Genomic DNA, 288,358 nt, shown 5'->3' with positions numbered 1-288,358 from the left:
AAACAAAGCCCTCGCAGATGACATAAAAGGAAAAAAAGCTAAGTACAAACAATGGAAAGAAGGACTCATAACCAAAGCGGAATATCAGCAAACAGCCAGTTCCTGCAAACAAAAAATAAAAACAGCAAAGGCACAATATGAACAACACCTTGCAGCGGAAGTCAAAGACAACAAAAAAAGATTCTTCCAACACATCAACAATAAGAAGAAAATCAAAGAAACAATCATCGCACTAAAAAACGAAGAGGGTAGAGAAATCACAGACAGCAATGACCAAGCACAGCTACTCAACACCTACTTTGCATCAGTCTTCACACAAAAGGGAACCTCCCTCCAACCAATCTGCAATTTAACTGCAACAAACTGCCCCAGAACCGAACTCAACATAGACAAAAGCACAGTGAGGGACTACCTGAGGGAACTCAACGAATACAAATCACCAGGGCCAGACGGACTTCACCCCAAAGTCCTAAAAGAATTGGCAGACACCATAGCGGAACCACTCCTCCTCATCTACCAAATATCCTGGATCACTGGAGACCTACCGGAAGACTGGAAGCGAGCTGACGTAGTCCCCATCCACAAAAAAGGCAAAAAGACCGACCCAGGTAACTACAGACCAATCAGTCTGACCTCTATACCTGGAAAAATACTGGAGAAAATAATCAAAAAACAACTTACCCACTTCCTAGAAACAAACAAGATCATATCCAATAGCCAGCACGGATTCATCAGAAACAAATCATACCAAACCAATCTCATATCATTTTTCAACACCATAACCAAGTCAGTTGACCAACGCAACTCAGTGGACCTCACATACTTGGACTTCAGTAAGGCTTTCGATAAAGTCGACCACAATCCCCTAATCAACAAACTAGAAAAAAATGGAGTAGATTACTACACATGTAGATGGATAAACAGTTGGCTGACCAACCGCACCCAACGAGTTGTCCTCAACGGCACCAATCCACATGGAAAAAAGTAGACAGTGGAGTACCACAGGGCTCTGTCCTGGGTCCTGTACTCTTTAACATCTTCATCAACGACCTGGACGAGGGAATAAAAGGGGAACTAATAAAATTTGCAGATGACACCAAGCTGGCGGGGATAGCCAACACCCTTGAGGACAGGCTCAGAGTACAAGAAGACCTAGACAGACTATCACAGTGGGCCCATACCAACAAAATGAGGTTCAACACCGACAAATGCAGAGTCCTCCACCTAGGCAAAAAGAACCCTAGACATACATACAGCCTGGGAGATACCCCACTCAGCAGTAGTGACTGCGAAAGAGATCTTGGAGTCTTGGTGGACAATCAACTAAACATGAGTCAGCAATGTGCAGCAGCAGCCAAAAAAGCCAACTCAATCCTAAGCTGCATCAACAGAGGAATACGCTCCAAGACCAGGGAAGTACTAATACCACTCTACTACGCCCTGATCAGACCCCACCTGGAGTACTGCATCCAATTTTGGTCACCTCACTACAAAAAAGACATCGAAACTCTGGAGAAGGTGCAAAAAAGAGCAACCAAAATGATTAGAGGACTCGAAACCAAGACTTACGAAGAGAGATTGAGAGAACTGGGCATGGATAGCCTAGAAAAAAGAAGGTCCCGAGGGGACATGATAGCAGTTTACAGATACTTGAGGGGTTGCCACGGTGAGGAGGGGGTCTCTTTATTCCCCAGGGCACCAGAGGGCCGGACGAGGAACAATGGTTGGAAGCTGACCAAGGAGAGATTCAACCTGGAAATAAGGAAGAACTTCCTGACGGTCAGAGCGATCAACCAATGGAACTGCCTGCCAGGGGAGGTGGTGAACTCCCCAACTCTGGACACCTTCAAGAGGAGATTGGACTTCCATTTGGCTGGGGTGCTGTAGGGTTTCCTGCTCAGGCAGGGGGTTGGACTCGATGACCTAACAGTCCCTTTCAACTCTATTAATAAACAATAAACAGACCAGCATATTTAAAAGGCATCAGGTTGGAGTAGGGTGGGGTGTTGATCAATTGTTTGTGGCCTGGGAAAATAGAATGAAGACTGGATGGAAAACTGTTCCACGGATGATTCAAATGTAACCGTCCTTCCTCTCTTTCCTTCAGAACAAGAAGAACAGAAGAAGGAGCAAAATAGCACATTCCTCCTCCACCAAAACCCCTCTCCCTTCTAGTTCTGATTAGGTTACATCAGGGGTGAGTTTAAGAGGAACTCCAAATCGGTGTGTTGTGTGCACATTTTGATGTTTTGCTTTGATGGATGCACAGAATATGCACCAAAGGCAAATTCCTTGGGTGTCCAATCACACTTGGCCAATAAAGAATTCTATTCTAAACGTTTGCAAGAAAACCACCCAGCTCAGAGAACACTAAGGACCCTACAGTCCTCCTCCTTCTCCTCCTCTTCATCCCCCACCCACACCTGCACTCTGCCTTGGGCGCTAGCTCTCCTTCCATGGTTTGGTCCCCAAAACTTTGCATTCCTAATGCTATTTTTGAAGCTCAAACATTTATTCCCCTTTGCAGTGATTGAGTAAACATTCACCATCCGTCAAGCCTTTGAAACAGCATGGCTGAGTTTACCTTTGTTTTGCTTTGTTTTAATGGATTTATTCATGAGGAGTTTTTGTGTTCTCAACTCAAGCCCAAAGCCCTGGAGCTCGCTGCTAAAGGGAATTCAGATCAGGCAGAGAATCCTCTAGCTTCTGCCAGCAGAGAGGGAAGGGGGAGACAGGGGGAGATGGCAGTCCTGGCCCCCTGGGGGAAGGTTTCAGGATGGGAAACGGTGCCATGGATGAGCCTGTCCTGTGGATGCCCAGAATTGTCATGTGTCGCCACCAGTTTAACAGCGGTGTTCAAAATGCGTATAACACGGCAGGGGAAGGAAGTGGTTCCATCCAGCTTGGGCAATTCCAAGAAGGATAGCTATTATGTCGGGCCAAAGCCATCATGTGGAGTTAGAGACTTTGGCCTGCCACAGTGGAATAGTATTAGGGTAGAGGTCTTCAAACTTGGCAACTTGAAGACTTGTGGACTTCAACTCCCAGAATTCTCCAGCCAGCATAGCTGGCTGGAGAATTCTGGGAGTTGAAGTCCACAAGTCTTCAAGTTGCCAAGTTTGGGGACCCCTGTATTAGGGGAACTGGGAGGGGTAGTTACTTGAGAGGGAAAGTTACTAGCCACAACAAATTCCTTTCTTGGAGTCCAAGGTCATCTTTTGTTCTGCACCTGCTGAAGAAAAGAGGAGGTCAGTGAAATCCCTGCACTTGGAGTGGTCCTCGTGATGAACTTTTGGATAAGGACCTTCCTCATCCAGATGGCCACAGTTTTACATTTTCCTGTGATCTTTGCAAAAGCTTTCCATGCAGAACTGCAGAAAAAAACAATGGCTGCCAACCTGCCTTCCATTGAGGACCTGTAGACTGCACGAGTCAAAAAGAGGGCGGTGAAAATATTGACTGACCCCTCGCATCCTGGACACAAACTGTTTCAACTCCTACCCTCAAAACGTCACTACAGAGCACTGCACACCGACAACTAGACACAAGAACAGTTTTTCCCGAATGCCCTCACTCTGCTAAACAAATAATTCCCTCAACACTGTCAGGCTCTTTACTAAATCTACCATTCCTATCATCCTTTTCCTCCCACTTAGGACAGTATGACTTGTTGTTTGTATCCTAAGATTTTTATTGATATTGATCGTTTCTTCATTGCTTATTTGATCCCTATGACAATCATTAAGTGTTGTGTCTCATTATTCTTGACAAATGTATCTTTTTCCTTTATGTACGCTGAGAGCATCTGCACCAAAGACAAATTCCTTGTGTGTCCAATCACACTTGGCCAATAAAAATCTATTCTGTATGTATTTGGGAGAGAAAGCGACAGTGGTGTCCATTCTCTCCCTCCTCCTCCTCCTTTCTGCCAGGTATCCCTTTATTTTGCAAATGTTATATCAGCTCCTGTTTTTTGTTGGTTCAACTGAAGCTAACAGAAAGTGAAGCTGCCTGGGAAACCCAGTAAACTGCAGAGTGGTTTTGTTTTCTTTAGCAGATGGGTGTTCATTGTCATTCTGAGAAGATCACCTTATAGAAAAGGACGGGTCTATAGACATCAGGTCTATAAATCAAAGGGTGGGAGGAATGAATAGAAAAAGGCACATAGCCTGACTCCCCCCACCTTTTCTGTGTGTGCTATACATAGGGGTCCTAAATTGTTATTTATTTGTTATATATACACCTTGCTTTTGGATCATTCGCCCCTCAAAGAGGCGTAAAAACCATTTGAATTATTATTTTTCCTTCTTATGACACACCCCCAATAGGGAGTTTATTCCTGTGCTTTTTCTCTTGCAAAAATTATCATATTCTCCTGCGAAATTCAGCGAGATTTCCTCTGCCTGCCGTCCCCCATAAGCAGACACAGAATGATTGCCCCCAGAGAAGGGTTTTTCTAACCAAGGTGCTGCGTTCTTCTCTTAATGGTACTTTTGCTATTTAGCATCACGGGCCACCTATTGATTTCCCCGTCGCATCAAGAGCAATAGCATTTAGACTTATATACTGCTTCACAGGGCTTTCCAGCCCTCTCTAAGCAGTTTATAGAGTAAGCATACTGCCCCCCAACAATCTGGGTCCTCATTTGACCCACCTTGGAAGGATGGAAGGCTGAGTCAACCTTGACCCTGGTGAGATTCAATTGGCCAAACTGCTGGCAGCCAGTGATCAGCAGAAGTAGCTGGCAGTATTGCACTCTAACCACTGCACCACCAGGCTCCTCTGCCAGAAAAGAACCCCCCCCCCCTTCATCCTTTGGGAGGGTGTTTTCTGGCAGAGGAACCTCCGCTGCTCTTGGTGGCTTGGGTAGAAATTTGCTCTGGGAGAGTTTGGTCCCCAATGTATATTGCAGCTGCAAAAAGGGCAAAGACACACTTCAATGCGCCAGGAGAGAGAGAGAGAGAGATTAATGCTGAAATGGGCAGCCTCGGCATGGCTTTATGCAAATCCATCTCCTGTGTGCCCACCCTTCAAATGCTGCGCATACGTTTCTCAGTGTTAAATCTCCAAGGGGATTTTATGGAACTAAAAGAGGTGCCGGTGCATTGAAAACAACACAAAGGCAAGAAGAATCTGACTATTATAAAATTTGGTATAAGTTCTATGAATGGCTGGATAAAAGAATGCTATTGTAAATATTGCAACGTACTGTATATCAGATGGTACAAAACTATGTGAACTTTTGTAAATAGTAATAATTGATAGTCTATACTTTTTTTTTCTTTTCATTACTTCTTTTTTTTAACCTTTTCTTAATATGATCTACAAGACTCTTATTTAAATTTCTTAGACTTCTGAAAAGGAGGGAGCAGCTTGGGCTCCTTTTTTGTTGTGTGTTTTTGTATGTGTCTTTGTCTTGTCTTGGAATTAAAAATCAATTAAAAAAACCTTTAAAAAAGAAAACAATGCAATGGGAAAATAAAGCAGGAAAGATTGAGTATGACTAAGTGTGCACACCTACTTGGTTACACACACACACAGAGAGAGAGAGAGTGTGTGTGTGTGTGTGAGAGAGAGAGAGTGTGTGTGTGTGTGTGAGAGAGAGAGAGTGTGTGTGTGTGTGTGTGTGTGTGAGAGAGAGAGAGAGAGAGAGAGAGAGAGAGAGAGAGAGAGAGAGAAAGAGAGATGGCCTGAGTCAGGCAGTGTCCTTCTTTCCCTAACATACAAAGGTCTACCTGGTAGACTTGTCCTGCAGGTCATCTAGTCCAACCCCCTGCTGGTGCAGGAGACCCTACATCACACTAGTCCAATAGCAGTCCAGTCTTTTCTTGAAGGTCACTCATGTTGGAGCGTTCACCACCTCTGCGAGCAAGCCATTCCACTGGTTGATGGCTCTCACCATCCGAAAGGTCCTCCTTATTTCCAGGTTGAATCTCTCCTTGGACAGCTTCCATCCATTGCTCCTTGTCTGGCTCTCTGGTGCTTTGGAAAACAACGTGTTCCCCTCCTCCCTGTGGCAGTGTCTCAAGTATTTGAAGGCTGCTATCATGTTCCTCCTGGATCTCATCTTTGCTAGACTACCCATGCCCGATTCTTGCAATCTTTCCTCATATGTTTTAGTTTCTAGTCCCTTTATCATTCTGGTTGCTCTCTTCTGCACTTTTTCTAGAGTATCAATGTCTCTTTTGTAGTGTGGTGACCAAAACTGAATGCAGTACTCTAGGTGTGGTCTAACTAGGGCATTATAGAGTGGTATTGGCACCTCCCTTGTCTTGGAGTGTATTCCTCTGTTTATGCAGCTCAAGATTGTGCTGGCTTTTTAAGCCGCCGCTGCACATTGTTTGCTCATATTGAGCTTGATGTCCACTAAGACTCCAAGATCTCTCTCACATTCACTGCTGTTGAGAGTGTTTTCGCCCAGTTTGTATGTGTGTTTTGGGTTTTTCTTACCTAGGTGTAGGATCCTACTTTTCTCTGCATTGAACTTCATTTTGTTTGTTTGGGCCCATTGCACTAGTCTGTCCAGATCCCTCTGTATCATGAGCCTATCCTCTGGGGCAGGGGTAGGCAAAGTTGGCTCTTCTATGAGATGTGGACTTCAATTCCCAGAATTCCTAAGCTAGCATGATAGGCTCAAGAATTCTGGGAGTTGAAGTCCCCAAGACATAGAAGAGCCAATTTTACCCACCCCCACTATGGGGTGTTGGCCACTCCTGCCAGCTTGGTGTCGTCTGCAAATTTCCCTTCTACTCCCTCATCTAAGTCATTAATGAATATGTTGAAAAGTACTGGACCTAGGATTGATCCCAGAGTTTATTTATTAATTGGATTTGTATACCGCCCCTCTCCGAGTTCCTCAGCCAGCCATGAATGATAGAGTTGGAAGAGGCCAGAAGGGTCATCTAAGGCAGGGGCCTCCAGCCTTAGCAACTTTAAGACTTGTGGACTTCAACTCCCAGAATTCCATACAGGTGCAACTGGTGCAATTCTGGTAAAAAATTACCAGTTTTTTGCTTCGGCACATGCACAGAAGCAAAACCCCCGGCAATTTTTGCCCAAATCTCGCTGCCACATGGATGTCAGCATGAGATTTCAGCTGCTGCACATGCGCAGCAGCCAAATCTTGCTGTGGCAACTAGAGCGGCAGGGGCCAGCAAGCAACAGGGGCCCACTCGAGCTCCAGCTGGGTGGCATGCTCTCTGCTCTCCCACGCCGCAGGCATCTCTTGGTGCACATGGGAGAGCACAGAGCTCGGGGCCACCATGCCTGTGCCCCGCACCATGGCCCGTCGACCAGGTGATTGTTTATTTTTATTTTATTTTATTGATTGATTGATTGATTTTGTCCAATACACAATGAGGGTTTTAGTGGGTATACACATAGTAAAATACAAATCTAACATTAAAATTTAAGCTAAATTAAAATACATGTATAAAAAACACATTAACTACACAGTCATACACACTCAGTCCAGCTGATCAATATAGAGGTCAGAGAAAAAAGGGGGGGAGGTTAATCCCCCCATGCCTGGCAGCAGAGATGGGGCTTTAGCATTTTGCAGAAGGCGAGGAGGATAGGGGCAGGTCAAATCTCCGCCACAGAGAAGAACAATTAAACAGGGGAGCTGCTGGCCTCCAGATAAGGGCTCTCCATCGCTCAAGGATTTTAAGGACGGGGTTGGATTAGAAGACCTCCAAGGTCCCTTCAAGCTCATTCATTCTCTTAAAGCCCATTGAAGAGGTGGATGGAGTACAGTCAAAAACATCACAGCACAAAGTTTGCGGTTCACACCTTTGTTACAATAGCCCATGCTCTGATTTCTCCCCAGCCTTGCCAGGCTTGGACTCACTACCCTTGGCAAAAGGATTTGGGAGCCAAAAATGCAGGAAGGATATTTTTTTTGATTGATTGATTGATTGATTGATTGATTTTGTCCATTTCACAATGAGGATTTTAGTGGGTATACACATAGTAAAATACACAATGAAAGTTATAGTGGATATAATAGTACAATATATCAATGAAAGAATAGAAGAGAATATATAGGAATAGAAGAAAGGTATAGGAGATATAGGAGAGCAATAGGACAGGGGAGGGAAGGCACTCTAGTGCATTTATGCATGCTCCTTACTGACCTCTTAGGAATCTGGAGAGGTCAACCATGGATAATCTAAGGGTAAAGTTTTGGGGGTTTGGGAATGACACTACGGAGTCCGGTAATGAGTTCCATGCTTCGACAACTCGGTTACTGAAGTCATATTTTCTTCAGTCAAGTTTGGAGCGGTTAATATTAAGTTTAAATCTGTTGCGTGCTCTTGTGTTGTTGTGGTTGAAGCTAAAGTAGTCTTTGACAGGCAGGGCATTGCAGCATATGATCTTGTGGGCAATACATAGATCGTGTTGAGGCATTGTAGTTCTAAGGTTTCAAGATACAGGATTGTAAGTCTTGATTCGTAGGGTATTCTGTTTGGAGTGGAGGAGCGAAGGACTCTTCTGGTGAAGTATCTTTGGACATTTTCAAGGGTGTTAATATCTGAGATGCGATATAGGTTCCAAACAAATGAGCTGTATTCAAGGATGGATCTGGCGAAAGTTTTGTAAGCTCTGGTAAGTAGTGAGAGATTGCCAGAGCAGAAGCTATGTAGGATTAGGTTTACAACTCTTGAAGCCTTATTGTCCTGCCTTGGCTTTGGCACTTAAATCTTTTGTTATTAGTATACCGAGGTCTTTAACCAAGTGGAGGTTATCTGTGATAATTTGATTATTCAGTTTGTATTTGGAGTTCAGATTCTTTTTCCCAATGTGTAGGACAAAGCTACACATTGAGAAAAAGTATAATCTGTTCTGGATGGCTTGTCCATCTTCCAAATGAGGTCGAGTTTGATGTCCTATGCGAAGAGTCATAAAACAAAATGTTACTTGGCTCCAGTTTAGAAGTAGCATTGTCCTGGAGCTATGGCACTTAAATTCAAGCCATATGAGGAAACGTGTGGCTCTTAAAGCCCTAAAGCAGGACAATAATTGGAGTGAGAATTCATGATAAAAGAAAATTGGGGAAAGGATACAAGTAAGAGAAAGCATATTTAGAGTGTGTTGTTCAGGGAAAACTTTTTTTAAAATTTATTTTCATATTTTAGCAATTTATTTCAGTATTTTGTACAGCTTGAAATTGGTTATAAGAATTCTATATACATAGGTTGATTAATAATTCCTTGAGACAAATGGGAACAATTTGCAAAAGGATTATAAAACATGTATTAGGAAGATGGAAAGACATTCCGTATAAACAGGGAAGAAGTTTCTTCTAAGAATCTGCAAAACTCAAAGATTTGGAATAGAAAGTTCCAGAGAACTTTAACACCTCCAAAAGGATACAATCTGGAGGAGAATAGATCATTATGGCATTCAAATATTACCAAATTTGTGAATTTTGCACATCCCTTAAACCTTTTAAAGGATAGATTTTTCTTTGTATAAAAGAACAGAGAAAAATCTCTCCAAGATTGTAGAGACAATTAACTTAATAAAAGTTTTACTGTTATATGCTTATCCTATACCAGTGATTTTATTTATTTATTTATTATTTATTATTTGTTTGTCTGCTTGTTTGTTTGGATTTGTATGCCGCCCCTCTCCGAGGACTCAGGGCAGCTCACAGCACATACAAAAAACAATATTAGATCAGTCCAATTTAAAAAATTAAAAAACAATCCTTAAATTCTAATTTTAAAAAACTTCCATTAAGCATTCATTCAACAATCATACTAAAAACATTCGTTGGTCAGGGGGAAGATCTAGTAATTCCCAGGCCTGGTGGCAAAGATGAATTTTTAAACTCTTTCGGAAGGCAAGGAGGGTGGGGGCAATGCGAATCTCTGGAGGGAGCTGATTCCAGAGGGCCAGGGTCCACACAGAGAAGGCTCTTCCCCTAAGAAGACCAACTCTGTGGGACCTCATCAGTCACTGGGATTCGTGTGGCAGAAGGCGGTCTCGGAGATAATGTGGTCCTATGCCATGTAGGGCTTTATAGGTCATAACCAACACTTTGAATTGTGTCCAGAAACAGATTGGCAGCCAATGCAGTCCGCGGAGTGATGACGAGATATGGGCATGACTTGGAATGCCCAAAACCACTTGCACGGATGCATTTTGGATGATCTGAAGTTTCTGAATACTCTTCAAAGGCAGCCCCATGTAGAGAGCATTGCAGTAGTCGAACCTTAAGGTGATGAGTGCATGAGTGACCATGAGCAAAGACTCCCTGTCCAAATAGGGCCACAACTGGTGCACCAGACAAGGTAATGGATGGACAGATGGAATTGTCCTTGGGAGGCAGTACCCACAGCCACTCCGTCTTGTCTGGGTTGAGTGTGATCCTGTTGGCACCCATCCAGGCCCTGACAACCTCCAGACACCGGCACATCACTTCCACTGCTTTGCCGAGTGGACACGGGGTGGAGATGTACAGCTGAATATCCTCAGCGTACTGATAGTAACTCACCCCATGTCCTTGGATGATCTCACCCAACGGTTTCATGTAGATATTAAACAGCAGGTGGGAGAGGACCAACCCCTGCGGAACCCCACATGGTAGGAACCTAGGAGTTGACCTCTGACCCCCTGCTAACACTGATTGAGACCGAACAGAGAGGTAGGAGGAGAACCACCATAACATGGTGCCTCCCATTCCCAACCCCTCCAGTCGGCGCAGAAGGATACCATGATAGATGGTATTGAAAGCTGCTGAGAGGTCAAGGTGCACCAGGATAGAGAATAAATCCCTGTCCCAGGCCCGCCAGAGATAATCCCTCAGCATGACCAAAGCAGTTTCTGTACTGTAGCCGGGCCTGAATCCTGACTACTGAGGACCTAGATCATCAGCTTCTTCCAAGGACTGCTGGAGTTGGAGCGACACCACCTTCTCAAAACCTTCTCCATAAAGGGGAGGTTGGAGACAGGACAATAGTTATTAAATATGGCCGGGTCCAGGGAAGGCTTCTTGAGGAGGGAAAGGACCCTTTCCTCAGAGGAGCATTGACAATCTCCTGGACCCAGCTCCATGTCACCTCCCTGCTGGCCGAAACCAGGAGGGACACAGGTCCAACAAACAGGTGGCAGAACTCACAGCTCCAAAGGCCTTGTCCATTTCATCAGGTGTCATCAGGTCAAACTTGCTTCAAACAGGTGAACTAAGACAAGCCCCTGTCACCTCGACTGACTCATTGCTACGCTAATCAGAGTCCAGATCAGTCCGGATCTGGTACCAATGATCTCTGAAGCCATCCCTTACTACAATTTGTATTTGTATCTTCCCCTAGGCCCCGCCAAACAACATTATCTAGTTGACGGGACTCGCAGAAGGCCGACTTTGTTAAGTCTGTATATAACCAATGTAAAACTCTGTAAAAGAAAAGACCTTGTAAATACTGTTAAACTATGAATAAACCTTGGCCGCGTCTGATTGGCTAAGACGCACGGCCGTTTCTTTTAGGCGCGAGCCTTAAACGTATAAAAAGGGCTGTTCTGACACTGACAGCTCAGATGCGTTCCTTGCTGAAGTCACTTTCGAGAGAGCTGAATAAACGGAACCATCTTGTACTCCTGTCTGAGTCTCATTCATTTCACTGGCGACGAGAGAACGAAGAATCCACGAGTCAAGCATGAATCACCTCCAGATCGGCCGGGCTCCCGACTACTTCGACCCCGAGAAGTCGTCTTGGGACGCCTACATGGCGAAATTTGAAATCTTCCTAGAAGCGGCAGGAATGGGAGAAGCTGAAGACGACAGGAAGCGGGCGATCTTCTTGAACTATTGCGGGACTGAGATTTTTGACCTCGTCCAAACGCTTACCGACCCGCTTCCAGCTAAATCCGTTCCGTGGGACGACCTCCAAGCAAGACTGGCAAACCACTTCAAACCAACGAAGCCTGCCGTAGTCTACAGACATCAATTTTCCAGGATGACCCAGCGTGAGTCTGAGACAATCAATCAATTCGCCACGAGACTTCGCACGGTGCTGTCAAAGTGCAAATTTGACAGCCCAGAAGCTCGCCTCACAGACGCTCTGATCTTTGGGATGAAGAATGCGACCGTCCGCAACAAAATCCTAACAGAGGACGACCCAACGCTTCAGTCAGTCATCAAGCTGGCTCAAACAGCCGAAGTAGCTGACGCGGCCGCCAAAGAACTCAAGGAACACGAAAAGAAAGACACCGTCTCCAAAATCTCTGTTGCTGTTTCCCGCGCCGAAACCACAGATGACCTCAGCCCAGCTGCCACGGACGACGACACCTGTCTCCTGCTGCCTTCCGAGCAAGCCAGACAACCCAGATACCAACGTCCCTCCAACCCATGCCCCGGTTGCCGAGGAAATCACCCACGACAGCGCTGCCCCTTCAGGGACGCCATTTGCCGCCGCTGCAATCGACGCGGGCACATCGCCGAGGCTTGCAGAGCGCCCCTTCCAGAGGAGTCCTTCTCTACACCCCGCCAACAACGTTTCCACAACCAGGCACAACAACCGCGAGACAACAAATTTTCCAGAGGCTTCAATCGCAGAAACGACTCTACCGCTAACCGTGACTACGCACGAGGTAAAGCACAAACTTACGTAAATTGCGCAACTGCTAAAGGAGGGAACAAGATTATCATCTCACTACTTTTAAATAACAAACCTTGTAACCTAGAATTAGATACAGGCTCTAAGCATTCTATTATGCCTTGGGACAAATTCAAAATGTATATGCCAAATTTTCTTAAAACTGATTTTGTTAACTCAACTTTAATAATAAGGGATTTTCAAGGTAATGTCATACCTGTTTTGGGGAAAGTAGATGTGCCTGTGAAATTTAAAAATTGTGAATATTCTCTTCCTTTGATTGTGGTTGAGGGAGCCAAACACTCCCTCCTGGGGTTAACATGGATGTCTCCTTTGGGAATTGAAATACTGGGTCTTTGTCATGTAAATGCTGAACCTGATATTCCTAACTTTATCCAAGAATTTCCTGAGGTTTTCAGCCCTACTTTGGGCACCTATAATGGGGCCCCTATCTCCTTCTCTCTAGATCCCAAGGTACCCCCAGTCAGACTTAAGCCTCGCAGGGTACCCCTACCACTATTGCCTAAACTAGACATCCAATTGGACAAATTGATTGCCCAGGGCATCTTAGTCCCTGTAGAACAAGCGCCATGGGAAACCCCCATTGTCACCCCAGTTAAACCTGATGGCTCCTTAAGGGTCTGTGCAGACTACAAAGCCACTATCAATAAGGCCCTTCAACACCATCCATACCCGATCCCTGTGGTCCAACAATTGCTTCATTCTTTGGGGGAAGGGAGAGTATTTTCGAAAATCGACCTGGCACAGGCATACCAACAGCTTCCGGTCGATGAGGCCACATCCCTGGCCCAGACCATAGTGACCCATAGGGGTGCTTTTAGGTGCACCCGCCTGCAATTCGGGGTCAGTACCGCCCCAGGCATTTTCCAAAGTTTCATGGAACGATTATTGGCAGGCATAAAAGGAACCTCCCCATATTTTGACGATATATTTATATCAGGAAAAAACCAAGCAGAATTAAACATGCGCATCAGAGAAGTATTGGCTAGACTGCAAGCTAAGGGGTTAAAAGTAAAACCAGACAAGTGTGTGTGGGGAGCAAGTAGCATAGAATTTCTGGGCTATAGAATAGACAGTGAGGGAATACACCCCACAGCAGACAAACTAGAGGCCATAACCAAAGCACCCGAGCCAAATAATAAGACAGAACTCCAAGCATTTCTGGGCCTCCTTAATTTTTATTCTGTCTTCCTTAAACAGAAGGCAACGGCAGCAGAACCACTACACCGACTGCTGCAGAAGGGAGTTCCCTGGACCTGGGGCACAATGGAGCGCGAAGCTTTTCATAAAATAAAACAGTTATTGACCTCTAAAAGCGTAGTGGTTCAATATAGCTCAACTTTGCCAATAAGGCTCACGTGCGATGCTTCGGCGTATGGGGTTGGCGGGGTATTAGCTCACGTAATGCCAAACAATACAGAGGCCCCCATCGCCTTCTTTTCTAAAACATTGTCCATGGCAGAGAGAAACTACAGCCAATTAGACAAAGAGGCATTGGCCCTAGTCTCTAGCGTTAAGAAATTCCATTATTACCTCTGTGGGAGGAGTTTTGAACTAATAACAGATCACAAACCCCTGCTTGGTCTTCTAGCTGCCAATAAACCAACTCCTCCCTTCATGTCCCCTAGATTAATAAGATGGGCCCTTTTCCTGTCAGGATACCAATACCATCTAACACATAAGGGGGGAAAATCAATAAATCATGCTGACGGGTTAAGTAGATGCCCCATGCCCGAGTTAGTCTCAGATCCAACTCCCACAGAGGATGTCTTACTAATTGACCTTGAGGAAAACTGCCTGACCACTGCCAAAGAGGTGGCTGAGCACACTAAGAAGGATTTACTATTGTTAAAATTAATCAATTGTATTCAAAAAGGATGGTTGGGAGACTCTGAGGAAACTGGGCTGTCTGAATTTAAATCTAAAAGGTTGGAATTATCCTACTTGAAGGGATGCGTGTTATGGGGTGACAGGGTGGTCATTCCCAATACCTTAAAACAGAAGGTACTAAGTATGTTGCATACAGGCCACCCAGGCATTGTCAGAATGAAAGGGTTGGCCAGGGGCTATTTGTGGTGGCCAGGTTTAGATAGAGACATTGAGCAATGGGTAGCAAACTTTGACCCTTGCCAGGAGTCACGGCCCAATCCCCCGAAAACAACACCTCTGGAATGGGAAAGACCCACTGGGCCATGGTCCCGCATTCATATTGACTTCGCAGGGCCTATTGGAACCCAAAACTTTTTAATTGTGGTAGACGCGTTCTCCAGATGGGTGGAAATCATTGCTATGCAAAACATTACTACTTGTGCCACCATTAAAGCATTATACCATTTGTTTGCCACACATGGGTGCCCAGACATCCTAGTTTCAGATAACGGGCCACAATTAACTGCCAGACAATTTGAGTGCTTTTTAAGCAACTTAGGGGTCAGACACGCACTCACATCCCCTTACTCGCCATGGGTTAATGGCCTTGCAGAACGTTATGTACGTGTGGCCAAAGAAGCCTTGCGCAGGGCAGGCCCAGGGGAAATACAACACAAATTAGATCAATTTTTATTAATGCAGCATATCACCCCAAATTCCATCACAAACAAAAGCCCAGCAGAAATTTTAATGGGTCGAAAAATAAGGTCCCCCCTGGACAGGTTGCACCCTCGTTATTGTACTCAAAATGAAACATGTACAGCACCTGAAAGAAATATGTACCTAGGGCAACTTGTTTTTGCTAGAAATTTTGACGGGGGGTTGAGTTGGCTGAAAGGAAAAATAATGCAACAAACAGCCCCAAAATCTTATGTGGTACAATTGGAAGATGGCCGCACATGGAGGCGGCACATCGATCATTTAAGGGGGCGCATAACACCAAATGAAGAGCCGGCCGCTAACGGAAATTCTTCCCCCCAAGCAGACATTAATTCGCAACTCGAACTTTTGGAATTACAAAAGGACTTACCACGGCCTGATGCTTCCTCCAGCGACGCCGAGCCTTCCTCCTCTTCTGGGCACGGTGCGCCATCAGCATACTTGTCTCCGCAGGCCGGAGCCCCAACTTGGGCCCAGCCGCGGACAGGAGGCAACGACGAGCCAACCTCCACCATAGACATACCAGCCGGTAATGATCTGCGCAGGTCTGAGCGCACGTCACGCCGGCCCAATCGATTGGAGGACTACGTCACTTGGCTCACTGATTGACAGTTTGGCTGAACTAATGAGGGAGGGGTGTTAAGTCTGTATATAACCAATGTAAAACTCTGTAAAAGAAAAGACCTTGTAAATACTGTTAAACTATGAATAAACCTTGGCCGCGTCTGATTGGCTAAGACGCACGGCCGTTTCTTTTAGGCGCGAGCCTTAAACGTATAAAAAGGGCTGTTCTGACACTGACAGCTCAGATGCGTTCCTTGCTGAAGTCACTTTCGAGAGAGCTGAATAAACGGAACCATCTTGTACTCCTGTCTGAGTCTCATTCATTTCAGACTTTGTGGGACCTGACTGGTCACTGGGATTCATAGGTAAACAAGCTGGGCCTGAATTCTAAGGAATTCAAAATTGCCTAAAATTAGAACTCTTAATCATGAAAATGGAAGTTCTGATCATTATTTTACAAATGTATTTTTTTTAAAAATCATATTAGTGGTCTTCAGGACTTAAAATTATGAAATTTGTGGTCCATGGGATTTAAAATTGTTTGAATTTGAACTATTTGAATTTGGTGGTCCCTGAGGTCCAAAAGGTTGTGGACCTCTGTCCTAAGAGGTCTTTTTTTAAAAAAAAAAAAATTCTCCTGTTCAATTGTGACCAGATTTTGGACACGTTCATGTAGTTTTCTTGGCAAGGTATTTTTTTTTTTACAGGTGGTTTGCTGTAGGCTAAGTGGTCTACCTTTTTCTTGAACATATCCAGCAAAAAGAAAGGTCACATTCTCTAAGGGTCATTCCATCAAACTGGTTTTAAAAATATTTTTTTTCTAACATCCTGTCGCAGCCTTCCTGTGACTTAAATCCATCACTTCAGCTGAAAATGAGGGTGGACAGATTTTCTCCTTTCTGATGTCCGCTCAGCTGCTTCAAAGACTTCTATCACATTTCCCTCAGTTTTTCTTTCCCGGAGCTTCCTCCTTCAATCCCTCTTCATGAGAGTTAATCTCATTCTCACTGCATTTCTTTTAAATTTGCTCCAATTTGCATGAAATTTTCTTGCCCATGACTTGAGTCAATACTTGAGGAGGGGGTCTAGATAATGCAGAGCCAAGGTATTTTCTGGATTGGTTTGGGGACGCTATGTCAAAGTGATATTTGGCCAAGAGCAACCAATCTGAGATCCTGTCAGATCTGCCATCTTCAGTTTTGTGCTTTGCTGGCATCCTGCTATAATTTGTTGGGGGGAGAGAGGGAGGCAGACAATTGGCTTGCACCTCTATAATAAGGAAAGATGATTTTTAAAAAGTTTCTTCCAACCCATCTTCTGCCTCATGCATCCTAGTGGCCAGTTAGGTCGCACAGAGTTGGCCTTCCCCAGGTCCCGTCGGCCAAACAATGTAATCCGGCAGGGCCTAGGGGAAGAGCCTTTTCTGTGGCGGCCCCAACCCTCTGGAATGAAATCCCTAGGGAGTACTGCCCCCTCCCTCCTGGTCTTTCATAAAGCTTTGAAGAGCCACCTCTGCCAGCGGACATGGGGACCATGTTGAGATTGTCCCCGACCAAAGTGAATGATTGAATTGGATGAATGGATGGATGGATGGATAAATATATAAATTGATTGACTGATTGATTGATTGACTGACTGACTGATTGATTTGTTTGTTTGTTTTGTATGCTGCCCCTCTCCGTAGACTCAGGGTGGCTAACAACAATAATGAAACAACATATAACAAATCTAATATTTAAAATAATTAAAAGACATACACACAAACATACCATGCATAAATTGTATAGGCCTAGGGGGAAGGGAATATCTCAATTCCTCCATGCCTGACGACAGAGGTGGGTTTTAAGAAGCTTACGAAGGGCGAGGAGGGTGGAGGCAATTCTGATTTCTGGGGGGAGTTGGTTCCAGAGGGTTGGGGCCACCACAGAGAAGGCTCTTCCCCTGGGTTCTGCAACCTGACAAGACCGACACAGACTTAAGATGATAATCAAAACTGCAGAAAAAACAATTGCTGCCAACCTGCCTTCCATTGAGGACTTGTATATTGCACCAGTCAAAAAGAGAGCTGTGAAAATATTTACAGACCCCCTCGCATCATGGACATAAATTGTTTGAACTCCTACCCTCAAAATGTCACTACAGAGCACTGCACACCAAGACAATAGACACAAACAAGAAAAGTTTTTCCCCGAACGGCATCACTCTGCTAAACAAATAATTCCCACAACACTATCAAACTACTGTATTTCCTAAGTCTGCAGTACTATTAATCTTCTCATCGTTCCCATCACCCATGTCCTCCCACAAATGACTGTATGGCTGTAACTTTGTGGCTTGTATCCTTACAATTTATATGAACTGGTATCTAATATGATTAAATTGCTTATATGTAGCCAGATTATCATTAAGTGTTGTACCTTATGATTCTTGACAAATTTATCTCTTTTTTAAAATGTACACTGAGAGCATCTGCACCGGGACAAATTCCTTGCGTGTCCAATCACACTTGGCTAATAAAATTCTATTCTTCTTTTCTTCTTCTTCTATTCCAGTCATCAAAGCTGTAGAGCCTGGGAAAGGATCGCGAACTCACCAAATGGTACCAAACAATTGAGCAGTTCCCAAAATATCTATGCAGTACGCCATTAGATGAAGACACACCAGCCAAAGGGAGAGAGCTGGGGAGAAGGGAAAATTTTGTGTGCATGGGAATTTTAGTTTTAGCCTTGCTTTTGCCGCAACCAGTAATCCATAGAAAAAGAACCTATCATTCAATCAAATGGAGTCGAGGGTCTTTCTTTCCTAGGGACCCATTTGGGGGAAGGCCTGATAGGGCCTTTGACTGCAAATGTTATGATGCTGCTGTTTTCATTTCTATCCTCTTCCTTCCATGTAGAACCTCAGGTCTTTTGGTAGGTACTGCCAGTCAACCCTTCATCCCTAATCTTTTAATTAGCTTTATGTCATAGCAAACTGGTAAAATCACTGTCCAGTAGAAGCAAATATATGTACTGAACTCCTATATTGTTTGATATCAGAGGACATATTTCAAATACTCAGGCAGAAGGAAAATCCTGGACCTCATTATTTCTATGTGTGCACTTTGAGGCCTCAATATACGAAGCAAATCTCTGCCAGTTTTCAGATAAATGGATTTTCACTGGGTTTCCTAAAGCCTCGCACACACAAAAAGCCCCAGATGTGCCAATACCTAGAAACAAGTAAAGTAATAACTAGCAGCCAGCACAGATTTGTTAAAAACAGATCTTGCCAAACCAATCTCATTTCATTCCTCAACTCTGTGACTAAATTAGTAGACCAGCGAAATACTGTGGACATAATATACTCAGACTTCAGCAAGGGATTCGACAAAATAGACCAGAACTTACTTCTTTTTAAGCTAGAAAAAAGTGGGATAGACACAGGGGTTGGCTCCAGCCGGAACGCCTGGAATGGTCGTTCAGCTGGGAAAAGTGGAATGCATAGACCTGTTCCGGTTCCAGCAGCTCATGCACGCGCATACACGAGTAGCCACAGTGATTCCGGTAAAAAATTACTGGCTTTTTTGCTTCTGTGCATGTGCAGAAGCAAAGAAGCCAGCAATTTTTGCTGCTGGAAAGATGCCCATGCGCCGTTCCGGCTGCTACCCATCTCCAGTCTCACCATGCCTGCGGCGCCTCCGCAGGCAAGGTAAGGACCGGGCGGGCTGCTTGCAGTGCGGCACGGTGGACAGGAGTGGGTGGTGGAGGGGAGCCAATGCCACGAGAGGTACAGGGGTGGGAAGGGCAAAAGGCGGCAGGGAGCAGCCATGATAGGCGCACAGATGGGGGAGCGAACAGTGGCGTGCGGGGTGAATGGCACTGGCAAGTGGCCACTTACCCTTTTTTAAGGCTATTTCCGGGGTGGGGGTTCACTTCTGGGCATGCGCAGAAGCGAAAAAAAAACAGAAATCTCATCCTTGGGCGAGATTAGGCTTCTGCGCATGTGTAGATGCTGAATCCCACGCGGGGGTGCACACACGCAGAGTGCAGATGGACGCAGTCGCAGGGGTGGGGGCATGCGCTCCCAGCCCATTCCGGTAGGGCTGAGAATGGTAGCCCGCCCCTGAATAGACATCTTAAAAAGTGGGATAGATAGCTTCACCACCAGATGGATTTGGAACTGGTTGAAAACTGTACTCGCGAAGGACCAGGGAGACGTGATAGCAGTATTCCAATATTTGAAGGGCTGTCCCAGACAGGAGGGGGGAGTCAAGCTATTTCCCAAAGCACCTGCAGGCCAGGTGCTTTTATGTTGTGGTCTAAGATAGAAGTCTGGCCCTTGGGTACCTTGGAAAATAGCCTGACCCCTTCCTCTCTGTGGCAGCCCCCCAAATATTGGAAGGCTCCTACCCTGTCTCCCCTGGTCCTTCTTTTCCCTAAACTAGCCATGACTAGTTCCTGCAACCGTTCATTGTACATTTTAGCCTCCAGTCCCCTCGTCATCCTGTTTAGCAATAGCACTTAGACTTATATACCGCTTCACAGTGCTTTAAGCAGTTTACAAAGAGTAAGGACATTGTTCCCAACAATTTGTCAGGACAACCTGACAAGATGGAGTGGCTGTGGGTTCTGCCTCCCAAGGACAACGCCATCTGTCCGTCCATTATCCTGGGGGGGGGATCACTGACCCCCTCGGAGAGTGTCTGCAACTTGGGTGTCCTCCTCGATCCACAGCTAACATTAGAGCACCATCTTTCAGCTGTGGCGAGGAGGGCGTTTGCCCAGGTCTGCCTGGTCTCCCTATTTGGACAGGGAGTCTCTGCTCACAGTCGCTCATGCCCTCATCACCTCTCGGTTCAACTACTGCAATGCTCTCTACATGGGGCTACTTTGAAGAGTGTTCAGAAACTCCAGATCGTGCAAAATGTGGCTGCAAGAGCTATCGTCGGGCTTCCTAGATTCGCCCACATCTCATCAACACTCAGTGGCCTGCACTGGCTGTCAATCAGTTTCCAGTCACAATTCAAAGTGTTGGTAATGACTTATAATGCCCTACATGGCATCGGGCTAGAATATCTTTGGGACCGTCTTCTGCCGCATGAATCCCAGCGGCCAATAAGATCCCACAGAGTTGGCCTTTTCTGGGTCCTGTCGACTAAACAATGTCGTCTGGCGGGCTCCAGGGGAAGAGCCTTCTCTGTGGCGGCCCCGACCCTCTGGAATCAACTTCCCCCAGAGATCAGAACCATCCCCACCCTCCTTGCCTTTTGTAAGTTACTCAAAACCCACTTTTGTTGCCAGGCATGGGGTAACTGAGCTACCTCTAGGCTATTATAGTTTTGTGTATGGTATGACTGAGCTGTATGGTTTTAATGTTATGGGTTTTAGATGTTGTTTTAATGTATTGGATTTGTTATATTGTGAGCTGCCCTGAGTCCTCGGAGAGGGGCGGCATACAAATCTAATAAATAATAACAATAACAATATCAACAACAACAACAACAACAACAACAACAAAACAACAACAACAACAACAACAACAATAATAATAATAATGATCATCAACATCATCATCATCATCATCTGGGTCCTCATTTTACCGACCTTGGAAGGATGGAAGGCTGAGTCAACCTTGAGGCTGGTGAGATTTGATCTGTCAAACTGCTAGCAGTCTGTGATCAGCAGAAGTAGCCTGCAATACTGCACTCTAACCACTGCGCCACCGTTTGTGATTCTCTGCACTCTTTCTAGAGTTTGTTTCTTTTTTTAATCTTCAACCGATCCTTTTCCATTGTGGTCTAAGATACAAGATCCATATGTTCGCTCTCCTGCCTTCTGACAAACAAAGATGTCAGCAAGGAAGGGCAAGTTTGTTGGGCCTGTAAACTTTTGGCAAGGTAGAATTCCTCCAGATGGTGGTATAATTGGCACATCTGATTATCCCTGTCTTTCTATATGAAAGGTTGGTCATTTGATGCAGGGAGATCTCATTTATCTCTTCTGCCTCTCCAGGTGGTCTAGAATGAACTCCCGTGAGAATGTCACTTGGGTTGCTCCCTCGTTTTGCTCTTCCCTGATTGGTCCCAAGAGGGAGGTCTGTGCAGACATATAATTTCTTTATTTCCCACGCGATCCCTTTCCCTTTCTGTTCAGCGTTAAATACATTGTATAATGTTGGAGTGAGGGGGGATTTCTTTTTCTTTTTCCTTTCCCTTTCGCTGTAAATAATGATGAATGTGGGATTTATAGAATATTAGATATTGAGGATATATTTGGGGGGGGGGGTTGTCTCTTTTTCTTTTTAAAATTTAGTACTACAGTGGTACCTCTACCTAAGAACACCTCTACTTACGAACTTTTCTAGATAATAACCGGGTGTTCAAGATTTTTTTTGCCTCTTCTCAAGACCCATTTTCTACTTGCAAACCCGAGCCTCCGAAACTGTAACCGGAAAAGTTGGGGAGAAACCTCCATGGGGCCTCTCTAGGAATCTCCTGGGAGGAGAAAGGGCCGGAAAAAGCAGAGAGAAGCCTCTGTGGGGCTTCTTTAGGAATCTCCTGGGAGGAAACAGGGCCGGAAAAGGCAGGGAGAAGCCTCTGTGAGGCCTTTCTAGGAATCTCCTGGGAGGAAACAGGGCTGGAAAAAGTGGGGAGGAAACAGGGCCTTCACCCTCCCTGTGGTTTCCCCAATCACACACACTATTTGCTTTTATATTGATTCCTATGGGAAAAATTGCTTCTTCTTACAAACATTTCTACTTAAGAACCTGGTCATGGAATGAATTAAGTTCATAAGTAGAGGTACCACTGTACTTATAATGTTGGAGAGATGGAATTATGGTAGGGGAGGGGGAGGTTGTGAACCTCCCAACTCTGGACACTTTCAAGAAGAGTTTGGTCTGTCATCTGGCTGGGGTGCTGTAGGATTTTCTGCTTAGGCAGGGGGTTGGACTTGATGACCTGCAGGGTCCCTTTCAACTCAAACAAACAAACAAACAAACAAACAAACAAGTAAATAAATAAATATAGAAATAATAATGATAACAATAAAAAAACTAGATGAATACAAAAGTAAACTAAAATATCTAGAAATAGAAACCCAAAAAGACCTCCAAAATGAAAAAATAAGAGAAGAGATAGATATAATAAAACATAACATTAACCTAATAATACAAGACGAAATTGTTACAAAATTAAGGAAGACTAACCAATACCAATTCGAAAACGCGAATAAAATAGGCAGATGGCTTGCTTACAAATTTAAAAACAGGAAAAAGAGCGATACATACAAGTCTTAGAGGATAAAAACGGAGAAATACAACATATACAGTGTTCCCTCGATTTTCGCGGGTTCGAACTTCGCGAATAGCCTATACCACGGTTTTTCAAGAAATATTAATTAAAAAAATACTTCGCGGGTTTTTCCCTATAACACGGTTTTTCCCACCCGATGACATCATATGTCATCGCCAAACTAATAATTTTTGCAAATAAAAAAAATATTGTTAATAAATAATTATGTTTATAAATATCAGGATCACTAAGTGCCTTATTCAATGGTGAGTACCAGTAATAATGGTGAGTAAATGGTTGTTAAGGGAATGGGTATTTCAGACTATTCCAATAAAATTGAACTAATTTTTTTTACTAAAATAAACACAACTACAGTGATCCCCCGGTTATTGCGTCCCCGACCATTGCGAATGGGCTACATCGCGATTTTTCAACCCGGAAGTAAAAACACCATCTGCGCATGTGCGCCCTTTTTTCCTATGGCCACACATGCGTAGATGGTGTTCCCCGCCGGGCAGATCAGCTGCTGGGCGGCTTCCCTGGGTCTTTCCCCTCTTGCTGGCGGGAGGGCGAGAAGCCCCCCCCAGCACCCGCTCGCCCTCCGTTCGCCCGCCCTTCGCCCGGCCACCCGCCATTTGCTCGCTGCTCGCCCGGCCACCCGGGTTCGTTTGGCTTCGGGACTCAGTTGGGAAGCGGCACGGGTGTTTTAAAAGGTCTCCACCGGCATGGGGGGGCTTCTTAGCACCCCCCCAAACCCGGGTTGGGGGTTCGGGGGGGTAGGAAGCCCCCCATGCCGGCGGAGACCTTTTAAAACACCCGTGCCGCTTCCCAGCTGAGTCCTCAAGCCAAGCGCAGAAGTTAGCCTTGAATCCCTTTGAATCCCGCTGCTTCTGCTGGATACGGGCGATGGGGGGGCGAGCTGCCACAGCCCCTGGCTTCCGCGCCGCTCGTCCCACCCACCGCCCGTATCCAGCAGAAGCTGCTGGATTCAAAGTGCTGGGGGGCTGTCGGGACAAGCCGCGCACAAAGGCCGAGGCGAGGCTGAGCAGGAGGAGAAGCCAACCAGCGAGGCGGTGGGCTGGGAGCCGCAGGTGAAAGGAGCTCGGGCATCGGAGCGCGGCGCCAGGCATTGTTCTCCGGACCCCGCCCGCAGCCTGGAGAGGGAAAGGGCCGCCGCGGGGCTGAGCGGGCGGGGTCCGGAGAACAATGTCCGAGCTCCTTTCGCCTGCGGCTCCCAGCCCACCGCCTGTCTCCTGCTGCCCGGTTTAGCCAGGACACGAGCGGCGAAATGACTTGGAGGAATGTGAAGCTGAAACCGGCCGGGACACCCCCCCACCCCCCACATTCTTCCAAGTCATTTCGCCTGCTGCCCGGTTTAGCCAGGACACGAGCGGCGAAATGACTTGGAGGAATGTGAAGCTGAAACCGGCCGGGACACCCCCCACCCCCCACATTCCTCCAAGTCATTTCGCCTGCTGCCCGGTTTAGCCAGGACACGAGCGGCGAAATGACTTGGAGGAATGTGAAGCCGGTTTCAGCTTCACATTCCTCCAAGTCATTTCGCCGCTCGTGTCCTGGCTAAACCGGGCAGCAGGAGACAGGCGGTGGGCTGGGAGCCGCAGGCGAAAGGAGCTCGGACATTGTTCTCCGGACCCCGCCCGCTCAGCCCCGCGGCGGCCCTTTCCCTCTCCAGGCTGCGGGCGGGGTCCGGAGAACAATGCCTGGCGCCGCGCTCCGATGCCCGAGCTCCTTTCACCTGCGGCTCCCAGCCCACCGCCTCGCTGGGACTCAGCTCGAAAGCGGCGACAGCCAGCGCGGAGAAGCCGTTCGCCGGCGCTGGCTGTCGGCGCTTTTGAGCTGAGTCCCGGAGCGAATTCGCTCCGGGACTCAGCTCGAAAGCGGCGACAGCCAGCGCGGAGAAGCCGTTCGCCGGCGCTGGCTGTCGGCGCTTTGGGGCTGAGTCCCGGAGCGAATTCGCTCCGGGACTCAGCTCGAAAGCGGCGACAGCCAGCGCGGAGAAGCCGTTCGCCGGCGCTGGCTGTCGGCGCTTTGGGGCTGAGTCCCGGAGCGAATTCGCTCCGGGACTCAGCTCGAAAGCGCCGACAGCCAGCGCGGCGCGGCTGTTTTAAAATGTCGCCGCCGGCATGGGGGGCTTGCCAGCACCCCCCGGACCCCCAACCCGGGTTTGGGGGGCTGCTAGGAAGCCCCCCATGCCGGCGGCGACATTTTAAAACAGCCCCGCCGCCCCCAATCTTCGGCTCCTCGCTAGCGCTGTGGGAGTAAAAACACCATCTGCACATGCGCAGATGGTGTTTTTACTTCCGCAGCGCTACTTCCAAAAACCCGCTCGTTGCGGGGGGTCCTGGAACGGAACCCTCGCAACGAGCGGGGGATCACTGTATTTCTAAATTTATCTGAGAGGGAAAAAAACCAAGGGTAAGATTTAAATTCCTACAAGACAAAGTAACACAAGGTGGATTCGGCTTACCAAATTTTCAAACCTATTACCAATCAGCGGTCCTCCTATGGGTAAAAGAGTGGATAACCCTCCAAAACCAGAGACTATTGGCATTAGAAGGGCACAATATTCTACAGGGATGGCACAGTTTTTTATGGAATGAAAAAGAGAAGATTTCAGTATATTTTAAAAACCACATGATTAGAGACTCCCTAATAAACACATGGTTAAAAATAAAAAAAGAGCACTACTCCAAAATCCCAAGGTGGTATTCCAGCCTTGAAGCCCTTAGACATCCTAATTTATTTCAAACACAAAAATTGCTGAGTTACAATCAAATACTGGATGAGAAGGGAATTATAAAAACCAGGCAACAATTACAAAACCAAAACATCAAAACTGTATAGTCTGGAGGACAGAAGGAAAAGGGGGGACATGATCGAAACATTTAAATATATTAAAGGGTTAAACAAGGTCCAGGAGGGAAGTGTTTTTAAAAGGAAAGTGAACACAAGAACAAGGGGACACAATCTGAAGTTAGTTGGGGGAAAGATCAAAAGCAACATGAGAAAATATTATTTTACTGAAAGAGTAGTAGATCCTTGGAACAAACTTCCAGCAGACGTTGTAGATAAATCCACAGTAACTGAATTTAAACATGCCTGGGATAAACATATATCCATCCTAAGATAAAATACAGAAAATAGTATAAGGGCAGACTAGATGGACCAGGAGGTCTTTTTCTGCCGTCAGACTTCTATGTTTCTATGTTTCTATGTCTTATTACCAAATTTTGACAAAATGGAACAAGGATAAAAACAAAGAAGGAATTCAAGAAAAAGATAGTTTAATTGATAAAATACTATTAGGACATGAAAAAATTTTTATAACTAAAATGTACAACTATATCATGGGGTACAATATGGAAACTGAAATAGTAAAAGAAAATATGATAAGCTGGGCTAAAAACATAGGTTACAATATTTATATAGATCAGTGGGAACAAATGTGGAAAAATTTGAAACTAACCAAATCAGTACCGTACAAAGAAAATTTACAAAAAATGTTCAATAGGTGGCATCTAGCTCCAACTAGGTTGGCCAAGATCTATCCCAATCTGAAACCAAATTATTGGAGATGTAACAACAAAATCGGACCCTTTTACCACTTATGGTGGACATGTCCACACATTAAAAAGTTGTGGAAAAAAACTCAAATATGGATTCAACAGATTACGGCAATCACATTAAAATTTAGGCCAGAAATTTTTCTTTTGGGCATAATAGATTTGAAAGGTAAAAAAGAGGACCTCTATTTAATACAACACATAATCACAGCTACGAGAATCACAGTTGCGCAGAATTGGAAAAAAGAGAACACACCAAGCGAAAGAGAGATTATTAAGAAAGTATACAATTGTGCAGAAATGGACAGGCTCACCCAAAAACTTAAAAATAAAGAGGATTCAAGATATTATGAGACTTGGCAAAAATTTTATGATTGGGTAAAAAATAAAAAAATAAAGGAAAATGAAAAGAAAGAAAAAGGAACAAGATAAACTGTAGATCAAATATAGGGTAACTGACAGAGGAGAAGTTTTCACATTGACAAAATATAAATCTCTGCATAGTTTTACCGGACTGTTATCAACATCTTTCTCAATTCAATCGGACCTTAACTCAAGTGTAGACTAAAAAGTCATTGAAAAAACCGCAGCAACCATATGCCGCCCAATCAGCAATCTAAGATTTTTTAGAACTGTTAGCAACAGTTCACTGGGGGGGAGGGCGGGGGAAGGAAGAGTCAGAAGAGCTAAATGATAACAAATTACGGAGATAGAACATTCTAAAAATCTAATTCATAAATGGGTAATCTGTTTGGTTTTGATATGTATATTGAACGGACAAAGTTTGTTTAAACAGAACAATTATATTTTACAAATATAATAAGACCATGTGATTATATGTCGATACAAGGATGTAAAACAAGATGTAGCTACTCTTCCTTCCTTTGTATATACATTTTTGTAAATTTAATAAAAATTATTTTTAAAAAATAATGATGACAATAATAACAATAACAATAACAACAACAAAACAAAACAGTAACAACAACAACAATAACAATAATTTATTAGATTTGTATGCCGCCCCTCTCCAGGGACTCGGAGCGACTAAAGAAACTCCTTAAAGCACATTAATGATATGGAAGTTTGGCATATGTGTACGGTTGGATATTGGTATTGTGTTCTGTCATTTACATATGTTGAGAAAAATACATAAGGTGGAGAAAAATAATAATAAAAAATTATACCCAGAAAAAATACGCTGTAGCTTCCAGAGCAATGCCATTCCACAGCATTTCATTGATGCTTATGACACCTTTAGAGTAGAATAGAGCTGTGATGGCAAATCTATGTCACACGTGCCACAGGTGGCACATGGAGCCATGTCTGCTGGCACGCAAGCTGTCGCCCTAGCTCAGCTCCAGGGCACATGTGTGTGCTGGCCAGCTGGTTTTCAGCTTGTGCTGTCAGTCAGCAGCTCTTAGGAAAATGCTTACAGCACATAATTTATTTATTTATTATTTATTCATTAGATTTCTATGCCGCCCTTCCCAAGGCGACTCAGGGCAGCGTACAACATTGAATATAACAATATATATTCCCCTCAGCTATTATGGTCTGTTCTGTCTGGGTTCCCCCAGACCTCAACACCAACTGGAAAAAACAGCCAGACACTCTGGTAAAAGCCAAAAGTATTTTATAGCTGGAAAAAATAAACACAGAGGAAAACCTGTTCTTCCCAACAGACAGGCTATAATACTTTACAGCAGAGTCCTGATGTCCAGACAATACAGCAAGATTCTTGCTGGCACACCCACCCCAAGGTTTCAGTAGTCAAAGGCACAAACCAGGATTCCAAGACGCCAAAGTTCACAGCCAGGTCCCAAGACTCTCAAAGATAAAACTCCACAAGCCAGGAAGGGTGGGTCTGCCTTTTAGCCTTTCCAAAGAGCACCACACCCAAACCCAGCTGTTGCCTCTTTAATGCTGAAAGTACTTAGCCAATTGATCCCTTCTCTGAGTAGCTCTTCTCTGTCGCAGATCAATTATGGCTTGTGCATTTTCCTCTAAGGAATCCAGGCTGCTTGCTGGGGAGGGCTCCCTCTGGGGGGACTCTGGCTGTCCTCCCTCTTCTTCAGCCTGGGATTCCTCCTCCTCGTCTGCCTGCACCTCCTGTTCCTCAGCCTCTCCCTCTGAGCTGGAAACCGACAGAAGATCAGCCGTTCCCTGAGGGGCCTCAGACGGAACCACAACATGGTCTATGTATGGTTTGTTGGGGTTGTATGATTGCTTTTTTTATATAAGGGTTTTTAAAACTGTTTTTTTAAACATCGGGTTTGTAAACCGCTCCAAGTCTTCAGAGATGGGCGGCATCCAAATCTAATAAATTATTATTATTATTATTATTATTATTATTATTATTGTTGTTGTTGTTATTATTATTATTATCATCATTATCATTATTATTCTCATCATTATTATTATATTATATAGGAAATCAAAAAAACTATAAAAGATTATGGAAATTTACTAAAAAACATTCTTAAAAGACCCTATGTACAATCACACCCATTCATCCAGTCCAATCAGCTCTCGTATCGGCAGGAGGCGGTCTCATCACTCACAGCCCCCATCCCCACCGGCAGAGGTAGGTTTTTAAAGCTTTACAAAAGACCAGGAGAGAGGGGGCAGTATATATCTCCGGAGGGAGTTCGTTCCAGAGGGCCGGGGCCACCACAGAGAAGGCTCTTCCCCTAGGCCCCGCCAGCCAACATTGTCTGGCTGACGGAACCTGGAGAAGGCCGACTCTTTGGGTCCTGACTGGCCGCTGTGATACATGAGACAGAAGATCGTCCTGAAGATAATAGTCAACCTTCAGCAGCAACCCTTATGTCTGCTTGTTTCTTCCTCTCTCTTTTTCCTCTTCCAGCTCCCTTGCCAGACTCCCATTTGCTTCCCTGTTCCTTGTGAAAAAATTGTCAGAATCAGTGATTATTCAGGAAAGAGATGGAAAGTGAGATCTCTGTGAATGTGAGGACTCCCCTGGATGCTTTCTCAGATACCTCTCCAACTCGGAGGAGGATGAACCCCGTTCCAGGCACATCTGGAGGAGGGGTGGTCATCGGTTCGGATTAGCCATCAAAGGAGGAAGCTCAGCTGCAACAGGACAGGCCTGAGGCTTCAGATGGGGAAAGAAGCAGCTTCAGCTGGTTAGTGATGAGGAGGAGGAACTGCCTTCTGCGCCTGATCCAAGAACACGCAGGGCAGAGAAAAGGCAGGAGCAGTGACAGTCAGCCAGATTACTCACAAGGAAGCAGCCTCACCCTTCTTGACTTAGCCCTGCAGATAGAGGGAAGCAACGCTGGGAAACGTGTCCATTTCCTAGCTGTGTGTTTTCTGGTTGTCACAATTCTCGCCTTGACTTTGGATTGAAACCAGGCCTGGACTTTGGATCCTGCCTCGTGTACTCTTGACTTTTGTCACCCGGGCAACCCTCTTGTGCCATGGATTTAACTTTGCCGGGTGGGTTTATCTTGGTTGGGAAACTTTCAAGGGCCTTGTGGAGTCATCAGACATTGCTCTGTTAACTAACATTGATCTATTTGTGGCTACACTTAATTGGGACAGTTCTAGGGTTTTGGTGTTGGGAGATGAAGGGGAATATTAATAAGCCCACTATACCACAGGTGTATGTGTGTGTTTGTGTGTGAATGTGTTTGTGTGAGAGAGGGGGGTAGAAAGAGGGGGAGAAAGAGAATTAGAGAGGGAGAGGGGGAGAGGAAGAGGGAGAGAGGAGGAGAGAGAAAGGAAGAGATAGAGGGGGAGCAGGAGGAAGAGGAAGGGAGAGGTAAGGAGAAATAGGAAGGGAGGGAGGAAGAAGGGGGAAAGAGAGGGAGAGGGATGAAGAGGGGGAGAGAGAGAAAGAGAAGGAGAGAGAAGAGGGGGGAGAGAGGGAAGGAGAGGAGGAGATAGAGGGGGAGAGGGAGGGAGAGGAAAGGAGAGAGAAATAGGGAGGCAGGAAGAGGGGGGAGAGGGAGAGGGAGGAAGAAGGGGAGAGAGAAGGAGAGGGATGAAGAGGAGGAGAGAGAGAAGGAGAGAGAGGAGGGGGAGAGGGAGGGAGAGGAAAGGAGAGAGAAATAGCAAGGGAGGAAGAAGGGGAGAGAGAGGGAAAGGGATGAAGAGGAGGAGAGAGAGAAGGAGGAGAGAGAAGAGGGGGAGAGAGAGGGAAGGAGAGGAGGAGACAGAGGGGGAAGAGGAAGGGAGAGGAAAGGAGAGAGAAATAGGGAGGCAGGAAGAGGGGGAGAGAGGGAGAAGGAGGAAGAAGGGGGAGAGAGAGGGAGAGGGATGAAAGGGAGGAGAGAGAGAAGGAGAGAGAAGTGGGAGAGAGAGAGGGAAGGAGAGGAGGAGACAGAGGGGGAAGAGGAAGGGAGAGGAAAGGAGAGAGAAATAGGGAGGCAGGAAGAGGGGGAGAGAGGGAGAAGGAGGAAGAAGGGGGAGAGAGAGGGAGAGGGATGAAAAGGAGGAGAGAGAGAAGGAGAGAGAAGAGGGGGAGAGAGAGGGAAGGAGAGGAGACAGAGGGGGAAGAGGAAGGGAGAGGAAAGGAGAGAGAAATAGGGAGGCAGGAAGAGGGGGAGAGAGGGAGAGGGATGGAGGAAGGAAGGGGAGAGAGATGGAGAGAGAGGAGATAGACGGTGAGAGGGAGGGAGAGAGAAATAGGAAGGGAGGGAGAGGGAGACAGAGGGGGGGAGAGAGGGGGGTGCAAGGGAGGGAGGGAGAGAGACAACACACACGTACAGTGAAACCTGGAAAGAACCTTATTCTTCCCGAGGCTGATGAAGAAGAGCTCTTACCTCTGGGGAGTGATGCTTTTAAGCACTGCATCAAAGATGGCGGAATCAACTGAGCCGCCTGCCTCGTCATTTGTGCCTATGCAAAAATCAACTTTACTGAAGTTGCTCTCCCGAGTGCTTCCGGCTGGAGGCAAAGAACCCAGCATCGCCACCCCGAAGACCCCTTTGAAGTTGATCAGCCAGATCAGAACTTGAGTTGGGACCTTCCCAGAAAGCCTGAAGAATAGCTTTGCACAATATTTATTTTAAAACACACACACACACACACGCCTGCTCCTTGCAAGGATTACCTTGAAGAACTACAAGGAGAAACTGTTGCTGTTTTCCTGGTTCTTTACAGGGGGTGAATCATAACGTAGAGTGTTATTTATATATATATATATGTATGTATGTATGTATATTTCTTTTGCCAGCTTTATTCCCTCTGCAAACAGACCATCTGGAAACACATTTCAAATATCTCACACTCGTTCCCTGGTTAAAACAGCTTTGCTGCTAATATCTGGATGGTATCCCATCTACTTAACAGTTCTCTGAACACTCCAGATTAGAAAATTATCTATTTTTATTATTTATTATTTATCTCATGCCATCAGCGCACTAGACACTTTTTCAGAGGGCCAGCAATCAAGGAATTTTTGCTGCTGCAGATTCATTCTTCTAGGAGTCTGTATAGATGGGTCTTGGCAATTGATGGGCTCCTCCGGGTATGGCCAGGTACGCAGAACCGGTAGAAAAAGTGAGTTGGCGGAGCACTACCGGTTGTCTGAACCAGCGTTTTTCAACCAGTGTGCCGCGGCACACTAGTGTGCCACAAGACATGGTCAGGTGTGCCGCGAAGCTCAGCAAAAGAGAGAAAGAGAAAGAAAACAAGAGAGAGAGAGAGAGAAAGAGAAAGAAAGCAAGAGAGAGAGAAAGAAACCAAGAGAGAGAGAAAGAGAGGCAGGGAAGGAGGGAGAGATAGAAAGAGAGCAAAAAAGAGAGGAAGGAAGGAAGAGAGAAAGAGGGATGGAGAGAGAGAGGAAGGAAGGAAGAGAGAGAAAGAGGGAGAGAAATAGAGCGAAAGGAAGAGAGAGAGAGAGAGAGAGAGAATTTTTTTGTCCAAATTTTTTTAGCGCCCCCCTCCCCCCTCCCCGCTCAAGGTGCCCCATTATTTTGTATATGTAAAAAATGTGCCGCAGCTCAAAAAAGATTGAAAATCACTGGTCTGAACCACTGACAGCAACTATGTTAATGTACAAGCAGAGTAAACCTTGTTTACCAAGGTTGTGCAGACAAAGAAACATTTAGATTGAGATTAGTTGTGAATAACTACTTGGCCACACACATAGATATACTAACAGGTTTACTTCGAGAAATAACATATTCAGATAAACAGTCTAAAGACAGATCAGAATAACAATCCAAACCTTACCAAGTTCATCCTCTTTCTTACCAGTTGATTTTGTCACAATCAGCGAAGATGTCAAGCCTAAACACATTTTATCTGATATACATAACTACAATACAGAGAGATTGCAGGGCTAACCTAACATTAACAGTGACTAGCCAGACGAAGAGAAACAGAGAGGATGACTTCAAGAAATAAGCTATGAACTCTAGCTCCCTCTTGTGGCAGTCTGCAAAATCTCAGCTAAATAGACATAGCTCAATTATAACACACATTGTTGGTTTTATTATTATGGACAGAGTCCTAACACACCGCTACATCTGAACTGGGCCGAACAGGTAGCATTTCACCCCGGGACCACAGGCCTTCACCAGTGGGACCATTAAAGCATCTTGTTGGGATCACACCCGCAACATTCATTTCCAGCAGCTCCTTCCATGGAATTGAATACTATCAGGAACCAAGTCTGGCACATGGTAGGCCAAGTGTCAGATCTGCCCCAGTCCAATCTCTTGGGAAAGAAAGACTTTCAACTCCAATACAGTAAGTTTCCCGTCAACCCAGGCCCCCAAACATAAAGGGTCTATCTCCAGTCAATAAGACCAGCTAGGGCAGGGGTAGGCAAAGTTGGCTCTTCTATGACTTGTGGACTTCAACTCCCAGAATTCCTGAGCCAATCATGCAAGCGCAGCAATTCTGGGAGTTGAAGTCCACATATCATAGAAGAGCCAACTTTGCCTACCTCTGACGTAGGTGTTTTGAGAATGCTGGGGTTGTCCACATTCTTTCTCAAGGTGTATGGCCTTGGTTGCTGCCACAAACTGGTTTTGGGCTTCCCTGTTCTTCATCAAACTGTCCTTCTTTCCAATTTTCCATCCCAATTTTAGTCACAAACATCTTTTGTAAAGCTCACAAACTGAAATTCAGGGGTACAATTGCAAAACCAAAATTTCTTCCATAGCTAAAGAAAACTGTAGAGACAATGCTTGGAAAATATTGGTCTTGCAATAGTTTAAAAAGCTTAAAGCCTTAATAAGACCACACTTAGAGTACTACATCCAGTTTTGATCATCACACTATAAAAAAACTATAAAGAGTGCAGAGAGGAGCAACCAGGATGTTATGGGGACTGGAGGCTAAAATATACAATGAGTGGTTGCAGGAACTGGGTATGGATAGTCTAGTGAAAAGAAGGACCAGGGGAGCCATGGCAGATCTTCCAATATTTGGGGGGCTGCTACAGAGACGAAGGGGTCAAGCTATTTTCAAAAACTCCAGAAGGCCAGACAAGGAGTAATAGATGGAAACTGAACAAGGAGAGATTCAACCTGGAAATAAGAAGGAACTTTATGACAGCGAGAACAATCAATCAATGGAACAGAAGTTGCCTTCGGAAGTTGTGGTAGCTTTAGGCTAGATCTCCTGCTTGGACAAAGGGTTGGACTAGATGACCTCCAAGGTTCTTTCCAACTCAATTAATCTGTAATGTGTAAAAAAGAAAATTCTTAAAAAGCACTCCTGGAGAGGATCTACAAGAATATTTTGATGTTAAGCCACATTTTATTTCAATTTTTTTAATATCCTTTCGCTCACATGTTGGCAGGAATTCCTGGTGCCTTTAAATAATCTTTCGGTTCCCTTCTGAGGCTACTTGTTGCCAGTTACGTTTTTCCTGAGGAAGAATTTGTCCAAAATTCTCTGCATTTCATTGCTTTTCCAGAATTTTTTTAGTCTGACGGCAGCCAATGAAGTCTAATAACATCTCAGATTGCCAAGCTTTTCTCCCCAGTCGCAAGTGATGGGATGGGAAATGGCTTGTATGCAGAGGTGGGCTGCTAAGGTGGAACGATGACATGTGCTCGCCCCCGGGGCTCTGAGTGTTAGTGGAGTCCAATGAAATTCACCTACTGCAGCTATGCAGGTAGCAGAATTGCGCACGGAGGCGCAGGTGCATCTGTGTTTCGGCATGGTGCAGTAGAATTGCTCTGGACTCCGCTAACACTCAGAGCCACGGGGAAGAGCACATATAGAAACATAGAAGATTGACATCAGAAAAAGACCTCATGGTCCATCTAGTCTGCCCTTATACTATTTCCTGTATTTTATCTTAGGATGGATCTATGTTTATCCCAGGCATGTTTAAATTCAGTTACTGTGGATTTACCAACCAAGTCTGCTGGAAGTTTGTTCCAAGCATCTGCTACTTTTTCCGTGAAATCATATTTTCTCACGTTGCTTCTGATCTTTCCCCCAACTGACCTCAGATTGTGCCCCCCCGTTCTTGTGTTCACTTTCCTGTTAAAAACGCTTCCCTCCTGAACCTTATTTAACCCTTTAACATATTTAAATGTTTCGATCATGTCCCCCCTTTCCTTTCTGTCCTCCAGACTATACAGATTGAGTTCACGAAGTCTTTCCTGATAAGTTTTATGCTTAAGACCTTCCACCCTTTTTGTAGCCCATCTTTGGACCCGTTCAATTTCATCAATATCATTTTGTAGGTGAGGACTCCAGAACTGAACACACTACTCCAAATGGGGTCCCACCAGTGCTCTATACAGCAGGAGACACATGTCACTGTTCCACCTTAGTAGCCCAACTCTGCTTCTATGCTGTGCAAGCCAGCTTGGGACTGCTGGCCTCGTTTCTTGCTTAAGTCCTGCCTAATGAAAAGTTGGCCCTGGAGTTACCAGTTTCCTGTGTTCTTCATTAGGTTACTTCTGCAGAAACGTAGCCCAAAGGGCTTCAAATTTGGCAACTTTAAGATTGGTGAACTTCAATTCCCAGAATTCTGAGAGTTGAAGTCCACAAGTCTTAATGTTGCCAGGTTTGGGGACACCTGGCCTAGCCAAAACATGGCCACTTGGATTTTTAAATGCATGAGTGGTAAAGTGTTCCCCACCCCCACCCCCTGGTGAGGCCAGCTTATCAGTTGGGCTACCCAATTATGGATAAAAGTGTCAATGCCACTTTACAGGGCCACACTTTAAATGCTGCATTCAGTTTTGGTTGCCATGGTGCAAAAAGGATATTGAGACTCTAGAGAAAGTGCAGAGAAGAGCCACAAAGAAGATTAGGGGACTGGAGGCTAAAACATATGAAGAACGGTTGCGGGAACTGGACATGGCTAGTTGAATGAAAAGGACCAGGGGAGACATGAAAGAAGCCTTCCAATATCTGCCACAAAGAAGAAGGAGTCAATCTATTCTCCAAAGCACCTGAGGGTAGAACAAGAAGCAATGGGTGGAAATTGAACAAGGAGAGAAGCAACTTAGAACTAAGGAGAACTAAGGATGAAAATTGGGGTGTAAATAAATAAATAAACAAGAACTGAGAAATTTCCTGACACTTAGAACAGCTTGCCTCCAGAAGTTGTGAATGCTCCAACATTGGAAGTTTTTAAGATGTTGGATAACCATCTGTCTGAAGTAGTGTAGTGTTTCCTGTCTAAGCAGGGGGTTGGACTAGAAGATCTCCAAGGTCCCTTCCAACTCTGTTGTTATTAGTATTATGGGATGGAGCATACTGCTTCCGCTTTCGCCTTTCAATGCCAATCCAGGAGCCTTTGCAGTCAATCGCTTTCTCGACAAACTATTTTTTGAGTTGAATTTATATTTCCCGACAAAGAAATAAAGGGAGACTAGTATAGATCTATTTCAAGCTATTTAGCTCTCATTAGCTAGCCATACCCTTCTGGAATTGGAACCCCGGGCTATTTGCATATCTGTCAGGTCGAAGCCGTTTTAGTTGACCTGACATGCTTTATGAAATTTTAAAATGGGAATTTGGGTGTGGGGGCAAGGACTTGAACTTTCAACTGGGTGGTGAAACCCGGAGGACTACAAATTCAGGTTTCACCCAGATAGTTCTGTTCATAAATTGGAACTTTGAGGAATCCTTTGCGTCGGACTCCGATTTAGTTTTGGATGCTGTTTGGAATCCTGGCATAGCTTCTTCTTTTCTCATTTCTTTTTCAATCCCCCTTTTCTTTTTTCTTTCCCCAAACTTCCTTTTCCACTATATCTTTCCTATCTTCTTGCTTTCTTTCTTCTGTCTTTTCTTCTATCTCTGTCGTAATACAATATATATGATTGATATGACAGGTATTCAGGGGTGGGCAGCAGGCAGGATGGGGTGGAACGCAATTCCACCAGTGGAAATGTATTTATTTATTTATTGGATTTGTATGTTGCCCCTCTCAGAGGACTTGGGGCGGCTCACAACATAAATGAAGCTGTGTGCTCCAGCTGACCATCCCTCCTTCCCATTCTCCTCCTCGGAAAGCGGCAGGGAGACCATCACCAGCAGGAGTTGCAGGGGGCCCATTTCCTCCCCCCTCTTTTCTCAACAGCTGATTGGCACCCGCTCACCTAGCTACCCAGCCTGAGGCGGGGGAGGTTGACCAGGAAGGAGAGCGCGGGAAATGCGAAGCAAATTGTCACCCCATAGAATGACACTGGTGAGGTTGTAAGTCGAGGACTTAACAGTTCACTTTAACGATGATGATAGTTCAAGCCACTCCCACCTGGTCACATGGCCGGCAAGCCACTCCTACTCAGTCACATGACCATCAAGCCACACCTACAAAAGAAGCCACACCCACAGTGTGGCAGTAAAAAATTTGACTGCCCATTACTGCATGTATTATTTATTTATTTATTTATTTATTTATTTATTTATCTATTTATTTATTCATTCATTTATTTATTCATTCATTCATTCATTCATTCATTCATACAAATATAGCATTGTATTGTAGCATGTTTAACATAATATAAGTATAAATTAGAGATATAAAAGATAAAAAAGACATTAGGACAGGAACGGTAGGCACAAAGGTGCACTTATGCACGCCCCTTACAGACCTCTTAGAAAAGGGGAGAGGTCTAATAATAATAATAATATAATTATATTTATCTCTGTTTCATTTTTTACGCATGTATTTAATAAAGATATTTTTAAAAAAGAAAAAAAAAGGAATCCTGACACTTGTAGCATTAGGGCACAGTGGTGTGTGGTGGTGGTGGGTGGCACCAGGAGATCATAGGGGCCCAATTGCTTCAGTGGCAAGAGAAGCAGACAATTAAGTTATTCTGCTGCCACTGTCTCTCCCCTCCTCCCTCCGGCTGCATCATTTTTCCTCCCTCTTGATGTCAGAATGTTGACACAATGGGAAAGCAACCCTTCAATCAAGCTCCTGAGTTGAAGGGGAAGTGTGCATCACAGTATAATTAAGAATTAGGGAGATATGAACATATAATTATTCCACCAAAGCGAGGTGTCTTCCAGAGATCTGAGAAATGGGCTCCCTGCCAAACCGCAGAAGTACAGTACACGGATGAATTTGTTGCTCTGCAAAAAGGCACCAGGCTTAAGGTGATTTTTAGGGTGCAAAAGGCATCCTTCTGGAACCTTCCTCCCAGGCACAAAGCCTGGGTCAAGTCCTATGGCAGCTTGAGGCAGGGCTGAATTCAGCTTTGTAATTGGTCTGAAGTCTTTTTTTTTCCCCGTGCAGAAGTCACCTTTTTCTTAGGATATCTGAGGAGTTCTTTCAAATTTCTCAGGGAGGTTTTTGCGTTGCAAGTTGGGCAGAAGACAGAAGAGGCCACTGAAGTTGGGCAGAAGATAGAGGAGGCCACGGAAGTTGGGCAGAAGACAGAGGAGGCCACAGAAGCTGGGCAGAAGACAGAGGAGGCCACTGAAGTTGGGCAGAAGACAGAGGAGGCCACGGAAGTTGGGCAGAAGACAGAGGAGGCCACTGAAGTTGGGCAGAAGATATAGGAGGCCACTGAAGTTGGGCAAAAGACAGAGGAGGCCACTGAAGTTGGGCAGAAGACAGAAGAGGCCACTGAAGCTGGGCAGAAGACAGAAGAGGCCACTGAAGCTGGGCAGAAGACAGAGGAGGCCACTGAAATTGCACAGAAGACAGAGTTGACCACTGAAGTTGGGCAGAAGACAGAGGAGACCGCTGAAGTTTGGGCAGAAATCAGAAAGGCCACTGAAGGCATTTGAGATTCTGTGTTCTGGAGAAACTTCCCTCCCTGGAAATTGGAAGTCAAAGAGCTGTAGGTTGGTGAGGAGACACAAAGGACCACATGGCATTACTCAATGCTTCGTCCTCCTCATTGTTCAAAATCAGCAGGAACAGAACTACCGTCCAGGAAGAGATTTCAATTTTTTTTGCCTTCATGACTCTACACAAAACAAGTTATGTCTTTTCTTAAATAACTTCTTTCCAGCTTGTTTTCTTTTTTTAATGAGTCATTTTTGGAGCCTCCCTCCATATTTGGTTGCTATGGGAAAAAAATCTTTCTTTCCCACAATGCCTCCCATTTATCATTCATGTTACCATTATGGCAACTCTGCATTCTCCCTAAAACTTTGCATCTGAATAACAAGGGAGTAGAATGTAGGGAAAATCGGGATAATGGTAACATCTGTTTTGCAGTTCTTGTCTGTTTCTTGCACAGTTAGTTGATTAACCTGAAAACGTGTCTCTTTTAGTAATGGTACACAGCTTGACATATTGAGTTTTAGTAAATGAGCCAAATGAATAGAATAGAATAGAATAATGGAATGAAAGAATAGAATAGAATAGAAAAAATAGAGTAGAGTAGAGCAGAGCAGAGCAGAGTAGAATAGAACAGAATAGAATAATGGAATGAAAGAATAGAATAGAATAGAATAGAATAGAATAGAATGTAGAATAGAATGGCATTCTTCATTGGCCAAGTGTGTTTGGACACACAAGGAATTTGTCTTTGGTGCATATGCTCTCAGTATACATGAAAGAAAACATTCATTTGTCCAGAATCTTGAGGTACAACACTTAATGATTGTCACAGGTACAAATAAGTAACCAGGAAACAAACAACATTAATAGAAATCGTAAGGATACAAGCAACAAGTTACAGTCATACAGTCATAAGTGGGAGGAGATGGGTGATAGGAACGATGAGAAGACCAATAGTAATAGTAATGTAGCCTTTGTGAATACTTTGATAGTGGTGAGGGATTTATTTGTTTAGCAGAGTGATGGTGTTCGGGGGGAAAACTGTTCTTGTGTCTAGTTGTCTTAGTGTGCAGTGCTCTACAGTGTCGCTTTGAGGGTAGGAGTTGAAACAATTTATGTCCAGGATGTGAGGTTAATAATATAATTGGTGACCCAAATTGGATTGATTTGGAAATAGAAACTAGCATAATTGGTACTAGATATAATAATAATTGGCAGTTTCAAAGCAGGCATGGAAAATGTAGCACTTAAAAAACCTTGTGTGAATTCTAGGGACCACTTTTGTAAAATTATCTGTAAAATTCCGCTAACATTCCCGGGGCAGAGTTGATGATGGATAAGACTTTGGTCACATTCCAAAAAGCTCAAGACACTGAAATGCTATTACACCTTCAATCTGAAGCAATCCAAGTTATGAACTGCCTCTCAGTCTATTTTATTTTGCTATGTCAACATATGGTTCTGTTTGAAGATTTAGACATGATTGTTCATTTATTGACCGGAACTTTCAAAGCTATGCTTTAAATGAGAAAAAAGATTATTCTTGTCAGTGATGAGTGGTTTCCAGGATGGTGTGAGGATGTATGACCACACTTAAAAATATAGATAGGAAAGAGAATGATAATACGGCAGTCTGTTGAAATGTTTTATTATGTATCTGAACAGAAGGATAAAATGTGCTGCCTGCCCCTTTCCTATTTGTCAAGGCAAGCAGAGAAAATATAAATAAAAGTCTCACTTAGTTATGGAAAGCGCTGCAGTAGGACCATTTGTATGATCTTATTAACAATGAATATTGATTTCCCCCCCTCTTTAGTTTTATGTGGCTGGGTTGGAGTTAGAATGCATATCCATATTAATTATACTGTAATATTCCCACCCACCCCCACACTTTTCTTCCAGAATTTTAAGATAACATCTGCTGCCTTATATCCCTTCATTGCTATTCCTAAAACCATCCCGTGTGGTAGGTTGAGGGGGCTGATACGGAGCAATAGGCGGAATTTGCAACCAGCGAAGGGCTGCAAAAAATTTTATTACCACATTTTGGGCATGGCTTATTGTGGGTGTGGCTTGCCGGCCATGTGACCAGGTGGGAGTGGCTTTACAATCATGTGACCAGGGGTGGCTTAAAGGTCATGTGACTGGCTTAAGGTCTCAGGGACCGCCTTCTGCTGCATGAATCCCAGCGACCAGTTAGGTCCCACAGAGTGGGCCTTCTCCGGGTCCCATCAACTAAAAAATGTCATTTGGCAGGACCCAGGGGAAGAGCCTTCTCTGTGGCGGCCCTGGCCCTTTGGAACCAACTCCCTCCGGAGATTAGAATTGCCCCCACCCTCCTTGCCTTTCGTAAGCTTCTTAAAACCCACCTCTGCCGTCAGGCATGGGGGAACTGAGATATTCCTTCCCCCTAGGCCTTACAATTTACGCATGGTATGTTTGTATGTATGTTTGGTTTTATAATAAGGGTTTTTTTAGTTGTTTTGTATTGGATTGTTACATGCTGGTTTTTATAACTGTTATTAGCTGCCTCGAGTCTGCAGAGAAGGGCGGCATACAAATCCAATAAATGAATGAATGAATGAATGAATGAATGAATGAATGAATGAATAAAGGTGGCCAACTTGATGTCACTCACATCAAGGGTTTGGATTAGGGTGCCTGGCCTCTCTTCGCCTCGCAGAGATACAATTTCCCTACCTATTTACTATTACTGAACATCCAAAATATACTATTTAATTCTATGTATATATGCCATATGTGTACATACATATTACACGCAGGCACACAAAAATATACATTATCTACTATATAAACTGTATGTGTTTGTACACAAACACACTGTTCTAAAATGATACACATTCAACCTCATTTCCCACAATAGGAAAAACATACCCAGAGATCAGAGGGGGGAAAAAAGAAAAAAAATTCCAAAATTTTTCTACTGGTTGTGCGTACCTGGCCGTACCTGTAGGAGCCCATCACTGGTTGCAACTTAGCTTCACTAGTACCGATGCTCCATTTTTATTTATTTATTTTATTTATTTATTCGATTTTTATGCCACCCTTCTCCTTAGACTCAGGGCGGCTTACAAGTGTTAGCAATAGCACTTTTTAAAACAGAGCTAGCCTATTGCCCCCACAATCCGGGTCCTCATTTGACCAACCTGGGAAGGATGGAAGGCTGAGTCAACCTTAAGCCGGTGATGAGATTTGAACCGCTGACCTGCAGATCTACAGTCAGCTTCAGCGGCCTGCAGTACAGCGCTCTACCTGCTGCACCACCCCGGCTTTCTTTTTGCTACCGGAACACCATCCAGGTACCAACCCTATACTGCGTAGCAACCCTCCTAAATCTCCCACTTTTCCTAATCCTAGTTCAATACTCCGAGCATTATCTTTCTCAGTCTCACTGTGCTCGCACAACAGCCGTGTGTGGCTGTATTCCCATTACAACTGATGCCCAAACAAATATTAGCTTGGTTCCTTTAGCAAAGACAACATTCTCAGCCAAAAATCACTCGACTCCTAGTCCCTGCATCCTATAGGACACTGATGGGTAACCTTTATGTCGGCGTGTGCCGAAAGCACGTGAATGCCCCTAATGCAATGTGTGCACCCCCCACCCCGTTGCACATGCATGTGCAACCTACCTGCCTGTGCTCTGCTCCCTACACATGTGCACTTGACCCCCTGCGCTCTGCCAGCCATGCGCGTGTAACCCCCAAACTCCCACACCTCTATGCATGCACATACAACTCCTTGTGCTCCTCTGCCACATGCATGTGCATGTATCTCGTGCATGTGTCCCACCCCATGCTTGCGTGGAACCTCCCCTCCACCCCATGCATGCATGTGCAGTCCCCATGCTCAATGCTCCCCAGGTGAGTCAGTGGTGGTTGCACTTACCCTCATACCGGTGCACACATCCTCCTGATTTGGGTGTGCCCACACCCGTGTCCCTCGCATGTGTCCCTCAATCGCGTCCCTCCCGTAATTTTCCTTCTGCGCATGTACAGGAAACAAAAATGCATCAAAATCTCTCCGGAGAGGGGCGGCATACAAATCTAATAAATAATAAGGGGGACGCTCATGCCTGCAAAATTTTGGAAGTTTTTTGCTTCTGTGCATGCTTCTGTGTTCCCTTTTTAAATGTATATACAGTGATACCTCGTCTTACAAACTTAATTGGTTCCGGGATGAGGTTTGTAAGGTGAAAAGTTTGTAAGATGAAACAATGTTTCCCATAGGAATCAATGGAAAAGCGATCAATGCGTGCAAGCCCCAAACTCACCCCTTTTGCCAGCCAAAGTGCCCGTTTTTGCACTGCTGGGATTTCCCTGAGGCTCCCCTCCATGGGAAACCCCACCTCCGGACTTCCGTGTTTTTGTGATGCTGCAGGGGAATCCCAGCAGGGGAATCCCAGAAGCGCAAAAACGGGCGCTTCGCTGGCAACAAAATTCTGGAGGTGGGGTTTCCCAGCGAGGGAAGCCTCAGTGAAATCGCAGCATCACAAAAACACGAAAGTCCTCGAAACCCCACCTCCGGACTTCCGTGTTTTTGTGATGATGCGATTTCGCTGAGGCTCCCCTCGCTGGGAAATCCCACCTCCAGACTTCCGTTGCCAGTGAAGTGCCAGTTTTTGCACTGCTGGGATTCCCCTGCAGCATCACAAAAACACAGAAGTCCGGAGTGGTGTTTCCCGTGGAGGGGAGCCTCAGGGGAATCCCAGCAGCACAAAAATGGGTGCTTCGCTGGCAACAGAAGTCCAGAGGCGGGGCATCCCAGTGGCGGCGGCTTGGGTTTGTAAGGTGAAAATAGTTCGGAAGAAGAGGCAAAAAAGTCTTAAACCATGGGTTTGTATCTCAAAAAGTTTGTATGACGAGGGGTTTGTAAGACGAGGTATCACTGTACTATAAATATTATTTTTTTAAAAAGAAGGAAGAAATTGTCATGAATCCCACCCCAGGCCCCCCTTCAGACGCCAGTTCAAAGGAGGAGGAGTTTCAGTCAGCAGAGGAAAGCACGAAGTTAAGCATTAGTCAGGATCATGCCCAGGAGAGTGCTCTCCTGCCAGAATCACCCCACCTGGCTGCATAGGCTGAGCCTTGATCAGGTGAGCCACAACTGCAGCAAATTAGCCAGGAGGATCCAGGTGAAGACCCTCCCACATTAGCCCCCTGGATGATGGGCTGAGAGAAACTGATTGAATGGGAATGGCTGGTTTTATGGTTTTTAGTTTTAGATTTTATATATAATTAATTGGACCCGAAATGTTATACAGTGGTTCCTCTACTTAAGAACTTAATTCGTTCCGTGACCAGGTTCTTAAGTAGAAACGTTCTTAAGTAGAAGCAATTTTTCCCATAGGAATCAATGTAAAAGCAAATAATACATGCAAACACATTAGGAAAGAAATAAAAGCTTGGAATTTGGGTGGGAGGAGGAGGAGGAAGAAGAGGAGGAGGACAGTCGCTGCTGAAGGAAGGTGAGGGGAATAAAAAAAAATCAAACTTTAAGGCTTAAAAAAAAGAGGGACTCTGAGGAGGCGAGGAGGAGCACGCACCTCCAATACACCTGGTGCGAGGCTGCCTCCCATACACTGGCTGCTGCTGCTGCTACCTGCTGCCTCTTCCTTCCCATGCTGAAGGGCTTCCCTCTCCTCTCGCTCGCTCGCTTTGTAGCCAGTGCCTTTCCTTTGCTGTGGTGACTCCTGGGCTGCCCAGAGCGAAGCATTTCTTTTCTCTAGGCGCTGGCAGGTTTATTCCCTCTCCAAGCGCCCAGAGAAAGGAAAATGCTTTGTTCGCTCTGGACTGCCAAAGCCTCCTTAAGCACCACCAAAAGGCTCCTCTGGCAGCCCAAATGGCTGGGATTAAAGGGGGAATGGTAGGAAACTGGCCAGGCCTTCGTGCCGCTCTCAAATTTCCTGGGAAATTTTTCCAGGCTCAGGTTCTTAAGTAGAAAATGGTTAAGTAGAGGCAAAAAAATCTTGAACACCCAGTTCTTATCTAGAAAAGTTCTTAAGTAGAGGCGTTCTTAAGTAGAGGTACCACTTTATATTGTTTTATTGTATGTTGTGAGTAAGTAAGTCTAGTAAGTAAGTAAGTAAGTAAGTAAGTAAGTAAGTAAGTAAGTAAGTAAGTAAGTAAGTAAGTAAGTAAGTAAGTAAGTAAGTAAGTAAATATTTTTTTTGGTTTTCAGGGGGATGAGGGAGGGTGTTTTTGCCGTCCCCATGCTTCAGGGAAACCTCTGGAGCCGGGGGAAGGTGAAAAACGGGCCTACTGGGCCCACCAGAAGTTGGGAAACAGGCTGCTTCTGGCCTCCAGAGGGGCAGGGGAGGCAATTTTCACTCTCCCCAGGCATTGAATGATGGGTTTGGGCACTGGCACAGGCGCGATACTTTGCACACACCTGCTTTTGGCACCTGAGGATAAAAAGGTTTGCCATCACTGTTCTATAATATAAATTAGACTTTGTGGACAGCCTTTTAATATAAAGATCGCATTACTGCAGATGAAGCAGAGGTTTATGATTATTTGAAATTGACAAAATGCATAGGAGAGACGTGCCGCTCGAGATTGGAGACTGGAATGCCAATGTTGGAAAAATGAAGGAAAATGTAATTGGAGCGTAAGGCTTAGCAAGCCGAAATGTAGCAGGAGACTGAATTACTAATTTCTGCCACTTCAGTGATTTCTTCATAGCTGACAGAACTCTGCCCTTATACATAAACAACACCAAATGAATACACAGGCATCAAATTGGCTACAGGTAACCTTTAGGTTATGACCACCACAAAGTCCAATATTTCTGTTGTTGAGACATTTGTTAGTTTGCCCCGAAGAAGTTACCTGGATGAGTAACACCATGTCTCAGTTTGAATAAATGCTGTTCCAGTTGCAAAAGGGATGTTGAGACTCTGGAAAGAGTGCAGAGAAGAGCGGCAAAGATGATTAGGGGACTGGAGGCTAAAACATATGAAGAACGGTTGCTGGAACTGGGCATGGCTAGTTTGATCAAAAAAAGGACCAGGGGGGACATTATAGCGGTACAGTGTTCCCTCAATTTTCGCGGGGGATGCGTTCCAAGACTGCCCGCGAAAGTCGAATTTCCACGAATTAGATGCGGAAGTAAATACACTATTTTTGGCTATGAACAGTATCACAAGCCTTCCCTTAGCACTTTAAACCCCTAAATTGCAATTTCCGATTCCCTTAGCAACCATTTAGATTATAACTCACCCTGTTTATTTATTAAAGTTTATTTAAAAAAATTATTAAAGGTAAACAAAAGTTTGGCAATGACATATGACGTCATCGGGCGGGAAAAACCGTGGTATAGGGAAAAAACCCATGAAGTATTTTTTAATTAATATGTTTGAAAAACCGTGGTATAGACTTTTCGCGAAGTTTGAACCCGCGAAAATCGAGGGAACACTGTATTCCAATATCTCAGAGGTTGCCACAAAGAAGCAACTTAGAACTAAGGAAAAGAAGCAACTTAGAACTAAGGGAGACATTTCCTGACAGAACAATTAATCAGTGGAACAGCTTACCTCCAGAAGTTGTGAATGCTCCAACATTGGAAGTTTTTAAGAAGATATTGGATAACCATCTGTCTGAAGTAGTGTAGGGTTTCCTGCCAAAGCAGGGGGTTGGACAAGAAGACCTCCAAGGTTCCTTCCATGTCAGTTGTTGTTGTTGTTGTTGTTATTATTAATCTGTCATGATTTAACTTTTTGAGATACACAGTAAATTTTCTAACCAAGCTACGGAGAATAACAGTGACTAACAGATTAGAAGAGGACAATCTACCCAATACTAAACTGTTCAAACTATGAATAAATTGTATGAACTATTATGAGCCACGGTGGCACAGTGGTTAGAGTGCAGTACTGCTGACTATTGGTTGCCTGCAATTTGACAGTTCAAATCCTGCCAGGCTCAAGGTTGACTCAGCCTTCCATCCTTCCGAAGTGGGTAAAATGAGGACCCAAATTATTGGGGGCAATAGGCTGATTCTGTAAACTGCTTAGAGGCTGAAAAACACTATAAAGCAGTATATAAGTCTAAGAGCTATTGCAATTCCCCTTCCTTCCTTTCTTCCATAACTCTGCCTACTGCTAGTTCAATCCTTGACTCAGCTTTCCATCAAGATCAGTAAAATAAGGACTTAGATTGTTCGGGGAAATATGCTGACTCTGTAAACTGCTTAGAGGGGACTGTAAAGCGCTATATAAGTGCAATTGCTTTTGTACAATACCCTTAGTTTCAAAATAATGTTCAGGATCATTCAAGAGATTAAAGTCTTGCATGGGATAGAAGATGTCAGATGCCCAAGTTGTCAATAAATAAGGCTGAGAAATATGAAACATTATTGAAAGACACATTCTAGGCAATTGAGAAAAGTGGAAACTACAGAGCAAGCCAGTATGTGTTTCTTTGACTGTAGAAGCACCGCTGATTAATGTCTATCCTGTCAGGTTGTGGGATGAGAAACATGACTGTCCTAGAATATCATTCTCATTGTCCTCAGTGTGGGTTTTGCCGTCTCTTTCTGCTCAAGATCCCCATGTACAATTGGTGGGCCACTGTGTGACACAGAATGCTGGACTCGATGGGCTTTGGCCTGATTCAGCATGGCTCTTCTTATGTTCTAGTGTGGATCAGTGGCTCTAGCAGAAATGTACAGTGATACAGTGTACAGTGACCTAAGAATGCCTCTACTTACGATAAGAATCGGGTGTTCAAGATTTTTTTTGCCTCTTCTCAGGAATCATTTTCCCCTTAAAACCCAAGCCTCTGAAACTGTAACCGGAAAAGGCAGAGAGAAGCCTCCGTGGGGCCTCTCTAGGAATCTCCTTGGAGGAGACAGGGCCAGAAAAGGCGGGGAGAAGCTTCCATGGGGCCTCTCTAGGAATCACACATTATTTGCTTTTACATTGATTCCTATGGGAAAAATTGCTTCTTCTTAAAAAATGTTCTACTTAAGAACCTGGTCCCGGAACGAATTAAATTCATAAGTCCTGATGACGTCCTGATTTTTGGCATCCCCAAAAATCCAAATCATTGGAGACCCCAAAGGGCTCTTGTTTTATTCCCCCAAGCTGATGCTAGAGGAGTCAATCTGCTAAGGCAACAGGAGGCAGGAAAAGCCATTTGTCCTAAGCCTTAAGCTCAGAGTGGGCTAAATTTTAAAGAATTGCTATTTTAAACAGTTCAAATTAAGCCCCTCTGTTACCCTAAGACCATCTGGGAACTTTTTTTTTGAGCTTGAAACAGAACAGGGCTGGACCTTGGACAGAAGACCAGCAGCTGAAGAACCACCAGGCAAATTGAAAATAATTCCACCAGGCAAGCATCATTTTGCCTGTTGGCAGGAAAAGCTTCATGGGTGTGTCTAACTTAACATGGTTAACAGTACATTGAAAGGACCCAATAGAGGGGGGGGTGGGAGTTAACAAGCCGAGATCCACTTGATGAGTCTTTGTCTTTCTCATCTCTTTTATTTTTATTCTTTCCAACCCAACCAAATGTTGGAAACACACAAGGTAAAGAGTATTAGGTGTTGGAAGGAGAGCTCTGACAAGTGAAGGGAATCAGGTACAATTTGCTCTTGCTTGAGAAGTCAAAAAGGAAAACATTAGATTGACAGTGAACCACAAGCCCTCCCTCCCCCAAACCCTGTGTCCAAACTGCACCAAGAGCCTTGGTGGTGCAGTGGTTAGAGTGCAGTACTGCAAGCTACTTCTGCTGATCACCGGCTGCCAGCAGTTTGGCAGATCGAATCTCAGTAGGCTCAAGGTTGACTCAGCCTTCCACCCTTCCGAGGTTGATAAAATGTGGATCCAGATTGTTGGGGGCAAGAGGCTGACTCTCTGTAAAGAGAGGGGTGTAAAGCACGGTGAAGCGGTATATAAGTCTAAATGCTAATGCTAAATGGCAGAGTGGTCCAAATGTGTGTCTTTGTGTGTGTGTGTGAGAGAGAGAAGAGCTGTGGCAAAGAGCCAGAAAGTGTCCCAGAACCGAGCCAGACAGGCCACAGTCTGAGGATGCCTGGAATGGCTGTTCTCTCACACCCAATTGCAGCTCTGTGAAGGCCAATCAATCAGAATAGAGCTGGAAGGGACCTTAGAGGTCTCGTAGTCCAACCCCCTGCTCAAGCAGGAGACCTCATGCTATTTCAAATTTCATGCGGCATACAAATCTAATAAAGTATTACCGTTGTTGTTGTTGTTGTTACTATTATTATTTCAGACAAGTGGCTAGATCCAATCTCTTCTGGAAAACATCCAGTGATGAAGCATCCACAACTTCTAGAGGCAAGCTGTTCCGCTGCTTAATTGTTCTCACTATTGGGAAGTTTCTCTTTAATTCCAGGTTGTTTCTCTCCTTTTTATTAGTTTCCATCCGTTGTTTCTTGTCTTAACTTGTGGTGCTTTGGAAAATAAAGTTGACTCCCTCTTCTTTGTGGCAGCCTCTCAAATATTGGAATACTATGGTATCAGATCACCACCTAGTCCTTCTTTTCTTTAGATCAGGGGTCCCCAAACTTTTTACACAGGGGGCCAGTTCACTGTCCCTCAGACTGTTGGAGGGCTGGACTATAAAAAAAATGGCTCTTTCTTTCACCCACCGCCATTGCCTCCAGCCAAGCCGGCAGCAGTCGCCGCAAGTTCCTTGGGCGAGATCTGCCATTTCTAAAAATCTCTGCACTTTCTACGGCCGCCTAGCTGGGCTGCCCAGAGGGAGTGGCAGCTCCCACCCAAGGAGCCTGCAGCGATGGCTGCTGGTGGGAGAAGGAAAGGGAGCTGCGGCCACCCACGCTCGCCACGGATGGGTGGGTGCCGAGCCTCTCGGTTGTGGCCTCTCCACCCCCATCCCCCTGCCAGCCCATAAGGAGATGGGGAGTGCGCGCACACGCACAACATTCAAAATAAGAAAAACCTTCGCCATTCAAAAAAAGAAAAACTTTAGCCGGCCTCGCACTTTTGTCACTCCCTGCCCCCAACTCCAATGCTTGGCTCCATGTAAAATCTTGTGTGCTGCCGCGGGCTGGATAAATTGCCTCAGCGGGCCGCATCTGGCCCCCCGGGCCTTAGTTTGGGGACCACTGCTTTAGATTAACCAAACCAATTCCTGCAGCCCTTCTTCATATGTTTTAATCTCCAGGCCTTTATTCATCTTAGTTACTCTTCTTTGCACTTTTTTTTTGTTCAAAATCTCAGCATCCTTTTTTGTAGTGTGGTGAACAAAACTGGATGCAGCATCCCAGGCTTTATAAAGGAGCACTAATAGTACTTCACGTGGTTTTGATTCTATGCCCGCTTATACAGCCAAGGATTGTATTAGCTTTTTTGGCTGCTGCCACACACAGCTGTCTCCTGTTTAAGTTGTACTGCTGTAGTTCAGCAGTTCAAATCTCACCAGGCTCAAGGCTGAGGACCCAGATTGTTGGGGAAGAGGCTTGACTCTGTAAGCTGCTTAGAGAGGGCTGTATAGGCATCGTGAAGCGGTATATAAGTCTAAATGCCATTTTTCTCTTTCTTTCTTTCTCATTCCTCAGACTTCCCTCCTTCCGAGGTGGGTAAAATGAGGACACAGATTGTTAGGGGACAAAAGGCTGACTGTAAACCACTCAGAGAGGGGCTGCAAAACACCATGAAGTGGTGTATAAATCTAAATGCTTTCTTTCTTTCTTTCTTTCTTTCTTTCTTTCTTTCTTTCCTTCCTTTCCTCAGCCTTCCCTCCTTCTGAGGTGGATCAAATGAGGAGCCTGATTGTTGGGGAAAAGAGGCTTGACTCTATAAACAGCTTAGAGAGGGCTGTAAAAGTACTATGAAGTGGTATACAGTATAAGTGTAAATGCTTTCTCTCTCTCTCTCTCTCCTTCCTTCCTCAGCCTTCCCTCCTTCCGAGGTGGGTAAAATGAAGACCCAGATTGTTGGGGGACAAAAGGCTGACTCTGTAAACCGCTTAGAGAGGACTGCAAAACACCATGAAGCAGTATATAAGTCTAAATGCTATTGCTAAGTGATCTGACCACAAGAAATTTAAGATCCCTCTCAGAGTTATTGCTTTTGAGCCAGTTTTCGCCTAATTTGCACCTTTGCAAAATTTGACTAAGTTCACTCGAGCTCGTCAAACTCCCTTCGCGGCTGCCTCAGGACGCCCAGGCCCGTAACTAGGGGTGGGGTGGGGGTGTGTTCAGCCAGGCCCGCTGTACTGAACGGGAATGACTGGGCCGCCATTCGCGGGCGGGTCTGGAGCCCACCGGGCCTCCAGAGTCGTCAGGAGAAGCGGCGGGTCGGCGGCCCCTCGACGCACCGGGATGGCAGGCGAGAGAAAGCGCAAGTTAGCGCGGCAGCGACCACAGAGCGCCTCCCTCAGGCGTCGCGCCTAGGCCAGACTGGAAAGGAAGCGCCCGCGGAATAACGCACGGGGCAAACCGTGGGAAATTCTCCTCAGGTCTCCCTCCCGAGCTCGGGGCCAGCAGCGCCCGCTTGGTGCGCGCTCTGAAGAGGCCCGGGAGAGGCTTTCTCCTTCGACGGGCGCCTCGCCCTCTCCTCGGCGGCCTTGAGGCGGCTCCGTCCCCTCAGAGAACGAGCGCCGTCCGCTCCGCAGCCCGCCTTTCTTTGCCGGGAGGGCGTCGCCATTTCGGGCAGCAAGCTCTCCCCCACTGCCCTCCTTTTTCCTCGGCAGCCCCGTCAGCCGCAGCTGAGGCGCCCAGCGGGCTCGGCTCCTTCCGTCAACCTGCCGCGGACTGAGCTCCGCCCCGGGCGAGGCCGAGCCGGGCCTCAGAGGCTGTTTGGCGGGCGCTTCCCCGGCCGAGCGCGAGGCGGCTGCGGCCCCTCCTCCCCCTCCGCCTCTCCCCTCCTCCCGCTGGTGAATCTAATGTAGGCCGAGCCGTCTCCCTCGCCCCACCACGTGATCCCATCCGGCGTCCTACACCTTTCGGGCTCGCTCGGCGCGGCGCACCAGCGGAGGCTCCGGCTGAAGGGAACCCGGGCGCGCCCCGCCTTTCCGGACGCGGCGGCAGGAGGGGAGGCCGGGGGTCGGCCCGCGTCGCCCGGGAGGGCTGGGAGCCGCGCGCGCGGGGTGGGGTGGGGTGGGGGAGGCGGTGGTTTCCCCTGCCGCCGCCGCCGGCCACCGCGAAGAAGAGCCGCTCGGCCGAGACGTCCCGCTCCCCCGCGCCTGGATGCTGCCGGCTCCGGCCGCCGGCTCGCTGCGCCTCGCTCGCCCGAGGAGGAGCCGGCCGGCCCTCCGCAACCCCCGGCTGGCTGGGAAGTTGGCATGAGGCGCCGCTGCGCTTGCCCGCCGCCGCGCCCCTCCGGGGAAGGATTGCTGCCCCCCGAGACGTGCCTTGCCCGAGCGCCTAAGATGAAGAGGGCCATCGCTGAAGGTAGGCAAGGGGGCGCCCGCGGGCGGCGGGGCGGGAAGGGCGGGAGGGCAAGGCGGACAGACCCCCCCCCCCTCGCCAGAAGTTCCGCCTGGCAAGTTTGGCGCGCACGCGAGGAGGCGGGGGAGGCTCAGACCGGGCAGCGTCCGATCCTCGGATTCATCCCCCCCGCCGGGGAGAGGAGGGTGCGCTTGATCGCAGAGTTGCGCGGCTGCCGCGCGATCCAAGCGGGGGGGGAGGCAAGGATGCCGCTGCGCGTTGCGGAAGAGCAGCAGTTGCGGGAGGAGGGAGGGGGCGCGAGGGATGGGGCGCTTGATACTGCCTCCTTCGGCTTTGGGAAGGGGTGGTAGGTTCGTTGTTGGGGGGTTCCGGGAATTCTGCTTGGGGGGGCGGGAGAGTCCCAGAGGCGGGGGCGTTTGGGGAGGGAGGCATTTCTCTCTCTCCCCCACCCCCAGGCTGGAGGCGAAGGCGTCGAGTGGTTGGACCGGAGGCTCAGGCCGGCAGTGGGAGGGGGGGCTCAGGCTGGGCTGTGGGAGTGGGGGAGGCGTCCGATCCCCGAATTGTCCCTCCCACCCCGCCGGGGTGAGGAGAATGCGCTTGGGCGCAGAGTTGCGCGGCTACCCAGGCCGGGAGGCAGGGATGCCGCTGCGCTTTGCGGAAGAGCAGCAGCCGCGGGGGGAGGGAGGGGGCGCGATGGACGGGTCGCTTGGCTCTGAAGAGGGGGGCGGTTGGTGAAGGGTCCCGGGAACTCTGCTTTAGGGGGGGGCGGAGAGCTCCAGAGGTGGGGGCGTTTGGGGAGGGCGGCGTTCCCCCCCCCCCTCCAGGCTGGAGGCGAAGGCGCCGAGAGGTTGGGCGGCTGTGTGTGGGGGGGCTTTCCTCCCGACCCGAAAAGCGCCGCAGCGGTTTATTTCTAGGCAGGAGCCCCCCTCCTTTTCTCCCCCCCACCTCCAAGCGCCCTAGAGGCAGCCCTGGGGTTTCCCCGAAAGCCGCCCCCCCCCCCAGATCCCCTGGGTGGAGGGATGCTCTGCAGCTCCGGCAGGTGTCTGCAGATGTTGCGATGGGTGGGCGAGGGGAGGCGTGTGGGGGGGGGCTGTCCCCTCCCCTCTTTCCCCCATGGCCTTTCGCGGGGATGCGAGGGCGTGGGGGGGGGGGGAGAAAACGCAGCGGCGACCCCTGCGGAAGACCCGGTCTTATTTATCCCGACATTCAATCGTCGTTGGGATTTTGCAATTGCAAAGCTGGTTCAAGTCGGGCTCGGAAGGGCATCTCTCACCCACCCCCCGCGAGAGAAGATTGCGGCGGGGCGAGGGAGGAGCCCCCCCTCCGCTTGGACGGCAGGAATTCCTCCAGTCCCCCTCCCTTGCGAAACAGGACTGTGAAACCCCCAGAGAAGAAAGAGTTGGTCAAAGTTTCCTTCCAGGGGTTTTTATGGCAGAGGGCAGGACGGGCTGGCCCTCCCAGCGGGGGACCCGAAAAAGAAACCAGAACAAACGAAAGTGCTTTAATACGATTAGGGGAGAGTGAACCATTTCTCTGCCCCCTCCCCCCCCATATATCCGAGATATCAAGGAATATCTTGCACGGCCGCATCTTTTAGGGCGAATTGCAACGGTAGATGGACCGACCTCCAGCCGGTAGGATTTCCCTGGTGGTTGGAGGCTTTCTGGAGATCAAAGCGGGCGACGGAGTGTGTGTGCGCTTGTGTGTGTGAAGCGCTGTCTTCCAGCCGCTTGGAGCGCGGACTTACGGATTTGAAAAGAGGGCTGGCTGGGAGGGGGAGTTGATGCCCCCCAAAAGTGGGGTGGAGTTTGGGGAGGAAAAGGTGGAGGCATCCAAGGACAAAGCAGGTGGACCATCCGTCCTCCTCCTCCTCCTCCTGCCCTCCTCCTGCCCTCCTCCTGCCCTCCTCCTGCCCTCCTCCTCCTTCTTCCTCTTCCTCTTCTTCCTCTTTTACTTTCTCCTCCTCCTCCTTTCCTCCTTGTCTTCTCCCTGTTACTTTTCTCAGCTGGAGAGAGATTTCATGGGGGGGGGGGGGGAAACACCTATATTGTGTAGGTTGGGGGTTGCTTCCCTTCACCTTATTTATTTTTTCCTATGGCTGCTCTGGGTGAAATCAGCTGGGGAGACTGCTGTGGGGTGGGTGACTTGGGGGCCTGGTGGGGGGAGGGTGGGGTGGAGGCAGCCCGAGCTCTTCCGAGGGGGCCGGTGGGACTTAGTGATCCTTAGTTGGGGGAGTTCTGGGGCAGGTGGGCAGACTGGGTGGCTGAGGGAGGGGTATCCTTTGGCGGGAGGGGGGAGGGAAAGGGAAAGCGCCATTCCAAGGGTACCACCTAGTGGCAATTCTCTCAGGGAGCCAGGAAGCAGGGGGCAGGCTGTAGCCCTCCAGACAGAGGACTTTCCCAGTCTGTGAAGGGGGGGGGGGGTTGAATGAGGTTCCCACCTGGATTGATGACCCCCACCCACCCACCCAAACACACACATGCCCTATTAGGTTTGGGAGGTTTTGTGTGTCCTCTATGTGTATTATCTCTGTTTGTCTCATTTTTCTCTGTGATGCTTTACAGGGAGTTTATGAGACACCCCTCCCTCTCTCCTTCTCTCTCCCTCTTATTCTCTCCCTCCCTCCCTCCCTCTCCCTTCCCTCCCTCCCTTCCAGCCACCCTCTCATTCTCTCTCACTCACACATTCATTCTCACATTCTCTCCCTCTCATTCTCATTTGTCTCTTTCTCTCTCTACCTTCCTCTCTCTCTCTCTTTTCCTCACTTCCAACCACCCTGCCTCTCCCTCCTTTTCCCCTCTCTCTCATTCTCTCTCTTTCACTCACACATTTTTCTCTCTTTCTCTCCTTCTCATTTTTCTCCCTCCCTCCTTCTTTCTTTCTTCCTCCCTTCCACCTATCCTCTCATTCTCTCTCACACACATTCGTTTCTCACATTCTCTCCCTCTCCCTCTCATTTCTCTTCCTCCCCCTCCCTCCCCCCTTTCTCTTCCTTTCCAACCCCCTTCCCTTTCCCTCCTTTCCCCTCTCTCTCATTCTCTCTCTCTTTCACTCACACATTTTTTCTCTCTTTCTCTCCCTCCCTCTACTCTTTCCTTTCCTTCCAACCACCCTGCCTCTCCCTCCTTTTCCATCTCTCTCATTCTCTCTTTCACTCACACATTCTTTCTCACATTCTCTCCCTTCATTCTCATTTCTCTCTTTCTCTCCCTCCATCTGTCTCTCACTCTCTTCCTCCCTCCCTCCCACCCTCCCTCTCCCTCCTTTCCCCCTTTCTCGCATTCTCTCTCTCACTCACACATTCGTTCTCACATTCTCGCCCCCTCATTCTCATTTCTGTCTCTTTCTCACATGCATACCAGGCATTCTCTCACTCTCTTTCTCTCTCTCACACACACAGACATACATTCTCATTCTCCCCCATCTCTCCCCATCTCCCACTCACCCTCCCTCCTTCTCCCCTCTCTCTCATTCTAATTTCTTTCTCTCACACACATACATTCTCCCTCTCTCTCCCTCCCTTCCACCCCCCCCTCCTTCTCCCCCCTCTCCTTCTCTCTCTCTTATTCTAATTTCTCTCACACACATACACACACTCTCTCTCCCTCCTTCTCTTCCTCTTCCTCTCTCCTTCTCCAGTGAGGTTGATGGTTATGGATATGACTTCAATGCAGCAGAGGAAACCCAACACCTCCCTGTTTGCTTGCAGCCGAAATATCTCAGGGTGCATTCAAAGCACTTTAGATAGATTTTTGCCTTTGTGAGGAAGCCGGTTTCCTGGGTTAAATTAACTGGTCAATTAATGGGAAATCTTTAGGACTGTGTGGGAGACAAAAATCTAATTAAATGAGAGCAGGGAGAATATTGGGCCCCAAAGACTTAGAATCCCCGGATTGCTTGATTCATTCTTCCTGGCTGCTGACAATTTGCTTGCCTTAAACCATTCAGAAAAGTTCTCCCTGGAATTGACAATTGTGTGGATGTGTATTCTGCCCCCCTCTGTTGGCTGGTGAAAGGACCAGAGGCCTGAAAAAGATGGTGTGTTTGCATCTCGTGGGGAGAGCATCATAGAAGCCCAGTCCCTTCCTTCCTTCCTTCCTTCCTTCCTCTTCCTCCCTATCCCCCTACCTTCCTACCTTCCTCCTTCTTGCCTTCCTGCCTCCCTGTCTCCCTTCTTTCCTTCCTCGCTTCCTCCCTGCTGTCTTCTTTCTTTCTTTCTTTCTTTCTTTCTTTCCTTCCTTCCTTCCTCTTCCTTCCTCTTCCTCCCTATCCCCCTACCTTCCTACCTTTCTCCTTCTTGCCTTCCTGCCTCCCTGTCTCCCTTCTTTCCTTCCTCGCTTCCTCCCTGCTGTCTTCTTTCTTTCTTTCTTTCTTTCTTTCTTTCTTTCTTTCTTTCTTTCTTTCTTTCTTTCTTTCTTTCTTTCTTTCTTTCCTTCCTTCCTTCCTTCCTCTTCCTCCCTATCCCCCTACCTTCCTACCTTCCTCCTTCTTGCCTTCCTGCCTCCCTGTCTCCCTTCTTTCCTTCCTCGCTTCCTCTCTGCTGTCTTCTTTCTTTCTTTCTTTCATGCCTTCCTTCCTTCCTTCCTTTCCTCCCTCCCTCTCTCCCTAATAATATACACCTGGTGGCAGAAGCAAAGGAAAGTATTTGGCCATTCCCCTTTCAAAAAAGAAACACAAGACCGTTGTGTTTGTCTATGAATATGAGAATATGAAATCCGCTATAAACTACCCAGAAAATCATTTTAGCAAAAGAATGTATTAACCTCCATTTTATATATATATATTTAAAAAAAAACCTGGTATGTGGTGCCACAGAAAGTTGCTTGATGTTATTATTATTATTATTATTATTATTATTATTATTATTATTATTATTATAATAGCAATGTCTAACCAGTCTTTAAAACCCACACAAAGAACAGGAAGGACGATCCGCTCCATCCCTCCCCCACCCCATCCACCCAGCATAAAAGATAATCCAATTGTTGTTTAGGTTTCTAGGGCAGGATGAAAAATCCCTCCAGGAGGTTTTCAAGCCAGGAGGTACAAGCGCTTAGCCCAGGTGTTCAAGCACACACTTTTATATGACCAGGTGGGCAGAAAAGCCTCCATTGGCTGATACCAGCAAGCTTTGAAGAGGGAGGAACACAGTGTTGGGGTGGGTGGGCTGGAGGAGTGGCCGAGGGGAGTCCAAAAACCAAAAAGGTTATGACCACCACACCTATAAAAAAAAGAGAGAGTAGTAGCTTGTATTTCACGGTGGTGTCCAACAATGTTTTCTGCCTCTGCTGCAGAGACTGCTAATATTTAAAGCAGAGAAGGCAGCAAAGGGTTTATCGGGAGAAGCTCAGCTTTCGTTTCAGAGGGACAAAGGCTGCACCAGGAACTAAAGCAGGGGTATGTGTGTCAAACTCAAGGCCCACAAACCAGATCCGGCCCCGCGGAGTGCTTAGATCTGGCCAGAGGTGGGCTGCTAAGGTGGGACGGTGACGCTTGGTGGCTCTGAGTGCTAGCGGAGTCCAGCGCAATTCTGCTACTGCTCCTGGGCAGCCACGGGCACCACTGCGTATCTGTGTGCGATATTGCTACCTGCCCAGGTGCAACAGCAGAATTGCGCTGGACTCTGCTAGCATTCAGAGCCACACGGGCGAGCACACGTCACCCTTCCACCTTAGCAGCCCACCCCCTGGATCTGGTCCATGGGGCCACCCACAAACTAGACTGCAGAAAATATGATTTCAGCAGTAGAGTGGTTAACGCCTGGAATTCATTACCTGACTGTTGTTGCTTCCCCCAACCCCAAAACCTTCAACCTTACATTATCTACAATCGACCTCTCCCCGTTTCTAGGAGGTGTGCAAGGGGTGTGCATAAGTGCACCTTTGTGCCTACTGTCCCTGTCCTACATCTTATTATCCTTTCTATTACAGTGTTCCCTCGATTTTCGCGGGTTCGAACTTCACGAATAACCTATACCACGTTTTTTCAAAAAAAATATTAATTAAAAAATACTTCACAGGTTTTTTTCTGTACCACAGTTTTTCCCACCCGATGACGTCATATGTCATCACCAAACTAATAATTTTTGAAAATAAATAACAAAAAAAATTATTGTTAATAAATAATTATGTTTATAAATATCAGGATCACTAAGTGTCTTATTCAATGGTGAGTACCAGTAATAATGGTGAGTAAATGGTTGTTAAGGGAATGGGAAATGGTAATTTAGGGGTTTAAAGTCTTAAGGGATGGCTTGTGATACTGTTCATAGCCAAAAATGGTGTATTTACTTCTGCATCTCTACTTGGTGGAAATTCGACTTTCGCGGGTGGTCTTGGAACGCATCCCCCGCGAAAATCGAGGGAACACTGTACTACGTTCTACTTATGTTATACTATGTTAATGCATACTATAATACTTGTTTGACACATAAAGAATAAATAAATGCCAGGGAAAATGGAGTTTGGGGGGCACGTACCCCCCCCGCTCTGTTTTCGCTGGCAGAGGGCTAGGAAAACAAACTGAAAACAAAACAAAAGGAGAAATGTTTGCCCTTTTGCATTAGAGCGTGCAAGAAGGGACAGGAAAGGGGGGAAAGAGAAAGAGGAAAGACGAAGAAAAAGTAGGGAAGATGGGAAGAGGAAGGGAGGAGAAATAAGGAAAGAGAAGAAGGATGGAGAAGGAAGAGGGAAGGAAGAAAAAGAAAAGGAAGGAAGGAAGGGGGAAGGAAAAGGAAGGGAAGGAAGGAAGATTATAATGAGAAGGAGGAAGGATCTGAGTGAACTCCTCAGAGAGAAAAAGAGTAAGTAAGTGAGAAAGAAAGAAAGAAAGAAAGAAAGAAAGGAAGGAAGGGGTGGCGCAGCAGGTACTGCAGTGCTGTACTGCAGGCCACTGAAGCTGACTTTAGATCTGTAGGTCAGCGGTTCAAATCTCATCACCGGCTCAAGGTTGACTCAGCCTTCCATCCTTCCGAGGTGGGTCAAATGAGGACCCGGATTGTGGGGGCAAAAGGCTGGCTCTGTTAAAAAAAAGTGCTATTGCTAACATGTTGTAAGCCGCCCTGAGTCTAAGTAGAAGGGCGGCATAAAAATTGAATGAATGAATGAATGAATGAATGAATGAATGAATGAATGAATGAATGAATGAATAAATAAATAGAGGCAGGAAGGACATGAGTGACTGAGGGAAGTCCTAGGAAAGAAGGAAGGAAGAGGGAAGGAAAAATAATGGAAGGAAGGAAGGACATTATAATGTGAGTGAGTGAGGGTCTGAGGCAACTCCTCAGAGAGAGAGAGAAAGAAAGAAAGAAAGGCAGGAAGGACATAATGAAAAGGAGGGAGTGTCTGAGGGAAGTCCTAGGAAAGAAGGAAGGAAGGAACGAGAAGGAAGAGGGAAGGAAAAAGAAGGAAAGGAGGGAAAGAGATTATAATGAGAGAGGAAGGGTCTGCCGGGAGTCCTCATAGAGGAAGGAAGGAAGGAAGGAAGGAAGGACATTATAATGATAGTGAGGGAGGGCGTGCCTTAGCACTTCCCATAGGTGCCCGTGACACAAGTGTCAGAGAGCTGGCCATGCCCCCTGGCCACACACATCCAGCCCCCTACCCCACCCAAGGTCAAACACAACCCTGAAGTGACCCTCAATCAAATCGAATGTGACACCCCTCTACTAGAGGTTTTCTCCAACTTTAGCAACTTTCAGTAAAGTGTGGATTTCGACTCCCAGAATTCCCCAGTCAGCATGAATTCACCGGGAGTTGAAGTTTCACGCCTCTGAAATTTGCTGGGTGTTGAGGAACGCTGGTTTAGTTGTTACAGGAGGAGAAAATATTTCTGGGTGAACAATATTTTTTTCTTTTAGAAAATTAAAAAAAAAGAACAATTCATCTATTAGCCACACGTAACCGCACACTCCCCCCCGCCCTTGTTTGAATAACCTATTCTGCAGCCTTGTGCATTAGTAAAAACATAAGAATGGATTATTCTTCAATAAGGAAAATTACATCAGCTTAATTTAACAGACCGCAGAATCTTGTTTTCCTGGTATAAATTGAGTGCCCTTTTCTTTGATAATTGCCATAAAAAAAATTCCTTTCTCCATTCCTGTTTCAGATGAGAAAGAGGAAAAAGTTAAGTCAGCCATTCAAGTGTATTTTTGGCTGTTCCTGGATTGTGGGGGCATTTGCAGGGGGGAGGGAAACAAAAGTCAGGGTTGTCTTTCTTATGTGCCCACCCCCCACTGCTTTTACTTCCCAGAGTATCAATCAATCAAAATAGAGATGATTTTATGAATGGATTGAAAGGGGAAATGGATAAACATATGAGTACATTTTGAAAGCAATTTAGAAGAATTAGAAATAAGCATGTAAAACCTGGATGACCAAAAGAGAAATGGTGGCGGTGTTTGCTAAACTATCTAACACTGACGTCAAGGAATTAAGATTTAAGAATATGAATAGAGTGGTACCCCTACTTACAAACTTAATTAGTTCCGTGACCAGGTTCTTAAGTAGAAAGGTTTGTAAGAAGAAGCAAGTTTCCCCATAAGAATTAACGTAAAAGCAAACAATGTGTGTGATTGGGGAAACCAGAGGGAGGGTGGAGGCCCTGTTTCCTCCCAGGAGGTTCCTAGAGAGGCCCCAAGGAGGCTTCTCACCATCTTTTCCATCCCTGTTTCCTCCCAGGAGATTCCTAAAGAGGCTCCACAGAGGCTTCTCCCCGCCTTTTCCGCCCCTGTTTCCTCCAGGGAGATTCCTAGAGAGGCCCCATGGAGGCTTCTCCCTGCCTTTTCCGGTTGCAGTTTCAGAGACTCAGGTTTGTAAGTGTAAAATGGTTCTTGAGAAGAGGCAAAAAAATCTTTAACATCTGGTTCTTATCTAGAAAAGTTTGTAAGTAGAGGCGTTTGTAGGTAGAGGCACCACTGTATTAGAAATTGGTTACAAGAGATGACATGAACAAAGATAGAATTCTCCCCAGAGTTGTTCTTGCTGGGAATATTCAAAAAGGCCTACAGCATTATAAAAGGATATTTAATATTACACATCATTACCTTCACCCAATTTTGGAAGAACATAGAGACTCCCCCAGAAAAAGCAATAATCAATAAAATATATAACTTTTCTGAAATGGATAAACTGACAATGGAATTAAGGGGCCAAAAAAGATTCTGAGTAGTATGAGGTATGGGAACAGTGGCACAGATGGATCGAGTTAAGAAACAGAAATAAGAAAATCACAAATGATACATAAAAGCTAGTAAAAAACAGGATATAAATATGTAAATATTAAGGGTCTGAATAAGGATTTGGTGATTGAATGTATTAATGGAATATCTGATGTAGCAATGCAGAAATACTGATGGTATGTTTATATTTCAGTTAAAAAAAGAAATTGGAGAAAATGTATATTTTGAATTATTATTTTCTTTATTCTATTTTAGATTAAGTTAGTCTTTCTTTTGACTTTAGGTATAATTTAGCTGTTGAATTATGAATTTATCATATAAGATAACTTAGAGATTGATGTATTTATGTACTGTACTTTCAGATATAATTAACTATGATGATAAAGGGGTTTCCATCTATATAAGTTTTTAACCAGTTGCGGCCCTATTTGGACAGGGAGTCATTGCTCACAGTCACTCATGCCCTTATCACCTCGAGGTTTGATTACTGCAACGCTCTCTACATGGGGCTACCTTTGAAAAGTGTTCGGAAACTCCAGATCGTGCAGAACGCAGCCGCGAGAGCCATCGTGGGGCTTCCCAGTTTCGCCCACGTATCTACAACACTCCGTGGCCTGCATTGGCTGCCGATCAGTTTCCGGTCACAATTCAAAGTGTTGGTCATGACCTTTAAAGCCCTACATGGCATTGGACCAGAATACCTCCGGAACCACCTGCTACCGCACGAATCCCAGCGGCCGATAAGGTCCCACAGAGTTGGCCTTCTCCGGGTCCTGTCGACTAAACAATGTCATCTGGCGGGCCCCAGGGGAAGAGCCTTCTCTGTGGCGGCCCTGGCCCTCTGGAATCAACTCCCCCCGGAGATTAGAACTGCTCCCATCCTCCTTGTCTTCCGTAAACTACTTAAGACCCACCTATACCGCCAGGCATGGGGGATTTGAGACACCTTTCCCCAGGCTTATTATAATTTATGTTTGGTATGTATGTCCTGTTTGGTTTTTAATTATGATAGGTTTTTTAGGTTTTTTTAATATTAGATTTGTGCCTGTATAATACTGTTTTTATCGTTGTTGTGAACCGCCCCGAGTCTTCGGAGAGGGGCGGCATACAAATCTAATAAATTATTATTATTATTATTATTATTATTATTATTATTATTAAGTTGCAGAAAAATAAAAATAACTTATACCCCCCAAAAAAGAATAGAGCTGGAAGGAACCTTAGAGGTCTTCTAGTCTAACCCCCTGCTCAAGCTATATTATTTCTATATTATATTATATTATATTATATATTATATTATATTATTACTATATTATTTCAGACAAATGGCTGTCCAATTTTTTCTTAAAAACATCCAGTGGTGAATTTCTTCAGATTTCCAGATTAAAAAATTGCAAACTACAGGAACCATTTGCCCCATTCAGGTGACCCCGAGGATACAGATATAACATCCCAAGTGCTTCAAGAACGCACACAACCAACTGTTTGCAAGGAATATAAATCCTTCCATTTCCCACCATTCAGGTCAGAGCTGAAGAAGCTCCTTGAATGAGAAGCGACAGGTCTTTAAAAGAAAAAAACCCCCAAGGAAATCCAGTCTTGAAAAAGCACCTTTGGGACAACAGGTTAAAGAGATGGGAAACCAAAGCTTTGCATGGACAACACTTGAAAAACATTGAAGGAAATATGTGATGACAAGTTTACATGGGCATGGCTTAAAATGGGAACCATCAATAAAGAAACGGAAGGTTGAATACTCACTGCTGAAAAACAAGCACTACAAACTACACAAAATGATGTTCAACGTCGAGAAAAGTAAAGTCCTTCACCTAGGTAAAAAAAAAATCCTAGACACGCAGACAGACTGGGAGGAACCTCACTTAGCAGTAGTGACTGTGAAAGGGATCTCGGAGTCTTGGTGGATAACCAACTAAATAAGAGCCAGCAATGTGCAGCAGTGGCTAAAAAGCCAACACAATCTTAAGCTGCATCAATAGGGGGATACACTCCAAGACTAGGGAGGTATTAACCACACAAAGAGAGGTTGCTGGAACTGGGCATGGATAGTTTAGCAAAAAGTAGGGCTAGAGGGGACATGATAGCAGTATACAGATATTTGAGGGGTTGCCACAGAGAGGAGGGGGTCACACTATTTTCCAGGGCACCAGAGGGCCAGACCAGGAACAACGGATGGAAACTGGGGGATTCAACCTGGAAATAAGGAAGAACTTCCTGATGGTGAGGGTGATCAACCAGTGGAATGGCCTGCCAGTGGAGGTTGTGAACGCCCCATCACTTGACACATTCAAAAGAAAATTGGACTGCTATCTGGTTGGGGTGGTGTAGGGTTTCCTGCTTGAGCAGGGGGTTGGACTTGATGACTTGCAAGGTCCTTTCCAACTCTAATAATCAATCAATAATACTCTATAATGCCCTAGTCAGACCACACCTGGAGTATTGCATTCATTTCTGGTCACCACACTTCAAAAGAGACATAGAGACTCTGGAAAGGGTACAGAAAAGAGCAACCAAAATACCAAGACTTATGAAGAGAGATTACTGGAACTGGCCATGGATAGTCTAGAGAAAAGAAGGGCCGGGGGGACATGGTAGTATTCTACAGGTACTTGAGGGGTTGTCATAGAGAGGAGGGGGTCACATTATTTTCCAGGACACCAGAGAGCCAGAGAGGAACAACGGATGGAAGCTGACCAAGGAGAGATTCAACCTGGAAATAAAGAAGAACTTCCTGATGGTCAGAGCGATCAACCAGTGGAACGGCCTGCCAGTGGAGGTTGTGAACGCCCCAACTCTGGACATATTCAAGAGAGAATGGACTGCCATCTGGCTGGGGAGGTGTAGGATTTCCCGCTTGAGCAGGGGGTTGGACTTGATGACCTGCAGGGTCCCTTTCAACTCTAATAAAATAAATAAATAAATTAAACTAATGCCATGAAAACGAAGATTTAAAAAAATCCACCGACAATCCAAACTGCTGACTTTGCAACAGCAAAGTTGAAACTTTTTCACACTTAATATGTGTGTGCAGCAAAATCGCACAACCTGATTACAAAGCTAGGCATGCGCGAGTTGCTAAATTAGTCCACCAGTCATGATGCAAAAAATATGACATACCTGTATCTGAAAAGTCATGGGAGCACAAAGTGAGAGGGTGAAGATCTTGTGGGACTTTCAGGTACAGACAGATCATCATTTGGAACTCAACACACCAGATGTCACAGCCAAAGAGTACAGTATTTTTGATATTGCTGTACCAGGAGATGCCAGAGTGGAAGAAAAAGAACTGGAAAAAATTACAAAATATTGTGACCTGGCCATTGAAACTACACGACTGTGGATGGCACATGTGACAGTGATACCCATTGTCATCGAGGCACTTGGTATCTTTTAGAACATAAGAAGAGCCAGGCTGAATCGGGCCAAAGCCCATGGAGTCCAGCATTCTGGGTCCCACCATGGCCCACCAACTGTCCATGGGGATCTTGAGCAGAAAGAGAAGGGAAGACCCTCCCTTTCCCCTGACCCCCAACGAATGGCACTCAAGGGAAGCGCACCAAAACTCAAAGGGAGGTTGGGCTGCCATTTGTCCGAAATAGTGTGGGGACTCCTGCTTGAGTGGGAGGTTGGACTAGAATGACCTACAAGATCTCTTCCAACTCTAATAATAATCTAATAGTCTAATCTAATGAATGCTTTGGTCACCCTGTCAATTTTTAAATTCCATTCACACTGTCCCATCTGGTGTTTTGCAAGAGGCAGCTATGATGCCAACTTATCTTACTGGATTAGTGGTCCTGAGACCTTCGGAGTCCACTTGCTCATCATTAAATACAGAAAAAAATGAAATTTCCCTCTTCCAAAATTCTCCCAAGTGATTGATATTTTTGACACCCAGATTTGGCTACCTGACACTCCTCAAAGGTTGGGGCTTTTACTGAGCCTTATCTGCGCACTTAATTTTGGAACCTGAGCTTTGACAGTTTTTGATAGCCACTGAGCAAAATACTATTTATTATTTGTCAGGACTTGATAGATAGTATATTGTGGAGAAGTGAACTAAAATCAGTCTTTAAACTTATCAGTTCGTTTCTTTCATTGCGATTTGAAGGTTACGGGTTAATTCTGTAACTAAAGCAATTGTTTGGTGTTTCCTAAATCAATCTATCCAAAGATTTATTCCTGGCATAACTTTTAAACATAGAAATAGAAAAGAGCAACGAAGATGATAAGAGGACTGAGATAGAATAGAATGATCTGGAGGGGCCCTTGGAGGTCTTCTAGTCCAGCCCCCTGCTCAAGCAACCAAGCCTATACCATTTCAGACAGGTGACTGTCTTAGTCTCTTCTTGAAAACCTGCAATGATGGAATGTTCACAATTTCTGGAGGCAAGCTGTTCCACTGGTTAATTATCCTCACTGTTAGGAAGTTTCTCCTTAGTTCCAGATTGCTTCTCTCTTTGATCACTTTCCATCCAATTTTTCTTGCCCTGCCGTTCGGTACTTTGGAGATTAATTTGACCCCCTTCTTCTTTGGGGCAGCCCTTCAAATCCTGGAATACTAGGTGACATTCAAGATCCCTTCCAAGTCTGTTAATCTGTAAATTAATATGTTCATGTTCTTTCAATAAATACCTGTCGGGTTCCAAGCACTGTGACTGTGGGAAAGAAAGAAAGAAGGAAGGAAGGAAAGAAAGAAAGAAAGAAAGACAGAAAGAAAAAAGAAAGAAAAACCTATGACCATAATTGACCAAAATTTGGTTGCTAAGCAAAAGCGTTCTTGCTCTTGCTTAAGAAGAGTGAGATTCACTACATTTTACTCAATTCATGACGTTTCCCAGCTCTAACAGTGATGTGCAAGCTAGGGAAGTACATATGAAGGCATGTGTAATGTTCTAATGTACAGATGTTATGGTTAAATATGAGGCAGAAAGTGGACTCTGGGTGTGTTTTTCCTATCGCGGTAAGTGAGGTTGAATGTGTATAATTTTAGAAGAGAGTGTGTGTGTATGTGCGCACACTCATGCACATACAGTTTATGTAGTAGATAATGTATTTTTGTGTGCCTGTGTGTAATATGCATGTACACATATGGCATATATAGTATACATAGGATTAAATAGTATATTTTGAATGTTCAGTAATAGTAAATAAGTAGGGAAATTGTATCTCTGTGAGGCGAGGAGGGGCCACGCACCGTAATCCTAACCCAAACCCTTGACATGAGTGACGTCAAATTGGCCACCTTTAAGCCAGTCACATGATCTTTAAGCCACCCCCGGTCATTAAGCCACTCCCACCTGGTCACATGGCTGGCAAGCAACTCCTACCCAGTCACATGGTTGGCAAACCACTCCCACCCAGTCACATGACAACCAAGCCACACCCACAAAATAAGCCATGGCCACAGTGTGGTAGAATTTTTTTTTTTTGCAGTCCTACCATGGCTGTAATGATTGTAAGTGCAAGGGCCAGTCATAAATCACTTTGGTCAGTGCTATTGTCATTTGGAAGAGTAGCTAAACATATGGTTGTAAAGTCAAAGGCTACCTATAGAACAGGTGAACTGTGGGGTCCTTGGTGGTCTCAGCCTGGTTGTCTGCTCGGACTGAATCAATGCACAGATGTTTTATTTAGTCAGATAGAATCTGAAAATAACATTTAACGCAGCACAGTACTTACGCAAAATGCTTCAGTTGAAATCTGCATATGTGGGACTGATTGGGGTGCATTGCAGGGGTGACAATGAAATATAACGTTATCATATTTTATCTGTATCTTAAAATGATTGCATTTCATTCCAATTTCATTTTAGACCTGTGTTTTATTCCAATTTCATTTAAAAACTGTACTGTGTTCTGATTTCATTTTAAATTGCATTTTATCCATTCCATTTTAAATTACTTTTATCAAATCTGGAACTCTGCACTTTGATGTGGCCCAGTGGGGCCAATCAATAAATAAAAGATGGATAGATAGTTAGATAATGAAACATCTGCAAGCAGACAACCAAGTTGGAGAGAGTACCAAGAAGTGCACTTTAAGTAGCTGCCTGTTGCACCAGCTGACACCATGAATCAGTGGTGGATTTTAAAAAAAAATCCCTAACAGTTCGGTGGGTGGGGCCAGGTGGGCAGGACATGTGACTGAGTGGGCATGGCTAGCTTGACATAACTCATGCCCACGCCCTGTTGTGTAAACTCCTGTTCAGCCTGAGGATTATTCAGATTCCGAAGTAGAGAGCGATTTTGAATTGGCAGATGGGCCTGATTTACAGATAGAAGAAGGAGATTGATGAAGAGATGCATTCAGGAGCGAGCGAGGAGGACTGGAGGTGGGTTAACCCTTACTTCAGACATTCTCAGAAGAGGTCTCAGGGAAGAGATATTGGAAGGTGAGGAACTGGTTAATCAGTTACCTCACATCCGGGTGTGAACGGAAGAAGAAATTGATTTCGTTCAATCTTGCCATCCCAAGATGGACACGTCCACAACAAGCTCCGGAGCGTAAGCTATCAAATGTGTGATTTATTACTTGCTTTTATGGCTAGCACTGATTAGCCCATAAATTTTAGAATGACTTGTGGAATGTTTTTATGTTACTACCAAGATAATTTACTTAACTACTAAAGATAGAAATATGAAAAGAAAACACTGTGTGCAAAGCTGATGTATGAATGGGAGAAAAAGGAGAAATAAAGAAGATGTTATGTTTTGCAAAGATATGCATTGAACAATCATTTATTCCAATTATTATCTGAATTCAGCCTGAAAACAGAACATGCCTGAGTCACGTGACCCAAACAGAGAAGGCCCTCCCTCGCGGCCCCGCCAACCTGCATTGCTTAGCCGATAGGACCTGGAGGAGGCCCTCAGAGGAGGAGAAGGAAGCCTGAGAGTCAAGGTCAGCATCAAGGCAACCCGAGAGCCCCGAGGGCAAAGAGAGAATCAGCCTTCTCATGGAGAGTGAAGGTGGCTGATGATGAAGAGGTGGAACAGCTGCATCTTGTGCCTGACACACAGATGTGCAGAAGGCAGAGGAGAGGAGAGCAGTAGAAATCTATGGGCCGGTCCTTGGGATGGAAGAGCCACCACTGCTAGCAAACCCCACCCTAGCTCTGGGGATAAAAGGCAGGGAATGGAGATATGGCTGGCAACTCTTCATCTTCTGGCTGGATGGATTTTTTAGCCTGCAGTAAGAGAAACTTTTTTCCGGGGCTGCTGCCACTCCTCATTAAAAAAATCTTGAGTTTATTTCAGAAGGTTTGTCGTGTTTGGGGAACTGAGTCAGAATAGGCCCCCCCATAAGGTGGAGCTGAGGGTAAAAGGTTGTGTGGCTGGTGCCCCATTTGAAGATCACGAGTTAACAGAATAGGAAGGCAGGCTATGATTCTATACGGCAAGGCAGGTGGAAATGGAAGATGTAGATTTGTAAAATCAATTTAGCCAAATGTTAATGCTGTGGAAAAGACCTACATTTTCTCCACTGTACCATTTTTCATTCTGTTTGACAGCAAAGAATTTACTTTTAAAAACACACGAGGGGGAGAGGAGGATTTTTGGAGAATTTCTCAAGCATGGTTTTCACCAGGGCGAGGCAAAAAGGTTGTCCATTTTCTCATTGCACCAGGAACGATCGTGTACACACATGGAGATCCAGTCAAAGCTGATTTATTTGCAAATCATGCCTATGCAGCAAGAATATTCTCAGCTAAGCATTAGCACCTGCTTGGAGTTGGAGAACAGTCAACAAAAAAACCCAGTATCTTAGGGGTTGCCACAAAGAAGAAGGAGTCAACCTATTCTCCAAAGCACCTGAGGGTAGAACAAGAAGCAATGGGTGGAAACTAAACAAGGAGAGAAACAACTTAGAACTAAGGAGAAAATTCTTGACAGTGGAACAGCTTGCCTCCAGAAGTTGTGAATGCCACAATACTGGAAGTTTTTAAGCAGATGTTGGATAACCATTTGTCTGAACTAGTTTAGGGTTTCCTGCCTAAGCATGGGGTTGGACTAGAATACCTCCAAGATCCCTTCCAATTCTGTTGTTGTTGTTGTTGCTGCTGCTGCTGCTGCTGCTGCTGCTGCTGCTGCTGTTATTATTATTATTATTATTATTATTATTATTATTATGTCAATACAACACAGCAAACAAGATTACTATGCTGGATTTCGTATTTCATCACATTTTATTCGTATTTTTATTATAATTAAAATTAATGGGGGGTTGTAACTTGGTTCGCTTGTGGCTATGTAAGGATTCTAAGCTGATTGCTCTTTTAACTCAACCCCCAGGTTCTGACAGTCCTTCCCCTACATCAGTGATGGCAAACCTTTTTTCCTCAGGTGTCAGAACTTCGAGCATGTGGGCTAATGCGCACGCTGAGTGCCTACACCCACAATTCAATGTCTGGGGAGGGTGAAAACTGCTTCCCCCATTCCTAGAGGGCCTTTGGAGGCTGGAAATGGACCACTTCCTGACTTCCGGTGGGCCCATTAGGCCCATTTTTTGCCCTCCCAGAGCCTCCATTTGAGCCGAAAATCATCTGGCTGGCGTGCACATATGCACTGGCGCTAACCTAGGGCAACGGCTCATGTGCCAGCAGATATGGCTCCTCATGCCACCTGTGGCACCTGCCATAGGTTAATCATCACTGCCCTACATTGATTAAGGCTATAATACAAAGTTTTCCAAGTTGAATTGAATGCTTCCATTCTTGTTTGGAACACCTGAGATTCTCAATGGAAAGGTATGTTTCTCCTACTGCAGCCACTCCTTTTTCAACAGATATTTTGAGTGGCTGTTGATAAATAAAATGGTCCCTTAAAGCAGGGGTCGCCAACATTGGCAACATTATTTATTTATTTATTTATTTTATTTATTTATTAGATTTGTATGCCGCCCCTCTCCGAAGCCAGCTGAGGAATTCTGGGAGTTGAAGTCCGCCAGGCTTAAAGTCGCCAATGGTGGCGACCCCTGCTTTAAAGCATTTTTTTTATCTCTAGTAGACACACAATCAAATGTTATTTTCTTGGCAACAGCACACCCTGGGATAGTGTGAGGTACTTCCAACTCTCTTCAGTAGGGATAAAATTATAAGGGAATGGCGGTATTAGTCAAAAGGAATGAGGTGGGAGAATTTAGAGAAATCAAAGAAGCAGCGCTAGAAAGCGCTCGGGCGGTAATAGTCCTAGACTGAAAGGATGTGACAAAATGGACAATATAAAATTGGTATCCGTACATGGTGGACCATATTCAGTTTGAGATTATGGATAAGAGGATGAATTCGGCCAATGAAACTAATCTGCGGGGACTGATGGGATGATGGGACAAGGTAAGAAGACATGTGGTTAGTAGAATTCGAGACCAAGGTATAAAGAATACATTAGAATTACTTTATAATATGCAAATAGATACATTGCTCTTGGGTTAAAATGGTATATAGAAAATATGCGCCCATTTTGGTGGAGGGGTATGAATAATGTTTGGTGGTGGGCGCTTTGAGCACTGAGCACAGTGTTATGTGTTGGGTAAATGTTTTATTGTTATTATAAAAATCAATTAAAAAATTAAATAAAAAGGATACACTTACTTTAGTTCAGTGCGTCTCAAATAGTGGGATGTAACCCCCTGTGGCAGCACAGAGTGATGCTGGAGGGTGCGGTGTGACCCCAGGGACCAGGTGTGATCCCTCTCGATTGATTTCCCCAGACGGGGAGTGTTTTCCCAGTTGCACGCTGCTCCAAGCCCGGAAGAGAAGGTGGCCAGGCAGGGCAGGGCAGCTGTGTGGGTTCTTTTACCGTGTTTCCCCGATAGTAAGACAGTGTCTTACTTTCTTTTTACCCCCAAAAGCCCCCCTATGTCTTACTTTCGGGGTATGTCTTATATTGGAAAAAATAAGACACACCCCGCCAACCCACCTACCCGAACCCGCAACACCCGTGTCCGGTAAAAAGTAGTAGCACCCTCCCCCCCCACACACACAAACACACGGAGACACATCCGCATCCCTGCCTGCCCGCCCCGTCCGGAGCTGCCGGAAAGGAGGCGGGCGAAGGAGGGCGCAGCTCCGGCCGCTCGCCTCGCCCGCCCACCCGGCGTCTCCGAAGCTTACTGGTCTCTGGCGGGCGCCTTTCGGCAGGAGAAGCCTTCGCCGGGCTGCTTCGCTGCTTGTTGCTGTTCCTACTGCTCCCGCCGTGTTGCCCGTCCCGGCCGGTAAGCTTCGGAGATGCCGGGTGGGCGGGCGAGGCGAGCAGCCAGAGCTGCGCCCTCCTTTGCCCGCCTCCTTTCTGGCAGCTCCCCGCGCGCCCTTTGCCTCGCCACGGCGAGGCGAAGGGGATGGGCGCGTGGGGAGCTGCCAGAAAGGAGGCGGGCGAAGCGGCAGCCCTGGCCGAAGCGGCGGAGCAGTTCGCGGCGCTGGCGAGGGAGCTGCGCGCCCAGGAGAATCTCCCTTACGCAGCCTGGTGCCAGCTGGCGGTGGCGTGCTGTGTAAGGGAGACTCTCCTAGGCACGCAGCCACCTCGCCAGCGCCGTGAACTGCTCCGCCGCTTCGGCCAGGGCCGCCGCTTCGCCCGCCTCCTTTCCGGCAGCTCCCCACGCGTCCATCCCCTTTGCCTCGCCGCGGCGAGGCGAAGGGCATGCGGGGAGCTGCCGGAAAGGAGGTGGGCGAAGGAGGGCGCAGCTCCAGCCGAGCAAAGTGCAGCCGAGCAAAGTGCAGCAGGTCAAGCAGGCCACCAGGACAGGCCACTGCCGGCCGCTCGGAGCTCTCCACAAGGCTCGGCGTGCGTGCGGCTGCTCCTCCGAAGCCGGCTCGGGAGTTTCCATGAAGAGGCGGCACCGGCGCCACGGAGGCAGCTGGGCTTGGGCCAAAGAGCCCAAGTGGCCGTCGGCCGCAGCGGCTTGAACTGAGGGGAAAAGTCTTGCGGCGGCAGCTGCGGACCGAGTGGATGAATGCTGTGCGGGGAATGCATGCTGCTGCTGATGGGGACTGCGTGGCTGTTGGCAATGTCTCCGCCCGGCGACCTGCCCCTCAGGCAGCGGCGCCCCCGGGAGCTGCCGCTCGACCTGTTCGAAAGAGCCGTCCCGCCCCGCCATTCTGCCCACCGCCCCCGTGGAGCCGGAGCCGACCGGGCCGGCCTAGCGGTAGCCCTGCCCCTCTACGCTCAACCCACCCCGCTCTCTCCTGCGCGCATCCCTGATGGAGCTTTCCCTCATTTGCTCCACCGCCAGCTTGGGCCACCCGGCGGGCGAGGCGGCGGCCCTGGCCGAAGCGGCGGAGCAGTTCGCGGCGCTGGCGAGGGAGCTGCGCGCCCAGGAGAGTCTCCCTTACGCAGCATGCCACCGCCAGCTGGCACCAGGCTGCGTAAGGGAGATTCTCCTGGGCGCGCAGCTCCCTCGCCAGCGCCGCGAACTCTTGGCAAAGCGAAGGACGGCGCTGGGGCCGAGGGAACCGCCGCCAGGGCTGCTGCCGTGCTGCCTGGGTCTCCCCCCGCAATACCCCCGTGTTTCCCCGAAAGTAAGACATATGTCTTACTTTCGGGGTATGGCTTATATTAGCCGACCCCCCTGAAACCCCCCATATGTCTTACAATCGGGGGGGGGGGGTCTTACTATCGGGGAAACACGGTAGTTCTTGGCAGTTGCTGCGGTAGCTATGAATGGCATGGCAGATCTGCTGCTGGAAATGTACATAAGAACCTAAGAAGAGCACTGCTGAATCAGGCCAAAGCCCATCGAATTCAGCCTTCTGTGTCCCATAATGGCCCACCAATTGTCCATGGGGATCTTGAGCAGAAAGAGAAGGCCAAACCCTCCCTTTCCCTTGATCCGCAACAAATGGGACTCAAGGGAATCCTGCCTGCCTCAACCAACATAGAGGCGGCACAAGGACATCCATTTCAATAACCACCGATACACTTGGCATCCATGAATCTGTCTAGTCTTGTCTTGAAGCTATCAAGGCTCACAGCTGTCATGACCTCTTCTGGAAATGAATTCCATAAACCAATGAACCTCTGGGTGAAGATATATTTCCCTTGATTGTAGGAGCATCCTCTCCAGCTGGGTGAAAGCTTTGAATGGCACTCTAAAGCCCCATTCCACACCATTCGCTGTGAGTGCCCAGCAGAGGTGGCGCTTATGGGCCAGGCCAGTGACTCCAAAACGTCGGCTTGATGAAGGTGGCCTGGCCCCATGTTGAAACACTAAAATTTCATTGAAGCCCAAATTAGAGTTTGGGGCAGGGGGTGCAAAATGTTTACTTCTTCCTGGGCTGTAACAGAAAATAATTGAGAAACACTTCTTTAGTTTAACCAAAGATAAATACAAGACTAAAACCTTATATATACAGTGCTAAAAAAAATAAAGGGAACACTTAAACAGCACAATATAACTCCAAGTAAATCAAACTTCTGTGAAATCAAACTCTCTGCTTAGGAAGCAACACTGATTGACAATCAATTTCACATGCTGTTGTGCACATTCAACTTTGTACAGAACAAAGTATTCAGTGAGAATATTTCATTCATTCAGATCCAGGATGTGTTATTTGAGTGTTCCCTTTATTGTTATTGTTTTACTGTTTGATATATGTATCAATATATACTTATTGATACATATAACAAACAGTAAAACAATAACAATGTATAATATGGTTTCTTAGCCTAAATAAAACATAAATGAATCATACTAGCCACTCCAGGAATACACATAATATCCAATATGTGAAAACATAAAATGATGTAAAATAAATTGTATATCTTTTAAATTGCAACACTAAACACTTTTTCTATAATCGGAACATATCTAGTAATCAAATCCCAAAGCCAGAGTTTCCCTTTTATCTTAATCAAGTGGAAAATCCAAAGGTAGCCTCCTTTTTGAAAGCAAAGCAGTCAAATTGTGATCTTAATCAAAGCAGTCAAATTTGCAATTTCTTTTATTTTTAAAGGTTGAGGTTTTTAAGCTTACATTTCAGCAGTTTACCGTTCGTTCTTCTTTATATATTTTATATCAATTACTTAATATATTGGTATATACTTAATATACTATGTTGATTACATAGTTGTTTTATCACTTAAGCCTACACTAAATTTATACACGGTAAAAAGGAAAAGGAAAGAAAGGAGAGAAAGAAAGAAAAGGGGAAAAAGCGGGAGAAAGAAAAGAAAAAAGGAGAAGAAGAATAAAGAAAGAGAGAAGAAAGGGAAAAGAGTGCTGTTGGTCAACTATTTCAGTTAACTCACACATTTCAGCAAACTGTTCCTAAGCACATTTATGCAATGGTAATTGCATTGCAAATTTGCCGTTTCAATCAGCTCCATTAACGCCACAATCCCTTCTTCCATTGTGACGATTCACATGTTCTTCCACCTTTGTGCATATAGGATACCTTGCAGAACTTGCCATATATAATAATAATAATAATAATAATAATAATAATAATAATAATAATAATAATAATTCATTAGGCTTGTATGCTGCCCCTCTCTGAAGACTCGGAATGGCTCACAACAAATGCAAAGCACAAATCTAATATTAAAAAACAATTATAAAAACCCATTATAAAAAACAGTCATACCATCCAATTAAACCTTACATAAAATGAAACAGCTAAGGGTCCATTATGTCCCCCAAACCTGGCGGCATAGGTGAGTTTTCAGTAATTTGCAAAAGGCAAGGAGGGTGGGGGAAGTTCTAATTTCTGGGGGGAGTTGATTCCCGAGGGCTGGGGCCACCATAGAGAAGGCTCTTCTCCTGGGGTCTCCGCCAGACAACATTGTTTAGTCGACAGGACCCAGAGAAGGCCAACTCTCTGGGACCTGATCGGTCTCTAGGATTCGTGCAGCAGAAGGCAGTCTCGTAGGTATTCTGGTCCAATGCCATGTAGGGCTTTATAGGTCATAACCAACACTTTGAATTGTGACCAGAAACTTATTGGCAGCCAGTGCAAGCCGCGGAGTGTTGATGAGACATGGGCATATCTAGGAAAGCCCATGACAGCTCTCGCGGCCGCATTCTGCATGATATATATAAGATATATAAGAAATCCCATATTTTCTTTCAATCAATCAGAGCTGGAAGGGATCTTTGGAGGTTTTCTAATTTAACCCCCTGCTCAAGCAGGAGATGCTACACCCATGATGGTGAACCAATGGTATGCGTTGCCACAGGTGGCATGCAGAGCCCTATCGGAGGGCATGTGAGATTTTGCTGTGTTTCAGCTCCAGCATGCATGCGCAGGCTGGCCAGCTGATTTTCGGCCTTGGGAAAGTCCATTTCATCCTCCGGATGTTTTAGGGAAGCTTTCTTGAAGCCCCGGAGGGAAAAAAATTCCTCAACAGACAAATTTGAAGTTCGGAAAAACACAGTTCCGGTTTGCCGTTGTGCTGTTTTTTGCACTCTGGAGGGTTCGGGGAAGCTTCCTGAAGCCCCGGAGTGCAAAAATCAGAACAAAGGCAAACTGGAAGTGCATTTCCCAAACGTCTGGCTTGCTGTTGTGCTGTTTTTTGCACACTGGAGACTTCAGGGAAGCTTTTCTGAACTTCCAGTTTGCCCATTTGGCCATTTTTTTAACCATCCCAGGCTTCAGTGAGGCCTGTGTTCATGCATGGGAATTGGGGGGGGGGGGTTTGTGTGCAAGTGTAGGGGCAGCCAGAGGGGTGCACATGTATGAGGGGGGAGGAATGAATGTGGGCAAATGCACGTGTGCTAACACACACATACCCTTTTGGCATGTGAACCAAAAATGTTTCGCCCTTACTGCTCTATAGCCTCATGCTACATAACTGAGCTCCATTTCAGGATAATATCACAGGGTTGGCCCGAGCGGTGGGCTGCTCCTGGTTCGGTCCAATTCTGCAAACCGGTTAGCAACGGGTTTTAGAACCCACTGCTGGTTGGCCCAATAACTAAACAGAGGGAATTATTACTTCGGATGTTGTGAGTCTGTGTGTGTCAATCTTGGCAAATATGGGGACTTCAACTCCCACCCAGCATAAATTCTGAGAGTTGTCCATGTATCTGGGTGAGATCATCCAAGGACATGGAATGAGTTACCACCAGTATGCTGATGATACTCAGCTATATATTTCCACCCCATGTCCACTTAATGAAGCAGTGGAAGTGATGTGCCAGTGTCTGGCAGCTGTCAGGGTCTGGATAGGTTCCAACAGGCTCAATATCAATCCAGACAAGATGGAGTGGCTGTGGGTATTGCCTCCCAAGGACACGTCCATCTGTCCGTCTATTGCCCAGGGGTGGGGATTGCTGACCCCCTCAGAGGTGATCTGCAACTTGTGCATCCTCCTCGATCCACAACTGACCACCATTTTTTATCTGTGGTGAGGGGGTTGTTTGCCCAGGTTCGCCTGGTGCACCGGTTGTGGCCCTATTTGGACAGGGAGTCTTTGCTCACAGTCACTCATGCCCTTATCACCTTGAGGTTTGACTACTGCAATGCTCTCTACATGGGGCTACCTTTGAAGAGTGTTTGGAAATTTCAAACCGTCCAAAATGCAGCCGTGTGAGCGGTTATGGGTCTTCCAAGGCATACCCATGTTTCACCATCACTCCATGGACTGCATTGGCTGCTGATTAGTTTCCAGACACAATTCAAAGTGTTGGTTATGACCTACAGGGTATCAGGCCAGATTACCTCCGAGACCGCCTTCTGCCGCATAAATCCCAGCAACTGATTAGGTCCCACAGAGTTGGTCTCCTCAGGGTCCCATCAACCAGACAATGTCGTTTGGTGGGGCCTAGGGGAAGAGCCTTCTCTGTGGGGGTTTAAAGACCTATTTAGGCCGCCAGGCTTGGGTCCATTAGATCCTAGCCCCCTGACCGATGAGGGCATTAGTATGTTTTGTTGAGTGAATGGTGGTGAATGTTTTTAAACTATATTAGAGCTTTTAAAGTTTTTTTTTAGCCATATTAATTGGATTTTTAGATGTATTTGTTATATTGTTTTGATATGTTGTGAGCCGCCCCGAGTCCTTGGAGAGGGGTGGCATAAAAAGCCAATGAATGTCTGACTGACTGACTGACTGAATATCTGTCTGTCTGTCTGTCTGTCTGTCTGTCTGTCTGTCTGTCTATCATCTATCTATCTATCTATCTATCTATCTATCTATCTATCTATCTATCTATCTATCTATCTATCTTAAAATTGCCAAAGTTGAGAATCCCAGGTTTTTGCCTGTCCTGCCCTTTTTGTGGAAGAACACTGTGTGGCCCACAATGTCACCTCACACCCCCAAAAGAGCCTACTGACTGAGTGGAGGCGCTCAGTTGTCCCTAAAGGCAGGCAGCCGGTTCTTTCAAATGACTGATCCCAGAAAGTAGCAGTATTGTAGCAGAGAATAAAATTGCATCATTATGTTTTACTACCTCGGGCAGCAAAATGTCTTGGTACTTTCCTTTAAACATGGGGATTAAAGTAAATTTCAGTTGCCAGCTTAGCTGGATTGTGAAGATGGAAAGAGGAGCAGGTGGCACCTTAAGTGGAAAAGGAGGAAATCCTAAATATCATTTAATCCAATTCTCTATTCAGTCAAATCTAAACCATTCCTGGAAAGCTTTATTCAGCCTCTGCTCGGGTTTTAATAACAATTCACCACGGCCAACTTGCCATGGCAAACTTGCTGCAGGATAAAACACCATGGCCAAGTCATCACAGCTGACTCACCATGGTCAACTTGCCACAAGGCCAACTTGCCATGATCAAGTCACCATGGCCAACTCACCATGGCCAACTCACCATGGCCAATTCGCCATGGCCAACTTGCCTTGGCCAACTCACCATTGGCCAGCTCATTGTGGCCAATATGCTATGGCCAATTCACTTGCTGCAGGACAACTCACCATGTCCGAGTCATCACAGCTGATTCATCATGGTCAACTTACCACATGGCCAACTTGCCACGATCAAGTCGCCATGATCAAATCACCATGGTCAACTCATCATGGCCAGTTCACCATATCCAATTTACCTTGGCCAACTCACCATGGCCAGCTCTGTGCCCAATTTGCTATGGCCAATTCACCATGACCAAACTGCCATGGCAAACTTGTCGCAGGACAACTCACCATGGCCGGCTCACCGCAGCTGACTCACCATGGCCAACTTGCCTTGGCCAACTCACCATAGCCAGCTCACTGTGGTCAATTTTCTATGGTCAATTCACAATGACCAACTTGCCATGGCAAACTTGCCGCAGAGCAATTCACCATAGCTGACTCACCACAGCTGACTCACCATGGTCAACTTACCATAACCAATTCACCATGATCAACTCGCCATGGCCAATTTGCCATAGGACAAGTCACCATGGCCAGCTCACCATGGCCAACTTGCCATATGAAAACTCGCCATGACCAATGCCATGGCCAGCTCACCATGGCCAACTTGCCATGGCTAACTCATCATGGCCAACTTGCTACTGCCAACTTGCCATGAACAACTGGCCACGGCCAACTGACCACATCCAACCTACCATGGACAACTTGCCACAGTACAGTCCAACTCACTGCAGGACAAGAGTTACAATAATATCAAAAAATGTTGGAATAGAATCATTAAAGAAATGATAAGGGGGGATGGGACAGAATGAAATGTGAATGCCAATTTTTTTTTAAAAAGTAATTAATTAAATTGAGTTGTTAAATTATCCTGCAGTCAGTTTTCCCGTGGCAGATTGTCCCATGGCAAGTTGGCGGTGGTGAGTTGTCCCCTCCATTTGCTCAATGACATTCAGTGGAACTCACCCCTTTTCCCAATTGTTGTCAAAGCTATTGGGAAGTTTTTCCTAACATTCAACCAGAATCAATTTTTCGTACCTTGAAGTCCATTATTCTACACCTAGTAAACTGGGATGATAGTGAACAGCTATGATTACATGTGTGTGACAATGCTTAAAGTACTTGCTGTAGTTTGTCCTAAACCTGGTCATATCTTATCAGAGCTAAACATATCCAGTTCCTTTGGAGGCTAAGTTGCACAACTGCACAGTTTTCAGTGTCCTTTTTGTTTGTGCGTTTCACTCTATTCATGAAATGGAAATCAATATTCAACGTGAGTTGTCCGTGTGTCACATTTTATATCTCTTCCTCATATCCTCCAAGGCACCCGTGCATATTCTGTAGCTCCATAAACATCTGCGTGGCCACTCATCACAATAAACCTTTAGCCATTAAGCAAATCATTAGCATTGTAGCATCTCCTCTTCAACCCATTAAAAAGATAATTATCCAGTCTCTGTTTGCCTCTGAATCAGGAAACCCTGCCTAACGTCGTCGTCATTATGGCCCTCTAACTAATCTCTCTAGGAAATTCTTAAGACGGGGATTAAACCCAAGAGCACATGTGAAGGAGAAAACTTGGGCTTTGGCCTTTTTAAGAGGAGAGTAGGAACAATTAGCAACACTCCACTATAAGGGGCTGCAGATACAATGCAAATGTGGGATTTCTGCTGTGTTGCAGAAGAAGCAGAAAAAAGGAACTGGCTTAATTGGAGTGTACTCTTTTGCATTCCTCTGGACCTGAATATATATATGCATATATTCATATGCATCCAGGGGTGGGCAGCAGGCAGGACGGTGTGGGACGCAGTTCCACTGGTGGAAATGAAAATATGTGCACAGCTCCAGCCGACCGGCAGCTGCCCCTTCCTGGATTACTGGTCTTGACTCGGCTCTCCTTTTTTCCCCTGCTACTGTGTCTGTGCTCCTTGCTTTTTTCCTCTTTCCTCCTTCCTGGCCTCGGACGAGCTTCCTTGTCTCCTGCCCGGTTCCCCTCCGGCCACCTCCCACCTGAGGTGCAAGCAGAAGGCGTGGATGGAAGCAGCGCTGGCAGCATTTATGCTTCTGGCAGCACCCGTTTGCCTAGCTACCCAACTGAGGTGAGGCGGGCGACCCAGGAAGGAGAGCGCGGGAAACGCGAAGCAAATTTTCACTCCAGAGAGTGACACTGGTAAGGTTGTAAGTCAAGGACTTAACAGTTCACTTGAACGATGATGATCTTTCAAGCCACTCCTACCTGGTCACATGGCCGACAAGCCACTCTTACCCAGTCTCATGACCATTAAGCCACACTCACAAAATAAGCCACACCCACTGGCAGTAATAATTTGGGCTGCCCATTACTGTATGCATCACATCAATGAATAAAATGTATCTTCCACAGCCAATCTCCTCTTTTGATACTTTTGGGAAGGAATGTGGTGGGATTAACAGATTAACATAAGGGATCATGTAGGTCATCTAGTCCAGCCCACACCTACCATAGCAGGAGACCCTACACCATTCCTGACAAATGGAAGTCCAATCTCTTCTTGAAAGCCTCCAGTTGATGAAGCTCCCACAACTTCCAAAGGCAACTTCTGTTCCATTGGTTGATTCTCTCGCTGTCAGAAAATTCCTCTTTATTTGCAGGTTGAATCTCTTGAACATTTTCCATCTGTTATTCCTTGTCCTTTTGAAAAGGATTCTTGATCTCTTTCCTTGAGATTCATTGGCTGGGATAGAAAGACTGCAGATTGCCAGGAAGAAGGTTCTAAATTACATCTGTTTCCAGTTTCCACTTTCCAATTTGAAAAGGCCCACCTGTCTATTCAATCCCAAGGCCACACAAGGGAATCCTTTAAAGCAGAGAGGTTGCAAAACACCAGACAGAAGACAGTAGAATGAGAAGCGAGACTGTGTGGTCACTGTTTTGTGAAATAGAAGTATAATATATGAAATATAAGTAAGAACACACTATCAGAAAAAACCCCTCCTTATTTCCAGGTTGAATCTCTACTTGTACAGTTTCTCTCCATTATTCCCTGTCAGCAATCCAATCAACACAACATATCATTCAATATGATTTGGCCATGAAAGATGTACAATTCATGGCTCCCAGGCCTGACGGCAAAGCCAGGTCTTTGTAGCCTTTCAGAAGGCCAGCAGGGTGGGAGCAGTACAGACATCGGGCGTGGGGAGTTGGTTCCATGGAGCTGGGGAGGCCACATAGAAGGCCCTCTCCCGCGGACACTCACCCACGCACCTGGTTATTAAATAAGCAGTATCTCTGTAAATTAAAATTTCACCCACCTTCTATTTTTCTTTGAAATAAAATTCAGAAGCATACTCTCCTCAAATTGACTGAGAATTAATAGTGTTTTGTACAAACATTTGCTGTTATATTTCTGTGTTCCCTGTTTAATTCTGCAGGAGTACCTAGAAACCAAGCAGAAATATGAATATCTATTCAAGCAAATGTTATTGGTTTTTCTTGGTTTTCAAACAGATAAGCTGTGCCAAGCTTAATTTATAAGTCCTTTCCCTTCCCTGTCACACAGGTCTAGAGTAGGCAAAGTTGGCTCTTCTATGGCATGTGGACTTCAACTCCCAAAATTCCTGAACCAATCATGCTAACTTGGGAATTCTGGGAGTTGAAGTCCACAAGTCATAGAAGAGCCAACTTTGCCTACCCCTGACACAAGGGAACTCGAGGAAGGCTATAGTTTTCATCCATGTATTCATTAAGTTGTATCCCATCTTTATTATTTTTTACAAACAATAGAAGTCAGAGACTATACCCAAGACAAATTCCTACCCTGTGGACATATGCAAGAGACTGGTCAAAGTAATTCTGAATTGAGAGTTGTGCCGCAGATTTCTTTGAAATTTAGGAGGGTTGTGTGTGTGTGTGTGTGTGAGAGAGAGAGATAAAATGGCCAACATTTGGGGCAAATTTCTCCAGTTGTGTTGAAGGAGATGTCTCCTTGAACATATGGCTCAGATTTGTGGCCCTTGGATACCTACTTGTCTTAATTGTGTTGTGGTTGGCTCACGTCCGGCTTCTTTGGTCTCAGACTTTGAGGAGAATGAATCAGGTCCGTCTGGGGCAGGGATGGGTAAAATTGGCTCTTCTATGGCTTGTGGACTTCAACTCCCAGAATTCTTGAGCCAATCATGCTTGCTTAGGACAGTGTTTCCCAACCTTTTTTGAGCCGCGGCACATTATTCATATTTTCAAAATTCTGGGGAACACTGAACGGGGGGGGGGGAGGCAGGGGGGCTAAAGAAAAGTTTGGACAAAAAAAATCTCTTCCTCCATTTCACTCTATTTCTCCCTTCCTCTTTCTCTCTCTTCCTTCCTTCCCTTCTTTCTCTCTCCATCCCTCTTTCTTTCTTCCTCTCTTTTTGCTCTCTTTCTCTCTCCCCTCCCTCTATGTCTTTCCCTCTCCCTCCTTCCCCCCTCTCTTTCTCTCTCTCCCTTGCTTTCTTTCCCTCTCTTTCTCTTGCTTTCTTTCTCTCTCGTTCTCTCTCCCCTCCTTTTTCTCTCTCTCTCTTTCACCACGCCGACAACAGAGAGAAAAAGAAAGAGAGAGAGAGAGAGAGAGCCGGAGAGAGAGTGGAGGGCGCAGTTGTCTTCACCTCCGCCCGCCGTCTCTGCAGCTAAGAGGCAGCAGCCATCAGCCCCCTCGCCCTCCCAGATGTCCCCAGCACCCGGCCGACTTTTCCCTGCTGCCGTTTTCTCTTCATGGCGCAAAGCCACACAGTCCCGGACTCCCGGATTACTCGCCCCAAGGCAGGAGGCGGCGGCGGAGGAGAGGGGGCGGATTGCGCCCCAAGGCAGAAGGCGGCGGAGGAGGAGAGGGGGCAGGATCGTGCCCCAAGACAGGCGGCGGTGGCGGAGGAGGAGGAGAGTGGGCGGATCGGGCGGGCAATGGGGTAGGGTGGAGAAGCCAGGGGTGCGTTTGGCCGGAGGCACCGTGGGGAGGCAGGGGCAGCCGCGGCTCCCTTTAGTCCTACTGCCGCACCTCCTCGCCCCTGCCTCCTTTTTCCCGCCTTCCTTCTTTGGGGCCCAGCAGGAGAGCACCATCGAGCAGTAGCCGGGGGACAGCTGCGAGTGGGAGCTCCAGGTCAGAGGCACTGGCGGTCCGGCACCGGCAGCGTCCCACCCAGCTGGAGCTTCCCTAGGAGCTTCGCGGCACACCTGACTGTGTCTGCCGCGGCACACCGTTGGGAAACACTGGCTTAGGAATTCTGGGAGTTGAAGTCCATATGTCATAGAAGAGTCAACTTTGTCTACCCCTGGTCTGGGGGGTCATAGTGTATTTATCAGATGAGTCGGACAGTGAAAGCGAGGGAGAGTTGTGGCCTGGGGACACGCCAGAGGCTGCAAACCCCGAGCTGTGATGGTGTCAGAATCAGAAGAGGAGGGGGATATGATGGACCCTATTTTAGATGCAAGAGTCAGAAGAATGCGAAGGAGACAGAAGTATTTCTGGCAACATAGATCACGTCATCGCAGATAGCATAAAAGGAGAGGAAAAAGGGAAGTTTGTTGCAGAATTTCAACGTTCCTTTCTGAATAGAGAGAGCTCTAACAGCTGGAGTGATTTTCTCTCTGCAACCCTGCAAAATCTAGTCTTGAGAAACCTTTGTGACTATCTGTTCATGCTGAGAATTAATGGCTTTAATTTAAGACTTTCTTTTGGACATTATCAGTTGGACTGATAACTTTGGATTCTTGGCAGGGAAAGTGATATTCCTTTGATTTCCTTACCGTTTTCAGCATGCTGCTCTGCAAATAGATTATTGTCCATATTATTTTGGATTCCGAGTCTTCATTGGGGCTTCATTGCTGCTAATTGACCAAGCCAGACAGAACAACCTGCAGAGCATTTTTATTCTTTGTTGGCCTTTCTAACTCCAGAGTAAGGGTGGGCTTCTAGCCAGAATGCTATATTGGGCTAATCTGAACACTAAATTGGGCTTGCCACCATGGCTTGTGAATGCTAGCAGAGCCAGCACAATTTTGCTTCTTCGCCTGTGGAGATAGCAAAATTGTGCACGGAGCTGCAAGTGCGCCTGTGTTTCAGCGAGGTTTTTTTTTTTGCTTCTGCGCATGCTGAAACATGGGCGCACCTGTGGTTCTGTGCACAATTTTGCTACCTCCACAGGTGTAGAAGCAAAATCGCGCTGGCCCTGCTAGCACTCATGAGCTGCGGTGGTGAGCCCAATTTAGTGTTTCAGCTCGTAGCCCACCTCTGCTTCAGAGGAAGCCAGGTACCAGGTTAGAAGCAATGTAACCAGGGACCAGGTGAGAATCAATTCCATTTCTTTCCTTTTCTAAGGCAGATTTATTTATTATTTATTTATTAAACATATTTATATTCCGCTCAACTCCTGAAGGACTCTGGGCAGCTTCTAACAGATGAAAACAATTTCTAAAACAGTAAAAACATTCATTAAGCCAAATCTCACTGCAGCGCCTAGAGCGGCAGCTGGGGCCAACATCAACAGCGGTCCACCCAAGCTCCAGCCACGTGGCCTCTTTTCTGTTCTCCCGTGCCGCAGGCATCTCTTGGCGTGGCGATGGCGCCCTTAGCGAGTCGTGGCCTTTGGGAGCAGCAGTGCGGTGGCGCGGGAGAGAACAGAACAGGCCACGCAGTTGGAGCTCGTGGCCGCCTGGCCTCCTCCCTGCATGCCGTATTCTTGACGTGGTGAAGGAGAAGCCGTCATGCAAGCACTGGAGAGAAAGGCAAGGCAGGTGACCGGTGGGGGAGCCCTCGGGCCACTCATAGCAGAACCACCGGTCAGGCAGCAGGCGGGCAAATGGGCAGAGTAGGAGGCGGGGTAACTTACCTGATTTTCACTGTTTTCAGCTTTTTTGCTTCTGCACATTCGTGAAAGCAACAAAAGGGGGAAATTGTGTGTCCTTGCGCGAGATTCAACTTCTGCACATGCGCAGAAGCTGAATCCTGTGCTGTGCGTGTTTGCGTGCGCATGCTTCCAGCCCTGTTCCGGTGGCGCCGGGAATGGTGGCCCGTCACTGGATGTTGGGCTTTATAGGTGATAACCAACACCTTGAATTGCATTCAGAGACTGACTGGCAACCAATAAGGACGTGTGTTTTTTTCTGGAAGCAAACTGGGAAGCCATACAGTGCCTGAACTTCCACACTTTAGTGCTCTGTTTTTCCTGGAAGCCCATTTGTGTATTTAGCCCTAAATGGCAAGTAAGGATGATGGATTAGTCTGAGGCAAAGTGCTTTTCCCTCATCAACGTGACAGATTTCTCAAAGCCAGGTTTGGGGAGAGTGTTGGAAATTGGAAGGTCGGTGGGCCAAGGCAGTGGCGGAGTTTGGCGAGCAGGATTTCCTTTGACACAAAACCTGGGACGTTTATGTGACAGCAGATTGCCAGGGCTCTTGCCATGCTTGTTTGACAACATTCCCGATTGGTCTTAATACGTGTGCTTCTGCAAGAGTGGTGAGTGACCAAAGACAGCATAAAACACTTCATGGCTGGGTTCCTACATTGCACTAATTCAGGGGTCAGCAGCCTGTTTCTCTGGAGCTGCATGTGCCTCTTTCATCCCTCTGCTGCAGCTCTCTGTTGCTGGTTGCCACCACAATTTCGAGAGGAGCTTCTGGTTACGGGGGGAGAAGGTGTGCTAGAGGAGACTCTATGGCAGTGCTTCTCAAATACTGGAGGGGCATGCCCGAGTCCTCAGAGAGAGGCGGCATACAAATCCAATTAATAAATAGAGCAATGCTGGGGGGGGGGGCATGTGACCCCAGATAACATCTTTTTTACCACAGGGAGTAGGGTGAATCTATCGCATGGGTGCCACAGGTGGCACGTGGAGCCATATCTGCTGGCACACAAGAGGTTGCCCTAGCTCAGTTCAGTGCATGTGTGTGCCAGCCAGCTGGTTTTTGGCTCACACAGAGGCTCTGGGAGGGCATTTTTGGCTTCCAGAGAGCCTCAGGAGGCATGGGGGAGGGCGTTTGTACCCTCCCGTGGTTCCAGGGAAGCCTTTGGAGCCTGGAGAGGGCGAAACGTGAGCCTACTGGGCCCACCAGAAGTTGTAAAACAGGCCATTGCCAGCTTCTAGAGGGCCTCCAGGGGCGGGGAAAGCTGTTTTCACCCTCCCCAGGCATTGAATTATGGGTGTGGGCACTCGCACATAGCATGCACACACACTCTTTCAGTACCCGAGGAAAAAAAGGTTCACCATCATTGGAGTAGGGGTTTTTTGCACCGAACAATAGCACACAGCACAGAGCAGGAAATATGAAGCGCAGATAATAAACCTTTAAGAGACACCATGGAGAAATATTTAATATGGCAGAAAAGAAAGGAGGAGCGAGATGGAGATAATGAGGCAAATTTAAACCTCCCAAAAGCTAACACAAGGAAATATGATGAAGTGTATGTAGTGCTTGGCTTCACTGTGACTACGGTGGGAGACGAGGAAAGACCGCTATGTTTACTATGCCTAAAAATGTTGGTAGTGGAAGCAAGAAGCCAAATAAATTAAGGCGTCACTTAAACACATTACGCCTCAATCACTCCGATAAGCTGCTTGAGTTTTTTCAGCAAAAAAAGTGCCAAATATTGCAAACAATTTTTCCTGTGGAGAGTTGGGAGGGGGCCTGAAATGTTTACTTCCTCCTGGGGGAGGGTGTTGTAATTATTGAGAAGCACTGCTCTGTGGCAAGTTTTACGGTCAGCTCCACAATTGATAGGACTCTTAGAGGAAAAAGAATGCCACACTTAGAGGAGACTCTATGATGGGAGAACCAGGTCTCCAGAATTGAACGGGGGACTTCCGGGTAGGACCTTTGTGGCTCTTTGAGTGTCGACCCCTGCACTAATTGAAGTGCAAATGAGGATGAGAATAGTAGGTCTTCAGGAGTGGATTCTGTGTTCTATTCTGTGTTCTCTGTTGTTGTGTAGTCATCAGGGTGTTGACTAATCACACAGTTAAAGCCATAGGAATCGAAAGGAGCAAAATGACAGAGTTGCTCTGGTTTTCCCATACCCCAATACGACACCTCTAATAAAATGGATTTTTGAGGAGCTGCCTTCCTCGGAGTCTTACTTGGTTGGGGTATTACTATTCTGTCCTAGGCTTCCGGATAAATCATAAAACACAAATGCAGTTCCAAAAACCTCTTGTGTGGTTTATGGGCACGCGCATGAGTGGAACTGGTGGCGAAGGAAACTGGAACCCACCCCTGAGGGGGATGTGCCAGCTTTGTCAGGCTTAGCAATCCTGGCTGATATTTCATTGTAGTACCATATAAGGTAAAAGGTAGAATGTAAGCATGCTAATGCTGAGTCATTGGGTGTGAACTGCAACCTGATTGGGTCAGAGCATTATAAGATGCAAATCAACTTCACCATTCCCTTGTAGTCGTTTGCTGTTGATGGTTGGCTGGAACAGTTTAGTTGGCTGGATGGAGCAGTTTGAGCATGAGTTAGAATAGAATAGAGTAGAATGGAATTTTATTGGCCAAGTGTGATTGGACACACAAGGAATTTGTCTTGGTACAGATGCTCTCAGTGGACATAAAAGAAAAAGATACATTTGTCAAGAATCATGAGGTACAACACTTAATGATTGTCATAGGGGTCAAATAAGCAATGAAGAAACAATTAATATTAATAAAAATCTTAGGATACAAGCAACAAGTTACAGTCATACAGTCCTAAGTGGGAGGAAAAGGATGATAGGATTGATGAGATATTAGATATTGAGTAGAACTAAGATAGTGATACGAAGAAACCTGGATTGGTTTAGTATCTACTTGTAACCTGTATTGTTAAATATCTACTTGTAAGTAAGCTGAATATAGCTGATGTAAAGTTCCTGTATAAAGGAGACTGAAGATATTTTTCACTGAATAGTAAACTGCTATTTTATACAAACGTGTCTTCGTCATTTATCAGGTTCATTAAATTGCCACAATATATTCTGATACCTTATCTAGTCCTCCTGCGTTACTCTGCATATACATATCTGGACAAGGTTTTAACCCAGCCTTAAGGTTCAACTGAGTGTATCTTTGGCATGTGTTGCAGATCATTAAACAGGGATTCCTTGGGTTTCCAAGCCAAATTGAGTGCTGTTGCGGAAAAAGCTTCTTTTTTTTCTGCTCCTGTTCTGAAGCCAAGTTCATATTCCTCCGGATGGAGCGTGGACAATCCTGTAGCCCTTTGGGGGAGAAATGCTTTTGTCTGTTTGCCTGCCACTTTCTTGTCTCTAAACTCCCAGCGCTTCTGTCAGGTATGGAGGCGTTTTGCAAGCTTTTATTTACTGCTTGACGAGTCTATTTGAGTTCCATATAAACATTTGGAGTTTTTCCTGACTGGCTGCTATTTATCACATCAAAGTTGTTTGCATTGGATGCTACTGAGACCTCTGCTTGGGTTTATTGAAACAGTCATTGACTCTTAATTCTAGGGAGGGAGGGAGACTGCTTGTGGTCCTTGCAAATCAGTCTCTCTCTCTCTCCCCCTCCCTCCCTCTGTCTCTCTTTCTCCCTCCCTCCGTCTCTCTCTCTGTCCCTTTATCTCTCTCTCGCCTTCCCTCTCTCTCTGTCCCTCTGTCTCTCTCTCACCTTTCCTCTCTCTCTCTGTCTCTTCCTCCCTCCGTCTCTCTCTCTATCCCTCTCTCTCACCCTTCCTCTCTCTCTGTGTCTCTGTGTGTGGGTCTCTGTCTCTCCCTCTTTCCCTCTCTGTCTCTCTATGTCTGATTCTCTCTCTCCTTTACTCCCTACCTCTCTGTCCCTCCCTCTCAGTGTCTCTCCCTCCCTCTGTCTCTATCTCCCTCCATCTCTCTCTGCCTCCTTCCCTCTCTGTCTCTCTCCCTCTCTCCTTCTCTGTCTCTCTGTCTCTCTGTTTCTCTCCCTCCCTCCTCTCTGTGTCTCTTCCTCCCTCCCACTCTGTCTCTCTCTCTCCCTCCCTCTGTCTCTTTGTGTCTCTTCCTCCCTCTTCTCTGCCTCTGTGTCTCCCTCTCTCTCTATCTCTGTCTCTCTCTGTCTGTCTGTACCTCTTTCCCTCCCTCCCTCACTGTCTCTCTGTCTCTGTGTCTCTCCCTTCCTCCCTCTCTGTGTGTATGTCCCTCCCTCCCTCCCTGTCTCTGTCTCTTTCTTTCTGTCTGTCTCTCCCTCCCTCCCTCCCTCTCTGTCTCTATGTCTCTCCCTCCCTCCCCCCTCTCTCTATCTCTCTCTCCCTCCCTTCTACCTACCCTCTCTATCTTTGTCTCTCTCCCTCTCCCCCTGTCTCTGTTCCAAAGCCACCGGCTGAGAGCAAGCGTGGAGGTCAGACATGCAAGCAAAGCGCACATGCGCACATCTCCCATTTGCAAACTGGTATTTGCATGTCGCATTTGCAAACCAGTAGAGAAGATAAGTGAATACCACTTCTGGCTAGAGGCCCTTATTTCTTTATTGAATCCATGCCAGGACAAAGGGACGCGATCATAACCTTCACCCCAATCAGGGACCCTACTCAGCAAGGAGACAAACTCTTCCCTTGCTAGGTCTACATGGGAGTTCAGGTGCGATTTTCTCCGCAGTGATTTTTTATCCTTTCTTTACAGAAAATGTTGCTATTTCATTGTCCAGCTTCCAGCCAAGTGTAAGATGTTACTGTTTTTCTTCAGCCAAAAACCAATTAGGCCAGGAAGAAAAATAAAGGATGGAGTGTATTCACTTTTTGACCCTCTTTTAATCCGGGCCTGGCTAGTGCCAGACTAAAATAAAATCTGTATTGGAAACAAAAATAGCCTTGGATGGAAGTGAAAACAACAAAGGACCAGGGCAGACCAGGGCAGGGTCCCATAAAATGAAGTTCTTCCAGGAGTCTAGTATAACTGCTGGAGACTTTATGGTTGGAGAATGCCTGGAACATCTGTAGAGGTTTGAAGGTATTCTGGGAAATAATAAAGGTGTGACTTGGGTGTTTTTCATGTGCCATGTTTTTCAGAGTATAAGGTGCACCATTTTCCTCCCTAAAAGAGGCTGAAAATTTGGATGCGTCTTATACTCTGAATATAGCTTTTCTGAAGCTTTTTTTCCTCCCAGCCTTAACTTGGTGCTAACGATCTTCCTAGTTTCCTACTCCCTCTGAAGAACTTTTTTTTCCCAGCGCTAAATCTTTGCAGGCTTGTTTTCATTCCTACTCTCTCTGAAAAAGGCTTTTTCAGCCCTAGCATAGTTATAGTTATAGTTTATTAGATTTGTATGCCGCTCCTCTCTGAAGACTCCAAGTACTAACAACCTTCCTGGTTTACAGCATTTATTTTTATTCCTTCTCCCTTAGAAGCAGTTTTTTCAGCCCTAGGTCTTTGCAGGCTTGTTTTCATTCCTCTCTCTGAAAAAGACTTTTTCAACCCTAACCAGGGGAATAATAATAATAATAATAATTATTATTATTATTATTATTATTATTATTATTATTATTATTATTTATTAGATTTGTATGCCGCCCCTCTCCGAAGATTCCAAAGTACATATAATAACGTACAGATTAAGGATGCTAGCCAGATGAATTCCTGGTAGGTAGATCTCTTTCCCTATTTTCCTCCCTCAAAAGTATGGTGTGTTTTATAATCCGGTGCGTCTTATACGCAGAAAAATACGGTATTTATTTCTTTGAACAAAATAATAGAAACAATTGTCAGTAATTGTTAGGGGTTAAAAGGAATTTTACTCCCCAGCAAAACTGCAATTACAATAAAAACAACGGCAACATAAAACGGATTTATCTTAAAAGGGAATCACTCAGGCGTTGCTTGGTGTTGAGATAACATTTAAATAAATTTCCCCAGGCGTAAAATGCCACAGTACAGTGCCGTAGTCACCAGAGTCTTGTCACCGCATCTTGACAGAACCTCTGGATTGTAGAATCTCAAGCAGAGTTGGCAGCAGAGTTGGAAACTGAACACAAGTGGCAGCCAGTGGAACCATCACCAAAACAGGTGCCATAGTAGCAGGAAGCCAAGGAGGTTTACTGAACATTGTTTCTGCCCCCATGGAAGGAATTTCTGAAGCAAATAAGATTTCACCAAGAGCAGTAATACCTGGTCATAGAAGACGCTGGAGAATTTCTCTGACTACCAGGCTATTTCTACACGCCTAACAACCAGTCAAATGTATGACTAATGTAGAGAAGAGAACATCATTACTGAGGAATTTCAGTTTGGAATGGAGCAGCCTGGAAAAAAAGAATCTTACAAATGCATGAAATAAATAATGGAGCGGATTTAGGGCTGAGCACAGAAAGACTGGTCAGGATTCTGGGACACGTTAAGGGCTCCTCTTCAGTTATATTATTCCCGTAGCAGTGTATCATTGGGGATAAAAATTACATTTATAGCAAAAAATAAAACTGGGCTTTGCAGCAGTTATCATAAAGCATTCTCTTGTAGGACAGTCATAAAATTAGTTTGTAAACATGCTAAATGCCTGGGGCTTATAATGGAAATGTCAGGTAGCCAATCTTCCTGGTACTATAAAACCAACCATTGCTCCACCGAAGTAGATATACAGTGTTCCCTCGATTTTCGCGGGGTATGCATTCCGAGACCGCCCGCGAAAGTCGAATTTCCGCGAAGTAGAGATGCGGAAGTAAATACACTATTTTTGGCTATGAACAGTATCACAAGCCTTCCCTTAACACTTTAAACCCCTAAATTACAATTTCCCATTCCCTTAGCAACCATTTAGATTATTACTCACCATGTTTATTTATTAAAGTTTATTTTTAAAAAAATTATTAAAGGCGGACGAAAGTTTGGCGATGACATATGACGTCATTGGATGGGAGAAATCATGGTACAGTATATGGAAAAAACCCGCAAAGTATTTTTTAATTAATATTTTTTAAAAACCGTGTTATAGACTTTTCGCGAAGTTTGAACCCGTGAAAATCGAGGGAACATTGTATATATTTCCACACCTATAGACAGAACCTTGCCCAACAGAAGCAAATTCCTTTCTACTTGAAGCCTGTATGCTGGGAACTATTAAGGAGGCTTAACAGATTAATAGAGTTGGAAGAGAATTTATAGGTCAGTGATGGTGAAACTTTTTTCCCTCGGGTGCCGAAAGAGTATGCACATGCGCTATCATGCATGCGCGAGTGCCCACGTCCATAATTCAATACCTGGGGAGGGCGAAAACAGCTTCCCCCATCCCTCAGAGGTCCTCTGGACATCGGAAACTGCCTTTTCCCCAACTTCTGGTGGGCCCACTAGGCTCATGTTTCGCCCTCCCCAGGCTCCAAAGGCTTCCCTGGAGCTGAGCTGATTTCCCCATCCCCATGCTCTCTGCAAACCAAAAACGTCCCCCCAGAGCCTCTGTGTGAGCCAAAAATCAGCTGGCCGGCATACACATGCAGGTTGGAACTGAGCTAAGGCAACAGCTTGCGTGCCATCAGATATGACTCCGTGTGCCACAGGTTTGCCATCACAGCACTTACACCAATTCTGCCAGATGGCAGTCCAATCTCTTTTTGAAAGTCTCAAGTGATGAAGCTGCATTCAGCCCTTTACAGATCTTGATCAACTAGTAACTGACCATATTAGACTCAGCAATTGCCTTAATCTTATCTTCTGCAACAGTTTACACTCAATTTACAGACTACAAACAAAAGTGCCTTCTATAACTTTGTAAACAACCAAGTCAAATACTCAAGATCCATCCCATCACTGGTAAAGATGAAACAGTTAAATCAAACCTCTTTAACACATTCTTCAGCTCAGACTTTGTAAACAGCAATGCTCATGCCCAATATTTCCTAGTCGTACCACAATCAACTTCAATAACACAAATTGATTTTACAGAAGATAACATTAGAAAGGCATTATGCAACCTAAAGTCATCTCTATCTTTTGGACCTGATGGACTATGTGCATACTTCTTTAAAAAGCTTAAAAAGCTCTCCACAATCTTGGCTATACCTCTAAGCATAATTTTTAAAAAATCTTTCAGAATTACCCAACTATGATCACTAGCCACAGTCATCACTATCTTCAAAAAAGGAGATCCAAATAAGGTTGAAAATTACGGACCAATCTCTTTGGGTTCCATCACCTGCAAAGTCATGGAATCAATCTTAAACCAATCCATTACACTCTACTTAGAAACTAATAACCTTCTCTCCAACAAACAATTTGGTTTCAGAAAAAAATATCCTGTAATCTGCAACTCTTACACTGCAAAATCATATGGACCACTCAACTTGCTCAGAGTTAAACAATGGACGCAATTTACATTGACTTTTGTAAAGCATTTGATTTAGTAGTACACAACAAACTACTTCTGAAGCTAAAATCCTATGGCACCTCAGATGTTATTTGGAACCTTGACATTCACCTGCCAAACATAATGCATAGTTTATACATTTCCTGGATTTTTGGTACACTTTTGGTCATTTCCAACTGGAAAGGCTGAGGAATGGCAGTGCCTTCAAATGCTCAGAAGCCCTTTCTTCCATTGTTCTGCTCATCCTGCTGTCAGCCATGAGCTCATCTGACAATAGTGGGAGAGCAAATTTCGTAATTACGGAGCCTGGCCACACAAAGCATGATGGATTGTGGCGAACCATCAGCAGAACTGCTTGCAAATGAGGAATCGGATGTGGAGAGAAGAGCCCATTAGTTGCTCTTGCCATCCATCACTGCTGACATCCCCAGATGATGTGTGCTGAGTGGGCGCCGCTTGCCCTAATGGCAGCACTCAGCTGTCAGCCCTGCCTGCCTCGAGTTAGAAGGCGTGGCCTGACGAGCTGGGACTTAATCAGCTAGCTGGACTGACCCAAGTCGTGCAGGCCGATGCAGACAACCAAAAAAGTCTATTATTATTTGCACTGCTGAGCCAGGCGGCCCACGAACAGTGTTGGTAAACCTCTAGTCTGTTTCTCCTGAACAAAACAGAACAGAATATAGAAGAAAATATAGAAGAAAAGAAAAATGAAGAATAGAATAGGCATAGGCATAAAATAGAATAGAGAATAGACAAGAATAGAGAATAGAATATAGATATAGAATAGAACAGAACAAAACAAAACAAAACATAATAGAATACAGTGGAGGAGAATAGAATAGAGAATAGAATAGAAAATCAAATATAGTTATATAGAACAGAATAAAGAATAGAATAGAATCAGAATAGAAATAGAATGGAATAGAATTAGAATTAGAATTAGAATAGAATAGAATTAGAATGGAATTAGAATAGAATAGAATAAGAATGGAATAAGAATAGAATAGAATTAGAATAGAATAGAAATTGGAATGAAAGAATAGAATAGAATAGAATAGAATAGAATAGAATAGAATAGAAGTCTGTCACCAGTCAGTGGAAGGCATGTCTCAGTCCAAAAGAAGAGAAGAAGGAAAGGTGCCCAGGTATTCCTGGATCCATGGACATTTTCTCAGGCTTTGCAATTCTTGCTGCCCCAACTGATATTCAGACTTCAAAGATTTCATTTCCTTTATTTAATTTCAATATTTTTCTCCTCCTTTTTCTCAAGGCCCAGAGCGAACGTCCAGATATTTTATTGAGATTAGGCGGCAGTTGGCTTTTGATGATAATTCATCAAGTTAAAGCCCTTCAAAACGAGAAAATATCAAAATATACAGTTGATTTAACCGACCGTTTAATAGGAAAGATATCCATTATTTCTGATAAGTCTATTAAATCATAGAGTGTGTCATCCACAGAGATGACATTGCACAAATGACACAAATTTTCATCGTTCTCCATCATTTGCATAATGACCGGTCAATATGTTTTTACAACGCATGAAAGGAGTTTTCAAATCAGGGCAAGGAATTCTTGCTTTGCTCAGGCTCATGAGCGCAGTGCTGATGGCTCTGTGTGTGAGTGTGTGAGAGACAGATGCATCATCATCTTTTAACAACTCCATAATCCCTTGCAGGATGGAGTCTGGGCAACTGAATGGGGCTAGCAGAAAGTTTTACTGGCCCATTGCCCTCCCTATTGCCAATGTGGAGTTATATTCCGCAAATAAATTCCGATCGTGCCCAGAGAGAGAAAACCTAGGATTGAACTCACAGCCTCCTGATTGTGAAGTGAGAGCTCTGCCTCTAGGCCACCGCGCCACTCAGCACATGCACATGGCTGCTCCACAGAATTTTAAAAGCATGCAGATAAAGCTGAAATGAATGCGGAGTCAGAAAGGAGGAAATCAAAGAGGTGAAAATGAGGACTTACAGGGAGAAATTGTGTGACGTGAATACAGGTAGTCCTTACAGCTGTTCATTTACTGACCGTTGTAAGTTGCAACGGCACTGAAAAAAGTGACTTATGAGCATTTCCACACTTATGACTTTGGCAGCAACATTTGGCAACATGCACTGTTAGCCACGAGTTTCGGAGATTCTGGTTTGCAAATAGGAACATCCCATCCTTAGAATGGCTGGCAGAGGCTGCCTCTTGCGCCAGTACTTTCAGAGTATAATAATAATAATAATAATAATAATAATAATAATAATAATAATAATAATGATAATGATAATGATAATGATAATGATAATGATAATGATAATGATAATAATGATGATGATGATGATGATGATGATAATAATAATAATAATAATAATAATAATAATAATAATAATAATAAATGTGGTCCCAGTGGTTCTTGGCACGCTGGGCGCAGTGCCAAAGGATCTCAGCGGACATTTGAAAACCATCGGAATTGACAAAATCTCTATCTGTCAATTGCAAAAGGCCGCTTTACTAGGATCGGCAAACATAATTTGCCGCTACATCACACAGTCCTAGGTGCTTGGGAAGCGCCCGACTGGTGATGAAATACGAAATCCAGCATAGTGTTCTCGTTTGCTGAGTTGTATTGACATAATAATAACAATAACAACAACAACAACAATAATTTATTACATTTGTATGTCGCCCCCTCCAAAAACTCAGGATGGCTCACAACAATAATAAATAATGTACAAATCCAATATTTAAAAACACAATTTAAAAAACTCTTATAATAAAATAATCACACGACCCAATCAGACCATACATAAACCAAAATAGTTAGGGGAGATGTCAATTTCCCCATGCCTGGTGGCAAAGGTTAGTTTTCAACAACTTGCAAAAGGTGAGGAGGGCCAGTTCTGATCTCTGTGGGGAGTTGGTTCCAAAGGGCCGGGGCCACCACAGAGAACGCTCTTCCCCTGGGCCCCGCCAAACAACATTGCTTAGTTGACGGGACCCGGAGAAGGACCATTCTGTGGGGCCTAATTGGCTGCTGGGATTCGTGCGGCAGAAGGCGGTCCCGGAGGTCTTCTGGTCCGATAGACCCATGATGGTGACCTTATGGCACATCCATATCCATATCAAACGGTGTGTGAGATGTTGCCCTATGTCAGCTCCAGTGTGTATGGATGTGCAGACCAGCTGATTTTTGGCCTTGGGGAAGGAGGTTTTGCCATCCAGATGCTTTGGGGAAACTTCCCTGAACTCCCGCAGTACAAAAAAATGTCCAATGGGAAAACCAGATGTTTGGAAAAATGAACTTCCGATTTGCCTGCTGTGCTGTCTTTTGCACTCTGGAGGTTTCAGGGAAGCTTCCTGAAGCCCTGCAGTGTGAAAAACAGCCTAACAGACAAAGTGGAAGTTGAGAAAAAGCACTTCCGGTTTGCCCGTTGTGTTCTCTTTCGCACTCTGGGGCTTCAGGAAGCTTCCCTGAACCTTGTGAGCTGTCCCAGAGGGGTGGCACACGAGTCTAATAAATAATAATAAATAATTATTTATATTAATATTAATATATTAATATTAATTATTATTATTTTTGTTGTTGTTGTTGTTATTATTATTATTATTCCCTGAATCTTCCGGAGTGCAAAAAACAGCACAACAGGCAAACCAGAAGTCTGTTTTTCTGAACTTCTGGTTTGCCCTTTGGCTGTTTTGTCACTGTTGCAGGCTTTAGTGAGGCCTGTGCACATGGGTGGGGGCAGAGGGGGATTGTGTACAGGTGTGGGGGTGGGAAAGGGCTGTGGGCATATGCACGCATGCTAGCACACCCACACAGCCGCTTTTGGCACATGAACCAAAAAAGGTTCGCCATCACTGGTATAGACCTTTTCCCCTTACCCAATACTACTCCCAGAATTTCATCTTAACATTTCGACAAGTGTGTTGCTGTTGAAACCAACTTTCTTGCCCCCCCCCCCATTCACCGAAGCCCATGTACCTGTCAGTGAAAACGAGAAATGGTAGGACTGGTGCAATCTCCTTCCTTATCAAAACACCCTGGGTATTATGCAAAAAATGACCTTTCTGTTTATTGTTTTTCTTTCCTGCTTAGAAAGGCTATTCAAATTTCCCCCAATTCACCAGCAAGGCCAATGCATCTTTTGCAATGATAGCTTATAGCGCCAATTATTATATCATCTGCTATGCAAACTAAGTGGGTTTACAATAAGTGCATGTATCTTTTAATTAAGAAGCTGTTTATTATCAAGAGCATCATGCACGCAAGGTGAGATTCCATTATCGGGAGGGAGGGAATGCTATGTATCTATTTGCATTTAAAATATAAAAGGCATGGTGGTGCGGTGGTTAGAATGCAGTATTGCAAGCTAACTCTGCCCACTGTCATGATTTCGATTGTGACTGGCTTAAGGTTGACTCAGCCTTTCCATCCCTCCAAGGTGGGTAAAATGAGGACCCAGATTGTTGGGGAAAGTTTGCTGGCTCTGTAAACCACTTACAGAGGGCTGTAAAGTACTGTGAAGTGGTATATAAATCTAAGTGTTATGGCTATTCCTTTTCTCCTTCCTTCCTCCCTCCCTCCTTGCAGTGCTGCACTCTAACCACTGCACTATTGAGGCTCTTAAATGCTCCCGGTTGGCTCGTGTCTCTCAGTTATCAGAGAGCTGGTCACAAATGCAACACAAGACTCTGCCTGAGTGACGCCATTTGGATTATTTTACCCTCTGCGCATGCGCAAAGCGTTCTGTGCATGCGTAGAGGGCGAAAGGACCCAAATGACATTTTCCAGGTGTGTGGGTGGAGCCTTGCGCTGCCTTTGCGACTGGCTCTCCAACGACTGACAGGTACTAGCACTTAGACTTATATACCGCTTCACATGGCTTTCCATCCCTCTCTAAGCGGTTTACAGAGTCAGCCTCTTGCCCCCAACAATCTGGGTCCTCATTTTACCCACCTCGGAAGGATGGAAGGCTGAGTCAACCTGGAGCCTGGTGAGATTCGATCTGCCGAACTGCTGGCAGCTGGTGATCGGCAGAAATAGCTTGCGGTACTGCACTCTGGCTCTTGGTGCAAGCGAACCTGTAGCATTTCACCCCTGTTCCATCCTCAGGCAAGGGGGGAGACAGGATTACACAGGAGAATGGCTTACACAGGTTTCCATTGGCACACTGTTAGGAGAGCATTTAAGCTCCCTGTAATCTCTCGCCACTCCCTCTTAGCGGCAGATAAAGTCTATTATAAGCCCATCGTCAGCCACAGTAGCAATCTCCTTAATTAATTAGTACTTAGAGGTAAGATATGCCAGCCTCTGAATGCCGGGTGACAGGTGGAAAACACCAGAGGTGGTATTACGGCAAACATTTCCATGCATGAAAATTCACACTGAATTACGCCCCGTCGCTTCACATGTCTGGAGTCAGCATGCAAATCTTTTAAATTTATATCTATAGGTATTACTTTTTTTTTAGGCAAGAACAGTGTCAGGATATTGGAAAGCTGGCAAGTAACTTATTATTGGAGCAACACGCAGCACGCACAGGAGGTGTTCCGGCATTGATATTCTGTGGCATTTTAAGGCTGATTTCTCTGGACCAATTTGAATTCTTTTTGCTTTTTGTTGAGCGCTATTTTTTTCACCTCCTCTCAGTTGAAAGTACCGTATTTTTCAGAGTATGAAAGGCAACTTTCTCACCCCCTAAAAGAGTGTGGAAGTGTCGCTGCATCTTATACACCAAGTATATTGTGTATTGTCCTGATGTGAGCGGCATGCAAATCTAATAAATAATAATAAAATAATAATAACAAATACAGCCATTTGTGGCTTCCCGAAGCCCTGCTGCCACATCTTTGCGAAAAATGGGCCATTTTCCACCAAAACTGGGGTGTTTTTGCCTTTCCATAACTCCCAGGAGCACTCTGCAGACTTTCCATGTCCTCTGCACGCCCCATTTTTGCAAAAGAAATGGGTGAAAAATGGGCTGTTTTTTGCAAAAACTGGGGTGCTTTTGCCTTTCCATAACTCCCAGGAGCAGTCTGCAGACTTCCTATACCAGTGGTGGGAAACCTTTTTCCCTCGGGTGCTGAAAGCATGTGCGCATACACTTTCATGCCTGCACGAATGCCCACACCCATAATTCAATGCCTGGGGAGGGCGAAAATTACCTCCCCTGCTCCCCTCTGAAGGCCAAAAATAGCCCACTTCCCAACTTCTGGGGCCCCGGTAGGCTTGTTTTTCACCCTCCCCTGGCTCCAAAGGCTTCCCTGCAGCCTGGGAAGTACAAAAACACCCTCCCCATCTACCAGAGGCCCAACAGAAGATGAAAATGCCCTCCCAGAGCCTCTGTGTGAGCAGAAAATCAACTGGCAATTTTAAAAAAAACCCTATAAAAAATAGTCATGCAACTCAAACAAACCATTCATAAATTATAATAGCTGAGGGTATATTAATTTCCCCGTGCCTGGGGAAATTAGATGAGTTTTCAATAGTTTACGAAAGGCAAGGAGGGTGGAGGCAGTTCTAATCTCTGGGGGGGAGTTATTATTATTATTTATTAGATTTGTATGCCGCCCCTCTCCGGAGACTCGGAGCGGCTCACAACAACAAAACAGTACAAATCCAATGGTTAAAACAATTTAAAACCCTTAATATAAAAAACAATCATACATCTCATACAAACCATACGTAAAGTGGAAACGGCCCAGGGGAATCAATTTCCCCAATGCCTGACGGCAGAGGTGGGTGACATAGGGGAAGGTTTGGTAGGGAAGGTTTGCCTATTTGCCGATGACTGTAAAGTGTGCAATAGGGTTGATATTCCTGGAGGGGTCTGTAATATGGTAAATGATTTAGATTTACTAGATAAATGGTCAAAGCAATGGAATCTGCAGTTTAATGTTTCCAAATGTAAAATAATGCACTTGGGGAAAAGGAATCGTCAATCTGAGTATTGTATTGGCAGTTCTTTGTTAGCAAAAACTTCAGAAGAAAAGGATTTAGGGGTAATGATTTCTGACAGTCTCAAAATGGGTGAGCAGTGTGGTCGGGCAGTAGGAAAAGCAAGTAGGATGCTTGGCTGCATAGCTAGAGTTATAAAAAGCAGGAAGATGGAGATTGTGATCCCCTTATATAGAGCACTGGTGAGACCACATTTGGAGTACTGTGTTCAGTTCTGGAGACCTCACCTACAAAAAGATATTGACAAAATTGAACGGGTCCAAAAACGGGCTACAAGAATGGTGGAAGGTCTTAAGCATAAAATGTATCAGGAAAGACTTAATGAACTCAATCTGTATAGTCTGGAGGACAGAAGGAAAAGGGGGGACATGATCGAAGCATTTAAATATGTTAAGGGATTAAATAAGGTTCAGGAGGGAAGTGTTTTTAATAGGAAAGTGAACACAAGAACAAGGGGACACAATCTGAAGTTAGTTGGGGGAAAGATCAAAAGCAACATGACAAAATATTATTTTACTGAAAGAGGAGTAACTCCTTGGAACAAACTTCCAGCAGACGTGGTTGGTAAATCCACAGTAACTGAATTTAAACATGCCTGGGATAAACATAGATCCATTGTAAGATAAAATACAGGAAATAGTATAAGGGCAGACTAGATGGACCATGAGGTCTTTTTCTGCCATCAGTCTTCTATGTTTCTATGGGTTTTAAGGAGTTGGTTCCAGAGGGCCAGGGCCACCACAGATAAGGCTCTTTCATCCCTTGAAGATTGTCTTTTGGGAGCAGCAGCCATGATTTCAACTTTTGCTTTCAACTTCTTGAGCTGTTGACTTCTCTGGCTTGGCAGTTGCTTATTTTCCACTCCCCCCGCTGCACTGAGTGGGTTTCCTGGGGTCTCGGTTCCTTGTTATTCATCAAGCTCTTTCCTAGCTTTACCCCCGGGCAGCATGGCTTAGGAAGCAGGTGTCCAATTACCCTTTGAATGGGCCGTTTCTAGCTGGGCTGAAGCTTTCTGAGTTAAGCAAGAGTCCGGAGGAGGCCTTTTCCAAGTTGGATGCTTCTCTTCGGTCCCCAGCAATCAAATTGCCGCTTTGCTACTCTCGATAACCATTCCTGCCCGCGTCTCTTAGCTCTTATTATCCCTGGGCATTTGGAGTGCAGTAATTTTCATTTTTTTTTTTTGTCATCTCCGTTCCTGCAAAAGACCATTCTGGCTCTTTAAGCTCTGCGGGTTCCTTTTGTTGGGGTTTTTCCCCCTTCCTTGTGCGCATTAGAACGAGAATAAGGGTAATTTTGCAACCTTAGCAATTTCGCTCACAGGAAGAGAAAGGAAATCAAGAGGAGGAAGAGGTGTGTTGCTGTAATGGATGAACAGACAAAGGTTTTGCTCTCTTCCATAGGGAATCAGCAGGGATGGGGAACAGTGGGAAGAGGAGGGAGGCAACCCCCCCCATCTATTCTCTACCTCCAGTTCCAGGAGTTCAAAAACTTTCTTTCTCACGGAATCTCTCCTCAGCTCTTTGTCTGGCACAAAAATCACCCTTCTGGGGAAATTCCAATGCAAGCCAGTTTAAAATCATAATCTTGTATTTATGTAGGATTAAGATACAGTGGTGCCTCTACTTATGAACTTAATTCATTCCGTGACCAGGTTATTAAGTAGAAAAGTTTGTAAGAAGAAGCAAATTTTCCCCATAGGAATCAATGTAAAAGCAAATAATGCATACAATTGGGGAAACCACAGGGAGGGTGGAGGCCCTGTTTCCTCCAGGAGATTCCTAGAGAGGCCCCACGGAGGCTTCTCCCTGCCTTTTCCGGCCCTGTTTCCTCCCAGGAGATTCCTAGAGAGGCCCCACGGAGGCTTCTCCCTGCCTTTTCCGGCCCTGTTTCCTCCCAGGAGATTCCTAGAGAGGCCCCACGGAGGCTTCTCCCTGCCTTTTCCGGCCCTGTTTCCTCCCAGGAGATTCCTAGAGAGGCCCCACGGAGGCTTCTCCCTGCCTTTTCCGGCCCTGTTTCCTCCCAGGAGATTCCTAGAGAGGCCCCACGGAGGCATCTCCCCACCTTTTCCAGCCCTGTTTCCTCCCAGGAGATTGCTAGAGTGGCCCCACAGAGGCTTCTCCCTGCCTTTTCCAGCCCTGTTTCCCTGCCTTTTCCGGCCCTGTTTCCTCCCAGGAGATTCCTAGAGAGGCCCCATGGAGGCTTCTCCCTGCCTTTTCTGGCCCTGTTTCCTCCCAAGAGATTCCTAGAGAGGCCCCACGGAGGCATCTCCCCACCTTTTCCAGCCCTGTTTCCTCCCAGGAGATTGCTAGAGTGGCCCCACAGAGGCTTCTCCCTGCCTTTTCCAGCCCTGTTTCCTCCCAGGAGATTCCTAGAGAGGCCCCACGGAGGCTTCTCCCCACCTTTTCCAGTTACAGCTTTGGAGGCTCGGGTTTGTAATTGAAAAATTGTTCTTGAGAAGAGGCAAAAAAATCTTGAACATCCAGTTCTTATCTAGAAAGGTTTGTAAGTAGAGGCGTTCTTAGGTAGAGGTACCACTGTACCCTGAGTACAGTGTAATGTAATTTCTGAATTAACATGCATGCAATGGTGTTTTATGTTGATGACAGCTTTATCCAATCAGTCGTGTCAGGCTCAGCTGTTGCCAAACCTGCCCCAATCTGGTCTCTTAGGAAAGGAAGACCCTCGACTCTCATTTGGTTAAGGTGATAGGTTCATTTACTAAAAGATGTTGGTTTCAGCACAGACTAGAATTAAATTTCCCATGTGCCAAAGATACAGAAACTTTCCCTACATCCCAGCCCTTCCCACTTTCCAATAACCAGTCTGTCTTCATCCAGTGAAGATTCACCTAAGTGTTTTGAGAACGCTGAGATGTTTGAGAGAATCCACATTCTTTCTCAGGTTGCACGGCACAATCTCATTCATAGTGTCCATGTTCTTTGTCAAACTGCCATTCCTCCACCACATAGAAGATTGACGGCAGAAAAAGACCTCATGGGCCATCTAGTCTGCCCTTATACTATTTCCTGTATTTTATCTTAAGATAGATCTCTGTTTATCCCAGGCATGTTTAAATTCAGTGACTGTGGATTTACCAAACACGTCTGCTGGAAGTTTGCTCCAAGCATCTATGACTCTTTCAGTCAAATCATATTTTCTCAGGTTGCTTCTGATCTTTCCCCCAACTAACCTCAGATTGTGCCCCCTTGTTCTTGTGTTCACTTTCCTATTAAAAATACTTCCCTACTTAACCTTATTTAACCCTTCAACATATTTAAATGTTTCAATCATATCCCCCCTTTTCCTTCTGTCCTCCAGACTATACAGATTGAGTTCATGAAGTCTGTCCTGATTTACCAACATATATACATTTATTTCTTATTTGGATTTATATGCTGCCCCTCTCCGAGGACTCGGGACGGCTTACAACATATAAAAAGGCAATATACATCAAAATCCAATAAATTAAAAGCGACATTGTTTAGACCTGGAGAAGGCCGAATCGGTTGGACCTAACCAGTTGCTGGGATTCATGCAGGTTGATTCCCCATTTGTCCCTCTCCATGTCCCCCTCCCCCCAGCCTTTGATGGCAGGATGTCAGTCAGACGCCACGCCAAAGATGGCAGACCTGACAGTGATTCTATGGGCCAGGTCTCTCTATGTCTTCCAATCGTACGCCACATCTTCGAATTGTTCTATGGGAAATTCACTTCAAACTCTCTCTACTCTTACGTCCCAATCATTAGGACATTGTTTGACGTGGAGCCTCACTTGCATGGTGTGTTTTTTGTTTGTTGGTTTGCTTTTGAATTGACTAGACGTTGCAACCATTTCCATTATAATGAGATTCACCGCCTTCGTGATTTACCGCATAATCTAGCCATTGCTTTGATAATGTATCATTAACGTGTTTATATCGCAGCAGTGATGGCTAGATGATGTTGCAGATTATTAGACAGACGGACTTAATATCTCATAACATGCACAATGCTTTCCTTTCATCTTCCCTTGACTTGGAAGGCTTAATTGGAAGTGCCCAAGAGCTTTGATTGTAATGTGATACCTCGTCTTACAAATCCCTCATCATACAAACTTTTCGAGATACAAACCCGGGGCTTAAGATTTTTTTGCCTCTTGTTCCAAACTATTTTCACCTTACAAACCCAAGCCACCGCCACTGGGATGCCCCGCCTCCGGACTTCTGTTGCCAGTGAAGTGCCCGTTTTTGCACTGCTGGGATTCCCCTGAGGCTCCCCTCCATGGGAAACACCACCTCCCTATTTCCGTGTTTTTGCGATGCTGCAGGGGAATCCCAGCAGCGTAAAAACAGGCCCTTCCGGAGGTGGGGTTTCCCAGCGAGGGGAGCCTGAGCGAAATTGCAGCATCACAAAAACACAGAAGTCTGGAGGTGGGGTTTCGAGGACTTCCGTGTTTTTGCGATGCTGCAATTTCGCTGAGGCTCCCCTCGCTGGGAAACCCCACCTCCGGACTTCCGTTGCCAGTGAAGCATACGTTTTTGCACTGCTGGGATTCCCCTGCAGCATCACAAAAACACGGAAGTCCGGAGGTGGGGTTTCCCATGGAGGGGAGCCTCAGCGAAATTGCAGCATCGCAAAAACGGGCTGGCAAAAGGGGTGAGTTTTGGGCTTGCACACATTAATCGCTTTTCCATTGATTCCTATGGGAAACATTGTTTCATCTTACAAACTTTTCACCTTACAAACCTTGTCCTGGAACCAATTAAGTTCATAAGATGAGGTATCACTGTATATATTTCAGTGGGCAAGGCATTCTAGTGGACTTCTGTACACATTGGCTTTTGCAAAACAGTTTTATTTCAGCACAGTTCACACAGCAGTGATGGTGAACCTATGGCATGATTGGCACAAGTGGCACACTGAGCCATATCTGCTGGCACATGAACACACATGCACACTGAAACTGGGCTAGGGCAACAACTTGCATGCCAACAGATATGGCTTCGTGTGCCACCTGTGGCACCCATGCCATAAGTTCGCCATCACTGAACTAGACATACCCCTGCTTCATAGCATCCATCAGCACTCTGCTGGCTGAATACGGGCTGTGGAAGAGGCCTCAAGAGACCCCTGCCTGGCCTATTTTTGGCATCCCCAGCCTCCAGCAGCACTCTTCCGGCCAAAATATGCCTCTGTGTGGCCACTATGTAGCCAGCAGGAGGCCAGGGAGGCTGAAAACGGGCTGTGGGTCGGCTGCACACAGCTCATTTTGGCTGGCAGAGGCACCACAGGCCAGTCCTTTGATATTTCCAGGGTGGCCCTGTGGGCCAGATATAAGCACCTCATGGGCCAGATCTGTCCTTCGGGCCTTGAGTTTGACACCCCTGCTCTCGAAAAAGTGCAGAGATCAACCCAGATGATTGGGGGACTGGAGGCTAAATGATATGAAAAGTGGTTGCAATCTAATGAAGAGAAGGGTCGGGAATGATATGATAGTAGTTTTCCAGTACTTGAGGGGCTGCCACAATGAAGAGGTGGTCAAATTAACTCCAAAGCTCACAAGAGGTAACAGATGGATGAGTATCAAGGAGAGACCCAACCTAGAATGAAGGAGAAATTTCCTGATAGATCCATTAGTAGAACTTCTTGCCTTCAGAAGATGTGGGTGCTCCATCACTGCAGGTTTTAAAGAAGAGATTGGACAGCCATTTTTTTGGAAAAGTAAATGGCAGTGATGGCGAATCTATGGCACAGGTGCCACAGGTGACATGCAAAGTCACATCTGCTGGCACGTGAAGTGTTGCCCTAGCTCAGCTCCAACATGCATGTGTGTGCTGGCCATCTGATTTTTAATTCGCACAGAGGCTCTGGGAGGGCGCTTTTGGCTTCCAGAGAGCCTCCGGGGGGATGCGGGAGGGCGTTTTTACCCTCCACTGGCTCCAGGGAAGCCTTTGGAGCCTGGGGAGGTTGAAACATGAGCCTACTGTGCCCACCAAAAGTTGGGAAACAGGCCTTTCTCCGTACTGAAGGAGCGGGTCCAGCAGTCACATGGGTTGCTCATGTCCAATCCGGTGGAACTGAGCCTAGTGTTAAAAAAGCTTGCTGGATCCGCCCCTTCCCCAGAATTCGCTCAGTTCGCATATCCTGCGGTTGTATTGTGATAGCTCGTTCAACATTCTAACACCTTCCCTTCGATCTTTCCTTCAAAGTAGTAAGAATTGTTTATCCTTATTTGTTTACTTGCACTAATAGCGCCAGCCGTTTGTGGCTCGGCTTTTTTCCTTGGGAGAAGTTGCGGTTTCGTTTTCCCCCGGCTGTTTTGCCGTTTACGATCCCCGCTGCCGCTTGTGGATTCCTTTAATCCTTTGGCCTGGAGGTCTTGGTGCAAGTATTGCTTCATTGATTTATTACAGTATTATTGTTAAAGGGCTTAAGAAATACCTCCTGCGGAGTGAGACGCTTCTTTCTAGTCTCCTGGACTTAGTCGATCGCTTCCCCTTTAAGAGTTCTATTACGGAGCGATTTTTCGGCGCGAAGGCCTTCGCGCCCTTTTTAAATTTAGGCCTCTCGTGTTGGCCTTCTGCCAGCCGCGTAGGCCTCAGTCCACCGCTTGGATCCCGGAGTGGGCTTTGGGACGCTCAGGCTTAATTCTCCACCGGCTAAGCCTCCAACCAGAGTGCCTTGGTTACTTTAATTTAAGTTTAGGGAGGCTGGCCACGCTGTATTTGGGGACACGAACTCTGGGTTTGCCCAGATTGCCCTCAAGTCTCAGCAGCTCCGAGGCCTCGGAGCAGGATCCATTCCTCTTGGGAAGTCTTTGAAATCTTCTCCCTAATTATTCAGTTATTTGGCTCAGCCTTGTCTTCTGTTAATTGTCAGACTATGGCTACTTTTCCCAAGAGAGGCACCACTCAAGGTCCCAGAGAGGCCAGGCCTACAGGCGATGAGATTACCAGTATCCCCCAGGCCTCGACCTCCTCTTCTTCAGGGGCCCGCCCCTCGACCAAGGTCACCAGGGCTGAGAAGAGAAGGGACCTAGCCCTACAAAAAATCCATGACAAATCAGCAAAGCGTTTGAAAGTACAGGCCCAAGTACTCAGTAGTCATGACCCCCCAGAGGCTTCTAATCTGCCTTCTTCTGGGGTCACTGTGTTATCTCTGGATGAGCCAAACCTAGACAGACCCCAACCTAACCTATGGGGAATAGGTCCACAGGAACCAGATATTATTGAAGATTCCCCCCAGCCAGGATCCTCCCAGGCCTTCAGGGATTCTTCTGCCATTCCTGCTGATATTTCTAGTTTACCTCCTGAATTCCAATCTATTTTTTCAGTGTTATCCAAGGCCATTGATGCTAAACTCTCTACCATCAATGCGCTTCCCTTACCTCCTCCACCTCCTCGTCCCTCCCGCCCCTTGGGTTCTTCCCCAGCGGTTAGAGCTCCTATTCAGGATGAATCAGATTCCTCTCAGGACGAATATGAGGATATGGAGGAGGATGAGGACCCTTTTCAAGGCCTCTCAGATGATGAGGAATCCCAAATAAAGGTTCCTTCTCCAATTACTATTTTTCCTTCTCAATTGTTCAAATCTCTCCTCCTCAAAGCTAGAATTTCTACGGGATTGGCGGCCCAGGAGAAACAGGCCTCCACATCCACTGATCCCCCGGAGGAGAATTTACCTTACTTCACAGAGGAACAGGAGGATAACGAGGTAATTCCTATGCCTAAATTGTTTAAAGATGCCTTACTTAAGCAGTGGGATTTCCCAGCCTCTGGGCTTAATCCCTCAACCAAGGACAAAAAGTTGTACAAACTCTCCTCTTCCTATGAGGAGCTCCTATCCTTTCCTAAACCGGATGAACCTGTCAAGATCCTTCACTCGGCGGCTGCTGTGCCAGGCGAAGCAGAGGAAGTCCTCCGCCCAGAGGACAAGCGGATTGAACAAATGCTCAAAAGAGGATTCACCGCAGATTCCTGGGCCATTAAAAGTTCTGCAGCGGCTTCCTTTTTCTCCAGAGCCATGCTTCTGTGGCTTCGCCAACTTCAACAGCATATTCCTCCCGATGACTTGAGAGGTCAACAAGACTTCAACAAGGTCTTTGCAGCTGCTCAGTACGTGGCTGATGCCACTTTACAATCTACTAGATTTTCTGCTAAGTCTATTGCAGCTTCTACAACGGCAAGAAGACTCCTATGGCTTCGCCCTTGGCAAGCAGGAGTACGTCAGAAGTGGCAGTTATCTCTGGGACCCTTAAAGCGCGACCTTCTCTTCGGGGATCTTCTGGATCCACTCCTCACGGAAACCACGGACAAGAAGAAAGTATTGGGTCCAACCACCAAAAAGGCTACCAAAACGCAGTCCTTTCGTCGCCCAGGGCGTCAGCAAGATCAAGCGGCTTCCTATCAGAGATCTCCAGGTCAGTATTCCCCCCGCTTTCGTTCCCAAGGTAGGAACTCCAGGGGCAGAGGTTTTCGCTTCCAAAGGGGAGCGTCCTCTAACAGGGCTTCAAAAAAACCTAGGTGGTAGTTTTTCCTCGATTCCCATAGGTGGTCGCCTAGCCCATTTCGCCTCTAATTGGCGTCTCACCTCCAAGGACCCCTGGGTCATTGACACTGTTCAAACAGGCCTTCTTTTAGAATTTATTTCTCCCCCCCCGAAACGTTTTATTTCCTGCCCTTCTCCCAGGTCCTCCTCAGATTGTAACCGTATGGAGGAGGCCATTTCCCACTTATTGTCCATCAGAGCCATTCAACCGGTTCCTCCCGGTCAGAAGGGTCTAGGTTTTTATTCCATCCTATTTATGGTTCCAAAATCCTCCGGAGGTTGGAGAGCTATTTTGGATTTAAAGAAGCTGAACCTATTCATCAAATATAGGAAGTTTAAGATGCACTCCTTATCATCCATTTTGGCCGCCATTCACCCGGGAGATTTCATGGTCTCTTTAGACCTCACTGAGGCCTACCTCCACATTCCTATAGCCAAATGCCACAGAAAATTTTTACGTTTTTCCTTTCAGGGCAGGCATTTCCAGTATAGGGCGATGCCATTTGGCCTTTCCTCGGCCCCTCGGGTCTTTACAAAGCTCTTGGGGTCCCTGGCGGCCTATATCCGGGCGTCTCCCATTCACATTTTATGTTATCTTGATGATATTTTGATTCATGGGAACTCCCTAGAGAAAGTGAAAACAGACCTTTCTGTCACCATGTCAGTTCTTCAGGACCATGGATTTTCCATCAACTTTGACAAAAGTCATCTCCAACCTTCCACATCCATCTTACACCTGGGATCCGTTATTAATTCAGAATCCTCCCAGGTCTTTCTCTCTCCTGAGAGAAAAATCAGTATAGGGGAGTTAATTTCTTGCATTTTATCTCATCCTTCAGTATCCATAATAACCCTGTCTTCCCTTTTGGGGAAGATGGTGTCATGCATAGGCATCATTCCCTGGGCTCGCCTTCATGCTAGGGAACTACAGTGGCTCCTATTACCCTTTCAGAGATCGGGGCACAGCAACTCAAGTCGTCGCATTGTCATCCCACCAATTGTTCGCAGATCCTTCAAGTGGTGGAAGTCTCCGGCAATGGACAAAGGATCCCCGTTCAGGTGCCCGGATCAATTTGTCATCACCACAGATGCCAGTCTATCGGGATGGGGCGCCCACGCCCAGGGGATGATAGCCCAGGGCACGTGGTCCCCGGAGGAAGCTTCCAAGCCAATCAATTGGCTAGAGTTAAGAGCCGTTTCCCTGGCTCTGAAGCATTTCTCTCCTCGCATTCCCAACCGGCACGTTCTCATTCTCACCGACAACATTGCCACAAAAAGCCATATCTGCAGACAGGGGGGCACGAGATCCAAGGCCCTCATGAGGGAGGCCCTCAAGTTAGGCCTTTGGGCGGAAAAACATCTTCGTTCGCTCCTAGCCGACCACATCTCGGGGAGCCTCAACGTCCAGGCGGATTGGCTATCTCGAGCAACGATAGACCCAGGAGAGTGGAATCTCCATCAAGACCTGTTCCATCAAATCAGCCTCAGATTCGGCCTACCAGTTCTGGATCTCTTCGCGACCAATGCGAACGCCCAACTCCCTCGCTTTTTTTCCAGATTTCCATCCCCGGGAGCGGAAGCAATCAATGCCCTCCGGAGCCCATGGCCTCCAGGCCTACTTTACGCATTCCCTCCAATTCCAATTCTCCCGGACGTGATTCACAAGGTCCTCACCGAGAGGGCCCGAGTAATCCTAATCGCCCCTCATTGGCCCCGCCGGCCCTGGTTCGCGGATCTCCAACAGCTGTCCGTCCAGGACCCTTGGCGACTCCCCGTTTCGGGGGATATGCTGCGGCAGGGGGCCTCATTCCATCCAGACCCAGAGTGGTTCCACCTCACCGCCTGGCTGTTATCAGGAGAGACTTAGAACTGCGTGGCCACGACCCCGACACAGTGGAGGTCATTTTAAAGGCCAGAAGGGGTTCGACCAATCGAATCTACGATCATACGTGGTCCAAGTTTCACCAGTGGTGTCTACAGGAAGGCCTCTCTCCCCTGTGCATCCCCATACACAGAATCATTTCCTTCCTCATGCAAGGTTTCCATCAGGGACTCTCCACCAGCACCCTCCGGCGTCATCTGGCGGCCATTTCCTCTGTCCTAGCGGGGCCCCGCAGACAGCCTCTCCGCTCCTTTCCAGAAGTTCAGGAATTCCTCAAGGGCATAGCCAACCTCAGACCTTCCAAGGTCCACAGGTATCCATCCTGGGATTTGCCACGGGTTCTCCATTCCCTCACGCAGGCACCATACGAACCCCTAAAATCAGCGTCCCTCAGGTACCTATCCTTTAAAGTAGCATTCCTGGTGGCTATTACCTCTGCCCGACGCATTTCGGAGCTGGCTGCCCTCTCAATCAGGCAGGACCTCTGTCAATTTCATCAGGACAAGGTAGTCTTGCGACTGGACCCCACCTTCTTACCCAAGGTCAGTTCCATGTTCCACAGAACTCAGGATATTGTCCTACCTTCCTTCTGCCTCCAACGAGACCATCCCTTGGCAATTAGATGGCACACCCTGGATCTCATTAGAGCGCTGAGAATCTATATCCAACGCACAGGACCCTTTCGGAGGTCAGAAGCACTTTTTATAGCCTATCACCCCAGAGTCATGGGTGCCAAAGTGTCTTCAACAGTAATAGGCCGTTGGATCAGAGGGACTATATCTAAGGCCTACGAGTCGGCCTCCCTCTCAGTTCCAAGGAACATCACAGCGCATTCCACCAGGAGCGCAGCCACCTCGGCCGCTTGGGCGACTCAAGCCCCGTTGGAGGAGGTCTGCAAAGCAGCCACTTGGGCCTCGCCAAATTCCTTCATCAGGCACTACAAGATTGACTCTTACGCTTCAGCGGACGCTGCCTTCGGCAGAAGGGTACTCCAATCCGTTATCTCACACGATAGCAATCTAATCCCACCCTAGGGACCATCTATTGGGTATGTCCCATGTGACTGCTGGACCCGCTCCTTCAGTACGGAGAATAGGCGTTGATTGCTTACCTGAACGCCTCTTCTCGTACGGTGAGCGGGTACAGCAGTCACTTCCCGCCCTTGTATGTGTCTTCTTCTTTACCTTCCTATAACCTTTCTTCCTCTAACAATGAGAGTTGAACACTACAGAGCTTCACAGCTGAGCCTAGTCTATGGATTCGCGAATTCTGGGGAAGGGGCGGATCCAGCAAGCTTTTTTAACACTAGGCTCAGTTCCACCGGATTGGACATGAGCAACCCATGTGACTGCTGTACCCGCTCACCGTACGAGAAGAGGCGTTCAGGTAAGCAATCAACGCCTATTTTCAGCCTCCAGAAAGTCTGGGGGCAGGGGGATCTGTTTTCGCCCTCCCCAGGCATTGCATTATGGTTGTGGGCACTTGCACATGCACGATAGCGCACCCCCCCCATTCTTTCGGCACCTGAGGACAAAAAGGTTTGCCATCACTAGTTTATGGTGTCCTGTTTGAGTAGGGGGCTGGACTAGAAGACCTCTAAGGTCCCTTCCATTTCTGCTGTTCTGTGTTCTGTTTTCAGACTGAATCAAAGCAGTTATAATAAAAGCGTTTCTGAATCTGTGGGCACTCAGTGAAATTATCTTCTATGAGTCCCCCAAGAAAGCTTTCTTATGCAAATTCCAATGAATGCCACATTTCTCTCGCAATGAGTGGAGTTCATTGTTTGCTGCAGGTTGTAAAGAGCTCAAATATTCTCCACCCCCCCCCCCCCAAAAAAAAATTCAGTTGCACACATTCCTTATGCAAAGCAAGTTTTCGGAGAGGGGCGGCATACAAATCTAATAAATTATTATTAAATTATTATTATAAAGTGCAGCTTTACACACTTCTCATCTAATACACAAAAATGCCTCCTTAATGTACAAGTAAAGATACAGTAAAATTCTTGGAGTGTGTTCTCTTAAACATTTGAAGTCTACATAGCCCAGTTTCATGCGCCTGATTGGAAATGTATTGGATCTCTCCCCATCCTCCCCCCCTCCCCCCCTGGTAATGAGCCCCACTGGCGCAGTGGTAAGAGTGCAGTACTGCAGGCTGCTTCTGCTGTTTGCTGGCTGCCTGCAATTTGGCAGTTAGAACAATGAATCTGTGGAACAGCTTGCCTCCAGAAGTTGTGAATGCCCCAACTGGAAGTTTTTAAGAAGATGTTGAGCAATCATTTAATTTAATTTAATTGACTTCTATGCCTCCCAGTCCCGTAGGACTCGGGGCAGCTTACAACAATAAAAATAATACAATAATACAATACAATACAATACAAAAAAAAATAATACAAGTACAATAATAAAAAAGAAGTTAGTTAGTCAGTCAGTCAGTCAGTCAGTCATTCATTCATTCATTCATTCATTCATTCATTCATTCATTCATTCATTCATTCATTCATTAGAACATAAGAAGAGCCCTGCTGGATCAAGCCAAAGCCCACAGAGTCCAGCATTCTGTGTCACAAAGTGGCCCCCAATTGTCCATGGGGATCTTGAGCAGAAAGAAAAGGCAAGACCCTCCCTTTCCCTTGACCCCCAACAAATGGCACTCAAGGGAATCCTGCCTGCCTCAACCAACATAGAGGCAGCACATGGACATCCATTTCAATAACCACCTATGATACACTTGGCATCCCTGAATCTGTCTAATCCTGCCTTGAAGCTATCAAGGCTGACAGCTGTCACGACCTCTTCTGGAAGGGAATTCCATCAACCAACGATCCTCTGGGTGAAGAAATATTTCCCTTTATTTGTCCTCACTTTCTTCCCTATGAGCTTTAGGGAGGGCCCCCTCGTCCTAGTATTGTGTGATAGAGAAAATATTTTTTCTCGACCCACCTTTTCTATTCCATGCATGATTTTATACCCTTCTATCAAGTCACCCCTTAAACACCGTCTATCAAGGCTGAAGAGACCAAGGTGTTGCAATCTGGTTTCATAAGGGAGGGGCTCCATTCTCTTGATCATTCTTGTTGCCCTTTTTTGCACCTTTTCTAGTTCCATTATATCCTTTGTGAGGTGACCAGAACTGTACACAGGACTCCAAGTGTGATTTTTTAATGTCGTCCTTCTTAGACTCAGGGTGGCTTACAACATGTTACAATAGCACATTTTTTAACAGAGCCAGCATATTGACCTGACAATCCAGGTCCTCATTTTACCAACCTCAGAAGGATGGAAGGCTGAGTCAACCTTGAGCCGGTGATGAGATTTGAACCGCTGACCTGCAGATTTAGCAGTCAGCTTTAGTGGCCTGCAGTACTGCACTCTACCCACTGCGCCACTTCGGCTCTAGTTGAAAGTTTACATTCCTTGTCCCTCACCCACAAACTTGTCGTGTTGCCCATTCAGATTGTGCCAGCGTGGCCATTTCTCCTTCCGCTTCCTCCCAGGTGATGGACAGATGCTGGCCTTTGTGGCTGTATCCCCCCTCCCAAGTTCCCCTAAACGTCAGGCCTTCTACAGATAGTGTGGCAAACCGTTGATTTATCCCCAACGTCTGCACCGACTTGACAACTTGTGGACTTCAACTCCCAGAATCCTCCCACCGGAATTCTGGGAGTTGAAGTCCACAAGTCGTAAGGTGTGCCAGGTTGGGGGAATCCCTTCTCCAGTGGAACAGGTAGAAGGCCTCCTCCTTGCAAAAAAAATTCTCATTTTCTAAGTTGGGAGAGGCCACTTGTCACACTGATGCAGCACAACCGAGGCTCCTCGTTGTGTAATTTGGAGTGCGTTGTGCTATCCGTTGTGCCTGCCTGGCATTTCTGCCTTAAAAGAGGTGCAGGGGGAACGCTTCAAATGTTTATTGCAATATAACCCTCAAAGAGATCCAGCTGAAACTTGGCAGGGTTAATGCTCTCCGGAGAGTCTACTATCTGCAGTTTTCATCCAGCTCTGCCAAAATGTCATTGCAGGCATTTTGATGCCTTCCCCGTGATAGCAATGGACACAATTTGTTTTTTTCTGAATCAAATCTTGCATCTCAAATAAGCTGGAATCGAATCCCTTTGCCCTTGAAACTCTGATCAAATGATATCTTCTTGGAATCTTAAATCTGCAAGTCAAATCAAATCAGGACCAATCCCCCCTCCCCGCTTTGGCTATTTTTCCCTACTTCATGCTATCGGAGAGGCAAATAAGCCTTTAAGCAGGAAAGTAGACAAAGGCTCTTGAGAAACTGTACTTGAGAGCAGCCCTGGCCAGACTTTGAACTAGTTATTGTATTTTTAGGGGTATAAGATGCACCTTTCTCCTCCCTAAAAGAGGCTGATAATTGTTGTGGTTAGCTCTGGCCCAGCTCCTGCCCCAAGGAGTGTGGAGGTTGATGTGGGGGAGACATCCACATGCCGCAGGCCTGTTTTGCTCCCAGTAGAATCTGCCGACAAAGTCTCCTCTGACCAAGGAAGCGTGAGTGACAGGGAAGAGGGGAGTTTGGCAGACAGCCCAGGAGGAGATCAATCATCTGTATCATCCCTGGATTCTGACACATCCACGCATGCGTAGAGTGGTGCATAGAGACAACAACTGAAGGATTATTACAAGAGAAAATGAGGCCACCTATGATTGGGTGGGGCTGTTGTAATTAGTGCTACAGATAAAAGTGCAGCCTGATGTTTTAGCCTCATGGCAGTTTATCTGATTCATTGTTTCGTCAAGATCGTGGTTTGTGCTGTTCAGGATTGTGTGTGTGGACTCTCTGGGCTCTAGAATTGGACTCAATTTCCCAGTTATTGGGTGAGCAATTGGACTGCATTTAACCTGTGCCTTGTGTGTACCAGAAAATCCCTTTGACATTTAAAAAGGGAGCTGTTTCTGTTTTTCTGTTTATAAAAAGTTTTGGGTTTTCCTTTTATCGTGTGGTGTGTGTCTTCCTGGACTAATTACCCTGTAATTACGGGTGATTGAGACACGCCAGTAGAACAATAATTTTGGGGGTGTCTTATACTCTGAATGTAGCTTTTTTTCCCCCAGCCCTAACTAGCAGCTAACGATCTTCCCAGCTCTTACCTTGCAGGCTTGTTCATTGTTTCTCTCTGTACAGAATGTTTTCCAAACCTTAAGTCTTTGCAGGGGGTTTTTCATTGCTCTAACTTGCTCTGAATAAGCTTCTTTCCAGCCTTAACCAGCTGCTAACGATGTTCCTGCTCTTAGCGGCTTGCAAGTTCTTTCATTGTTTCTCTCTGCAAAGAATGTTTTCTAAGCCCTAAGTCTTTGCAGGATTTTCCCCCATTGGTCTAACTTGCTCCAAATGTTTTTTTCCAGCCCTAACCAGGTGCTAACCATGTTCCCCATTTGAAGCTCTTTCATTGTTACTCTCTGCGAAGAAGAATGTTTTCCAAGCCCTTTGCAGGATGTTTTTCATTGCACTCCTTGCTCCCAATATTTCTTTCCAGGTGCTAATGATGTTCCCAGCTCTTACTGGCTTGCAATCTCTTTCATTGTTACTCTCTCCGAATAAGGTTTTTTAAAAAAAGCCCTAACCAGGGGATAAAATGTGCTGAAGCTGACCAGACTAAGAACACTAGCCAGATGAATTATCTGGTAAGCAGATTCTTTTCCCCATTTTCCTCTCCAAAAACTAAGGTGCGTCCTATTCTCCAGTGTGTCTTATACTCCAAAAAATATGATAATTGTTGTTAATTTGTTATTTCACCTTTATTACAAGTAAATCAAGGCAGCAAATATACCTAATATTCCTTAATCCTCCTATTTCCCCACAACTACCATGAAGATTGTACTAAGAGGGAGGAACTGGCCCATAGTCACCCAGCCAATTTTGATGTCTAAGGTGGGACTAGAACTCACAGTCTCCTGGTGATTGGTACTATGTCACCCAACCAACTTTCATACCTAAGGCAGGACTAGAACTCACAGTCTCCTGGCAATTGGCCCTAAGTCACCCAACCAATTTTTATGTCTAAGGTGGGACTAGAACTTACAGTCCCCTGGCGATTGGCCCAAAGTCACCCAACCGACTTTCACGCGTAAGGCGGGACTAGAACTCCCAGTCACCTGGTTTCCAGCCTGGAGCCTTAAGCACGGGTTGTTGTTTCAGTACCAAACTCTGACCTTTTGCGAATGTGCTCAGCATTTTGGAGAGGAAGCAAAGACCGATTGCATAATCCGAGCCATTTTCTCACTCTCTCAGCCGGAGCTGCAGCTGGCCAGCTCGATTCCAGCGGAGCTTAAAAGTTCCAGAGTCCTAAAATATTTATCAGCGTGACGCTGTAGTTAGCACTTAAGCTGAAGGCAATACAGTCATAGACTCTACATTGAAATGGAAGTTAGCGAGGCTGAAAAGCCATTACGCTGTAAATATGAAGTGTATGTTGAATGCCAGGGAGAAGCCTTGAATGTCCAGCTGTCGGCTCGCTTGCTTCCTGCAAAGCAAAAATAGAGAGGGGGGGGAGAGAGAGAGGGAGAGAGGGGGGGGGGAGAGAGGGAGAGAGAGAGAAGGAGGGAGAGAGAGAGAGAGAGAGCTATCAGCAGCCAAGGATGAGCCGAATGGGAAAAAAATATTTGGAGGCAAGTGAGGCTTCGGGGAGTCCATTTGTCAGACCCTCTTTATTTCTCTGCCACTGGCAAGCAACCCACAAATGAAGAGGCTTGGGAAATCATTCTGGAAGAATTTGTGAAATAGATGGGATGAATTTGTGAAGGATGATGTTGTCTTTCCTGTGGATGATTCACTGATGTCTCGATGGCAGAGGAAGCGGGATTCTTGGGCATCAGAGAAATAATAAATCATCATCATAATATTTATTTATTTATTTATTGGACTTTTATGCCACCCCTCTCCAAGGACTAGGGGTGGCTTTCAACATACAATAGAACAACGTATAACACCTTAAATCCAATGAATTAAATATAAAATCTAAAAAAAACCAAAACCCATAAAAAACAGTCATTCCCAGTGGGCAAGAGGCTAACGGCCCCAAGTCTGGTGGCATAAATGAGTCTTAAGTCTCTTGCGGAAGGCAAGGAGGGTGGGGGCAGTTCAAATCTCTGGGGGGAGTTGATTCCAGAGGGCCGGGGCCACCACAGAGAAGGCTGTTCCCCTAAGCCCCGCCAAGCGACATTGTCTAGTTGACGGGACCTGGAGAAGGCCGACTCTGGGGGACCTGACCGGTCACTGGGATTCATGCAACAGGAGGCGGTCCCACAAATAATCCGGCCTGATGCCATGTAGGGCTTTATTAATAATAATGACAGAATTGGAAAGGACCTTGGAGGTCTTCTAGTCCAACTCCCTTAAAAACGTCTGGTATTGGGGCATTCACAATTTCTGGAGGCAAGCTGTTCCACTGATTCATTGTTCTAACTGTCAGTAAATTTCTCCTTAGTTCTAAGTTGCTTCTCTCCTTGTTTAGTTTCCAACCATTGCTTCTTGTTCTACCCTCATGTGCTTTGGAGAATAGGTTGACTCCCTCTTCTTTGTGGCAACCCCTGAGATACTGGAAGACTGCTATCATGTTTCCCCTGGTCCTTCTTTTCATTAAACTAGCCATGCCCAGTTCCTGCAACCGTTCTTAATAAGTAAATCCCCTTTTTTTCTTCCCTGTTCTAATATGGGGTGAAAGAGCATGTCAATGGCTTCCTTTTGGTCCAGAGTTTAAGCCAGAAGTGGCTCCATCTAAAAAGAATGTGTCCGTTTAAGTTCTGAAAGAAGGCATCGTTTAAAAAAAGAAAAGAAAAGCAACCTTTATCCTCAAGTTGCTTTAGATTTTCGTCCTAGTTTCTTTGGGATGAATTTCTGAGTTTTACAGTTGGAGGTGATAGAGGTAGCTTCTGCTGATTCTTTAGGGTTTTTTTCCCCCTTCTATTAACCATCTTTCCATCTTTCAACTACCTCCCTGGCTGTCTGAACTAATATTGTTCAACCTCTGCATCATGGAAATGATTTCTATTTTTCTCACCATGTAGAGGCATACATCTGAACTAGACTGGTGTTTCTCTGTGTCATATAATATATGTGGGTACATGCATACCTGTAATTCCATATGTACGTACGTATGTATGTATACACAATGCTCAAAAAATAAAGGAAACACTTAAACAACAGAATATAACTCCAAGTAAATCAAACTTCTGTGAAATTAAACTGTCCACTTAGGAAGCAACACTGATTGACAATCAATTTCACCTGCTGTTGTGCACATTCAACTTTGTACAGAACTAAAGTATTCAATGAGAATATTTCATTCATTCAGATCTAGGATGTGTTCTTTGAGTGTTCACTTTATTTTTTTGAGCAGTATATATTTAGTTATATTTATGTAGTGTATATTGGAGTGGTGACCCTTTGAGAGCTATTAGCAACGCTATTCTATTCTACTCTATTCTATTCTTTCATTCCAATTTCTATTCTATTCTTATTCTATTCTACTCTATTCTATTCTTTCATTCCAATTTCTATTCTATTCTATTCTACCCCATCCCATCCCATTCTATTATTATACTCTTATTCAGTCCTTATCCTATCCTATTCTATCCTATCCTATCATTTCTATTCTATTTCTATTCCATTCCATTGTATTCAATTCCATTCCATTCCTATCCCATTCCATCCCATCCCATGCATTCCTATCCTGTCCTATCCATTCTGATGCATTCAAGCTTTACCAATATGAAAGAATCTACAGAGAAAAACTCACTTAGTTTGGGGTTCCGGTGTGTGTGTGTGTGTGTGTATGTGAGCAGCCAGGGAGACTGTGCTGGGTTAGTCCACTTCCCATCCTGAGGTCCCCCTTTGAGATTGTATGGGGGGGTGAGAAGCCTGCAGGCAACAGCAAGAGGCATAGGTAATGAAAGCTGGGAGGGTATTATTATTATTATTATTATTATTATTATTATTATTATGATGATGATGATGATGATGATGATGATGATGACGACGTGTTCTGGTTGGCTCTAGGCCAGCTCCTGCAGCAGGAAATTTGAATGTTGGTTTAGGAGAGTCCTCAGGTTCCCAGAGACTTGTCTTACTGCCAACAGCTTCTGACAGTGAGGATTCATTGCCAAGGTCAGACACTGGGGAGAAGAAGAATCAGATAGAGAGATGGATGCAGCCAGCCCATTAGTTAATGACTCCATTAGTGGGTCATTGGACTTGGAGGAGGATTGATGGATAGATGCCAGATTGCGCAGGCTCATGGCTAAAGGGACCAACTGCGCAGGTATTGTCGGAGATAATGGAGAACACCTGTGGTTGAGGCAATTAGGCTAATGGGGTTGCTAATAAATTACCAGCGTTGCAGAGAGCACATGTGGGAGTTTATCTGTTTGGAGAAGGATACGTCGTGTTTGCATTGTTCCTGGACTTTCACAGACTTTTGGGGATATTTCACAGCTAAGTAAATCTTGTGGATTCAGTTGAAGAGGTTTGGCTGTGACACTCTCACAGCTGCTCTTATCTGCTCTGTTTGCTTTTTTCCCTCACAGCTTTCAAGGACTGTTATCTCTGTGTGAGCTAATTTGCTCAGTTTAAAGTGCGTTTGCACAGCTTTATTTTGGATAAACTGCTTTTCTGTTTACTTTACAACACTGTGTGTGTTTGAATTTACATTCCTGACTTAATTGGGGCTTGTAACGTGAAGCCCAGCATAACATCATCATCATCATCATCATCATCATTATTATTATTATTATTATTATTATTATTATTATTATTATTATTTAGATTTGTATGCCGCCCTTCTCCGAAAACTCGGGGTAGCTCACAAAATAAATATAGAAACAACATGTACACACATTACGCTTTGGACACATTCCATCCCTTCCTTGCCTTATTATATATTCTATCTGTGATATATTTACTGGATTTTTGTTCTCCAGAGGGGGGGGGGGAGTTTCAAAAGCAAATTATGTTTTAAAAATGGGAACAGGTTGACATAATAAATGTTGGAGATTTTTATTTTCCTGCTGGTGAAGACGCCTCCCTTTAAGGTAGTTTTATAAAATTATACCCCCAAAAAGTGAACTCAATGTCTCAACTGACCCAGACTCAAGGGGCTGTGGATGAGGAAATGATTGGGGACTTTTAATTTGGTGTGCTTATTTTACAAGAGAACAGAGGGCACATGGGATAATACTTATAGCAGGTAGATTTGTATACTGCTTCACAGTGGTTATACAGCCCCTGTCTGAGCAGTTTACAGAGTCAATATGTTGCCCTCAACAATCTGTGTGCTCGTTTTACCCACCTCGGAGGTTGAATCAAGAACTGAACCCCTGGCAGTGGGCCTAGTTTGCCTGCAATGCTGCATTCTAACTAATGCGCATGGAAGGGAAGGAAGGAAGGAAAGAAGGAAGGAAGGATCAAACTCCTGGCAGTAGGTATAATTTGCCCGCAATACTGCATTTTAACCACTGCACACAATGGGAGGGAGGGAGGGAGGGAAGGAGGGATTGTACTCCTGGCAGTGGACAGAGTTTGCCTGCAAGCAAGCAAGCAAGCAAGGAGAAAAGGGAGAGCAAAGCAATAGGTATACCACTTATATACCACCTCACAATGCTTTACAGTCCTCTAAGCAGTTTGCAGAATCAGCCTCTTGCCCCAACAATCTGGGTCCTCATTTTACCCACCTCAAAAAGATGGAAAGCTGCATCAACCTTGAGTTGGTGAGGATCGAACTGTTGGCAGTTGGCAGAATTAGCCTGCAATCCTGCATTCTGACCAGTGCACCATCACGGCCCCTTATAATAATGTACAGATAACTAATTGGGAAAAGGTCCGATGAGCTGATTTTACTTTTAAAAATGCAGATTCGGGGTAAATATAGTTTTTTATTGACTATTGGAAGAAATTAAAACCATGGCGGATTCCCTGTTATTGGAGTTTTTCTACAACTATATTGTCATGGCTATCAGGCCACTGGGTGCCATTAGAACATACAATGTAAGACTAATAATAGGCTTGGAAGAGGTCTTGGAGAGTTGGGTAGAGTATGGTCTCACCAGTGCCGTATGAAGCAGTTTATTTATTTATTTTAATTTTCATTTTTATTGAACACAAATAACAAAACCAATAACGAACACTTCATATGAAGTGGTTTAAGGTGGTATTAGGATGATATTAGGATCACCAGCCATTTAAAGCCCACCCCAAACAAGACCTAAGTGTTTGCTTTCCATCTCCGATGCAAGGGAAGATCTTATTTTATCATAGATTAGATTAGATTAGATTAACGGATTTGGAAGGGACCTTGTAGGCCATCTAGTCCAACCCCCCACCCAAACTGGAGACCCCGCTTGGACAATTGCTCGAAGGCAAGGAATAACATTAAAGGTGGATATGGCTGAAGGATCTGACCTCCCTTATACTATGTGGAGAACCCGGAATAGGTTGGAGTAAAACCAAGATACACTACTAGTGGATAACAACACTTGATGTGAATGTGGAGGGACACAGTACCGGTATATCAGCTACTACAAGAAGCATGTACAGATAGGTACATCTTAACAGAGTTAGAAGGGACCTTGTAGGTCATCTAATCCAGTGATTTTCAACCTTTTTTGAGCCGCGGCACATTTTTTACATTTACAAAATCCTGGGGCACCCCACCAACCAAAATGACACAAAACGACACTCTAACACAATACATATTATACATATAGTTAATAATATAGTTTCTAAATGTATTTATACTCAGTTAGTGTAAAACCTAGGCCTGTTTTGATGAATGGATAGGGATATCCTGGCAGGAATGGTAGTTTGGGGACCCATGTTTAATTTCCCCACGGCACACCTGACCATGTCTCATGGCACACTAGTGTGCCGCGGCACACTGGTTGAAAGACACTGATCTAATCCATGCTCCACCCACCAGACCCTGCCCCATTTCTGACAGATGGTAGTCCAGACTCTTCTTGAAAGCTTCCAGGGATGAAGCTCCCACAACTTCCGAAGGCAACTTCTGTTCCATCCTTTGATTGTTCTCACTATCAGAAAATTTCTCCTTATTTCCAGGTTGAATCTCTCCTTGGTCAGTTTCCATCCATTCTTCCTTGTCTGGCCTTCAGGTGCCTTGGACAATAGCTTGACCCCCTCAGCTCTGTGACAGCCCCTCAAATATTGGAAGACTGCTATCACGTCTCACCTGGTCCGTCTCTTCACTAGACTAGCCATGCTCAGTTCCTGCAACCATTCTTCGTATGTTTTTGCCTTCAGTTCCCTGATCATCCTGGTTGCTCTTCTCTGCACTATTTGTAGAGTCTCAACCTCTTTTTTTATAGTGTGGTGACCAAAACTGGATGTAGTATTCTAGATGTGGTTTTATTAAGACTGTTTGCTTGCTTGCTTGCTTACTGTTCTGTTTGGGCCGGGGTGTGAGTGGAACAAAGAAGCATACAGACACTCAGAGAATCCAAACTAAAAACCACATTGCTATTAAAACATCCAAATACAAAACAAGTTGGCAATTATATTTAATTATCCACATAACAACAGCTGTGAGCATATCGATTGCACAGTATTGAAAAAATGAAACCATGCCCTTGAGCAGGAGGTTGGACTTGATGACCGGTAAGGTCCCTTTCAACTCTAAGAAATAAATAAAAACCCACAGAAGAAGATACAGGTAGTCCCCGGGTTACGTCGTCCCTGACTTACGACATTTTGTAGTAACGTAATGACATTGTAAGTCTATCTGTACTATCGAAAAAATAATATCACGTGTGGAAATGGACAGTCTTACTAGGAAAATAAAAAACAGATGAGAACGAATTTATTAACTGCTGGAATAAATTTTATAATTGGATGGGAAAAGGGGGGGGGAGAAAAAAAGAGCTAATAAGTGGCAAGAAAATTGGAAAATAAAGGTTAGAGCTTTGGATATAAAAGGGAGTTTTAAAAAAAGAGGTATACATCATTAAGGTCATTGCTAAGATTTGGGTATCATGTAAATGTGATTTGTGTAATGAGAAAGAAGCACTGACAGAATTGTAATACAGGCACATCACAAATTGACAGTTTTTTAATGTTTTGTTTGTTTTTTTGTATGTGTTTGTTTATAAATAAAATTAATAATAATAATAATAATAATAATAATAATAATAATAATAATAATAAACAAATACAAAACAAGTTACATTTTAGTCCATACTGGCAGCGTTCCCAGCCAAATTGTCTCTGGAATAAGGCCAGAAGTCAAATCCAATTAGGAAATTCCTTTGAAGTGTTTCTGCCATTCAAATACAGACTTCAATTTTTTGTGGTTTTTTCAGACAGTGGCATTTCTTGACAATGAGGTTAGAACAGTCTGCAAGCAAAGTATTTCTTGAATCTCAGATCTGTGGCATCCAGCCATCATTACAAACATTATTCCCCACATCCACTTCCCCTCAACCTGTCCCTTATATATTGACAAGGCGTGGTCAAGTGTCCCATTATGGTACTAATGCCAAGAACCTTTCCTTCCCAGATATTCTTGCCTAGGACAATACCAACTGTCTGTCCATCACCCAAGGGGGGGGGTCTTTGCCCCTCTCAGAGAGAGTCCGCAACTTGGGCGTCCTCTTCGATCCACAGCTGAGCTTAGAATACCATCTCTTGGCTGTGGCAAGGGGGGCGTTCACAGGGTATACCTTGTGTGCCAGTTGCGGCCCTATCTGAATAAGGAGTCACTTCTCACAGTCACTCATGCCCTTATCACCTCGACGTTTGATTAGTGCAATGCTCTCTACATGGGACTGCCTTTGAAGAGTGTTCGGAGACTACAAATTGTGCAAAATGCAGCTGGCGAGCTATAGTTTGGGCTACTAAATTAAATTAAATTTAGTGGGGTTATAGTGGGACTATTAAATTGAATTAAATTAAATTAAATTATCAAGATCTGCCCACATTTCAACATCACTCCGTGAGCTGCACTGGTTGCCAATTGGTCTCCGGGCACAATTCAAAGTGCTGGTTATGACCTATAAAACCCTACATGGCTTAGGACCAGATTATCTTCAGGACCATCTTCTGCCTCATGTATCCCAGTGTCTGGTGAGGTCCCACAGAGTCGGCCTCCTCCAGATCCCATCGGCCAGACAATGTTGACTGGCGGAGTCTAGGGGAAGAGCCTTCTCTGTGGCGGCCCCGGCCCTCTGGAACGAACTCCCTCCAGAGATATGTACCGCCCACTCCCTCTTGGTTTTTTGTAAAGCTTTGAAAACCTACCTCTGCCAGCAGGCATGGGGGCCGTGAGTGATGAGACTTTCTCTGGTCAATACTGTATATGATTGAATTGGATGAATGTGTATGATTGTACATGGGGTTTTTAAAAATATTTTTAGCAAATTTCTGTAATATTTTATAGTTATTTAGATTTCTTACATATTATTGTATTTAATGTTGTATCCACTTCTCCTCCTCCTCCTGCTTCTGAAAAGCCACAAAGAAAAATAATTTAAAGCAATATTTTAAAAGTTGCTGTTTATATAAAATTCCCTTGTCCATTCCCTTTGTTCCTTTTTTGTTCCAGTTTTTGATGTGGCATCTCAGTCTCAGAACTGTTGTGCGTGCTTTTTTCCTTTTACTGTTATTTACCTGAAAATGTTAAAATGATAAGGATGAAGGGCCCTCGGTTTGCTGAACTGAGATGCCCCAGTCTTCCATTTTTAACTAGTACCTAACAAAAACCTGGATTCTAATTGTTTAGGTCCAGGGTGTCTGACTGGATTTCATTGGGAGGGTGTTGCATCACGGTTGTGTTTGACCTGGGGGGGTAGATTTCCACAATTGAGCCCCAAATGTATGACACTAAGCGAGAAATAGGTTTTGCCCAAATTGTTTCATCTTACTTTTGGGGGGTACAAACAAACTTCCCATTACTTTGGATTTCTTTTCTTTTTATTTTCTCATCTTATCACAGATTCAGCTTTATTGATCTGATGTTAGAATTCTCACATGTTAGAATTACAGCCCAGGACTGTGATAAGCCACATTGTTCAAATAAAAAATTAAAAAGGAGGTGCAGAAAGGCTTCTGGTGTCTGAAATAGCTCCAAAACTACTGCCACACATAGATTCTAACCAGAGGTGGGCTGCTAAGATAGAACTGTGATGTGTGCTCGCCCCCGTGGTTCTGAGTGGTAGCGGAGTGCAGCGCAATTCTGCTAATGCACCTGGGCAGGTAGCAAAATCGTGTGTGGGCACGGTAACCACATCGAAACATGGGTGCACCTGCATGTCCACAATTTCTCTACCTACCCAGGTGCATTAGCATAATTGCACTGGACTCTGCTAGCACTCAGAGCCATGGGGGTAAGCACACGTCACCGTTCCATCTTAGCAGCCCACCTCTGATTCCAACCCATAGGAATAAGAAGAGAACACCAAATGAAGAGTGACGCTACTCTAGAACAGGGATTGCCAAAGATGGGACGTGACCTACTTCCTGGGCTGCAGGCTAATTACATTGAGTCACAGGACTGGTGCGCATGCCTAGAATAATTTTTTAATTGCATTTATTTATTTATTTTTATTTATTAATTGGATTTCTATGCCACCCCTCTCCGAAGACTCAGGCGGCTCATAACATATAATAAAAAACAATGTGCAGAAATGGACAAACTGACTCAAAAACTGAAAAATAAAGATGAATCAAATTATTATGAAATTTGGGAGAAATTGTATACTTGGGTGGATAGTAGAAGAGATAATAGCTGTAAATAAAAATCTGATGTTCCTAGAATTAACTTTATTTATAAGACTATGACATATAGCAACAATCCGACCTTGGTTTTACTAGAACTATATAGAACAACCGTACAATAACCGCTGATGTTATAGGCCATATAAATTCATAAAGAATGAACTGTGTAGATAATAGTTCAAATGGGAGTGGGGGGTTATGTTGTATTATGTTTTTTTTATTTATTTATTTATTTATTTTATTTATTAATAGAGTTGAAAGGGACCGTTAGGTCATCGAGTCCAACCCCCTGCCTGAGCAGGAAACCCTACAGCACCCCAGCCAAATGGAAGTCCAATCTCCTCTTGAAGGTGTCCAGAGTTGGGGAGTTCACCACCTCCCCTGGCAGGCAGTTCCATTGGTTGATCGCTCTGACCGTCAGGAAGTTCTTCCTTATTTCCAGGTTGAATCTCTCCTTGGTCAGCTTCCAACCATTGTTCCTCGTCCGGCCCTCTGGTGCCCTGGGGAATAAAGAGACCCCCTCCTCACCGTGGCAACCCCTCAAGTATCTGTAAACTGCTATCATGTCCCCTCTAGACCTTCTTTTTTCTAGGCTGTCCATGCCCAGTTCTCTCAATCTCTCTTCGTAAGTCTTGGTTTCGAGTCCCCTAATCATTTTGGTTGCTCTTTTTTGCACCTTCTCCAGAGTTTTGTTGTTTCTCTTATAAGATGTAAGTACAATATTTTAACAAACAAATAAGTATATTGTAAAAGGATAGATTATGTACTTATTTTTAATTTTATACAATAAAAATATTTTTTAAAAAACAAATAAAATACAATGGTAAATACAATTAATTAGCTAAATATCTAACCTAAAATCCCTAATATTTAAAAAATCAATTGTACGCGCTAAGACCTCAGCCACTCATAAAATTCATTGGCCCCAAGCTTGGCGATATAAATGAGTCTTAAGACTCTTACGGAAGGCAAGGAGGTGGGGGCAGTGCGTATCTCCAGGGGGAGCTGATTCCAGAGGGCCGGGGCCTCCACAGAGAAGGCTCTTCCCCTAGGCCCTGCCAAGTGACATTGTCTGGTTGACAGGACCTGGAGAAGGCTTACTCTATGGGATCTAATCGGTTGCTGGGATTCGTACAGCAGAAGGTGGTCCTGCAAGTAATCTGGCCCAAAGCCATGTAGGGCATTATAGGTTATAGGTTATATACCAGCACTTTGAATTGTGTCCGGAAACCAATTGGCAACCAATGCAGTTTGTGGAGTGTTGGAGAAACATAGGCATGACCACTCACACATCTACATTTTGCACGATTTGAACTTTCTGAACACTCTTCAAAGGTAGTCCCATGTAGCGAGCACTGCAGTAGTCCAACCTCAAAGTGATAAGGGCATGAACAACTCTGAGTAGAGACTCCCTGTCCAAATTGGGCCACAAGTGGTGCACCAGGCAAACCTGGGAAATCTCCCCCCTCGCCACAGCTGAAAGATCAGTCTAAGATCAGCTGTGAATCGAGGAGGATGCCCAAGTTGCAGCCCTCTCTGAGTGCGTCACAAGTTTCCCCCCAGGGTAATGGACGGACAGATGGAAGTGTCGTTGGGAGGCAGAACCCACAGCCACTCCGTCTTGACGGTTTCTGCGACAAAACACGTGCGCACCCCCGTGTCTATGTGCGATTTTGCTACCTGCTCAGGTGCACTGGACTCCACTAGCACTCAGAGCCGCGGGGGCGAGCACACGTCACCGTTCCACTTTAGCAGCCCACCTCAGGCAGGGTGGGGGGTTATTATATCCCAGAAGAAGGCTGGCAAAGCCCACCCCAGGAGGAAAAATGTCAGGAGATCGGAAGACAGTTTATTGATACCAAGCATTGTTTGGAAGTAAAAGAAAGGAAGCCACTTCAGACTTTGCTAATAGGCGTCCTTCAGATCTTCCAGCGTTCCTCATTATTTGGAAGCAATTGGAAGGTAGGAAGAGAAAACCACTTTGAACTTTCAAGTCAAGGAAAACAAATTTCAATTGTCGAAATCAGTTTACCAGTTCCAAGCCACACATTCCGTTGTTGAAATCAATTACACACACATGCAGCGTAGAGCTTGGTAATCATGCTAGAAAATCGAATCTTTGAAAAAAAAAGTCAAGTGGCATTTGAATATGATCTTAAAGATGAAAAAGCAGTCTGATGAATATAGATAGATAGATAGATCTTTTGGGAAACATATTAATCCAGAAAAGGCCTCCTTTATAGGAGGAACCACTGTAGTATTTGCAAAAAAAAAAAAAAGAGAGGGAGATTTCAACTGAAAGCCATTTTTTGGGAGCGTTTTTAGCACCGCTCTGCTGCTTTGGCCCTTCTGGTTCTCTCACCGAGCAGCCTCTTCCTCCTCCTCCTTCTCCTCCTCCTCCTCTCCGGGAAGACTTCAGACAGATTTCCAAATGCGCTTGCTGGTGAATAAATGATGAAAAGACGTCCTCTTATACATGGAGTCTTTCAGGCAAGGGATCAAAAAGGAAATTAAAACCTCTTTGGTATAATTTCCAGGAGAACTATTTAGTTCATTTTATCTCTCTCCCCATCCCCCCATTGTTTTTTAGTGCATCCTTTCTATCAGCGCAAAAGATTTGGCAAAGAGTTTTGACTTTGGAAGAGGGGAGGGGGGAGAAAGACGCCAGGCAGCAATTCCTTGGAAAGGATGTAGTGAAGGCCCTATTTCTGTGTCTTTTTGAGCGATGCGGTTTGCATAACAGGTTAAACCAGTGATGACGAACCTTTTTTTTCCTTGGGTGCCAAAAGAACATGCACATACCTATAAGTCAATCCTTGGGGAGGGTGAAAACAGCCTTTCCCACCCCCCACCCCCCAGAGGTCAAAAACGGCCTGTTTCCCAGCTTCTTGTGGGCCCAGTAGGCTCATGTTTCACTCTCCCCAGGCTCCAAAGACTTCCCCGGAGCCGTGGAAGGGTAAAAACGCCCTCCCCCATCCCTCCGGAGGCCTTCTGGAAGCCACAAATGCCCTCCCAGGGTCTCTGTGAGCCAAAAAATCAGCTGGCTGGCACACACATGCACGTTGGAGCTACGCTAGGGCAATGGCTTGCGTGCCAACCGATATGGCTCTGTGTGCCACCTGTGGCACCTGTGCTATGGGTTCAGCATCATTGGGTTAAACCAATGGTCGGCAACCTTAAACACTTAAGAGAGCCAGTTGGACCCGTTTCCCACAGGACCAGGTTATTTATGGGACCGTCTCCAGCCTCATGTATCCCAACAACCGGTCAGAGCCCACAGAGTCGGCCTTCTCCGTCAACCAAGCAATTCCTTTTGGCAGGCCCTGGGGAGGAAGGGCCTTCTCTGTGGCAGCTCCAACCCTTTGGAATCAACTCCCCCTGGAGATTTGCACTGCCCCCACTCTCCTGGCCTTCTGGAAGGCTTGAAGGATTCACCTTTGCCCGCAGGCCTGGGGCCGTTGAGCTCTAACTCTCTGCTTTGACCGTTAGCATGACTTTGATGGGAATGATGGGGCTTATATGGTTTTGAATGTGAATGAGTATGGTTATGGTTCTGGGACTTGGGCTTTTTAGAATAGCTTTACAATTGGGCTTCAGAATTGTTTTTTTGTATTGTTTTATATGTTGTGAGTTCTATATTCTATATAGAACTCATTTTGCACATTTTGTAGTCTCCGAACAGTCTTCAAAGGCAGCCCCATGTAGAGAGCATTGCAGTAATCGAACCTCGAGGTGATAAGGGCATGAGTGACTGTGAGAAGTGACTCCCAATATTCATATTCCATTCCATTCTATTTTCTTTTATTTCCTTTGCTATCCTATTCCTATCCCTATTCTGTATTCCTATGTATTCCTGGGCATAAACTGTTTCAACTCCTATCCTCAAAATGTCGCTATAGTGCACTGCACGCCAAGACAACTAGACACAAGAATAGTTTTTTTCCCTGAATGCCATCACTCTGCTAAACAAATAATTTCCTCAACATTGTCAAACTCTTTACTGAATCTGCACTACTATTACTACTAGTTTTTTCCCTCATAATTCCCATCACCCATTTCCTCCAACTTACGACTGTATGACTATAACTTGTTGCTTGTATCTTTAAGATTTTTATTAATATTGATTGTTTCTTCTTTGCTTATTTGACCCCTGTGGACAATCATTAAGTGTTGTACTACATGATTCTTGAAAAATCGGTATTTTCTTTTATGTATACTGAGAACATCTGCCCCAAGACAAATTCCTTGTGTGTCCAATCATACTTGGCCAATAAAGAATTCTCTTCTCTTCTCTTTTCTTCTATTCTATTCTATGTTCCATTTTCTTTTCTTTTCTATATTTCATTCCATTTTCTTTTCTTTTCCATTCCATTCTATTCCATTCTATATCCTATCCCATCCCATCCCCATCTCATTCATTATAAATTTAAATAACAAATGTTCTCACTTACCAAAAGGGGAAAAACCTAATGCATTCTCTTAAGAGATCATTTTCAAGAGTAATTACTACTATTGTTATTTTATTCACTGGGAGCAGATAGAGAGATTTATCTTTATCCTTATTCTTTTCAAAACGTTCCTCATTTTCTCTCCCTTAGAAAAGAATTTAACCCCTTCCTGGGAGTCAGTCAAGCCAAGGGGCATATGGTGTTTCTGGATCACCCTATTATAGTTTCTAGATAGAGCAAAAAGGTTTTTAAAAAAAGCAAGATGGCAGCGCAATCAAAGCCTCTGTCAGACCTGGAAACAGAGTCCTTCAGGAGTTGGGCAGCATATAAATAAAATAAAATAAAATAATTAAATAAACAATCAACTAAACATGAGCCACAAATGTGCAGCAGCAGCAGCTAAAAAAGCCAACTCAATCCTAAGCTGCATCAACAGGGGAATACACTCCAAGACCAGGGAAGTATTAATACCACTCTACTACGCCCTGGTCCGACCACACCTGGAGTACTGCATTCAGTTCTGGTCACCACACTTCAAAAGAGACATTGAAACTCTGGAGAAGGTGCAAAAAAGAGCCACCAAGATGATTAAGAGATTGGAAACAAAGACTTACGAAGAGAGACTGAGGGAACTGGGCATGGATAGCCTAGAGAAAAGGAGGGCCAGAGCAGACATGATAGCAGTCTACAAGTATACGAGAAGATGTCATAGAGAGGAGGGGATCACTTTATTCTTCAGGGCACCAGAGGGCCAGACGAGGAACAACAGCTGGAAGCTGACCAAGGAGAGATTCAACATGGAGATAAGGAGGAACTTCCTGACGGTCAGAGCGATCAACCAATGGAACAACCTACCAGCGGACGTTGTGAACTCCAACACTCTGGACATTTTTAAGAGAAGATTGAACTGCCACTTGACTGGTGTACTATAGGGTTCCTGCTTGGGCAGGGAGTTGAACTCGATGGCCTTCATGGTCTCTTTCAACTCTAACAATAAATAAATAAACCAATCTTGGGCATTGGATCCTCAAGATCCTGCCACATTTAGTACTATGGGAAACTGGGAGGGGGGATTGTATGGAGCTGGGGAGATATGTAGTCATAATAACATTCCTTTCTTTGAGAGTCAAGGTCACTCTGCCTTTCACCTGGAGGGCTGTACCTGGGAGGCATCTCCAGTTGAGACAGTGCATTAATTGGACCATGTGATGGACATATGGGTCCTAAGGCTTAGACTTTCCTTTGGGTAGGGAAAACCCAGAAGCTTTCAGATTCGGGTTTCCCCAGATGTGCCAATATGACTCATTTTCCTTCCTTCTTCCTTCCTTCCTTAATTCCTTCCTTCCCTCCCTCCCTCCCTCCCCCTTTCCTTCCTTCTTTCCTCCCTCCCTTCCTTCCTTTTCATCTATGCACAATGGTCAGAATGCAGTATTGCAGGCTAACTCTGCCCACTGTCAGTAGATCGATCCTTAGGGGCTCAATGTCAACTCAACCTTCCATCCAAGGCTGTTAAATTGAGGAGCCTTATTTATTTGTTTATTCATTCATTCATTCATTCATTCATTCATTCATTCATTCATTCATTCATTCATTTGACTTTTATGCCGCCCCTCTCCGAGGACTCAGGCTAGCTTACAACATATAATAAAACAATGTATAACATCTTAGATCCAATTAATTAAATCATTCCCATTCGATCAACTTTCTCTCAACACATTCATCAGCCAGGGGGAAAGAATCTAATGGCCCCAAACCTGGCAGCATAAATGAGTCTTAAGATGCTTGCGGAAGGTGAGGAGGATGGATGCAGTGCGTATCTTCTGCCGCACAAATCCCAGCGACCGATTAGGTCCCACAGAGTTGGCCTTCTCCAGGTCCCGTCGACTAAACAATGTCATCTGGCGGGACCCAGGGAAAGAGCCTTCTCTGTGGCGGCCCCAACCCTCTGGAACCAGCTCCCCCCTGAGATTAGAACTGCCCCACCCTCCTTGCCTTTCGTAAACTCCTTAAAACCCACCTCTGCCGTCAGGCATGGGGAAATTGAGACATCTCCCCTGGGCCTATACAATTCATGTATGGTATGTTTGTATATATGTCTGCTTTAATAACGGGGTTTTTTTAAATGTTTTTAAATTATTAGATTTGTCTTGAATTGTTTTATTGTTGTTGTGAGCCGCCCCGAATCTGCGGAGAGGGGCAGCATACAAATCTAATAAATAAAATAAATAAATAAATAAAATCTCCAGGGGGAGCTGATTCCAGAGGGCCGGGCCCCCCACAAAGAAGGTCGACACTGTGTGATCTAATCAGTCGCTGAGATTCATGCGGCAGAAGGCGGTCCTGGAGGTATTCTGGTCCGATGTCATGTAGGACTTTATAGGTCATAACCCACACTTTGAATTGCATCCGAAAAACAATTGGCAGCCAATATGGACCGTGGAGTGTTGGAGAGATGTGGACATGTCTGGGGAGGCCTATGACTGCTTGTGCGGCTGCGTTCTGCACAATTCACAGTTTCCGAATGCTCTTCAAAGGTAGCCCCACGTTGGGGGCAAGAGGCTGATACTGTAAATAGAGTGGGCTGTAAAGCACTGTGAAGTAATATATAAGTTTAAGGGCTATTGCCTAGTGCTTTGCTATTACTCCAGAAATGGCATGTTGGTTTGTTCCAGGGTATGTTCCATATGACATGTCTCTCCAATTGACTTAAGAAAGACTTCAACATCTCTAATTTGTGGTTGACATTTGGGAACAATCAAGAATAGACATCTCTAGGGTATTTGAAGTGCAGTTATCCTCAACTTCAAACGGCAAATGAGCTTGCTCTTCATGATCATCAATCCTAGTGGTCACCAAGCAGGTTGGTCATGTAACTGACTCGATTTTACAACCTTATTTCAACGGTCATTAAGAGAAGGTGGTGGTTATAGAATACGGCCATTGAGGAAACGCCACAGTTAAGCAAACCAATGGTTCCCTGCAGGTGCAGTTTTGCTGAACCTGGAACTAAATGCTTGTTTATGGCAAAAACCATTGTTAAAATGTGGTTACATCATTGTGGGATGCTGCAAACGGCTGTAAATATGACCTGGATGCCTTTTCCCTGAAATTTGGTTGGTGACGAAGGCAGGTGGGAAGGGGGCACAGGGAAGCAATGTCAGAACTTTGTGTTTGTTCTATCCCGGGCCTATGCAGATTGAAAACAAAGGAGGAATCCACCTGCTGATATTTCAAATCAATCTTTTTATATAGAAAGCGTCATTTATACAAGCCAAATTCATGCATGCAAGTTCATCTTGGCAGTTTCTCAGATAAACAGTCCAGCGGCTATGCTGCTGCTGAAGATCAAAGCTAATTGCGAATTCCGTTATGAGATAAAGAGTCTCCAATGTCACTGACTTACAATTACAGCTCCCCAGCATCTCCGCAGACATGGCACTTTGACTCCAAGGATTTTAGCAGAGAAATAACAGATGGCTAGCGTAACCTGGCTAAAACCTCAAACATCAACTGACTCCATTACAAAATGTTGAAACTCCACCCTGAATTTCCCAGAGGCCACCCTTAAATACCTATGAGGAGTGATCAACAATTCCCTAGAGTTAACAAACCACAGACAACTTCCTTTTCCCATACAAATATTCTTATCTTTTTCTTAGTCTTCCAAAGCGGGCATCTAGCAAAGGATCATGGTCTTCCTCCTCCTATTCCTCTAAATCAGACCTTACTGTCATTAGCATCTCTCCCACCTCTGGTGGTCCTTCAGGTTCATCCAGGTCTATTCCTCCCTCACTCTCACTCTGAATCAGCTGGCAAAGCCACTGGCCCAGGGTTCCAAGCTGGGCCTGGCTCATCCTATAAGAATCTATTATTGCCAGAGTTTGTCAACTCTACTCTACTCTAATTCTATTCTACTCTACTCTACTCTACTCTACTCTACCCTACCCTACCCTACCCTACCCTACCCTACCCTACTCTATTCTATTCCCCTTCCTTCTTCTATTATTTTATGTTATGTTCTCCTTCCTTATTCTATTCTATTTTAGTCTACTCTAGTTTAGTTTAATCTAGTCTTTTTTCATTCTTCTTTTCTCGCCCTTTCATCCTCACTTCTTTTTTCCCCTTCCCCTCCCAAATGTGTCCTACTATTTGCTTTGTATTTTTCTGTTTTATCCTATAATCTAATAAAATGTTATAATGAAAAAAAAACATCCACTGGACTGGGATCGATAAAAATTATTCTCTGTTGAAGAAATTTGCTTCAGAGAGGAGTTCCTGTTTTATCACTGGAAATATCTGGAGTCCCATCACCCCTCCAGGAAGTCCGAGGGTACTGGCCTCTGGTGCCAGAGGTGAGACTCACATAGAGGTCTCCTTTCCCTGTGGCCTTTGGACTCCAATTCTTCTGCATGTTCTACAATATTTAAAAGACACCTTTGTTTCTTAAGTGCCTATTTTCCCCAGCTGCTTCCATTCCTCCCTGTCTTCTTTAATGGATTGTTTTCATTTTCATAATGTGATTTTTTTTTAAAAAAACACACATTATTATAAATTTTGAGATTTTATAACACAAGCCTTTAAATAAATAAAATTAACAATAAAATCCTGTTGCGAGGGAGCAAATTAACATGTTCCTAAATCCCACATCATGAACTGAAGGGTGAGGGAGGTTTTCTGTATTGCAGATTGTTCCCTGAAGGTTATGAAATGGAGTACAGTTTTTATTTCATTTTATTGGAGTTGCCAAGTTCTTGATCTGCAAATTAGAGGAGTAAACTGTTTGGCATTTTATGTTGAGTTCCTTTTTTTAAAAAAAAAAAATCAACTATTTTTTGTTTCCTGTATCTGTACATTAAATTATTAGTAAAACTTGGAAGAGGGTTTGGGGGATACAATTTGAGATTCCAGATGACCTGAGCTTTGTCTAGCCTGCTTAGAAATGTTGACTGTATCTTTTTTATATATCTTTTATTGATATATTTTTCTTTAAAAACTCAATATCTACATGAACAAGTATGTTGTCTGTGTACAATTAAATTTGAAAAGTAATAATAGTAATAATAGCACTAATTTTAACAGCATTACTAATAATCACATAATGGTAATGTGATGTTTTACCAATGGTTAGTTAACAGAAACAAAAGTTAGACATGCAAAAGTTGAAGAGAACGATCATCTGTACAACAAAGGTTTATTAGTACGTGTAAGGAAATATTATTTGAAATGTTGACTTTATTGGTAGGGCTCACCTTCTGTGCAAAATCCTAAACCAGGTGAGCAAAACATTTGATCCATTCATAAAATGTCCCAACAAATGAACCATGGATGAAACCAGGCTGGCCTAGTTCAGACAATAATTATTTGCTTAGACATGTCTGGATTCCCACAACATGCTAAACTAGCCCCATTTTAGCCTAGCCTAGATGATGATGATGATGATGATGATTATTATTATTATTATTATTATTATTATTATTATTATTATTATTATGTCAGTACAACACAGCAAACGAGATCACTATGCTGGATTTTGTATTTCATCCCCAGTCGGGTGCTTCCCAAGCAACTAGGACTGCATGATATAGCAGCGAATTATGTTTGCCGATCCCAGTAAAGCGGCCTTTTGCAATTGACATTATTATTATTATTATTATTATTATAATTATTATTATTATTATTATTTAGATTTGTATGCCGCCCCTCTCCGCAAACTCAGGGCGGCTCACAACAACAATAAAACAATGTACAACAAATCTAATAATTTAAAAATCACTAAAAAACCCTTATTAAAAAGCAAAAGCATACATACAAACATAACATGCATAAACTGTACAGGCCTGGGGGAGATGTGTCAATGGTTTTAAGGAGTTTACGAAAGGCAAGGAGGTTAGTTGAATCAAAACAGAGTCCCAAAAGTGTTTTCTTTTTCAGGAGGCAACTGGACTTTCTAGGCAGGGTGGGGTGGGGTTGAAGATGTTTTGCTTCTCATCCAAGAACCTGGAAGGATTTATATTCCTTGCAGACAGCTGGGCATTTGCATTCTTTTAGAGGGTCCCTGAAACACTTGGAAGCACATTGCAACATCTGCATCCTCAGGATCAGCCATGACTGAGAATTTCCATAGACTTTTAGCGAAGGGTAGGCCGCTCTCGGGGAACGAGGACTCGCTGCTTGAAAGCAATTCCTTGTTCCGGTCCTTCAGCTCATCTCGTATACCTGATGTCAGATGCAATCAGGGCCCTTGTATCAAGCTGCTGCTACTCAATGACAGGTTGTTTGCCAATAAGGCCTCCTTGATCCGAGACTTACTCTCAGAAAAGGGAGTTGACCTGGCTTGTGTAACTGAAACTTGGCTGGAACCCGAGGAAGGAGTTCCTCTCTCGGAAATGTGCCCAGATGGGTTTTTGGCCCTGCATTAGCCATGACACCAGGGAAGGGGTGACTGTCCCAGCTCTTTGCAACCAACTACCTCCCCCCCCCCAATATCCATACTGCTCCCATACTATCTTGAAGACCTGGTTTGGCCGGCAGGCTTGGGTACCATGAGAGTAATACCTAGTTATGGCCGAATTGCAATTTGTTTGGTATGTATGTGTGTATGACTGTATATAATAGTTCAGGGGATTTTATTGATTAGTTAATCATGGTTTTACTGTTTTTTACTGTTTTATATTTGATTTCTACTGTATCATTGTATTATTTTATTGTTGTAAGCCAGCCTGAGCCCTATGGGATTGGATGGCATATAAATCAATTAAATTAAATTAAGTTAAAATTAAATTAAATTAAATTGCACTATTCAGGTGACTCTGAGGACACAGATAAACTTCCAAGTGGCCTCAACCACTCATTTGAGTGTAAAGCCTACAAATGTGAAATTTGGTATGTATGTTCCTCTTGGCTTCTAGGTGCTTGCTAAGAAAGGATATTATTATTATTATTATTATTATTATTATTATTATTATTAATTAGATTGGTATGCTGCCCCTCTCTGAAGACTTGGGGAAGATCACAGGATACAATATAAAACAGTAAATAAACGGATTTGTCGAAAGGACCATCAGATCATTAGTGTTTCATATACAGTATTATATTAACACGTTCTGATGCTAAGGAGCTAGACATTCTACTCCCCCTCCCCACCTGAAAAGCACTCCGTGCCATCTGCCAGTTGCCATATATGCGCACACTCTGATGCTACCCGTTCACTAAACCAGACGCACACATAGCCAGCGTGTGACTCATCTGGCCTGTGGGGTGGGACAGTTCCAACTCTGTCCCCTCTGGAGTTACACATTCTATATTATATTTCAAGCTTTAAGTGTCAATTCATACACATAGTTTTGTAGTAAAGCATGGGTGTCCATATGTATATACATACACATACATGTATATATATTAGCATCCACACGCACAGAGGCATGCATGTGTTGTGGTTGGCTCTGGTTCAGCTCCTGCCCCAAGGAATGTGGAGGTGGATGCAGGGGAATCATCAACATGTCATAGGCCTGTTTTATTGCCGACAGAGTCAGGTAGTGCAGTTTCCTCAGATGAAGAAGACGGTGGGAGTGACTTGGAAGAGGGGGGCTTGGCACACAGCCCAGGAAGCCAATCTCCATTATCTTTGGTCGATTTGGATGCAGAAGTCTTGGACCTACGCAGGCGCAGAGTTATGCGTAGAAGAGACCAATTGAGGACATATTACAGGAGATAAGAGAGGCCACCTGTGTTTGGGTGGGGCTCTAATAATGAGAGCTGCTGATACAAATAGCAGCGTGTTGGTTTGGCCGTTGTGGAAGATTATCTGATCGCAGTTCTTCAGGACCGTGCCTTGCTGTTTTCTGGACTTTGTTGATTTTTCACACCTTTGAAACCAAAGCAGAGCAAAGTGTGTGTGTCTCACTTTGTGGGAAGAAGGAGGGCTGTGACGTTTCTTCACAGCTGCTAGCTAAGTATTTAAGGACTGATTAAGGGAATTGTACAGCCTACAAGGTTGTTTTGGGATGAGTGCTCTTTGCAATACAAAAAGGGTGCTTTGTTTCTTTTGAAGTTTGTGATAAAGAACATTGTTTTGAATTTTCAAACGTGTGTGTGTGTGAAATTTGTACCCTTGAATTTTTGGGAGGCTCATACCAGAGAGCCCGGCAGAACAGTATCCAGCTGGGCTAAAGAGCTCCAGGTAGATTTGTAGAGAATTGAATTTACTGTTAGCCCAGTTGATTTAGAAACATCTTCACATGGGAGCATTCCTTTATCTCGCCCCCCCCCCCAGTAATCCATTATATGAGATACCTGCTGTCCTATGTTGAACCACTTATCTTGAGGCTTCCCTGTTTTGCATTTTCTTCCCTGCTTCTATTAGCAGCCATTTATTATGAAAGATATTGTGCCAGCGGGGTAGAAGATTCACCGTTCTTAATCCTCTGCCCTTAAAGAGGCATTGTTGCAAATTTCAGTGCAACACAGATAAAGGATATTTCACTGCTCTTGCTCTAGCCTAGGAGTTGTCGAGGAAAAACAGACCAAAATCATTTTGATCACATGATCCTGGGAATGCTGGAAAGGTCACAACTTTGACAAATGGTCATAAAGTCACATTTTTCAGTGGGGTTGAAACTTTGAACTGCCACTCAATGAACTGTTTTTTAAAATTGAGGGCTACCTGCAGTGTACGGAAATTCCTTCCTGTGATTCCTATAGCTGTGCTCCTGTACATACACCCTTTTTGCAATCCTTAATTTGTTGGGTTTTTAAATTAACTTTTTATTCGATCTTTTGTTAAAAAAAAAACACCCAATAATAAAAAGTGCTGCAAACTAATGAAAAGTGAAAGCAGTAGGGAAGAGGGGGGGGGGGGCAAAAAGAAAGAAGAAATGGAAGAACACTTTCCTTTCCTTTGCAGATATAAGTACAATTACAAAATTATCTCTTTACGATGACAAAGAAAGCTCACTCTTTTCTATTATCCGGGTTTTCTGTGGTTTTTCTAATCATCAAAACGAAAAGTTTGAAGTGCGTTTTTCACATTTTATACCAAACTTTGTAAGAGTTTTGAAGTCAGCCATAAATGTAGTAATACTTTTTTTCTCTCTCCAATTGAAGAAATGGTTGCTTCTGTTGAATTTGTGGCTGATAAGGACTTCCCAGCCTCGTCCATTCTTGCTAGTCCACATCCAGATTTTTCCCAGTCAGATGCAGAATTTCTCATTTCTCTTGGTTCAGTTCCATCCTTATCATTTAACAGGAGATGAATAGATTAGAGATGGAAGATAGGCTCACCCTTAAATAGCCAAAAGGTGTGGCCAAGTGTTCTAGTAAACTGTTCACACAGAGTCTTCCTCTTGTTCAGCCATTCATGCCTTCTGGCAACACTGCGTACTCTGGCATCAAGAAGAGGCTCTTCCTCTTCTCCTGAGTCACTTATGTGCATCTCTGGAGGTGCAACAGGCCCTGGTTGGCTTTCAGCCTCTGACCCCACATCCTCTCCGACCTCCTCGCTATCGGACTCGGATGCCAAGTTCATCGGCCTAGGATACCAACCTACACCCATCTCTCAGTCTTCAGAATCTGACCAGCTGCTCAGGGGCCACAACAGTCCATGTCCAGATTTTTCTCAGCCAGATGCAGAATTTCTCATTTCTCTCTCGATTCAGTTCCATCCTAACCCTTTAACATAATATTAACAGTTTAGAGTTGGAAGGGACCTTGTAGGTCATCTAATCCAAGCCCCCCCCCCAGTAACAGACCCTACACTGGGGGTGAAATTCAGCAGGTTGTGACAGGTTCTGGACAACCGGTAGCGGACATTTTGAGAACCATCAAATACCACCTCTGGCTGGCCCCAGAGTAGAGTGGGAATTGAGATTTTGTAATATCCTTCCCCTGGGAGTGGGGAGAGAATGGGGATTTTGCATTGTCCTTTCCCTGCCACCAAGCCACGCCCACAGAACCAGTAGGGAAAAGTTATAAAAACATTGTTGAGACTCTAGAAAGAATGCAGGGAAGAGCAACCAGGATTATGAGGGGCTGGAGGCTAAAACAGTGATGGCAAACTCTTTTTTTTTCCTTAGGTGCCAAAAGAGCCTGGGCGAGTGAGTGCCCACACTCATAATTCAATGCCTGGGGAGGGCAAAAACAACTTTCTCTGCCCCCTGGAGGCCCCCTGGAGGCTGGAAATGGCCTATTTCCCAACTTCTGGTGGGCCCGTATTTTACCATCCCTAGGCTCCCTAGACTTCCCTGGAGCCAGGGGAGGGTAAATCCCACTCAGAGGCTCTCTGGAAGCCAAAACTGCCCTCGCAGAGCCTCTGTGTGAGCCAGAAATCAGCTTGTCAGCACACACAAGCAAATTGGCGCTGAGCTATGGCTATAGCTCATGTGCCAGCAGATATGGTTCTGCATGCCACCTAGGGCACCCATGCCATAGGTTCGCCATCCCTGGGCTAAAACATATGATGAACGGTGCAGGAACTGGGCACGGCTAGTCTAGTGAAGAGATGGACCAGGGGAGACATGATAGCAGGGTTCCAATATTTGAGGGGCTGTCACAGAGAGGGGGGGGGGGGGTCAAGCTATTTTCCAAAGCACCAAAGGCCAGGCAAGAAACAAGGAGAAATTCAATCTGGATATAAGGAGAAATTTTCTGACTGTAAGAAAAATCAACTGATGGAACAGAAGTTGCCTTCAGAAGTGGTGTGAACTTCATCACTGGAGGCTTTCAGGAAGAAACTGGAATGTCCTCTGTCAGAAATGGTGGAGGGTTTGCTGCTTGGGCAGGGGGTTGGAATAAATGACTTACAAGGTCTCTTCCAACTCTGTTAATCTCTCTGTAAATTGAAAGATGTGGGTCTCAGCTCTCAGAGCTTCTAAACTGTTGAGGTATGACCAGCAAAAAGGACTTTAAAAACATTATCAGGTTTTTATAGGTCAGGCAGTAGGAAAAGCCAAATGCTTGGCTGCATAGCTAGAGGTATAACAAGCAGGAAGAAGGAGATTGTGATCCCGCTGTATAGAGCGCTGGTGAGACCACATTTGGAATACTGTGTCCAGTTCGGGAGACCTCACCTACAAAAAGATATGGATAAAATTGAATGGGTCCAAAGACGGACTACAAGAATGGTGGAAGGTTTTAAGCATAAAACTTATCAGGAAAGACTTAATGAACTCAATCTGTATAGTCTGGAGGACAGAAGGGAAAGGGGGGACATTATTGAAACATGTAAATATGTTAAAGGGTTAAATAAGGTCCAGGAGGGAAGTGTTTTTAATAGGAAAGTGAACACAAGAACAAAGGGGCACAATCTGAGGTTAGTTGGGGGAAAGGTCAGAAGCAACGTGAGAAAATATTATTTGACTGAAAAAGTAGTAGATGCTTGGAACAAACTCCCAGCAGACGTGGTTGGTAAATCCACAGTAACTTAATTTTAACATGCCTGGGATAAACATACTGTATATCCATCCTAAGATAAAATACAGGATATAGTATAAGGGAAGAATAGATGGACCAGGAGGAGGTCTTTTTCTGCTGTCAATCTTCTATGTTTCTATGATAGATTGATTTTTATTTGTTGATGGAAGATAACCACTGAGGTGGATAGAAAAGTGTGTGAGAGAGAGAGAAGGAGGAGGAGAAAGAGAGTGTGTGGGGGAGGGGTAGCTAAAACCCGTAGTTTGAGACAATTCGCCTACGTAGCTTCAGGCTGACAGTTCCCATGTATGCCATTTGCCAAGTCCTGTAGCATTTCTTTCTTTACAGCAGAATAAATTCCTTTTTGCAGCTTATATGGATCTGGGGAGCTATGTGTCACTTTTTACAAGGGATTGACAGCCCCAGCCTTGCCCTCTACCTCTCCTTTCGTTTGGTTCTTCACCGCTGCCTTGTCTGGGCTTCAGGATTTGGATGCGAAGCATTACAGAAGGCATGGCTGCCACCTCACCTCCTCATTTTTAAGCTGAACTTTTGAATCAGATACTTGTCTTTGAATTAAAAAGAGAAACCTGGAAGAAAGAAGGCAATTGAACACAAGTGTGTTTTGTTGATGAGAGATCTATCCCTAATACAACAGTGGTGCAGGATAATTTTAAGAAATAGTGTGTGTGCTTTTGAGGGCCTTCACTTGGGTATCTTTGGTGCTTTTGACTCCCCTGCAAGTCTTCGGAGAGGGGTGGCATACAAATTTTTATTTATTTATTTATTTATTTATTTATTTATCCATCCATCCATCCATCCATCCATTCATTCATTCATTCATTCATTCATTCATTCATTCATCTATTTATTGGATTTGTATGCCGCCCCTCTCCGTAGAATCGGGGCGGCTAGCAACAATGATAAAAACAGCATGTAACACTCCAATAATAAAACAACTAAAAACCCTTATTATAAAACCAAACATACACACAAACATACCATGCATAACTTGTAATAGCCTAGGGGGAAGGAATATCTCAACTCCCCCATGCCTGGCGGTATAAGTGAGTCTTGAGTAGTTTACGAAAGACAGGGAGGGTGGGGGCAGTTCTAATCTCTGGGGGGAGTTGGTTCCAGAGGACTGGGGCCGCCACAGAGAAGGCTCTTCGCCTGGAGCCCGCCAAACGACATTGTTTAGTCAACGGGACCCGGAGAAGGCCAACTCTGTGGGACCTTATCAGTCGCTGGGATTTGTGCGGTAGCAGGCGGTTCCGGAGGTAATCTGGTCCAATGCCAGATCTTAATAATCTTAATAATAATAATAGTAATAGTAATAGTTATTGTTATTAATTATGTTGGCTAATCTTGACTGTTTTGACAATTCCCAGCTATGTGTTACTGTTGAATTGTTTTATTGTTGTTTTATATTGTTGTTCATCGCCCAAAGTCCATAAGGACTTGGGTGGTCTACAAATCTCAATAATTTATTTATTTTATTTTATTTATTGGATTTGTATGCCGCCCCTCTCCGTGGAGTAAATATATATAAATAAATACTTTCTTACTGTTGTGAATGCTCCTTGTCCAGCTCAGGTCATGTCAGATTCTGAGGAGGTTGAGCCAGGCCCCTCTGGAGACCCTCAGCCAGGGGGGTTTCCACCTGAAGCAGAGAGTGAGAGTGAGGGAGAAATTTGACCTGAGTCAGCCTAAGAAACCACTAGAGGGAGCTGATGTGAAAATGGGGGAGTGGTCCCAGTCAGAGGATGAGGAAGACATTGGAGTGGCGAGTCAATGGATAGAGCCTCACTATAGGAGATTGCTCAGAAGGCGAGAGGAGTTGCATAGTAAAAGGTAGTAGTATATTGACTTAGCCTCTTTGTGGTGTGAGATCACTTCCAGAAGTATAAAGGCAAAGGATGTTGTATACTGAAGTCGTATTTGTAAAAATATAACTTCAGTAACCGAGTTGTCGAAGCGTGGAACTCATTACTGGACTCCATAGTGTCATCCCCAAACCCCCAACACTTTACCCTTAGATTATCCACGATTGACCTCTCCAGATTCCAAAGAGGTCAGTAAGGGGCGAGTACAAGTGCACTAGAGTGCCTTCCGTCCCCTGTCCTATTGCTCTCCTATATCTCCTATGCCTTTCTTCTATTCCTATATCTCTTCTTCTATTCTTTCATTGATACGTTTTATTCCTATATCTTCTCTTCTAGTCTTTCTTAGATATATTTTACTATGAGTGTATCCTCTATAACCTTCATTATGTATTTTACTATGCGTAGTCCCAATAAAACCCTCATTGTGTATTGGACAAAATCAATCAATAAATAAATTGGGTGTGGGGATTCAACGTCATTCAATGGAAGAGATGTGAGACTAGGCATGTGGTTGAACAAGGCTTTAAAACCATGATTTCTGCCTCAATAAAACTCATTCTCTGCTGGATGCTTTGTTGCCAGGACTGGATACTTGTTTGCTTGTGAGCAAAATTCATATGAAATGATAAATGGATTGTGTTATCTAAGGAAGGCTGATTAGGCTGAGTTTGGCCCCTTCCCCGGACATTGTTTACATGTGGCTCCAAAGAGAAATAGCTCCTTTCTCCTGGCCTTTTAAAATCTGCTTTTCGTTATGCGTGTTTAAAAAAGTTTGACTTATTCATAAAATAAAAGATTTTTGAGTCGGGGGTTTCGATCCGAGGGCCATGCACAAAACACCGTTTACAAGTCAGCCTTTAATTGTGAAATGATAAGCACCTGTCATGGATCCACCCTCTGGATACAGATTCAGAGTCGGAGGGTGAATCTGAGTCTCCAGAGGAAAGTGCGAAAGTGAATGTTGGTCACGATCGAGACTTGGAAAGTGCTAGCCTGATGGAGCAGCCTTGGATGGTTGATTGGATGAGGGATAACCTGAGGGCAGCGAGCTATAACAAGTTGGACATTATGCTCCAGGCCAGGACTCCAGTCCACACCTCTTCCTGATCCAAGGATATGTAGAGCAGAGAGGAGACAGACACAACATCCGTCAGCTAGGCTACATGTGAGGAGGCAACCTCGCCTCTCATAAAGGGCTGCATGGATGCTGCCTACTTAATCCCAGCCCGAGGACTTGAGTGTTGCTGGAACAACGTGTCCAGTTGCGTGCCTTGTGTGTTGCTAATAACAGAAAATACAGGTAGTCCCGGGTTACGTCATCCCCGACTTACAACATTTCATCGTTACGACGACCCGGGTACAGCAGCGGAGCCAAAGCTCCCTCGAAGCCGCCGCCGGCACAGCCACCACCTCCGTTCGGGCAAGGGGATCTCCACGGTCGTCATCGGTGGCGGCTTCAGAGACCCTGCAGAGATTCACTCGCCTGAATGGAGGCGGAGGCGGCGGCTTCAAGGAACCAACAGCCGGTCCTTATCAGCTCTGCATTGCTGCAGCCTTCGAGGCCACCCACTGCAAATCTACAAATCTAATAAATTATTATTATTATTATTATTATTATTATTATTATTATTATCATCATCATCATCATTATCTTTTTCAGGATCTTCCCAGGTATTGATGCCAGGGTAATTTGCCTTCATTTATTTATTTTATTTATTAATTGGATTTATATGCCGCCCCTCGCCAAGGCCTTTAGTTTTGTGGATCCATTTCTCCATACTGAAGGAGCGGGTCCAGCAGTCACATGGGTTGCTCATGTCCAATCCGGTGGAACTGAGCCTAGTGTTAAAAAAGCTTGCTGGATCCGCCCCTTCCCAGAATTCGCTCAGTTCTCGCATCCAGCGGAACGTTTGTGAATAGCTCGTTCAACACTAACACCTTCCCTTCGTTCTATCCTTCCAAAAACAGTAAGAAATCCTTCTATTGAATTTTCGGGACTTGCCTAATTAGCGCCAGCCATTTGCGGCTCGGCTTTCTCTCAGGGGAGAAGTAGCGGTTTAGCCTCCCGCGGCTTTCCCTCACCGCTGGCTATTCCTGCTGCCGTTTTGGATTATTTAGCAATCCTTCGGCCTGGAGGTCATTAGGCAAGTCTATATATATATATATTTATTACTTTTAAGGGGCTTTACCTCCCGCGGTGTGAGACGCTTCCCTCTCAGTCTCCTGGACTTAGTCGACCGTTTCCTTTAAAACTTTTACGGAGCGGTTTCGTTTTTGGCGCGAACGCCTTCGCGCCCTGTAATTTAGTACTCTCGTGTTGGCCTCCTGCCAGCCGTTGGTGCTTCAGTCCGCCGCTTGGATCCTGGAGTGGGCTTTGAGACGCTCAGGCTTAATTCTCCACCGGCCAGGCCTCCAACCAGGGTGCCTTGGTTACTTTAATTGAAGTTTAGGGAGGCTGGCCACGCTGTATTTGGGGACACGAACTCTGGGTTTGCCCAGATTGCCCTCAAGTCGCAGCAGCTCCGAGGCCTAGGAGCAGGATCCCATTCCTCTTGGGAAAGCTTGGAATTCTTCTCCCCCCTAAATCAGATTTCTTTTGGCTCAGCCTTGTCTTCTGTAGATTGTCAGACTATGGCTTCCTTTCCCAAGAGAGGCACCACACAGGGTCCCAGAGAGGCCAGGCCTACAGGTGATGAGATAACCAGTATCCCCCAGGCCTCGGCCCCCTCTTCTTCAAGAGCCTTGACCAAAACCACCAAGGCTGAGAAGAGAAGGGACCAAGCCCTACAAAAAATCCATGATAAATCAGCAAAACGCTTGAAAGTGCAGGCCCAAGTGCTCAGCAGTCCTGACCCCCCAGAGGTTCCTAACCTGCCTCTCTCTGGTGTCACTGTGTTATCTCTGGATGAGCCAAACCTAGACAGACCCCAACCTAATCTATGGGGCTTAGGTCCAGAGGAACCAGATATCGTTGAAGATTCTTCCCAGCCAGGAACCTCTCAGGCCTTCAGAGATTCTTCTGCCACTCCTGCTGATATTTCTAGCCTCCCTCCAGAGTTCCAATCTATTTTCTCTGTGTTGTCCAAGGCCATTGATGCCAAGCTCTCTGCCATCAATGTGCCCTCCTTACCTCTTCCTCCTCCTGGCCCCCCCCCCCCGTCCCTTGAATTCTTCTCCAGCTGTCAGAGCTCCTATTCAGGAAGAATCAGATTCTTCTCAGGATGAATATGATCAGGATATGGAAGAGGATGAGGATCCATGTCAAGGCCTCTCGGACGATGAGGAATCCCAAATCAAGGTTCCTTCTCCAGTTACTATTTTTCCCTCTCAATTGTTCAAATCTCTCCTTCTCAAGGCTAGAGTTTCCACAGGGCTAGCGGCACAAGAGAAGCAGGCCACTACATCCACTGACCCTCCGGAGGAGAACTTACCCTACTTCACAGAGGAACAGGAGGATAACGAGGTAATCCCTATGCCAAAATTGTTTAAAGATGCTTTGCTTAAGCAGTGGGAGTTTCCAGCATCGGGGCTTAACCCCACCACCAAAGACAAAAGATTGTATAAATTATCCCCTTCCTATGAAGATCTCTTATCCTGCCCTAAACCTGATGAACCTGTCAAAACCCTACACTCTGCGGCTGCAGTTCCAGGCGAAGCAGAGGAGGTTCTCCGTCCAGAGGACAAGCGGATTGAACAGATGCTCAAGAGAGGGTTCACCGCAGATTCCTGGGCTATCAAAAGCTCCGCATCTGCTTCCTTTTTTTCTAGAGCCATGCTCCTATGGCTTCGTCAACTTCAACAACATATTCCTCCCGATGATTTAAGAGGTCAACAGGACTTCAACAAGGTATTTGCGTCCGCCCAATACGTGGCTGATGCCACACTGCAATCCACCAGATTCGCAGCCAAGTCTATTGCGGCCTCCACAACGGCCAGAAGACTCCTATGGCTTCGACCAATTCGTCATCACCACAGATGCCAGCCTATCAGGATGGGGCGCCCATGCCCAGGGGATGATAGCCCAGGGCACGTGGTCACCGGAGGAAGCTTCCAGGCCAATCAATTGGCTAGAATTAAGAGCCGTATCCCTAGCTCTAAAACAGTTCAAGCCTCGCATCCCCAACCAGCATGTTCTCATTCTCACCGACAACATAGCCACAAAAAGCCACATCTGCAGACAGGGAGGCACAAGATCCAAGGCTCTCATGAGGGAGGCCCTCAAGTTAGGCCTTTGGGCGGAAAAACATCTTCAGTCGCTCCTAGCCGATCACATCTCGGGGAGCCTCAACGTCCAGGCGGATTGGCTCTCTCGAGCAACGATAGACCCAGGAGAGTGGAATCTCCACCAAGAACTGTTCCATCAAATCAGCCTCAGATTCGGCCTCCCAGTGCTGGATCTCTTTGCGACCGAAGCGAATGCCCAACTCCCTCGATTCTTCTCCAGGTTCCCATCCCCGGGAGCAGAGGCAACCAATGCCCTCAGGAGCCCCTGGCCTCCAGGACTCCTGTACGCATTCCCTCCAATTCCAATTCTACCGGACGTGATTCACAAGGTCCTCATCGAGAGGGCCTGAGTAATCCTAATCGCCCCTCATTGGCCCCGCCGGCCCTGGTTCGCGGACCTCCAACAGCTGTCCGTTCAGGACCCCTGGCGACTCCCCGTTTCGGGGGATATGCTACGGCAGGGGGCCTCATTCCATCCAGACCCGGAGTGGTTCCACCTCACCGCCTGGCTATTATCAGGAGAGACTTAGAATGCGTGGACACGACCCCGACACAGTGGAGGTCATCTTAAAGGCCAGAAGAGGATCGACCAATCGGATCTACGACCATACATGGTCCAAGTTTCACCAGTGGTGTCTACAGGAAGGTCTTTCTCCCCTGTGCATTCCCATACACAGGATCATATCCTTCCTTATGCAAGGTTTCCATCAAGGCTTTTCCACCAGTACTATCCGTCGTCATCTGGCGGCCATTTCCTCTGTCCTAGCAGGGCCTCGCAGACAGCCTCTCCGTTCCTTCCCAGAAGCTCAGGAATTTCTCAAAGGTATAGCCAACCTCAGACCTTCTAAGGTCCACAGATATCCTTCCTGGGATTTGCCACGGGTTCTCCATTCCCTCACGCAGGCACCCTACGAACCCCTAAAATCTGCGTCCCTCAGGTACCTATCCTTTAAGGTAGCATTCCTGGTGGCAATTACCTCTGCCCAACGCATTTCGGAGTTGGCAGCCCTCTCAATCAGGCAGGACCTCTGCCAATTCCATCAGGACAAGGTAGTCTTACGACTGGACCCCACCTTCTTACCTAAGGTCAGTTCCATGTTCCACAGAACCCAAGATATTGTCTTACCTTCCTTCTGCCTCCAACGGGACCATCCTCTGGCAATTAGATGGCACACCCTGGACCTCACTAGAGCGCTGAGGATCTATATCCAACGCACAGGACCCTTTCGGAGGTCGGAAGCACTTTTTGTAGCCTATCACCCCAGAGTCATGGGTACCAAAGTGTCTTCAACAGTGATAGGCCGTTGGATCAGAGGGACTATCTCTAAGGCCTACGAGTCGGCCTCCCTCTCAGTTCCAAAGAACATCACAGCGCATTCCACCAGGAGCGCAGCCACTTCGGCCGCTTGGGCGACTCAAGCTCCGTTGGAGGAGGTCTGCAAAGCAGCCACTTGGGCCTCGCCAAATTCCTTCATCAGGCACTACAAGATTGATTCTTACGCCTCAGCGGACGCTGCCTTCGGCAGAAGGGTACTCCAATCCGTTATCTCTCACGATAGCAATCTAATCCCACCCTAGGGACCAATCTATTGGGTATGTCCCATGTGACTGCTGGACCCGCTCCTTCAGTACGGAGAATAGGCGTTGATTGCTTACCTGAACGCCTCTTCTCGTACGGTGAGCGGGTACAGCAGTCACTTCCCGCCCTTGTATGTGTCTTCTATACCTTCTATAACTTTTCTTTCCTCTAACAATGAGAGTTGAACACTAAAGAGCTTCACATCTGAGCCTAGTCTACGGATTCACGAATTCTGGGAAGGGGCGAATCCAGCAAGCTTTTTTAACACTAGGCTCAGTTCCACCGGATTGGACATGAGCAACCCATGTGACTGCTGTACCCGCTCACCGTACGAGAAGAGGCGTTCAGGTAAGCAATCAACGCCTATTTTCTTCCCCTTATTTGAAGATGGGAACTACATCAGCTCTTTTCCCATCCACCGGTAGTTCCTTGGTGCATGAGGATCTTTGAAAAATCTGGTTCAATGGTTCTGAGTTAGTGTCTGCTGGCTCCTTCAGAACTCTGGGATGTAATCAAATCTGGTCCTGGTAGTTATAACTCATCTAGAATGGACAAGTGTTCTCTTACCATTTTCTTGCTTGTTTCAATTTGTATTGTCTGCCTCTTACAGTTCTGTTTTTGGTAGGTTTGGCTAGTAGATTTTTTGGTAGGTTATTTCTTTTTGTATGAAGATAGGTGCAAATAATAAATTAACTAGCTCTGCTGTGTCTATAATGCCTGTCACTTCTAAAATTTAGATTTCTGTTCGTGTAAATCGGAATACTATACAGTACAGTATTCCGACTTACATGGAAATTCAGCTTATGACACCCCATAGGAATGGAACGATGTCGTAAGTCAGGGACTACATGTACTTGTAGCTTGAGTTTTAGATTTTGGCAGTGATTTGCTCTCAAAGCGTGTTTCAATTTATTTTTTGAACATTTCGTTACCAGACTAGGCAATGCCGTATTCTTGTGTATTCTTGTCATATTCTATGAGGTTCTAGAAAAAGGGCAGAGATGTGCCAGCGTGGCCAGTCCTCCTTCCACGTTCACCCAGGTGGATAGGCATAGGATGGCCTTGAACCCCTCGAAAGGATGCTTTGTGGCTGCATCTGTTTTCTCATGAAAATCACCCCCTCCCATGTTCCCATAAACATCAGGCCTTCTACGGACAGTGTGGCAAGCCGTTAATTTATCACCAACTTCTGTACCGGCTTGACAGTCACACTGTGCAGCCCTCTGACAGATAGCCTTGACATCCCGTCCAATTTAGGAGCCAACGCCAACCTCTGATGTTCGGGAGGCCAAAGATTAATTACGAGCTGTTGCCAAAGTGCTGCCTTCTCTCTACTCTAAATCTCTTTTGAATTAGTTTCGGTGGCTGACCTCAGGAATGTGGAGAGAGGGAGAAAATTCCATTTGCTCCAGGCTGCACCTGAGCTGATGCATCTCAGTCATGCCCGTCCTTCTAAGCTCCAGATGCCCAAATGCCCAGGCATCTGCGCCCACTTTCCCCCCCCCCCACTTCTGGATTTTAACGCAACTTGTTGTGCCCTTTCGCAGTTGCAGTGGAAAAAAGAGGTGGCCATACCAGAGCAGCCACAGCTCAGAGCAGCCACGCCAAACGAGTGTGCCTTTAAAAGCTTTCCCCAACCCATCTCTCTGGGAGTCACACCACCTGCAGCTGGGGGGGAGGGGTGCATTTACCCATCTAGAAGAAACATAGAAAGATAGAAGATTGACAGCAGAAAAAGACCTCCTGATCCATCTAGTCTGCCCTTATACTATTTCCTGTATTTTATCTTAGGGTGGATTGATGTTTAGCCCAGGCATGTTTCAATTTAGTTCCTGTGGATTTACCAACCACGCCTGCTGGAAGTTTGTTCCAAGCATCTACTACTCTTTCAGTCAAATAATATTTTCTCACATTGCTTCTGACCTTTCCCTCAACTAACCTCAGATTGTGCCCCCTTGTTCTTGGGTTCACTTTCTATTAGAAACACTTCCCTCCTGAACCTTATTTAACCCTTTCACATATTTAAATGTTTCAATCATGTTCCCCCCCCTTTCCCTTCTGTCCGCCAGACTATAGAGATGGAGTTCATGAAGTCTTTCCTGATAGGTTTTATGCTTAAGACCTTCCACCATTTTTGTAGCCCGTCTTTGGACCCGTTCAATTTTATTCATATCTTTTGTAGGGGAGGTCTCCAGAACTGAACACATTATTCCAAATGGGGTCTCACCAGCGCTCTATACAGCGGGATCACAATCTTCCTCTTCCTGCTTGAAGGCACCAACATTGCCAAAATGGGGACCATGACATGGATATCTGTAGCCTTCCATTATAAGGATTTGACTAGCATAGCAATTGTAGTGCATGGTTAGAATGGATTTTACGCACAGTCGCCCAGGCCCCTATCACCTCCCGTCTTGACTATTGCAATGCGCTCTACATGGGGCTACCCTTGAAGAGTGTTAGGAGACTTCAAATAGTCCAGAATGCTGCTACACAAACTGTCATGGGTGCACCTTGGTACACCCATATAACACCTATGCTCCGTGAGCTTCACTGGCTACCGATTGGTCTCTGGTCACAATTCAAGGTGTTGATTATTATCTATAAAGCCCTACATAGCATCGGACCAGAAAAGCTATGGGACCACCTTCTGCTGCACGAATCCCAGCTGATGATTAGGTCCCACAGAGTTGGCCTTCTCCAGGTCCTGTCGACTAAACAATGTCGTCTGGCGGGACCCAGGGGAAGAGCCTTTTCTGTGGTGGCCCTAGCCCTCTGGAATCAACTCCCCCTGGAGATTCGAACTGCCCCCACCCCCCTCGTCTTCCGCAAGACTCTGAAAACTCATCTATGTCGCCAGTCATGCGGTAATTGATCTATCCCTTGGCTAGTAACATTTATGTATGGTTATGACTGAGTAGTATTGCGGGTTTTTTAATGATAGGGGGTTTTAGCTATAGTTTTAATTATTAGATTTGTTGTACATTGTTTATTGTTGCTGTGAGCCACCTTGAGTCTTCGGAGAGGGGCGGCCATACACATAAATGAATTATTAATAAATTATTATTATTAATTATTATTATTAGGGCCAGCCTATTTATGGGGCCATTTCCTGCCATATATCTCCCAGAGACCTGCCCAGTTGCAGTAGCAGAATCGCGCTGGACTCCGCTATCACTCAGAGCCAGGGGGGCGAGCACACCTCACCCTTCCACCTTCGCAGCCCACCTCTGCAGGTCACCCTCTGAGAAAACTCCAGTGATGAAGCCCCTTCAACCTCTGGAGGCCAGCTGTTCTCCACTAGTTAATTATCCTAACTGTTAGGAAGCTTCTCCTTAATTCCAGGTGGCTTTTACTCTTTGGTTATTTTCCAACCACTATTTCAAATCCTGCCCTCTGGTGCTTTGAAAAATGAATTGACTCCCTGCTGTTTGTAGCAACCTGTCAAATACCCGAAGACTGCTATCATGTCACCGCTAATTCTTCTTTCTTTCCAGACTAGCCAGACCCAGCTCCTGCAACCATTTTTCATACGTTTCACTCTCCAGGCCTTTAAACATCTCAATTGCTTTTCTCTGCATTTTCCCCCCCAAAGTCTCAACAACATCCTTTTTGTCACATGATAACCAAAACTGGATGCAGTATTGCAGGTGTGGTCTCACCGAGGATTTATCAAGCGGCACGAATACTTCACATGAATTTGATTCTATGCCTCTGTTTATGCAACAGGATTGTGTTAGCTTCCCACCCCACTATGTTTGTTTTAAATTGTGAGCCTCCCAGAGTCTTGTTTGATTCGGGTGGGGCTGAAATCTAATTAAATAAATGAAGAAGAGCGTCTCAGTCTTGTGTGACGGTGGCCTTTGAGGTTGCTGGCACACACTGCGGTCCCTTGGGTGCTGTAGCGTTCTCAGGCAGCACTCCAAGAAGCATTATGTGCCTATAGTCCATAATACACATGTACAAATGAAATCGCAAGGATTGTGTAGCAAGTGCCCAGATAAAATACCTTGGGAGATCTTTGCTTTCAGAACATTCACGGGCAAAAGCGTGGACGTTGTTTCCAGCCTTCACAAACCTGTCTCTGCTATCATCATCATTATCAAGATCATCATCATTTTTATTTTTATTTTTATTTTTTTTATTTGTTTGTTTGTTTATTAGATTTGTATGCCGTCCCTCTCTGAGGACTTGGAGCAGCTCACAACAAGAAAAACAATACAATGAATACAAATACAATATTTAAAAAACACTTTAAAAACCCTTATAAAAAACTCTTATATCATCTCAGACACACACACACACACACACACACAATAGAATAAAAATTTTATTGGCACACACAAGGAATTTGTCTTTGGTGCAGATGCCCTCAGTGTACATAAAAGAAAAAGATACATTTGTGGAGAATCATGTGGTGCAACATTTAATGATTGTCACAGGGGTCAAATAAGCAATGAGAAAACAATCAATATTAATAAAAATCTTAGGATACAAGCAACAACTAATAGTAATAATAGTGCAGACTTAGTAAAAAGTTTGACAATGTTGAGGGAATTATTTGTTTAGCAGAGTGATGGCGTTTGGGGGAAAACTGTTCTTGTGTCTAGTTGTCTTGGTATGCAGCCCTCTGTAGTGATGTTTTGAGGGAAGGAATTGAAACAGTTTGTGTCCAGGATGTGAGGGGTCAGCAAATATTTTCCCCGCCCCCTTTTTGACTTGTGCAATATACAGGTCCTCAATGGAAGGCAGGTTGGCAGCCATTGTTTTTCTGCAGTTCTGATTCTCCACTGAAGTCTGTGTTGGTCCTGTTGGGTTGCAGAACCAAACCAGACAGTTATAGAGGTGTAGATGACGGACTCAACGATCCTTTTGTAGAACTGTATCAGCAGCACCTTGGGCAGTTTGAGCTTCCAGAAACAATATTCTTTGTTGTGCTTTTTTGATGACGTTTTTGATGTTAGGTGACCATTTTAGGTCTTGAGATATGATAGAACCTAGGAATTTGAAGGTCTCTTCAAATACACAAACAGACACACTAGCAAAGCACTGATCAAATGTATACCTAAATGTTGGTTTAACTTGCTTGCCTCCATCATTCCGGGCAAAGCTGCAGATTGAAAACGCTCATGGCAACTTTTGGCAGACGGGAGTCCGTTATGGGTAGAAGCGAGTTTTGGTGGAGAGACGTTGTGCCAAGAGATTTGGGTCAGGGATGAAATTCAATTTTTTTCCCTAGTGGCTGTGCAGGCATGGCTTGGTGGGCGTGGCTTGGTGGTCATGTGACTGGGTGGGAGGACATGACCAAGTCAACATCGCTTCTTTGCGCTAATGACCTACAAAAAGAAAATACAACAATTATTATACACAAAACAATAAAGGAGGTATACAAATATTTGCATCCATGAATGTATGGCTGCAATTATTTTAAATTGAAATGTTTTTATATTGATCCATGTTAATTTATGTGGTGAGCCATCCTGAGTCCCTAGGGGATTGGGTGGCATAGAAATAGCAAACCTTTGTTCGCCCGAGCACAAAGCCGAAAGCACCAGGCTGAAGACGACGAGTGAGACCTCATCGAAACATCACCAGGATTCTATCAATCTTACTTGGGAAAAGACCCGAATATGCCAAGACCTACATACATACATACCTACCTACCTACCTACAAACAAACAAACAAACTAATAATAATAATAATAATAATAATAATAATAATAATAATAATAATAGCATTTAGCATTAGTATTTAGATTTATATGCCACTTCATAGTGCATTTACAGCCCTCTAAGTGGTTGACAGAATCAACCTCTTGCCCCCAACAATCTGGATCCTCATTTTACCCACCTTGAAAGGATGGAAGGCTGACTCAACCTTGAGCCAGTAGTGAGATTTGAACTGCTAAACTACAGCTAGCAGTTAGCTGAAACAGCCTTCAGTGCTGCACTCTAACCACTGTGCCACCCCACAATAAATAAATAAATAAATAAATAAATAAGGAAAGAAAGAAAGAAAGAAAGAAAGAAAGAAAGAAAAAGAAAAGAGCAATAAGCCTCTTATTGTTCTTATTTGTGTACCTCTTTTATTGTTTTGTGCATAATAATTGGTATATTTTCTTTTTGCATTTCCCCTCGATCTATCTAGTTGCTTTCTCCAACCTGGTGTTTTCCTGTTTTTAAACTACATGTCCCAGCATCCTCGTAACCACGGGGATAATGGGAATTTCTGTGTGTCTCATAGAGTCGACAAGAGCTGAGAGCTGGCTAGAGTTTGTTCCCCTGTTTGATAAGACTCTTATCATATGCATAGGGAAATCGACATAGCTGCTGGAGAGCATCCCCGGTGGAACTGCTTCCTGGGAATCATAGGCTCTGCAGTCCTAAAATCTGTTTATAAGCCATCTGGGCATTGAAGTTAGATTCAGTCAGATTTACGGTCGAGTTGGGTGGAAGAGGTGAGTGGCAACCAGGTTGGTGTGGACAGGGCCAACCACCGACAATTATTACCTGTTCTGTGAACCAATTAAAATCATCCCTATTGCCTCTCCCGAGCCAGGTCAAGGTGATTGAATTTCACCCCTGACTTGGTTGCAGGCTTCCCAGGGGGATGGATTGGTTGATTTATTTATTTCTTTCTTTCTTTCTTTCTTTCTTTCTTTCTTTCTTTCTTTCTTTTTCCTTCCTTCCTTCCTTCCTTCCTTTTGCTGTTCTGCTGATTCCCAGCCATCCTAGATGGTGGTGGAGTGTGTGTACATGGGCTTAATAGCAGTACAAGAGGATCTTTTCAAAAATGCATGCTGTTTGTCTCCTGTGAAATATTTATTTAAGTAACGGGCAGGGAGAGAGGGAGCCGCGGTGCCCTGCGATTTCCCCCTCTCCGCTCTTCCATGGCTCCTTGGCTTTGCATACTAACCGATGAATAATTAAGAGCTGTCTATTTATTGCACGAAGCCAGATGGGCAGCATCTGCCTTTCTGGACCCAGGGGGGGAGAGATGGCCTTGATTCGCCACATGGCGGCAGAGAGATCTGGAGTTTCCGGTTGGGAAGGGATCCCTCCTCGTTTCTAAGTGATGTGTCATTATCTGTGAAGGTTTTGCCAAAGGAAAACCAGGGAGGAATGGAGAGTTATGGCCAGAACGAAATTACTTTATACCCGCAAGATTACTGGTGGGACCACCTACTGCCGCATGAATCCCAGCAACCGGTTCGGTCCTACAAAGTCAGCCTTCTCCAGGTCCTGCCACCTATACAATGTTGCTTGGCGGGGTCTTCTCTGTGGGGGCCCCAGCCCTCTGGAATCAGCCCCCCCTGTGAAACAGTCATTCGACCCCCAAAGGTTCCTGACCCCCAGGTTGAGAACCACTGATCTAGAACAGGGTGTCAAACTCAAGGCCTGGGGGCCGGATCCGGCCCACTGGGGGCTTAGATCTGGCCTGCAGGCAGAGGTGGGCTGCTAAGGTGGAACAGTGACGTGTGCTCGCCCCCGTGGCTCTGAGTGCTACCAGAATCCAGTGCAATTATGCTACTGCACCTGGGCAGGGAGCAAAATCGCACGCGGACATGCAGATGCACCCGTGGCCCAGGTGGAGTAGCATAATTGCGCTGGACTCCACTAGCACTCAGAACCACAGGGGCGAGCACACGTCACCGTTCCACCTTAGCAGCCCACCTCTGCCTGCAGGGCTGCCCTGGAAATAATGGCAGGCCCTTCCAAGCTCCACTTTTGCTAGCAGAAGCTTGCAAGAGGCTGTTGCACCCGAAAACGGAGCTCAGGAGCCTCTTTTCGCTGGCTGAGCACTTGGGCCACCACAGGTGCCCCAATACAAGTGATGTGACGCTAGCCCTGGCCACTCTGTGCCACAGCCAGCACGCCCAACCCCCCATGGTCATACACAACCCTGGTGCGACTGTCAATGAAATCAAGCTTGACACCCCTGATCCGGGGCGTATTCCTGTTCTTGCTGCTACCGGTGCGCTGCGCATGCAGATTATGTTGTCCTGAGTGTGTGCATGTGTATCCCAGCAAATGCTTGTTTGTGCGCATGCACAGGAAGCAAAATTTCACAAGGGAAGGTGCATGAGAGAGATTTCAGCTATTTTTTTTTTGCTTCTGCACATGCACGGAAGCAAAAAAATCATCAAAATTTCACACAAGCATCCCCTCACAAGATTTTGTTTCCTGTGCATGCGCGCACACAGGAAAACCATTGCTACCAGTGCGCCATCCTCCTCCGTACCGATAGCAACCCGCTGCTGCCCTTATCTAGAGACCACACACACACACACACACACACACACACAGAGACACACAGTGATGGGCTCCAGGTGGAACGCCCAGAACTGTTGTTATGCTGTGGAATGGGCCTGTTTCAGTAGAAGCTGGGCATGCATGAGCAACCAGAACAATTCTGGTAAAAAATTACCGGGTTTTTTTGTTGCCACGCATGCGCCAAAGCAAAGAAACTGGCAATTTTTGCTGCCTGAAAGATGTCCGCACACGAGATTTCAGCTACTTTACATGTGCAGCAGCTGGAATCTTGCTGCAGTGCCTACAGCAGCAACTGCCAAAATAATAATAATAATAATAATAATAATAATAATAATAATAATAATAATAATAATTTAGATTTGTATGCCACCCCTCTCCGAGGACTTGGAGGGGCTCACAACAACAATATACAATGTACAAATCTAATGTTAAAAGAACAATTTAAAATCCTTATTATAAAAAACAAACACACAACCTAACAGACCATACATAAAAAACCATAGTAGCTAAGGGGCATATCAATTTCCCCATGCCTGGCGACATAGGTGGGTTTTCAGTAGTTTGCGAAAGGCAAGGAGAGTGGGGGCAGTCCTAATCTCTGGGGGAAGTTGATTCCAGAGGGTCGGGGCCGCCACAGAGAAGGCTCTTCTCCTGGGTCCCACCAGATGGCATTGTTTAGTTGACAGGACCCGGAGAAGGCCAACTCTGTGGGACCTAATTGGTCACTGGGATTCATGCAGCAGAAGACCGTTCTGAAAGTATTCTGGTCCGATGCCATGTAGGGCTTTATAGGTCATTATCAACACATTGAATTGTGACCAGAAACTGATTGGCAGCCAGTGCAAGCCGTGGAGTGTTGACGAGACATGGGCGTACCTAGGGAAGCCCATGATTGTTCTCGCAGCTGCATTCTGCACAATCTGAAGTCTCCAAACACTTTTCAAGTGTTCTGGCGGCTGCCTATCTTTGGCCACACGCCTGTTCTCTCGAGCACCATGCCTGCGCCCCCCCCCCCTGCAGGCAAAGTAAGGGCCGGGCGAGCCGCTCTCAGCACGACACAGCGAGTGGGAGCGAGTGAGGGGGGAGCCGGCATGAGAGGCACGTGGCATGGGCAGGGGTGGGCTTCTAGGCGGAACAATTTGACTCGTGAGTGCTCGCGGGGCCAGCTTGATTTTGCTTCTGCACCTGTGGAGGTAGCAAAATCGCACACCTGCGGCTCCATGTGGGATTTTGCTACCTCTGCAGGTGCAGAAGCAAAATCGCGCTGGCCCTGCGAGCACTCACGAGCCGCGGTGGTGGGCCTAGAAGCCCACTGCTCTAGGGTGGCGAGGAGATGGTATGGCGGCAAGCAGGCAGTCGGGGGGCAAATGGCGGTGGGCAGCAGTGAGCTGCCTTTGCTCATTTCCGGGTGAAAAACCTGAAAATCTCTCACGAGAGATTCCGTTTCTACGCATGCACAGAAGCTGAATCCCATGCGCACGTGAGCTCATGGGGGTGGGGGTGCGCTCACGGCCCATTTCGGTAGAGCCGGAATTGGTAGCCCACCCCTGCACACACTTATAATAACAGGTTTCAGGAGTAAGGATTTTGGGAAACCTGTATGTTCGGCCACTCTATATTAACTAGCAGTGGAATGGCAGCACATGCTTTTTATTTAAAAAATTAATAATAAGAAATAAAAAAAATGCAGTGCCAAACACTTGAGATGGGAAAAAATAAATTGAATGCAATTTATTTATTTTATTTTTTAAAAAACCCTGCCTGATTCTGCAACTGAATTTTAATGGAAAGTGATGTAAATATGAAAATAGTTTTAGACCCTTGTGGAATCCAGAGGCCTTGTCTAAAGAAGCAGAAATGATTAACTTTTAAAATTTATGCAAATAACTGTTGGGAAATAAAAACTATATTGGATTGGAATTGCGAATCAACGTAGGTAAGGCGAGGCAGACAGAAAAACAGCGTCCTTCTGTTTTTTATGAGATGTGAATTTTACCAGCTATGGAATAGGTGGCATAACTGGTTAGAACAGAGGAATAAAGATGTATAGAAATAAATGCAAATAACGATAGGATATGTATGACACGGGACTTTTTAAAAAGTTTATTGATTTGTATAGTGGAAAATAAATAAAAAATAAAGAAGATGAAAGAATGTGAATTTCAGCTAATTTGCACCTCCATGGGTAGGTAGGTAGATTAGATTAGGGTAGATTAGGTAGGTAGATAGATAGATAGATAGATAGATAGATAGATAGATAGATAGATAGATAGATAGATAGATAGGGGTGGGTGGGTGGGTGGGTGGGTGGGTGGGTGGATGGATGGATGGATGGATGGATGGATGGATAAATGATGGCTGGCTGACTGGATAGGTAGATAGATAGATAGATAGATAGATAGATAGATAGATAGATAGATAGATAGATAGATAGATAGATAGATAAACAGATGATAGATAATAATAATAGGTAGGTAGGTAGGTATGTAGATAACAGATGGATGGATGGATGGATAGATAGATAATGGATGGAGAGATAAATGATGGATGGATGGATTAATGGATAGATAGATGATAGATGGGTAGATAGATGATAGATAGATAAACAGATGATAGATAATAATGATAGATAGATAAGACAGATACACAGATGGACAGATAGATTAGATCGATCTCAAAAATGCATGGTTCTTGCAGATGTGTGTCTGTACTTTAAGGTGGAAGCAAATCAATTGCATATTAATTATGGTACATTACAAGCAAAACCCTCCCCTGTTTAACGCTCTCTTAGAAGCTGGAGATTCAGATGGACCAGAAGATATAGGAGTTCCCAATTTCCACACCGCCTCTTTTATATTTCATTCAATCTGCGTATTGACTTTACCAGAAATGGTAAAGACCCTTCCCTCCCTATTGGTTCGCAAATGTGAGCGCATCAGTTTCCCATTCCCAACCTGGAACCTACCAGATATATTTCCCCAGACTTTGTGAGGATGACGAAGAGTTATCGGAGTTGCAGTCCCAGGCGGTTTCGGGTTCAGAAGGCTTAGTCACTCAACAGATGCTCTAGCTATACAGCCTGGATGCTTACCAGCTGCTGATGGGCAATCCCATAAACTTGTCTCATTTGTTTGTAAAGCCATCTGTACTCAGAGTTGTGTTTCTCCATTGTTTTGGAATCTGCCTTTCACACCTTGTTAATCCCTGCCCATTGGGAATTGAAAATGTGGAAAAAAATCAATGACTGAATTGGAATCCGCTGCTTGCCGGTGGAAGCACTGGAACTGTAAAAACAAATTCATTTCTTAACGAAGAAGGGGGGAGGGGGGATGTTCCTTGGGAAATCAGACACACATCTGGAATTCCAGCATCTGTTCTCCCACAGCTGCCACCACGCTCATTGAGTTGTGACGTTAAACAAGTTGATTACATTTTGCATATGTTTTGAGTGTGATTTTTTTTCTTCTTATCCTTGGGGGGAATCAAACTGACAGTTGGATTCAGCTCGTCACAGTGAGTCAGGAGGGTCTAATCGCATTAACACAACTTCCCAAGTCAATGGTTTGACTTGTATCAATTGATGTCGTACGATATATGTGCCACTGTATTTATCAACTGAAATGGCTCACACAAACCCTCAAAACAAAAGGGGCAGGGGCCCGTCTTTGTCCATCTGTCTGGGAGGAGTTTGACCTGGTGACACCTGATGAAGTGGACATGGCCATTGGAGCTGTGAGTTCAGCCACCTGTTTGCTGGATCTGTGTCCCTCTTGGCTGGTTTCGGCCAGCAGGGAAGTGACACAGAGTAGGGTCCAGGAGATTGTCAACGCTTCTTTAAGGGGGGGGTACTTTCCGGCTCCCTACAAGGAGGCACTTGTGCGCCCCCTCCTCAAGAAGCCTTCCCTGGACCCAGCCGTACTTAATAACTACCGTCCGGTCTCCAACCTTCCCTTTATGGTGAAGGTTGTTGAGAAGGTGGTGTCACTCCAGCGGTCCTTGCAAGAAACCGATTATCTAGACCCTCAGCAGTCAGGATTCTGGCCCGGCTACAGTACAAAAACTGCTTTGATTGCGCTGGTGGATGATCTCTGGCGGGCCCATGATAGGGTTTTATCCTCTATCCTGATGCTTTTTGACCAATCAGAGGCTTTCAATACCATCAACCATGGTATCCTTCTGCGCCGTCTGGAGGGGTTGGGAGTGGGAGGCACCATTTTATGGTGGTTCTCCTACCTCTCTGGTCGGTTGCAGTGGGTGTTAGTGGGGGGTCAGAGGTCGACCTCTGGGGTGCCTCAGGGGTCGGTCCTCTCCCCCCTGCTATTCAATATCTACATGAAACTGATGAGTGAGATCATCCAAGGGCATGGGGTGACGTATCATCAGTACACTGATGATACTCAGCTGTACATCTCCACCCCGTGTCCACTCGGCAATGCAGTGGAAGTGATGTGCCGGTGCCTGGAGGCTGTTGGGGTCTGGATAGGTGTCAACAGGCTCAAACTCAACCCTGACTAGACGGAGTGGTTGTGAGTTTTGCCTCCCAAGGACAATCACATTTGTCCATCCATTACCCTGGGGGAGGATTATTGACCCCCTCAGAGAGGGTCCCCAACTTGGGCGTCCTCCTCGATCCACAGCTAACATTGGAACATCATCTTTCGGCTGTGGCGAGGGGGGCGTTTGCCCAGGTTTGCCTGGTGCACCAGTTGCAGCCCTATTTGGACAGGGAGTCTTTGCACACAGTCGCTCATGCCCTCATCACCTCGTGATTCAACTACTGCAATGCTCTCTACATGGGGCTACCTCTGAAGAATGTTCGGAAACTTCAGATCGTGCAGAATGCGGTCTTCCCAGATATACCCATGTTTCGTTAACACTCCGCAGCCCGCATTGGTTGTTGATTGGTTTCCGGACACAATTCAAAGTGTTGTTGATGACCTATAAAGCCCTACATGGCATCGGACCAGACTATTTACGGGACCGCCTTTTGCCACGTAAATTCCAGCAGCCAGTCAGGTCCTACAGAATCAACTTTCTCCAGGTCCTGTCAACCAGACAATGTTGTCTTGCAGGGTCTAGGGAAAGAGCCTTCTCTGTGGCGACCCCAGTCCTCTAGAACCAGCTCCCTCCGGAGATTCGGATTGCCCCCACCCTCCTGGCCTTTCTCAAGAGCCTTAAGACCTATCTATGTCGCCAGGCATGGGGCAACTAGCACATGCTCCCCCCCCTTCTGACCTTTAAAAGTTATGTGTGGTTATGATTGTGATATTGTTGATTATGTACTATTGCTTATTTTTTTAATATAATGGGTTTTAGCCAGAGTTTTAATTATTATTAGATTTGTAATTATATTGTTTTATTGTTGTTGTAAGTGCCCCAAGGGGCGGCATACAAGTCTAATAAATTATTGTTGTTGTTGTTGTTATTTAGAATTTGGAACAGGGTCAATAAAGACTGGGAGTTCTATTCAGGCATTAGGTTAACAGGTTAAAAAAACTAGTAGTAATAGTAGTGCAGACTTAGTAAATAGTTTGAGGGAATAATTTGTTTAGCAGAGTGAGGGCATTCCGGAAAAAAACGTTCTTGTGTCTAGTTGTCTTGGTGTGCAGTGCTCTGTAGCGACATTTTGAGGTAGGAGTTGAAAAATTGTATATCTAGGATGCAAGGGACAAATTTCTATGATGTTAGGAACTAAATTTAAATTTAAAGTAAATAACCCTGTTTGTTTGTTTAAATTTAAATAAAATAAAATAAACTACATTTCTAAGACAAATCTCCCATGGTGTTAGGAACTAAAGCTTCTATCCTGGCGCCTTGGAACGCATTTTTACAATCCGACCAATCCAGCATTGCAGTGGGTGTGTCCCTCTGACCTTCCTGCCAATCAGCTTCTTATTGAATACTTTGTTCCGTACAAAGTTGAATGTGCACAACAGCATGTGAAATTAATTGTCAATCAGTGTTGCTTCCTAAGTGGACAGTTTGATTTCCAAGCTCTGTTGGGAGAATTGGCGCTAGACTTATGGTTGGGGTTCACCACAACATGAGGAGCTGCCTTAAGGGGTTGCAGCATTAGAAAGGTTGAAAACCAGTGCTCTGGAGTCTCTTTATCTTTTTTTTTACATTTTAGGGACCAAACCTGGATGAAATATTCCCAGTGTAGTCTTCCGAATCGCAGGCCATTTTTGCTGATCCTTCAGCTCATCTAGCTACTGACTCAGCTACTTTTTCTTCCTTTTTAGAAGTTGGCAAAAGCCTTTCCTTACATGAGAAAGAGAAGGCTAAATCTGACTGCATACCAGTATTTTCTCAGTGGTCTGCTGGGACCTGGGAAATGGGTTCAGGAACTGCATTATTCAAAGAGGCAACTAAGTGTTTTCCCTCTTTGTGGCACACAAAACAAACGTTTATTTGTTTGAAAGATTTGTGAGTCATGGCTGTGCAATATTTAGAAGGCAGTGTTGCAGGCTAACTGTGCCGACTGCCAGGAGTTCGCTCCTCACTGGCTCCAGGTTGACTTGGTCTTCTGTCCTTCTGAGGTCGGCAAAATGAGGAACCAGATTGTTGGGGGCAATTTGCTGACTGTGTAAACCACTTAGAGTGGGCTGAGCTGAAGCGGAATATAAGTCTAAGCTCTATTATTGCTATTGCTCTTCCTTTCCTTCTTCATTGCTTGCTTCCCTTCCTTCCTCCCTCCCTTCTCCTTCCTACTTTCCTTCTTTCCCTTCCTTCTTCCTTCCTTCCACTCTCCCTCCCCCCTTCCTTCATTCCCTCCATCCCTTCTTTCTCCTTCCTTCCTTCCACTCTCCCTCCCTTCCCTCCCTCCCTCCTTTCTCCTTCCTTCCTTCCTTCCTTCCAGTCTCCCTCCCTCCCCCTTCCTTCCCTCTCTCACTCCCTTCTTCTTCCTTCCTTCCTCCCTTACTTCATTCCTTCCCTCCCTGCCTGCCTTCCTTCCCTCCCTCTCTCCCTTCATTCCTTCTTTCTTCCCTCCCACCCACCTTCCTTCCCTCTTCCCTTCCTCCTTCCTTCTCTTCCTCCCTACCTTTCTTCCTCTTTCCTTCCTTCCCTCTCTCCTTCCCTGCCTTCCTTCTCCTTCCTTCCCTCTCTCCCTCCCTTCCCTCTGTCTTCCTTCCTTCCTTCCTTCTCCTTCCTTTCTTCTTCCTTCTTTCCATCACTCCTTCCATCCTTCTCTGCCTTCCTCCTTCCTTCCCCCTCTCCCTACCTGCCTTCCCTCCGTCCTCCTTCCTTCCTTCCTCCCTCCCTTCTTATTCCTTCTTCCTTCCTTCTTTCCTTCCCTCCTTGTCTGCCTTCCTTCCCTCCCTCCTTCCCTCCCACCCTCCCAATTTATTTCCGGAGCCATCCTGGCACTTACACCGGGGAATTTGAATCTGAGCTTCCCACTCAGTTGAAAATTCACATGCCTTGCTCCCCATCTGCAAACTTGTCATGTTGCCCACTCAGGTCGTGCCAGCATGGCAACTCCTCCTTCCGCTTCCACCCTGGTGGTAGACATAGGATGGCCTTGAACCACTCCAAAGAATGCTTTGGGGCTGCACCTGTCCCCTCGTGAAAATCACCCCTCCCAAGTTCCCATCCACACCAGGCCTTCTACACATAGTGTGGCAAGCCGTTGATTTATCCCCAACTCCTGCACCAGCTTGACACAGAGCTGATGCTGACTTGAATCTTTGGACCGATCTATATTTGGTTTGGATTTTTGCTTTGATGTAGAAATTCAGCTCGATCCAATTCTGACAGAGCCCATCAGTTTGAGGGAGGATGAATATGTACAACACGGCAGAGGTTATCTGACTCAATTCACGGACTCCTCAGTCAGTCCAAGTGCTTTGAATGCACTTTCTAATTTAATTTGCTGCCTAATTTCCATTCACTGATTTAATCAACTTGGCTTCCTATGCAGTCGGTGGGCCGCTCGTTATCTGAGGCTTTTGCCTAAATCTGTGCGATGTTGTGTCAGCCAGACATGATGCCTTTGGAAAAAGAGTGTCCTATATTGTAGCACTTAGTAAAAAAAAAAGAAAGCAACCTTTTTTCGGCTACAGGGGGCAACGTGTCCTTCTTTCCAATAATTGAAAACTGCAAATATGTCTTGTGTTTTACACCCACTTGGAGAAACTGCAGAGAAGAGCTTTGACTGTTGCAGAAAATGTCTTTGGACGATCTAGGTCAGTGATGGCGAACCTATGGCATGGGGGCCACAGGTGGCACGCGGAACCATTTTTATTCATTTATTTATTTATTTAGTATTTTTTATTTATTTATTTAGTATTTTTTATTTATTTTATTTATTCATTTCTCCAATACACAAATACATAGGAAGAAAAATAGACATGTGGTAATATAAATGAGGGAGAAAGTAAACTTAGAGGAGAGAATATATGAAAGGAAGAGAATATATAAGATAGGTGAAAGAAAGTAAAGACAATTGGACAGGGGACGAAAGGCACTCCAGTGCACTTTTGTACGCCCCTTACTGGCCTCTTAGGAACCTGGAGAGGTCAATCATGGAGAGTCTAAGGGAGAAGTGTTGGGGGTTAGGGGTTGACCCAATTGAGTCCGGTAGTGAGTTCCATGCTTCGATAACTCGATTGTTGAAATCATATTTTTTACAGTCAAGTTTGGAGCAGTTCATATTAAGTTTGAATCTGTTGTGTGCTCTTCGGTTATTGCAGTTGAAGCTGAAGTAGTCATTGACCGGTAGGATGTTGCAGCATATTATTTAATTAGAGTTGAAAGGGACCTTTCAGGTCATCAAGTCCAACTCCCTGCCCAAGCAGGAAACCCTACACCTCCCCAGCCAGATGGCAGTCCAATCTCCTCTTGAAAATGTCCACAGTTGGGGCATTCACAACCTCCGCTGGCAGGCCGTTCCACTGGTTGATCGCTCTGACCATCAGGAAGTTCTTCCTTATTTCCAGGTTGAATCTCTCCTTGGACAGCTTCCAGCCATTGTTCCTTGTCCAGCCCTTTGGTGCCCTGGAAAATAGTGTGACCCCCTCCTCTCTGTGGCAACCCTTCAAGTACCTGTAGACTGCTATCATGTCGCTCTGGCCCTTCTTTTCACTATCCATACCCAGTTCATGCAACCTCTCTTCATATGTCTTGGTTTCTAGTCCCCTTATCATTTTGGTTGCTCTTTTCTGCACCCTTTCCAGAGTTTCTATGTCTCTTTTGCAATGTGGAGACCAGAACTGAATGCAGTACTCCAGATGAAGTCTGACCAGGACATTATAGAGTGGTATTAATACCTCCCTACTCATGGAGTGTATCCCCTTGTTGATGCAGCTTAAGATTGTGTTGGCTTTTTTAGCCGCTGCTGCACATTGCTGGCTTATATTTAGTTGGTTGTCCACCTAGACTCCGAGACCCCTTTATCTGCTGGCACGCGAGCTGTTGCCCTAGCTCAGCTCCAGTGGGCATGTGGGCACCCGCCAGCTGATTTTTCCCTTGAACAGAGGCTCCAGGAGGGCATTTTTGACTTCCAGAGGCCCTTCAGCAAGACAGTTTTTGCCCTCCCCAAGATCCAAGAAAGCCTCTGGATCCTGAGAAGGGTGAAAAATGGGCCTACCACAGGGGGGCAGGTGTGTGGCATTGAATATGGGTGTGAACACATGCATTGGAAAAAAGGTTCACCATCACTAATCTAGGTCTAGGTCAGTGGTGGCGAACCTTTTGGTCCTCGGGTGCCAAAAGAGAGTGTGAATGCACTATCACGCATGCCCGAGTGCCCACACTCGTAGTTCAATGCCTGGGGAAGTTGAAAACAGCTTCCCCTACCCCCTGGAGGCTGGAAACGGCCTGTTTCCCAACTTCTGGTGGGCCCAGCAGGCTTGTGTTTTGCCTTCCCCAGGCTTCTTCCCGGAGGCTCTCTGGAAGCCAAAAACGCCCTCCCAGAGCCTCTGTGTGAGCCAAAAATCAGCTGTCCAGCACACACATGCATCTTGGAGCTGAGCTAGGGCAACGGCTCGCGTGCCAGCAGATATGGCTCTGCGTGACACCTGTGACACCTGTGCCATAGGTTTGCTATCACTGGTCTAGGTCTTTGATGGTGAACCTGTGATGGCCCAGGTGGCACGCAGAGCCATCTCCACAAGCATGAGAGCTGTTGCCCAGCTCAGCTCTGCCGTGCATGCTTGGACACCTCTTGCTGGCCAGCTGATTTTCAGGTATCTGCCATGCATGCACGGAGGACGGGGTGCAAGCAGGAGACATGCACACATGTGCGAGGAGGTCATGCAGGCATGCACAGAGTGGAGGGGTGCTGCAGGGAGGCCTGCTAAGCCCAAAACTGGTCAGGGAGGTCATGCGCAAATGCACGGGGTGTGGTGGGAGCACGGGGGTCACTATTGGGTTCCTACTGAAACAGTAGGGGATGGCCTACTGGTCGTAAAACTGGAGCTGCATGAGCAGCTTTGGGTCTCTGGCGTGCACACACCTCCCAGGGAGATCTTGTTTCTGCACATGCGCAGGAAGCACTATCTCGCGAGAGGATACATGCATGTGAGATTTGGGTGATTGTTTGCTTCTGTGCATGCATGGAAGGAAAAAAAATAGCTGAAATCTTGCACACATGTGTGCATCCCCTTGCAGAATTTTGCTTCGTGCACATGCATAGAAGCAAAATCTCGCTGGGACCACATGCGTGCATGCCAGAGACCTGGCGGGGGTCACACACATGCATAGGAGGAGCACGGGAGGGGTTGCATATGCATGTGCTGCAGGGTGAGGAGCGTGGGGCTTTCAGCACATAGAATAGAATAGAATAGAATAGAATTTTATTGGCCAAGTGTGATTGGACACACGAGGAATTTATCTTTGGTGCATTTGCTCTCAGTGTACATAAAAGAAAAAGATGATGTACAACACTTAATGATTGTCATAGGGGTCAAATAAGCAATGAAGAAACAATCAATATTAATAAAAATCTTAAGATACAAGCAACAAGTTACAGTCATACAGTCCTAAGTGGGAGGAAATGGGTGATAGGAATGATGAGAAAAAACTAGTAGAAAAAGAAGTGCAGACTTAGTAAAAGGTCTGACAGTGTTGAGGGAATTATTTGTTTAGCAGAGTGATGGCGTTTGGGAAAAAACTGTTCTTGTGTCTAGTTGTCTTGGTGTGCAGTGCTCTGTAGCGACGTTTTCAGGGTAGGAGTTGAAACGGTTTGTGTCCAGGACGTGAGGGGTCAGTCAATATTTTCCCAGCCCTCTTTTTGACTCATACAGTATACAGGTCCTCAATGGAAGGCAGGTTGGCAGCCATTGTTTTTTCTGCAGTTCTGATTCTCTGAAGTCTGTGTTGGTCTTATTGGGTTGCAGAACCAAACCAGACAGTTATGGGGGTGCAGATGACAGACTCAGTGATTCCTCTGTAGAACTGGATCAGCAGCTTCTTGGGCAGTTTGAGCTTCCTGAGTTGGCGCAGAAAGAACATTCTTGGTTGTGCTTTTTTGATGAGGTTTTTGATGTTAAGTGACCATTTTAGGTCTTGAGATATGATAGAACCTAGAAATTTGAAGGTCTCTACTATTGATACTGTGTTGTCTAGTATTGTGAGAGGTGGAAGGATGGATGGGTTTGTCCTAAAGTCTATGACATGACAAGAAAAAGGTTAGGCATCCCTGATCTAAGTTTACTTCCCACCAAAAGCTTTCCACTCCCCTCTTTTCTTAGTCAGGCTCCTGGGAAATGAGCAAAAAAGCACTGAGCATATTAATAACAAAAGAGAAAGCTGCTTGTGCTAATAAATTTGTTCCCAGCCACGATTCTAACATGAAATTAAAAAGCCCAGCTTGGAATTGGAGGATTTGGGCAGCATTCCTGCAGATAAAGAGACGTTGGGTACAGAAAGTAAATTAAATCTGCGAGAAGGATGGGAGGAGATGGATTCGTGTTGGGGGGGAGAAGAAGCCTTCCCCTCTTCCCACCTGCTGCCGCTGGAGGATATTTATGTATTTTTATTTATTTATTTATTTTGTCCAATACACAATAATACACAGTGAAGGTAATAGAGGACATCTTTGAGGAAACAAAATTAGAGAAAGAATAGAAGAGAGAATATAGGATAAAATAAATTGATGAGAGAATAGAAGAAAGATATAGGGATAGAAGAGAAGATATATAGGATATAGGAGAGACAATAGGACAGGGGCTGGAAGGTGCTCTAGTGCACCTATGCACGCCCCTTATTGACCGCTGGAGAGGTCAACCGTGGACAGTCTAAGGGTAAAATGTTGGGGGTTAGGGGATGACATTACGGAATCCAGTAATGAGTTCCACGCTTCAACAACTCTATTACTAAAGTCTTATTTTTTACAGTCAAGTTTGGAGCGGTTAATATTGAGCTTGAATCTGTTGTGTGCTCTTGTGTTGTTGTGGTTGAAGCTGAAGTAGTCGTTGACAGGCAGGATGTTGTAGCATATAACCTTGTGGGCAATATTGAAATCATGTTTAAGGCATCTTAGTTCTAAGCTTTCTAGGCCCAGGATTGTAAGTCTAGTTTTGTACAGTATTCTGTTATGGGAGGAGGAATGCAGGGCTCTTCTGGTGAAGTATCTGAAATAAGTGGGAATCTCCAGGCCTTTGTATTTAAATAAAACCACAATCTGCCTGGAGTTTAAAAGCAGGCTCCCACGCACGCCAAGGTCAGAACACTGCGGCCTCAGATTTCCTCAGAGGTGTTTTCCAGCCAGCAGAGCTCGCTCGTCCCCTTCAAACGTCCCCCTTGTTGCACCAAATGGGTTCACGCTTGCTTCCAAGAGCACTTCAAAATCCTTTGGGCCAAAGCCAATTCCCAAGTTAGGCTTCTGCCAGGAATTCCGCAGACTGCCACAAACCCCGTCCATTTCTGGAGGGGAAAAAAAAAAAAGGCTTTCTTCGCATCTGTGGGAAGTTAGCAAATTGCTATTGATGTACATCAAAGCAGGGTCAGGAAGACATCTCCATCCTCCTCCCTTATTTATTTATTTGTTTATTTAATTGGATTTGTATGCCGCCCCTCTCTGAGGACTCGGGCGGCTCACAGCATATATAAAAACAGAACAATAATGTAATTCAATTAATACTACAATTTAAAAACAGTTAAAAGAAAAAAATTAACCAAATAATTAACTTATTAACCAAACATTCAGCAGTCATACTTAAGGCATTCAGTGGTCAGAGGAAGATCTAAAAGTCCCAAGCCTGGCGGCAAAGATGAGTTTTTAAGCTCTTTCGGAAGGCAAGGAGGGAGGGGGCAGTGCAAATCTCTGGGGGGGAGTTGATTCCAGAGGGCCGGGGCTCCCACAGAGAAGGCTCTACTCCTAGGTCCCACCGACCGACATTGTTTGGTCGACGGGACCCTAAGGAGGCCAACTCTGTGGGACCTCACCGGGCGCTGGGATTTGTGCGGCAGAAGGCGGTCTCTGAGATAATCTGGTCCTGTGCCATGTAGGGCTTTATAGGTCATAACCAACACTTTGAATTGTGCCCGGAAACTAATCGGTAGCCAATGCAGTCTGCGGAGTGATGGTGAAATGTGTGCATTTCTTGGAAGGCCCAAGACTGCTTGCGCGGCTGATTGTTTGTTTGTTTGTTTGTTTGTTTGTTTGTTTGTTTGTTTAGTTAGTTAGTTAGTTAGTTAGTTAGTTAGTTAGTTAGTTAGTTAGTTAGTTAGTTAGTTATTGGATTTGTATGCCGCCCCTCTCCGTGAACTCGGGGCGGCTAACAACAGTGGTAAAAACAGCATGTGACAATCCAATACTAAAAACAGCTAAAAACCCTTGTTATAAAACCAATCATACATACACACATACCATGCATAAATTGTAGAAGCCTAGGGGGAAAGAATATCTCAGTTCCCCCATGCCTGACGGCAGAGGTGGGTTTTAAGGAGCTTACGAAAGGCAAGGAGGGTGGGTGCTATTCTAATCTCTGGGGGGAGTTGGTTCCAGAGGGCCGGGGCCACCACAGAGAAGGCTCTTCCCCTGGGTCCCACCAAACGGCATTGTTTAGTTGATGGGACCCGGAGAAGGCCCACTCTGTGGGACCTAACTGGTCGCTGGGATTCATGCGGCAGAAGGCGGTCCTGGAGGTAATCTGGTCTGGTGCCATGAAGGGCTTTATAGGTCATAACCAACACTTTGAATTGAGACCGGAAACTGATTGGCAACCAATGCAGACTGCGGAGTGTTGGTGTGACATGGGCATATTTAGGGAAGCCCATGATTGCTCTCGCAGCTGCATTCTGTACGATCTGAAGTTTCCGAACACTTTTCAAAGGTAGCCTCATGTAGAGAGCATTACTGTACAGTAGTCAAGTTTGTTTGTTTGTTTTGTCAAGTATGTATTGGTGATATACAAAGATATAATAATGCTTATATACATGATAGTAGTAAGAGGGAAACTTATTGGAAGCAAGTTAGAGTAATGGAAAAAACCCTGCAAAGACTTAGGGCTTGGAAAACATTCTTCACAGAGAGTAACAATGAAAGAGCTTGCAAGTGGGTAAGAGCTGAGAACATCATTAGCACCTTGTTAGGGCTGGAAAGAAACATTTGGAGCAAGTTAGAGCAATACAAAAAAACCTGCAAACACTTAGGGCTTGGAAAACATTCTTCACAAAGAGTAACCATGAAAGTACCTGCAAGGTCAGAGCTGGGAAGATTGTTAGCATCTAGTTAGGGCTGGGGGAAAAAGCTTGAAAAAAAGCTACATTCAGAGTATAAGATGCACCCTCTTTTAGGGAAGAAACAGGTGTGTCTTATACTCCCAAAAAGATGATACTTCTAGATGAATAGAACAGCTGCCGCTGTTCCCCCAAAGAAGGCCATGAAGGGAAAGGCTCAATCTCTCACCTGATGGCTTCATAAATTGAGATTTTTCCAGATGAGGGGCAGAACTAAGAGGGACTTTTTTGCCCAGGAAAGCAGCACAAACTAAGTTCAATTTGGGAATTAAGGAATGCAAGGAAATCAAAGGGTGCATATTATAATGACCATGCAGTGTCCTAATTTGCATTGAACTAAAAGGGGGTTTAATGATTATGACACACATTGAAAACTTGTAAGTATGAAAATACATGTAATTATAAAAATGAAAATTGCTGAGCTGTCTGAACGGGTGGATGAAAACATCTCAGCTCAGCTTCTTTCATCCAAATGGACAACCAGTTCCAAATGCTCCCGCAGAGCCCAATTTCAATAATTGGATCCATTGCTTTACAACGGTCCAAACTTTTGGATGAAAAGCATCTTCTTTTTACTCTGGTGAGTAGGCAAGCCCCATGATATACATTCTCCCGCTGATACATCTATCTTGTAAATCCATAAAGCACAACTTTGGCTTCTGAAGAAAGCCCCAGAATTGAACTGGAAAGAAGAAGTTTCAAAAGTCGGGGTTTGCAATTTAGATAAGGTGTGACTTTGGGGAAAAGGCACAGTTTAAAATTTCTGTTGCAACTGTGGAGTATGACAAATTCATATATTCACAGCTTATTGAATCTCACACATTTCAGAGAAATAACTCCCTTGGATCTCTCGATCAGGGTAAAACAATAACACATTTTCACAAATTGCAGGGGGGAAGAGAAGGAGAAGAGCGAGGGGAGAGAGAGAGAGAGAGAGAGAAGAGGGGGAGGTAGAGGAGAGGAGAGAGGAGAGGGAAGAGAGAGAAGGGGAGGGGAGGGAGAGGAAAGAAAGAAAGAAAGAAAGAAAGAAAGAAAGAAAGAAAGAAAGAAAGAAAGAAAGAAAGAAAGAAAGAAAGAAAGAAAGAAAGAAAGAAAGAAAGAGGGAGACGGAAACTATAAAGAAATGGTCTGGAAATGTAGGAGAATGTAGCTGTGGCCTTGAGAAGGAAGAAAGGGAGCAAAATGGAAAAGTAGAAACGTGTGGGAAAGAGACTGAAGACTGCTCCCCCTTGATCTTGCAGTTCTTAGGTTTTCAACATATTGGTGCTGGAATCCCTACAGTGCCTCTCTTGATCTACAGGGGGTGGACAAAAACATGGAAACACCTTGCAGCTCTTATTTATTTATTTATTTATTCAATTTTTATGCTGTCCTTCTCCTTAGACTCAGGGCGGCTTACAACATGTTAGCAATAGCGCTTCTTAACAGAGACAGCCTATTGCCCCCACAATCCGGGTCCTTATTTTACCCACCTCGGAAGGATGGAAGGCTGAGTCAACCTTGAGCCGGTGATAAGATTTGAACCGCTGACTTACAGATCTACAGTCAGCTTCAGTGGCCTGCAGTACAGCACCCTACCTGCTGCACCACCCCGGCTCATTGTGGAATCCAGATTTGTGAAGCTCCCTTCAAACAGTTTTTGTGGAAACTGGGTTCTGTACGTGTCCATTGAGCTCTGCTGTGATTTTTGGAGCTGCGGCCTTGCAATCCGCTCTACCAATTCGCTTTAGAGTCCAACGGTCTCTCTCAGACAACTTCAACTTTCGACCAGACCTGTGTTTGGCTGAGGATGTTTTCCCTTCTCTTTCAAAAGCAGTCATTACTTTTGAGACATGATCTCTTGAAGCACCAAAAATTCGGGCACTTTCTGTTACACTAGGGCCTGCCATTCGACCACCAACAATTTGGCCTCTTTGAAAGTCTGAGAGGTCTGCCATTTCTAGAAGGTTATAACCAATTTCCTTAAATTTCTGTTTTTAAAAAAGGTAGTTTAAAAAAACATATGAAATAACAGAATTTTTAAAATAACATTAAAATATGTCAAGTTTTGATTGATTTGAACATGCTCAAACATTATGATGCCAAAAAGTCAAGTGTTTCCATTTTTCTGTCCACCCTCTGTACCTTGAAGGCATTTCAGACCTATTCTGAAGAGCAGGAGAGGGAAGATTCCCCAACCTCTTTAGGCTCACCTAGGATAATAAGAGTCAGAAGGGACCTTGGAGGTCTTCTAGTCCAACTCCCTGCTCAAGAAGGAGACCTTATATACCAGTGATGGTGAACCTTTTTCCCCTCACGTGCTGAAAAATGTATGTACACATGCGTGAGTGCCAACGCCAACAATCCAATGCCTAAGGAGGGTGAAAACAGCTTCTCCAACACCCTGGAGGTCCTCTGGAGGCCGGAAAACAGCGTTTTTTCTAATTTCTGGTGGGTCCAGTAGGCTCATGTTTCACCCTCCGCAGGCTCCAAAGGCTTCCCTGGATCCAGGGGAGGGTAAAAACGCCCTCCCCCATCCCCCCGGAGGCTCTCTGGAAGCCAAAAACGCCCTCCCAGAGCCTCTGTGCAAAGCAAAAATGTGTGCCAGCAGATATGGCTCCGTGTGCCACCTGTGGCACCCGTGCCATAAGTTCACCATCACTGTTATATACCATTCTGGATAAATGGCTCCCCAACCTCTTCTTAAAAACCTCCAGTGATGGAGACATCTACCAATTCTGAAGGCGAGACGTTCCATTCATGGTTAGACCTTGCAGAAGGCAGAAGCTTTCCCATCACTCAAAGACATGGGCACATTTCCAGGAAGAGAGAGAGAGATTTGGCTGTTTATAAGAAACAATTATTTTTTTATTTTTTTTATTTTTTTTATGTTTAATGCTGGAAAAATATTCCTGAAGAAGTTTCTCTAAAGCAATGCGAAATTGGGCCTGGCCGTTTCTCAAGCTTTCTTCTTCTGAAAATAGCTTTCGATTTATTTCGTTTTACCTTATTTTCAATGTGCTTAAGAATTTGTTTTGAATTCCACCATAGGGCTTTTAGTGTCCATGATGGTTGTGTGCAATTAGTGGTGCCCTTTGGGTTTCTGGGACATGTTTTGCATCCCAACCCTGCCCTGGAAGGATTTTTTTTCTGCACTCTCCCCTTGGTTTTCAATAGCAATAGCCTTTAGACCAGTGTTTCTCAACCTTGGCCATTTGAAGATGCACTGTGGACTTCAACTCACAGAATTCCCCAGCCAGCAATAAAAATAAAAACTATTTTTTTTAAAAAAAGAAGAAATTAAATTGAAATACAGATATTCGTCAATTTAGGAGCACAACTGAATCTAAAATTTCTATTGCTAAATGAAACATTTGTTAAGTGAGTTTTACCTCATTTTGCGACTTTTCTTGCTAATGAATCACTGCAGTTGTTAAGTTGTTATGAATCAACTCGGTTGTAAAGCAGATCTGGTTTTCCCATTGACTTTGCTTGTCAGAAGGTTGCAAAAGGGGATCACATGACCCTCGCATACTGCAACTATCATTAATGTGAGTCAAAAGTTGCCAAGCCCCTGAATTTTGATCCCATAACCATGGGGATGATGCAATTAGTGGATCAGGAAAATGGTACATAGTAAACGTGCACTTGTAGTAAGGCATTTGACAAAGTAGACCACAACCTACTTGGTTGTCCCAGAGGTGTTTTTTTTAGGAGGCAACTGGACTTTCTTGGGTTTTTTTTTTTAATACTTCTCATCCAAGAAGCTTCTTCAGCTCTGATTGGATGTTGGGGAATGGAAGGTGGTCATTTACATCCTTTTAGAAGGTCATTAAGGTCACCTGGAAGTTTATCCATGTCATCAGAATCACCTGATTGGTGCAAATTGGCCACGCCCACAGAACCGGCCACAATTTTTTTTGAATCCCACCACTGATTTGATCCCAATATTTTTAGCTTTCTGAACATGTCTACCCTGAAATAATGAATCTTCAGGTTGATTACATTTTCAGTGAATATTTGGAATCTCATTATACATTTTTGACAATTTAGCCTGTGTCAAGTACCGATGATACATCATTTTACAAAGACCTCTTGTAAGATATAATTCAATGTAAATTTCAATCCATTTTTCCACATATTCTCCCATTGGCCTAACTGTATTTGCTCATTTTATGAGCAACTACTTATGAACACCTATATTTGCTCATTTTATCATACAGTCTTTAGCTTGTTCATCTTCCATTTTCATTTTCAATAACAGTGTGTATACATCTTAGTAATAAGACGGTTATCACTCCTATACAATCCCACATCGAATTTAGTCTTATCGTTTTCACACTTATAGTGCTTCTTATCAAATTTAAATCTTTCCATTAACAGAACATAAGAGAACCAATGGCCCATGGCCCATTACTTTCAAAACACTTCCAAGAGCTTTCGCAACATCCTTTTTATAGGGTGCTAAACAGGTTTAACTTGTTTATTTTTTTAAAAAACCTGCCACATGTGGACCTGTATGTGAAAGAGGGAATATTTGAATCAGCCAAACGCATTAAAAGGAGTGGGGCTTTGATCAGCTGGTCACAGCCATCATATGTTTTAGCCTCCAGTCCCCTAATCATATTTGTTGCTCTTCTCTTCACTCTTTCTAGAGTCTCAACATCCTTTTTGCATCGTGGTGACCAAAACTGAATGCAGTATTCCAAGTGTGACCTTACTAAGGCCTTGTAAAGTGGTATTAACACTTCATGTGATTTTGATTCTATCCCTCTGTTAATGTTGTATTGTTATCAACTTCTGCTGAAGGAAAAGGAATCCAACAGCAAGGTTATCCTCTCCACCTATGTTACATGCTCAAATATAGAAAGCTCTGCTCAAGAGCCCTAGTAACCAAAATTAAAGGAAGGAGCAAGCTAGCAGCCAAACCTGAGCCAGGCAGATGCAGCGGCAGCCCCAAAACTAATACAATTGTTGATTGTATAAACAGAGGCATAAAATCAACCATCCATTAGTGAAGTATTAGTACGAATTTATAAATTTATAAATTACTACAAAAACAATGTTGAGACTTTGGAAAAAGTTCACAGAAGAACAACTAAGATGATCAAAGGCCTGGATATTAAAACATACACTAAACGGTTGCAGGAACTGGGCATGGCTAGTCTTGGGAAGAGAAGGACCAGGGGAGACATGATAGCAGTCTTCCAATATTTGAGGGGCTGTCACAGAGAGGAGGGGATCAGGCTGTTTACAAAAGCCCCTGAAGGCCAGACAAGGAATAATGGATGGAAGCTGAACAAGGAGAGATTCAACCTGGAAGTAAGGAGGAATTTTCTGACGATGAGAAGACTCAGCCAATGGAACAGAAGTTGCCTTCGGAAGTTGTGGGAGCTTCATCCCTGGAAGCTTTCAAGAACAGACTGGACTGCCAGCTGTCAGAAATGGGGTAGGGTACCCTGGTTGGGAGGGGGTTGGACTAGATGGCCTAGAACAGTGATGGCGAACCTTTCTTCCCTTGGGTGGCGAAAGAGTGTGCATGTGTGCCATCACGCATGCGCGAGTGCCCACATCATAATTCAATGCCTGGGGAAGGCAAAACAGCTTCCCCCACCCCTGTTGGCCTGTTTCCTAACTTCTGGTGGGCCCAGTAGGCTCGTGTTCCACCCTCCCTAGCCTCCAAAGGCTTCCCTGGAGGTGGAGGAGGGTAAAAATGCCCTCCCCCATCCCCCTGGAGAAGGGGTGGGCCATTAATTTTGCCATGGGGCCGCCTGAGAAATTGGGATGGTTTTAGAAGGCCGGACTAATATAATTAACTCAGTTCTACCCAATCCTGTATATAGTATACATATGCTATCTTTTCATAAACAAACAGTATGTTAAACAATGCAAAGATTTACAATACAATGAAAATATGGAGGACCTAATTACATGGAACTGGTTTCTGTGCTCGGACGCTAATGTAGGAGGTCGGGGTCCGCTCCAGTGTGAGGACGAAAGAGCTCACCATGTCTGCCGGGACTCCTCCGGTTCCTGCTTTCCTCATGGTTCATCAGGAAAGCTCTTTCATACTCGCACTGGAACGGACCCTGACCTCTGCGGACTGGTCACAGACATCGGGCGGGCCGGTCACAAACAGCGGGCAGGCCGGATGCGGCCCGCAGGCCACCCCTTGCTCAGGTCTGCCCTGGAGGGTCTCTGGAAGCCAAAAACACCCTCCCAGAGTCTCTGTGTGGGCCAAAAATCAGCTGGCTTGCACACACATGCAGGTTGGAGCTGAGCTAGGGCAACAACTTGTGTGCCAGCAGATATGGCTCCGCGTGCCACCTGTGTCACCCGTGCCATAGGTTCGCCATCACTGACCTAGAAGGTCCCTTCCAACTCTGTTGATCTGTAAACATGTTTCTAAAGAGACTTGGACTCTAAAGCATATTTTCTAAGAAAAGCGTAATCTCTGGAGGAAGGTGTACTGACAAAGCCGATGAGGGTTGCTGTTTCTTCTCTCTTTGTGAGCTGATCCTGCTAGGCGGTTCTCTCTCTTCGGGTTCTCATTTCTCCCAAAATTTCCTCACCTCTGACCTCCGACACAGAACCGTCCTCATATGTTAAGCTGCGGTGACATGGCTTATGAAAGTTACCGACTTTTTTTGGTAATAGATATAAACACTGTGGTACTCCATCTGCAAGATACTTTACACAGCCTTTCATCCCCAGACAGCTTAATGGGAGAGGACCGGGGGTGGGGGGGATATGGCTGTATAGACGATTTCTGCTGATCTGCAGATTGAATCCCTTCTCCCACTCACCAGTGATCCTTGGCCATGCTTCCTGGTGCAGGAGTAAAAAAGCAGGATTGCAGGCACACTGCCCACAGCCAGCAGTTCGATTCTTACTGGCTCAAGGGTGACTCAGCCTGCCCTCCTCCCAAAGTGGGTAAAATAAGGACCCAGATTGTTGGGGGCAAGGGACTGAATATGTAAACCGTTTAGTGAGGGCTGTAAAGTATTGTGAAGCGGTATATAAGTTCTGTTCCTATTGTTTTGCTCCCCCTTTCTCTTTCCCTTACTCTTCCTTCCTTCTTTCCTTTCCTGTTTTCCTTCTTTCTTTCCTTCTTTCTTTCTTGCTTGCCTTTCCTGCCTGCCTGTCTTGGGGTGCAGCAGTTAGCATGCAGTATTGCAGGCTAACTCTGCCTACTGCCAGGAGTTCGATTCTGACCAGTTCGAGGTTGACTCAGCTTTCCATCCTTCCGAGGTGGGTAAAATGAAGACCCAGATTACGAAACTTAATCATAATAAGTTAGGAGTAAGATTCTGTAAACTGCTTAGAGAGGGCTGTAAAAGCACTGTGAAGCATTGTATACGTTTAAGTGTTATGGCTATTCCTTTTCTCTCTCCTTCCTTCCTCCCTCCCTTCCTTTGTTGGTGCACAATGGTTAGAATGTAGTTATTGCCAGCAGTTTGATCCTGACCAGCACAAGCTTGACTCAGTTTTCACTCCTTCTGAGGGGGTAAAGGAGGACCCAGATTGGTGGGGCCAAGAGGCTGACTCTGTAAACCTCTTAGTGAGGGCTGTAAAAGCACTATGAAGTGGTATATAAGGTGGGTAAAATGAGGATTCAGATTGTTGTGGGCAAGAGGCTGACTCTGTAAAACCACTTAGAGAGTGCTGGAAACCACCATGCAGTAATATGTAAGTCGAAGTGTTATTGTTATTGTCCTTCCTTCCTTCCTTCCTTCCTTCCTTCCATCCATCCATAACTTTGCCCACTGCCAGGAGTTCAATCCTGACTGATTCAAGGATGACTCTATCTGCCATCCTTCCGAGGTGAGTAAAATTGTTGGGGGCGAGAGGCTGACTCTGTAAAACCACTTTGAGAGGTCTGGAAACCACCATGCAGTAATATGTAAGTCGAAGTGTTATTGTCCTTCCTTCCTTCCTTCCTGTTAGTACAAGATATATGGTTGTTAGGGTTTGCCATTGTAAACTACCTATTGTAGTCTCTAGTACTATCACTTTAAATATTTTTGGCTGGTTCGCCATAAGAGGGCGCCAGTACTCCTTCCCTCAATAATGCTTTAACGCTCATTCGTTTTTGCTTTGCCTTGAGGGGGGAGTGTGTTTGCTTAGTGATTATTATATTGGATGGCTTAGTGCTTGTTATGGATTGTTTCTATTTTGCATATATGTAAATAGTACTTATTAAGCATAACTAAGTCTGTGTCTTTTTCTTTGGCTTTACCACACATCCACACACTGTTAAAATTCTCTGCTCAGTGTATGTCAAAGGTCTCATAGCCTAGCTGTACCGAGACATACCAACACTTCCTTTCCTTCCTTCCTTCCTTCCTTCCTTCCTTCCTTCCTTCCTTCCTTCCTTCCATCCATCTATCCATCCATCCATAACTTTGCTCACTGCCAGGAGTTCAATCCTGACTGATTCAAGGGTGACTCTATCTGCCATCCTTACGAGGTGGGTAAAATGAGGACCCAGATTGTTGGGGGCAAGAGGCTGACTTTGTAAACTGCTCGGAGTGGGCTGTAAAAGCATTGTGTACATATGTCTAGGTTCTATTGTACCTGGCATTGATCCAGGTATAAGAGAGAACTTCTTTGTTGATTGTGGTCTGTGCTACAAGTAGCTTCTCTTGCCTGGCATTTTGCTAAAGGCACAAGAGTTTTCTTTCCTGAAAGGTTCATTTCACAGGTAATTTTAGAAGCTGTCACCTGGTCTCTAGCTGATCTGTAAAGTACATTTTTTCCGGACATATATTTATTCATTTGCTGATGATCAAACTTTCCCAGCGGTTTAGAATAAACAACAACTTTAGAATGAAGACATTAAAAACCTTTAAAACAGCAATTAAACAAGTGAAGCAAATAGAATTAATAATGAAAGGTAACAAATCCGGTGGTTAAATGCCTTAACAAAAAGATGAGTTTTTAAGGGTCTTTTTAGAAGCTAATAGGCTTCTCAGCAAAGGCAGGAGGGTATTTTGATCCCTAAATACCAGCAGGTGAGTTTGCAGCAATAGTTGGCTAGGGAATTCTGGAAGTTAAAGTGCATATGCATCTTGAAGCTGCCAAGTTTAAACACTAGAATTTTAAATAGAATAGAGCTGGAAGACAACTTGAAGGCCTTCTAGTCCAGCCCCCTGGGCTAGAAACCCTATGGTGTCTGGTGGCAAGCTGTTCCCCTGGTTAATTGTCCTCACTGTTAGAAAGTTTCTCCTTAATTCCAAGTTGTTTCTCTCTTTGGTTAGTTTTCAACCATTGTTCCTTGGCCTGCCTTTTGATGCTTTGGAAATGGGACCCAAGGGAACCCTGCCTGCCTCAACCAACATAGAGGCGGCACATGGACATCTGTTTCAATAACCACTGCTACACTTGGCATCCCTGAATCTGTCTCATCCTGCCTTGAAGCTATCCAGGCTGACAGCTGTCAGGACCTCTTCCGGAAGGGAATTCCATCAACCCTCAAACCCCCCCCCCTGGGTGAAGAAATATTTCCCTTTATTTGTCCTTGCTTTCTCAGCTATGAGCTTTAGGGAGGGGCCCCTCGTCCTAGTATTGTGTGATAGAGAAAAGAATTTTTCTCTGTCCACCTTTTCTATCCCTTGCATGATTTTATTCACTTCGATCAAGTCACCCCTTAAACACCATCTTTCAAGGCTGAAGAGACCAAGGCGTTGCAACCTGGCTACATAAGGGAGGGGCTCCATTTCCTTGATCATGTCTGTTGCCCTTTTTTGCACCTTTTCCAGTTCCATTATATCTTTCTTGAGGTGCGGTGACCAGAACTGTACACAGGACTCCAAGTGTGGTCTCACCATCGAGGGAGAGATCTCTAGGTATGCCTTAGAAACCCCATAACATTGGATCCAATTTCAGGCTGCCTATGAGCCTTTTTGTCCCTTGTTGGGTTCGGAATCGAGCTGGATACTCTTTATTCTTGCTAGCAAATAGCTCCCCGAGTCGGCAGACATAGTGATGAGTTAGGGGTCGTTTACTCCCTAATTAAGGTTATAATTCTTTACTCGTTCTCAGCACAGTGGCTCTTGAGCAAATGAGTTAGAAAGTAATTAATTTCAGAAGCGTCCCCCCTCTGCGTTTCTCCATTTCTTGAATTGCAATGAGCAGAGAGGGAGATTATGTGGGAGGGAGTGTTCATTTGTGTATGTACCGTTTTATGTACACTAACGCCTACACTTGCACACAAACACACCGGGCAACCTGTGCCCTTGTGGGTCATCATCTCAGAGATATTCTTTCCTTAGCTGCACAGAGAAACAAGACTGCCCAAGGCTTTGGCAGAAAAACATTGGCAGTGGGAACGATTTCCGATTTCTTGCACGCTTCCCCAGGGAGTTTTCTTGGGGAAAGTTGGCAATGAGGATTAGAAATGACTGTTGCTCGATCACAACTGACTGTAGTGATTGTAGGATCACGGCAGCCTTGCAGCCGCCGCAACTTTGCCAAGTATTGAGCCCAGAGTAGTTGTGGGTTCTTCTGACCCAGTCCTAGCAGAAACAAGAAATGGAGTCCTTTGTGACACACACACAAAAAACTTTTTTATTTATCTCGGCATGTGAATTATTTGTTTGTTTGTTCAATTTCTAGACTGCCCTTCTCCTGAGACTCAGGGTGGCTTACAACATATTAATACATAACAATGGAAGAAATCAAAATTAAATAAAACAACATTATAAAACATCCCTATAAAAAATCCCTTAACTTAAAATATCTCACAGACAGCCCACCTCATACAACTCTGTCATATCTCCAGTGGTCAGACAATAATGGGGGCTGGCACAAAGCAACCAAGTTCAACAGCCCCACGCCTGCTGGCATAGATGTGTCCTTAAGCTCTTCCGGAAGGCAGGGAGAGTGGGAATAGTATGGATCTCCAGGGGGGAGTTGATTCCACAGGGCAGGGGCAACCACAGAGAAGGCCCTTCCTCTAGGGCCCACCAGCCGGCATTGTCTGGCTGACGGGACCTGAAGGATAATAATAATTATAATAATTTATTAGATTTGTATGCTGCCCCTCTCCGCAGACTCGGGGCAGCTCACAGCAACAATAATAACAATATAAGAAATCTAATATTTAAAAACATCTAAAACCCATCATTAAAACCATACAACACAATCATACTATACATAAACTATATATGCCTGGGGGGTATCTCAATTCCCCCATGGCTGGTGACATAGGTGGGTCTTAAGCAATTTACAAAAGGCAAGGAGGGTGGGAGCAGTTCTAATCTCTGGGGGGAGTTGATTCCAGAGGGCTGGGGCCGCCACAGAGAAGGTTCTTCCCCTGGGGCCCGCCAGACGACATTGTTTAATCGACGGGACCTGGAGGAGGGCGACCCTGTGGGCCCTAATTGGGCTGACCCTAACCGGTCACCAATCTTTCGGACCTCTGGGACCACTAAATTCATAATTTTAAATCCCGCAGACCACTAATTATTCTCCAAAGCACCAGAGGGCAGGGCAAGAAACAATGGTTAGAAATTAATCTTGAGAGTCCACAAGTCTCAAAGTTGCCAAGATTGGACACTACTGATCTAGATTGGATTCAATTCAATTCAATCAGGGACCACTAAATTCAGAATGTTACCATATTTTTCAGAGTATAAGACGCACCACAGTATAAGACGCACCTCAGTTTTTGGGGAGGAAAATAGGGAAAAGAATCTGCTTATCAGGTATTCATCTGGCTAGAGTCCTTAGTCTGGTCAGCTTCAGCTCATTATTTTATCCCCTGGTTAAGGGCTTAAAAAAAACTTTATTCTGAGAGAGTAACAATGAAAGAGCTTGCAAGCCAATAAGAACTGGGAACATCATTAGCACCTGGAAAGAAACATTTGGAGCAAGTAAAGCAATGCAAAAAACCCTGCAAAGCCTTAGGGCTTGAAAAACATTCTTCGCAGAGTGACAATGAAAGAGCTTGCAAGCCGGTAAGAGCTGATAACTTTGTTAGTACTTGATTAGGGCTGGAAAGAAACTTATTCAGAGCAAGTTGGAGTAAAGAAAACAACCCTGCAAAGACTTAGGGCTTGGAAAATATTCTTGACAGAGAGAGACAATGAAAGAGCCTGCAAGGTAAGAGCTGGGAAGATCGCTAGCAGCTAGTTAGGGCTGGGGGGGGAAAAGCTACATTCAGAGTATAAGACGCACCAAAATTATCAGCCCCTTTTAGGGAGGAAAAAGGTGCTTCTTATACTCCAAAAATATGGTAAATCCTGCAGACCACTAATATGATTTTTAAAACATAAATAGCATTTAGTGCAATATTAAAACTTGAAAATAATTTTTCTGCAGACCCCCCAAAGTTTTCTCAATTTTCTCAAAATTTTCTCAAAATTTTGCAGGCCGCTGGTTGGTGACCACTGATCCAGATGACCTCACCATGGCAGCAAGTGTTTGGTATCCCGTTGCTGCCATCTAGTGGTCATCCAGGTTTCACAGCAAATGAATAAATAAATGTCCAGAAAATGGTAGGAAAACAGAATTGGAGGGAGATTGAGGTGGGGGGGGGGAAACAGAAAGGAGCAGGAGGGAGCCTGAGCAGTCCCTCTTCCTCCCCAAAAGACTATCCTGCCCTCCTCAATTCTTAGAAAGGACTTCCTTTCCCCTGCCATCCCACATATGGTCAGCCATGCATGGAGGGTCATCCCTTTGTCACTCTCTCCTTGGTCTATCTAGAGAGTGATGATCTGGATCATTACTGCCAGATCTGAGCACCTTTGGGGCAACCATGACTTGGATGACTGAGAATCTCCATAGATACTTTCCTCTCAAAATTTGGAATGGAATGTAGAGTAGAGTAGATTAGAATCTGGAAGGGACCATGGAAGTCTTCTAGTCCATCCCCCTGCTCAACCTATACCATTTCAGAGAAGTGACTGTCCAGTCTCTTCTTAAAAACCTCCAGTGATGAAGTACCTACAACTTCTGGTGGCAAGCTGTTCCACTGGTTAATTGTCCTCACTGTCAGGAAGTTTCTCCTTAATTGCAGGTTGCTTCTCTCTTTTTTTAGTTTCCAACTGTTGTTTCTTATCTTGTCTTCTGGTGCTTTGGGTAATAATTTGGTCCGTTCTTCTTTGTGGCAGCCCCACAAATACTGGAATATTGCTATCATATCCCCCCAATTCTTCTTCCTTTGTAGAAGACCCGAAACCTGTAGCCGTTCTTCATTTGTTTTAATCTCAACATCTTTTTTGTAGTTTTCTGATCACCGAGATAAGGGCTGTCCTTTATCTAATGCAGTTTAATGTTTCCAAATGTAAAATAATGCACTTGAGGAAAAGGAATCCTCAATTGGAGTATTGTATTGGCAGTTCTGTGTCAGCAAAAACTTCAGAAGAGAAGGATTTAAGGGTAGTGATTTCTGACAGTCTCAAAATGGGTGACCAGTGCGGTCAGGTGGTAGGAAAAGCAAGTAGGATGCTTGGCTGCATAGCTAGAGGTATAACAAGCAAGAAGAGGGAGATTGTGATCCCGCTATATAGAGCGCTGGTGAGACCACATTTGGAATACTGTGTTCAGTTCTGGAGACCTCACCTACAAAAAGATATTGACAAAATTGAACGGGTCCAAAGACGGGCTACAAGAATGGTGGAAGGTCTTAAGCATAAAACGTATCAGGAAAGACTTAATGAACTCAATCTTTATAGTCTGGAGGACAGAAGGAAAAGGGGGGACATGATCGAAACATTTAAATATGTCAAAGGGTTAAATAAGGTTCAGGAGGGAAGTGTTTTTAATAGGAAAGTGAACAGAAGAACAAGGGGACACAATCTGAAGTTAGTTGGGGGAAAGATCAAAAGCAACATGAGAAAATATTATTTGACTGAAAGAGTAGTACAGTGATCTCTCGATTAGCGCGGGGGTTACGTTCCAAGACCTCCCGCGCTAATCGATTTCCGCGTTATAGTGGTGCGGAAGTAAAAAACACCATCTGCGCATGCGTGCCATTTTTTTCATGGCCGCACATGCGCAGATGGTGGAGTTTGCGTGTGGGCGGCGGGGAAGACCAAGGGAAGGTTCCTTCAGCCGCCCAACAGCTGATCTGCTCCGCAGCGCGGAAGCAGCGAGGAGCCGAAGATGGGGTAAAGGCAAAGGGGAAACCCCATCTTCGGCTCCTCGCTGCTGCCGCGCTGCGGAGCGGATCAGGTGTTGGGCGGCTGAAGGAACCTTCCCTTGGTCTTCCCGCCGCCCAGGCAAAGGGGAAACCCCAAGATCGCTTGCCGCTTGCCGTATTGCAGCTTGGAGCCTTGCTTCGCCTCCTTCGCTGCAATATGGCAAGCGGCAAGCGATCTTGGGGTTTCCCCTTTGCCTGGGCGGCGCTGGGGCCATGCGGAGCCGCTCATCTAGGGGGGCGTGGACCGGCAAGGTGCCCTCCGCTCTCTCTCTTTCTCTCCCTGTTACCGGTGTGGTATAAGAGAGAGAAAGAAAGAGAAAGGAGGGCGACTTGCCAGTCCACGCCCCCCTGGATGAGCGGCCCCGCATGGCCCCAGCGCCGGACTCCGCCATTGCCTCCGCCCTTGTTCGGCTCTGCAGCTGAGAGGCCACGTCCACCCCCTCCTCGGTGTCCCCGGCACCCAGCATCCCCATGCCGCCTCCACCTCCCGGTAATGCGCCCGACCTCTGCCTCTCTCTTTCTCTCTCATATACCACGCCAGCAACAGGGAGAGAAAGAGAGAGAGAACTAGCGCGGACTTATTTTTTAATTAATATTTTTTGAAAAACCGCGTTGCAGCGTTTCGCGCTAATCGAGACCGTGCTAATCGAGGGATCACTGTAGATCCTTGGAACAAACTTCCGGCAGACGTGGTTGGTAAATCCACAGTAACTGAATTTAAACATGCCTGGGATAAACATATATCCATCCTAAGATAAAATACAAAAAATAGTATAAGGGCAGACTCGGTGGATCATGAGGTCTTTTTCTGCTGTCAGTCTTCTATGTTTCTATGTTTCTATGTTTCCTCACCGCACATGATTTGTTTGTCTCTATTCCACCTTTATGATTTCATATGAGTAACTCAAGGCAAGAAACACACTGAATGTTCTTTCCTCTCCTGTTTTCTCCACAAGAACAACCTTAAATGGAGGGCTGGGCCAAGAGAGAGGGAAAGTCAACCAGCCAGCTTTCATGTCTAAGATACATAAACTCTCTAATAAACATTAGTGTCTTCCTTTGCAATACCCTCCAAGATGGCATTTGGTGCCTCTTGTGGTTGGCTCACGGCCAGCTCCCCTGCTAACAGATTTTGAACTGGATGAGCCGGGTCCATCCGAGTATCGGAGACCTGTGTGGCTCTCGGAGGGTTCAGACAGTGAAGGAGAGATGGAAGCTGAAGGTGCTGGAGAGGTAGAGGTGCAGTGCCTGTGGAACCCCCAGTTAGAGCCTCATCTAGGTCGGATGAGGAGGGGGTGATTAATGACCCCATCCTCAATGTCTGGGTGCGCAGGATTATGAGATGACAGGAGCAGCTGCACAGACACAGAAGAAGATCTTAAATCACAGCTGGGAGTAATTAGGGAATCCTGCAGCAGGCTTAAAAGGGGAGGTTTTGTGGGAGAGCTCTTTGCAGGAGTTATCGTTCATGGTTTAACAGAGACAACGAAACAGATCCGGAGTTCCATTTCTAAATCAACATCTCGCATCCTTGGAAAACAACCCAATTTTTAAGACAATTGTGTTTTGAAAGACTGTAACTCTTGAACGATAGAATGAGTGCCTTTGCTGCAGCCCAATTTGGAGGCATTCTTTATAAACCTTGGGGGATTTGAGACATTCGTTATCAGCTGTCATCATTGCATGTTTCGGAAACCTCCAGTCTCTGTGTGTGTTTTATCTTTCCTTGCTTCTCAACCGGCCCATCAGGCAGAACAGTGCCTAGTTCTTTTTTCTTCCTTTTAAATTTTACAGAAAGGCATTTCTTCATTTACCTCGGTGGTGCAGTGGTTAGAGTGCAGTACTGCAAGTTACTTCTGCTGATCATTGGTTGGCAGGAGTTTGGCAGATCGAATCTCAGTAGGCTCAAGGTTGACTCAGCCTTCCATCCTTCCGAGGTGGGTCAAACAAGGACCCAGATTGTTGGGGGCAATTATGCTGATTCTGTAAACCACTTAGAGAGGGCCGTAAAGCACTGTGATGTGGTATATAAAATGCTATTGCTAATGCTATAAAATTGCATTTCTCCGTACTGAAGGAGCGGGTCCAGCAGTCACATGGGTTGCTCATGTCCAATCCGGTGGAACTGAGCCTAGTATTAAAAAAGCTTGCCGGATCCGCCCCTTCCCCAGAATTCGCTCAGTTCGCATATCCTGCGGTTGTATTGTGATAGCTCGTTCAACATTCTAACACCTTCCCTTCGATCCTTTTCTTCAAAAGTAGTAAGATTTGTTTTATCATTATTATTTACTTGCACCAATAGCGCCAGCCGTTTGCGGCTCGGCTTTTTTCCTTTGGAGAAGTTGCGGTTTCGTTTCCCCCCGGCGGTTTTGCCGGTTACGATTCCTGCGGCCGCTTGTGGATTCTTCTAATCCTTTGGCCTGGAGGTCCTGGTGCAAGTATTAATCTATTGAATTATTGATTATTTATTGTATACAATATATTTAAGGGCTTAAGAAATACCTCCTGCGGAGTGAGACGCCTTCTAGTCTCCTGGACTTAGTCGATCGCTTCCCCTTTAAGAAATTTACGGGGCGATTTTTTCGGCGCGAAGGCCTTCGCGCCCTTTTTAAATCTAGGCCTCTCGTGTTGGCCTCCTGCCAGCCGCGTAGGCCTCAGTCCACCGCGTGGATCCCGGAGCGGGCCTTGGGGGTCCCAGGCTAAATTCTCCACCGGCTAAGCCTCCAACCAGAGTGCCTTGGTTTACTTAATTATAAAGTTTAGGGAGGCTGGCCCCGCTGGATTTGGGGGCACGAACTCTGGGTTTGCCCAGATTGTCCTCAAGTTTCAGCAGCTTCGAGGCCTCGAAGCAGGATCCATTCCTCTTGGGAAGTCCTTGAAATTCTTCTCCTTATTATTCAGTTATTGGCTCAGCCTTGTCTTCTGTTAATTGTCAGACTATGGCTACTTTTCCCAAGAGAGGCACAACTAAAGGTCCCAGAGAGGCCAGGCCTACAGGCGATGAGATTACTAGTATCCCCCAGGCCTCTTCCTCCTCTTCTCCAGGGGCCCGCCCCTCGACCAAGGTCACCAGGGCCGAGAAGAGAAGGGACCTAGCCCTACAAAAAATCCATGACAAATCAGCAAAACGTTTGAAAGTGCAGGCCCAAGTAATCAGTAGTCAAGACCCACCAGAGGCTTCTAGTCTTCCTCCTTCTGGGGTCCCTGTGTTATCTCTGGATGAGCCAAACCTAGACAGACCCCAACCTAACCTATGGGGCATAGGTCCAGAGGAACCAGATATTATTGAAGATTCCCCCCAGCCAGGATCCTCCCAGGCCTTTAGGGATTCTTCTGCCATTTCTGCTGATATTTCCAGCTTACCTCCTGAGTTCCAGTCTATTTTTGCTGTGTTGTCCAAAGCCATTGATGCCAAACTCTCCACCATCAATGAGCTTCCCTTACCTCTTCCTCCTTCTCGCTCCTCCCGCCCCTTGGGTTCTCCCCCAGCGGTCAGAGCTCCTATGCAGGATGATTCAGATTCCTCCCAGGATGAATATGAGGATATAGAGGATGATGAGGATGCTTTTCAAGGCTTATCAGATGATGAGGAATCCCAAATAAAGGTTCCTCCTCCAATTACTATTTTTCCTTCTCAATTATTCAAATCTCTCCTCCTCAAAGCTAGAATTTCTACGGGATTAGCGGCCCAGGAGAAACAAGCCTCCACTTCCACTGATCCCCCGGAGGAGAATTTACCTTACTTCACAGAGGAACAGGAGGATAACGAGGTAATTCCTATGCCTAAGTTGTTTAAAGATGCTTTACTCAAACAGTGGGAATTTCCAGCCTCTGGCCTTAATCCCTCCACCAAGGACAGAAAGTTGTACAAACTTTCCTCTTCCTATGAAGAGCTTCTATCCTTTCCCAAACCGGATGAACCTGTCAAGATTCTTCACTCGGCAGCGGCTGTGCCAGGCGAGGCGGAGGAAGTCCTCCGCCCAGAGGACAAGCGCATTGAGCAAATGCTCAAAAGAGGATTCACCGCTGATTCCTGGGCCACTAAAAGCTCTGCAGCGGCTTCCTTTTTCTCCAGAGCCATGCTGCTGTGGCTTCGCCAACTTCAACAGCATATTCCTCCCGATGACTTGAGAGGTCAACAAGACTTCAACAAGGTCTTTGCAGCTGCCCAGTACGTGGCTGATGCCACCTTGCAATCTACTAGATTTTCTGCTAAGTCTATTGCAGCTTCTACTACGGCAAGAAGACTCCTATGGATTCGCCCTTGGCAAGCGGGAGTTCGCCAAAAGTGGCAGTTATCCCAGGGTCCCTTAAAGCGCGACCTTCTCTTCGGTGATCTTCTGGATCCACTCCTCACGGAAACCACGGACAAGAAGAAAGTTTTGGGTCCAACCACAAAAAAGGCTACCAAAACGCAGTCCTTTCGTCGCCCAGGGCGCCAGCAAGATCAAGCGTCTTCCTACCAGAGATCTCCAGGTCAGTATTCCCCCCGCTTTCGTTCCCAAGGTAGGAACTCCAGGGGTAGAGGTTTTCGCTTCCAAAGGGGAGCTTCCTCTAACAGGGCTTCAAAAAAACCTAGATGGTAATCTTACCTCTATTCCCATAGGGGGTCGCCTAGCTCATTTCGCCTCTAATTGGCGTCTCACCTCCAAGGACCCTTGGGTCATTGACACTGTTCAAACAGGCCTTCTTTTAGAATTTATTTCTCCTCCCCCTAAACGTTTTATTTCCTGCCCTTCTCCCAGGTCATCCTCAGATTGTAACCGTATGGAGGAGGCCATTTCTCATCTATTGTCCATCAGAGCCATTCAACCGGTCCCTTCCGGTCAGAAGGGCCTAGGTTTTTACTCCATCCTATTTATGGTTCCAAAGTCCTCCGGAGGTTGGAGAGCTATTTTGGATTTAAAGAAACTAAATCTATTCATCAAATATAGGAAGTTTAAGATGCACTCCTTGTCTTCTATTTTGGCCGCCATTCACTCGGGAGATTTCATGGTCTCCTTAGACCTCACTGAGGCCTACCTTCACATTCCTATAGCCAAATGCCACAGAAAATTTTTACGTTTTTCCTTTCAAGGCAGGCATTTCCAGTATAGGGCGATGCCATTTGGCCTTTCCTCGGCCCCTCGGGTCTTTACAAAGCTCTTGGGGTCCCTGGCGGCCTATATCCGGGCGTTTCCCATCCACATTTTATGTTATCTTGATGATATTTTGATTCATGGGAACTCCCTAGAGAAAGTGAAAACAGACCTTTCTGTCACCATGTCAGTCCTTCAGGACCATGGATTTTCCATCAACTTTGATAAAAGCCACCTCCAACCTTCCACATCCATTTCTCACCTGGGATCCATTATTGATTCAGAATCCTCCCAGGTTTTTCTCTCTCCCGAGAGAAAACTCAGTATAGTGGAGTTAATTTCTAACATTTTATCTAATTCTTCAGTTTCCATAGTCACTCTATCTTCCCTTTTGGGGAAGATGGTGTCATGCATAGGCATCATTCCCTGGGCTCGCCTTCATGCTAGGGAACTCCAGTGGCTCCTGTTACCTTTTCAGAGATCAGGGCACAGCAACTCAAATCGACGCATTGTCATCCCACTGAGTGTTCGCAGATCCTTCAAGTGGTGGAAGTCTCCGGCCATGGACAGAGGATCCCCGTTCAGGTGCCCGGATCAATTTGTCATCACCACAGATGCCAGTCTATCGGGATGGGGCGCCCACGCCCAGGGGATGATAGCCCAGGGCACGTGGTCCCCGGAGGAAGCTTCCAGGCCAATCAATTGGCTAGAGTTAAGAGCCGTTTCCCTGGCTCTGAAGCATTTCTCTCCTCGCATTCCCAACCGGCACGTTCTCATTCTCACCGACAACATTGCTACGAAAAGCCATATTTGCAGACAGGGGGGCACGAGATCCAAGGCTCTCATGAGGGAGGCCCTCAAGTTGGGCCTTTGGGCGGAAAAACATCTCCAGTCGCTCCTAGCCGATCACATCTCGGGGAGTCTCAACGTCCAGGCGGATTGGCTATCCCGGGCAACGATAGACCCAGGAGAGTGGAACCTCCATCAAGACCTGTTCCATCAAATCACCCTCAGATTCGGCCTACCAATCCTGGATCTCTTCGCGACCAATGCGAACGCCCAACTCCCTCGCTTCTATTCCAGATTTCCATCCCCGGGAGCGGAAGCAATCAATGCCCTCCGGAGTCCATGGCCTCCAGGCCTACTCTACGCATTTCCTCCAATTCCAATCCTCCCGGACGTGATTCACAAGGTCCTCACCGAGAGGGCCCGAGTAATCCTAATCGCCCCTCACTGGCCCCGCCGGCCCTGGTTCGTGGATCTCCAACAGCTGTCCGTCCAGGACCCTTGGCGACTCCCCGTTTCGGGGGATATGCTGCGGCAGGGGGCCTCTTTCCATCCAGACCCGGAGTGGTTCCACCTCACCGCCTGGCTGTTATCAGGAGAGATTTAGAACTGCGTGGTCATGACCCCGATTCAGTGGAGGTCATTTTAAAGGCCAGAAGGGGTTCGACCAATCGAATCTACGACCACACGTGGTCCAAGTTTCACCAGTGGTGTCTACAGGAAGGTCTCTCCCCTCTGTGCATCCCCATACACAGAATAATTTCCTTCCTTATGCAAGGCTTCCATAAAGGACTTTCCACCAGCACCCTCCGGCGTCATCTGGCAGCCATTTCATCTGTCCTAGGGGGTCCCCGCAGACAGCCTCTCCGATCCTTCCCTGAAGTTCAGGAATTCCTCAAGGGCATAGCCAACCTCAGACCTTCCAAGGTCCACAGGTACCCATCCTGGGATTTGCCACGGGTTCTCCATTCCCTCACGCAGGCACCATACGAACCCCTAAAATCGGCGTCCCTCAGGTACCTATCCTTTAAGGTAGCATTCCTGGTGGCTATTACCTCTGCCCGACGCATTTCGGAGCTGGCTGCCCTCTCAATCAGGCAGGACCTTTGTCAATTCCATCAGGACAAGGTAGTCTTGCGACTGGACCCCACCTTCTTACCCAAGGTCAGTTCCATGTTCCACAGATCTCAGGATATTGTCCTACCTTCTTTCTGCCTCCAACGAGACCATCCCTTGGCAATTAGATGGCACACCCTGGATCTCACCAGAGCGCTGAGAATCTATATCCAACGCACAGGACCCTTTCGGAGGTCAGAAGCACTTTTTGTAGCCTATCATCCCAGAGTCATGGGGGCCAAAGTGTCTTCAACAGTAATAGGCCGTTGGATCAGAGGGACTATATCTAAGGCCTATGAGTCGGCCTCCCTCTCAGTTCCAAGGAACATCACAGCGCATTCCACCAGGAGCGCAGCCACCTCGGCCGCTTGGGCGACTCAAGCCCCGTTGGAGGAGGTCTGCAAAGCAGCCACTTGGGCCTCGCCAAATTCCTTCATCAGGCACTACAAGATTGATTCTTACGCTTCAGCGGACGCTGCCTTCGGCAGAAGGGTACTCCAATCCGTTATCTCACACGATAGCAAGCTAATCCCACCCTAGGGACCATCTATTGGGTATGTCCCATGTGACTGCTGGACCCGCTCCTTCAGTACGGAGAATAGGCGTTGATTGCTTACCTGAACGCCTCTTCTCGTACGGTGAGCGGGTACAGCAGTCACTTCCCGCCCTTGTATGTGTCTTCTTTACCTTTCTATATCTTTCTTCCTCTAACAATGAGAGTTGAACACTACAGAGCTTCACAACTGAGCCTAGTCTATGGATTCGCGAATTCTGGGGAAGGGGCGGATCCGGCAAGCTTTTTTAATACTAGGCTCAGTTCCACCGGATTGGACATGAGCAACCCATGTGACTGCTGTACCCGCTCACCGTACGAGAAGAGGCGTTCAGGTAAGCAATCAACGCCTATTCTATGTTGTTTGGAAATAAGCTTTCTCTCCCCCATCCCTTTCTAACTGTATTTTTAACTTGTTTTTATTGCATTTTTAAAAACTGCATCTTTCTACGTGGGCTCAAATAGGGTTTTTTCCCCCCTCTCCTCTTTTCGAATGGTGTTCCTTTTAACTTGTTTTCACTCTGATTGAAAATTGCTTAAAGCCATTTTGCTTGAACTTTGCTCTTTCTGGTTGTTGTGGGTGTTAAGGCTTAGCAGTCCTTGAAAATGATTCCCAAAGAAATCTTTCTCTGCTCCTTTCATCAAGCCTAACTATTCCTGGCTTCTCGGACAGACTGAACCAAGATTCATGGCTGCTTTAAGTGACACTTTAGGTTTAATAAGCAGCTTAACTTTAATGAAGATGGCTGCTAGCTGTTAGAGAGGAGGCTCTACCATGAAAGATTGATGCCCACACCTGCCTCCGTTGGCCGCCATATTATGAAACAAATAGAAGTAGGCTAGGACTTACTGTGTCCCAGGAGAATTTCATCAAAAATGTTCCCCTCCTTTGAAAGGACATTTAAGGCAAAGTCTGTCCCCAACAGGCCAGCCGGACAGGTCTTTGTCAGAGTTCTGGCTCTCACTGCTACTGGAGACATCAAGTTAACAGATTAACAGAGTCAGAAGGGACCTTGGAGGTCATCTAGTCCAACCCCCCGCCCAAGCAGAAGACCCTATACCAGTGAGGGCAAACCTTTTTTCCCCTCGGGTGCCTAAAGAGCGTGCGCAGGTGCTATTGGACATGCGCAAGTACCAACACCCATAATTCAATGCGTGGGGAGGGCAAAAAGAGCTTTCCCCTCCCCCCTGGAGGACATTTGGAGGAAAGAAATAGCCTATTTCCCAACTTCTGGTGGGCCGAGTTGGCTTGTGTTTTGACCCCCCAAGCTCCAAAGGCTTCCATGGAGCTGGGAGAGGCTAAAAATGCTCTCCTCCATTCCCCCTGGAGGCTTTCTGGAAGCCAAAAATGCCCTCCTGGAGCCTCTGTGTGAGCCAAAAATCAGCTGGCCGGCACACACATGCACGTTGGAGCTGAGCTAGGGCAAGGGCTCGCGTGCCAGCAGATATGGCTCCGTGTGCTACTTGTGGCACCCATGCCATAGGTTCATCATCCCTGCCCTACATCATTCCTGACAGATGGCAGTCCAGTTTCTTCTTGAAAGCCTCCAGTGATGAATCTCCCACAACTGCCAAAGGCGACTTCTGTTCCATTGATTGATTGTTCTCATTGTCAGAAAATTCCTCCATATTTCCAGATTGAATCTCTCCTTGGTCAGTTTCCATCCATTATTCCTTGTCTGGCCTTCAGGTGCTTTGGGAAATAGCTTGACGACTCCTCTCTGTGGAAGCACTTCAAATATGGGAACACTGCTACTATGTCTCCCCTGGTCCTTCTCTTCCGTAGACTAGCCATGCCCAGTTCCTACAACCAGGTGGCTTGAGCAGGTGGAGCGGTGGGCACGTCTCCTGGCCAAGCAGCTCAGAGAGGTGGCCGATGTAGCAGCCCGCCTGCCAAGGAGCCACAGGTGTCCGGGGAGGAGACCAGAAAGGCACTTCTGGAGCCCGGGCTGCCTTTGGCCAGGCATAGGCAGCAGGAGGGCCACGAAAAAGTGGGGCCGAGGTCCAGAGAGGGGCAGCTGCCACAGGTGCCATGGGCCATAGCTGGGGCACTTCCTGTCTGTAACTCTCTAGTGGACCATTAAAGGAAAAGTGTTAGTCTGTGAGACCATTGGGTTGCATATTGACACCATTGAGTATTGAGACCATTGTATGGATAAGAACGGCACACTGGTGGAGAAACTTGAGCTGCCTGTGCTGCTTCTCTTCTGTTGCAGAGACATCCCAGCAAGACGTTGCTTCTGAGCATGCGCAGGAAGCAAAATCTCACAAGAGGATGCGCACACAGGTGAGATCTTGGCAATTTTTTGCTTCTGAGCATGTGTAGAAGCAAAAAAAATCACCAAAATCTCTCTCACACACAAACATCCCCTCGCAAGATTTTGTTTCCTGCTCATGCGCAGAAGCAAAATCTCTCCAGCCCACAGGAGAAGCAAAGCTGCACGCACAGTGCACCAGTAGCAATGGAATCGGGAATCTGCCCCTGGAGACCATCCATAGAAAGGTTTTGTAAAAAGTATTAAGTTGGTTGCAGAGGCGGGCTGCTAAGGTGGGACGGTGACGTGGCTCTGAGTGCTAATAGAGTTCAATTCTGCTACTGCACCTGGGCAGGTAGCAAATTCGCATGCGGACACACAGGGGTGCCCATGTTTCGGTGCGCTTACCGCATTTGCCATGCTGAAATATGGGCACACCTATGTGTCCACACGCGATTTCGCTACCTGGCCAGGTGCAGTAGAAGAATTGCACTGGACTCCGCTAACATTCAGACCCACGGGGGGCGAGCACACATCACCGTTCCACCTTAGCAGCCCCCTCTGCTTGGTTGATGCCCCACCCTTCAGCTCAGGGCTTCTTAGGAGATGAAACTTGTCAGTGCTGCTTTTTATGTGGATCTAAAGTGGCCCGTTTACCTGTCAACACAGTGTTTAATTCCATATCGATTAAATCCTCATTAAGCCTGACATTAAATTTTTCAGGGTCAGTGGCACATTAACCAGATTGGCCCATTGCATTGAGGCGTATGAAGGGAGGGGGGGTTCTTTGTTGAGATAGACATCCCTTCTCTTTGAAGCCTTGGTTCATTCCCTCTTATTTTTCTTTCCATGTATCCCATATCAGCCGTGCGAGCGGTCATGGGCCTCCCAAGGTATGCCCATGTTTCTTCAACACTCCGTGGACTGCATTGGCTGCCAATTGGTTTCTGGATGCAATTCAAAGTGTTGGTTATGACCTATGAAGCCCTACATGGTGTCAAGCCAGATTACATATGGGACCGCCTTCTGCCTCATGAATCCCAGTGACCAGTCGGGTCCCACAGAGTGGGCCTTCTCCAGGTCCCGTCAACTAGACAATGTTGCTTGGTGGGGCCTAGGGGAAGAGCCTTCTCTGTGTGGGGCCCAGCCCTCTGGAATCAGCTCCCCCCAGAGATACATACTGCCACCATACTCCTTGTCTTTTGTAAGAATTTGAAAACTTATTTATGCCGCTAGGCTTGGGGGTCACTAGACCCTAGCCTCTGGCCAACCAATTTGTGATGTGTTTGTGGTTTGAATCTGAATGAATGGTTTTTAATGTTTTAGGTTTTTTAGAATGGTTTTAGATTAGTTTTTATATTAATTGGATCTCTGATGTGTCATTGTATATTGGGGGTTTTTTCTGATACATATTGTGAGCCGCCCTGAGTCCACCAAGAGGGGCGGCATACAAGTCCAATAAATAAATAAATATCCTGCATTGTATTCTTGTATAACCTAATGCAGAACTTTTGCCTGTCACCTTATTTATTTATTTTATTTATTTATTATTTGGATTTGTATGCCGCCCCTCTCCGAAAACTCGGAAACCTTAGTTGGCTTGATAGTTACCATATTTTTTGAAGTACCTTTTTCCTCCCTAAAAGAGGCTGATAATTTGAGTGCTAGTTCACTATCGGCTAACGATCTTCCCAGCTCTTACCTTGCAGGCTCTTTCATTGTTTCTCTGTGTGAAGAATGTTTTCCAAGCCCTAAATCTTTGCAGGTTTTTTTTTCATTACTCTAACTTGCTCTGAGTAAGTTTCTTTCCAGCCCTAACCAGGTGCTAACAATGTTCCCAGCTCTTACCGGCTTGCAAGCTCTTTCATTGTTACTCTCTGCCAAGAATGTATTCCAGATCCTATCTTTGTAAGGGTTTTTCTTTCATTGCTTTATTAGCTCCATTTATTTCTTTCCAGCCCTAACCAGGTGCTATTAATGTACCCAAGCTCTTTCCTTGTTCCTCTCTGCGAAGAATATTTTCCAAGCCTTAAGTCTTTGCAGTTTTTTTTCCCCCATTGGTCTAACTTGCTCCAAATGTTTCTTTCCAGTCCTAACCAGGTGCTAATGATGTTCCCAGCTCTTACTGGCTTGCAAGCTCTTTCATTGTTACTCTCTCAGAATAAATTTTTTTAAGCCCTTACCCAGGGGATAAAATAATGTGCTGAAACTGACCACACTAAGGATGCTAGCCAGATGAATACCTGGTACGCAGATTCTTTTCCCTATTTTCCTCCCCAAAAACTAAGGTGTGTCTTATATTCCGGTGCATCTTATACTCTGAAAAATAGGGTACTCTCTTGGGGAACAAAGACTGATTTAAACCGTATTTTTGTTTGATGGCCACTAAGAAAGTTCATTAGTAATCTTTAATTTAGTAAACAAATGTTTGGACAGAATTTATTATTATTATTATTTATTTATTATTTATTTATTTATGACAAGAAGGGAACAACTGTGCAAGTATTACAGATAATAAGGGAGAACACCTGTGGCTGGGGCAATTAGGCTAATGGGGCTGCTGATAAATTGCCATCATCGCTGAGAGCATGCATGGAAGATTATCCGTTTGGAGAAGGACGAGTGTTGTTTGATTTGGACTGTTCCAGGATTTACAAAGACTTTTTGGATATTTCACAGTTAAGTACAGTTTGTGGACTCTTGAAGGGGGGGGTGGCTGTGACGCCTTCACAGCTGCCTTTATCTGCTCAGTTTTGTTTTTGCTTTTCAGAGCATTCCAAACTTGTGGTTTGTGGGAGAGCACTTTGGCTGGTTAAAGTGCATGTGTACAATACTTTTGTTTTGATAAACCGACTCCCTGTTTACTTTACAACAGCATGTGTGTTTGAATTTACATTTCTGACTTAATTGGGGCTCGTAACGTGAAGCCCGACATAACAGGAGGGTTCAGGTAAATGCCTGTTTGGGCATTTTTTAAATCTACCTGGCTTCAGAAAGGCCTGTGCACATAGGGGGGGCAGCGCAGGGGGAGCACATGTGGAGGGGAGGAAAGGAGGGGGGGCATGTGCATGCATGCTAACACACCCACACCCACCCTTTTCGGCACGTAAACCAAAAAAGATTTGCCCTCACTGCCCTATTTCCTCTTCCATCACAGGATTCTTTTTCCTCCTCTGAACCTGCTTCAGTTTCTCTATCTTTTAAGCACAAGGGACTTGTGCTTGAGTGTAAACTAAGCACATGGCAAAGCAGATAATTGTTGCTTTCTGGTTGACCCTCTGCTCTAGCCCCAACTGTTCCTGAATGGAGATGCAAGAGCTTCATCAGTCATGCTTAATGCCAGGAAAAAGAGAGTCTACAGGCGAAATCTTGAAAATGGAATCCGTGTCACCCCGACCGCCATTCATTAGCGAACTCATTACGGTTGGAGCCACACTGATTCATGTCAGCTTCTTTCTCTCCAATTGCTTAACTGAAGCGCTAAATGGCTCTTGTGCCGAAAAAATGGCTGTGCTATCCATCTATTCTGCCCTGGTCGTGTTTGAAAATGCTCCTTTTCTTTCTTAAACTTTCAAGGGTTCCCTTACGGCATAATTTTATTGCCCTGCAAATAGGAATAAAAACCCTTCTTGCTTTTGGACTGAAAGCACTTTGATGGAGAAGTGGCAGGCTAGCCTTTACTTTTAAAAACAGCCAAATTGATTCAGTTGTTCTTGGAAAAGGCCAAGAAATTATAAAAATTCCTGGCCAGTGGGAGGTAGACATTTCTGCAGGGAGTTGGACTATAATAGCAATAGCATTTAGACTTATATACCGCTGAGGCTGATTCTGCAAACCGCTTAGAGAAAGTTTTAAAAGCTCTGTGAAGCAGCATAGAAGTCTAAGTGCAGTTGCTATCCTTCCTTCCTTCCTTCCTTCCTTCCATCCTTTCCTCCTTTTGTCCTCCTTGCCTCTCTTCTTCTTTCCTTCCATGTTGTACAATGATGAGAATGCAGTATTGCGGGCTGACTCTCCCGACTGCCAACAGTTTGATCCTGACTAGCTCAAGGTTGACACAGCTTTCCATCCTGCTGATGGGTAAAATGAGGACCAAGATTCTTGGGGACAATTTCCTGACTCTGCAATCCATTTAGAGAAAGCTGTCAAGCACTGTATTTATTTTATTATTTTAATTTAATTTAATTTAATTTAAATTTATTAATTCATTCATTCATTCATTCATTCATCTTCTATGCCGCCCAATCCCGAAGGACACTAAAATGGTATATGTCTAAGGGCTATTGCTATCCGTTCCTCCCTCACCCCCTTCCTTCCTTCCTTCCTTCCTTCCTTCCTTCCTTCCTTCCTTCCTTCCTCCCTTCCTTGGTGCACAGCAGTTAGAATGCAGTTATTGCAGGCTAAGTCTGCTGACTGCCAGCAGTTTGATCCTGACCAGCACAAGTTTTCCTTCCTTCTGAGGGGGTAAATGATGATCCAGATTGTTGGAGGTAATAGGCTGACCCTATAAACTTCTTAGAGAGGGCTGTAAAGCAATGTAAAGCAGCATATAACTCTGTTATTGCTATTTCTCTCTCCTTCCTTCCTTCCTTCCTTCCTTCCTTCCTTCCTTCCTTCCTTCCTTCCTTCCATAACTCTGTTTCAACCTGACCAGCTCATGGTTGACTCAGCCTTCCCTCCTTCCGAGGTGGGTCAACTGAGGACCCAGATTGTTGGGGGTGATAGGCTGACTCTGTAAACTGCTTAGAGAGGGATGTAAAAGCAGCACCGTGAAGCTATATATAAGTCTAAAGGCTACTCTCAGGTGGAGTTTGGTGCCTTCATTACAGAGCAGGAGAAAACTGGAGAAACCCCGTTTCTCTCACACGCAGGGCCCTTAGCGTGACTCACCAAACTCCCAGCGGATTTGTCTTCCCTTACATTTTTGGCATCTTCCCACCCCCCCTTTCCTCCTTCCCAGTGGGTAGAATGGCTTTAATTTCCCAAGAGAGACCTCTGCCTGTGACACGCTGTCAGCCGGGCACTCGGAACCTGTGCCTCTGTTTGCTCCCTCCAATGGGGCTGGAGCGTGTCAAAACATGACAAGCAGCCAGCAAATGTCAGCAGCGTGGTCCAAATGCTCAGCCTGGAGGGGCTTTGGATGGACTTAATCTCAGGCACGGATTGTCCCCGCTTGCTGAGCAGGTGCCATCTCTCGCCTCCGAAGAGCTCTCGCTCGGAGCCACAGCAGCTGCAGCGCTCTCTCTCTCTGTCTCCGATTGGCAGCTTCATTAAGCGCACCGAGTGAGTTACGATGACAAGACCACAGGGCTGGTTTAGGTTTCCCGCTTTTGATTACCCGAAAGAAGGAACCGTCGTTCGGTCTGATCCGTCCCCTGGTGCCGTTCCCAATGCCCCCATAAAATATCTGAGCCATATCTATAATATTGGCAGAGCAAACGATCGTAATTTATTGACGGAGATTTACAACCCTTTATTGCAGAGCTCTCCAAACGCATTCCCACCTCACCTCTCTGCATAAAAGGAGTTGGCTGAGAGTGGGGTGGAGGGGCTCTGTGACAATTCACTCTGTGCAAACTCGCCACTGCCAACTCAAAGAACTCCATCTGTATAGTCTACAAGAATGGTGGAAGGTCTTAAGCATAAAACGTATCAGGAAAGATTTCATGAACTCTATCTGTATAGTCTGGAGGACAGAAGGAAAAGGGGGGACAAGTCAAAGGGTTAAATAAGGTTCAGGAGGGAAGTGTTTTTAATAGGAAAGTGAACACAAGAACAAGGGGACAAAATCTGAAGTTAGTTGGGGGAAAGATCAAAAGCAACGTGAGAAAATATTATTTTACTGAAAGAGTAGTAGATCCTTCGAACAAACTTCCAGCAGACGTGGTTGGTAAATCCACAGTAACTGAATTTAAACATGCCTGGGATAAACATATCCATTGTAAGATAAAATACAGGAAGTAGTATAAGGGCAGACTAGATGGACCATGAGGTCTTTTTCTGCCGTCAGTCTTCTATGTTTCTATGTTTCTACCATACCACTCTATGAAGCAGTGATGGCGAATCTATGGCACAGGTGCCAGAGGAGATACGCTGAGCCATATCTGCTGGCACGTGAGCTGTTAAGAACATAAGAACCTAAGAAGAGCCCTGCTGAATCAGGCCAAAGCCCATCGAGTCCAGCATTCTGTGTCGCACAGTGGCCTCCCAATTGTCCTTGGGGATCTTGAGCAGAAAGAGAAGGCAAGACCCTCCCTTTCCCTGGACCCCCAACAAAAGGGACTCAAGGGAATCCTGCCCACCTCAACCAACATAGAGGTGGCACTTGGAAGAAAGGAAGGAGGGAAGGAGAGAAAGAAGGAAGGAAGGTGGATAGGAAGGAGAAGGGAGGGCGAGAGAGGAGGAGGGAAGGAAGAAAGGAGAGAGGGAAAGAGAGAAGGAGGGAAGGAAGGACCTAAGAAGAGCCCTGCTGAATCGGGCCAAAGCCCATTGAGTCCAGCATTCTGTGTCGCACAGTGGGCCCCCAATTGTCCTTGGGGATCTTGAGCAGAAAGAGAAGGCAGGACCCTCCCTTTCCCTTGACCCCCAACAAATAGTACTCAAGGGAGAGCCGTTGCTCTAGCTCAGCTCCATCATGCATGTGTGTGCCAGCCAGCTGATTTTTGGCTCACACAGAGTCTCTGGGAGGGCGTTTTTTGCTTCCAAAGAGCTTTCAAGGGGATGGGAATGGTGTTTTTACCCCTTCTGGCTCCAGGGAAGCTTTTGGAGCCTGGGGAGGGTAAAACACAACCCTACTGGGCCCACCAGAAGTTGGAAAAAAAGCCGTTTCTGGCCTTCAGAGGGCCTCCGGGGGGAGGATGGCAAGGGAAGCTGTTTTAACCCTCCACAGGCATTGAATTATGGGTGTGGGCACTCACACATCTGCAATAGCGCGCCTGCACACTCTTTCGGCACCTGAGGAAATAAAGGTTTGCCATCACTGCTATAAAGCCTCAGTAAAACCACATCTAGAATACTGCATCCAGTTTTGGACACCACACTATAAAAAAGAAGTCAGTTCTAACTTACCTTGCTGCCCGTTCGCTTCCTCCCAAGACACGTGGCTACACCTTGTGCACGAGCAGGGCTGAAAAATTCCTCCTCTCCCCTCAAAAAAAATTTAAAGCTGAAAACAAGATGGCGACACATGCGCAGGACCAGAATTTTGGCTTCTGCGCATCAGATAGAGATTTGCTTCCTGTGCATGAGGAACCTGTTGTCCTGTTGCCTAATTTGCCTATACCTACCTTGCTAATGTTTATGTTTATACCAATACCTACCACCTTTGTACATGCTTGACAAATAAATAAAATAAAAAATATATCAGTAAGAGACTAGACTGCCATTGGTTGCCTATCAGTTTCCAGTCACAATTCAAAGTGTTGGTTATGACCTATAAAGCCCTTCATGGCACCAGACCAGAATATCTCCGGGACCGCCTTCTGCCGCACGAATCCCAGCGACCAGTTAGGTCTCACAGAGTTGGCCTTCTCCGGGTCCCGTCGACTAAACAATGTCGTTTGGTGGGCCCCAGGGGAAGAGCCTTCTCTGTGGCGGCCCCGGCCCTCTGGAATCAACTCCCCCCAGAGATTAGAACGGCCCCCACCCTCCTTGTCTTTCGCAAATTACTCAAGACCCACCTTTGTCGCCAGGCATGGGGGAGTTAAGATATTCCTTCCCCTAGGCCATTATAAGTTACACATGGTATGTTTGTGTGTATGTTTGTTTTTTTATAATAAGGGTTTTTAGTTGTTTTATTAGATTGGATTGTTACATGTTGTTTTACCATTGTTGTTAGCCACCCCGAGTCTGCGGAGAGGGGCGGCAAACAAATCGAATAAATAAATAAATAAATAAATATGGCTCTGCATGCCACCCGTGGCATAGGTTCGCCATCCCTGGTGTAGGTTCTCTCGCTAGGTGCAGGGGACTAGATGACCAATAAGGTCCCTTCCAACTCTGCTAATCTGTAAGGCTCATCATGCGTCATCCGTTGGTGTCTTGTCCCTCCTTTCGTTAAGGAGATCGCATCGGTGTCACCGGAAGGAAGGCTGCGGTGGCTTTGCATTTTGCTTGGTGCCAAGTGCTTTGCCTTTCCCTGCTCCCAAGGTGATGGCAAAAAATAGCTGTTCTCCTGTTCTTGGGCTCTGCTGGCACGGCAGGCGAAACTGGGTCAGGAGAGGCTAGTGTGTTGTGAAAACAGTATCCGGCTAATTAACTCCCGTGGAAAACCATAGTTAAACCTTCCCACCTCGTGAGCTGCATCGCACGAATGAATCAGCAGCTGCCCGTCCCCAGAGGGACCTTGCAAAAAAAAATGAGCCTCGCCGAGGGACTGTCTTGCCAGCTGTGAGAATGTCTGGCTACAGTCCAAGGGGAGGGTTCTTGTTCTTGCTGGCTGGGGAATTCTGGGAGTTGAAGTCCACCCGTCTGAAAATTGTCAAGGTGGAGAAACGCTGGTCCAGAATCACCCATTCTTGAGTTTGTTTGTGTGTTTATTAGATTTCTATGCTGCCCTTCTCACAGCGGCTCAGGGCGGCGTACATCATAAATACAACAATATGTAAAATAAATCTAATTTAAAAAGACTGATACAAATTGGTAAAATGTTTAAAAAAAACCATGTACAGTCGTACGCATTTATCCGATTCAATCATTCATAATATCAGCTGGAGACAATCTCATCGCTCACGGGCTCCCCATCTCTGCTGGCAGAGGTGGGTCTTCAGAGCTTTATAAAAGACCAAGGAGGGAGGGAGAAGTACGTATCTCTGGAGGGAGTTGGAGGGAGTTGATTCCAGAAGGCTGGGGCCACCCCAGAGAAGGCTCTTCCCCTAGGCCCTGCCAGCCGACATTGACTGGCCGACAGGACCTTTAGAAGGCCAACTCTGTGGGACCTAACAGGCCACTGGGATACATGAAGCAGAAGATGGTCTTGAAGGTAATCTGGTCCTAAATCATATAGGGCTTTATAGGTCATTTCTCTCTAGGGAAAGATGGCAGTTAAGAAATGTGAAATACAAGTAGTCCTCATCTTAACAACACGCTTGCCCACTGCTTGTACAGGGGGGGGGGGGAGGCCCATGCTTGCCTGCTGCTTCCGCAATCCTGTTCCAACTAGCTCACGGTCATGGCCCAGGGGTTGAAGATCCTTGGGGTAAGAAATTTCTCCTCCTCCCCCTCCCCTTCCCCTTCTTCCCCTTCCCCTTCTTCTTCTAAGAGGGGTGGCATACAAGTCTAACAAATTATTATTATTAAATTATTATTATTCTCCTTCCTCTTATTTATTTATTTATTAGATTTGTATGTCGCCCCTCTCCAGAGACTCGGAGTGGCTTCCTTTTCCTCCTCCTCCTCCTCCTCTTCTTCTTCTTCTTCTTCTCCTTCTTCTTCTTCTTCGGAGAGGGGCGGCATACAAGTCTAATAAATCATTATTATTAAATTATTATTCTTACCCTTCCCTTTCCTCTTCTCCTCCTCCTCCTCCTCTGCCTCCTCCTTCCTCTCATGGTCAGCTGCATCTCCAGCTGCAGACCTGTGGCTTGCATATCTTTGCTGATAGTGTCTTATCGTCAGTTTTGGACGCCCATGAGATTGCCAGCCATTGACTTCTAGTTGGTAGGCAGACTTGGCCATGGTGGAAGGTGCTCCTTTCTAGACGTATCCAGGCGGAGGTTGCCGCTCCCGCCACTACCGGTGCTCTGTGCCTGCAGCTCTGTGTCTCTGGCGTGCACACACCCCCGAGTGAGATTTTGCTTTTGCGCATGCTCAGGAAGCGAAATCTTGCAAGGGGACGCGTGCAGGAGAGAGATTTCAGCAATGTGCATGCTTGGAAGCAAAAAAAATCACCAAAATCTCACAGGCACGTCCCACCGCTTCTGCATGCACAGAAGCAAAGATATCCATGCATGCACGCTGGAGGCAATTTTCACTACCGGTATGATGGCATCGACTATAATGGTAGGAACCCGCTAATGGACATGTCCATACCAGTGAAGCCGCCCTTCCCTCCTCTTCTCTGTAACTGGTGCCAGACCAAAATGCCCTTGAATGTTGTCATTTGTAAGGAGAGGCCCAATTTCCAATGGAGCATTCACATTTCCAAGGCATGGAGAGAAATTTTGTAAGGAATATACCTGTCATTTGTTTCTCTTTCCAACATCTGTTGCTAACATTGTCTTGCGGGAATTTCTTGTTTCCATTGGGACCGTTTTACTTGAGTCTGTCTAGGCTGGGATACCGTTTGCATATTCTCTAGTGCAGGGGTGTCAAACTCAATTTGATTTGAGGGCCATGTCAAGGCTGTGGTTGACCTCAGGGCGCTGGTCAGGGCATGGCCAGCTGGGTGAGCGTGGCCATATTGACACCACTCCCCAAACTGCTGGCATGTTTACTTTTCACTTTGGGTAGACCAGGCCGAAGCCACACTGGTCTAATGTTTCCTCTTTGTATTGGGTAGACTGGGCCAAAGCGACATGGGTCGGTCTCTTACGAGTCTTCAGAGAGGGGCAGCATGCAAATCTAAGAAATTATTATTAATTATTATTAATAATAGTATTAGTATGCCCATGTTACAACAACACTCCGCAGTCTGCATTGGTTGCTGATCAGTTTCCTGTCATAATTTAAAAGTGTTGGTTATGACCTATAAAGCCCTTCATAGCATCGGACCAGAATATCTCCGGGACCGCCTTCTGCCACACGAATCCCAGCGACCAGTTAGGTCCCACAGAGTTGGCCTTCTCCGGGTCCCATCGATTAAACAATGTCGTCTGGCGGGACCCACCCAGGGGAAGAGCCTTCTCTGTGGTGGTCCTGGCCCTCTGGAACCAGCTCCCCCCAGAGATTAGAATTCCCCCCACCCTCCTCGCCTTTCGTAAGCTCCTTTAAACCCACCTCGGTCGTCAGGCATGGGGGAATTGAGATATTCCTTTCCCCCCAGGCCTATACAATTTATGCATGGTATGTTTATGTGTATGTTTGATTTTTAATAAGGGTTTTTAGTTATTTTAAATATTAGATTTGTCATGTGCTGTTTTATTATTGTTGTTAGCCGCCCCGAGTCTACGGAGAGGGGCGGCATACAAATTTAAGAAATAAATGAAATCTAAGAAATAAAGTGAACACAAGAACAAGGGGACACAATCTGAAGTTAGTTGGGGAAAAGATCAAAAGCAACGTGAGAAAATATTATTTTACTGAAAGAGTAGTAGATCCTTGGAACAAACTTCCAGCAGACGTGGTTGGTAAATCCACAGTAACTGAATTTAAACATGACTGGGATAAACATATATCCATCCTAAGATAAAATACAGAAAATTGTATAAGGGCAGACTAGATGGACCATGAGGTCTTTTTCTGCCATAAGTCTTCTATGTTTCTATGTTTAAATAAATAAAATCAATAAATACATTTTCCAGGAGGGCCCGTGGGCTAGATCCGACCACATCCAGATGCAACCACGCGGGCCTTGAGTTTCACTCCCCTGCTCTAGTGGTACATTTCAAACATCTCTGTTGTGAATGAAAATGACATGTCAGTCTACGGGAATGATCTAATCTTTCTCTCTCTTTCTCCCCCCTCCCTTTGGAACGTTTTTCAGGAAGCAAACTGCTGATTTTGGTGCTGTGCTTGAACTTCCCGTCCGAAGTGGAGTTGTGTCCTGGAGCATGCGTGTGTTACAGTGAACCCAAAATCACCATCAGCTGCCAGCAGCAAGGGATCTCCACCATCCCCATCGAGATCCCAGTCCAGACTCAGCGGATTTTCCTACACAACAACCAAATCGGCCTGATCCAGTCCACCAGCTTCACTTTCTGCCGCAACATCTCCATTCTGTGGATCCATTCCAACAATATTAGTCTTATTGAACCCGAGGCATTCTACGGGCTCGACAAGTTGGAAGAGCTCGACCTGAGCGACAATGTGAACCTGAAGTCCATCAGTCCTTCTACCTTCCAGGGCCTAGTGCACCTGCACACTTTGCACTTGGATCGCTGCGGGCTCCTGGAGCTGTCCATGGGTCTGTTTCGGGGTCTTTTCTCCTTACAGTATCTCTACCTGCAGGACAACAATTTGCAGGAGCTGCTGGACGACACTTTCCTGGATCTTGCTAACCTCACCTACTTGTTTCTGCACGGGAACAAAATCAAGAGCTTGTCGGAAAACGTGTTTCGGGGGTTGACGAACCTGGACCGCCTGCTGCTGCACCAGAACCGGGTCAGCGTGGTCCATCACAGGGCATTCCATGACTTTGGGAAAGTGATGACCTTGTACCTTTTTAATAACAACTTGACGGTGCTGACCGGAGAGACGATGGCTCCGATGGGGTCTCTCCAGTACCTTCGACTCAATGGCAACCAGTGGGTGTGTGATTGCCAGGCCCGGTCGCTCTGGGATTGGTTTAAGCAGTTCAAAGGGTCCTCCTCCGAATTGGAGTGCCACTTACCTGCTCGCTTGGCAGGAAGGGACCTCAAGCGCTTGCAGAGTGCGGACCTGGAAGGCTGCCTCGACTCCTTCAACCAGATCAGAACCAGCGTCTTCAGCACCAAGACCAGGTCTGGCAAACTGCCCACGGCGGACCCAACGCTCGGTCCTCAGGACAACACGCAGAAATGCTGCCCGCCAGAGGTGGATAAATCTTTCATTTACGAATCCAAAGCCAAGGTGGGGCCTTCTTCCCACAGCAACCGGGCTTCCTCTAATAACCCGCTCAAGGATAAGGAAAACATGGCCAAAACTAAGCATCAGGTGGAGGCGGAGCTGCCCAAGAACGGCAGTAACAAGCACATCAACGACTCGCCCTTTGGAACGTACCCCAGTGCGGTCGACCCGCCTTTGACCAACTTGAAACCCGAGTTCTTGGGCCCTGTGGAGCCTCCCACCACGCCGACTAAAAAGAGGCAGGGGTGTTCTCGAAGGAATAAGTCCAGGTCCCAGTGCCGCATGGCACAGCCGGCTCCCAGTAACAGTTCCAGCCCCCCACTCCTCCCGAGCCTTCTGCTGCCCCCCATCATGTGGAGTGTCCTTCACTTCTCATGAAATCAGTCCAGCCTTGTCTTTCAAAGGAAAGGGCTCTCGGCTTTAAGAGAGAAACAGGAGGTCGGGGGAAATGCAGAGCTTCTTTCCCCAAAGGCTGAAAAGGAGAAGTTACGCCCAGACAAAAATGTGTGACGATGCTAAACATTTACTGGATGCCTTTATAAACTCTCTCCTCACACACACACACAAAATCAACAACAAAACGAGTGTAAATAATTTATTTCTTCCTTCTGGAATTTATATGTTTGGTTTTGATTGGTCGATCTTGCCTTTGTCCTTGGAATTACCCTTTTCCCAAAGAGAAAGAAAAGAAAAAATGGAACGAAGGAAGGAAGGAAGGAAGGAAGGAAGGGGAGGGAGGGAAGGAGGAGGGAGGGAAGGAGGAGGGAGGAAGGAAGGAAGGACAGGGGGAGGAAGGAAGAAAAGAAGAGGGAGGGAAGGGGAAGGAAGGAAGGAAGGAAGGACAGACAGAAAAATAAAGAGGTATAATAACCCCATATCTTTGTAATGTTCCCGTCACCCTAAAATCATTACTTGTAATTTGAAGTCCTAAACGATATTGCACATTTTCCCATCTGCTGAGATCACATCAGTGGCAATTTTTTTAAAAAAAAATCCCTACCTACGTTTCTGAATTTTGAGGTTTCGTTTCCACCTGATTGGGTTTGCCGAAGGAGGCATTTGTTAAAGAATGCTCCCTTTTCATTCACGGAAGACTGCAGTATATATATATAAATATGAATATATACATAGATATATATATAGATATGCATTTTATTTTACTTGTGTACAAGTACCAAAAAAAAAAAAACATTGCAAAATAAATATTTCTTTCTTTTTTCCCCCTTGCGGTGTTATCATCACCTTCGCACGCACACACCTCTCATTCCACTTCTGGGGGGTGGGGTGTCCTTCAGCGTTGGAGTTTTCTTCCTGGATTTGCTGGTATCTGTCTGTTAAGCTCCTGCAAAGGTCGCTGGGAGCCCTCACCTGCCAGAAGGAAAAGCAGCAGCTGAGCCAGGCGGGGCCACTTTTATGCAATTTCCAGCTGGCATCAGCAAAGGATTCCCTCCCAGGAAAGCCACTCTTGATAATGGTGCAGCGCCTTGCCTGAATGGTCTGCTGCTCACATCGTGAATATTTCAGAACAGCTCGGAATATTATTATTATTATTATTATTATTATTATTATTATCATCACCATCATTATTATTATCACCATCATCATCATTATTATTATTATCATTATTATTATTATTATTATCATTATCATTATCATTATCACCATTATTATTATTATTATCATCACCATCATTATTATTATTATTATTATTATTATTATTATTATTATTATTATTAATTAGATTTGTATGCCGCCCCTCTCCGAAGACTCAGGCCGGCTCACAACACAATAGCAATACAATATAGATACAAATCTAATATTAAAAAATTGAAAAAACTAATTTAAAAATACATTATAAAAACGTATCTACTACACAGTCATACACACTCAGTCCAACTAAATGAAAAACATAATAAACATAATAAGGTCAGCAAAAAAGGAGGGGGGAGATTAATCCCCCCCCCCCCACGCCTGGCGGCAAAGGTGAGTCTTCAACATTTTACGAAAGGCAGGGAGGGGGGGGGGCAGTTCGAATCTCCGGGGGGAGCTGGTTCCAGAGGGTCGGGGCCGCCACAGAGAAGGCTCTTCCCATGGGTCCTGCCAGACGACATTGTTTAGTCGACGGGACCCGGAGAAGGCCAACTCTCTAGGACCTAATCGGCCGCTGGGATTCATGCGGCAGAAGGCGGTCTTGTAGGTATTCTAGTCCGATGCCATGTAGGGCTCTATAGGTCATTACCAACACTTTGAATTGTGACTGGAAACTGATAGGCAGCCAGTGCAGGCTGCGGAGTGTTGATGAGACATGGGCATATCTGGGAAAGCCCATGATTGCTCTCATGGCCGCATTCTGCACGGTCTGAATTTTCCGAACACTTTTCAAAGGTAGCCCCATGTAGAGAGCATTGCAGTAGTTGAACCTTGAGGTGATGAGGGCTTGAATGACTGTGAGCAATGAGCCCCGGTCCAAGTAGGGCCGCAACTGGTGCACCAGGCGAACCTGGGCAAACACCCTCCTCGCCACAGCCGAAAGATGGTTCTCTAATGTTAGCTGTGGAATAGCAAGCAAGAAGTCGAAATCGGGGCTCCGGCCAGTAACGGGCAGCCAAAACCTTTACTGCCCCGCTGTGGATGTGGCTTATTTTATGGGTGTGGCTTGATGGTCATGTGATTGGGTAGGAGTGGATTGCCAGCCATATGACCATCAAGCCGAGAGTCAACAACCCGAATAAGGAAAGTGAGAGAGGAGAATCTCACAGGTCTATTAAAGCTGAATTGAATGGTGGTCTCTGACTGTAGATGGTTTGTGTGTGTGTGTGTGTGTAATCAAGAAGACTACACACAAGAAGACAAAGAAACATAGAAGATTGGTCAACAAATTAATCAAAACCACAGCTCCACCATGTCAATCAACTGACCAGATGTGACTCCACCAGCCAATCAGGGTGTTACAGCCCAGCCATCTAGCCAGTGAAGGGCTGCAAATTTTACTACCACACTGTGGGCATGGCTTATTTTTTGGGTGTGGCTTGCCTGTCGTGTGACCAGGTGGGAGTGGCTTGCCAGCCATGTGACTGGGGGTGGCTTAAAGATCATGTGACTGGCTTAAAGGTGGCCAACTTGACGTCACTCACATCAAGGGTTCGGGTTCGGGTGCCTGGCCTCTCTTTGCCTCAAAGAGATACAATTTCCCTATCTGTTTACTATTACTGAACATACAAACTATATTATTTAATTTTATGTATATATGCCATAGGTTTACACACATATTACACACAGGCACACAAAAATATACATTATCTATTATATAAATTGTATGTGTATGCAGTGAAGGGCTACCAAAATTTTTACTACCACACTGGGTGTGGCTTATGCAGGACGCCCTGCATTTTCTCTCAACATCTTTCAGTGCAAATTGGGTGCTCTGGGGTGGAACTTCATTTTCGTTACCCCACTGTGTCCCCCCCCCCCCCGACCGGGCAGTAGCCCACCCCTGCATCTAGCCCACTTGCAGTAGTGGAGCCAGCATTCCACCAGCACCCCCCCACTCCATTTATAAGAAAAAAACAGCAGCTCCAACCTCGCTTTGTTTACAACAGTGCAAAGCGCAGGGCATGCTTGAAGAGGACAAGTGTGATGAGGAAATAGCCATCACGATCTCCAGAACATTTAAAATTTATTTAAAACTACTAAAAACTACTAAGCTTTTGTTAGTTCCTACTGACTTCATCATAGTAGGGACTGACGAAAGCTTGGTAATATTTAGTAATTTTAAATACATTTTAAATGTTCTGGAAACTGATGGCTATTGCCTCTTCATTTATAACTATATGTGGAAGTCACATTTTTAGGACTATATATATATGTAAAAGCAAATAATGTGTGCAAACTCATTAGGAAAGAAATAAAAGCTCGGAATTTGGGTGAGAGGAGGAGGAAGAGGAGGAGGAGGACAGTCGCTGCCCAGAGCGAAGCGAGCGTTTATTCCCTGTCCAAGCGCCCAGAGAAAGGAAAATGCTCCCTTCGCTCTGGGCTGCCAAAGCCTCCTGAAGTGCCACCGAAAGGCTCCTCTGGCAGCCCAGAAACGAAAATGGTTCTTAAGAAGAGGCAAAAAAAATCTTGAACACCTGGTTCTTATCTAGAAATGTTCTTGGTACCTCTACTTAATAACACCTCTAGTTTTTGAATTTTGGAGCTGGTGATGCTGCTTTTCTCGTGCCCTTCTTTCCAGGGGTTTATGACAATTTGCTGCAACCAACTTACCACAGAAATCTTGCCACGGCTAATCCACCACGGCCAACTCACTATTGCCATCTCATTAGGGCAAACTCAGTATGGCTATGTTGTCACAGCCAGCCCACAGCTATCTTCTTATGGCTCACTTGCCAGAGTCAACTCAATTTGGACATCTTGCCACAACCAACTGCCACAGCCATCTCACCAAGGCCAACTTGCCACAGCCAACTCAGTTGGCATTGAGTTGAGTTGTCATCTCGTTATGACCAACTCAGTATGACTATCTTGCCATGGCCAACCCACCATTGCCATCTTTCCACAGCAAACTCGGTATGGCTATAGTGCCACGGCCAACCCACCACAGCCATCTTGGCACAGCCAATGTTCCAAGGCCAACTCATGGTCATCTTGCCATGGCCAATCCTTCCTATGGCCAACTTTCCAGAGCCAACCCGCCACAGCCACTTTGCCAAAGCCAACTTTGTATGACCAACTTCTCACAGCCACCCCACCACAGCCAACTCAGTATGGCCAACTTGCCACTGCCAATTTGCCATGGGCAACTCACCACAGCCATCATGGCCAACCCACCATGGCTACCTTGACATGGCCAACCTGCCACAGCCAACTCAGTATGACCAACTTGCCACGACCACCCCGCCATGGCTATCTTGTCACATCTGTCCATCTTGCCATAGCCAACTTGCCAACTCAATAGGGCCATCTTGTCACAGCTAACTCAGTAAGGCCATGTTGCTACAGGACAATTCATCTTAGCCATCTTGCCACAGCCATCTCTCCACAGTACAATTCACTGCAGGAAAAAGAGTTATACTTTTATTTTGTATTTTATCTTAGGATAGATATATGTTTATCCCAGGTATGTTTAAAATCAGTTACTGTGGATTTACCAACCACGTCTGCTGGAAATTTGTTCCAAGCATCTACTACTCTTTCCGTAAAATAATAGTTTCTCACGTTGCTTCTGATTTCCCCCCAACTAACCTCAGATTGTGCCCCCTTGTCCTTGTGTACACTTTCCTATGAAAAACACTTCCCTCCTGAACCTTAATTAACCCTTTCACATATTTAAATGTTTCAATCGTCCCCCCCCCCTTTCCCTTCTGTCCGCCAGACTATACAGATTGAGTTCATTGAGTACTTCCTGATAAGTTCTTTGCTTGAGACCTTCCACCATTTTTGCAGCCCGTCTTTGGACCCATTCAGTTTTATCAATATCTTTTTGAAGGTGAGGTCTCCTGAACTGGACACAGTATTATTCCAAATGAGGTCTCACCAGCGCTCTATACAGCGGGAATTAAAATATTTTTTGTTTATTTTCAGTAATTAAATTGGATTGTTAAAATTATCCCATGGTGAGTTTTCCCATGGTGAGTTGGCCATGACATATTGTCCTGCGAGAGTTGGCCATAGCCAATTGTCCCATTCCTTTTTTCCTTCCAGATTACCCGCCTGTGCACTTTTTCTGAATTCCCCAGGGAAAAAAAGCTGGGGAGACTGCAAGCAGCTGGAGGGAATTCTAACAAGAGTTATTGTAAAGGAGCCTCGCGAGGTTGCAGGCATGGCAGGATTCATTTCCCTTTAGGACCCGATTTCTCAGTTCATGAAGGCAGAAACGTTTTCTACTTTTTATTAAAAATTGTGCTGCAAAGCAGCAAAGCGGCTGTTGGTTTTCCAGGTAAGCAGAGAAATGTACCGATGGCTGCAATTTACCTTGGGGAAAAATATCTCTCTGCCTGTGGGTGGAAACAGGTGGATACCCACGCACATCCCTGGGCCACTTGGTTAAGGACACCAAAGAACTTCCAAAAGAAATTTCACTTCATAGTTTAGCTTGGAAAAGGAAATTTGAAAGCAATTTCTGTTTCAGAGGCCTTGCGGAACGTATGAATAGGGAAGTGTGGGTAGTCCTTGACTTACAACTGTTCATTTAGTGACCCTTCCAAGTTACAATGTCCTGGAAAAGAGTGACTTGCAACAGCCTTTCACACACCCATTACATCACTCATTCATTCATTCATTCATCCATCCATTCATTCATCCATCCATTCATCCATCCATCCATCCATTCATCCATTCATTTATTCATCTATCCATTCATCCAGCCAGCCATACATTCATTCATTCATTCATTCATCTATCCATCCATCCATCCATCCATCCATTCATTGATTCATTCATTGGATTTCTATGCCGCCCTATTTCTCAGACTCAGGGCGGCTCACAACAAAAGTGAATGCAGAACATATAAAAATCTAAAATTAAAACATACTAAAAACCCCATTTCTTAAAAAAAAAATAAAAGCCAATCACTCACATTCAGTCAATCAAACCTTTACATTCATTTTGGAGAAAGACAATGGCCCTAAGCCTGCCAGCTCTTTAAACTCTTGCAGAAGGCGGGGGTGGTGGTGGCAATACAAATCCCTGGAGGGAGCTGATTTGATAGATAGATAGATAGATAGATAGATAGATAGATAGATAGATAGATAGATAGATAGATAGATAGATAGATAGATAGATAGATAGATTTGAAATGGACCATGCAGGTCATCAAGTCCAACCCCCTGCCCGAGCAAGAAATCATACAGCACCCCAACCAAATGGCAGTCCAATCTCCTCTTGAAAGTGTCCAGAGTTGGGGAGTTCACAATCTCCGCAGGCAGGTTGTTTCACTGGTTGATTGCTCTGACCGTCAGGAAGTTCTTCCTTATTTCCAGGTTGAATCTCTCTTTCGTCAGCTTCCAGCCATTGTTCCTCATCCGGCTCTCTGGTGCCCTGGAGAATAGAGTGACCCCCTCCTCTCTGTGGCAACCCCTCATATACCTGTATACTGCTATCATGTCCCCTCTGCCCCTTCTTTTCTCTAGGCTATCCATGCCCAGTTCCAGCAACCTCTCTTCGTAAGTCTTGGTTTCTAGTCCCCTAATTATTTTGGTTGCTCTTTTCTGCACCTTCTCCAGAGTTTCAATGTCTCTTTTGAAGTGTGGTGACCAGAACTGGATGCAGTACTCCAAGTGTGGTCTGACCAGGGCATAGTAAAGTGGTATTAATACTTCCCTGGTCTTGGAGTGTATTCCCCTGTTGATGCAGCTTAGGATCTTGTTGGCTTTTTTGACTGCTGCTGCACATTTCTGGCTCATTATTCCATAGGGCCGGGGCCGCCACAGAGAAGGCTCTTCCCCTAGGCCCTGCCAGGTGGCATTGTCTAGCTGCCGGGACCTGGAGAAGGCCCATTCTGTGGGACCTGACCGGCCACTGGGATACATGAAGAAGAAGACAGTCCCATAAGTAATCTGGTCTTTCTTTCTTTCTTTCTTTCTTTCTTTCTTTCTTTCTTTCTTTCTTTCTTTCTTTCTTGTTTTATATGCCACCCAATCCCATGGGACTCAGTGTGGTTTACAGCAAGATTAAAAAACAAATAATTAAAATACGATTAAAAATACTTTAAAACCCTAAATAACTAGTGATGGGCGAACCGAACCCGCACAATTTGGGTCCGTACTGAATTTTGCGGTGTTCGGTATGCCGAACACAAACCCGAAATTTTTTGAGGCTTCGGGCAAAGTTCGGTGTCACATTCGGCGTTCGGAGCTTTGACGTCACCGGCAGGTTGCTAAGGACGCCAAGGTGATCACTTCCTGGATTCCATGGAATCCAGGAAGTGATCACCTTGGTGTCCTTAGCAACCTGCCGGTATACATGATGTCAAAGCTCCGCCCCCAGAATCTCTTGGTGGGATTCCACGTTCGGTCTCGGTTTCAGTTTGTGTTTGGACGAATTTTGCATAAAGTTCCTCCGAACTTGCCAAACCCGAACACCGTTGGGTTCGCCCATCACTATAAATAACCCATTACAATCATACTCTCAAACATCCCAATCAAGTCATATCTTGGCCAGAATAAGGTGTCAGTTTCACAGCCCCCAAGCCTGCCATCAAAGCCAGGTGTTCAAGGCCTTATGGAAAGCCAGTGGGGGGGGCAATACGGGTCTTGGGGAGGGGGCAGTTGATTCCAAAGGGCATCTCCCTAGTCCAGGGGGGAAATGCATCTGGTTTGCTCATGCCTATCAGTCGTTGGAGAGCTGGTCACGGAGGGAACGTAAGGCTCTGCCTACCAGCCCAGACACCACCATTTATTTATTTATTGTATTTATTTATTGCATTTATTTATTTATTGCATTTATTTATTGTATTTATATGCCACTTGTTTCAAACAGACTCTGAGGGGTTAACAATAGGAATAAATACAACAACAATAAAAACAGTTAAAATCTAATAATAAAACTCAGTAATAACAGTAATAACATTAAAAAAAAACATACATATTTGCAATCAGCCTAATTCCAGGCTTGCCGGAAAAGCCAGGTCTTAACAACTTTCCAGAAGACCAGTAGGGTGAAGATAGTGCAGATCTCTGGAGGCAGTTGATGCCAAAGGGCTGGAGCCACCACAGAGAAGGCCCTTCCCCGAGGTCCTGCCAACCAACATTGTTTGGCGGATGGGACCTGGAGAAGGCTGACTCTGTGGGCCCTTACTGAGCATGGCTTCAAAATGTGCCCAAACAGGTTGGCATAGCGCCACAGCAGAGGCCCACCCACAGGTCGCTACTATCGGTTCGCCCGAACCACTCTATACTGTACTCACTTACTTACTTACTTACTTACTTACTTACGTATTTATTTATTTATCATATTTATTTATTGTATAAATACAACAACAATAAAAACAGTTAAAATCTAATTAAAAAACCCCATACAAAGCCAGGTCTTAACGGCTTTCCAGAAGACCGGTAGGGTGGAGATAGTGCTGATCTCTGGAGACAGTTGGTTCCAAAGGGTCGGAGCCACGACAGAGAAGGCTCTTTCCCAAGGTACCGCCAACTGACATTGTTTGGCGGACAGGACCTGGAGAAGGCCGACTCTGTGGGCCCTTACTGGCCATGATGAGGTATGAGGAAGAAGGCAGTCCCATAAATTGTCTGGCCGTGAGCCATTTTCCTGGCTGAATTCTTGCACGTGGTCCCTTTTATTGGTTGGAAAACTTACCAGGTAATTTTATCTCTGTGACCCAGCTCAAACTAATTCTTCAAAGATTATATCCTGATTTTGGCTCTACACAAGAAGGGTAAACAAATGCAAACCTGTTCCAAGATGATCAAAGGAACTGACATTTTATACTGCTGAATTTTTTTAAAAAAAGTTTACTACATTTTAATATTTTTATCCTGGGTGTTCCTGGCTTTATTTTTGCGCAGAATCCTTCTTAACAAAAGAGATTGTATCTCTGATCTGAAGCGATATAGACTACAGTGGTACCGCTGTAAGAATGCCTCTACTTAAGAACTTTTCTAGATCAGGACCGCGTGTTCAAGATTTTTTTGCCTCTTCTTAAGAACCATTTTCTACTTAAGAACCTGAGCCCGGAAAAATTTCCCAGGAAATTTGAGAGCAGCATGAAGGCCCAGCCAGTTTCCTGCCATTCCCCCTTAAATACCGGCCATTTCAGGCTTTTCTGGGCTGCCAGAGGAGCCTTTCGGTGGCGCTTAAGGAGGCTTTGGCAGTCCAGAGCGAATGGAGCATTTTCCTTTCTCTGGGCACTTGGAGAGGGAATAAACCTCTGCCAGCGCCCAGAGAAAAGAAACGCTCCCTTCGCTCTGGGCAGTGACTGTCCTCCTCCTCTTCTTCCTCCTCTTCCCACCTAAATTCCAAAATTTTATTTCTTTCCTAATAGGTTTGCATGCATTATTTGGTTTTACATTGATTCCCATGGGAACAATTGCTTCTACTTACAAACTTTTCTACCTAAGAATCTGATCACGGAATGAATTAACTTCTTAAGTAGAGGTACCACTGTATTTCCCTATTTATTCTCTGAAATAGCAACTTCCCCACCACTACCACCACCCGGCATCAGTACTGGGGAAATATAGTACATCTCATTCTGCTGTTTTTGCGTCATAACTATACAAACTGAATTTTGACAGGTGGCAAAAAAAAAACATTGCTTACAGCAATAGCAATAGTACAGAGAGTTATATACCACTTCACAGTTCTTTACAGCTCTCTCTAAGTGATTTACACAGTCAGAATGTTGCCCCCAACAATATGGGCCCCCATTTTATCAAGGAAAGTCAACCAGAGCAGGTGTTCGGAGCTCCAGCCACAGTTGCGCAGGAAGCAGGAATTGGATGCCTGAGAGCAGCAAATAAAATCCATTTACTCAAAATGGATGGCTAGAATGCTAACATTGGAATGAAATAACATTTGGAATCATGAGACACAGCTGGCTTTGGAAATGGAGCAGAAGACGGAGATCCTGCTAAAATATTTGAGAGTTTATAGTAAATTGGTTCCAGCAACCAACCAACCAATCAATCAGAAATAAGCTGGAAGGGACTTTGGAGCTCTTCTAAGTCCAGCCCCATGCTCAAGTAGGAGACCCTATACCAGGGATGGTGAACCTATGGCACAAGTGCCACAGGTAGCACATGGAGCCATATCTGCTGGCATGCAAGCCGTTGCCCTAGCCTCAGCTCCAACATGCATGTGTGTGCTGGCCAGCTGATCTTTGGCTCGCAGCAGCAGGCAGCGCAGGTTGACACAGTGGCTCTGGGAGGGCGTTTTTGGCTTCCAGAGAGCCTCCACGGGGATAGGGGAGGGCGCTTTTATCCCCTCCCCCCTCCAGGGAAGCCTTTGGAGCCTGGGGAGGGTGAAGCACGAGCCTACTGGGTCCACCAGAAGTTGGAAAAACACAGTTTCCAGCTTCAAGGGGCCCCCTGGGGGCAGAGAAGCTGTTTTCACCCTCCCCAGGAATTGAATTTTGGGTGTGGGCATTCACACATGGCAATAGCATGTGTGCATACTCTTTTGGCTCCCGGGGGGGGGGAAGGTTTATCATCACTGTTGTAGGTCACCTAGTGATCAACCCCCCACCCAAGCAGGAGACCATTCCTGACAGATGGCAGTCCAATCTCTTCTTGAAAGCTTCCTTTTTTATTATTATTAAATTTTTTAAATTGATTTTTTAAAATATAAACACACACACAACATAAAAAAGGTGCTCTGTGAGTAGTGCTCACCACCAGACAAACATTTACACCCCGCCACCAGATCGGGGGTGTTCCTTGTATATACCATTTTAACTCAAGAGCAAAATATCTATTTTACATATTATAAAGTGATTCCAATTTATTCCTTGTCGCTTGGTCTTGGATTCTACTCGCCATATATCATCTTACCTTGTCCCATCGTCCCATCAGCTGTCGCAAATCAGTTTCATTAACCAAATTCATCCTTCTATTCATAATCTCAAATTGAATATGATCCACCATGTACCGGTACCAATTTTGCATTGTCCATTTTGTCACATCCATCCAATCCAAGAATATGACCGCCTGAGCGCTTTCTATCGCTGCTTGTTTTATTTTTCTAAATTCTCCCATTGCATTGCTTTTGACTAATACTGCCATTTCCTTAGTAATTATTCATCGTATATTTAACATCCTATTAATATCCTCTTGCACTTTATGCCAAAAGTTCTGAGCTACCGGACATTCCCAAAGCATATGCATAAGCACTCCTTTATCTTGACACCCATGCCAACAAGTATTTTTAACATTGTGCTAGAAATATGCAAGTTGAATGGGATGTGTAATACCACTTACTATATGTAATATTTTCCTTCTCATTTCCCTAACCCCTGTATTCTTAGTTTTCCTTATATTCTCCACTATGCTTTTCATCTCTTGCACATCTACCTGTATTTCACTCTGCCACCATTTAGTCAATCCTTGGATCACATCCCCGTCTGACTGCACTAACATCTTATATATATTACTTGCTTGCGCCTTGGTACCCTCACTTTTTTCTTATTGTTTTCTCTAACTCTATCTCTTCTCTAAATAATGCTTCTTTATTCTCCCTTTCATTCAGATATTTACATATTGCATTTATTTGTAGCCATCTTACCCAACCACCATTCTATATAATTTCTGAAGCCAACTTCTGTTCTTCTGTTGATGGTTCCCACTGTCAGAAAATTTACATATCGATACTGTCAGAAAATTCCTCCTTATTTTCAGGTTGAAATCTCTCCCTGTTCAGTTTCCATCTATTATTTCTTGTCTGGCCTTAGGGTGTTTTGGAGAATAGGTAAGTATAAACCCGGGAGTGGGGCGGAGGGCCCCTTTTCAAGCAGTAACAGGAAAAGACTTCCAAACAGTTTTTAAAAATCAGAAAAAAAATCCAAAAAAAGATGGTGCTGTCTATGGACCAGCACTGACCGAACCGGATCGGTGATGCCCTTGTGACATCACCAGCAGGTCATTACTGGTTCAGACGGTGCGGTCCAAATCGAGAGCAACTCACCCCTGGTGGTGACCAGCCCTACATGGCATCAGACCAGTTTAACTACAAGACCGCCTTCTGCCACACAAATCCCAGCGTCCGGTCAGGTCCCACAGAGTTGGCCTTCTCCAGATCCCATCAACTAAACAATGTTGTCTGGTGGGACCCAAGGGAAGAGCCTTCTCCGTGGAGACCCGGCCTTCTGGAATCAGCTCCCCCTGGAGATTCACACTGCCTCCACCCTCCTTGCCTTTCGTAAGAACTTGAAAACTCACCTATGACCCCAGCCTCTAACCAATAAATGTACTGAACGTGACAGTATGGATGTGATTGTGCATTTTTAAATAACTAGTTTTAAGATAATTTTTAAAGTAATTATTCTATTAATTGGCTTACAAATGTTTTATATTGTATCTTTTTGTTTGTTGTGAGCCGAGTCCACCGAGTCCACAGAGAGGGGCAGCATATAAATCTAATTAATAAATAATAATAGATAAATAATAAAACTGGATGCAGGATTCTAGGTGTGGTCTTAGTAAGGTTTTATAAAGTGGTGTTAGTAACACGCCCTCATCACTTTGAGGATCGACCACTGCAATGCTCTCTATATGGGTCTGCCTCTGAAGAACGTTCGGAGATGGCAATTGATCCAAAACACAGCCACACGAGCTGTCCAGTCTCCTCTGAAAAGGCTCCAGCGATGAAGCAACCTCAATTTGTGGAGGCCAGCTATTCCGCAGGTTAATTGTTCTCACTGTCAAGTTTCTCCTTAATTCCAGGCTGCTTCTCTCCTTGATTAGTTTCCAGCTGTTGTTTCTTGCCTTGCCTTGCTTTGGAAAATACAGGGTGTGTTCCAAAAGTAATGCAATTTCTTTTAAAGTAATTTATTGAACAGATTTGCACAAACACTTAAAATTCTTCAAAGTATTGTCCTTAGGCCTCTACACATTTTTTCCAGTGATTCTGCCATGACTGGTACACGCCCTGGAAGGCGTCTTCGGGGACCTCTTGCAAGGTCTTCGTCACGGCTGATTGGATCTCTTCTAAGGATGAGAAACGGGTTCCTTTCAGGGCTGCCTTAATCCGAGAGAACAAAAAGAAGTTTGCTGGGGCAACATCAGGACTATGGGAGGGGCAGCATTGGCAGCTGGTGTTTGGCCAGGAACTCGCAGACTCGTAGCACGTTGTGGCAAGGGGTGTTGTGATGTTGGAGTTGCCAGGTAGCGGAGATGTCTTTTCTCGTCCTGATGACCCTTTTTCGGAGTCTTTCCAGCACATCCACGTAGTAGGCAGCATTGTCTGTCCTTGAGGAACAAACTCCTTTACAGTCAAAAAAGACAATGAGCATTGTTTTCACTTTTGATTTGCTCATTCTTGCCTTTTGGGGCTTGGGGGACTGGTCGGTGTGCCACTCAGAGCTGTGGCGTTTTGCTTCTGGGTCGTATTCAAAAACCCAGGTTTCATCACCAGTGATGACGTTGTCCAAATAGTCCGGTTCAATTTCTATACGTTGCAAAAGTTCACTTGAAATTTCCGATTCCATTTTTTTCGTGACATGGTCAGCGTGCAGAGGTTTTACAACAACTGATACCCTGCCATTTCCATAGCTTGGAGAGCATTGAGACCAGTTTCGTGACAAAGCTTAGCACCCTCCCCACACCTACTCCAAGTGCTTCGGTCCCACTCTGACCAATAGGAGAAGCATGGGAAATTCAATTGCTTTACTTTTGGAATGCAAATTGACCCCCTCTCTTCTTTCTGGCAGCTCCTCAAATCCTGGAATACTACTATCAGGTCACCCCTAGTCCTTCTTTTCTCTAGACTAAACATACTCAAATCCTGCAACCTAGGAACCGATTGTACTTACCACTGCTACTGGTGCGCTGCGCATGCAGCTTCAGGTCTGTGGTGTGCATGCACACATGTCCCAGGATGTTTTTGCTTCTATGCATGTGCAGGGAACAAAATCTTGTGAGGGGGCATGCGTGTGCATGCGATTTTGGTGACTTTTTTGCTTCCACACATGCACAGAAGCAAAACAAAGGCCAAAATCTCACATGCATGTGCGTCACCTCACAAAGTTTTGCTTCCTGCACATGTGCAGGAGCAAAAACATGCTGGGATGCACGCACGCCAGAGACCTGAAGCTGCGCGCACAGCTGAACTTTCACTACTGATGCGCCATTCTTTCCCATTCCAATAGGAACCCACTGCTGCTGCAACAGTTCTTCCTATGTTTTAGTCTCTGATCGTGGAGAGAGTTAAAAATAAATGCAATAGATGAGATGCAGTAAATAAATAGTGGAAGAACTCTAGACTAAAGTTTCTTGCATTAAAAGACCAAGCGAAAAAATTCTTGAGCTGCAAAAAGCTAAGAAAAGGAAATGCTTATCTGCTGATACATCGAAAATCATTCAAGGAAAATAAAAAAAAGCATCAGAGACAGTGAAAAATTGAACTCTAGATAACGGAAGAATCAAGAGTTACATTTAAATACACAATTAGAAAACCCGAGGAAAATGATCAACTGACAAGGACAAGAGGTTTATTTAAGAAAATGGTACAAACCAGAGAAATGTTCATTCAGATAGGCAAGATAAAAAGACAAAAAAAGATTTAATGTTTTTTTAGCTCCCAAATTAATGATGCCTATGAAGATTTCATCATTGAACTAAAGTCAGATACTCTGGAAGGTGAAGTCAAATGTTTCCTGAAAGAAATATTGCTTAAAAACTCAGACAAATTGCCAGCAGAGCTACTTAAAATCATACCCAGTAATGTAGTTAAAGTCCTGTTTAATGGAGAGATATATAGATAATGGAAAACAAAACAGATAATGTAAAACAAAGCAATCACCAGGGATGGAAAAAATAGGAATAGCAGTAGCCCCCTAGACTTATACACCACTTCACGGTGCTTTACAGCCTTCCATAAGAAGGTTACAGAGTCAGCATTTTGTCCCCAACAATCTGGGTCTTCATTTTATTGACCTCCGAAGGATGGAAGGCTGAGTCAACTTTCAACCAGTCAGGATCGAACTGTTGGCAGTCGATGGAATTAGCCTGTAATGCTTCATTCTAACCACTGTTTACCATGGGAGGGAGGGAGGGAAGGAAGGAAAGAAGGAGGGAGGGAGGGAGGGAAGGAAGGAAGGAAGGAAGGAAGGAAGGAAGGAAGGAAGGAAGGGGAATAGCCTTAGCAATAACTGTTAGACTTATATACCGCTTCACAGTACCTTACAGCCTTCTCTAAGCAATCAGCCTCTTGCCCCCCAACATCCTGGGTCCTCAATTTACTGACCTCAGAAGGATTGAAGGCTGAGTCAACCTTGAACCGGTCAGGATCAAACTGTTGGCAGTCAACAGAATTAGCTTGCAAAGCTTCATTCTAACCACGCTTTCCATGGATGGGAGGGAGGAAAGGCAATAACATTAGCAATAACTATTAGACTTATATACAGCTTCACAGTGCCTTACATGGAGTTTATTCCAGAGGGCTGGGGCCACCACAGAGAAGGCTCTTCCCCTGGGGCCCGCCAAACGACATTGTTTGGTCGACGGGACCCGGAGAAGGCCAACTCTGTGGGACCTTAGCAGCCGCTGGGATTCGTGCGGTAGAAAGCGGTTCTGGTTGTATTCTGGCCCAATGCCATGTAGGGCTTTAAAGGTCATTACCAACACTTTGAATTTTGACCAGAAACCGATCGGCAGCTAGTGCAGGCCATGGAGTGTTGCAGAAACGTGGGCGAATCTAGGAAGTCCCACAATGGCTCTCGCGGCCGCATTCTGCACGATCTGAAGTTTCTGAACACTTTTCAAAGGTAGCCTCATGTAGAGAGCATTGCAGTAATCGAACCTCGAGGTGATGAGGGCATGAGTGACTGTGAGCAATGACTCCCGGTCCAAATAGGGCCGCAACTGGTGCACCTGGCGAACCTGGGCAAACGCCCCCCTCGCCACAGCTGATGATGTTCCAATGTCAGCTGTAGATCGAGGAGGACACCCAAGTTGCGAACCCTCTCTGAGGGGGTCAGTAGTTCCCCCCCCCAGGGTAATGGATGGACAGATGGAATTGTCCTTGGGAGGCAAGACCCACAGCCACTCCGTTTTGTCTGGGTTGAGTTTGAGTTTGTTGACACCCATCCAGGCCCCAACAGCCTCCAGGCACTGGCACATCACTTCCTCTGTTGTGTGTTAGTGCTTAAGGTTCTGGAATTTAGAGTTTAGCACTAACTAAAATGACATCTGGAGATGGGTTGTGCTTAACCAACCCACCCACCCCGGTACTATTCCATCCTGTATTGCTGTGTTTTTTATGTCATCCATGCAAGGAAATAGGCATGCATGCGCAGAAGGCACATGTGCAAACAAAACACTCACATTTTTGGTGCTGGGCAAACTGGTTGTTACATTATGTGATGCCCACCTCTGATGACAATTGTCCCATGCACAAAATGGATCTCGAAAGATGCAAAGACCCCTGAAATCATATTGCTAATATCTAAGAGCCGGGGTGGTGCAGTGGTTAGAGTGCAGCACTCCAGGCTACTTCAGCTCACTGCTAGCTGTAGTTCAGCAGTTCAAATCTCACCACCGGCTCCAGGTTGACTCAGCCTTCCGTCCTTCCAAGGTGCGTCAAATGAGGACCCATATAGTTGGGGGCAATATACTGATTCTGTAAACTGCTTAGAGAGAGCTGTAAAAGCACTATGGAGTGGTATATAAGTCTAAATGCTATAATGCTATTTATTTATTTATTTATTTATTTATTCATTCATTCATTCATTCATTCATTCATTCATTCATTCATTCATTCATTCATTTATTTATTTATTTAGATTTGTATGCCGCCCCTATCCGCCCCTCTCCGAAGACTCGTTGATGCTAATCATTGATGGAAAAAGCAGGGGAGATTTTTTTAAAAATCTCCCATGATCGTCTCTGTCAGTAGTTCCCAACCTTTTGGGGTCATGCCCCACCTAAGCATCTCCAAACTCCTGATGCCCCACACACGTGACATATAATACTTACTATTCAAAAAGTGAACTTCTACTCATGCGGAGGAAGCCTAAAAGGCCATGAACTTGGTTTAAACAAGGTTCCAAATGCCCCCATCCAAAATCAAATTGCTTCCCTGTGGACTTGGGTCCCACGCTGGAAGTCACTGTTCTATGATTCAATTGATTGACAGCGATTGGATTCAATTTAATTATCTTAGCTGCTCTTATCTGGCCTTTTCCCAGAGTCTCAACATCTTTTTTTTCTAGAATGATGACCAAAATTGGTTGCAGAATTCCGGATGTGGCCTTATTAGAGATTTATAAAGCAGTTTTATAAAACAGATCTTGGTAAACGATGGATGCACAGAAACATCACAACCAGGGGTGGGCTGCTACCTGGACAGGGGAGAGGGAACTCAGTGGGTTAGCAAAAATGGAGCTCCACCCCAGAGCACCCAATTTGCACTGAAAGATGTTGAAAGAAAATGCAGGGCCTCCTGCATAAGCCATGCCCACAGCGTGGAAGTAAAAATTCTTCACTGATCACAACCAACAACCAAAGTCCGTGTTGTTAAGCCAAGTGTAGCAGCTGCGAAAGCTGAATATCCGTAAGAAGAACTGGTGCCTTTCAACCTTGTTTCTGGAGAAAATTGTGGAAAAGATCCAGGGACAGGGGAAAAAAGAAAGTAATTCAATAGCGGTTGAAATAAAATCAGATTTCTCACTAGAAGCACTGCTAATTAACTGACTGATTGATTATATGCCATCAAGTTTATCCACCCTCCTGCTAGTAAGTCCTGCTCTTTCCTTTCCTTTCCACCTTTCCCAGCATTAAGGCTTCCTCCCGAGACTCGGATCTTCTTATGATGTTCATGAAGTATGATGAAGTTGATCATATATGCCACAAGTAAGAACTCGGGGCCCATTTGTTCAACGATCCATTCATTTACTTTCTTGGCTGCCTACGACACTCCCAGGAGTTTTCTCCCACCCTAACGTTCAAAACCATCAGTATTATTTCTATTCTGCTTTTTTCAGAGGGCAAACTTTACTTCTATAGAGTGTCAAGGAAATACAATTGTTTGCGCTGTTATGGTCTTCATAGGCATAGAAACATGATGGGATCCTAAGTACGTTTTCCAAGATACTGTATTTTTCGGAGTATAAGACACAGATTATTTTGGGGGGAGGAAAATAGGGGAAATAATCTGCCTACCAGATATTTATCTGGCTAGCATCCTTAGTCTGGTCAGCTTCAGCACATTATTTTATCCCCTGGTTAGGGCTTTAAAAATCCTTCAGGGAGGGTAACAATGAAAGAGGTTGCAAGCCAGTAAGAGCTGGGAACATGGTTAGCACCTGGTTAGGACTGGAAATAAACATTTGGAGCAAGTTAGAGCAAGAAAAAAACCCTACAAAAACTTAGGGCTTGGAAAACATTCTTGTCAGAGAGTAACAATGATAGAGCTTGCAAGTGGTAAGAACTGGGAGCATCATTAGCACCCGGTTAGGGATGGAAAGAAACATTTGGAGCAAGTTAGAGTAATGAAAAAAATCCTGCAAAGACTTAGGGCTTGGAAAACATTCTTTGTCAAGAGTAACAATGAAAGAACCTGCAAGGTAAGATCTGGGAAGATTGTTAGCACCTAGTTAGGGCTGGTGGGGGAGCTCTGAAAAAAACTACATTCAGAGTATAAGACACACCTGAAATTTTAGCCTCTTTTAAGGGGGAAAAAGGTGCGTCTTATACTCCAAAAATACAGTAATCTACCTAATGTGCAGTGTATTTTATTTATTTATTTATTTATTAGATTTGTATGCCGCCCCTCTCCGTATGGGTGTTCTATCTATGTGTTGTTTGCTTGATCCTAAAGTGATAGAAGCCCTCTAGCACTTAGAACATAGAATTATTTATTTATTTATTGGATTTGTATGCCGCCCTCTCCGGAGACTTGGGGCGGCTAACAGCAACAATAAAGCAGTGTACAATAGTAGTCTGATGTAATGGTAATGGAACCTTGGAGCATGAGGCCATATACCCGTGATGGGGAACCTGTTGTGATCTGCCAACAGCCTGAAGATCTGGCAGTAGAATCAGACAACGAGGAGGCTGGGAGAGGGGTATGAGTGAGTCTTGGAGTCTGGAGAAGGCTCAGTGCCAGAGGCAGAGATCCAGACCGGGCTATCTGGGAGGTCTGTCGGAACTCCAGAGGCTGACATGAGCGAGGCAGAGGAACAGGGTGAGACTGTTCTCAATGTGCCCATGCGCAGAGCTGCCAGAAGACAAGGACAGTTACAGAGGAGGAGGACTACTCGGGAGTAAGACTTGGAGATAATTGGCCCCTCCCACAGGCTATAAAAGTGGAGCACCTGGAAGGGCTCATCGCAGGAAGCAACTTTGTTCAACTGAAGTCATTTTAGCTTGGACTAACAAAGAGTGTAAGAAGGAAACCTAGGTCAGAATGGAACCGTTTTGGCACTGAGTGCCCAAACCAGAATGCGTGCATGCCCCAGAGTACTGGAAACCTGAACACCAGCTGGCCAGTGTGCATTCACACGCCAGTCACCTGGTCTTTGGGTTTCCAGCATTCCAGTTCATGCAAGGACCAGCTGACCAGTGCACAGTGCATGCCAGAAACCAAAAGAGCAGCTGGCGATGGTGTGCATGCCTATAGACAAAGCTCTGCGGGCTACCCCAGGCCTGCATGCCATAGGTTCACCATCATGGCCCTATACCCGTGATGGCAAACCTATGGCTCATGTAACATAGGTGGCACATGGAGCCATACCGGAGGGCATGTGAGGCATTGCCCTTTGTCAGTTCCAGCATGCATGTGTGGGGAAGGCCGTTTTGCCCTCCAGATGCTTCAGGGAAGCTTCTCTGAAGCCCTGGAGTGCCAAAAACCACCGAACGAGCAAACTGGAAGTTCTGAAAATGCACTTCCCGTTTGCCTATTGTGCAGTTTTTTGCACTCCGGGGCTTCAGAAAGCTTCTCTGAACCCTCCAAGGGGCAAAAATACAGCACAATGGGCAAACCGGAAGTCCATTATCTGCACTTCCGGTTTGCAAGTTTTCCTGTTTTTTCACCATTCCAGGCTTCACTGAGGACTGTATACAGGCACGGGGATGTGGAGGGGGATTATGCACAGGCGCAGGGGCACCACAGGGGGGTGCATGTGTGTGGAGGAGGGAAGGAATGCGGGCACACGCATGCATGCTAGCACACGCACCACAAAAGTTTCGCCATCACGGCTCTAGGGTGTTGGTTACCCCCCACCAGCTTGGTGTCATCTGCAAATTTGATTAGTTCCCGCTCTATTCCCTCATCTAGGTCATTGATGAAAATGTTGAAGAGCACAGGACCCAGGACTGAACCCTGTGGTACCCCACTGCCTGCCTCCTTCTATGTGGATTATGAGGTCGATATGGTGGGAGCCGGAGGGTAGGCCGCTCTTGGGGAAAGAGGACTCACTGTCTTAGAGTGATTACTTGTTATAGGGCCCCTCTGATTCTGGTTCATCGGGCTCATCTCGACCTTGACTCCCATGCTTCCTCCTCCTCTGATTCAGCTGCTGGAGGGGCCGGTGACAACAGATTGGGAAATTCAAAGGACCCCAAAAAGAACTTCAGCCTTGAAGTCAGAATTTCATAAGTTATAGAAAAGTTTTCAATCGTTTCAGTCACATCATCTATCTATCTATCTATCTATCTATCTATCTATCTATCTATCTATCTATCTATCTATTGGGTTTCTATACCGACCCTCTTCAAATAGTAATTTGGAACAAAATTAATCCAATTAAATTGAAATTACATAGCTATGTAAAACCCTGATTGTATTAAAAATCAATTACACCCATTCATACAAAAATCATACAATCATTCATTGGCCAGCGGCCAAGATCTAATTGGCCCTAGCCTGATGATATAAATGAGTTTTAAGACTCTTACAAAAGGAGAGGAGGGTGGAAGCAGTACAAATCTCCCTGGGGAGCTGATTCCAGAGGGCCAGGGCCACCACAGAGAAGGCTCTTCCCCTAGGTCTCACCAAGTGACATTGTCTAGTTGACGGGACCTGGAGAAGGCCGACTCTGTGGGACCTGACCGGTTGCTGGGACTCATGCGGCAGTAGGCAGTCCTGCAAGTAATCTGGTCCGATGCCATGTAGGGCTTTATAGGTCATAACCAACACTTTTATAGGTCATAACCAACACTTTGAATTGTGTCCGGAAACCAATTGGCAGCCAATGCAAGCCGCAGAGTGTTGACGAAACATGGGCGTACCTAGGGAGGCCCATGTTTGCTCGCGCAGTTGCATTCTGCACGATTTGCAGTTTCCGAACACTCTTCTAATTGTGCTTAGAAAAAAATCAGAAACTCAGAATACCCCATTGTCCTCATCCAAAACCTCTATGCAGGTGTGAAGGGAGTAAGGAATGGCCTTGGAGGATGGCAGGGAAGATCCGTTACCAAGGCAATGATGACACGAGCAAGATTTAATTCTGAAAACCCACTTGAGTAAATGTGTCAGGTGGGTCCTTCTCTTATTCACACAAAGATAAAGTGAAGGAACGGGAAAGCCAGTTCAGACTCGGTTGCTGTAGCTGTTCTAATAAATAACAATAGCACTTAGACTTAAATTCCACTTCACAGAGCTTTACAACCCTCTCTAAGTGGTTTACAGAGTCAAGATATCACCCTCAACCATCTGGGCCCTCATTTTATCAACCTTGGAAGGATGGAAGGCTGAGTCAACTCACACACACACACACATACACTGCTCAAAAAAATAAAGGGAACACTTAAACAACACAATATAACTCCAAGTGAATAAAACTTCTGTAAAATCAAATTGTCCACTGTCAGCAACACTGACGGACAATCAATTTCACCTGCTGTTGTGCACATTCAACTTTGTACAGAACAAAGTATTCAATGAGAATATTTCATTCATTCAGATCTAGGATGTATTCTTTGAGTGTTCCCTTTATTTTTTTTTAGCAGTGTATATAGAATAGAATAGAATAGAATTTTATTGGCCACGTGTGATTGGACACACAAGGAATTTGTCTTGGTGCATATGCTCTCAGCGTACATGTCAAGAATCATGAGGTACAACAATTAATGATTGTCATAAGGGTCAAATAAGCAATGAAGAAACAATCAATATTAATAAAAATCTTAGGATATAAGCAACAAGTTAGAGTCATACAGTCCTAATTGGGAGGAAAAGGATGATAGGAATGATGAGGGTAGGAGGGTAGGAGTTGAAACAGTTTGTGTCCAGGATGCGAGGGGTCAGTAAATATTTTCACAGCCCTCTTTTTGATTTGTACAGTATACAGGTCCTCAATGGAAGGCAGGTTGGCAGCCATTGTTTTTTCTGCAGTTCTGATTCTCCTCTGAAGTCTGTGTCGGTCCTGTTGGGTTGCAGCACCAAACCAGACAGTTATGAAGGTGCAGATGACAGACTCAGTGATTCCTCTGTAGAACTATATCAGCAGCTCCATGGGCAGTTTAAGCTTTCTGAGCTGGTGCAGAAAGAACATTCTTTGTTGTGCTTTTTTGATGATGTTTTTGACGTTAGGTGACCATTTTAGGTCTTGAGATATGATAGAACCTAGAAATTTGAAGGCTTCTACTGTTGATACTGTGTTGTCTAGTATTGTGAGAGGTGGAAGGATGGAAGAGTCTTCGGAGACAGGCGGCACACAAATCTAATAAATAATAATAATAATAATAATAATAATTATTATAATTATAATTATAATTATAATTATAATTATAATAATAATAATAATAATTATAATTATAATTATAATTATAATTATAATTATAATTATAATTATAATTATAATTATAATTATAATTATAATTATAATTATAATTATAATTATAATTATAATTATAATAATATAACTATTATTATTAATTATTATTATTATTCTCCTAAAGTCTTCCACCATTTCTAAGGTTTTGAGGTTGTTCAGTTCTAGAACACATATGTGTGTGTGTGTGTGTGTGTGTGTGTGTAACATATTTTTGCTGATAATGAAAAGGAAGGGAGATGACTATAGATCTATTTTGGGCTTATTTGCCTTCATCAGGTACCCCCCCTCCTGGGATTTGAACCTGGGGCTCTGCCCAGCTGTTGCCAATTCAGGGATGGAAATACCTTTCTAATTGGCCCCGTCTTTGAGCTGCAACCCACTACTGGCTGTATGCATTCAGCAGCCAAGCTTTACGCAGGCTCTTTCAAGGCAGCCATAATTTGTTTCCCTGACTTGGTAACCTCGAATTGCGCTTCCGTTAAGAGCTTCTGGCCATGCGTTGTGCATGCTCAGATGATTCTACAAGTTGCTGACTGGTGGATTCTTTCCAGCTCTCCGAACTGCTGGGGGGAGCCTCCGAGTGAACTAAAACGAAGCGATGCACTCTAAGAATCTGTGTTCATTCCTGTGATATCATCCCAGTGTTGGGGTGGCGGACATTCTCTCCTCCTCCTTATTGTTCATTTTGACATCACAAATTTTGGAGGATGCTAGAAGATTTCAGAAGTCACCCTCCAATTTCTGTGAATCCACTTGGCCATAACATGTGATCATGAGAATAATTCCTCCTCCTCCTCCTCCTCCTCCCCTCCTTCTTTCTTCTTCTTCTTCTTCTTCTTCTTCTTCTTCTTCTTCTTCTTCTTCTTCTTCTTTTTCTTCTTCTCCTTCTCCTTTTCATTCTCCTCCTCTTCCTTCTTGTATGGAGTGTATCTATGGGGGTCATTTTTAGAAGTCCAAGTTCTGATCTGTGAGTTTTGTGTGAAAAATCAGCTGGTCGGCACACACATGCAGGGCCGCCAATAGACCGGTACTACTGGGAGTGGCGTCAGGGGCCCGGCCAAATTGAATAATGGGGGGGGGGCGGCGCCCGCCCAAAACTCTCCAACCCCGATTGCGACGAACTCTGCCTCTGCAGAGCTTCTCCGACCGCGGCCCACACCTTCTTCCCACCCCTGCAAGGAAAGAAGGCAGGGAGGCCGGCAGACAGGCAGGGAGCCCCGATGGCAGCCGCGGAAGGAGCTCGGCCCTCCGGAAGCCAAGCCGCGCTGCTGGGGAAGCGGAATTGGGGAAGCCGGGAGTGGGCTGAGCCTGGCCGGCTTCTCCGCCTGGCTTGTGTCCCCCCGAGGATTGCGACTCGAGGGCAAGAGAGCTGCGACTTTCGGCCTCCGGAGGTGCTGCCCGCCGCCCGGAGCCAATGGCTTCTTTTGGGCTTACTCACTCAAATTCCTGCTGCTGGCGCTGGGAGCAGGTAAGTGCGTGCGGCCGGCCGGATGGGAAGGGCGAGGCGCGAGGGGGAGGCAAGTGGAGATCCTGGTCTCTCTTTTCATGCTCAGTGAGCCTTTCTTTGGAGTTGCCTTTCTTTCTTTCTTTCTTTCTTTCTTTCTTTCTTTCTTCCTTTCTCTCTTCCTTTCTCTCTTGCTCTCTTGCTCTTTCATTCTTTTTTTCTATCTCTTTCTTTCTTTCTTTCCCTCCTTCCATTTCTTTCATTCCCCCTCTCTCTTTTTATTTCTCTTTCATTCTCTTTCTTTATTTCTTTATTTCTTTCTTTTTCTTTCTTTCTCTCTTTCTCTCTTGCTCTTTCATTCTTTTTTTCTTTCTCTTGCTTTCTCTCCTTCCTTCCCTCCTTCCATTTCTTTCATTCTCCCTCTCTCTTTTTATTTCTCTTTCATTCTCTTTCTTTCTCTTTCTTTCTTTCTTTTTCTTTCTTTCTCTCTTTCTCTCTTTCTCTCTTGCTCTTTCATTCTTTTTTTCTTTCTCTTGCTTTCTTTCTCTCTCTTGATTTCTCTCCTTCCTTCCCTCCTTCCATTTCTTTCATTCCCCCTCTCTATTTTTATTTCTCTTTCATTCTCTTTCTTTCTTTTCTATTTCTTTCTTTCCTTCTTTCTTTCCTTCTTTCTTTCCTTCTTTCTTTCTTTTGTTTCTTTTTCTTTCTCTCTTTCTCTCTTGGTGTTTCATTCTTTTTTTTTCTCTTGCTTTCTTTCTCTCTCTTGCTTTCTCTCCTTCCTTCCCTCCTTCCATTTCTTTCATTCCCCTTCTCTATTTTTATTTCTCTTTCATTCTCTTTCTTTCTTTTCTCTTTCTTTCTTTCTTTCTTTCCTTCTTTCTTTCTTTCCTAATTTCTTTCTTTCATTTCTTTTTATTTTTTTCTCTCTTGCTTTCATTCTTTTTTTCTTTTTCTTTCTTTCTTTCTCTTTCTTTCTCTCCTTCCTTCCCTCTTTCCATTTCTTTCATTCCCCCTCTCTTTTTATTTCTTTCATTCTCTTTCTTTCCTCTTTCTTTCCTTCTTTCTTTCTTTCTTTCATTTCTTTTTCTTTCTTTCTCTCTTTCTCTTTTGCTCTTTCATTCTTTTTTTCTTTCTCTTGCTTTCTTTCTTCCTCTTTCTTTCTCTCCTTCCTTCCCTCCTTCCATTTCTTTCATTCCCCCTCTCTCTTTTTATTTCTCTTTCATTCTCTTTCTTTCTTTCTCTTTCTTGCTCTTTTTCTTTCTCTCTTTTACCTTCCCTTCCTCTATTTCTTCTTTTCTTTCTCCTTCCTACCTTCTTCCCTCCCTCCCTTCCTTCAGTAATTCCTCTCTTTCATAAGTTTCCTTCCTTCCTCTGTTCCTGTCCCTTCCCCCTTTCTTTCTTTCTTTCTTTCATTCCCTCTCTCCATTTCTTGCTTTCCTTCTCCTTCCTCCCTTCTTTCCTCCTTCACTCCCTTCTTTCACTCCTTCCTCTCTTACTCTCCCCTTTCACACCTTTCCTTGCTTCCTTTGCACCCTTCCTCTGTTTCTGTCCATTCCCTCTTTCCCTCCTTCCTTCCCACCCTCCGTCCATTCATTCACCCATTCCTCTCTTGATCGCCCCTTTTACCATTCCTTCCTTCCTTCCTTCCTCCTTCCTTCCTTCATAGCTCGCCCTCGCCTTTCTTCCCTTCCTTCCAGATGGGAGTGCCCCCTCAAGACACCCGCCCGAATGCTGGTACCCTGCTTTTTCTCTCCCCTCGTCCTTTCCAGCTCCTCGCCTGCCGGGTGTGGGATCCCCCTCCCCTCTCCCCTCGCTAGAAAGCACATGGTTTTGTCAACAAGGCCTCTTCCAAGAAGGGAGAAGTGCCAAGGAGCCGTAAATAAGCCTTGCTCCACCTGACCGATGCCAGGAGGATCTTTCTTTCCCTCGCTGCTCCCGCTTCTTTCTTTCTCCTGGACGAGTCCACACAATCAGCTTAACCCAGTTCCTGAAATAGCCTAATGCAGTGCTTCCCAACCTTGACAACTTGAAGATATCTGGACTTCAACTCCCAGAATTCCCCAGCCAGCGTTCGCTGGCTGGGGAATTCTGGGAGTTGAAGTCCAGATATCTTCAAGTTGCCAAGGTTGGGAAACACTGGCCTATGGGACCGCCTCACTTGGCGTGAAGCGGGAAATGATCCCCGGGGGATGGAGTGGCTTGGCGACTTAAAATAGTTTTAAAATGGTGGGGGGGCCCAGACACTTAGGCTGTATGGGGCCCCAAAATTCCTGATGGCGGCCCTGCACACATGTACGTTGTAGCTGAGCTAAGGCAACAGTTTGTGTGACAGCAGATATGGCTCCGCGTGCCATCCGTGCCATAGGTTCACCATCACTGCCCTAGACTATTTCAGATAAGTGTCTGTCTAGCTCAGGGGTGTCACACTCAAGGCTTAGATCTGACCCATGGGGACGGCCTGGAAACATCAAAGGACTGGCTCCTAGTGCCTTTGTTGGCCAAAATGAGCTGGGGGCAGGCATTTCCCAATATTTCCCCACAATAGGGTTCATTTTACAGGACTCTTTTAGTTAGCAGTCAACCTGAACTCCTATGAAGAACACTCAGTTACTGTTTATTTTTCCTGACTCTTCCCCATTCTCATTTCAACCCAATCCAGCAAAGTTGTTTTTTGATTGATTTTTAGCTCTGAGTAATTAGCCTTTTAAAAGCCCAAGGTATATATGTTTCTTCTTTGGGCTGTCTTTAGATTTGTAGAAAACGAATGTGTGGCCATTAAGATTACTGGCAACTCCGCCATCACTAATGATTCACTGATCAATCCATCTTTGCCTGTCAGGTTGAAAACAGAATTACACTTCACAGAGGGAAGAAATATTTTGGGCAAAGGGAAGAAAAAATGAAAACAATTATCTCACCTCTCTTATAAACTCCCTACTAATTGTCAGATTTTGCCAAAAGGGAAATTTCAAAGTGAAGTCTGACAAACCAGCACCCTCAAGGACATCTGGGAAGAAGAAGCCACGTTCTGAATAAATGTCCTTTCTTCAATAAATGGAAGTTCAGCTACACAGAAATCTGCAATTCCCCTGCTTTGTGTCTGAGTTCTAAGACCTGCCATATGCAAACTACAATGCAAGAAGAGATGTGGTGACCTAGTGGTTAGAATGCAGGATTGCAGGTTAATTCTGCCAATTGCCAGCAGTTTGATTCTAACTGGTTGAAGGTTGACTCAGCCTTCCATCCTTCCAAGGTTAGTAAAATGAGGAGCCAAATTGCTGTGGGCAAGATGCTAACTGTAAATCACTTAGAAAGGGCTGTAAAGCATTGTGAAGCGGTATATAAGTTTTAATGCTATTGCCCTTTACCTTCCCTCCCCCCCTCCTTCCTTCCTTCCTTTCTTCCTTCTTTCCTACCTTCCTTCTTTCTTTCTTTCTTTCTTTCTTTCCTTCCTTCCATCCATCCTTCCTTCTTTCCTCCCTCCCTCCCTCCCTCCCTTCCTTCTTTCCTTCCTTCTTTCCTTCCTTCCTTCCTTCTTTCCTTCCTTCCTTCCTTCATTCCTTCCTTCTTTCCTTCCTTCTTCCTTTCTTTCCTTCCTTCCATCCATCCATCCTTCCTTCCTTCTTTCCTCCCTCCCTCCCTCCTTCCTTCCTTCCTTCCTTCTTTCCTTCCTTCCTTCCTTCCTTCCTTTCTTCCTTCTTTCCTTCCTTCTTTCCTTCTTTCTTTCTTTCCTTCCATCCATCCATCCATCCATCCTTCCTTCTTTCCTCCCTCCCTCCCTCCCTTCCTCCCTCCCTTCCTTCCTTGGCTTGCAATGGTTAGAATGTAATATTTCAGGCTACTTCTGCTGCCTGCTGGCTGTCTCCAATTTGGCAGTTTAAATCTTACTTGGGAGGGCCTGTTGCATGAGGGATGTGGAGATATAACCATAACAAATTCCTTCTAGATTCTCAAGGTCATCCTTTACTCGGTACTTGACCGGAAGCTGATGGGAGTAACGGACACATTGGCAGAAGACGACTGGTCATCATGACGAACTTGTGGGTGTGGGAGCAAGGGAATGAACTTTAAACCCTTGCGGCTTTAGATTTCGGTTTCTCCCAGATGTTTCTCCCAACATGGCTCTGTTAATATATTGGAACTTTGAGGAATGCTATGTCTCAGATTTAATTTTGGATGCTGTTTGAAACCCTGACAGAAGAAGCAACTCTTAATATTCATTTCTGGGGCATCCCATATTTAGATTTCTATTGTACTTACTCCCCAAACAAGACCACAACTCCTTAGTCTCTCATGGAAAGACTTTAAATTTCACATAGTTGTCCTTTCGTCCATCTATCATTCTGGTTCATCAATCTTTGACACGTTTCACCTGGACTTCATACAATAGACGTTACACCGATATTGAGGGCTGGTAGCTTGTCACAAAACACAATCTGTACCTTTTTTTCTCTGCTGGTTTTTGAAAAACCCATCCAGCATTTCACAAGAAAGTTTCCCAAACAAGCTTGTCCACCAACAAACAGTGATACAGTGGTACCTCGACATACGAGTTTAATTTGTTCCAGGCCCAAGCTCGCATCTGGCATCTCGATTGAATGCCTTTAGACTTTGTTTTTCGCGCCGAGATAACTGGAAGCAAGGAGATTCTTGCGCCACCTAGTGGAAGCTTGGCTCGTATCCCGAATTTGAGCTCGGGTGTTGAACAGAAATTTCGCTCGCATCGCGGCTCGTAACTTGGAATACTCGCATGTGGAGCAGCTCGTATCTAGAGGTACTACTGTAGTAGTATTATTACTATTACTAATACTATTACTATTACTATTACTATTACTATTATTTAGGCTTGTATGCTGCTCTTTTCTGAAGACTCAGGGCGGATTAAGCTAATACTTGGTGAAATGGCATTCTTGCTGTTAGTACAAGGTACATGGTTGTTAGGGATTGCCATTGTAAACTGCATCTTGTACACTTGTACCAAACATGTACTTAAAGAGTTAATGTGCACTTAAAGAGTTAACTTGTACTTGAAGAGTTAATATTCAAGGCTGTTTCGTCACTTCCTCATTGAAGCTATAAAAGCTCATTATTCTGCTCAGTCATTTCCTTTTACTTTTGCCTGAGAAGAGTGGGTTGTGTTTAAGCTTCGTGCTTGTATAAGCTTTCTGCTTATTACCTATATTGTATTTTGCTTTGTGCTTCTATCTTGTGATTGCTCAGTGCTTATTATTCTGTATTCGCTACGTGCTTATTCTGGATTGTTTATATTTTGTTTATATGTAAATAATACTTATTTAACTAAGTCTGTGTCTTGGCTTTATCACACATCCACGCTCTGTTAAAATTCTCTACTCGGTGTTGTCGAAGGTTTCGTAGCCTAGCTAACCGAGACAAGCCAACACTTGCAATTTCTGAGATGTGTTCAGGGGTGGTTCTCACACTCACCACCAGCTCACATCCCATTGTTTTGTATGCGTGCATGTTGGAGTGGATTCCCATTTTTGCCACTACCTGTGCGATGTGCTCAAAGCTTCTGTTGTCCTGCATGCACTCGTGCAAGACCCAGTGTGTTTTTGCTTCTGTGCATGCTCAGGAAGCAAAATCTCATGCGGGACCATGCACATGAGAGATATTGGTGATTTCTTGGCTTTTGCATGTGCAGAAGCAAAAACATGCTGCGATGCAGACATGCAGGAAAATGGGAGCTGTGCGCGCAACACAACTTTTGCTACTGGTGCACCGGCTTCATCTGTACTGGTATCAACCCACTAGTGGTGCTCATGCTCCACTCACATATGTGTGCACTCATTCCTTCATGCAATTTGGTTTCTGTGCATGCTCAGTAGCTGGAATCGGCCTGAAACTCAGCTGAATAAATGATCAGCTGTAGTTCGGGTGAAGGAATAAAGGTAAATATAGGTAAATAAAGGAGCAGAACAGGAAAAACCTTCAAAACTGTAAAAGAAAATTCACAAAAAATTTCTGAAACAAAGATGGCGGCGCCCACGGACCAACACCAGCTGATCCAGTACAGTGACGTCACCAGCGGGTCGCTACCATTTCAGGAGATCTGGTCTGAACTGGGAATTGTCCAGGGAATATCACCTTTGGATGTGTCACACAACTTGTACCCAAACCAGAAACCTGCCAAATAACCAAAATGTGACCAATTAATTTATTTATTTTATTTATTCAATTTTTATGCTGCCCTTCTCCTTAGACTCAGGGCCGCTTACAACAGGTTAGCAATAGCGCTTCTTAACAGAACCAGCATATTTGCCCCCACAATCCAGGTCTTCATTTTACCCACCTCGGAAGGATGGAAAGCTGAGTCAACCTTGAGCCAGTGATGAGATTTGAACCGCTGACCTGCAGATCTCACAGTCAGCTTCAGTGGCCTGCAGTACAGCACCCTACCACCTCGGCTCTTGCATGACTGTAAAGGGTTTTTTTTAAAAAAAATCTCTGCGACTGAAAGAAATCCAATCCCTTAATGCTGGTTTGGAAAGCTTATTTATTGGCCTGATTGGTATCAAGGGTTTATGATACGGGAGCAATTACTCCAAGAATTAACCATCCTGGTGTTTCAGGCATGGAAGTGAACTGATGAGCGACTTAAATTACACTAATATCTTTTCTGTCCGAAAGGATAAAAACATTAATGTGTTTTCCCAAAAGTAATGGGTGTAGCCTTTGAGGATTGTTTTCATGTACACATTTTCCCAATGAGCAGAGAAAGGCAACATTTTTCAGCCTTGTATTCATATTATTATTTCTTTTATTCATTAAACATGAAACTCAATCAACAAGACATTTAAAAATGCATCACAAATATAATTGACGGGCACTGGTGGTTGATATTGGTTGTTGCCAGCGTCCTAGGTATCAACCAAGTACCTTCTTAAAATGTACAATGTTCCGAGTAGCACAGTTTTTTGCAGTTCCGCTGCTGTTGATGCAGGAAGCTGCAATTTCTTGATGCATTTTGTAAAATTCTTGGATATAGTACCCAGTGCCCCAATGACAATGGATATCACTGTCACATATTTCAACCATAATTGATGGTCAGGTCGCTATATTTCATGATTCCTTCTAGTTCTTTTTCTTTGACTCTAGCATCTCCTGGTACAGTGATATCACTAAATTGTACGCTTCGGTTTTCAACTACTGTGATATCTGGCATCTCCTTCTCATTATTGTTGTTGTTGTTGTTGTTGTTGTTGTTATCTACAATGGCACAGTTGTTAGAGTGCAGTACTCCAGATTTACTTCTGCTGACTGCAATCTCATCAGGCTCAAGGTTGACTCAGCCTTCCATCCTTCCGAGGTGGGTAAAATGAGGACCCAGATTTAGGGGGCAATATGCTGACTTGGTAAACTACTTAGAGAGGGCTGTAAAGCACTGTAAAGCTGTATATAAGTCTAAGGGCTATGCTATTGCTCTTCCTTCCTTCCTTCCTTCCTTCCCTCCTTCTTTTCTTCCTTCTATCAATCCATCCATCCATTCATCTATGATGTGCAGTGACAAGAATGGAGTATTGCAGGCTGACTCTGCCCATTGCCAACTGTTCAATTCTGATCAGCTCAAGATACAAATCTAATAAATAAATAAATAAATAAATAAATAAATAAATAAATAAATAAATAAATTTGACTCATCCTTCCAAGGTTGCTAAAATGAGGACCCAGATTGTTGGGGGCAATATGCTGGTTCTGTAAAGTGCTATTGCTATCATTGTTGTTGTTGTTATCCTCTATCTCCATTGTTAGACTGGGGGAGGGAGGACTGTGGAGATTTAGTTGTGGGTGTCAAGCTGCTGCAAAAGTTGGTGATAAATTAACGGCTTGCCACACTAAAGAAGACCTGATAATTGTGGGAACTTGGGTGTGTATGTGAATGTTAGGATGGAACAGATGTAGCTACAAAATATTCTTTCAAGTGGTTCAAGAGCATATCCACAGTAATGGGCTTCTACAGGTACAGTCAGGTATGCAGAACCGGTAGAAAAATTTGGGTCAGGTACACAGAAATGGTAGAAAAAAATTGATCGCCCCCCCCTTCTGGGCTCTGGGTATGTTTTTCTTATTGCAGGTAAATGAGGTTGAATGTGTATAATTTTAGCTGTGCGTGCATGCGTGTATAAACATAGTGTATATTTTTGTGTGCCTGTGTGTAATATGTATGTACACTTATGGCATATATACATAGAATTAAATAGTATGTTTTGGATGTTCAGTAATATTAATTAGAGAGGGAAATTGTATCTCTTTGACGCGAGGAGAGGCCAGGCACCCTAACCCTAATCCAAACCCTTGACCTGAGTGACATCAAGTTGGCTACTTTTAAGCCACCACCCCCAGTCACATGATCATCAAGACACTCCCACCTAGTTTCATGGCCGGCAAGCCACCCCCACAAAATAAGCCACACCCACAGTCAATGTTCCCTCTAATTTCTTTTGGGTGTGGGCGGAAAAGTATAGTGTCTGAGCAGCAGTCCCTTTGGGACTGGGCGGCATAGAATGAATGAATGAATGAATGAATGAATGAATGAATGAATGAATGAATGAATGAATAAATAAATACATACATACATACATACATACATACATACATACATACATACATAAATACATAAATACATAAATACATAAATATATAAATACATAAATAAATAAGTAAGAAAAAAATTCCCTTCTTTTTTATTAAAAGAAATTAATAATAAAACAAAACCAAAATCTATTACTATTATTACTATCTTCTCCTCTTTTTCCATCCCTGTCTCCTCCCCCCTTGTGTGTGTGTGTGTGTGTGTGTGTATGTGAACTCTTGAACCATTTCCAATAACAGGTGAGCTATTGGAAATGGTTCAAGAGTTCACACACACACAAACACACACGGCTGGGGTTTTTTTTCTCTGTTATTATTTGGGTGCTTTTTACCATATGCTTTAAATCAAGAGTCATTTCTCTCTCTTTCTGTCTCCCCCTCTTGCTCTCTCTCTCTCTTTTTCTCACTTTCTCCCTCTCTTTCTATCTCTCTCCCCCTCTTGCTCTCTCTCTCTCTCTCTTGTTTTCTTTCTCTCTCACTCTTTCTTTCTATCTCTCTTTCTTTCTCTTCTCTCTCTTGCTACCTCTCTCCCCCTTTCTCTCTCTCTCTTTCTCACTTACTTTCTCTCTCCCTCTCTCTCTCTCTCTCCCTCTCTCTCTCTCTCTGTGTCAGCGAGGGGGCTGCAAGAGCGCTTTCTCTGAGTGCTTCGGGAACGCCCTCCCTGCCTCTACTGCAGCCCCCTTGCTGAAAGCTCTGGATGAAAGCGCTCCCAGTGAAGGGGCTGCGAGAGGGGTGGGGCGGGCATTCCCGAAGTGCGCGGAGAAAACCCTTTCGCAGACCCCTGGCTGGGAGCGCAGAAGTTGGAGAAGGAGAAGCCACAGCCCCCGCTGCAGGAGAAGTCACGCCCCAAAGCAGGAGGCGGCGGAGGAGCAAAGGGGGCGGATTGGGCAGGCGGGGGGAGGGCCGAGAGGCCAGGGGTGCGAGGGGGCCGGAGGCACCATGGGGAGGCAGGGGCGGCCGCGGCTCCCTTCCTTTCTACTGCCGGCGCCTCCCCGCCCCCCCGCAGGCTGGCAGGGGGATGGGGAGCGTGCGCCCGTGGAAAAGGGTGCGCAGGGGGGTATTTGGGGGCGCACGTGTGCACACGCACACAGCTTACGGGGAACGCTGCCCACAGTGTGGTAGTAAAAATTTTCCAGCCCTTCACTGCATGCCCACCCATGGGGCGGAAGTGAAGAAAAGACTGGCCACGCTGGCATAATCTGTATGGACAACGTGACAAGTTTGTGGGTTGGGGACAAGGGAGGTGAACTTTCCAACTGAGTGAGAAATTCCGATCCAGTTGCCAGCATGGCTCCGGAATTAAATCGGAATTGTTAGAAGTGTTCTGACTCGGATTTTGATTTAGTTCAGATGTTATCCGGAATCTTGTCAATGGGGTGGGGAGAAGAGTAGAATTACCATTAATAAAATTCAGAGCACACACTGTGGAGGGGGTGTTCAGAGGAAGGAAACATGGTTTTTAGATATCCAGTTTTGCTCAGCCCACCATCGCATAATAATTTTCCCAAGGATTCCTGGCATTTTGCTCCTGAATCAGGGAGGGATTCATGGATAGCTGCAGTATAGAATGTCAGTTTGCAAATTCAACATTCAGAGCAGTGTCGCTTCCCTGCCTAAATTGCAAAGAGTTATTGGCAGGAAAGCATCCCAAGCAAACAACATCAAATTTAGGCGAAGCACACAGTTCTTCAAAGCCATGCCAAAATCACTTACGCATTTTTATTTTTAACAACGTTTCCTCCGGGCACACAGTCATTCATTTCCTCTCCTAGTTATTTTTCCTGGCCTCCTTAAGGAAATGGTCTTGGCATGCCAGAGAGTAAAGAAAGCATGGGGGGGACTTTAAATTGATAAACTCCAGGGCTAATTCTTGCTGACTTAAAATCTCTGATCAAAAACAGCGCTAGTGGCTGGTGTTCTTCTGTCGACCATTATCTTTGCCATGCTGAGTTTGCATGGCGTGAACTTTTATGCTTTATTGGCAATCTTAATTGTGGTGTGCTAATTTACTGGCAATTACCTGTGAAAACGACTGTGAAAAACAATATACAAGTATCCCTCATTCCCTGGGTTTGGAAATAATGCAGATAGTCTCTCCTACAGGTCTCATGGAGTCCATAAACACCAAGTGGTCAACAATTTCTGGACAAGTACAGATCTGATTAAGCCATGTTTACAATATTTATTGATTTATTTTATTTATTTATTAGATTTTCATGCCGCCCCTCTCCGTAGACTCGGGGTGGCTCACAGCAATAATAAAGACAATGTAAAAACGAATCTAATAATTTAAAAAACACTAAAAAACCCATTATTAAAAGCAAACATAGATACAAACATACCATGTATAAACTGTATAGGCCCGAAGAAGATGTCTCAATTCCCCCATGCCTGATGGCAGAGGTGGGTCTTAAGGAGTTTACGAAAGGCAAGGAGGGTGGGGGCAGTTCTAATCTCCGGGGGGGAGCTGGTTCCAGAGGGTCAGGGCCGCCACAGAGAAGGCTCTTCCCCTGGGTCCTGCCAAACGACATTGTTTAGTTGACAGGACCTGGAGAAGGCCAACAATACGCTTTTGTTTAAGCATTGGCCCCAGGAAATAGCTAGGTTTACACAGCAGGCCCTAGAAATAGCTAAGTTGGATCCACACTTTTTTATTTTTTCTTCCACACTGGAATTCATCAATGTTACATCTACGGTGTTAGTATATAGACCGTAACCTAGTTGGGTGTTGACATACAGTAGCTATCTATGTTAGTCTGTCTAAATGTAAAGATTGTACCTTTAAGGAAGTATTGCTGGTTGGCCATAAGAGGGCGCCAACACTGTTCCCTTTGGGCTGAGTTACTTTATTAGTGATATATTTTGCTTGTAAGCTATATTCTTCTTGCTGTATGCGTGGCCTGTAAACTATTAGAATTATATAATAATAATAATAATAATAATAATAATAATAATAATAATAATAATAATAATATTTATTACATTTGTATGCCGCCCCTCTCCAAAGACTTGGGGCGGCTCACAACAATAATAAACAGTATACAGTAAACAAATCTAATAATTAAAAAGAGATATCTAAAAAAACCATTATATAAAACCATACAACACAAGCGTACCATACATAAAACTATATAAGCCTGGGGGAAATGTTTCAATTCCCCCATGCCTGGTGGTATAGATGGCTCTTAAGCAATTTACGAAAGACAAGGAGGGTGGGGGCAGTTCTAATCTCTGGGGGGAGTTGATTCCAGAGGGCCAGGGCCGCCACAGAGAAGGCTCTTCCCCTAGGGCCCGCCAGACGACATTGTTTAGTCGACAGGATCCAGAGAAGACCAACTCTGTGGGACCTTATCGGCCGCTGAGATTCGTGTGGCAGAAGGCGGTCTCAGAAGTATTCTGGTCTGATGCCATGTAGGGTTTTATATTGTTGATTCTGTATATTTGTAAATAATATTCTTGTATATACATTGATACTAAGTCTGAGTCATTGTCTGACTAACCCACATTACCTACACCTACAACAACTCTGCTTAATGTGTGTTAAAGGTTTCATACCGAGACATACTAACATATGGCATGTTAAGTACATTCCAATCTCACAGGCTGAGTTTACAAAGTTATAAATCCTCTCTAATGAGAAGATTGTCAGCTTCTAGCATCTCCTTATCTCAGGGTCAGGTTCAAGCTATTTTCAAACAGTTTTATCATGCAATGTATAATTAATTTACACATTCTGCAGATTCAAAATCTCTTTCCCAAAAGCTCATCTATTCTTTTCTCTAACCTCTTAAATCTGGCGTTTAACCAAGGACTATCAGCTACTCCCCCATCCTTTGAAGAAGCACTGCTTTCCATGCTAACGTCCGATGGATTTTCTACTAAGCTCTCATCCCCATTACTCCCCCCCACGTCTCTTAAATCAGAGTACCTTACAGCTTCTGTGTCCTCTTCTTCCTCTGAATCTGACATTTCCAGAGACTGACAGGGAACACTCACAACAGGGGGGACACGCAGTAGGGTAGCAAAAATGGAGCTCCACCTCGGAGCACCCAATTTGCACCGGAAGACATTGAAAGAAAATGCAGGGTGTCCTCTGCGTTCTTCGCGAAAGCGTTTAAAAACCCCAAAGCCAGCAACTCTGCTACAAACAAAAGTGTAAGGAGATTAGACCTGGAATTAATTCTGTGTGATCTGGGTTTCTGCCTCCCCCTCCTTTCTGAATGGCTGTTGTATTCTCTAGAACAGAGGTCTTCATAGCTGGGCTGGAGAATTCTGGGAGTTGAAATTCAGAAGTCTTAAAGTTGCCACGTTTGGGGACCCCTGCTCTTGAAAATAAAATGAATAATGCTTGAAAGCTAATGTTTTGCCAGAAACCTTGATTTTGTTTGGTAGACTGCAGGAAGGAGGGTTAAGACTGTTATGTGGAATGGAGCATTTTGGGATGTTCACTTAGGCTGTGAAAGTAGCAAGGAACACTTTAGACTGTTGCCTTTGAATAAGTGATTATTTTGTGAGTAGCCATTTTAATCATGAAGGCACCTTGATGACAATGCTCAAAATGGGCTTTCAAAATACTCCTTCTCCTTCTTCTCCTTCTTCTTTTCTTCTTCCTCCTCCTCTTCTTTCTCTTCTAAGGACCCCATAATCCCTTGTGGGGTGGACTCCGGGCAACTGAATGGAGCTCAATGTTTACTGGCTGGATGCCTTCCTGTCTCCAATGCAGAGTTTTGTTCAGCAAATATAGCCTCATTGTGCCCAGAGGTAGAAAAACCTACTTCTACCTAGGATCGAACTCACAGTCTGCTGATTGTGAGGTGAGAGCTCCACCTCTAGGCCACCGCATCATCCCTGGTCCTTGCAGTATGCAGTGCAGGAATCCCCTCTTACAGCATCCTCAACAGATGGTCACCCAGCTTGTTACACACACATCATTATATTCAATTATTGAGCAGTGTCAAAGTGAAAAAATTCTTACTGATGTCCGACTCCACTGTCCTTCCTTATAATTCGAGCCTTCTCTTTCTTGTCTCCTGAGCAATTCTGCCCCACCGTCTTCTACATGTTACTCATCAAATATTGTTATGACACCTTTCTTGATGACTATTGTACTAATGTGGCACATTTCTACGTACATGACACCTTTCAAAGTTAACATGTTTTCCTGCAATCTTTTGTTCCCCAGGATAAGCATCCCAAATCTCTCCAACTATTTCGAGTATGTTTTATTTTCCCCGTTGAATCCTCTTGCCATCTTTGTCTCTTCTGGATATGCTGCAGCTTGTCAATATTCTCCCTGAAATGTGGTGCCAGAAATGGATTAACAATTTAGGTGACCAGTATAAACTAAGGAGAATAATGAGATCTCTTGATCTTGAACTTAATTCTCCTATTTATAAAGCTAGGATTTCAATTGTGTTCTCTCGCTCTCTCTTGCTCTCATTCTCTCTCTCTCATTCTCTTTCCCTTTCTCACACATTCTCTCTCTTTCTGTCATTCTCTCTCTTGTTTTCTCTCTCATTCTCTCTCTCTCTAATTCTCTCTCTCTCTCTCATTCTCTCTCTCACCTCTCTCTCTCATTCTCTCTCTCTCTCTCTCTGTGCCTGTGTGTGTGTATGTCTGTCTCTCATTCTCTCTCTGTCTCTCTCTCACACTCTATCTCTCTGGCAACTATATTATACTGTTGTCTCATGTTCACATTTCAATCAATCAGTTAGAAAAGATGGAACTTGGAAAAGTGCAAAAAAAGGCAACAAGAATGATCAAGGAAATGGAGCTCCTCCCTTAGGAAACCAGGTTGCAACGCCTTGGCCTCTTCAGCCTTGAAAGACGGTGTTTAAGGGCAATTTGATCGAAGTGTATAGAATCATGCATGGGATAGAAAAGGTGGATAGAGGGGGCCCTCCCTAAAGCTCATAGGTAAGAAAGTGAGGACAAATAAAGGGGAATATTTCTTCACCCAGAGGGTCCTTGGTTTATGGAATTCTCTTCCAGAAGAGGTCGTGACAGCTGTCAGCCTTGATAGCTTCAAGGCAGGATTAGACAGATTCATGGATGCCAAATGTATCAGTGGTGATTGAAATGGATGCCCATTTGCCGCCTCTATGTTGGTTGAGTCAGGCAGGATTCCCTTGAGTACCATTTGTTGGGAGTGAAGGGAAAGGGAGAGTTTTGCCTTCGCTTTCTGCTCAAGATCCCCAGTTTCCTCCTAGGAGATTCCTAGAGAGGCCTCATGTAGGCTTTCCCTGCCTTTTCCAGCCATGTTTCCTCCCAGGAGATTCCTAGAGAGGTCACACAGAGGCTTTTCCCCACCTTTTCTGGCAATGTTTCCTCCCAGGAGATTCCTAGAGAGGCCCCACGGAGGCTTCTCCCCACCTTTTCCGGTTACAGTTTCAGAGGCTCAGGTTTGTAAGTGGAAAATGGTTCTTGAGAAGAGGCAAAAAAAAAATCTTGAACATATGGTTCTTTTCTAGAAAAGTTCATAAGTAGAGGCACTCTTAGGTAGAGGTACACCTGTACTTGGTCCAGGTGTTAAATAAGCTACATCATGATTGTTGCATCTGATGCAGCTACCCTCCGTGTTCGTCTTTTGATTTCGATACAGCAAGGTGGGTTTTCTCACGAAGCTCAGGCTGAGGTGAAGCAGAAAGATAATTCACAAAGCCTGGGGCAGTGACGGTAGCTTTCCATGTCATTAAATTAATTGCAATTTGTCTAAACTATGTTGCCTTTCTAACCGATTCTTTATTGCATTGTGCGTTCAAATATATTAAAAAATGCAGTTTTGAGAATAAACGCTGAGCAATTTATGTAATACAATTTATTGTCCATGTTTATGAGCACTTTTAATCAAAGCCTTTCAGAAAAGACTCACAGCAAGCATCTTTGCAGGCGTGGCTGTTATTGGTCTCATTGTGAGATTTATATTCCAGCATTTCTCCAATAACTCAAGGCAGCATTCCTGCATATCTCCATCCTTTTATCTCCAACAACATCCTGTGCCCAAAAAATCACACCACGATTTTCCAGGGGAACTTGAGCTTGGCTAACCCACAGGCAATTCTTCTTAGTTGCAGAGAAGGGCAACAAAGATGATTTAAAGAATAGAATAGAATAGAATTCTTTATTGGCCAAGTGTGATTGGACACACAATGAATTTGTCTTGGTGCAGATGATCTCAGCGTACATAAAAGAAAAAGAGACATTTGTCAAGAATCATGTGGTACAACACTTAATGATTGTCACAGTAGTCAAATAAGCAATGAGGAAACAATCAATATTAATAAAAATCTTAGGATACAAGCAACAAGTTACAATCATACAGTCCTAAGTGGGAGGAAAAGGATGATAGGGATGATGAGAAAAAACTAGTAGAAATAGAAGTGCAGATTTAGTGTTTAGTGTTGAGGGAATTATTTGTTTAGTAGAGTGTTCTTGTGTCTAGTTGCCTTGGTGTGCAGGGCTCTGTAATGACGTTTTGAGGGTGGGAGTTGAAACAGTTTGTGTCCAGGATGCGAGGGGTCAGTAAATATTTTCAGCGCCCTCTTTTTAACTCGTGCAGTATACAGGTCCTCAATGGAAGGCAGGTTGGCAGCCGTTGTTTTTTTCTCTTAAGACAAAATGTTACCTCACAATATTTGTGGGCATTGGGTACGGCCAGTCTACAGTAGAGAAAAGAAGGACTACGGGTGACATGGTAACAGTATTCCAGTATTTGAAAGACTGCCCCAAAGAAGAGGGGGAGGGGCTTTTTTTGCTTCTGTGCCTGCATAGAAGCAAAAACACAGTAGGATGTGTGCGCATGCAGTGGTAAGTGCAATCGGCCCCTGGGTTGCAGGATTTGAGTATGTTTAGTCTAGAGCAGTGATGGTGAACTTATGGCATGGGTGCCAGAGGTGGCACACGGGGCCATATCTGCTGGCACACAAGCTGTTGCCCTAGCTCAGCTCCAACGTGCAGGTATGTGCCAGCAGCTGATTTTTGGCTCACACCAAGACACTGGGAGGGCGTTTTTGGCTTCCAGAGAGCCTCGGGGGCGTGGGGGAGAGCATTTATATCCTCCCCCGGCTCCAGAGAAGCCTTTGGAGCCTGGAAAGGGTGAAACACGAGCCTACTGGGCCTACCAGAATTTGGGAAGCAGGCCATTTTTTGCCTCCCCAGGGACTGAATTATGGGTGTGGGCACTCACGCAAGCATGATAGCGCGCGCACATGCTTTTTTGGCACCCGAAGAAAAAAAAGGTTTGCCAACACTGGTCTAGAGAAAAGAAGGACTAGGGGCAGGGATGGGCAGGACCCGGAATGGGGGAAAACGCCATTCCGGCAGTGTCAAAGGCGCACGTAGCTTCGCTCCATTGCCACCAGCTGTGCACGCGCTGTGCCTGTGCCACACCAGTCCCAGCATCCGGTCAAGTCCCACAGAGTTGGTCTCCTCAGGGTCCCATTGGCTGGTGGGACCTAGGGGAAGAGCCTTCTCTGTGGGGGGCCTAACCCTCTGGAATCAGCTCCCCCCAGAGATTCACACTGGCCCCACTCTCCTTGCCTTCTGAAAGAGTTTAAAGGCCTGGGGTCATTGGATCTTTCCACCTGACCAATGAGTGTTTTTTTAATGTGTTTTATGGAATGAATGATTATTATAAAAGTTTTAAATTATTTTAGGATTTTTTAGGGTTTTTAATTATATTAATTGGATTAGATGTATTAGTATGTTTTTATATATGTTGTGAGCTGCCCCAAGTCCTCGGAGAGGGGCAGCATACAAATCCAATTAATGATAAGGAGAAGGAGAATGAGAGGAAGAAGAAGAGAAAGAAGAGGAAGAAGATTTAATGAACTCAATCTGTATAGTCTGGAGGACAGAAGGAAAAGGGGGGACATGATCGAAACATTTAAATATGTCAAAGGGTTAAATAAGGGTCAGGAGGGGTTTTTAATAGGAAAGTGAACACAAGAACAAGGGGATACAATCTGAAGTTAGTTTGGGGAAATATCAAAAGCAACATGAGAAAATATTATTTTACTCAAAGAGTAGTAGATCATTGGAACAAACTTCCAGCAGATGTGTTTGGTAAATCCACAGTAACTGAATTTAAACATGCCTGGGATAAACATAGATCCATCCTAAGATAAAATAGAAAAAATAGTATAAGGGCAGACTAGATGGACCATGAGGTCTTTTTCTGCTGTCAATCTTCTATGTTTCTATGTCTGCTCGTCCCCGTGGCTCTGAGTGTTAGCGGAGTCCAGAGCAATTCTACTGCACCATGCCGAAACACAGGTGCACCTGCGCCTCCGTGCGCAATTCTGCTACCTGCATAGCTGCAGTAGGTGAATTGCACTGGACTCCACTAACACTCAGAGCCCCGGGGGCGAGCACACATCACCGTTCCACCTTAGCAGCCCACCTCTGCATACAAGCCATCTCCCATCCCATCACTTGCGACCAGGGAGAAAAGCTTGGCAATCTGAGATGTTATTAGACTTCATTGGCTGCCGTCAGACTAAAAAAATTCTGGAAAAGCAATGAAATGCAGAGAATTTTGGACAAATTCTTCCTTAGGAGAAACGTAACTGGCAACAAGTAGCCTCAGAAGGGAACCGAAAGATTATTTAAAGACAACAGGAATTCCTGCCAACATGTGAGCGAAAGGATATTTAAAAAATTGAAATAAAATGTGGCTTAACATCAAAATATTCTTGTAGATCCTCTCCAGGAGTGCTTTTTAAGAATTTTCTTTTACACATTACGAATTAATTGAGTTGGAAAGAACCTTGGAGGTCATCTAGTCCATCCCTTTGTCCAAAGCAGGAGGCCCAGCCTAAAGCTCCCACAACTTCCGATGGCAACTTCTGTTCCATTGATTGATTGTTTTCGTTGTTATAAAGTTCCTTCTTATTTCCAGGTTGAATATCTCCTTGTTCAGTTTCCAGCCGAAGAAGGAGAAGAAGAAGAAGAAGAAGAAAAAGAAGAAGAAGAAGAAGAAGAAGAAGAAGAAGAAGAAGAAGAAGAAGAAGAAGAAGAAGAAGAAGAAGAAGAAGAAGAAGAAGAAGCAGCAGCAGCAACTGGAGCGATTTCAGCAGCAAAAATTACCGGGGGGTTTTGCTGCCGTGCAAAAGCTTTACAGGTGGGAGCAGTACAGACTTCGGGGGGTGGGGGGTGTTTGATTTCACAGAGCCAGGGCGGCAACAGAGAAGGCCCTGCCCTGTGTCCCCACCAATCTGCATTGCTTAGTCGACAGGACCTGGAAGAGGACAACTCTGTCGCTGGTATAAGGACTCTTGCTTGAGTAAGGGTTAGACTAGAAGACCTGCAAGGTCTCTTTCATTCCTATGATTCTGCAATTCTAACTTACTATCTGCCCCCCCACACACACACACACACATACAGACACCCTCCTTGGCTGTCTTTGCTGGAGAGAGATTTTGCTGTTCATCTCATTTGCACAGCAGGCGAAGGTTGTTTTTGTGCAATGCACCACAAATTGATTTTTTGTTCTCATGGATAGACAGCAAAGTCTTCCTAATGCGCTTTATTAATGGTACAAATGTTGTTTTCTACACAGCAACGGAGGGAGGAGGCTGTGTAACGCAGCCTTTACCCCTGGGCTCCAGGAGAGTCTGGCTGAGATAGCAAAGAAAGGTTTCTAAGAGAAATCGTGGTATCTTTTGTTCCTGATCCCATTTGCCAAGAAAACCCCCTGCAAGGATTAGACAGATCACTTGGACAACTGCTCACTTCCATTCTCCAAACGAGGATAAAAATCACCCACGTTTCTGATGAGAAAATAAAACAGAAATTGGGCAGGGAATTACAAATTATATATTATATATAATATTATAATTATAAATATAAGGAAATGGTAAAGACCAGTTTGAACGTGTATACCAATAATTAAAGGATGAATGGTTATAAACATTTTTAAAGATATTATATGAGAAAGAAAGGGATACCAAGAGAATATAATTTAATTAGCAATATATTATTAGCCTGTTCGAAGCACAAATTTTAATAAAATTGAAGTCACTCAAAGGGAGGTTAAGAGGGAGAGAGAGGAAGTAGTTTTGGAGAAGGTAGAAGGGGGGGTGGAGAGAGGGGAAGGGAGGGGAGGTCAGGGGGAAGGGAGGCCAGGAGGGGAGGGGAGAGGAAGGGAGTCGAGTACAAGTGCACTAGAGTGCCTTCCGTCCCCTGTCCTATTGCTCTCCTATATCTCCTATACCTTTCTTCTATTCCTATATCTCTTCTTCTATTCTTTCATTGATATGTTCTATTACTATATCTTCTTTTCTATTCTTTCTTAGATATATTTTACTATGAGTATCCCCTCTATAACCTTCATCATGTATTTTACTATGTGTATATAGATATATACCCACTAAAACCCTCATTGTGTATTGGACAAAATAAATAAATAAAAAATAAAAATAAAAATAAATAAAATATTTCAGAAGAAGTGTCCTTCACTCCTCTTCCCGCAACAAAATACAACCTTTCTCCACCAGACTTGAAATTCTTTGATTAGACAACTTACAACTCCATCATCTCTGTTCCAACTTAACCATAGTTCATAAAATCATATACCAAAATGTCCTTCCTGTTAACGACTGCTTCACCTTCAATTGATTTCACCGTTTTCACCTGATGTCACCGTTTTCTTTTTTTAACCCTCAAGGTTTTCTGCACATGGGCAGAGGGTGAGAAACTTGACTGCAAAAAATACAACTTCAGCAATAGAGTAATCAACACCTGGAATGCATTACCTGCCTCTGTGGTTTCTACTCCTAACCCCAAAATCTTTCACTTTAAATTATCTATAATTGACCTCTCCCCCTTTCTAAGGGGTGTGCATAAGCGCACCATTGTGCCTACCGTCCCTGTCCTACTGTTCTAAAAAAATAAACAAGGGAGGTAAATAGGAGAGATAGAGAGAGCAGATGAGGAGTGAAAAAGAAAAATACAAAATTCAGACTGACAACTAATTAATAAGATTGGGGTGTTGATATGATTATAAAAGAGATTAGCTAAGAAATATTGTGAGATAACATTTTGAGATGCATGTAAGGTGTATGCATTGATAGTTGTTTGAATATAAAGTGGAAAAAATAACATTTAAAAACTTTGAGAAAAAACAAAGAAATTGGGCTGAGAATAGGCTGAGCCTTTAGTCCAGGAGTGAAATGCTACCATTTCGGACCGGTTCAGATGTACCCGTAGCAGTAGCCACTGGTAGTTCAGAGATTTGTTAGTGCTGGCAGCATAAGGGTTCGCCCACCTGATGTCACCGTTTTCTTTTTTTAACCCTCAAGGTTTTCTGCACATGGGCAGAGGGTGAGAAAGTGCATGCAACAGTGGCACATGCACAAGAGAAGCGAACATGTGAGCACAATTCATGCACTTCTGAACTGGTAGGGAAGGTAAGTAGGTTTATCCACTACTTTGTTCCTCTAGATCGGTGATGGCGAACCTTTTTCAGCTCGCGTGCCAAAAGAGTATGTGCGCGCACATGCTAGCATCTGCATGCATGTGCACACCCATGCCCTCCCTGTGCATTCGCACAACCCCTGTGCTGCCCCTGCACATGTGCACAAGCCTCCCACTCCCACACACATACATGCACATGTCAGGATGGCGCACCGGTAGCAAAAATTGAGCTGCACGCACAGCTTTGCATTTCTAGCAAGCATGCGCACGTGTATCTGAATGAGATTTTGCTTCTTTGCATGCCCAGGAAGCAAAATCTCACAAGGGGATGCACGCATGCATGAGATTTTGGTGACTTTGCACATGCACAGAAGCAAACAAATCTCTCGTGTGCATCCATCCCCTTGTGAGATTTTGCTTCCTGCGCATGCGAAGAAGCAAAATCTTACTCGGATGCGTGCGTCCGTCTGGCACAGATGTCTCATTAAACTTCCAGACTCCTTAAGTCTGGGGACCTCGAAAAACCACCCAATGGGCAACCTGGAAGATTGGAAAAAAGGACTTCCAGTTTGCCTGTTGGGCCGTTTTTCACCCTCGGGAGGCTTCAGGGAAGTGTCCTGAATCCTGGGGAGGTAAAAAATGGCCTATCCCAAGGGCCAAAATCAGCTGGCCAGCGCATTCATGCGCACTGGACCTGACATAGGGCAAAACCTCATGTGGTCTCAGATATGGGGACCCGAATTGTGGGGGCAATATGCTGGATCTGTTTTTTTAAAAAGTGCTATTGCTAACGTGTTGTAAGCTGCCCTGAGTCTAAGGAGAAGGGCGACATAAAAATTGAATGAATGAATGAATGAATGAATGAATGAATGAATGAATGAATGAATGAACGAACGAACGAACGAACGAACAATACATACATACATACATACATACATACATACATACATACATACATACATACATACACAAATAAATAAGTAAGAAAGTAAGAAAGAAAGTAAATAAATAAACAAACAAAGCATGCATGCATGCATGCATACATACATACATACATATATACATACATATATAAGTAAGTAAGTAAGTAAGCAAGCAAGCAACCAAGCAAACAAACAAACAAACAAACAAACAAATAAATAAGGCTCTACATGTCATATAGGTTCACCATCACGGTTCTAGATTCTGTGTTCACTCATTCATTAAGTTGTACATTTTAAAATCACTATTGTTACTGATTACCCTGAAATTGAGGCTATTACCTTGTAAAGGAAGAGTGGACCAAATAATAATAATAATAATTTCCCATCTCTACTTTCAGTTCCACATAGTATTTTCAGCGAATATAAAATGATCTTGCCCTATTCAATTTTTTCATTTGAGGGGAGAGAAAAATTCTACTCACCCTGCAGTCCTCATTGTGAAACTGTGGCTTTTAACTATTTGAATATTTTCAAAAGTCTATTTTATAGCTAAGCCTTATGTCCCTACTGGGCAATTTGGTATGCTCTCTGTTGTGTGATTATTTTATATACGTGTACACAACACAATATTAAGATGATACATGGTGCATATTCGTAGGGCTCTTTGGAACTGAAAAACATGCTGAAAGAGGTAAATAAAATTATTTCAAAGGCTGGAGTAATTTCCTGGAGAGTAGAGGTACGGAGCTACTGCAATTTAGTTTAGGTTAGAAATTGTACAGCAATTTGTATAGCAGGTTTGCGGTGCAGAGCAAAACAATGGGGAATTTTCCCACATCCTTCTAAGTGCTGAAGCCCAAGAATTATCAATGAAGCAGAATTATGAGAGAATTTAGGGCAGATTGAAATGCTTATTCGCCAGGACTACAGTTAAATTATGACTTCGGTTATTTATCATGGTGATTGTTAGGGGCTGTGAGGAGCTTCGATTTGGAGATGTCGATTTACGGGTGATTTGAATGAAACATAGCTTAGAATGGACTCCTCAAAATCAAATAACAGAGTCAATTTAGTTATCAAATCAAATCAAGTGCCTACGAATCAATCAGATGATTCAGTGGACTTTTGGGAGGTTGTATGCACAGAAATATGTTTCAATGAATCAAACCATCAAAACAATTCAGTAGAGAATAGCAGTGTTGAAAGGGACCTTGGAGGTCTTCTAGTCCAACCCCCTGCTCAAGCAGCAAAACCTATATCATTTCAGACCAATAGCTGTCCAATCTCTACTTAAACACCTCCAGTGTTGGAGCATTCACAACTTCTGGAGGCAAGCTGTTCCACTGATTAATTGTTCTCACTGTCAGGAAATTTCTCCTTAGTTCTAGGTTGAATATTTTCCATCCATTGTTTCTTGTTCTACCCTCAGATGCTTTGGAGAATAGACGTCAGGCCAAAGCCATTGTTTGGAGTTAGAGACTTTGGCCTGCCACAATTAAAATAGTATCATGGGAATTGGGAGGGGTGGTTGCATGAGAGGGAAAGTTACTAGCCACAACAAATTCCTTTCTTGAAAATCCAAGGTCATCCTTTTTTCAGCACCAGTGGAAATATGGAGGAGGTCCATGGACTTACAGACAACCAGACTGGTCCACATGATGAACTTCTGGGTGTGGGGATGCGGGATGACCCTTAACCTGGATGGAGAACTGTAGGAAAGTTTGACTACAGTTAGTTACCAACATGATTCTGATAATAACTGAGTCGCTTTGAGAAGGGTGGCATTGGTAGGTAGGTAGGTATCTCGGTAGAAATCTAAGAGCAGATCTCAGAAGCAAGGTGAGTAAGGATGTTGCTCCAGCAGAAATCAATGAACAGCCCCAAGATTGAGAAGGGACTGCTTTGATATCTGATTCAAAAGACCTCAGCCCGACTGTAATCTTAAAAATAAATAGCCCCCATAGGCTCACCTGCCATATAAATTTAGGAAGAAGCCAGAAAGAGAGGGATGTGTGTGAGGTTGTTGCGGGAAGAACTTGAGGTCATCTGATTCCTTTTATTTCCTGGGGCATTTCTGAGCTTTGATTTGGGACGGGATTGGAGACCAGAGGCAAGGCTGGTTTCTCCCACCACACACACACACACACACACACACACACACAGAGCACCTCCCCATCCTCCTTTTTCACCTGGCTTATTTATTTATTTGTATTTATTTATTTTGTCCAATATATCATGCACATGGAAGAGAATAAACATGTAGTAATATATATCAAGGAAAGGATAGAAGAAAAGATTGAAGAATAGAGGAGGAGATATATGAAAGGAAGAAAAGATACATTTCCTTAAATTTCTGTTTTAAAAAAGGTAGTTTAAAAAAACATATCAAATAACAGAATTAAAAACAAAAAAACATTAAAATATGTCAAGTTTTGATTGATTTGAACATATTCAAATATTACGATGCCAAAACTTCAAGTGTTTCCATTTCTTTGTCCACCCCCTGTACATGAGATATAGGAAAGACTGGGGACAGAAGGCACACTAGTGCACTTATGCACACCCCTTACTGACCTCTTGGGAACCTGGAGAGGTCAATCGTGGATAGTCTAAGGGGAAAATGTTGGGGGTTAGGGGTTGACACTACGGAGTCCGGTAATGAGTTCCACGCTTCGACAACTCGATTACTAAGGATTGCTAAGGATTTCCCTCCCCACGTGAGGAGGAGGGTAGAATTGCAATTTCTGTGGCTCTGCCTGAAGCCAGCCCAGCATCCTGCTTGCTGCTTGTTAAAAAGGAAGAAGGCAGTTGTGTCTAAAGTAGCTTCTCCAGGGAAGGAAGAGGGCTCCAGTGTGTGCGTAGAGGTGTGCGAGAAAACCACACACGTAGGCACAACTACTTAGCTGAGAAAGCAAGCAAAGCTCTCACACTGGGCTGGAAGGGAAGGAGAAGACCTGCACTGCCAGAAGCTGCTATGGCCTTAAGGGGCGTGCATAAGGGCACTAGTGTGCCTTCCGTCCCCTGTCCAATTGTCTCTCCTTTTCTCATTTATCTTTTCTTCCTTTCATATATCTTCTCCTCTATTTTTATATCTTTTCTTCTATCCTTTTCTTTATATATATAGCTACATGTCTATTCTCTTCAATGTGTATTGTTTATTGGACAAAATAAATAAATAAAATAAAAATAAAATAAAAAATCAGCTCATTGGTTTATATTTTTTAATATATGTTTTTTTAATTTTAATTTTTATTTTTAAAAAAACATAAAAACACACAAAAACCTCACAAACCTAAAGCAGGGATACACATATACCCCTTTCCGCCAGGAGCACATACCAAGTTGTATAAGTTTTTACATAAAAATTAGAACATTTTAGTCTATACTCGCTGTCAATAGTGTACAACTTATAGAACAGAAAGAGAGGAAAAGAAAAGAAGTTTTAGTAAAGGAATAAATTGATACCTTGTCTTACAAACTTAATTGGTTCCAGGATGAGGTTCTTAAGGTGAAATGTTTGTAACATGAAACAATGTTTCCCATAGGAATCAATGGAAAAGTGATTAATGCGTGCAAGCTCAAAATCCACCCCTTTTGCCAACCGAAGCACCCGTTTTTGCGCTGCTGGGATTCCCCCAAGGCTCCCCTCCATGGGAAACCCCACCTCCGGACTTCTGTGTTTTTGCGATGCTGCAGGGGAAGGGGCGGCATACAAATCTAAATAATAAATAAATAAATAAATCCCAGCATTGCAAAAACAAGCGCTTCGCTGGCAACAGAAGTCCGGAGGTGAGGTTTCCCAGTGAAGGGAGCATCAATGAAATTGCAGCATCGCAAAAACACCGAAGTCCTCAAAACCCCACCTCCGGACCTCTGCATTTTTGGGATGCTGCGATTTCACTGAGGCTCCCCTTGCTGGGAAACCCCACCTCCGGACTTCTGTTGCCAGCGAAGCACCCGTTTTTGCACTGCTGGGATTCCCCTGCTGGGATTCCCCTGCTGGGATTCCCCTGCGGCATCACAAAAACACAGAAGTCTGGAGGTGGGGCTTCCCATGGAGGGGAGCCTCAGGGGAATCCCTGCAGCGCAAAAACGGGTGCTTCGCTGGCAACGGAAGTCCGGAGGCGGGGCATCCCAGTGGCGGCAGTGGGTTTGTAAGATGAAAAGAGTTTGTAAGAAGAGGCAAAAAAATCTTAAACCCTGGGTTTGTATCTTGGAAAGTTTATATGACGAGGCGTTTGTAAGACGAGGTAAAAGGTAAAAGACAGAGCTTCAAACAGGTTAAAAAAAGAGAGAGAGAAGAAAATATTGGTTCATCATAGCTCAAAATTGGTGTCATCTCCGAAAGCCTCCAGTTGAGAAGGACCATGCGGGAACTTGCATGCTGGACTCAGAGCATGCTGGCATATTTATTTCATTTCTCTCTTCTTTAAAAAAAATATTTTTATTGAAATAGTCACATTAAAAACAAAACATATAAACATTTAAAAACAAACAGTTTAACACAGACATGTACAAAAAAAAGAAAAGAAAAAGAAAAAAATCAATACAATCAATCAAGTTATACACATCCATTAAACACAACGTCTATTTCGTTATTTTATGGCAATTACAAACAACGATATTTTGAAAAAAAGTTTGTTTCGGTTATTTCATTTGCGTTTTTGTGATGCTTTCAACCGCCAAAGATCAATCAATTATACTATATCACAATTCATACAAACCAAATTCTTCATAATTTATCTTTAAAATATTATCAATTAGATCAGTGTTTCCCAACCTTGGCAACTTGAAGATATCTGGACTTCAACTCCCAGAATTCTTCAGCCAGCATTCGCTGGCTGGGGAATTCTGGGAGTTGAAGTCCAAATATCTTCAAGCTGCCAAGGTTGGGAAACACTTAATTAGATAACTTCATCCCTTTTATTTTATGTTTAATTCATGTTTATATATCAATTTTGTTCTTTCCTTAGTTCTAACCACTCATAAAAATTGTTCCAAATTTTATAATACTCTGAGTCTTCCTTATTGTTTATTTTAAGCGTCAGCATATCTGCTTTAGCACAGTCCATAATTTTCTTTATTAGTATACAATCATCCGGTAGTTCTCTTGCTTTCCAGTATTGTGCAATTGAAATTCTGGCTGCCGTTAATATATGCAATGTTAAATAATTTGGGGGTTTTTTTCCATCTTTTGATCATTTCTCAAGTTGATATGGCTCCCCATCTCACCACACATTATAATTATTATTGTTGTTGTTGTTGTTATATTATTATTATTATTATTACTGTATCATTATTATTATTATTATTATTATTATTATTATTATTATTATTATTATTATTAATTAGACTTGTATGCCGCCCCTCTCCATAGACTCGGGGCAGCTCACAACAATAATAAAACAATGTATAACAAATCTAATAATTAAAAGTCACTAAAAAACCCTTATTAAAAAGCAAAACACACAAACATACCATGCATAACATAGTATGGGGATTAACAGATTAGCAGCATGTGCAGAAGCAAAAAAAAGGGCAAAAATTGGCAAAATCTCACTTGCACGAGCATCCTCACATGAGATATCACTTTGGGTGCATGCGCAGAAGCAAAATCTCGCATGGGGGCGCATGCCTACGCATGCCTCAAGATCCTGTACCAGTAGAAAAAAGTAAGTGGAGCCCTTCGCTGACTGTGTTGGCTTTTTTTTTTTGGCAGCTGCTGCACATGGCTGGCTCATATTTAAATGGTTCTTTATTTTATTTATTCGATTTTTATGCCGTCCTTCTCCTCAGACTCAGGGTGGCTTGCAACATGTTAGCCATAGCACTTTTTTTTTAACACAGCCGGCACATTGCCCCCACAATCCGGGTCCTCATTTGACCCACCTCGGAAGGATGGAAGGCTGAGTCAACCTGGAGCCGGTGATGAGATTTGAACCGCTGACCTACAGATCTACAGTCAGCTTCAGTGGCCTGCAGTACAGCACTCTACCTGCTGCGCCACCCCGGCTCTTATAAGTTGTCCACTAAGACTCCAAACTCCCTCTTACAGTTACTACTATTGAGCAAGAAAATGAGCAGAAACTTTTGACAAGAACTGCATTCCAGGGAGTGGAGAGAGAACACTGTTTTTCTAGCAGAACATGTGTCCTGGAAAGTTTATCCATCCTTTTTCTTATCTTTGGGGAAAGATGATCAAAGAACACGCATTCGTCTCCTTGTTCTAATTTTTGTTTAATTTATGTATACAGTGCAGTTGTTGACTCCATTTTCTCTGTTAAACGCAACTACCTTGGTCTCTGATACATTAATTTTCAAAGCCATGCTCCTCATTGCGTCATGCAACATTTGTTGCATATAATTCATGTTTTTAGCCAACAATACAATATCATTTGCATACTAAAATGCATCCTTTAGTACCGCCTTCTGCCGCACAAATCCCAGCGGCCAATTAGGTCCCACAGAGTTGGTCTTCTCTGGGTCCCGTCGACAAAACAATGCCATCTGGCAGGACCCAGGGGAAGAGCCTTCTCTATGGCGGCCCCCGGCACTTTGAAATCAACTCCCCCTGGAGATTCGAACTGCCCCTACCCTCCTCGCCTCCCATAAAATGTTGAAGACTCACCTTTGCTGCCAGGCGTGGGGGGATTAATCTCCCCCCTCCTCCTTTTTTGCTGACCTTTATTATGTTTATGTTCAGTCGGACTGAGTGTGTATGATTGTGTAGCAGATAAGTTTTTATAACAATGTATTTTAAATTAGTTTTTTAAAGTTTTTAACATTAGATTTGAATTTATATTGTATTGCTGTTATGTTGTGAGCCGCCCTGAGTCTTCGTAAAGGATCGGCATACAAATCTAATAAATAATAATAATAACAATAATAATAATAATAATAATAATTATTATTATTATTATTATTATTATTATTATTATTATTATTATTATCCAAGTTGCCAACCAGCTCTTTACTAACAAGGCACTTGCTTATGCTTCCATAGATTCATCGAAGGGTGGGGTCGATAGAAAGGATCATCTAGTTCAGTGATGGTGAACCTTTCCCCCTCGGGTGCCGAAAGAGCATGCACGCACACTATCGCACATGTGCAAGTGCCCACACTCATAATTCAATACCTGAGGAGGGCGAAAACAGCTTCCTCCACCCCCTAGAAGCCCTCTGGAGGCCAGAAATGGCCTGTTTCCCAACTTCTGGTGGGCCCAGTAGTCTCATCTTTCGCCCTTCCCAGGCTCCAAAGGCTTTATTGTATATCACCTCTATCCAAAGACTTGGGGCGACTTACAGCATGTAATATAAAACAATACAAATAGATGTACAGTATCTGAAAAAGGTTTTATCCCCCTTCTTCACAGATTTGGCAATTTCTTCCTCTTTTGAGGCTTTAGCAGCATATATATCATCTGTTTCGCCTTCTTCTGTCTCATTTTATACACCTCTCTGTCAGCTATACTTCCAGACTCTTTATACCTCCAATAGGCAGACTTTTTTCATTGACTATATCCCTTAAATCATTACTAAACCATAGCAGTTTCTTCTTCCTTTTACCTTTAGTTATTTGCCTTAAATACAGTCCAGTGTCTTTTAAGATGGCTTTTTTTAATACAGTCCACTGGACGCTTGTTCCTGCCGTTTTATCCCTGCCCTTTAATTCATTATTTTATTGAAATTTGTTTTTCTGAAATCCAACACTTGGTTGTAGTATAAGATTGCTCACAATCAGTTTTTACATCAAATCACAAACATAGGTGGTCACTGCAACCTATGTTTTCTCCCACCTTAACCTCTGAAACCTGATTCCACTGTGGGTGTGGCTTAATGGCCATGTGACTGGGTAGGAGTGGCTTGCTGGCCATGTGACCAGGTGGGAGTGACTTGAATGATCATCATCGTTGAAGTGAACTGTTAAGTCCTCGACTTACAACTTCACCAGTGTTGCTTGCTGGAGTGACAATTTGCTTATGGCAGTGCAGGCCTCAGGCTGGGTATGTGAGCGAACAGGTGCCGATCAGCTGTTCAGAAAAGAGAAGGGAGGAAAGGGGGGCCCTGCAACTCCTGCCGGTGTTGGTCTCCCTGCCGCTTTCCAAGGAGGAGGAGGAGGAGGATGGGTGGGTGGGATTTTAAAATATTGAAAAGCCGAGAGAGAGTTATAAGTTTATTATTGCCGCACGATGCCTATTCATCTCAGCTGTGGGTGGAGTGAGAGCTTCACGAGGGGAAAAAGACTGCAGCCCAGACCGCTTTGGTGTGGTTTGGCGTGGCTCAGCTCTCCTTTCCCCCCCCCCCCCCCGATGCTGCATGCTCCTTACTTTTTTCCTCTTTCCTCCTTCCTGGCCTCAGAACGTGGCCGCATGAGGCTGGAGGGGAGCCAGGCAGGAGAGAGGGAAGCTCATCTGAGGCAAGAAGGAGGAAAGAGGAAAAAAGCGAGGAGCACACAGCAGCAACAGCAGCAGGGAAAAGAAGGAGAGCCCAGCTGAGATCTGTAATCCCAGAAGTGATTGCCACTGGTCAGTTGGAGCTGGGCATGCAGCTTCATTTCTGCTGGTGGAACTCTGTTCCACCCCATCCTGCCTGCTTCCCACCCCTGCCTCCCCCCACCTTCGTTTCTTTATGACAGCCGATGCAGTTGAAGATAGGAAGAATAATGCAGAGAGGCTGACACCTGCTTGGGCATGGGGTCAGACTAGATGACCTGCAAGGTTCCTTCCAACTTGGTTAATCTGTTAAATCTTCCAGTACTTCAAACACAGCCTAAATCCAGGATGGCGAACCTATAACACGTGTGCCACAGGTAGCACGTGGACCCATATCGGAGGGCACACGAGACTTTGCCATGTTTCAGCTCCAGTGGTGGCCAGCTGATTTCTGGCCGTGGAAAAGGGCATTTTGCCCTCCGGATGCTTCAAGGAACCTTCCCTGAAGTCATTCGCTGGCTGGGGAATTCTGGGAGTTGAAGCCCAGATATCTTCAAATTGCCAAGGTTGGGAAACACTGCCTTAGGAGAACACTTCACCTGTCAGCAGCCAATTGATATTCTCTCAGCTGCTACACAAAGGAGAATAACAATAGATGAAATGGGAAGGAAAACAGATTTTTGCAAAAGCAGCACAAGCATACGTGTGTATGTTATTTTCAAGAAACAAAACGCTATCGATGAGGATCTCACTTCAAATAATTTTCAAGAGATGATAGAATAAAGCAAGGAGATAATGAAGGCACTTCTGGGAAGGGCTTCCCACTAGTGAGATGCTGTGATTGGAATCTAGAAGATGTGTAATGTATCTGGGTCCACAAAAGGAGGAAGCTTTGCTGTCTTAATAATAATAATTATTATTATTAATAATAATAATAATAATAATAATTTATTAGATTTATTTGCACAAGAACAGGCCATTAGAACAAATGCTATTAAAGCCAGAATTGAAAAATCAACAGACGATCCAAAGTGCAGACTCTGTAAAGAAACAGATGAAACAATCGATCACATACTCAGCTGCTGCAAAAAGATCACACAGACTGACTACAAGCATAGACATGATGCTGTGGCACATATGATCCACTGGAACTTGAGCCGGAATTACCATTTACCAGTGGCAAAGAACTGGTGGGATCATAAGCCTGAAAAAGTGGTCGAAAATGAGCAAGCAAAACTACTATGGGACTTCAGACTTCAGACTGACCGAATTCTGAAGCATAACACACCAGACATTGTGATCGTGGGGAAAAAGAAAGTATGGATCATCGACATTGCAATCCCAGGAGACAGCAGAATTGAGGAGAAGCAGCTAGAGAAATTAGTGAAATACGAAGATCTAAAAATCGAGCTGCAACGACTCTGGCATAAGCCAGTGAAAGTGGTCCCAGTGGTACTTGGCACACTGGGTGCAGTACCAAAGCATCTCAGCGGACATTTGAAAACCATCGGAATTGACAAAATCTCCATCTGTCAATTGCAAAAGGCCACAAACATAATTTGCTGCTACATCACGCAGTCCTAGGTACTTGGGAAGTGCCCGACTGGTGATGAAATACGAAATCCAGCATAGGGATCTTGTTTGCTGTGTTGTACTGACATAATTTATTAGATTTGTATGCCGCCCCTCTCCGAAAACTTGGGGTGGCTCACAACAATAACAAACAATGTACAAATCCAATATTTAAAAACACAACTTAGAAACCCCTTAGAATAAAATAACCATGCAATCCAATCAAACCATACTTAAACCAAAATAGTTAGGGGAGGTGTCAACTTCCCCATGCCTGGTGGCAAAGGTGAGTTTTCAACAACTTACAAAAGTTGAGGACGGGGGTGCAGTTCTGATCTCCAGGGGGAGTTGGTTCCAGAGGGCCACCACAGAGAAAGGCTCTTCCCCTACCAGACGACATTGCTTAGTCGGCGGGACCCGGAGAAGGCCAGATGTCCCACTTTTGGCAAGACAGTCCTGCTTTTGAGCAATTTGTCCCGCATCCCGCGGTGTTTTCAAAAAGTCCCAATTTTTTGAAAGAAATACCAGTCGGCAGCTTGAACGCTGGCTGGAGATTAAGTTGGAACCAGAAGGACCGGCTCTTCATCCATTGTGAGCTGCTTGTTGGGCGATTGTGTGGCTTGAAGGGGTCGCCCAGCAAGCAGCTCATGATGCAAAGTGGGAAGGGGGGAAAAGAAGTGGTCGCCCCCAGTTATTCCGTGCATGTGTCTTGGCTGTTCCGAGCTGCGCTGGTTTTTTAAAAAATTGTTGTGGGGAGTTGAAAGGCGAAGAATTGAGCAGAGGAGAGGCGGAGGAGGGGAGTTGAAAGAAAGAGGGGACAGGCAGGGGAAAGTTAGAGCGTACCAAGTGGGGGGGAGCAGTGGGGGAAGCCCATTCTCCTCCCTTCCCCCCTTTTTCTCCCAGAACTTTTTTGGCATCATAGGCTATGGGTTCCTTTCCATATGCCCAACAACAAGAGAGAGAGAGAGAGAGAGAGCGACAGAGATCGGTGGGTTCTAGGAGCGACCGAGCGTACAGCTCTCCAGCGTTAGAAACCCCACCCTAACACTATACTAATGCTGAAGTAAAATTCTGTAGAAATTTTTTAGTTGTCTGTTCGCCCCCACCCCCTGCTTTACCAAAGTTATAATCTGGTCACTTTATGCTCTCTGGACGCAGGACTCTTCAACATCTTGGTAGATAATGAGATAAGAAATAGAGGGGAGGTTCATAAAATCTGTGGAAGACACAAACCAGCATATAGGCTCAGGATTTCAAAGATCTTGATAGACTTGAACTCAGAGCCCTACCCCAACAAGATATAATTCAATGGTGAGAAATGTAAGTTTCTGCACTTGGTTTTCACTTTATTTATTGATGTATTATTTATTTATTAATTGAAATTTTATGCCATATTCAGATTAATAATCTGAATATTATGGAAGATCAGATTAACAGAGTTGGAATGGACCTTGCAGATAATGTAATCCAATCCCTCCACCCAAGCAGGAGACCATATGCCATTTCTGACAGATGGCAATCCAGTCTCTTTTTGAAAGTCTCCAGGGATGCTGCCACACTTCTGAAGGCAACTTCTGTTCCATCAGTTGATTGTTCTCTCTGTCAGAAAAATTCCTCTTTATTTCCAGGTTGAATCTTTCCTTGATCAGTTTCCATTCATTATTCCTTGTCTGGCCTTAGGGGTTTTGGAAAAGAACTTGACACCCTTCTCTCCGTGGCAGCCCCTCAAATACTGGAAGATGTTATTCCCCCCCCCCCGTGTTATGCCAGGTTTCACGTTGCAATCCTCAATTAAGTCAGGAATGTAAATTCAAACACACACACTGTTGTAAACAAACAGAGCAGATAAGAGCAGCTGTGAGAACGTCACAGCCAAACCTCTTCAAGTGAGTCAACAAGATTTACTTTGCTGTGAAATATCCCAGAAAGTCTGTGAAACTCCAGGAACAATGTAAACACGGCGCATCCTTCTCCAAATGGATAAACTCCCACATGCGCTCTCTGCAATGCTGGTAATTTATCAGCAACCCCATTAGCCTAATTGCCTCAGCCACAGATGTTCTCCCTTATCTCCAACGATACCTGCGCAGTTGTTCCCTTCTAGTCATGAGCCTGTGCATTCTGGCATCTATCCACTGATTCTCCACCTCCGAGTCCGATGACCCACTAATAAGGTCGTTAACTAATGGGCTGGCTGCATCCATCTCTCTATCTGATCCTTCTTCTCCCCCAGTGTCTGACTTTGGCAATGAATCCTCACTGTCAGAATCTGATGGCTGTAAGATAAGTCTCAGGGAACCAACATCCAAATTCCCCTTTGCAGGAGCTGGCCCAGAGCCAACCACAACACCCTGGTCCTTCTCTTCACTAGACTAGTCATGCCCCGTTCTTGCAACCATCCATTGTGTGTTTTAGCCTCCCCTCCCCTCATCTTCTTGGTTGCTCTTCTCTGCACTTTTTCTAGAGTCCCAACATCTTTTTTATGGTCTGATGCAGGCAGAGGTTGCTGCTCCTGCCACTCCCAGTGCACTGCCTGGGCATTTTTGGGTCTCTGGCGTTTGTGTGCATCCTAGCGAGATTTTGCTCTTGTGCATGTGCAGGAAGCAATATCTCATGAGAGGATGCACACATGTGTGAGATTTCAGCATTTTTTTTGCTTCCACACATATGCAAAGCAAAAAATTGCCGAAATCTCTTATGTGTGTCCCCTCATGAAATTTTGCACATGTGCAGAAGCAAAATTTCCCTGGGACGCACACAATACTAGGACGAGGGGGCCCTCCCTAACGCTCATAGGTAAGAAAGTGAGGACAAATAAAGGGAAATATTTCTTCACCCAGAGGGTCCTTGGTTGATGGAATTCCCTTCCAGAAGAGGTTGTGACAGCTGTCAGCCTGGAGAGCATCAAGGCAGGATTAGACAGATTCATGGATGCCAAGTGTATCATAGGTGGTTATTGAAACGGATGTCCATGTGCCGCCTCTATGTTGGCTGAGACAGGCAGGGTTCCCTTGAGTACCATTTGTTGGGGGTTCAGGGAAAGGGAGGGTCTTGCCTTCTCTTTCTGCTCAAAATCCCCATGGACAATTGGTGGGCCACTATGGGACGCAGAATGTTAGACTCAATGGGCTTTGGCCCCATTCAAGATGGCTCTTCTTAGGTTCTTATGTCCTTATGTGCACATCAGAGCCCCGAAGCTGCACACACAACTCCATTTTTACTACTGGTGCGACAACCTCATCCGTACCAGTAGGAACCTGATACTGGTGTGGGGACCATTACTGGATGCAGTACTCTAGGTGCGGCCTTACTAAGTCCATCCTTGTGCTGGCTCATACTGGAGTCAATCCTGGGGGAACCTCAGAGAAGCTCAGGGAACATGCAGGGACCTTACCATCAAAAATGGCGAAAAGATGAAAGGCTATCCATGAAAGGGGAATATCGGACCAGGTTACTTGCGGGACCGCCTCCTGCCACATGAATCCCAGCATCTAGTTAGGTTATTATTTTTGGGTTATTTTTCAACCTTTTATTCATATTGATCTTCTTAAGCTGAATTGTAGGTATATTTTAGGTCCCACAGAGTCGGCCTTCTCCAGGTCCCGTCAACTACACAATGTCGCTTGGCAGGGCCCAGGGGAAGAGCCTTCTCTGTGGGGGCCCCGGCCCTCTGGAATCAGTTCCCCTCAGAGAGTCGGACTGATCCCACCCTCCTCACCTTCCACAAGAATCTGAAAACCTATTTATGCTGCCAGGCTTAGGGTCACTAGACTCTAGCCTCTGGCCAACGAGTATGTGATATGTTTGTGGTCTGAATCTGAATGAATGATTTTTAATATTTCAAGCTTTTTAGAATGGTTTTAGATTAGTTATTTATATTAATTGGATTTCAGATCTCCGGGACCGCCTTCTGCCGCACGAATCCCAGCGACCGGTTAGTTCCCACAGAGTTGGCCTTCTCCAGATCCCGTCGACTAAACAATGTTGTTTGGCGGGACCCAGGAGAAGAGCCTTCTCTGTGGCGGCCCCGACCCTCTGGAACCAGCTCCCCATGGAGATCAGAACTGCCCCCACCCTCCTTGCCTTTCGTAAAGTTCTTAAGACCCATCTGTGCCGTCAGGCATGGGGGAACTGAGACATCTCCCCTGGGCCTATACAGTTTATACATGATATGTTTGTGTGTATGCTTGCTTTTAATAATGGGTTTTTTAGTGTTTTTAAAATTATTAGATTTGTTCTTACATTGTCTTTGTTATTGTTGTGAGCCGCCCCGAGTCTACGGAGAGGGGCGGCATACAAATCTAATAAATAATAATAATTATTATTATTATTATTGTACAGTATATTGGTGTGGGGTTTTTGATACGTGGAGAGGGGATGGCATACAAGTTCAATTAATAAATTAATTAATTAATTAATAAGATAATGAGTGACATTTACAGGACTGAAGTTTCTCTAACTTTCTCACCAGCCTTTGAAATGTGATCTCCTTCTCTCTACTCCTTTCTCTGGAAGGGAGGAAGGGTCTATTTTCTTCATTTTCCCAATTTTTTTCTTCTTTTTCTCACTTACCATTTAACTTACTAGCACACCAGGTTAACGTGCAAACCCATTTTCAACTGTTGAAACACTCAGCTTCATGATTTATCAATAAATTAAGGGAGGGGGCGGAAAGTGAGAATGTTCCCACACCTTTCCTGCCCCTTCTCACACTTTTTTTTTTTACACACTTTCTTTTGATTTTTTTTTAAAAAATTATTTGCAAATCTTCCCTTGCAACTTCAGGAGAAGCGGGAAGACCAGCTAATGAATAAAACCTAATCTGCATATCACTGAAGGCTTTCTAGCAGGCAGCATCAGAAGCAATAAATTAATAAATCAGCCAATGCATTGAAAAGAACAAGGCAAGGGTATTCTTTGCTTTGTGTTGCGCTAGGTTTTTTTAAAAAAATTGTTTGGGGTGGGGTTTTTTGCACACAAAGCACTATTTTGTAATGGGCAATTTTAGCAAGTGTATCAACCATTAGTAAACAGAGCAATCCGCAGAGCAGTCCAAGCAAATAGACAAAGAAGACAAAGGAGGCGTGTAATAAAAAGTTTGGGAATTAGGAGATGCCTCGGGGGAAAAGAAAGTTCTTGGCCTCTCCCCAAATATGGGAGGGTGTGAGTTCCCCAGAGAGGAAGAGGGATGGGAAATTCAGGCTTGAAGAGGCGGCGCACTTTGATGCAACAGAGTGAAGCTGTGAAACCCATCACAGAGAGTCCTTTGTGGCAGGGCTCCAAATAGCATCCAAAATTTAATCACAGTCCGAGGCATAATCTTCCTCAAAGTTCCAATTTATTAGCCCTCACACAGTCCTTCGGGACTTGGCCGGCATATAATAAAATAATAATAAAACAAAACATAAAATAGATGGGTGCCGACAATTGGAAAGCAGTCCCTGATGGACAATTTAGACCCTCGCCTCATCCCCAGGTAAATGCCAGAATAAGACTCGCCGCACAATGGCATTTCACCGAAAGTCCTGTTTTTCTTTCAACCAAACTTCAAAAGCACTGTTCTCTTTTATCCTCTGAATCAGAGCTGACAATAAAAGACCCAGATTTTATCGGCAGCGTTCAGCGAGGTTTCTGCAGCTCCAGTTCAACCCACTTCTTAAAATAGATAGAAATCTTTGCAAAGGATCTATTTGCTGTTCCACCAAAACCTCAGAGAATCGCAGTCCGGCATCCATGCCATTCTCCTTGTCCCTTCCAGGGTGAGATAAGAAGAAGCAGGAGGAGGTTTGGGGGAGGGAACAGCCTCCCAAGACAAACCTACCAGTTCTAACTGGTTCTTTAGTACCGTTAGTAAACCGGTGATGACACCATGGAGCCAGTTCTGTTGGTGCTGCTCCGTGGGTGCCGCCATCTTGTTTTTAGCTTCTGCACATGCACAGAAGTTTGGTTTTTGATGCTGTACAGGCAGGGGTGGGCTGCTGCCCGGACGGGGGGAACGCAGTGGGGTAGTGAAAATGGAGCTCCACACCAGAGCACCCAATTTGCACCGAAAGATGTTGAAAGAAAATGCAGGGCGTCCTCTTTGGGCAGCCTCTGCATTCTTCCCAAAAGCATTTAAAAACCCCAAAGCCAGTGATTCTGCTCCAAACAAAAGTGTCTGGGAAAAGTAGGAATCCTCAATCTGAATATTGTATTGGCAGTTCTGTGTTAGCAAAAACTTCAGAAGAGAAGGATTTAGGGGTCGTGATTTCTGACAGTCTCAAAATGGGTGAACAGTGCAGTCAGGCGGTAGGGAAAGCAAGTAGGATGCTTGGCTGCATAGCTAGAGGTATAACAAGCAGGAAGAGGGAGATTATGATCCCGCTATATAGAGTGCTGTTGAGACCTGTGTTCTTCTGGAGACCTCACCTACAAAAAGATATTGACAAAATTGAATGGGTCCAAAGACAGACTACAAGAATGGTGGAAAGTCTTAAGCATAAAACGTATCAGTAAAGACTTAATGAACTCAATCTGTATAGTCTGGAGGACAGAAGGAAAAGGGGGGACATGATCGAAACATTTAAATATGTTAAAGGGTTAAATAAGGTCCAGGAGGGAAGTGTTTTTAATAGGAAAGTAAACACAAGAACAAGGGGACATAATCTGAAGTTAGTTGGCGGAAAGATCAAAAGCAGCATGAGAAAATATTATTTTACTGAAAGAGTAGTAGATCCTTGGAACAAACTTCCAGTAGATGTGGTTGATAAATCCATAGTAACTGAATTTAAACATGCCTGGGATAAACATATATCCATCCTAAGATAAAATATAGAAAATAGTATAAGGGCAGACTACATGGATCATGAGGCCTTTTTCTGCCGTCAGTCTTCTATATTTCTAAGTATAAAGAGATAAGATCAATTCAAAGTGTTGGTTATGACCTATAAAGCCCTTCATGGCATCGGACCAGAATACCTATGGGACCGCCTTCTGCCACACAAATCCCAGCGATTAGGTCCCACAGAGTTGGCCTTCTCCGGGTCCCGTCGACAAAACAATGCCGTCTGGTGGGACCCAGGAGAAGAGCCTTCTCTGTGGTGGCCCCAGCCCTCTGGAATCAACTCCCCCCAGAGATTAGGACTGCCCCCACCCTCCTTGCCTTTCGCAAACTCCTAAAAACCCACCTCTGCCACCAGGCATGGGGAAATTGATTCCCCTTGACTGTCCTATTTTATGTATGGTTTGTTTGGGATGTATGATTGTTTTTATATCAAGGGTTTTAATTGTTTTGTTTTTAATAATTCGATTTGTATTGTATATTGCTGTTGTGAGCCGCTCCGAGTCTTCGTAGAGGGGCGCCATAAAAATCTAATAAACAAATAATAAATAAATAAATCTGGAATTAATTCTATGTGATCTGGGTGTCTGACTCCCCCTCCTTTCCAAACGGCTATATAGTATTCTCTAGAAGAGAGGTCTTCATAGCTGACTGGAGAATTCTGGGAGTTGAAGTTCACAAGTCTTAAAGTTGCCAAGTTTGGGGACCCCTGCTCTAGAAAATAAAATGAGTAATTTATTTTATTTTATTTAACAAATCTAATAATTAAAACTAAAAACCCATAACCCATAATTTAAAAAACATGCACACAACATACCATACATAAACAGTACAGGCCTGGGGAAGTTATCTCAGTTCCCCCATGTCTGACGGCAGAGGTGGGTTTTAAGGAGTTTACGAAAGGCAAGGAGGGTGGGGGTGGTTCTAATCTCAGGTGGGAGCTGGTTCCAGAGGGTCGGGGTCGCCACAGAGAAGGCTCTTCCCCTGGGACCCGCCAAACTACATTGTTTAGTCGACGGGACCCGGAGAAGGCCAACTCTGTGGGACCTAACTGGTCACTGGGATTCGTGCGGCAGAAGGCGGTCCCGGAGATATGTTTATGTTTATGTTTATTTAGATTTGTATGCCACCCCTCTCCGCAGACTCGGGGCGGCTCACAACAAAGTGCAAAAAGACAATTTATAACAAATCTAAATTTCTACTAAAAACATTTAAAAACCCCATTTCTAAACACACATACATACACACATACCATTCATAAATTGTATATGCCCGGGGGAAATGTCTCAGTTCCCCCATGCCTGGCGACACAGGTGGGTCTTAAGGAGCTTGCGAAAGGCAAGGAGAATAGGGGCAGTTCTAATCTCCGGGGGGAGTTGGTTCCAGAGGGTCGGGGCCGCCACAGAGAAGGCTCTTCCCCTGGGGCCCGCCAACCGACATTGTTTAGTTGACGGGACCCGGAGAAGGCCAACTCTGTGGGACCTAATTGGTCGCCGGGATTCGTGCGGCAGCAGGCGGTCTCGGAGATATTCTGGTCCGATGCCATGAAGGGCTTTATAGGTCAAAACCAACACTTTGAATTGTGACCGGAAATTGATCGACAACCAATGCAAACTTATGCAGAGTAATGCTTGAAAGTTAATGTTTTGCCAGAAACCTTGATTTTGTTTTGTAGTCTGCAGGAAGGAGGGTTAAGACTGTGGAATGGAGCATTTTGGGATGTTCACTGAGGCTGTGAACTTTCACAATCTAAAGATTGTTGCCTTTGAGTAACTTTAGATTGTTGCCTTTGAGTAAGTGATTATTTGGGGAGTGGGCATTTTAATCACAAAGGCACCTTTATGACAATGCTCAAAATGGGCTTTCAAAGTTCTAAGTGAGACGTTTCTATCATTTCTGTCATAAGAGCTGAAGTAGTGCAGTGGGTAGAGTGCATTACTGCAGGCCACTAAAGCTGACTGCTAGATCTGCAGGTCAGCAGTTCAAATCTCATCACCGGCTCAAAGTTGACTCAGCCTTCCATCCTTCCAAGGTGGGTCAAATGAGGACCCGGATTGTGGAGGGCAATATGCTGGCTCTGTTCAAAAGTGCTAACATGTTGTAAGCCGCACTGAGTCTAAGGAGAGAAGGGCGGCATCAAAATGGAAAAAATAAAATAAATAAATAAATAAAATAAATAAATAAATTTTACTGTTCTGTAGCTGCTGGGATGTGCATCCACACATACACAGGAGAAGCAAAGCTGTGCATGCAGAGCACCGGTACAGGTGATAATTGGAATCTGCCCCTCGAATGAGTGCAAAATTTCTGTTGTGAATTGACTCATTTGTGAAGTGAACCTTCCCCCATTTTACGACCTTTCTTTTGCCACCGTCATTAAGTGAATCATCATATCTCTAGGATAGTATAGGGCAATGATGGAGAACCTATGGCACAGGCGCTACATGGAGCCATATCTGTTGGCACCTGAGCCGTTGCCCTAGCTCATCTCCAACGTACATGCATGTGTTGGCCGGCTGATTTTTGGCTCACACAGAGGCTCGGGGGGGCGTTTTGGCTTCCAGAGAGCCTCCAGGGGGATGGGGGAGGGTGTTTTTAATCTCCCTTGGCTCCAGGGAAGCCTTTCGAGCCTGGGGAGGGTGGAGCAGCCTCAGAAGTTGGGAAACAGGCCATTTCCAGCCTCCAGAGAGCCTCTAGGGGGTGGGGAAAGCTGTTTTTGCCCTCCCCATGTGTGCACACTCTTTCGGCACCTGAGGAAAAAAAGATTTGCCATCACTGATATAGGGTCTCCTGCACAAGCAGGAAGTTGGACTAGGAGATCCACAGGTTCCCTTCCAAGGCAAACTCTATTTGTCTGCACTACTATTACTACTAGTTTTTTCTCATCGTTCCTATCACCCATTTCCTCCCACTTAGGACTGTATGACTGTATCTTGTTGCTTGTATCCTTGGGATTTTTATTAATATTGATTGTTTCCTGATTGCTTATTTGACCACTATGACAATCATTAAGTGCTGTACCACATGATTCTTGACAAATGTATCTTTTTCTTTTATGTATGCTGAGAGCATCTGCACCAAGACAAATTCCTTGTGTGTCCAATCACACTTGGCCAATAAAGAATTCTATTCTATTCTATTCTATTCTATTCTACAACCTATTAATCTATTATGTTCTGTTCTGTTCTATTCCAATATACAGTACATTCTATTCTATTCCTGTTCTATTCTATTCTAGTCTAGTCTACTCTAGTCTTCATCCTATTATTCTATTCTATTCTATTCTATTCTTGAAAGCCTCCAGCGATGAAGTTCCCACAACTTCCGAAAGCAACTCCTGTTCCATGGCTTGATTCTATTCTCTCACCGCCAGAAATGTCCCCCTTATTTCTAGGTTGAATCTCTCCTTGGTCTGTTTCCATCCATGAGCCACCATCCCATTCCAACCAGGAAGACCTCACTGAAAGTCTCTCCTTTGAAAGAGTTGCAAAAGAATATTTGTTTCCGTGAGGCAGAAAATGGGAATCGTCAGAGCCAAATGCAGGCCTGGGCCTCTCCCCGAGGAGTCCGCATCTTCACACCTGCTGACATTTTCAAGCGGCTTTTGATGCTCTTGTTCTTTCTCCCTGTCTTGCTCCTTTTGCTGCTGACATTTAAATGTTTCTCTTCCTTCCTCTGCAGGATTCCTTCAATGATGGCTTCCACTCAATCCATCGATTGTGGGCAGATCAGCAGATTTGGGTCAAACGGACCCTTCAATTTTAAATCCGCCAGCCATTATTTTATTTTTATTTAGTGCATGGCTGGAACTCATTAAGCAGAATTCCCAGCTAAAGTGAAAGGATTGTTAACTCATGTAATTATCCAGCACAAAAGAGGAAAATGTCTTCTGCCCGTGATACGTAATTTTCAAATCAGAGCACTGAAGGATGAAGACCGGAGGAAAAGAAGGGACGGCGAGGGTTGATTCAGCGAACAGAAAAATGACTCTTCTCTTGTGACTTGTTAACAGTCATTAACAACTTCAATAATATATTAATAATAAAGACTTAAATAAGTAGCACCACTGCTTTAATTAGAATTTGACCCTTTTTATAAACAGATGGGGATAAATTAACTCCCCGTAAGACTGGGGAAAAGAAAAAAATTAATCATGCAAAAGAAGGGAACCACCGTGCCATTTATTTAATCTAGCGAAGTAATTTAAAGTTTTCTTGCTTTTAAACCTTTTCAAAAGGTGGAGAGGACCCCTCATCAATCTTGTAATGCTAAGGAATATAAGATCAACTTAACACCTTCAATATTGAGAAGAAATTGTTTGCCATCACCCATCTTAGAATCCCCATAGTGAATATCGCATTCAATATCAAAGCAGTCCCTGGTTTGTTTGGGGGTTGTTGTTGTTGTTTTAAAATTATGTTTTTTGGGAAATTGGAGAGAAGATATTTGTTCCCTGCTGTTAAAAAAATGAATTGCAGCAGCTGGATTGCAGATGGGCGAACCCACCTCCTAATTTGAAGCTATAAAATAATTTGAACCTATAAAAGCTGGCAAGATATAAATACTGTACAAGGATGATAAACAATTAGGAAAAGGAGTCAGCAGAGGGCAAACACACAATATAATATTGGATATTGAGATCAGGGTAGCAAAAAAATCAGGGAACCTGGGCAAGAGAGCAACATTTATTTATTCATTTATTTATTTTTTGGATTTCTATGTCACCCTTCTCCAAAGACTCGGGGCAACTCACAACATATAAAAAAACAATACAATAGTTCTAAAACCCAATTATAAAAACTAGGTTAAACCCATATCACTAAAAAAACCCATTCATTCATTTATTTTTATTTATTTATTTATTTTGTCCAAAACACAATGAGGTTAGCACACAGTACATCAATCAATGGAAAAATAAAGGAAAAGATGAAGGAATAATATAAAACATAGGAAAAGTAGTAGAAGAAGAGATAGAGATATAGTGAATGAAGAAAATGATAAAGAGTTATAGAAGAGACAATAGGAAAGGACTGGAGGCACACTTGTGCACTTATGCACGCCCCTTACTGACCTCTTGGGAATCTGGAGAGGTCAACTGTGGATAGCCTAAGGGTAAAATGTTGGGGATTAGGGGGTGACACTATGGTGTCCATGCTTTGACAACTCGATTGCTAAAGCCATATTTTTAACATTCAAGTTTGGAGCGGTTAATATTGAGCTTGTATCTGTTGTTGTGCTCTTGTGTTGTTGTGGTTGAAGCTGAAGTAGTCGTTGACAAGCAGGACGTTGCACCATATGATCTTGTGAGCAATACTTAGATCATGTTTAAGGCGTCGGAATTCATGTGGATTAATACTTTTTACCTTGGATCTCTTCTCTTCTTTTTTGGCCTTCTTCTATATCTAGGATCTAATCATTTATCTCCTGATACATTTTCCTCACTATCTGACAAGGACCAACTTCTCATTGTCACATCAGCCCCATCTGGCATTCCCACATCACTTTCTTTCTCACTCTCAGCTTCCAATCCCTCTGACAGCCTCCCTAGCCCAGGATAACCTGAGGGACCTGGCTCATCGTCCTCAGAATCAGGCATGTGCTGAGACTGACAAGGATCACTCACAACAGGAGCTGCCACAGAAAAGGCCCTTCCCCTAGAGCCTGCCAGATGGCATTGACTGGCTGATGGGACCTGGAGAAGGCCAACTGTGTAGACTTTGACCAGTTGCTGGGATACATGAGGCTTGAGACCGCCCCATAAGTAACCTGGTCTGAGGCTCCCTGCTGGTAAAAAAAAATGCAAAGATGTTTTTACCAGCAGGGAGCAAAGAGGCAGGATTCACATGATCATGTTGGCACCAGAGTCAGACAGTGAAAAGGTTGGCATGGAACAGGGGACAGTCCTGGCAGCTGGGGAAAGTTTGGATGAGGGTTATGCACCAGAAACAGGGGTGGGCAGCAGGCAGGACAGGGTGGAATGCAGTTCCACTGGTGGAAATGAAGGTGTGTGCTCAGCTCCAGCTGATCGGCAGCTGTCACTCTCCTTTTTCCCTGCTGCTGCTGCTGCTGCTGTGTCTGTGCTCCTTGCCTTTTTCCTCTTTCCTCCTTCCTGGCCTTGGAGGAGCTTCCCTCTCTCTGCCCAGCTCCCCTCCAGCCTCATGTGTCCACCTCCTTCCTGAGGTGTAAGCAGAAGGTGTGGGTGGAAGTGGCACTGGCAGCATTTATGCTTCTGGCAGCACCCATTCACCTAGCTACCCATCCTGAGGGGGCGACCCAGGAAGGAGAGCTTGGGAAACGCGAAGCAAATTTTCACCCCAGCGAGTGACACTGGTGAGGTTGTAAGTCAAGGACTTAACAGTTCATAAAATCATATACCAAAATGTCCTTCCTGTTAGTGACTACTCCACCTTCAACGGCAGATATACAAGAGCACATAATAGACATTAACTAAATGTAAATCACTCCAAACTAGACTGCGGAAAATACAACATCAGAAATAGAGTGGAATGCACTACCTGACTCTGTGGTTTCTTCCCTAAACCCCAAAATCTTTAACCTTAGATGATCTACAGTTGACCTCTCCCCTTTTCTAAGAGGTTTCTAAGGGGTGTGCGTAAGCGCACCATTGTGCCTAACGTCCCTGTCCTACTGTCCTATTGCCTTTTAAAATCATTACTCTACTTATGTTATGCCTATACAAATTACTATCCTAATTTTGGCTCTATTCAATCTTCTGAAAAAGAGAACAATATGGCAACATCACTATAAAAATACCAGGAGGGGTTTGGTAAGATTTGGGAGAAAAATACCTGAAGACTTTTCTCTCTGTTTCCTTAAAACAAAGTTTAATCCAATCTCACTGGGGTGCCCTAGGTTAGCTATGAAACCTGGAACTGTGAATCGATTTTTGCTACTATTTTCAAAATTCCTTGCGGTTTGCTTGAAATTTGGCAGTTCTTTCCTTTGGGGAAACGGACGACATCTGCTCTAAATCTTACTTTGATGAAGTTTCAGTGAAAGCCCAGGTTTTTTTCCAGCAAGATATGGATAAAATTGAACAGGTCCAAAGATGGGCTACAAAAAGGTCTTAAGCATAAAACTTATTATTATTATTATTATTATTATTATTATTATTATTATTATTTATTGGATTTATATGCAGCCCCTCTACGAAAACTTACCAGGAAAGACTTAATGAACTCCATCTGTATAGTCTGGAGGACAGAAGGAAAAGGGGGGACCTGATCGAAATATTTAAATATGTTAAAGGGTTAAATAAGTTTCAGGAGAGAAGTGTTTTTAATAGGAAAGTGAACACAAGAACCAAGGGGGCACAATCTGAGGTCAGTTGGGGGAAAGATCAGAAGCGACGAGAGAAAATATTATTTGAATAAAAGAAGAATAGATGCTTGGAACAAACTTCCAGCAGATGTGGTTGGTCAATCCACAGGAACTGAATTGAAACATGCCTGGGATAAACATAGATCCATCCTAAAATAAAATACAGGAAATAGTATAAGGGCAGACTAGATGGACCAGGATGTCTTTTTCTGCCATCAATCTTCTATGTTTCTATGTTTCTAAGACCACAGCTGATTGGGCACTGGAAGTTATGGCTGATCCCAAAAAGACCTGATCATTCTTAGCTCAGATAAACACCACAAAATTCTATGTCTGCAGTTTTATTGGCCAGATATGAACTGTTTTCTGGGTTTTTTGAGATACGGTGGACATCACAAGGAATTGATTGCTACTTCGCTTGTCTGGTAACTGCAGCCTGACAGTCTCACCTCCAGCATCATTTGTAGAGAACAGACCCAGTGATTCGGTCAAGCGGCCTACAGGTTAAACATTTTTCTTTTTTCCTTGGAGATGGCAGCTTGAATTGTCTCTCGCAAAGCGCCTTGGCTTTCGCTTCTGTTGTGTTTGATGTATGGCCGATTGAGGCTTATCTCCGCTTTGCACACCTATGCCACGGATTTGTCAATGTTTCACCTTCAAACCTGAATCACAGGGACCTTTTTTCTTTTTCTTTTTGCAGTTTTGTTCCTAAGCCGAGTCTTGTGAAGAATGTTGAACAAGTCTCCAAATGTTTCGCTTGATCTGTACAGGATACAGATTAATTCAGGTCTCCGGATTCCAGCTATCAGAACTTCCCAACCTGATTTTGCAGAGCTGTGTTTTTTCATATACCTCTACTTACGAATTTAATTTGTTCCGTGACCAGGTTCTTAAGTAGAAAAGTTTGTAAGAAGAAGCACTTTTTCCCATAGGAATCAATGTAAAAGCAAATAATGCGTGCGATTGGGGAAACCACAGGGAGGGTGGAGGCCCTGTTTCTTCCCAGGAGATTCCCAGAGAGGCCCCACGGAGGCTTCTCCCCACCTTTTCTGGCCCTATTTCCTCCAAGGAGATTCCTAGAGAGGCCCCACGGAGGCTTCTCCCTGCCTTTTCTGGCCCTGTTTCTTCCCAGGAGATTCCCAGAGAGGCCCCACGGAGGCTTCTCCCCACCTTTTCCGGCCCTATTTCCTCCCAGGAGATTCCTAGAGAGGCCCCACGGAGGCTTCTCCCCACCTTTTCTGGCCCTGTTTCTTCCCAGGAGATTCCCAGAGAGGCCCCACGGAGGCTTCTCCCCACCTTTTCCGGCCCTATTTCCTCCCAGGAGATTCCTAGAGAGGCCCCACGTAGGCTTCTCCCTGCCTTTTCTGGCCCTGTTTCCTCCCAGGAGATTCCTAGAGAGGCCCCACGGAGGCTTCTCCCTGCCTTTTCCGGCCCTGTTTCCTCCCAGGAGATTCCTAGAGAGGCCCCACAGAGGCTTCTCCCTGCCTTTTCCAGCCCTGTTTCCTCCCAGGAGATTCCTAGAGAGGCCCCACAGAGGCTTCTCCCTGCCTTTTCCAGCCCTGTTTCCTCCCAGGAGATTCCTAGAGAGGCCCCACAGAAGCTTCTCCCTGCCTTTTCCAGCCCTGCTTCCTCCCAGGAGATTCCTAGAGAGACCCCATAGAAGCTTCTCCCTGCCTTTTCCAGCCCTGTTTCCTCCCAGGAGATTCCTAGAGAGGCCCCATAGAAGCTTCTCTGCACCTTTTCCGGCCCTGTTTCCTCCCAGGAGGCCCCACAGAGGCTTCTCCCTGCCTTTTCCGGCCCTGTTTCCGCCCAGGAGATTCCTAGAGAGGCCCCACAGAGGCTTCTCCCTGCCTTTTCCAGCCCTGTTTCCTCCCAGGAGATTCCTAGAGAGGCCCCATAGAAGCTTCTCTGCACCTTTTCCGGCCCTGTTTCCTCCCAGGAGGCCCCACAGAGGCTTCTCCCTGCCTTTTCCGGCCCTGTTTCCGCCCAGGAGATTCCTAGAGAGGCCCCACAGAGGCTTCTCCCTGCCTTTTCCAGCCCTGTTTCCTCCCAGGAGATTCCTAGAGAGGCCCCATAGAAGCTTCTCTGCACCTTTTCCGGCCCTGTGTCCTCCCAGGAGATTCCTAGGAGGTCTCAGGTTTCCTTGATGCTGACCCTGACTCCCACGCCTCCTCCTCTTCCGATTCAACTGCTGGAGGGGCCGGTGGCCAACAGGCCACAATACTCCTGGTGGAGTGTAGCTGTGGGTGTGTGGGCTACTGCTATTCCTAGGGGGTTGGAGAATTCTGGCTGTCATTTCCAACACCCCTTTTGCATATGATAGAGTTAGCTTTTGCGTGGTGGTTGGCTGTGGTATGGTTTGACTTCAGTGGATAGCCATTACAGAGAAAGACCTCAAGCAGCCATGTCTCTTCCACTTTTCTTAGAAATACACTGCTCAAAAATAATAAAGGGAACACTTAAACAATACAATATAACTCCAAGTCAATCAAACTTCTGTGAAATCAAACTGTCCCCTTAGGAAGCAACACTGATTGACAATCAATGTCACCTACTATTGTGCACATTCAACTTTGTACAGAACAAAGTATTCAATGAGAATATTTCATTCATTCAGATCTAGGATGGGTTATTTGAGTGTTTCCTTTATTTTTTTGAGCAGTGTACTTGATGATGATGATGATGATGATGATGATGATGATGATGATGATTTATTAGATTTGTATGCCACCCTTCTCCGAAGACTTTAGAATACTGTTTCCACTCCTGGGCTCTGCATTTCTGGAAAGACATTAACAGAGTGGAGCAGAGGGATGGGGAGGCTGTTCACAAGAGGTCAATCAAAAAAATGACCAGGAGCCTGAAGGAAAAATTGTGAGGAATGATTGAAACTGGGTATGTTTAGCCTGGAGAAGTTCTGGGGAGATGCAATAATAGCTGAAGGAGGTCATGTAGAACTTGGGGCAGAATTGTTCAGAGTTATTCCAGAAGACAGGAAAAGAAACAGAGGGGTTAAATTACAAGGAAGTAAATTTAGGTTGGAGGATCAGAAAATGTTTCTAAGTATAAGAGTTATACATCAACAGAACTGTCTGTCTCGGAAGCTATTTAAACAGAGCTTAGCTGACTCCCTGTAGATGCAATATGTTATAGTCTAGCACTGGGACAGATTTATGCTGGATGATGTTCAAGAGCTCACATTTGCATTCTGTTATGGAGTTCTTGTGTTGGAAGGTCAGAATAGAGGCTGGAAGGGACCTTGGAGGTCTTCTAGTCCAGCCCCAGGCTCAAGCAGGAGATCCTATACCAGTGATGGCGAACCTTTTTTGGTTCACATGCCAAAGGAGGGGGGTATGTGAGTGTCCTAGCATGCACACACATGTCCACAGACCTTCTCCCCCTCCCTACACATATGCACCCCGTGCTTCCTCCTGCACATGCGCAAAGGCCTTTCTGAAACTTGGTAGGTGAAACCGGAAGTTCGAGAAAATGCATTTCTGGTTTGTCCATTGTTTTGCCTGGCCTCGAGCCACCCAGGAACAAAGTAATTAATGAAACACAAACACAAAGCAAACTTGTAGAAATAAAGCAATGATTGTCCTTTATATTCAGAAAACTGCAAACCCCGGAGTTTCAGAGCAATTGTTAGTTTAACGTCAATAGGTTAGAGTAAATTACTCCAGTCAGTGCAGGAGCCCTTCAGACTTATGTCATTCAGAAATAACTCACAAATTGAATGTCAAAATGTCCAGAAAGCCACAGCAAATACCAAACCACAATTTATCAAATTTTCTTCAACACTGAATGATAGACTCCCACTCAAATCACTCCAACCCTCCCCTTTTTTCAAGGTTGCAGCAGCGTCATTAATTCTGTGACCTATCATTTGCGCAGCTGCTTTTGTCTTCCCAGCATTCTCCATACCCGAGCATTCAGAATAGGGTTGTTCACTAATTCTTCCTCTTCTGATTCAGATGAGCCTCTGGCTGGAGATCTGACTGGCACCCTTCCCCTCTCTGTCTCTCCAGTCCCTCCCTGTTCCCTTTCTCTCCCTGACTCTGCTTCTGGTTCACTGTCTGATTCATCCTCCAGCCAGACTGGTCTTCTGTAAACAGACAGCTCCCACTTCCCTGCATCAAATAGCAGCCACTGGAGCTGGCCTGAAGCCAACCACAATACCCATTGTGCTTTCTGCTCTAAAACTTCCCTGAACCCTCTGGAGTGCAAAAAACAGCACAACGGCAAACCGGAAGTGCATTTTCCCAAACTTCCATTTTGTCTGTTGGGGGATTTTTTTTCCTGCCTCCAGGACTTCAACAAAGTGTCCCTGAAACATCTGGAGGATGAAACAACCTTTCCCAATCAGCTGGCCAGGGCATGCAAGCATGCTGGAGCTGACATAGGGCAATGTCTTGCATGTCCTTCGATATGGGTCTGTGTGCTATATTGGTACACGGGCCATAAGTTCACCATCATGGTCCTATACCAGTGATGGCGAACCTTTTTTTTCCTCAGGTGCCAAAAGAGCATCTGCACATGCTATCATGCATGCACGAGTGCCCACACACATAATTCAATGCCTGGGGAGGGCGAAAACAGCTTCCCCCACCCCCCGGAGTCCCTCTGGTGGCCGGAAGCAGCCTGTTTCCCAACTTCTGGTGGGCCCAGCAGGTTTGTGTTTCGCCCTCCCAAGGCTCCAAAGGCTTCCCTGGAGCCAGGGGAGGGTAAAACGCCCTCCCCCATCCCTCCAGAGGCTCTCTAAAAGCTAAAAATGCCCTCCCAAAGCCTCTGCAAGCCAGAAATAAGCTGGCTGACACACACATGCATGTTAGAGATGAGCTAGGGCAATGGCTTGAATGCTGGCAGATATGGCTCTGTATGCCACCTGCGGCACCCATGCCATAGGTTCACCATCACTGTCCTGTACCATTTCAGATAGGTGACAAAGCACCCACATCTTTTTTTTATAAAGTTTTTTTTAAATTAAATATATAATTAAAAATATTGGACATTCACTACCAATATAATTCCTGCGCGTCATATACTGTTAACATAATAATTATTCACTTCTCAACTCAATATTTCTCTATCCTGACATTGGACAGGTTTTTTGCTTCCACACATCCTGAAATACGGGCGCACCAGCGGCTCTGTGCACGATTTTGCTTCTTCCACAAGTGCAGCAGCAAAATCGCGCTGGTCCCTCAAGAACTTATGAGCTGTGGCGGTGAGCGCAATTTAGTGTTCTGGCTTGTAGCCCACCGCTGATGAAATTCCATAGACCTTTGATTTTAGGGCAGGATCCACCATGTGTGAAAAATGTACCTGTTTCTTTATTGCATTTCCAGCAACTGGCACTTAACTGGCACCAGTTGCGGCCCTATTTGGACAGGGAGTCATTTCTCACAGTCGCTCATGCCCTCATCACCTCGTGATTCGATTATTGCAATGCTCTCTACATGGGGATACCTTTGAAAATTGTTCGGAAACTTCAGATCGTGCAGAACGCGGCCGCGACAGCCATTGTGGGGCTTTCCAGATTCGCCCACGCTTCTGCAACACTCCGTGGCCTGCATTGGCTGCCGATCAGTTTCCGATTACAATTCAAAGTGTTGGTTATGACCTTTAAAGCCCTACATGGCATTGGACCAGAATATCTCCGGAACCACCTGCTACCGCACGAATCCCAGCGACCGATAAGGTCCCACAGAGTTGGCTTTCTCCAGGTCCTGTCAACTAAACAATGTTGTTTGGTGGGCCCCAGGGAAAGAGCCTTCTCTGTGGTGGCCCCGACCCTCTGGAATCAACTCCCCCCAGAGATTAGAACTGCCCCCACCCATCTTGTCTTTCATAAACTACTCAAGACCCACCTATACCGCCAGGCATGGGGGAGTTGAGACACCTTTCCCCCAGGCTCTTTATGTTTTATGTATGGTATGTATGTGTTGCTTGGTTTTTAAATATGATAGGATTTTATATGCTTCTTTTTTAATATTAGATTTGTTTCGCTATAATATTGTTTTTTATTATTGTTGTGAGCCACCCCGAGTCTTCGGAGAGGAGCGGCATACAAATCTAATAAATTATTATTACAGTATTATTATTACTATTTCGGGTACATTTTAGCAAGAGGTGGGAATATTGCATTACTCAACTAAGTAACGTCATCAGTGCGAGTAAATGTGGGGTATCTTGCCTGTTTGTATGCAGTAGCTTGACTTACCAGTATTTTCCTCCTTGGTTACAGTATTGGTTTATGCCTGACTCTCTGCCTAGTTCCCATCCCTACTGGGGCTGCTGGAGAGGATCTTCTGTAATGTTTTTTAAAGTGATTTTTTAAAAGTTGTGTCTTTTGATTGATTTTCTGCCACTAATGCCTGGCAACCACATAGAGAGATTTTCTCCAAGACAACCTTTTAATGTGTGAGCAGAGTAATTTTTGTTTACCAAGGTTGTGCACATACAGAAATGTTTAGATTGAGATTAGTTGGAAATAACTACTCAGCTACACACAGATACTGTATACTAACTTGAATTAAAGTTTTCTTTGAGAAATAACATATTCAGATAAACAGTCTAAAATCATACACATAATTAGTCAGAATAACAATCCAAATATTACCAAGTACATAGTCTTTCTTACCAGTTGTCTTTGTCATAATCAGTAAACAAAGCTATCAAGCCTAAACACATTTTAGCTGATATACATAACTACAATACAGAGAGACTGCAGAAAAAATGCAAAGCACAGAAGCTGAGTTTCTGGCACTGCACATGCGTTGTCATCTGGTTTTCAGCTTTGCGATGGGGGGGAATTTTTTGGGATTTTTCAGCACTGAGCATGCATGCATGCGCAAAGTATGTGCACGTCCAAGAGGCACAGTCATGCAGGGAGGAAGCAAACTGGCAGCGAGATAAGTTAGAATCCATCCCTGTATTCCACTGTTGATGCAGCTAGGACTGCGTTGACTTTTTGGGCAGCTTTTTAGGAAGGACTTTGGCTCGTATACGAAACGACAAAGGAAAATCAATAGATAAACCATTAAATGCAAATATAAATCAATAAATGATGAACGAGTCTAGCTTGAAGTATGGCACTTCACAATTGAAGCTTGATAGAACTGGCTTTAAATGATCAAATCACTCTCTTCAAAGCTTTGGAGAGTTTGTAGAGTTACCTCTACTTAAGAACGCCTGTACTTAACAACTTTTCTAGATAAGAGCCGGGTGTTCAAGATTTTTTTGCCTCTACTTAAGAACCATTTTCAGAATTTTATGATACTTGGAATAAATTGTATACATGGTTAAATAAAAGGGAAAAACAAGATTTAAATTATTCAAAAGTATATATAGATATTAGAATTAGTTTTATTTTGTTAACCTTATAGGTAATAAATATATAAAAACAAAAATTCTTCTTTTCATTTTATATTAATTTTATAAGTTACTAGCGAATTCTTTTTTCTGTATTAGAAAGACTGTTTTGTATTGTTTCTTTGTATATATTTGTATAAAATAAATGAAAAATTAAAAATTTAAAAAAAAAAGTGGGGTAATTGCAACCTCAAATAGATGTTAAATGTATGTATGTCATGTTTGTCTTTTTATGGAAAATTTAATAAAGTTTATATATTAAAAAAAAAAAAGAACCATTTTCTACTTAAGAACCCGAGCCCGGAAAAATTT

General features: G+C 45.0%; 1 protein-coding gene across 1 annotated transcript; it reads left to right on the top strand.

The window, feature by feature from the left end:
* Window positions 1-51,989: 51,989 nt before the first annotated feature.
* Window positions 51,990-210,899, top strand: RTN4R (reticulon 4 receptor). The gene is made up of 2 exons (XM_070763605.1): window positions 51,990-52,224; window positions 208,622-210,899. Exons 1-2 carry the CDS (start codon window positions 52,116-52,118, stop codon window positions 210,058-210,060), a joined length of 1,548 nt encoding a protein of 515 aa, XP_070619706.1. The 5' UTR covers window positions 51,990-52,115; the 3' UTR covers window positions 210,061-210,899.
* Window positions 210,900-288,358: the final 77,459 nt, after the last annotated feature.

Source organism: Erythrolamprus reginae, chromosome 10, assembly GCF_031021105.1.
Source record: "Erythrolamprus reginae isolate rEryReg1 chromosome 10, rEryReg1.hap1, whole genome shotgun sequence".
NCBI lineage: Eukaryota > Metazoa > Chordata > Lepidosauria > Squamata > Dipsadidae > Erythrolamprus > Erythrolamprus reginae.
The sequence above is the reverse complement of the archived record's forward strand: the minus strand, read 5'-3'. Positions and strand labels throughout refer to the sequence as shown.

Coding starts and splice junctions, on each gene's coding strand:
- RTN4R (XM_070763605.1), top strand. CDS start 52,116: ATGAGGCGCCGCTGCGCTTGCCCGCCGCCGCGCCCCTCCGGGGAAGGA. Junction 52,225..208,621: donor GAAGAGGGCCATCGCTGAAG/GTAGGCAAGGGG, acceptor AACGTTTTTCAG/GAAGCAAACTGCTGATTTTG.